The sequence below is a fragment of the Malaclemys terrapin genome, chromosome 3 (assembly GCF_027887155.1).
Source record: "Malaclemys terrapin pileata isolate rMalTer1 chromosome 3, rMalTer1.hap1, whole genome shotgun sequence".
NCBI lineage: Eukaryota > Metazoa > Chordata > Testudines > Emydidae > Malaclemys > Malaclemys terrapin.
The window spans coordinates 162,772,584-163,027,634 of record NC_071507.1 but is presented as its reverse complement, the minus strand read 5'-3'; the positions used below and the strand labels follow the sequence as shown (position 1 = coordinate 163,027,634).

At 42.5% G+C, this 255,051-nt stretch overlaps 1 protein-coding gene across 11 annotated transcripts; it reads left to right on the top strand.

Moving 5' to 3' along the window:
• Nucleotides 1–17,231: 17,231 nt before the first annotated feature.
• MLIP (muscular LMNA interacting protein) lies at nucleotides 17,232–190,676 on the top strand. 11 transcript variants are annotated; one of them, XR_008444439.1, is made up of 16 exons: nucleotides 17,238–17,570; nucleotides 78,361–78,519; nucleotides 81,235–81,621; nucleotides 88,651–90,279; nucleotides 104,375–104,446; nucleotides 109,321–109,386; nucleotides 109,476–109,559; nucleotides 109,657–109,716; nucleotides 111,903–111,947; nucleotides 119,393–119,437; nucleotides 137,823–137,948; nucleotides 152,554–152,742; nucleotides 173,929–173,982; nucleotides 183,762–183,910; nucleotides 189,093–189,127; nucleotides 190,333–190,676. XR_008444439.1 is itself a non-coding variant. In XM_054023333.1 (16 exons), exons 1-14 carry the CDS (start codon nucleotides 17,508–17,510, stop codon nucleotides 183,905–183,907), a joined length of 3,138 nt encoding a protein of 1,045 aa, XP_053879308.1. In that variant the 5' UTR covers nucleotides 17,240–17,507; the 3' UTR covers nucleotides 183,908–183,910; nucleotides 189,093–189,127; nucleotides 190,333–190,676. The 11 variants fall into 11 exon arrangements, 9 of the variants coding, with proteins under 9 accessions (XP_053879312.1, XP_053879309.1, XP_053879311.1 ...); XM_054023333.1 differs by having other exon boundaries at nucleotides 17,240–17,570; nucleotides 183,749–183,910; XM_054023335.1 differs by lacking the exon at nucleotides 17,238–17,570 and adding an exon at nucleotides 22,357–22,370 and having other exon boundaries at nucleotides 183,749–183,910.
• The last annotated feature ends 64,375 nt before the right edge of the window (nucleotides 190,677–255,051 follow it).

Genomic DNA, 255,051 nt, shown 5'->3' with positions numbered 1-255,051 from the left:
AGTTGCCTTGAAATTTTGGCATATGTTTTTCAGAGTAAACAGAAGCACGTATGGTAAACAACAGAGACCAAATGTTCTTGTGCCTGAGCATTCAACCCTCTTTCTCTTCACCAGAATCTAATGCCTTCCATACTGTTCAGGCCCCTAGAACATTTTTAGGTACTCAAAAAAATAAAAATAACCCACTGTTGAAACTGAGTAGAGCACATAGCATTGGCTAGTGTGCATATGTACCATTGTCCTGTACTTTGATGGAATCAAATGGCTCAGGTGTCTGATTGTCACCTTCTAGTGGTTGGCCTACAAAGAGGATGGTAAGTACCAACTAATAAGGAAAGTCTCCCTTAGTTAAAGTGGTAAAGACCTCTCCTACTGGAGAAAGATGCACTGAGTTCTATTCCGTATTAAGCCTGTTTTGCTGGGAACTACCATATCTGTGTATATGTAAATATGGATTCTTTACAATATGTGAATGCAATACAGCCCTATGACCTAGTTGAGCCTCATTTTCTATTCAAATACATGGACAATCAGCTGATAAATCTCTCAGAATAACTTGAATGACATCATAGTAATTAGCAGGACTTACAACAGGATTGATATTATATTGTTAGCAAATCACCCCTAATAAGTGTGAAGGAAATTTTAATTTGAAAATGTAGGATTATAACACTGATAATTTATGATATGGGGGGGTTCTCTTGCATCGCTAGCTGTTTCCACCATTGTTTTCTTGTTGTTTTGCACTTAGTTGAAATGAAGATAATTTACCAGTGATATGAGTATTAAACTAATTTTCATTAATTCTGGGATATGCACATTACTACACAATCTGCTAGTGCTGTGAAAATGCCTATATCCGTTCCATAATCTTCCTAGTTTGACTCAGAATAGACAGACATCAGTGGATGAAATTCAAATTTAAAAAGTAACATTTGTTCTCTTCCCCTCCTGTGCCACATAGCTTGTTTTGCCATAGAAACTATCATTGTTTCTCCATAGTGACACGGTCATTACTGAAATGCACAAAGGAGAAATATTATTAAAGCTGGCTCTCTGCACTAATAAATGGCTTTGCAATCCAGTGTGTGATATGCAATTTTTATTAGTCTTGAATGATGTCTTCCTGGACTGGAGGAATAGGAAAATAAAGATATTACACTGTTATAAACCAATAACTGGTGGCAGTGAATGAACCTCAGCTAATCAAGGGAATTAAGTGCCACGAAGTGGGATGAAATTGAGAACTATATATTTTCACTATCTTGCTCTACTCCAGCCAGTCAGACATTTTAGGTTCTTCCTGAGACACAAAACTTTGTTATTGCTTTCCAAAATATTCAAAAAAGGCAGGATAATTGTATGCTAGTGTATATTGTGCACTTCAGCCTATGTTTTTAAAAGTGGCTTCTAATTTTGAGTGCCACAGTTTTTTAGAGTGTTCCTGTTGTGATCTCTTCAGCTGGTGTTATGGGTCTCTGAGAATAAGACTCTTGGTGTTCAAGTTGTTTCCCACAAAACAGAAGCACCCAAATTAGTAGAATTTTTTGAAAATGTAGGCCTTTTTTGTTTCTTTTTAGTTTAACTTGCAAAATTCAGATTGCAGTGTGGAGACTTTTGCTCCAGATACGAACACAGACATAATTCTCATTCCAATGCATGTACTGATCACAAGTTAACAGGTGGTGTTTTTATGGACTTTGTTGAATAACACCACTATAAAGACACACAACTCTAATGTGTTATGAATTAGACAGCACCATAAATGTGCATGCCCCTTTACAAAGCATGAAAGGCCAAATCTTGAAGCCCTTACTCAGTTTTTGCTCATGCTTTACTCATGCAAAATTTCCAATCACTTCAATGAGAGGTTTGCTTGTATAGGGATTAAATAAAAAAATGAAGAGCCAAGTTCTGCCACTATGACTCATGCTGTGTTGTGCTCACTCACTTGAACCACTATGGAGAAAGGGTGGACAGAAATAGGCCATGAATAAAGCCTTCCGTCAGTACTGATATAACAATTGCCCAGTTCTTATACTTATTAATGCCTGCATAGACCAGTTATTCACAACCTGGCTCTCTGTGGAACACTTGTTGGTTGCCTGTGGACAGCTGATTCCTCCTTTCCAGCTGCAAAATTGCATTAAAAGATAATTAAGAAATACCTCTTTAATGTTATTTTTTCCTTCTAAGCATTTGTTATAGTTGCCACAGGGATGTGACGGTGAGTGAGAGGAGCGGTTGCTCGGCACCATTGATGCATGGAAGTGATTTGGGGTAAGGGGACAATCTCCATTTAAATGTGGTTCACACTGTTCAGTAGCTTGAGAACACCTGTTTATGAGAACAGTTACTTTGTTAAAGCAACGGATGTCAAATGAAAAAGGGCTTGTTTGTTTCTTAGGCCTGGTCTACGCTAGGAGGTTATGTCTAATTTAGCAGCGTTAAATCGAATTAACCCTGCACCTGTCCACACAATGAAGCTATTTAGTTCGACATAGAGGTCTCTTTACATCGATTTCTGTACTCCTCCCCGACGAGGGTAGTAGCGCTAAATTCGACATGGCCATGTCGACTTAGGGTAGGTGTGGATGAAATTCGACGCTAATAGCTCTGGGAGCTATCCCACAGTTCACCACTCTGATGACGCTCTGGACAACAGTCCGAGCTCGGATGCTCTGACCAACCACACAGGAAAAGCCCCAGGAAAATTGGAATTCCTTTTCCTGTCAGGCCAGTTTGAATCTCATTTCCTGTTTGGACATCGTGGCGAGCTCAGCAGCACTGGCGACGATGCAGAGCTCTCCAGCAGAGGTGACCATGCAATCGCAGAATAGAAAGAGGGCCCCAGCATGGTCGGATCGGGAAGTCTTGGATCTGATCGCTGTGTGGGGGGATGAGTCCGTGCTTTCGGAGCTGCAACGAAAAAACGGAATGCGAAGATCCACGAGAAGCTCTCCAAAGCCATGACAGAGAGAGGATACAGCTGGGATGCAACGCAGTGCCGCGTGAAAATCAAAGACCCGAGACAAGGCTACCAGAAGACCAAAGCGGAAAACGGACGCTCCGGATCCCAGCCCCAGACATGCCATTTCTACGAGGCACTGCATTCCATTCTACGTGCAGCCGCCACCACTACCCTGCCACTGACCGTGGTCTCTGACGATGGGGTATTGTCGATGGCTGCTTCCTCGGACATGTTCGCGGATGGGGAAGATGAGGAAGGAGATGAGGAGGACGAGGCAATCGACAGCGCATACAACACTGATTTCCCTGACAGCCAGGATATTTTCATCACCCTCACGGAGATCCCTTACCAACCCTCCCAAGGCGTTAACCCTGACCCTGAATCAGGGGAAGGATCAGTCGGTAAGTGTTTTAAACATGTAAACATTTATTTTGATCAGAACAGGAATGGAATATTAACAATGGGTTTTTCATGATTACTTTGCCCTAGGCGCTTTACTTTTTAGTCCTTGCCAATGCAGCTACTGGAAAATTGTGTCAATGTGTCCGGGGATAGAGCAGAAATCCTCCTGGGACATCTCCACGAAGCTCTCCTGGACGTAATTTGAAAGCCTTTGCATTAGGTTCCTGGGGAGAGTGCCTTATTGCGTCCTCCATGGTAGGAAACTTTTCCGTGCCAGGCTAGCAGCAAGTACTCCGGGATCAGTGCCTCGCACAGCATGGCCGCATACGGCCCTGGTTTTTGCTGGCATTCACGCAGCATGCGGTCTTTCTCTGTGTCCGAGATCCTCATCAGAGTGATATCACTCATGGTGACCTGCTTTGAATTAGGGGAATGTTAGTATTGGGACTGATTGCCTGTTCCTTTACATAACTGTAACCGGCGGTTTACAGCCACGCGGTGGAGGCGGGACAGGGGCAGCATACAGATCTTTCCCGGGGACAGCCGCGAGGGGGGTGGGACAGGGGCAGAGTTCATGCTGGCCGGATTGCCGGCAGCAGGAACTGGCCAACACTAGGGGCACTGCTTTGAATGTGGAAGGAGGGCACTGCTATAAATTAAGCTTTCAACAGCCAAAAGTCTACAGCTTACCATGTCCGCCTGCTAGCCGAATTCCGCTGTCCTGCCCTGTTTGTGTGATCTGTACTCCAAGACCCCAGGCACTGAATGCGAAGGCCAAAAATTTGACCTTGTCCTGAGTGCGCATCTGATAGTTGCGGTGTATGGTCTTGTTCACAGAGAAAGACTATGTTCATTGTTCACAAAAATGTATCTTTGTGAGGAATTCACTCCCTTTTTCCCATCTCACAGCTGCGAATGTCTCCCGACCTACCCTGGCATCCCCCTCCCAGAGGCTGGCACAGATTAGGCGACGAAAGAGAAGGACACGGGATGAGATGTTCTCCGAACTTATGGGCTGCTCCCGAGCTGAGGCGGCACAGCAGACCCAGTGGAGGGAGAACATGTCGCAATACCAGCGATCACACAGAGAACGGGAGGACAGGTGGCGGCAGGAAGACCAGCAGGCGACTCAAACGCTCCTTGGAGCAATGACGGAGCAAACGGACACGCTCCGGTGCCTTGTAGATGTTCTGCAGGACCGGAGGCAGGAGGACAGAGCCCCGCTGCAGTCTATCTCTAACCACCCTCCCCCGCCACAAAGTCCCATCCCCCCCTCACCCAAAGTCCCAAGAAGGAGGGGCGGCAGGGGCCGTGAAAACAGTCACTCCTCCCCTGCAGACTGCTCAAGTATCAGACGGCTCTCATTCCCAAAGTTTTGATAAGTCCTTTCCTTCACTCCAAAAGCACCTCATCCAAGCCCCCTTCCCAGTGTCATCCCCTAACTGTGTAGTTGTTAATAAAAAATACGTTTCTGTTAATTACTGTTTCCTTCAGGTTCTTTTAGAGGAGAGTGTGTTTGAAGGGGGGAAAGGGGATTGGTAATTGGAGAGGACCGTCACCTTTACCAGGGTACAGACACGGGGGGAGGTTCAGCAGCAGGTCACACACACATTGCAGTCACTAGGCACCCTGGTCAGTCTGGGAGGTGGTTTTCATGTTCTGTGTGGGGGGGCTATGTGAGTTTGTGGCGGGGGAGGGTGGTTACAGATCTTATGCAGCGGTCCTTAGCCTGGATGACAGAGCCATGCAGCAGGGGATCTGTAACCGTGCTCCCCCGCCACAAAGTCACATAGCCCCCACACACAGAGTCCGGAAAAGGAGGGGTGGCAGGCTCCGTTGAAACAACCAGTCCACCACTGTCGACCGCTCTAGGAGCAGGAGCCTGTCATTCCTCGAGTTTAGAAGTGTCCTTTCCATCACTACACCCGCTCCCCACCACAGTCTGCGTCCCAGTTTCAACCCTTTACCATGAAACCCTTAATAAAGAAAACGGTGTTAATGAACAGAGTTCCATTTATTTTATTTTTAAAGGTGTGTTGGAAGGGGGGCAACGGGGGGAACTGGTTTGTAACTGGAGAGGATAGTCAACATTAAGTGGGTAAAGAAACGGGGGCAGGTTCAGCTTCTCTTTAAACAAACTTAATAGTCACAGGTTACCCTGCTCACTGTGGAACCTAGCTTTCAAGGCTTCCCGGATGCACAATGCGTCCCGCTGGGCTCTTCTAATTGCCCGGCTGTCTGGCTGAGCGTAATCAGAAGCCAGGCGATGTGCCTCAACCTCCCACCCCACCATAAATGTTTCCCCCTTGCTCTCACAGAGATTGTGGAGCACACAGCAAGCTGCAATAACAATGGGGATATTAGTTTCGCTGAGATCAGATCGAGTCAGTAAGCTTCTCCATCTCCCCTTGAGACGTCCAAAAGCACACTCCACCACCATTCTGCACTTGCTCAGCCGGTAGTTGAAGAGTTCTTTTTCACAGTCCAGGGCGCCTGTATAGGGCTTCATGAGCCAGGGCATTAGTGGGTAGGCTGAGTCCCTGAGGATCACTATAGGCATCTCCACATCCCCAACAGTTATTTTGTGGTCCGGGAAGTAAATACCTTCCTGCAGCCATCTAAACAGACCAGAGTTCCTGAAAACACGAGCGTCATGAACCTTGCCCAGCCATCCGACGTTGATGTTGGTAAAACGTCCCCTATGGTCCACCAGTGCTTGCAGCACCATTGAAAAGTAGTCCTTTCTGTTAATGTACTGACTGGCCTGGTGCTCCGGTCTCAGGATAGGGATGTGAGTTCCATCTATAGCCCCACCGCCGTTTGGGAATCCCATCGCGGCAAAGCCATCTATGATGACCTGCACGTTTCCCAGGGTCACTACCTTTGAGAGCAGTAGCCCAACGATTGTGTTGGCTACTTGCATCACAGCAACCCCCACGGTAGATTTGCCCATGCCAAAGTGGTTCGCAATTGACCGGTAGCTGTCTGGCGTTGCAAGCTTCCAGAGGGCTATGGCCACTCGCTTCTGGACAGTCAGGGCTGCTCGCATCCGGGTGTCCTTGCGCTTCAGGGCAGGGGACAGCAACTCACAAAGTTCCAGGAAAGTTCCCTTACGCATGCGAAAGTTTTGCAGCCACTGTGATTCATCCCAGACCTGCAGCACTATGCGGTCCCACCAGTCCGTGCTTGTTTCCCGGGCCCAGAATCATGTTCCACAACATGCCCCGTTGCCACCACGATGTCCACGGCGCGGGGTCCCGTGCTTTGCGAGAGGTCTGTGCCACTCTCAGACTTAATGTCCTGACCCTGCTGCCATAGGCTCCTCGCCCGATTTCTCTGCATCTGCCTCGGAAAAAGGTGGATGATAAGGTGTGAAGTGTTGACAACGGCCATAACTGCAGTGATGGTCACAGCGGGCTCCATGCTCGCAGTGCTGTGGCATCCGCGCTGTCACTCACCAGAAAAGTGTGCGAACTGATTGCCCGCCGGCGCTTTCAGGGAGGGAGGGCGGGAGTGATGGTTGAATGACAACAGTTACCCAAAACCACCCTCGATACATTTTTTTCCCCAGCAGGCATTGGGGGCTCAAGCCAGAATTAAAATGGGCAGCGGGGACTGAGGGAACTGTGGGATAGCTGCCCACAGTGCACCGCTTCCAATGTCGACGCTTGCCCCATTAGTGTGGACTCACAAAGTCAAATTACTGTTCTTAGTGTGGATACACATGTTCGACTTTGTAATATCGGTTCCACTAATTCGATTTAAGTAAAATCGAACTACTCTTGTAGTGTAGACGTACCCTTAGATGTTCTTTACCTTTCAGTCATAGCATATACTGTACACTATGCTGTCATTGACACCACTGTTTGTAGTAGTCTACTTTCAGTCAATAAGCTAACAGTAATCAGAGTGGAGTGCTCTCAATTTCTAATATCTTCGAAGGAGCAAGAGCAATCTCTAAACGGGCTCTTTAATGTAGTGCAATAAATAACTTTTGCAACATTCTTCCTAGAATCAATGCACTCAAAAAGGTTCTCTTCTGAGGAAACTTATAGAAGAGACTCATATACATTGTATGGTATGTAATGCTTTTATGTGTTGGCTCCCCTGTACATGAGGAGGGGGTTTATACAGCATGTAATAATTTCCCTCTTTCATCATGCCTGTTCTCTCTCCCTCCCTGAGAATTTACAGAATAAGCACGTTGTCCGAAGAGTGACAGCAGCAGTTGTTGGTGCTGCTGCAGATATGTGGACTGTGACCTCTCGCAAGGATTAACTTCCCACCCTCAGATTCCATGTCAATTGAAAGGTAAGCCTTCTCAGTACATAACTGCAGGCAACTTCAGCATGCGCTTCATTTCTGCTGATATAATGTAAAATACATGCAAGAAAAGCATCTGGAATCCTGATGTTTCATACAGGTGCACATGACCTAGCATATGCATACAGATACTTGCTGACTTGTCATACTGCAGGGGAACAATTGCTGGAGTCAAAAAGAAATTGGAAATCTTAACTTGTAATGTCTTCATGAATTGCAGCCAGATGGGGGTGGATGGATCTATCTGAGTATTGTGGGATTTTTAACCTTTTGAATTATTTTTAAAAATAAATGGTCAAAATGTTCCTTCCAAACCTCAAGAAATCTTAAAATTTCAGCCTTAATTTCAGACCTCTTAATCGACATACATGATTTATCATCTGAGTAAGATATGTGTCAGTACTTCATATTGGACCTAATATTCATTAACCTCTAGTGGTGTGTTTGGACACAATCATAAAGACATTGTTCCTGAGGTTAAGACAAAGACAATACACGTCGGACACACATTTCACACAACCAGGGGATCCAGTATTGCAGCAGCATGGCTGGGTGCATGACAAATGTGAATAATAAAAGAAATATGGGTGTTGTGTGAATAAAAATGTGATCCAATGTGACGTGGAAATTATTGTTACTAACCTATTTTCTTTTCCAAGCATCACCGACGAACTGAGCACAGACAATATATCTCATTAAATTGTCAACCTATAAATCGCTGCTATTTGGAGACTGCAACAATTTTTGCGTCCCATCCCCACTCCCAATATGGATCTCTCTCTTCCCTCCTGCTGTGTTGCTCACATTTTGGTCCAATGTTCTGAAAAGAAAAGTGACTGTCAGAAGTGCAATGTTTATAGTTTGTAGAAATTACTGGAAATAGCACAGTAATTTATGGAGAAAAAGCCCATAAAATATATATTACTCAACACCCCAGGAGGAGCATTGTTCTTTGTAAAGAAAAAATAGGAATTATGAAAGTTGTTGACACAGTATATTAGAAAACTCTTAGAATAATGGCTTTACATCATAAGGACAAAGTGCTCCCTCCACCCCCGTATAACCCAGGGAAGAAGGAAAAGTGCTTCTAGACCTACACGGGATTCAACTCATAGGATCACTGCTACAGTCATAAAATTATAGAGCCATAGGGTTAGAAGGGACCACAAAAGTCATCTAGTGAAAGTCTAACCTCTTGTCAAAATGCAGGATTTGTTGTGTCTAAACCATCCAGCCTCCTTTTGAAAACCTTCCACGACTTCCCTTACTCAGATCTAGAATCAAAGAACCATGGGCTTAGAAAGGACTGCAAGGGCATCTAGTCTAACCCTCTGTCAAGAGGCAGGATTTGTTGTGTCTAAACCATCCAAGATGGATGGCTAGCCAAACTTCCCTAGGCAGTCTGTTCCATTGTCCTACTGTTCTTAGAGCTAAGAAGTTTTTACTGAGATTTAATCTAAATCCGCTATGACGTAGTTTGAGCCCATTGCCTCTTGTCCTGCCCTCTATGGCAAGAGAGAACAACTTTTCTCCATCTTTTTTATGGCAGCCTTTCAAGTATTTGAAGACCGCTATCATGTCCCCCCCCCCCCTTAATCTTTTCTTTTCCCAACTAAACATACCGAGTTCCTTCAGCATTTGCTTACTTGATCATCTTTGTCACTTGCTTCTGGATCCTTTTTAGTTTCTCTACATCTTTTCTATACATTGTTGACCAAAATTGGACACACAACTCCAGCTGAGGACTAACCAGTGCCGAGTGGAGCAGTACTATCACCTCCCGTGACTGCACACTATGCCTCTGTCAATGCAACCTAAAATTGCATTTGCTGTTTTTTGCAGCAGCATCACATTGTTGACTCATGTTGAAGTTGTGATCTACAATATCTCCCAGATCCTCTCAGCAGTGCTGCTGCCAAGCCAGTTTCCCCCCTTTCTGTATTTGTGCATTTGGTTTTTCTTCCCTGAGTGTAGCACCTTACATTTGTCTTTGTTAAATTTCATTTTGTTGTCTATAGCCCAATTCTATAATTTATCAAGATCCCTTTGAATTTTAGCTTTATCCTCCAAAGTGTTTGCAACTGCTCCCCCCACGACCCCATCTTTGGGTCTGCAAATTTGATCAGGATGTCTCTATTCCTACATTCAGGTCATTAATAAAGATCTTAGATAACACTGGACCCAGAACAGATCTCTGCGGAAACACTACTTGAGACCTCCTTCCAATCTGACATCATTCCATTAATAGTTACTCTTTGTTTGTGGTTGTTTAACCAATTATGTATCCACTTAATCGTAGTTCTGCTAAGCCCGTGTTGCTCCAGTTTACTTATCAGAATGTCATGTGGGACTGTGTCAAAAGCCTTGCTAAAGTCTCTATATTATGTCCATTGCATTCCCACTATTCCCCAAACCAGTTACCCTGTCAAAGAAGGAAATCAAGCTGGTTTGGACACAGGTCTCCTCATGTGTTTGCCCTCCAAATCACAGGAAGCCTGAGGTTCCCTAGGGCATTTTGCTTCCAAGCCAGTAGATTTCAGGATATGGGAGTCTCTATGCATAATTTCCTGACACAGTTGCCAACTTTCACGTGGTAAATAGGCACCCTGACTTTCCCAATAAACCAAAAATCAAGCTAATCCCATTTCAAAACAAGGCCAAAACAAGCCAATCCCTAAGAACCCCAACACTCTATGTGACTAGATTTCGCCCCCCCTCAGTGTGCAGTCTAAGACTGTGGTGGGCCCACTGTGCATCCCTGACTCTCTGCCCCCCTTGCTCCTGCTTGCCAGGAGCCGATCAAAAAAAAAAAGCAGCAGCAAGTTGCAACGAGCAGTAAGCTACAAGCAACAAACCTCAAGCCAAAAACTAGTCAACAAGCAACTCACAAGCCAATTAAGCCAAAAACAAGCCCACTTTCTGCATTTTTTTCACGGGTTTGGCATGTCTGTTTCTGGGGTTTCTCTCTCCTACAGGCAGCAAAATCACTCAGGAACCATGACGCTGTTGGTCCTGATGCTGCACCTATGCCCTACTTGTCACTTCCAATGTGGTGGTTAGAAGATTGGTGTCAGCTTCTACTGACTTTCCCAGTATTTTATCCAGCAGGGCACCAGGGGAGTCGCTGTTCTCTGGTTCCATCCCTACCTCCAATACAACCTGCTCCCACTCTGTAGCCTATTGAGAGCCAGTTGAATGCAATACATGGGGATGTGATTCTGCATTTTTATAGAGAGTGGGATAATAACTGCAGCTCCCCATTCTGCTATGTTTACCCTTTTCAGGGTTTTTGTCACACTTTTTTTGTATTCCTCTATTCAGGGCATAGTAGATGAACAGTGTGATGAAGACACTTGGCCCAATTTTTTTATTGTAAGTGACTTGATGGATAGAGTTAATAGGCAACACTATAAGGGTGTTGATGGAAAATCATTATTGAAATATGAATTGTGTGTAGCCTTTATGTAAGCAGGGTCTGAATGAATGCTTCCCTGACAGCTAGCTGGGAGGGGGAGAGACTTCGGGTGTGTTTATGTAAATACAGTTTGCTCCTGCTCTGTTTACATATTCAGCAGATACTGCAGTGTCAAAGTGATCAACTTTGGCAGAAGTTGTGTACAAAACACCTTAGAACTGAATGCAGGGGTAATGAAATACAGTTACCAATGTTATAATTATTATAGGAATACAGGAAAGCAGGACTGTACTTAACCTGTCCCAAATGAGGGGGCCACCCTCAGTTGAAAGAACCTCATTAAGCCAGGAGCTCTGTCAGAGCCCCGTGAAAGTAAGAGTGGTGGGTACAGGTATCCACAGCCAGGAGGTTGCACACCCTCACAAAGGATCTTCCCTAGACTGGTTCCCTCCCTCCCCCACAGTTCAAAGAATAGAGCTAAATAGGCTTCATTAGGAACCTCTTCGTTATTTTAATTGCTCAATCATAGCTGAAACCAGTTGTGATAAGACTGTGCTTCTGCCCTGACTGCCCTGAGCTGGAAATCAGTGAGAGCTGAAATCACTTGTGGCAGGACTATGTTTCTGCCCAGCCTGCACAGAGCTAAAATCACTAAGATTGACTGGCAGTGGTCATGCCGAGCTGGTTTTGGTTATATTTTTGAAAAGGAACCCCCTAGATATTGAACCCAGCCCTTCTTGCTGCTCACACCAACTGGCAGAAGGATTACATCTATTTTAAATTGAATTGATAGTTCTGTGTTAAATTATAGTGTACCTCGGGAGTCAGCTCAGCTCCAGTGGTGCTACATATTTCAGAGCAATAGGGTGAATGTTATTCTTTACGATTTTCTTAGATTGGGAGGCTCTAGGAACGCAAGAAGATGAAAACAATGATTACAAACACAGTCACAAGTCTGGAACCTTGTCTGTATTGTACATTGTAAGCAGATGATTAAGGTTACTATAACAAAGATGCATACAAAACTTGAGAGAGCCCATGCAATAGCTGCTGTTGAATTCATATACGTATAACCAAAGGTGTTATAGAGGCTGGTGGTTCTCTGAAGAAGGTGGTCGTCATTAGAGGGGTGATTCCTGCTGGGGTCTTCCTTCCCTATCCATACCATTGAACGCTTGTTATCTTGTTAGTATGATCACATTTAACACCTTATGCATATGCATGAGAGTTCCAACCTCCTTTTCCTTATCTATGGGCTTGGCTACACTTGCAGCTGTACAGCGCTGTGAGGTAAACCTGTCTTTGTACAGCTGAGTAGGGAAAGTGCTGCAGTCTGTCCACACTGATAGCTGCCAGAGCAGTGGCGTGGCCACACTTGCAACATTTGCAGCTGTGTTGGGAGTGGTGCATTATGGGCAGGTATCCCAGCATTCATGTGGCTGCAACGTGCTTTTCAAAACAGGGGTAGGTGCGGGGGGAGAGAGTGTGTTTTGGAGCGTGTCAGCACTCTATTTTGCAAGTTCCGAACTCCCGGCCCCCTGCTCATTCATTCACTCACTCAAAGCAAACAGCAAACTGTTTGCTTTTTCTCTGTGGTACGAGCTTTGAAACCGGCACTTCCGCATTCCTGCAGCCGGTCACAACAATGGAGAGGATTGGCCACTTGACAGTGATCAGTACAGCGCTGCAGGTTGATTCCTGGTACACACACACAGGGGAGAGTTGTAGACACTCCGCTGTATCTCTTATGCTTCTCGGGGAGGTGGAGTACCTGCAGCGGTGTACTCAGGGAGATACAGCGCTGTACGTGCCTTGCCAGTGTAGCCGGTCAGTGAGTTACAGCGCTGTGGGCTTTACAGCGCTGTAACTCGCAAGTGTAGCAAAGGCCTATACTTCCACACACCATACATTTGGGAGTGCCCTATTTCTCATAGGTTGTTCTTGTAGTTCTCCTTATTCTTATTAGCATCTTATTAACATTTACGTAAACATGTTCCCATGGTCACTTGCAGTAAGAGAACTTTTCATGATGTTACAGACATCTAGCCTTGCAGTCTAGATGGGTTCACTGAAGTATATTTTCCCAGAATATCACTATTGGCACATTCTTTACCATAATCTTGTAACTTTACTAGCATAGGGTTGTTCCTGGGTCACCTACTTATGTCAAGTATCAGGGGGTAGCAGTGTTAGTCTGTATCTACAAAAACAACAAGGAGTCTGGTGGCATCTGTTAGTCTTTAAGGTGCCACCAGACTCCTTGTTTCTACTTATGTCAAACATCCTTAAGCCTGAGGCATAGTAAAGCTAAGCTGAAATCTTACAGGCCTTAGCCTGTAGGCCTTGCATTATGGCCTTATTTTACTTATATACCTAATACACATTCCTTTCTTCAAAAACTTGTCAATCTTTTACTCCTATAATCCTATCCTACTTATATCTATATCTATATCTACAGCTTAAATCTATTCATCACACATTGATTAGATATGAAATAACATGAGTCTGCCATGATAGTAGATAACTCAATTAATGAACTAATTGGGTACATGTGTCGTAAGGATCTTCTGTTATTCTCAATCCCTCCCCCTATTGTGGGGGGACCTCTTAATATTAAGGGTGTGGTTGTTACTCAGTAACTTTTCTACGTGATTCAGAAGCAGCATTGAAAGGTGCTGGGGAGATCCATATCCAGCTCCCCTTGGGTGAGACAAAAGTGGCAACAATATAAGACACTGAAAGTGAATAAAAACTGGGTGGGTTCTTAGAGCCCAAATAAAGTTTCAGAGAAGTATCCACCACTGCGTAACGGGTGTAAACCATTTGCTAATCTGCCAGTCCGCCCTCTATTGGGTCCTATTCTCCAATAGTCTGAACTTGTGGTCATCAGCATGACCACAAATTCTCCTTTTTTCTCAATGTGCTGTGCAGCTCAGTGGTAATTTTGCACCTGTTCTAAAGTCGATTGAGGTCAATTGAAAGCCACCCACTGGCCATTCATGATGATTCAGTATTGGGACAGAACACAAGACTCTCAAATACAGGGGACCGAGCTTTCTCAGATGCTGGTTCATGACTATTGCATTTGCTTTCTGCAGAGATTAGAATGATCACAAACCTTGATGCCTGCAGAGCAAGATTCAGACTGACTTTTTACATTTAGCTTTCCTCTAATATTTAATAATATATTAAAATGCACAATCATATCAATGAGGGAGGGATTGAAAAGAACAATCTCTTTTCAGGTAGAGAAAGTGCTCATATATCATGGTGCCGGTAGATTTGATTATCATGGGAGTTATGATCATGTGCTAATGCTCAGAAGGAAGCATATGCTCTTTTTGGCTGTATTTGACAGGTGCAGCAGACGTCCTGACATTCTCTGCAACTGAACTATATCCCCCTCAGTAGTATGTAATATTGGCTACATGTATTATTTGCATGTCCTGTGTGAGCAAGCCCTGACTTTTCTAACATAGGCTGAAGGTCTGTCATGTAACACACAGCTTAGACCCCTAATAAAGTACATCGGCCTCTAGTCCATGAACTTGATCCAGAGCCCATCAAAGTCAACAGGAAACTTTCCATGAACTTCAATAGGCTTTGGATCAAGGGTAGTCCAGTAATTTATTGCATCTCTACTTAAACATCCTGGGCCTTATTCTCCTTTCCCTTTCAGCAAAGGAAATCAGGAGTAATGCCACTAAAATCAATGGACTTATACTGGTGTAAAACTAGTGTAAGAAATAGGAGACAGAGGCCACCTATATTAAAAATGCAGTGAATAAACACTTAAGAGCCTTGCATGTTGTCAAGTATCAGGGGGTAGCCGTGTTAGTCTGTATCTACAAAAACAACAAAGAGTCTGGTGGCACCTTAAAGACTAACAGATTTATTTGGGCATGCCCAAATAAATCTGTTAGTCTTTAAGGTGCCACCAGACTCTTTGTTGTTTTTACTTAAGAGCCAGATCCTCAGTTTGTGTCAATTGGTGTAGCTCCATTGAAATCTGTCTCCCCCCTTTAACCAATGCTATGCAGGTAACTTTCTATTCTGTGCTTCTCCACTACCTCATATTGTTTTTTCTTCCACTTTGGGGACTGAAGCAGATTTTCTGTGAATTTTGAGTATTTGACTCCCATCCATCTATGTATTGTGAAAATAATAACTCAGTGACCAGGATACCGAGGATGCAGTGATATCAAACTATGGCCCCAAGGTAGAGTTCATATTACATTGCTGCACATTTATTTTCTTTACAATACGAGGGCAGAATATTTTGACTTGGGACCGTTTTTACTTTCTGTAAATCTGAAATTACTTCAAAGTGCCACATTAATAGTAATAGAGATTTCAGTTTTTCATATGTGCTCTGGGAATTTTCAGAAAGCAGATGGTACAATTTTCTAATCCACCTGGCTCTGGCATACTCAAATTAGAAAATGCCTGGAAGAGAACAAGGAACATCGTTGTGCTTCTGTGGCACTGCTCCATGGAAGGATTAATGACTTTGGGTGACATTCACCCCTTTGCAACAATGTAATATAAGCTGCTGTTTAAATCCCACTTCAGCACTATTTTGATGGCATAAGTGGTGCATAGGCCTTGTGCTAGTCCCTCTGCCCAGGGAGGAATTTCATCCTCACAGAAGAGAGGTGAGTCGTCTTAGTACTTTTCTAATTCTTGACCAAGAGAGAGGCGATGCTATTTTTTCCCTGTGTTTATGCCACTTATTTGTGTTTTTTCTGCCCCAGCTTTTTCAGAAGAATCAATGAGGGTATTTTTTTTTAGCCTTCCAATTTTAAGTAAATTCATATATATATATTTTTCTACTAGTCCCACCTTGTAAATGTGTGTGGTTCTTTAATTTCCCTTCCTTCACTCTTCCAGCCGTGGTCTTGTACTTCTATAAAGCAAAGATAAAAGAGAGACTAAAAGATAACTATAGAAAGAACTTTTTCTTTGTTATGAACAAAGAAGGAAAAATGTGAATTTTGGCAACTTTTTCTTTGCCAGTTTTATTTAATATCCTCTCATGATTTTTCTCCACTCTTTCCTTCCCATCTGAAGCTCTGAAGATCATGTGGGTACAGTTCACAACAAAAAGTAAGCAATGCAGGAAGAAATACGTGTTTAGCTTTGACTGTCACATCTACAGTGGCACACAAGTTAACAATTCCATGAAGCCAAAACTAGGTTTTTACTAGATAAGAACCAGAAGCAGGCAGAGTGCTTCAGGCAAAAGAGGATGGTCCTCTAGTAGTAATTGAAATTCTCTTAATATAATCTGAGCATGTGACATCTACATTGCCAATTTCATGAAGGAAAGTTTAATTTTTCTGATATGTCTCAGAACCATCAAAGAATCTATTCTGATTCAGTAGCAAAGTATTTTTTTTTACATGACTGTGTTTGCAATTGGACTTTTCCCTATTAGTTACTAGGAATTGCAGAACAAACTGTGCATGCGAATCACTCAGAAGATATCAGCATTGACCTAGTTGATGTAGCAACCAGCAGTTGTGTTGTAAACCTTGGAATCTACAGCACAGCCAAGGAGATAACCTCCTCCCACCACAGTTTCTAATATTGGACTCCTGACTTTATCATCATGAACCCAAGCCAGGTTATTCTTCTATAGTTAACTCACTTTAAAAGCCCATCTCCCTTGATATGTAATGGGCTTTAAATACAGTGATATTTTATATCTACACTGACCAGTTCTTGAGTGTATTAACACTTGTAGCACAGATACAATGTTCTGATTTTGTTTTTGCATTTCAGAAGATCAAGAAGACATTTAATATAGCATGTCCTATTATTAGAAGGACACGAGGAGAATACATCTCTACATTAAATTCTAGTGGGACCGCTCAACAGTAGACTCTGGTAACTGAGAAAGATCAATAGACAAACGTATGTATCCTTTTTCAAATGTTGCTCTGGTTACCCTGTGTCTATGTAACATCATATCATACAAGCTAATCATATTTGTCATTTTAGTTGGCTAATAAACTGTGCATTCAAGAATAAGTTCTAGTGTGATCTAGCTATTACTTTCCAGTTCCTTTTCAGGGAGTCTTTAAACACAAGCTTATTTTGTGTGTGGGGGGGGGTCCAGGTAACAAAAAACCTGCTACAACAGTACTCACGTTAAACAGTTTGCTTTGATGCCAAAATAATATTTATTGTTATCTGAGGCCAGCTGCCTGCCTTCTCTCTAGGATTCTATTTGTGAAGTTTCTACGTCTATAAATGGAAACACTAGCTAACCAGAAATTATCACCAGCACTGCCTGATAGAGTTCTGTCTCACAACTTGAAAAGTATAGTGATATCTAATATGTAGTCAGATTAAATCACTTCTACCCAGGATCTGAACCTCTTTTTCTGGGACATGGAGTTAGAAAAGCACGAAAAAGAAATCTCAGCAAAACACACCTTAAAGGAGAAGCTGACGGTAAGACATGTTGAGGTTTACTCTACAAACATTTTAAACTTAATGGTGAGGAGGAAAGGCAAAGCAACTGTTGAACCTTAGAAAGGTTCCAGTAATATTTCTATGCTTCCTCTAGCCAGTGACCTTGAAGATTAGCAGGCTTAGTGGAGCATGTTGAAATGAATTATGAATGATATCTTTCAGTGGAAATGATGGAATTTCATTAGTGACATTTGTGTAGTTGCAGAGTGAAAAACTAATTCAGTACAATTATATAATCCAAACCCAGGCCGATTACTCAGTTTTCTTCCAGGATTTCTGTATCAGAGTGTTTTCATGCTCTTGCAGTTTATTTTACATCAATAAAGGGCAGGTTGATTAGAAAATCTTATCAGCTCCTTCATTGGAAACTTGAAAATGAATTTAAACCAAAATAGGTGACCACAAGAAAAAAGAATGGTCAAAAATGCAATTTTATATTTGAGTAACATAGTATTTAAATACAGCTCTACATTGCAAAATAGAACTTGTTAATACTAAAGGTCATTTCCCAGACATCACCAAAGTGTCATGTTATTCTTGACTTTATTAACTGATAAGCTGTACTTAGTGCAAGTGATTGCTGATTTGTTTCTTAAAGAAAGATGACAATGTACTCTGATCCTGAGAGCAAGGTAATGCTATTATTGCATTATGGTCTATTATTTCACTTCACAGTGGGCAAGAGTTTACTCATGTTTGGCAGTAACTTATTCCTCAAGTAACCCCATTTAAATGAGACTATATGTGGGGTGATGTGTTACTCAGTGAGAATATGGGTATCCAGAATCTGTCCCTAAACTGGTAATTACACACACAGCCTGATTGAGACAGAGGGTAGGTTGGCTAGTGAGTCTAGGAGATCTTGAAACAAAATGTTAACTAATTTCTCTGTCTCAACTACTATGAATTTTTCAGGTAGAAAATTGTTTCTTTAAACAGTATTATCTGAAGGAGTTTTCAGATTAATATTAGTGTTAGTATTTTGTAAGAAAGCTAGTCAATCATTATTAACACTTCAGACTATGCAAGAAATACTGCATCTTTCTTATTTTTATGGCAAGATCCATAAAATGTAAAGAAAAAATATCAAAGGTTAAATCACTTAGATAATTCATACAAGCTGCAGGAAAAAAATATGCCTTGAAGTTCTTGTTTTGTATAGATCCTGTGGGAAAAAATAATATAAACATGTAATTAAAGATTGTATCATAATGCATACTCACAAGGGGCCCAATTAAGTTTGCCCAGGCAACTTTAATTCTGGCATTTCCTCACTTTTAAGACTTGATTTTGCAACCTTAATGTTCTTCTAATGTAGTTTTAAAAAAAATCTTACTGAGAAAAACAAATTCCCTTCTGTGGAATCATGTTGACATCCACATGGGTCAGCCACAAGGTTGGATCCACAATACAGACCTCTGCCACTTGAGCTAACAAAGTAACTGATTGTATGTCTACACTATGAAATTAGGTTGAAATTATAGAAGCCAGTTTTATAGATATCGGTTTTATACAGTCGACTGTATGTCCCCACATAAAATGCTCTAAGTGCATGAAGCCGGCGGACTGCGTCCACAGTACCGAGGCTAGCGTCGACTTCCGGAGCGTTGCACTATGGGTTCCCGCAGTCTCCACCGCCCATTGGAATTCTGGGTTGAGATCCCAATGCCTGATGATGCAAAACAGTGTCGTGGGGGGTTCTGGGTACATGCCAGCAGGCCCCTCCTCCTCCGTCGGAGCAATGGCAGACAATCGATTCGAGCCTTTTTACCTGGGTTACCTGTGCAGACAACATACCACGCCAAGCATGGAGCCCGCTCAGCTCAGCTCAGCTCACCGTCACCATATGTCATCTGGGTGCTGGCAGACGTGGTACTGCATTACTACACAGCAGCAGCTAATTGCCTTTTGGCAGTAGACAGTGCAGTATGACTGTTAGCCTTCATCGGCTATCTGGGTGCTGGCAGACGTGGGGCTGCATTACTACACAGCAGCAGCCCCTTGCCTTTTGGCAGTAGATGGTGTATTACAACTGGTATCCGTCATCGTTGTACTCCAGTTCAATCACAGGCACCTGGGCAGACATGCTTTGTCTCCTGGAGACTCAGTCCTGCTGGCAGTCCTATTCAACCGTCTTGACGATGATGGCTAGCAGTCGTAGTACAGTATCTTCTGCCAACCATCCAGAAGATGCCGAGGGCTATCAGTCATGCTGCACCGTCTGCTGCCAGCTTAAGATGTAAAAGATAGATGGACCAGATTTGTTCTGTATTTATTTGCTTCCCCCTCCCTCCGTGAAATCAACGGCCTGCTAAACCCAGGGTTTTGAGTTCAATCTTTGGGGGGGCCATTCTGTGTGACAGTTGTTTGTGTTTCTCCCTGATGCACAGCCACCTTCGCTGATTTTAATTTCCTGTACCTGTGCGCCATGTCGTCAGTCACCCCTCCCTCCCTCTGTCAGTTTCGCGCCTTTTTTCAGACCAGACGCCATAGCACTGGGATCATGGAGCCCGCTCAGATCACCACGGCAGTTATGAGCACCATGAACACCACGCGCATTGTCCTGGAGTATATGCAGAGCCAGGACATGCCAAAGCATTACCAGGACCAGCCGATGAGGCAATTGCAGCGTGGCGACGAGAGTGATGAGGAAATTGACATGGACACAGCCCTCACACAAGGTACGGGCCCCAGCAATGTGCAAATCATGGTGTTACTGGGGCAGATTCATGCCATGGAACGCCAATTCTGGGCCCAGGAAACAAGCACAGACTGGTGGGACCGCATCGTGTTGCAGGTGTGGGACGATTCCCAGTGGCTGCGAAACTTTCGCACGCGTAAGGGCACTTTCATGGAACTTTGTGACTTGCTTTCCCTTGCCCTGAAGCGCCAGAATATCAGGATGAGAGCAGCCCTCACAGTTGAGAAGCGAGTGGCGATAGCCCTGTGGAACCTTGCAACGCCAGACAGCTAGCGGTCAGTCGGGAATCAATTTGGAGTGGGCAAATCTACTGTGGGGGCTGCTGTGATCCAAGTTGACAGGGCAATCAAAGACCTGCTGATATCAAGGGTAGTCACTCTGGGAAACATGCAGGCCATAGTGGATGGCTTTGCTGCAATGGGATTCCCAAACTGTGGCGGGGCGATAGATGGATCCCATATCCCTATCTTGTCACCGGAGCACCAAGCCACTGAGTACATAAACTGCAAGGGGTACTTTTCAATGCTGCTGCAAGCCCTGGTGGATCACAAGGGACGTTTCACCAACATCAACATGGGATGGCCGGAAAAGGTACATGATGCTCGCGTCTTCAGGCACTCTGGTCTGTTTCAAAAGCTGGAGGAAGGGACTTTCTTCCCGGATCAGAAAATAACCATTGGGGATGTTGAAATGCCTATCGTGATCCTTGGGGACCCAGCTTACCCCTTAATGCCATGGCTCATGAAGCCATACACAGGCAACCTGGACAGTAGTCAGGACCTGTTCAACTACAGGCTGAGCAAGTGCAGAATGGTGGTGGAATGTGCATTTGGATGTTTAAAAGTGCGCTGGCGCAGCTTACTGACTTGCTCAGACCTCAGCGAAAAGAATATCCCCATTGTTATTGCTGCTTGCTGTGCGCTCCACAATATCTGTGAGAGTAAGGGGGAGACATTTATGGCAGGGTGGGAGGTTGAGGCACATTGCCTGGCCGCTGATTATGCGCAGCCAGACACCAGGGCGATTAGAAGAGTACAGCAGGGCGTGGTGCGCATCAGAGAAGCTTTGAAAACGAGTTTTGTGACTGGCCAGGCTATGGTGTGAAACTTCTGTTTGTTTCTCCTTGATGAACCCTCCACCCCCCCCCTCCGGTTCACTCTACTTCCCTGTAAACCAACCATCCCACCCTCCTCTCCCCCCTTCGAGCACCGCTTGCAGAGGCAATAAAGTCATTGTTACTTCATATTAATGCATTCTTTATTAATTCATCACACAACTAGGGGGATAATTGCCAAGGTAGCCCGAGAAGGGTGGGGGAGGAGGGAAGGAAAAGGATGCACTGTAGTTTAAAACTTTAAAACTTTAACACTTATTGAAGGCCAGCCTTCTGATGCTCGGGCAATCATCTGGGGTGGAGTGACTGGGTGGCTGGAGGCCCCCACACCGTGTTCTTGGTCGTCTGGGTGAGGAGGCTATGGGACTTGGGGAGGAGGGCTGTTGGTTACACAGGGGCTGTAGCGGCGGTCTCTGCTCCTGCTGCCTTTCCTGCAGCTCAACCATATGCTGGAGCATATGAGTTTGATGCTCCAGCAGCCGGAGCATCGACTCTTGCCTTCTGTCTGCAAGCTGATGCCACCTATCATCTTCAGCCCGCCACTTGCTCTGTTCATCCCGCGATTCAGCCCGCCACCTCTCCTCTCGTTCATATTGTGCTTTTCTGTAGTCTGACATTGACTGCCTCCACGCATTCTGCTGTGCTCTTTCAGATGGGAGGACATCTGGAACTCTGTGAACATATCATCCCAAGTCCGCCGTTTTCTCCTTCTAATCTTTGCTAGCCTCTGCGAAGGCGAAACATTTGCAGCTGGTGGAGGACAAGGGAGAGGTGGTTAAAAAGACACATTTTAGAGAACAATGGGTACACTCTTTCACGTTAAATTTTGTTGTTCACCTTACACAGCACATGTGTTTTCATTACAAGGTCGCATTTTTCCTCTTATATTGAGGGCCTGCCGGTTTGATGTGAAAGATCACTCATGCGGTGCCAGGCAACAGAATTCGGCTTGCAGGCAGCCATGGTAAGCCACAGTCTTTTGGCTTTTTTAACCCTCATAACATGTGGGAGTGGTTTCAAACAGTAGCGCCCTCATTTCCCATACCAAGGACCCATTGGGTTGGCCATTTAAAATGGGTTTGCAATGTAAAAGGAGGGGCTGGGGTTTTCGGGTTAACATGCAGCACAAACCCAACTACCCCCCGCCCCACATCCCCCCCCAATACTCTGGGATGATCCCTTCACCCATCCCCCCCCATCGCGTGGCCAACAGTGGCGAACATTTCTGTTCAGCCGAGCAAGAACAGGCATGCCGTTCTGAATGCCCCCTTAATAAAATAACCCCATTTCAACCAGGTGACCGTGAATGATATCACTCTTCTGAGGATAACAAAGAGAGATAAGGAATGGATGTTGTCTGCATGCTAGCAAACACCGGGACCATATGCTGCCATGCTTTGTTATGCAATGATTCCAGACTATGTGCTACTGGCCTGACGTGGTAAAGTGTCCTACCATGGCGGACGGGATAAGGCAGCCCTCCCCAGAAACCTTTTGCAAAGGCTTTGGGAGTATATGAAGGAGAGCTTTCTGGAGATGTCCCTGGAGGATTTCCGCTCCATCACCATACACGTGAACAGACTTTTCCAGTAGCTGTACTGGCCACGATTGCCAGGGCAAATTAATCATTAATCATTAAACACGCTTGCTTTTAAACCATGTGTGATATTTACAAAGGTACACTCACCAGAAGTCCCTTGTGTGCCCTCAGGGTCTGGAAGCACGCCTTGGGTGAGTTCGGGGGTTACTGGCTCCAGGTCCAGGGTGATAAACATATCCTGGCTGTTGGGGAAACCGGTTTCTCCGCTTCCTTGCTATGAGCTATCTTCATTATCTTCTTCATCATCATCATCATCTTCCGTGTACCCTGAACCCGCTTCCCTGTTGCGTGTTTCTCCATTGACGGAGTCAAAGCACACGGTTGGGGTAGTGGTGGCTGCACCCCCTAGAATGGCATGCAGCTCCACGTAGAAGCGGCATGTTTGCGGCTCTGCCCCAGACCTTCCGTTTACCTCTCTCTGGCTTTGTGGTAGGCTTTCCTTAGCTCCTTAATTTTCCTGCGGCACTGCTGTGCGTCCCTGTTATGGTCTCTGTCCTTCATGGCCTTTGAGACCTTTTCTAATATTTTGCCATTTTGTTTACTGCTACGGAGTTCAGCTAGCACTGATTCGTCTCCCCATATGGCGAGCAGATCCCGTACCTCCCGTTCTGTCCATGCTGGAGCTCTTTTGTGATTCTGGGACTCCATCATGGTTACCTGTGCTGATGAGCTCTGCGTGGTCACCTATGCTCTCCACGCTGGGCAAACAGGAAATGAAATTCAAAAGTTCGCCGGGCTTTTCCTGTCTACCTGGTCAGTGCATCTGAGTTGAGAGTGCTGTCCAGAGCGGTCACAATGAAGCACTGTGGGATAGTTCCCGGAGGCCAATAACGTCGAATTCCGTCCACACTACCCCAAATCCGACCCGCAAAGGCCGATTTTAGCGCTAATCCCCTCGTCGGAGGTGGAGTAAAGAAACCGGTTTAAATCGAAAGAAAGGGCTTCGTCGTGTGGACGTGTCCAGGCTTAATTCGATTTAACTCTGCTAAAGTCGACCTAAACTCGTAGTGTAGACCAGGCCTGATAGAGGACAACAACCTACTATTTCTGTGTGGACCAGACACTAGAGAAGGATGTGAGTGTGAGAGAAATTTTCCCAGTGAGTTTCATAGATATTTGGTGACAGCAGAAGAATGGTGAGACTCAGGAATCTTGGACTCTATTTGAGTTCTGGAGGGAATTGTGCTGAAGTTGTCACAGACCCTTCTGCCTGTTCCCTCTAAAACTGACCCTTTCTGCTCCTGTCTTCTCAAGCCTACCCCAGTCCCTACTCTCTCATCCTCCACCTCTTCGTTCATAGGTGCCGACTCTGTGGGTGCTGCGGGGCTGGAGCACCCACAGAGAAAAATTAGTGGGTGCTCCGCACCCACCGGCAGCCAAGCTCCCCCCACCCGCACCCCGTCCTTGCCTTCTCCTCCCCCGAGCATGCCGCATCCCTGCTCTTCTCCCTTCCAGTGCTTCCCGCCCACTGCCTAACAGCTGTTTGGCGGCGTTTGGGACTTTCTGGGACGGAGGGGGAGGAGTGGGGATGTGGTGTGCTCCGGGGAGGAGGCAGTAAAGTGGTGAGTCGGGGTGGGGCCTTGGAGGAAGGGGGTGGGGCGAGGGTGGGGTTTGAGCACTCATGGGGCAGAGGGGAAGTTGGCGCCTATGTCTTCATTCCAGTCCCAATCTCCTTGCCCACCCAGTTCCCATCTCCCAGACAGGACACCACCACCTGAATCCCATTCTTCCCCACACAATGGTTCCCAGTCCAAATCTCCACTTCTTGTAATCCACCCTGGGCTTCTCATCTGATCTGAGTCTCTCCTCTTTGAAACAAGCGGATCAGCTCAATTTTCAAACATAATTTAAGAATCTGTCAGTTTTTAATCCAGATATCCTGTATAAACATTACTGTTGGTGTTTCCACGTATTTGTATTCAGCGTGTAGTGAATGTGTGAACTAAGATAAATGCTGTATGAGATAACAATTCTATATTTTAAACCCTATGAATTAGACTACACTGCAATATTTTAAATTCTGGTTTATACTTTGCTGATTGTTCCAAATATTTCCACCCTTTTGTTCACTAGAACAAAGATCTGATCACAGGTTTCTACAGTTCTTAGAAATGTTCAGTGACTACCCAGAGACCAGTTCATACTCAAGATACTGTATGTCTCCAAAGTGGGACAGCCTCACTGTACATAAAGGAGTCATTGCCTTCTGACTCTTTGATAAACAGAAATTATTGTCCTCCTAAATTTCTGCAATCTGGCTCTGTAGCTCATTCAAACCATATTGTGGACCAGATCCTCAGCTAGTGTACATCAGTTTTTATTGAAAGTGTGGATGATTTACTCTGACCAGTGAGGATCTGGTCCTACATATCCCCACACACCCTGAAAAGTTCTCTTTGTACACATCTCGTAAATATATGGCACTCTCTGCCATCTCACTTAATAATGTCCAGACTTGACTTTAAAGAGCTCCCCTTATCTTGGCTCGTGGGAGCAAGTATTTCTGTTGTCAGGGTCTCTGGGAGAATTTTTTAAAAGTGACTGTGGAAATGGAAGGTTATACTGGATCTATTTTGTGAACAGTAAAGTCAAATGAGATGGATACAGATATTCTAAAAACCCCTCTATCTCTGTTAATCTTCAATAGATCAGCCTAACCTGACTCATGGCGCTATCCTTTTGCACTTGTGACTTTGTTATACACACACAAGGCAGAGGCATTTCTGGAACAGCCCTATTGATATGAAGGTAGATGCTGAGTTCAAAATAATCTTCCTGATTCTATTCCTGATTTCTCACCCACTGATACAGGAAGAATTCTCCACCCAGCTACTTGTAAGGCTTTTATTATATTTCACATTTTATCTATTTCCTATTTGAACAATTGTAGCAAATTGACACTAGCATCCTTAACAGAGAACATTCAATCTTTGCACTACCATTTTCCAGGTTTATAAAACACAATTGACTTTTAGGGTAAATTAAATAATGGTAAAGAAGGAAAAGTCACAGAGGGACAACAAATTAAGCCAAACCAATCTGTAGAGTGGAAAAAAATAGCATGTGTTGCTCGAAGAGGCATTAGGATTATGCTTTGAATGAATACGTGTGCTCTATATAAGAAAGGACTGAAGGATTTAGACTAGAAAATCATTATTTGCTTTTCACAAGTCATATCTGGATCCAACTAGTCCTGAACCAAATGATTTAAATCAAATCCCCCAAAGTCAAAAGTTGTTGTTCTGCGCTGGTGTGAAGTGGAGCTTGTCACAACTCACTTGTACAGATTTCTACAATTGTCTAAAAGACACTTACATTGCCTGTGCATCTGCCTGAAAAACAATGGAGGTCCCTGAACTGATAGCTGTCTATGCACCCCCCTATTAGCAAAATGATTGCTCCCTCTTGGATGTCTCAGGGACAGTGGGGATCAGGAAGGTCTGGCTAAGTGTGCGGGAGTGAAAAAACGGGGATATTTTCTTGATAGTCTAATGTGCTGTGGCCTTACTGATGAACCTTTTTACTTCTTCCCTCCAAACAAATTTCACCCACTCCTACTCTTCAGATTGCTTCACTGACTCCTCAGAGCACTGAGCTACCGATTCTGTAAATTGTAATTGTAAATTGACAGGTGAGTACCTAGTGCATAAATCCTCATGGAAACTTGAGGCAAAATGCAAAAAAATAAAATAAAATAAAAAAATAAAAAGCCACCATTCGTGAATGACCCCGATCCTGTTGCCAGTGAACAGAGGACAATCTCCCTATGGAGTGGACCAAAGAAGAGCCATGGGCCCTCATACATAAAAGCAAGTGCCACACCTACTGGAATAGTGGTTACAATTCTGTAGCATTTGTCCATTGTTTGCCCCACCCTTTTCCTCTCTCAATACCAGACAAACTCTTCCTGCACTCCCCACCGGTCCCTTCTTCTTCCCTTCAAAATCCCTCTTACCCTCCCTATTCCCTTACACATTCACACTCCCTCTGCTGCCATTCCTTTTAACCTTCCTCTACCCCCAGTCAAAACAAACAGCAAAGTAAGTTGAAACTTGTACCAGTGATCATCTATATATTCTATCCCCTCCCTCCTCCACTCCTCATCTGGTACTGGATCCTTGAGACTTCAAAAGCTTCAGACTGTGGTCTCTCTCTTCCTATGTATTTGTACAGTGCTTAGCACATGAGGCCCTGATCCTGATGGGTCTTTCTTTTGCGGCTACCATCACATAACCAGCAAATGATAAATAATCCTAACCTATGCTACAGGCCTTAGGCTGTGTACACCATCAGTGCAAGTCCCATCACCTGAACTTCTCTTCCAACGTATCTAAATGTAAATAGTGTAACAGAGTTGCTGTGCTGGCTGGGACTGTGTGTGTGCCACATCCACAGGCAGCCCCTAAAAGACGTGGTGTCCTCCCAGACGGGAAGGACCCCTTACTCAGAGAATAACCCTGGGAAGAAGTTCAGGGTGGGGCATGGTTTCTGCCCCAGGAAAGAAGTGTTTTGGAGTAAGGAACAGGAGGGGAGCTGCCTCTGTCCCCTCTTCCAGGATTAAATAAATTCTGTTCTTACTGAGCTTGTGTCTGTGTCGTCATTCTGGGGACTGCTTGTTTATGCTAACCCACCAAGAGGGAGATTGAGGTCATGCAGCAGGGCAGCCCTCACCCCAATGGGATATCCTCTCGTCTTTTGGCAGATCGGACACAGTTTCCATCTACTAGAATGCTACTGCATCAGTGAGCTGGTACAGCAGGCAGCTTGGGTGGAGGGAATCATGCTGTGGAATCCTTGTCCTCTGCATTTGTTCTTCTCTCTCCTGCCTGCAGAGGGAGATCACTTTGGTTCAGGAGTGGTGGTGGTGGTGAACTGACAGCTCTGCCAAAAACTCTTATTTGTTCTGTTTTCTGAGCAGGTCTCTCCTTTGACTTTTCTCTCACTCTGTTCTAGTTGGGTGAGACCTAAGCGGGAGCTTGTAGAAATATGTTGTGTGTCCCCCACACTTTCCAGTCTCAGCTTTTCTTTACTAGATTCCCTACTGAGAAGGATACATTGTTTTCAGAGCTGTTAGTGAACCCCCTTCCACAATGAGAACTGCAGCGCTGTACTGTCAAAGCACACAATGCATATAATGTATTTCCCATTCAGTACCAGGGCATCGCTAAATTTTTCACCCTTCTTTTAGGGGGCTGCCAAGTCAGTATTGAACCAGTTCAGTTCTCCAAACACTCCATGAGTTTTTATCCAACAAAAATGCACTTGGATTTTGAACTAGAGACTTTTGTTGAGGATCATGTTTCCACAACTATTGCAATATTATTTATGTTAACACAGGCAAGTCCCACATGCCTTGAAAGGAGTCCCATTAAAGTCTATGGAGCTGCTCTGAGGACTAAAGTGAGCAGTGTTTGACCCTTAGAAAATTAGGTTAAATTTCCTGTATATCAACTCTCCAGGGTCAAAGTGTGGCACTAAGTTACTGTTGCATAACAAAACATGAGTTCATAAAGGGAATTATGATGCAGAAGAATTAACCTAAAATAATTTTGGATATTTTTGGTAACAGTTTCAAGCTAAGCCATGGTCAGATATAAAACTGCAAAGAGAAAAGAAGCCTGAGCACAGTATAAAATGCACAATCAATTTTATCATCAATTTGACAGATACAATATATAACAAAAGTTCACAGTACCAGTAAGCAAATATGCTCTGGAAAACTGGAGAAAATACTGGTGTCAATTAAGTAGAACATTACATTTAAAGGAGATTGAATTAAAGATTTTATTTCTATTATAGTTCAAGTCTCTTTGTTCCCCTGACTTTCATTGTCTAGTGGGTTAACAATGGAGTTATTCTTAGCAGTGTATATCAAACAGTACATCCCATATGCAGTTAGTGCAGCTTTGTGTGTGTGAATAGATCATCCCAGTTTATCAGAGGGGAATGAGTTACAGCCTGTTCTAACCCTGGTCAGACTCCACATCAGTCTGACTTTATCCGGGAGCTTGTCATAGCTGAGTGCCCCTCATTCGGGGATGTGTTATCTGCAGTTCCTATGTACTTTGGGGGTTCTGAAATGCCTTGTCCCAAAGAAGTGCAATTGTCCTGGTGGATCATAAAGGGAGACAGGGTCACTGCAGTACCTCTGAATGGCTTTGAAGATCAGGACCAAAGGCTTGACCTGGCAGTGGGAGTGGATGGAGAGTCCAGGAGGGAGCTGAGCCACCCAGGTGGCATGCTTTAAATGTCCTGCCTGGCCAGCGGGGTGGGCTGCTGCACTGCACAAACTGGAGCTTCTGCATTGCTGCCCCATAGAGCTCCAGATATAGTGAGATACAATAATCCTGCCTGGAGGTGCTGAATGTGTGGGTCCTCTAGGAAAGTTCACTCTCAGCAAGCTGCAGGTACCAGAATGCTGGTCACCACTGATACTGGTTGCCTAGGATCAGTGATGAATCAAACAGGACCAGAGCTGTGCACCATTTTGACAAATGAGGGGGAGATTCCTTTGATGAAAGGGGGAGGAGAGAGAGTCCTGGCAAGTCCTTGAAGTGTTTCCCCTTTCTAATCAGCATCACTTTACTCTTGCCTGAGTTGGGTTAAAGCCAGCTGCTCTTCATCCAGATGCTAGTCACCTGCAGGCATTGTGAAATCCTTGTGGTTCCATTGGTGGGAAAGGAGAGCTACGAATGGTATCATCAGCACAGTCTTGGCAGCAGGTTCCTTGAATTGTCACCAAGTGGTCTCATGGAGATGTTGAAGAGGAGTGGGAAAGGGCCATATCCTAAGGACCCTGCAGGTGAGGCATTTCAGGGATGATCTGCAGTTGTATATTTGTATATTTACTCTCTGGATCTTCTTGATGAGGAATGACTGGAACCTTTGTAATCCTGCACTATCTACTGTAGCAAAGTCATGCAAGTGGATCAGGGACACCTTGTGAGCCACTGTAGTGAAGGCTGCAGAGATCTTGAGTATCATTAGCACTGAAACATAGCCTAGCTCTGGCCCGACACGCACCGGGGGCAGGGCAGGCTCCCTGCCTGTCTGCCCTGCCCTGCCCATGCGCCGCTCCGGGAAGCCCCGGGAACCTGGGGAAGGAGGGGCACGTGGGTGTGTGTGGCTGTTGCTTCAGGCACCGCCCCCAGCAGCTCCCCTTGGCTACGGTTCTAGCCTCTTCCTTGAGCGGCACGGGGGCAGGGCAGGCAGGCAGGGAGCCTGCCCTGCCCCCGGTGCGTGTTGGGCCGGATCCGCTCTAGGTAAATGCTGGGAGAGGGCGGGGGGGCCACGAGGAGTTCACGGGCCGCAGAAAATAACCCCGCGGGCCACAAGCGGCCCCCAGGCCGCGTGTTTGAGACCCCTGGCCTAGGCTGTGTGCTTGTCTGAAGCCTGATTGTGAAGCATGCAGAATGTTGGCAACTGTCATGTGTTTCCAAAAGATTTCCCCTAGGAATGTGAAATTGGAGATAGGATGATGTTTTCTGTATGCATTGCTGGCTTTTTGAGGGTTTGTCCAACAAACAATTGCATTTTTTTTAAATGGTAGTTTTCGTAGATTCATAGATTCCAAGGCTGGAAGAGACCACTGTGAACATCTAGCCTGACCTTCTATATAGCACAGGCCTTAGAACTTCCCCAAAATAATTCCCCAGCATATCTTTTAGAAAAATATCCAATCTTGATTTTTAAAATGGCCAGTGTTGAAGTATCCACCATGACGCTTAGTAAGTTGTTCCAATGGTTAATTACCTTCTTCTGTTCCCAAGCCCTCTTTAGCCATAGATAATAAAACTGCACCTGTCATAAAGACAACCCCTCAGTATAGCTCCTGCATAAACCGATTTTAAAATCACTTTGCGTTACAGCAGCAGTTGCTGCAAGTCTGTCAGTGATACATGTTGCTGAAATGAACTTTTGGAAATAGCCCTTATGACAGTAAATGAGAGAAGAGAAGGGAGATGATTAATGAGAAGGGAAGATGCAATGGAGACTGTCAGAGTACTGTGCTTTCACCATAACATTTATTACATACAGTACATGTGGTAAAAATATTTTCCATATTCTCTTTGCAGCAATTGTCAGATACCTAAATATGTCGAGTCATTTTGCCAATATTATCCCCATTGGGAGAGGTTTTAAATAGAGTGGTATTTAGGATAAAGTTAGTTTTAAATGTTTTAAAGACTAGTTTTAAAGGTTCTAAACTACTTTAGAAACTTTAGAGAGCTGTATAGCTATTTTTCACATTTCACTGCCTGTCTCTTGATGTTTGTCCCAAGGTAATTTTTAGACAGCAGTGCTCCCAAACTTCCTCCCTAGAAATGGATTGAAACTAATTCAGAAAGATAGGACAGAGATGGACAGAAATGAAGACATTTTTATTTTTATTTTTGTCAAACTCAGTTTTTCCCTTCTCCACATCTGTGGTAACCTTCTTTATCCTCTCTGGATTAGAAAGGATAGCACTGACTGCTGAGGTACGTACCCTGCTGCCACTATTGTCTCTCTGGGAGTCCCCGTTCCACCAATCCAAGTGGGGAGCAGATCAAAATTAGGAGTGGCATGATTGGCATGGAGCCAACGAGGGTCCCCAGGGCTTGGTGTAACCAGGGTCTCAGATTGCCTTAATCCAGCTTTGCAAACATCATCACACTGTAACACAATGTCACCCAACCAAATCTGATGACCCTGTGTTTGTTCATCAGACTCAAGCAGGGTTTGTCTGGATCAGAATGAATTTCCACCAGAAGCATTTGTCCAAACTGAATTTTTTATTGTGCTTTATCGTGGTACAGCTCAGAAACTGACATGCTTGTTATCTGATAACAAGCACCGAAGTATTGGATTTATTATAAACATAGCTGGTCATGTCAACTCTAAGGATGCCGAAGACTTTCTATTATAAGATCCAGTTTTCAGTTGCTTATAACTTTGCCAAACTTTAAGTATTTGGACTAAAATGTTGCATGCTGATTGTCTGCCTCAGGCTGTTTTTTTTTTTTTTTTTTAAAGTTTCAGCCAAAATAATTAAGCCATTTCAGAGAATAGAGTTAGGGGAAAATACATTGTTTTGGACATGCTATAAAATCCAAAATACTCTGAAAAATTAGACTCTAGAGCCTGGAATCAAAAGATACTTAGACGCCTCTCTGCCTCTTGTGCCTTAGCCTACCATTTAGGCACCACTGTCATTCTCAAAGCCTCTCCTCAGCTGCTGCGTAACCCCCGATGGTGCCTAAGTCTCCATGGTGACAAAGTTTCTGCTGGTCGGCATTTGCAAAGCCACCTAAGCTCTGATGCCACCCCACAGCTAAAAAGCAGCTCAGAGCCCTAGCTCAAACCAGAGGCCAGGGGCATCATTTCAGAAAAATTCTATGGGCAGGTGGGGGGAATGGACACACAGAACATTGTGTGTGATTGTCTTATATCCTGCAAAGTCTGAGGGAATAGGAGGCAAAAAGTGGAAGACATAATGGAGCATATAGACCTAAGAAAAGTCAGTGGGGGCAACTGCCCTCTTTGTCCCATAGCAAATGATGCCTCTGCCGGAGGCCCTAAAGCAGGATCCTCAAACTAGGTGAGGGAATACTATCTTGGCTGTGGGGCCTGATCCTGTTGGCGTGCTCTTGAGGTACCTTCCGATTCTATGATTCTATCTTCTTTTGAAGTGGATCAAATCTTTTTGAAGTGATCAAAGCAAATTATCCTATGAAGCAGTTACATGCAATGAATATTAATAGATTATTGGGCTGCACACAACATGTCAGCAGCCCGGGGTTGTTTAGAAAGTCTACTAATGAAAGCATAGGTGAAACAATGGATACAGAATGAAGATACACACCCTCACCATTAAAATAAACCACATGCTAATGTAAAAACACTGGAAGGGGAAAAGAGTGGGAGAGAGATACCGGGGAAGTTTCTCTAAAAACAACCTAGAGAAAACCAACTCAGAATTATTTTGGGGAAGTTCTATCACCTATAGGCATGTGAGACTATGATTATAGTGGTCCCTTCTGGCCTGGGAATCTCTGAATCTATTAGGAAAGAAATGAAAAGCACAGCAATACTGAAAACTATAAATGCAATCCGTCAATAAGCCGGAGATTTCAGAAAGATATTGAAGAACAGGGAGGGAAAAGAGAGAACAAAAAGGAAGGGACACGATGGGTTGGACTTTCCATCTTGCACCTTGTGTAGCCATTTACATCTGTGCAAAGTGCTCAGTAAGGGTTTTTGATTAATCTAGTACAGTCACACTTTATTCCATTTATAAATCATTTACAGAGAGTTAATAAATAATTACTAGATTTTTTTTAAAAATGGGAAATCAATTATTAGACTCCAACAGATCAATAGATTGCTTATAAATCTGGCGTATACCCATCTGTAACACCTTCTACTGATGTGTTTACAACTGTCTGACACACAGATCATGTCAATAACATGCATTAACATCTATTAATCATTAAATATTTATAAACCAATCACAAGTCCTTATTGTAAAATGTTACCTCCCACATTGTGTCCTATATTGGATAGATAGGATGTTTAGATATATGGAGTGAAATCCTGGCCTTATTGGAGTCAATGGAAGTTTTGTCATTGACTTCCTTAGGGCCAGGAGTTGCCTCATCATTGGGAGTGATTCTGGACAATTACTCTTTACTTACCATTAGTGAGCTTGCTGTTGAGTTCCACACATCACCACTCTTCTCCAAACTGAGTTTTACACAGGACTTACCTCTCAACCTCTCCGGCATACCAAACATGGAACTTGGCTGCATTATTTACTCATCTTTCAGACTCTTTTCAGGCATTAATAGTTTTTTTCTAAAATGGCACCTCTCCTTGCAGAGATTCTAAGGGTAGCTATGTATCCAGCAATAAAACTTTCCCTCATGCCCTTGAGTAACTGTCTGAGTACAACCTTGCTCTGTGTGAAGGAAAAATGTCAGCATAAGAAAGGAGCAAGAGATGTGCTGCAGTAAAGAATCCATTCCATAAATGCATAGGCACTTTGCTCGATTTACTTTACTATTATTATTTCCATAGTTAGTTTCCCTTTAATTTCAGGTTATGTCCGTCATTGGCTGCTGTTACTTCAGTGTTGAAGTAGCCTTCTTACTCATCAGCACGTTGTCCCAAAACAATACATCACATTTTCGTGTGATCTCTCAACCTTCCGTTTCTTCTGAAGTGTTTACAGAAGTTTGTAGCACCATTGTTCACCGCACACCTCCAGAGATGTGAGACAACCGATACATTCCAGCCTGACTTTAGTCTTGGGCCTAGGAACGAGATTGCCCTTTGCAGCATGCTGATTCAGGGGTATGTTCTATACTAGTAACCAGTCATTTCAGCATAAATGACCATGGAGCAATACTGGATGATATAAATATAATGGTGGGATTGCCTTTGTTTGCAACACGTTGAACTACATCATTGCCAGTTTATTTCCATACTCATTCTGATAAATGTTCGGTTGGTTCTCCAGGAGCTAGGCAACTAGGCCAAGTTAATTTCCCCCTCTGCCTGATGAGGAGCAGGGTCTCAAATTTGGGTCTCTCACCTCCTATGAGAGTGTCCTAACCATTGGACTATGGGGCATTGTGAGGGAGAGCTTTCTTAGGCTCTCTTGTTGAAGCTGTTCCACTGTGTATAAATAATTAAATGTTCTCTGAGTCAGAGAGACTGTTGTAGAATGCCTGCTCTAGTGGTTAGAGCATTCAGCTAGGAGGTAGAATACTGAAGTTCAAATTCCTGTTTCCTGTCAAGCAGATGGTGTAATCGGACCGTGGTCTTTCATGTCCTGTGTGAGTGCTGGTAACCACTGGGCTAAAGGTTATAAGGGGGCACCACCTTTTCATCCTCCCCTTGCCATTTTGTGTTGGTTAAGATGTGCTCAGAGCACATCTACTGGATCGGACTCCAAAAGCAAGATAGATGGGGAATGCCTAGCTTTGTGAAACCCATTGGGGTTTAGCCGTAAATTGGGGCCAAAGTACGGCGTTAGATGCATTGGGGACTTTAAAGGTGGATACTTAGGCACCAATTGAGAAGAGTGAATGCCAATGACTCCTAAATGTTGGACTTAGAAACCTAAAGTGCCATCACTGAATCCCACCCCTAGTTTTCCCTGCTGCTTCTGTTTTTCAGTCATTAATAGAGCCTCTATAAGGCTTGGTAAGGTGGAGAGTGAGTAAAAGGGTCCATTTTCAGTCTGCCACAAGAGTTCACTCTTATTATACATCTCATGTAACAGATGTTGTAATACAACAGTTCAACTTATGGCTGACATTGCAAATAAGGAGGCTGAGCAAGACATGAAATACTTTTTGACACAAACGGCTCTGAGATGTCCATCCAAGCTCGAGTGCTGCTTTGGTTGTGCCTAAAGCTGACCTCTGAGCTTTGGTTTAGAAAAAAACATGCTTATACATTTAAACAAATAACCCATGTTTTAGTGCATGAAAGCAATTAATTCTGATGGAAGCTGCATGGCTAACTGACATCACTGCTTTGAAATGGAGGGGATAGGGCCGGTTTCTAGCACATATTAAAACACTTTAAAGAGCACTTCTTCCCTTACTGTCCCCCTCCTTTCTTAATAGTAGGGCTGCAGCAATTCAGTCACCAGAGTGAGTCACGTAAGATTTTAGTATATCCCAGCAAAATAGTCTGTAGTCAAGTTCTGCCGCTATTCTTAGCAGTGCCCCAAAAGAGGAAAGATGAGCCTATTGATGATGAGTCATACTGGTGACAAACAGACTGGATAGTATCAAGTAGATGTTTGGCTTCTACACCGACTACCCTTATGAGTAAACAGCTCTACTAAAATAACGTACAGGGAGCAGGGAACCAGCCCAATGTAAGGGAAGCTGTCACACTAAGCCAGATCATGGCTCTCACTGTGACTACTTTTGTGTCATTCCATCAGTGCAAAACTGGCTTAGTTTAATTCAGTGGCGCCCAACCTTATTACACAGGAGGGCCACATAAACCTAAGCACAATCTTGTGGGGGTCAAACACATTCTACATATTTTACTAAGATTTAAAGTTACCTGTATTGATCTATATTTTAGGTTCAGCTTGTTTTGGTCATATTTAGATAGGTTGTTTCTATGTACTGTACTGTCCATTTACACACTTGTGTAAACTAAAATGATATAAACATGATGACAAAATGCTAATGAATCGACCATTAGTATATTGTGTTGAAGCAGGTCTCGGGCCTTATGAAATGCTCTAGGGGGCCATAGGTTGGGCTCCCCTGGTTTAACTGATTACCTGAGGATTAATTTAGAGTAGGGGAATCCCTGGGTGGAGTAGGGCAGACATAGCAGGCTTTATGCTGCTCCATCCTGGACTATTCCCATGTAAGCATGTTGTGGGGCTCCTGTGGGACAGCCACGTTTGTTCTCTCTGGGTCCTAGGCCAAGCCTGTTTTGGACAGTTCTGAGTGTTGAGCCCAGTCTCTTTAACTCACCTGTGTTTTGCATGAGTGTTGCAGCAGTTATAGCCCTGTTTTGGGGAGTTTGGGCTCAGACCACTGTGGAATCTTACACACTATGGTCCAAGTTGTGGCATGTAACCACTGGCCTTCTTTGGGAGCTGCATCGCTCCAGGAAGCAATTATGCCTCAGGAAGTCAACCCCTCACCAGGCAGCCTGGAGAGCAGATGGTGCAGCCCACATAAGGAGAAGCCCATTTTACGAAAAAAAAGCTTTGGTGTGGCCTGTTTTTCCTTGTTGGTCTCATTTGCAGGTTTCTTGAGTGTGTGGAATTGGTGCTATATATTCTCTCAAAGGCTTAGTCCTCCCATGCAGCAGAGAGAGAGAACTCACAGTGAAAACTCATCCATCCTAAAGCAGTGGATATGGAACTAGATGGGTTTTACTCCCTGCTTAAAAATATTGTTGCCCCTTTTTGACCTGAGCAACGGACAGGACCTTCTGTCCCAGAGGAAGACCTCAATCTTTAGGGAAGAGTTGGAAAGACTGACACTGACCACAGCCCTTGTTAGGGATGGGAGAGCGTGATCTTCGGTAAGTGTGCATATAGATTCTTTTGTTTTTAATATATTATCTCTGTAATCCTTTCACTTTGAGAATAAATGTGCTTGCTTAGAAAGAGTGGCATGGTAACTTAAAACCATGGGCAATTACAACTGTTCATAGCTTTTGAAGAGAAAGCAAAGCAGAGTTTGGCCTTTTGGTTGGCCTTACTCATAGGAGAATTCACAGTTCAGGCAGGGAACTGTGAAGTCTGGAAATATCATGGCCAGGAGGAAGAGACATGCAGGTCTCCACCCAAGAGAGTGGACAAATAGGGAGCCAGAATCATAAGAGCTGGTGTCCTTGTTGGACCATGAAGGGGGAATATAGGTGCAGTTGTCCTGAATTGTGACACCAAGAACAAAAGGAGCAGTTTCTTAGCTTATAGTCCCAAGTCTTTTTAGCTAACAGACCCAAAAGCATGTGTTCTAGCTTTTTCCAGGGTCAAATTGTGTATACAGGTGCTTGGCTCTCTTCCTGCTTCTTAGCCTCCCCTAGTTTCCAGCTTGTCTTTCTCACCCCTCTTCCCCCCGCCCCCAGCCTGCTCACAATACCCAGCTAATGAACATGCATACACAAGCAACTTCTCCCCCATCCCCTATCTGGTCACAGTACCCAGTCAAAGGTTATGTCTATGCTACGGACCTTACAGCAGCACAGCTCTACTGCTATACCTAGAAGGTCTCCCGTGTAGCTGCTCTTTGCCAGTGGGAGAGATCTCTCCTGCCGGTGTGTGCTGTCCACAGCAGCACTTTTGTTGGTGAAATTTATGTTGGAAATTTAGTGTTTTTTTTTTTTACACCCCTTACCGACAAAAGTGCTAGAGTAGACAAAGACAAACCCTTACCCCGCATGGTGCTAGTTTATGGGCAGATGTTATTAGGCCTGGTTTTAGGTGTGACTCCGTAAATGTTCCTTTCAACTACCTTAAGTGAAGGGTTAACATCCATTTCAACAAAGTTTTAACTCAACCCATAAGAAGGTTTCACCCAACTCATAACAATACTTTTCAAATGACTTTAAGTTTTTTCCCACTAATCACAGACAACCCATTTCTGGGAAGATTTAAATGTTTAATTAGGAATTTAAAGAAGGTTCTAAGTACAGCTGCTCTAAAGGTCACAGAGAACTTTTTTGATTAATGCTTCCTCCTTTGTGTGTATTCTCCCTCCTTCCTTTTTATTTTTCTATTTTTGTCCCTATTGTTGGCAGCTATTCTGCCCCTTACTCTTCAGCGGGATGGCAGGTGAACATTATCCACAGAGGCAGATGCTGCTGATGGATCAGTGAGGAAAGGTTACTGTGAGAATAAAAACAAGGCCAGTCTCTGCCTCTGAGAGTGTGAACATTAGCTTGTAATACCCATGGTGGCATGCTCTTGGCTCTGAGCTTGACAATGCAAATCCATTCCAAAACTTTTCTCTCTCTAACGGCCGAGGAATTAATTGCTGCAGCGATGGGTTGGCAGAAAGTGGTACGTACTGCTTTGCAAATGAATTTACACTTTGATGTCAAGTCTTTACCGAGCCTGAGCTATTTGATTTCTTCTAGATTATTAGGAATGATATTTTCACTTTAATTAGTTCAAAGTGCAGAAACGGTAGAGGAAAAAATGATTTAAGTACATAACAAGTCATCCCATGTTCAGCTGAGTCAGTCAGCAAGCATCCAAGAATCTCCAGCATTAGAAGCATTCTTGTTTTGCGGAGTGTCATTTTGTGCAGCTACTAGGGCAAGGACGGGCAAATTTTTTGGCCTGAGGGCCACATCGGGTTTCGGAAATTGTATGGAGGGCTGATTAGTGGAGGCTGTGCCTCCCCATACAGCCAGGCATGGCCCAGCCCCCCAGCCCCTATCCGACCTCCCTTGATTCTCGCCCCCTGATGCCTCCCCTGGGACCCCGACCCATCCAACTCCCCCTGCTCCCTGTCTCCTGACATCCCCCAGAACCCCTGTCCCTGACTGCCCTCCGCCCCGCCATCCAACCCCCTTTCCTTCCTGACTGCTTCCCTGGGACCCCTGCTCCCATTCAACCCCTGTTCCCCGCCTCTGACCGCCCCGACCCCTATCCACACCCCCCCTGCCTCCTGACCATCACCCCAAACTCCCCTGCCCCCTTACCGTGCTACCTGGAGGCGCTACAACTGCGCCGCCCAGCTGGAGCCAGCCATGCCACCGCGCAGCACAGAGCACCGGGTCAGGCCGTGCTCTGTAGCTGCGCTGCCCCAGGACCTCACAGCCCCACCACCCAGAGCATTGTGCTGGCGGCGGGGTGAGCTGAGGCTGTGGGGAAGGGGGAACAGTGGGGGAGGGGCTGGGGGCTAGCCTCCCGGGCCAGGAGCTCAGGGGTCAGGCAGGAGGGGCCCACAGGTCATGTAGTTTTCCCACCTCTGTACTAGGGTGTTGGCAGCCTCTTGAACAGCTAATGAGGAAGTCAGTTTTACTTCTGGTAGAATATTCTGGTGTCCCAAGGATGTCCCTCCTCCAAAAAGAGGAGAGAGAAATTATTTATTCATACCCATTTCTATACAATGACTGTGTCAGAGCATTCATTGCCACAGTAAAGTAGGGTCTGAGTCATGAAGTTCAGATCTAGAACTGTATCCAAACTACCAGAGTTCCTGTTTGGCTCTATCATATAGAGAAGGGTCTGTACCATGAAGTCCAGATCTAGATCACAAGTTGAAGATAGTTTAGATCTACTGTTCTGGTTTGGGGCCTTGTCTAACTTTCAATAAATCACCATGATACAAGTGTTTTGTACTTGTCATCTCAATCATACCACTAATGAGAAGATAATAGCATAAATATATATAGTGCCTTTCCTCTCCAAGGATTCCAAAGTACTTTTCAACTTGTGCTGTCTAATGGTCTAGAGGAATAAGCAAAGGATTGGGGGTCATGAGTCCGAATCCTGTTCCTACTACTAACTTAGGGCATAGCTTTGTACAAATCACTTCCCCTTTCTGTACAGTGAAATACTTCACAAAGATCTTATTAATGATTAGATAGTAAATGTATGTAGAGTGCTTTGAACACATTAAATAAAGCTGCACTGATTAATGCCAGCAGAGAATTTGGCCCATAAATAGCTATTATCAATGCTCACTTTTATTGTCTGTTTATAAAAGGATTTAATTCACCACTGAAATACAGCTACCTTTGGGTTAGAATGTGGGTGGCAGCTGTTTAATAGTGCATGTGTGCAACCTTTTAGGTGGGAAGTTAAGGCTACTATAGACAAATGAAGCTGCAGGGAAAATTTAGATTGAAATATGGCCAGCGTCCCAGGGGAAATATTCTTACTGTTGTGAAAAGTGCTAACATTTTCAATGGGCACGATTTTTAATGGTGAGCACTGTGGTTTTAAAATGGTTGTGAAAGAGCTGAAACTGTGACATCCCAGTAGGTACATCAATGGCATTTAATAATTTACATACATTTTCCCTGATGCCTTTTATCCTTTTCTATTTGTTTTCATATTTGTTATTTATTTCTCTTTCATAATTTTATTATAATTTATATTTAGATTTGCCTATTTATGCACCTCACATTTTTGAATAATTCATGCTGATAGTTGTTTTTTCTCAAATAACCTGATTTCATATTGTACCATGTCCTGATTCATAGATTATAAGGCCAGAAGGGACCAGCTGGTCTCACTTCCTGCATAACACAAGCCATGGGACTTCCCTGGATTAATTGCCATTTAAACTATTTTAGAGGAAAACATCCAATCTTGATTTAAAAATTGCCAGGGATGGAGAATCCATCACAGCCTTTGGTAAATTGTTTCTTGCAGTTCAAAAATGGGGCGTTATTTCTAGTCTGAATTTCCACTTCTAGCCCTTGGATCTTGTTACACCTTTATCTGCTAGACTGAGAAGCCCTTTACCATCAAACGTCTGTTTCCCATGTAGGTACTTACAGACTGGGATCAAGTCACCCCTTAACCATCTCTTTGTTAAGCTAAATAGATTGAGTTCCTGGAGTTGATCACTGTAAGACATGTTTTCTAAACCTTTAATCACTCTCCTGGCTCTTCAATAAACCTGCCCCAACATCCTTCATCAACATCCTTTATCAACATCCTTCATCAATTGTGGATACCAGAACTGGACACAGCATTCCAGCAGTGATTGCACCAGTAGCATATACAAACGTAATATAACCTCTCTGCTCCTATTCGAGATTCCCCTGTTTACAGATACAAGGATCTCATTAACCCCTTTGGCCACAGAGTTTGCACTGGGAGCTGATTATCCACCATGATCCCCACATTTTTTTCAGAGTCACTGCTTCCCAGGATAGAGTCCCCCATCCTGTGAGTATGGCCTACATTCTTTGTTCTTTAGATATATGACTTTACATTTGGCATATTATTTGCTTGCACCTAGGTTTCCAAGTGATAAAGTCAATAGTGTTGATATAATATACTTAGACTTCTGTAAGGCATTTGTCTTGGGGCCGAATGACATTTTGATTTAAAAAAAATAGATGATACAAGATCAATATGGGACATATTACATGGATTAAAAACTGGCCAGCTCCTGGCTTTCATGGAAACCTGGGCCCCTTTGTCTGACATGGTCTGTGCAGCTGTCCTCTCTTTCGCTCACACTCCCTGCCCTGATCAGACTCTGGTGGGGTGTTGGCCTTCCAACCCCCCCTCTCTCCCCATTCTTTCCCCTCTTTGTAACGACATCCAAATCTCCGCTCCCCCTCCTTGTTGCTGTCATCTACCGTTTCCCATCTCCTCCTCCCTCCTTCCTCTCTGATTTCAAATCCTGATTCTCTCACTTCTTCTCTCCTCGCTATCTCACACACTCATTTTTAGTAACTTTAGCTTCCATGTTGATGACCCATCCGATGCCTTAGCTGCGTGTTTCCTTGCCCTCAAGTTTTCACTAATTTTTAGTTCTGTGCTCATCTCTTCTTTATCTGTCAAGAGGAGGTCTAATACTGAATTCCCCCATGTTGGATGCAACACTTTTTGAGTAAGAAAATTATCATCTATAACACTTATAAATTCTGGCGCATGAGACCTCCAGCATCTGTCCTATAATAACACAGCTTTTTTCCCTACACAATATAAATAGGTACTTAAGGAGCCAGTCATCCTTGAACCTAGTGTGATTTGGTGGTCTGTAGCAGACACCAACTAATACCCTTTCCTGTACTTTATCTTTTTGGACATTGGTCCTTAAGTGTTAAAGATAATTTTCTTCGCATTACCGGTTTCAGAGTTACTGACAAATGTCATTTATGAAATGGAGTGCCACTCCCTATGTCCTTTTGTCCTCTCGATCCTTCCTAAATAGGTTATAACTGTTGATTTTACATTCCTATCACATAAATCTTCCCACCAAGTTTCAGTAATACCAACTGGATCAAATTTGTGCTCAAAACTGATCAATTACAGTTCCTCTTATTACACAGGCTCCTAGCATTGGTGCACATGCAACTGAAGAATTTCTTCTTTTCACGTCCTTTAGTGTTGCGATAAATTTAGTTAACTTTTTGATTTTTTGCTAAATAAATGTTAATTTTACCCTCCCCTTTTATTGTTAGTTTTAATGCCCTCTACCCAGTCTGTCCCCTGGCTTCTCTTTTGCTGAGGTGAAGGCCACCCAAACTATAGAAGGTGGACCAGTGTTTCACAAAATCAAAACCCTCCACCACTTACGTAGCCAGTGGTTCACTTCCAAAATCTTCTGCCCATCTTCCTTGGGACAAGGGGACAAGTAGGATCTCTGAGAAGATCATTTGGACATTTTTCTTCAGAACACTTTTGAGTTCCCTGAAGTAATCTGTTATATGTGACTATCCCGTGACATTGACAGTGCCAAGATGTATCCCATGACAATGTCATCAGTGCCGATATGTACCACTGCCAGTGGATCTTTGCCCATTGACTTCAGAAGCTTGTCCAGTTTTAGAGTGATGTCTCATGCCTTGGCTCCAGGAAGACAGCACATCGTCCTGTTGTCTGCCTGTCCTTTGAAGAAGGTTTTTTTTAAATTCTTCTGAGCAGTGAATCCCCAGCAAGGAATAGTGTTCCTTGGAGAGTTGTAGATCTTTTTGAACACACTTGATTTTCTTGCAGGTTGGGCCAAACAGCCATTCACAGGTGTGTCCCATGCACTTCTCCATTTAATTTGGCCAGCTAGATCTTCAGATGTCTTCCTCATTTTCCATTGTGAAGACCTGGTAAGGATTGGAAATTCATCCTGTGAGGAATTCATCCCAGTGCTCTTCTGTCTGGTAGTCACAGCCTGCCCATTCTCATCTGTTTCCAGCCGTGCAGAATGCAGCCTCATCTTCTTGCTCTGGTGGCTAGGAATTGCCAAACCTCCTTTCTGATTTCCTTTGATTCCTTCGAGACCAGTACCTTTCTCTCTGGAATCTGGTGTAGTAATGCTTCTTGAATCTACTTGTCTAAGAATTCCTCAGCTTCTTTGCAGTGCTGTAGAGTCTGTACTTGTTCTTCCAATTCAAGAATCTTTTCCTTCAGCACAGCCACCAGCTTGCATTTTAGACACAGGAAGTCTCTCCTGGCTCCAGGCAGGAAAGAAAACCTGGCATGTTTGTTGCAGGTCACAACCACTGATCTACCACTGGCTATCACACTATTGAGGGTATCACTGAACCTAGGAGGAGAGCATCTCACATGCTATTCAAAACTCCCAGTTTGCCGCATGAGTTCACCAGGCAAATTATTTATATAGTAAGCTCCGCTCCATTCCCTTGCTAATGGAGAGCAGTTAAGCACGCAGACTTCAAACAGCAGGTATGATCGAAGAGCCATGGGTCATGGTCCTACAGTCCTTACCAAGACACACAACAACCTGACTGAAAGGTCTGTATCAAAGTACTGGTATATCTGACAAATGCACAAGATCCTATTTCTATTCCTCATTAGTGTGGTAAGGGATACAATGGCCGAGAAGAATAACATAGGGGTATATACTGCAGTTTGCAGAGGTAAGAGATAGAGAGCAGGGAGCTTGTTTTTGACACCTGTTGGTGAACAGGGAGAAAAACAGCTCAGAGCTGCATCAGAACTGCATGCAAACAGATGTTCCATAAGGGAAAGAGCTCACCGATGCCATCTGTTGGTAAACAAGGGGAAATGACTGAATGGGCCAGTCCTCATTTGCCTTTCAATTCTGTGACAGTTTTGGGCACGTTGGTAAAAATTCAGTTAAATTTTAAGCTTGGGGATAATAAAACATTATGATTCCTGTTGGAAAATCAAAGTACAAGAGAACTGCACCAAGTATGCCTGGGGTGAGGGTGACTCTACCTGAAAGCACAGTCTGGCATGGTTGGGTACTGCACTCTGGACATAGTTAAAGAGGGGAACTCATGTAGTGCCCCTCTACCCAGAAATCAATAAAAGCTGTAATCATTACAGATGGGATATCTGGTAGAGTGCCAGATCAGAGTAGGCAGCACTTCTCTGAGGAGCTGGAGCTGGTCGTGTCTAAACTCTGGAATTTCCATCCCTGGACAATAAACCGTGAGTGCGGTTGCATGGCAGGCAGGGGAGGAAGCGATTAAAAAAATTAATCACGATTAATTGCACTGTTAAACAATAATAGAATACTATTTATTTAAATATTTTTGAATGTTTTCTACATTTTAAAATATATTGATTTCAATTACAACACAGAATATATATATGCGTCCATGCTGATGATGGGTTCTGCTCGATAACGATCCAAAGCAGACAGACCGACACATGTTCATTTCCATCATCTGAGTCAGATGCCACCAGCAGAAAGTTAATTTTCTGTTTTGGTGGTTCCAGTAATAATGAATCAAGATTTTTATATTTCATATAGTTTAAATCGCTTGAGTTTAAGGCTATTGCAGAGACACCCTGAGCTATTAGTCTCACTTAATAGCTTTATACAGACATTGCTGATTAATTATTACTGATTTTTCTCAAGTTTATGCTGGGCCCCCTCCCTTCACGCCTCCCCCCCCCCCAAAATTTATTTGTCTGTACAACAGACTCAGTACTTGAGCAGGAGCAGTGTTACCTATCAAGGTTTCCAGGGGAGGGTTTATTTTTCCCGGCTTTGTGGGTGGGGACTTGAGCTGCTGCTGTTTAAGTTTGTAGAAGGAACACCTGAATAATTGAACCCAGGTTTTTGCTGCTGACAACATCTGGCAGAAGGGTTACACACATGTAATAATTATTTCCTTCTTCAGAGGCAATTTAGTCATCAGTGTGTCAATCCTGCAAAGGGGTCCATTTGTGCAGTCCCTCCCATCAGGGCTGGCTCCAGGCACCAGCTTAACTAGCAGGTGCTTGGAGCGGCCAAGGGAGAGGGGCGGCACCTGCGGCAATTCGGGAACGGCAGGTCCCTCACTCCCTCTAGGAGCGAAGGAGCTGCCGCTGAACTGCCGCCGCCGATCGCGGCTTTTTTTTTTTTTTGCTTGGGGCGGCAGAAATGCTGGAGCCGGCCCTGCCTTCCATCCATATGTTGTCCCACTGAAGTAAACTAGCTGATCCCTTTGCAAGGTCTAGGTCATGGAATGGTCACTTATGCTAAAATGTTTTGGGTATTCAGGATGTCGAGCACAACTAAATGCCAACCTAACAGCGAAAAGAGGAAAAAATTGTGCAGCGAAGAGCTGTACTTTTGAGATTATGCAATCACATTTTCAACTCTTTTCCCTAAACTTTTCTGTTATGTGGCCGAGGGAGCTATCCGCTTCCTGCTTGGTACTTGGGAATTACATTCTGTTTTTAGAAGATGGAAAGAGAGATGAAAGAGAAGAAATCCTAATGCTAATGACAAGTGTTTCATACAGCTTATATACAATTCTTTCTCAGTAATAATTTTTCAGAGGGAATATGTAAGTAGTTAACTGCTTATCAAAGTAGTTAACTAAAGTACGGTCCTGTCCTGGATTAGATCAGTTGCTCTGTTTTTCTTGGAAGTAGACTGTGCATATCAAATACTCCATCAAATAGTCCATGTGGGCTGCACTGAAGAATCCAGTAGTATCATTCATAAACGTGGGGAGCAGAAAGATGTGGTATTTAGAGGCTTCTGGCTCTTAATACTAAATTAAATAATAACTTTATATCTCAAGCCCAATAGTGAAATGAAAAACCCGGGCACTGGAAGTCAAATCTCAGTTGGAGTCAATGCAATTAACCTAGAAGAAAATCTGGCCTATTATTCTTAGCTTATTTTCCATTTCTTTTATACAAACGGAATGCAGAACAATTCAACAGTTATAGAAAGAAACATGTGAAAACAGAAAACATTCTGGCATACAGGATGCCTTTGATAAAAGATGTTTTTGTTGCACACAGGGTACTTGATTTACAAATAATATACAAGAGGGGGAGGGCACCTGGGGCAAAAGAGTAAATGTGTTGCATGTCTCCTGATGCAGTAATGGATCTCATCAGAGCACCTAGCTAAACAGTGCTGTGCATACACAGCACCTTTCAAGATCTCTCAGTGCCATACAAATATTAATTAATTCTCCAGGCACACATACATTATTAAACACATTTTCCTAAGGGATAAATGTGGGCATTGAAAGGGTGTGATTAGCCTTAGGTTATACCATGAGTCAGTGACACAGGCAGGAATAAAATCCAGGAATCTTGACTCCTCGTCCCTTGCTCCAGGATCTGAACCACACATCTTCATATGTTACCATAGCAGATTAATCCATTTAGCAACAACATAACATACCTATCTCATTCTCTGCATCAGTGCATCTGTCCTAGAACTTGTCTGTTTTGCTCTACAGTTAATTCTGATGTGGGAAAATCAAGAGTCTTTGGTTGTACTCTCTCGTATATTGAGTTGATATATACCCAACCAAACATTGGTTAGTTGCAATTTGCCGCTTTTGGTATTTGTGAAATTTTTATCTGGTGCTGCTATGGCGGCATAAGGCCTCTACATTGATGGTCTTATGTCTCCAGTGGATCCACAAGGTCTTCAGGGATCTTGGTAGACCTGTGGGACTCAGATGCTGGACCCCTGGCTTCTTTTGTGGGGAAAGAAGGAGCCCCATTTACCCAATGCAAGAATTTGAAGGGAGCTTCTCCAGAGGAATGTGAGTTTTCTCTTCTCCTCTACTCCCTCCCCAGAGGAAGGCACAATCTGGCCCATTTTTTATTTGGCGTATGCAATCCATTCAAGCCAAGACACAGCGTTCTTGTCAACAATGTTCAAAGCATGAAGACCTCCAGGAAGTTGTCATTTTGCAGTCTTCAATATTGTGTGTTGTGGTTTGTGGCTGCCCACAGTGATATAGTGGACTGTCTTTGGCCCATTTAGCCCAGTCTTATAGTCCAAATCTCTCATTGGTTTCATTTATGTAATAATGCTCCTGGTTGAAGCTCATCTGCAGGGGCTGAACCCCCAAGTCCAAAGGCATGAGCCCCTACTGCTCAAGCTAATGCTCCCTTGGCTTGCAGATAGTAACAGACTCACAGACTGCTCTATATGTGATCTAAGCACTTGGAGGAGACAAAGAACCACAATGTGTTAGCATGAATTATAATGAGTTTTGTCTGGGTGAGGACAGAGGCCACAGCTGTACAAAAACAAACCAAACCAAATTATAGAAGGAAAGGAACTAAATTGCATATAGATCCTGCCCCTTTAGTCTTTATTCAGTGGGCTACTTATCCACACTCTCATCCCAGGGGTGTCAATAGGGTTGTTTGTGAGAGTAACTTCTCATCAGTGTGAGTAAGGCGCTCACAGCCTGGCTCTATGTGAGTAAGGATGACACGATCAGAGCCTTACTAAGTGAAACTTCTCTCATTAAATTCAACACTCAGATTTCAGAAGTAGAAACAAAATACTCACATGCGAAAGGTGAAGAAAGGGCAGGATATAAAACATGCTGTAGATGACCACCGGGAACAGTGAGCTCTGCCATCTTTTGTGATGGGAGGCTCATAGGATTGTGATCTGGTTATTGCAGGAGGAAAATCTCCTGTTGATGTTTTAATGCATCTCCAATGCCATTCATTAACCTATTTTTTACTACACTATTTCACAGCCTTTGTACAGTTTAGTGAGAATAATTAGGTATCAGACAGGGACCTATTATCATTATCTCAATGTGTTTTCCAAAACAATGGGCCCAAGGTTAGAGCTGCTGAAGGCCTTCAATTCCCATTGAGTTTATTAGCAGATGGGGGTACTTAATGCCTCTCTCCTCATGCCATATGTTCATAGAATGATTTGCTTAAGGGGATCATGTTAGTTTCCATTTTTTCTATTATGAAAGAAGTCCCTGAGAGGATCCCACAAATTCTAGGATAAAGTATGAGCAATATATCAAAACATCACACATAGCATCATGATACACAGATTATTTTAGGATATTTATTCTAAAATAAATCTAGTTTCTTCCTGTTTATTTTCAAGGTTTATATGGTTTATATTACATTACTTTAGTCACAGTGGCAAAATGGCCAGGGACAAAAAAATTAAACAGCTAAAACACACACACAGTAGCAAGCTGGGTCACTGAACAAGGTAAGGCCCACTTTAGTCCTAGTGTTAGTGCTAGCCATACACAATATACACTGGCTACAAAAAATCTTGCATTTACTCTGCCTTTGCACAGTGTGCAAAGTGGGTGTAAAACATTACCAAATTGGAATTCTCTATTCTCACGAGTGGGACCTATTATCACCCTGCTTTAAAATCACCCTGCACAAGGCGATATATGGTGCAAAACAGTGGGAAGTCAAGGTCTAGTCTTAGAATCAAATCCAGGAAGTTGGCATTTCTGCTGTCACGTTCTAGTCAACAGGTTTGCATGTGTGTAACTGTACAGGACTGGCTGTGATGGGTTGCATCCCCTTCGGAGTGCCACCTGATGTACTGGGTACACCACTGAGCCTGCCTGTTCCACCAGCCTGGACTCCCTTAAACTGTCCTGCTGAGCCAGGCCCTCAAGCCTCCTCCAGCACACACACACACACACACACAGGTGCAGAAAGACACAGGCACTGAAATCAGCGCTGTGTGGGAAGACTCAGCTCAGGAATTGCCCAGCAGTCAAGTGCACACCCCCTCTGGAGTGTTTACCCAAAATTTGATTGTCTTGCGCTGCACAGAAATCTGTACAACGTAAGCTCATGACAATCGCCCTCTCCCTCAATGTGGAGGAAGATATGCACAGTTTTTTGCCCCCCAGTTATGAGTTGCACAAATTGGTTTAAAGAAAACAAAACAAAGTTTATTAACTGTAAGGATAGATTTTAAGTGATTATAAGGGATAGCAAACAGAGCAAAGCAGATTACTGAGCAAATAAAGCAAACGCAAACTGAACTTAATGCAATATGCTAAAGAAACTGGCTACAAGTAGTAATTTCTCACCCTAAATATTGTTTTAAGCAGGTCGCAGAGATTCTTGAAGACAAACTGTTCTTGTTTGCAGCTTAGAACTCCAGATAGTCCTTTCAAAGGCCAGACACCTTCTAGTCTGGGTTCAGTCCTTTCTTCCCCAGTTCAGTCTTAGGTGTTTTCAGCAGTCATCTTAGGCGGGGATTCAGTGAAGAACCGACGCTGATTAACTCCATTCTCTACCTTAATAGGATTTACATATGGCAGGAATCCTTTGTTTCCCAGTTTGATCCCACCCCCTTTGTGGAAAAATACTAGCAGTCCAAGATGGAGTCCAGTACCAGGTGACATGACCCTGCAGTGTCAAAGCAGCAGCCCAGGAAGCTTCTCAGGAAGGTGGGAGATTAGCATCTTCAAAGTCCTATTGTTCTCCTGAATGACCCATTGACTAACCAGCCAGACTCATTGCATTTTGTCTGGCTGGTGTTTCCCAGGTGCAAATCCACTTGTAATTGTTACATCAGATACAGAAATGACATATGCATATGCTGGTGAGTCTTGCCCACATGTTCAGGGTTTAACTGATCGTCATATTTGGGGTCAGGAAGGAATTTTCCTCCAGGGCAGATTGGCAGAGGCCCTGGACGTTTTTCATCTTCCTCTGCAGAGTGGGGCACGGGTCACTTGCTGGAGAATTCTCTGCACCTTGAGGTCTTTAAACCACGATTTGAGGACTTCAGTAACTCAGACATAGGTTAGGGGTTTGTTATAGGAGTGGGTGGGTGAGATTCTGTGGCCTGCGTTGTACAGGAGGTCAGACTAGATGATCATAATGGTCCCTTCTGACTTTAAAGTCTGTGAGTCTGAGTCTAAATAGGATAATCACATTCAGTAAATCATAACCTTTCCAGTGATACCTCATATGACCTATCTTGCATAAAATACAACTTAGTTATGCCATATTCATATCACAGCAATATATCTATGAAGAATATGGGGCATAGTGTCACACTGGCCATATAAATTTAAATCAGTGTTGTCAGATGCAAAGTCATTCAGAAATACTGCAAATAAAACAACACTCTGCATTAAACTCCAAACACACAAAGCAAGAAAATATCAGCTGTATCTGCTGAGCTGTTATCTTTACCTCCCTTTGTACTGAAAACCTCACCACTTTTGGGGCAGAAAGAGTAATTCAGCTCTACAAATGTCAGTAGAATCAAGCCATAAATATTATGCATACTACAATAATGAAATGTGATGGCAAAATCTCAGATACCAGCAGTGTTTAGAAAGGGAATATGGGCTAAATCAAAATGTTTGAAGAAAGAAATATAAGCCATAGCTATAGATTTATGGTAATTAGAGATGGAAAATATCTATTAGGTCCTTATCTACTTTCCTCTGCCACTGAAGGATGCTCTTGCCCATGGATTATTGAGTACTCCAATTTTAAATGACTCTAGCATAACGTTTTCATCATGCTCCTTGGCATCTAATAGATGCCACTGTTTGGAAATGTTTCCTGATAGCCAGCCTGTAAACACATACTCTCCTCCCCACATTCATTCAGCCATACTGTACAGTTTTAGTTCTGTTAAGCTTCCCCCATAAATTAAGCCCATCAAAGTTAACAATGTTCATTGTTCTCCTCTGAATTTCCTCTAATTGGAACAATTTCAGGTTTATTTTAAGATTGGTACTATTGATATAACTTGAGACCATAAAAAGGAAGACAGTATTATGGCATAAATAGTAAATGAGCCCAACATTGCACCACAGTATTCTTGTAACAGCTGGTTTAATAGTCATAAAATATGGTGGTTCTAGAAGCAATGATCTTCAACCCAGTATATTACCGTAGCCTGGGGGAGAGCAAACAGCTAAACCCTGATGCTGGTATTCAGCTGCTGGTGTCACTTGTTTAACACGGACTCAATGATTTGTGCTAATGAAAGCAGTGTGGGTTTACCTATCCCAAAGGGTTTAATTATTGGGATCATGTCTCAGCTAGACATTCCAAAGCAGGGTTAATGGCTTATCTTGTTAGTTGCATCAAATGTTTGACATATAATTTAGAAGACAAAGAATACTTACAAATCAGGGTGAATAGGGCAGAGAATCAGGTGTTATCTTCTTTTCCTTTCTTTCCTTTCTTTATATAGCAATTTGTATAGTGGGCGTGCTGAGAGCCATTGAACCAAACTGTGCATCTGTATATGGTGGAAACCACTTCAAGTTAGGGGGTACAGCAGCACGCTCATCACCCCTAGTTCCAGCACCTATGCAGTTACATAGATTAATCTATCAGTTCTGATGCGATTAGGTTTACTTTTTAGACCAGTTTCCACAAAATGGTTATTTTATGGAGCAAATACATTTTCTGGGATATATTTTGAAGTCTGTTACAAAATATAATTCGACTAAGTGTGTTAATTTTTTTTTGCACAATTTTTAGTGTGGAGATTGGTTATGTTTGGAGATAATGAACTAAATGTATCTCTGAGGCTACTTCCCTGATGTCAGTGTAGGTAAAACCAGGAATCAATCTCTACTGCAATGAGGGAAATGTAATTGGCTTTGTAGTACAGCAGAACATTCTGCATGGGGACTTCAAATATGTTTTGCTACTGTTTACAGATAATTGCCTGGGATGACCTTATAATAATGATCACTGTAAACCTGAAGCCTCATTTTAGAGGTAAATAAAGATGGCGAAGGTTACACTTTACATTAAGGTTAATTAGTTTAGTTTATAATGGGTTAATAAATGATTGATGTTTTAGTGGTTAATAAAATGGTTATAGAGTCTTACAGGTCATAGCTTATCCCCATCTATAACACTCTCTCTAGTGCTGTGCTTATAACTATTTATAGCATAGATTATTCCCATCTGTAACATGCTCAAGGCATCTATTAATTATTAATCTTATAAACAATTTATGAAGGTACCTTAATATAAAAAAGGGGAAAAATTCCCTAGAAGTATTTATAACTTATTACCTTTCCCTTAGAGTTCTGCATATGGTTATAAAAACATATCACCTTTCTCTGCTCTACTCCTGTGGCACTCATCTCAGCCGTAGGGAAAGTCCTCACCCCTACCTAGGGTAGGTTGGGGGTGGGGAATGCATAAATAAAGGAACAAAAGATAAGGAAAATAAATAAAATAAGGGGAAACAGGGAACAGAATCCCAACAAGGCAGAAAACTGAAGGAGTAATGCAAAGATGGTTGCAATTGTACCAGGTGCTATGAAGCAAATCATATATAAGGTCCAAAACAACTTGACAAAGTAAGCAAAGTAGATGTCACAGTTGTGAGTGCTTTGGAGGGTAGGATAAAATTCAAAATGATCTGGACAAACTGGAGAAATTGTCGGAAGTAAACAGGCTGCAGTTCAATAAGGACAATGCAAAGTACTCCATTTAAGAAGTAACAATCAATTGCACACATACAAAATGGGAACTGACTGTCTAGGAAGGAGTCCTGCGGAAAGGGATCTGGAAGTCATAGAGGATCACAAGCTAAATATGAGTCAACTGTATAACACTGTTGCAAAAAATGTGAAGCTTATTCTGGGATGTGTTAGCAGGAATATTGTAAACAAGACACAAGAAGTAATTCTTCGCTCTACTCTGCGCTGATTTAGGCCTTAACTAGGGTATTGTGTCCGGTTCTGGGCATCACATTTCAGGAAATATGTGGACAAATTGGAGAAAGTCCAGAGAAGAGCAACAAAAATGATTAAAGGTCTAAAAAATATGACGTATGAGGAAAGATTGGAAAATAAAAAAAGGGTTGTTTAATCTGGAGAAGAGAAGACTGAAAGGGAACAAAACGGTTTTCAAGTACGTAAAAGGTTGTTTCAAGGAGGAGGGAGAAAAATTGTTCTCCTTAAACTCTGAGGATAGGACAAGAAGCAATGGGTTTAAATTGCAGCAACGGCGGTTTAGGTTGGGCATTAGGAAAAACTTCCTAACTGTCAGGGTGGTTAAGCAGTGAAATAAATTGCCTAGGGAGGTTTTAGAATCTCCATCATTAGAGATTATTAAGAGCAGTTTAGACAAACACCTGTTGGGAATGGTCTAGATAATATTTAGTCCTGCCTTGAGTGCAGGGGGCTGGATTAGATGACCTCTTGAGATCTCTTCCAATCCTATGATTCTCCTATTAAGAGGTGTTACTCCTTGTCCAGTCCTGCAAGTGCACCCCTTCTAAATGGCAAGCCCATGGCTTCACTTTTCTTTGGGATGGAATCCCACAACCCAACCGCACTCTGTCTGGATCTCCGCATTATACCTGCTTGCCTGCCAACTGTGTTACCTCACAGGTCCAACGAGGCTTGGACCCTGCCAAAGTTCTCTTCGTGGGCAATCAGTAAGAGCACGCAATGACACAGAAGCAGTTTCTCTAAAACAGAGTATGATTTATTTGCCCAAACTGTACACAGAGCTTACAGAGGGGAATTAAAAAAATCAAAGAGACCTATTTGCCTATTGTTTTACCTATGTTTGGCATTCCCTACAAGCCTCTAGGTTGACATGACTTTAGTCTTGGTGTTCCCTTTCTCTCTGGGCACAGTTACAGCTAACGTGGCTGCAGATCCTGGCTCCAAAGTCAGTCAGTCAGTCTGTGCGTCAGCCCCACTGCATGCTCACTGTGGCCCTGTCAGTGTCCAGCTGAGCTGACTGCTTCTCCCCTCCCTTTCTGCCAGGGATACCTATTCATTCCATATGGTCTTCTGATCTCAGTCTGAGGAAGAGAAAAACATCCTAATCTGGATGGTACGAGCCAGGTAGGTTCTTCCCACAATCCTTGGCTCAGTGATTGCTGTCTTAGCTCCTTTGAAGCAGCTATCTGAGAGGCTTATCTGGGTCATTGTTCTACCCTTCCTGGCTTCCTTAACAACCCCCATGTATAGCCTCTTTTGATTTGACTACATGCATTCAGTCTGGCAGCAATATAAAATTGAACAGGGAAACCAGCCATACATAATATTCCTAAAATGTAATTCAGACATTTTCCCAGTTTGTCGCAAGAGGTGTAAAGTTAGCTGTTAAAACAAAACCAAAATCAAAAACCATCATTCAGAATGTCACTCTTTAGTGTTCTAGCCTTTCAGTGGCAATTTCTCTGAATTCCTTTAATATAATTCTCTGAATATAGTGCAGTATTTTACCTTTAACAAAAAGATATAATTATAATCTCAAAGAGAAGAAAATATTTTTTAATGTGCTAATGGAATTTTGTGTTGCTTTTCTCCAGATAGGAATGGTGCTTTCTGTGTATTTCAATATAAAAGTACAATTGGTACCCAAATAAACCCATGTAGCTATTACAAAGCAGGTCTTGGGTAATTTTGGCAAAGATTTTGCAACTGACTGCATTTGCTTTTTTAAAAGCATCAGATTCTCTAAGTAATCGTGCAATTAGCACCTGTTACCAATGATACTGTACCTCAAATCTTGAGACACCTATCCTCTTACCTTTTGTCATAAAGTTATATAGTCGGACGCACTCATGAAAACAAGAAATACATAACCAAAGCCCACTTGTTACCACCTTGGTGTCTTCAGTAATTTGTAGACCACAATATTTTCCTGTCTTTGTATGATCAGTGTCAAATGTCAAATAGTACAAATGTGTAGCATTACTTGGACTTTACAGTAGCTCCCAGCAATGTGATCTTCTGTTTCATAATCCATACAAACTCTGCTCTGGAAGAGAGCTGTTAAGGTTTTCTGGATGCTTCTAGTGGTGATTTTATACTTCAAAGTGGGAAAACAAAATATGTATGTGGATATAAATTATTCCCAGTACACACAACCCAAATCCAACCTATGGGTTTTTGCTCACTGCAGAAAGCATTATCCCTACCTCATTTAATAGAAATACTTTCATGAAAACACTTAGGGTAAAATTCTAGGGTAAAGTCTTTTTCTCATTGAAATCTCCTACCGACTTCAATGGGCTACAATATCTACCCTTACTCTCCATTACATCCATATAAATTCAGAACACCATTGGTTTCATCTAATTTTTTTAGCATCCATGTATCTGAGATCAGAATACAGGCCTTAGTTGTGTTACACTTCAGAGCTTCTAGGACCTGAGCACCCTCAGCTTCCACTGAAGTCAACTCTCACTGAAGTTTGCTTCAGTGAGGGTTAAGACTGCTCAATACCTTGCAGGATCAGATCCTTAATCTGGAGATTATACCTCTTAACAGCCGAGGGACCTTTCTTTAATTCATGTGATTTTTGTATGCAGAAAAACTGTCATCACTCAAAGTGGTTCTCATTTAGGAGGCTGCATTATTTGAAGCACCATATAAAATACATAATTCAAAAAGCTGATATTACAGACATTTCAGTCTATTCTTACATCATTTTATGGCCGTCTCCTGTAGAAAGCAATAACATTAGCCAGAAAGATAGCACAATGCACAGTGTCTCCTTTATTTATCATACATTCAGGGAAGTGTGCAGAATGTGGTGTAACAAAGTATAAAAATGAAATATGTGCCATCTGCATGTCCCTTTCTGAATGCTTCCGCTTATGAATCCCATATTGGGACCAACCCTCACTTTGAAACTTATGTAATATATTTTCAGGGTTCTTGTATAGATAGTCAAACATTCTAACACTCTGCAGTTTTGAATTTTACAGTACAATTGGATGATACAGATGTTAGTGCAGACCTGAGATATTTTTCCAAACAGCAAAAGTTCCATTCTTTGCTAGTATTTTATGGTCATACATATTTGGAGGAATCTCAGTGTATTTGTAATACTTGAAGATTTAGGCAAGTGAACCTTTCTCATAATTTACTGATGATGTGCAGAGCCTTGATTCCTTCACTTTCTATTAAGAAAGCATACTGACAGCTAGAATGGTCCAGAAGAGATTGACATAAATTATGTTTTTCTAATCACTGGTTTGATACTTGCGGAGAAAAGTGTGTCATGTACACAGTACATTATCACTAGTGAATCTTAACTGTTGATGTTCGCACACAGGCAAATTGCCATTAATGCTTCTTGATAATTGACACTGTTGTTATAAGTACCACTTTTGACATGAACTAGTCAAAACTTTGCCCTAGGACTTAAAAAAAATTAAAAATTAATGGAGATATCCCATCTCCTAGAACGGACCTTGAAAGGTCATCAAGTCCAGCCCCCTGCCTTCACTAGCAGGACCAAGTACTGATTTTGCCCCAGATCCCTAAGTGGCCCCCTCAAGGATTGAACTCACAACGCTGGGTTTAGCAGGCCAATGCTCAAACCACTGAGCTACCCCTCCCACTCTTGATTTTAGTGTGTGTGCATGTACATATCACATTGACATCCTCATGACATATCCCTTAAGGTTACTGTGATTATTATAGACTGCTTTTGCTGCTGCTCATTTGCTGATATTGACCTGTCTGTTTCAGAGGACAAGGCTCTTTCTCATAACAGTGGCAGGTAGTGCATGTTGATTTAAACATAGAATCATAGGACTTGAAGGGACCTTGACTAAGTATTATCTAGACCATCCCTGACAGGTGTTTGTCTAACCTGCTCTTAAAAATCTCCAGTGATGGAGATTCCACAACCTCCCTAGTCAATATGGGCTGTCTCAGGGCTAACTGATCAGTTATTATACTAAGAAAGTTTGTAATACAACTTCACCACCTCATTACAAACAGCTCAAGATATTACATACAGGATTTGGCATTGGTGTGTGGCTATTTTTTTGCCAAGGACCACTGAAACAATTTTGAACATTTTCATCAACATGAGCTCTAAATGTGTGAAAAAGTATATATTTACAATTGAAAGTGAAATCCTGATACGATTAATAAAATAATATATTTTGTAATGCATCTTAAAACATCTTAGTTACCCAGTATCAGTTTGAAGTTACTTTGGAATACTAACTTTGGCAGTCTGATCCATCCATTCAGAATCAAAATGTTAAGTTGATTTGATGTTGATATGTGGGAAAAATACCTTGCAAATTGCTTGAGGCTACAGTGTCAGTAGAGAAATTCCTCTCAGATGGAGTTGGCACATAATCTGAAGGTGGTATTGAGAAGCTGAGTACTTCTGTATGCACAGTTGCATTGGTGTAATTTACACAAGACCAAGATATACTATAATTGTGCCTTCTTGGGCCACAACTGAGAGTGCTAAATTCAGGACAAACTGCTGAGAAATAGGGCAGATACATCCCAAGATTGGTGGTTAATCCCCCATAGGATATACCAAACCAGCAACAAAAGTAAACCCCTGTTTTACCACACTGGCTAACAAGAAGTCATAAAAGCCTAAAGTTTCCTTAGACATACCGGTCCTTGTATTACCACTGAAAACACTAGACTTAGAGATGAGTGGTTCTTTAAAACCAATCTCTTCAAATAAACGGTTCTTCTGATCCCAAAGGACTAGCCAGGTCAATATATAACTTAGATCTTACCCAAAAATCATGCTGATGCCAATTCTTTAGTATCTAAAATCTAAAGGTTTATTCATAGAATGAAAGAAAGAAAGAAAGAAAAGTGAGAGTTAAAATTGGTTAAAGGAATCAAATACATACAGTAATTGCAAAGTTCTTGGTTCAAGCTTGGTTCAAGAAGAATTTGGCATTCTCAGCTGTGTCCCACAAAGGCACGGTTACAGACCTCTTCAGGAAGGGCCGACGAGATGGGGGGGGAAGCCGGTACAAATTACCAGGGCCTGGCGGTCCAGAAGGGGCCCGGGCTTCCCCCCCCGCTCGTTGCCTTACCGGGTCCCGGCGGTCCGGAAGGGGGCCTGGGGTCCGGCTCCCCCCCCCCCCATCGGCCCTGTTTAGCCGGTCCGCCCTTGCTGGGGGGCCCCCCAAATTTTTTTCACTGGGGCCCGAACCCACTTTTGGAGGCACTGCCTACAGGTTTGGCCAGCAGCTAAGCAGGGGTTTACAGGATTTAAAGTTTGGATTTAGGCACATAAAGTGGGAGTGAGGCACTTAAATCTCTTTGTGGATCTAGTCCTTAGTTGCTTTTGATAATTCTACCCTAGATGCTTTGTAACTGCACATTTCTAGTAGGCATTTCCATTATTTTGTCAAGTGAACACACTAGTGCAGTACCATTAATGTGAACTTATTTCAGAATGTATCCCTCCTTGCTTCCTCAGTAAGTGTTCTTAATTTGAGCTCTCTTACTCTAGAGGCTTATTACTCATCAGAATGCTTTACTTTTAATGGTCTTCGGGTTGTTAAGATATCAAATATTTTTAACAGAAATAGGTACTGTACAAACTCCTTTGAAAAAAAATGAATTATAAGTGATGGAAAGAACAAATATTGATTGCTACGTTGACTAGCTCTGTTTCCCTTCCCTATCCATCACTCTGTTCAGATAGATTGCAACATTTACTCTCACATGAAATGCTTGGCCTACTATTGGATGATCCTCAGAGCCATTCTGAATTTTTATACTCTCTTTTTTAGAGTCACATACCATTAGTCACTAGGGGTGAAATTCACTCCTGTGCAGAAGACAAGCAGGAGAAGACAAATAAGTCCTTGAAGCTCTGCTTTTGCAGATTTAAGTTTCATAGATCTCATGCTGACCCTCTGCATAAGGATGAATTTCGGCTTGAAATAATTAAGCAAGGTGAGGAGTCTGATCAGAGAGTTGAAAGCGTCTATCTGTGCCTATATATCAGATACAACACAAGAGAGTATTAGCAAAAATAGACTTTTTAAGTGTGTCCCTATGTGGCAGGTATTCTAACATGGACCTCAAAAGGACAGAGATTTAAAGTTTATGCAGCTACTTGATGCCGAATCAAATCCACTGTAGCATATTGCTGAATGACATAGTTACCTTTGATTTTCTTTGCTTTTGTTATTTTACATTGCAACCTTTGTTCTAGACTTGCAACATGTAGTGTGTGGGTGGACTGCTGTGCCCAGACAGAGCCCCATTGAAGTCATGGGGCAAGGGCAGTACTGGGGCTCTTCTAGTTATTGAAATGCAATTTAATTTGGCTTCCTGGAGAGAAAGCAAGCTTTATAAGGCACCGTTATTGAAGACTCTTAAAAATGATTACCATGTGAATGTTTTACTGTGTACAGAATGAAATTCTGATCCCATTGACATAGATGTCAAAACTCCCATTGATGTTGGCAGAGCCAGGATTTCACCCGTAGTATTTAAGAATGCACAATTTCAGGGCTGAGCAATAGCTTTATTTTTCATCTGTTTATGTAATATGAGCCTGGTTCTGCAAGAGAATCCGAAGTGAGACAGCATGTTCTTGTGGTATTTGCGGTCTGACTGGAAGTAAGAAGAGTAGGAAATCTTGCAAGGAAGCCTTTTGCTTCTTGAACATCGAAAAGATTTAGATAGCTTGGCTAAACTTCAGCTAAAAATTCAAACCTTTAGGGGCTTATTCAGAATTAGACTAAATGTCCAAAACGTTGAGGTTGCTCATTCACAGAAGTGCAAGGGATCAGTCATTTAGTATCTGGTCTATTGACATGAATTGGCATTTTACTTGCAGGATCAAGGTCTTAATTTGTATTTATAGGAAGTAACATCTTTTTCATGTATTCAGTTATAATAAGTTTGCAAACTGGGTAGGATCCATTTAGGGGTCATATGTATTTGACATAATGGAGGGAGGTATTACTAGACGTGGAGAGATTTGTGGACAAAAATAGGACAAAAAAGAGAAGACAGATGTAGATGAGGGACAGAAGAGACACAGAGAGTAGTAAGGGTTTGTATAAAAAGGAGCGGGCAAGGAGAGATAGGTTGGCCAGGTGACAAACTAGCTGACTTGGGAATTTGAGGCCAACCAATCAGGAGAGGACAGAAAGGAGGAAAACCTGACTGCTAAGATAAGTAACATAATTCATAGTTCAGTCTTGCCAGGGACATGGCTTGCCTTAAGGAGCATTCCCTGGCAGAGGGGCACAGATGGAGCTTAATATGGATTGCCCAATGGAAAAGTGGCAACCTTAATTGGATCCTTCTAATTCTCAAAACCTCTCCATTTTGTTCAAATGGGAATTCTGCCTAAGTAAACTATTGTAGTTAAGAGTTAGGAATGCAGAGAGATTTGAGTTCTTCCGATCCTTTTAGATAAATCTGAAGCGATTCACCAACATTTTTATCTGATTTCCTATGGAGAACTAATAGCACTATTGCAGCTGTTATGCTAGCACTTGACTGCACAGTCACTGGGATATATGACATGCTGTCATCTTCAGAGCAAGTGCAGTCACTACAACAGTGTGAATACATGCGTACCATTGCAAACAATTTTGTCGGTGGATACCTTGTGAATTATATGCGTGCTAGAGAGTTATAATTATACCAGCATAGACAATATACTCTAAAGTAGATAAGGGTCCAGTGACTTGCCCAGGGTCACACAGGAAGTCTATGGCGGAGCTGGGAATAGAATCCCACTTGCCTGGTGCCCAGTTTTGTAGCTACACAACCTTCCACTACTAAATATATTGTTTTTCTCAGTACAAAATATACGAACAGCTTCTTGAAACTCTTTCTGTTCTCTCTCCCACACTCTAAAACATTCGGGGAATGGAGAATGACTATGTTTAGTGGACTGATTGAAGCAGTTTGCAAAACAGAAAATATATCTTTTCCAATGAGGCAAAGTGAAGTTTGGAATAAACAACTGAAAATTTCAAACACGATCACTTTCCTATTAAAGGAACATTTAGTAGAATGATGCCATCACAACATGTACAGCTGTTCCTGTAAATAAGTAAATCCATAACCCAAATGAATCCATTCGGGATGTATTACTTCTGTGGTGGCACTGATACACATACAGTATATTTGGCATGTAGGGACATTAACTTTACAATTCAAGTGAAATATCAAATGTTTAAAAATCAACTACTTTTAATGATTAGCCCAATCAAAGAAGAAATGGAAATTATATGCTAACACCCTCCGCTCCGTGTAAATGTATTAAAGAAGCAAACAAGAATTTCATCTTTACCATGTTACATTTTAGTAGTTGGCTGCTTGAACAATGTCTCTTTGTATCCAAAATTCTTTTAGGCCCACACACACCTATTCAGAAAATATCTTGATAGAAGTCCCTCTAGAAATCATTGCTGAACAGTAAAAAATATCATCTCTCCTTCAATCGATCATACATATCCATATTGTTTAAAACCTGTCCTTTTCCCCCACCACAAGCTGCATCCTACACATCATGGACAGCAATTTGGAAAAAGAGACATACAAGTCACCAGTCCACTGAGTTTCCTTAGCACAGAATGGGTAAGAAGATTTTTTTTTTTTTTTAGACCGTGCTACATTGCTAAAATACCTTGTAGAGACAACTGAAGGATTGATATTGGGTTTTGTTATGCGGTAAATATTTTGAGATGATTGTTTTTAATGTAAAAAATCTGGCTTTAAATCTATTGTTAATTACATCTGGCTGCAGTCCTTAATAGAACAAAGTCCCAATTTAATTCATTTGTGCTCAGTTAAGAACCAAAACATTTAATCTCTGGTATTTTACAAAATGTTTCATTAGTCTGAAATACTGTTAATGAGAACACCTTTAGGGCTCAGTTGTACTTTGTAATATATGGATTTCTGTTTTGTAAGACCAAGCATCTGTGGTAGATGGTTGTATCAGACACTCATAGCTGCCTGGTTATGTGGTAGAAGGCTGGGCAGACCCTTAGACTCTGATCACACAATTGATGCTTTGCCTAATCCACTGAATTAAGATAATTTGGAATAAATTACTCTTATTCTGGACGAATCATGGGTTTAATCATGAATAACTCACCCTGTAGGTAGGGATAGCTCAGTGGTTTGAGCATTGGCCTGTTAAACCCAGTTCAATCCTTGAGGGGGCCACTTAGGGATCTGGGGCAAAATCAGTACTTGGTCCTGCTAGTGAAGGCAGGGGGCTGGACTCGATGACCTTTCAGGGTCCCTTCCAGTTCTATGAGATAGGTATACAAGCCTTGAGACTCCTTTGAAAATCCAAGCCGTAGTGCTGTAAATGTATACAGCTCTTTATACACATTGGTTCCCTGCCCCATGAATTTGTAATCTTAAAAAGGTGCCCAAATATAAGGCATGGCACAGGTCTGCAGTTCAGAAGAAAAGAGGAGATATCTGTTGAAAAGCTGATGTTTTAAGGAGGGATTGAAAGAAGCGTAAACGAGTAGTTTGTAGATGAGGACAGGGAGAAAGTCTGAAGCACAGGAGTGGCAGAACGCTGAATATTTTTATCTGCTTTTTGGGGGCAAAAAGTTACTTTTTGAGGAAACAGAAACTTGTCCACATTTTTCAAGTTTTCATCAAAGCCCCCAAATCCTCAAACCATTTTTTTTTGCTTTTGAAAACTTTGTAACCAAAATATGAAAAATTCCACATAAATAAATAAATCTACCTTATTATATCAGCTGTAGTGAAAGTAAATTAAAAAAGCAAATGGGAGCAGTGGTTTGACAGAATTAGGGATGTTCATAGAGAAGAGGAGACAGTAAGACTAAAATGAGAGCAGAGGTGCAGGTGGGGGACAAATGAAAGTAGTGCCTACGGTGTAGACAGTAAAAACCAACTTGTGTGTGGCTGTACCCTTTCTCTTTTATGTACAATTTGCCTTTTAACTTCAGCAAAACAGTATAGGTGAGAATGAATTTGGGGTCTGAGTCAGCAGTTCTTAACGAGGGGCAAAGCTGCCTTGTTTTGAATGGAATTTTGCCTGAGTAAGATATACAGGACAAGGCAATCTGTGATGTCATCCTTCTCACGAACCATGCCTGGTTCATCCTGCTTAATGGTTGGAGCAGGACGCAAGCCAAGGATTGGAGCAAGACTCACCAGAACAGGAAGACTGGGGCAGGACAGGAATACAGCTGAAGCAAGGCTGGAACAAGGCAGGCACAGAAGCAATCACAGCTGCAGGCATAAGTATCGAGCAGCCACTGGGCTTAAGCACAGGCCTGGTGACACCAACCAGCCAATCAGGGAGTCTCACTGATCAGGATGTTCCGCTGCAGGTCAGCTAACTGGTCCCAGGTCCATCTGCAGGCGCAAAGTCCTGACAATCCTACCCTTCCTTTGTTGGCACAATTCAACATGATCATTAACTTCTTGCTGACAAGAGGCTGAGGCCTGGACATTCGGGATGTTTTAAGTCAGTACTGAGATGTCTTGGATAGAGTTATATTTTAGGGAGTTTGCAGTACTTGCCCACCCTGTGTCATACTTTCAACAATACTATTAGTGCTTCACTTTCAGCAACAAGTTCACTCAAATATAAGAAGAGGAAAAAATATTGTATACTCAGGGCAAGTCTACACTACCGGTTAAGTCGATCTAACTTACCTCACTCAGAGGTGTGAAAAACCCTCCTGCCAGAGCAACACAAGATCTGTGCTGTCCACACTGGTGCTACTTAGGTGGGAGACACTATCTAGCTGAGATGGAGTAATTATGCCAATGGAAGAGCTCTCTCTCATTGTCATAGCATGGCTTCACCAGATGCGCTACAGCAATGCAGCTGCATCAGTGCAGCTGTGGAGTAGTCTTGCCCTCAGACTAGTATTTCTACCCCCCTTGGACAATGACAATCATTTGACACAATTCATTGCCTTGGTTTCATTAGCAGACTGTAGATTGTGGGGCCTGAGTGGTGGAAAGTCCAAAAGGAGCAGGATAGAGGGGGGAGGGATTGCTCAGTGGTTTGAGCATTGGCCTGCTAAACCCAGGGTTGTGAGTTCAATCCTGGAAGGGGCCACTTAGGGATCTGGGGCAAAATCAGTACTTGGTCCTGCTAGTGAAGGCAGGGGGCTGGACTCAATGACCTTTCAAGGTCCCTTCCAGTTATAGGAGGTCTCCATTAATTAAAGAGTAGTGCAAAGCACCCATGGCCCCACTCCAAGCTGGTCAACCCACAGAGAGGGTAGAGCTGGACAGGACCAGGAGGGAGTTGGGAACTGGGAGGTGCACTAATTAGGTGCTGTTCTGCCCCAGCCCTAGATGTTATTTAAAGCTGCCCTCCCACAGTAAAATTCCTAATGCAGTGAAATTTCTGTCTGCCCTCCCCCAGGGATGACTCCTCTTCTGCTGCAGATGTCTCCACAGGTGGAGGAAGAATACACTTTGCACTTCGTGGGGCTGAGGGATGATTTTGGCCCAATACTTACAACAAACGTTCAAATCCCAAATAAAGGATAGCGCTAGTTAGCTAGAGTTTCCTGTGCCTCACACATCTAGTGAGATTACTTTTAACTTATAAATGTAACAGTTCACATAGTATTTCCTGTCAAATGGAAAACTGAAAAGATGTTACATGAGACCATTGTTGGGAATGCCTGGCATAGCCAGTGCCTAGCATTGTTGTTACAGCGACCTAACCCCCTCTTTTCCACACATGCACATGTGCACTTACCAAAGCCAGTGTTGGGCTTCACATAGAAAGTGGGGAGTTGGATCCAATTGGAGCTGGCTTCTTAAAAAATGGGGTCCTTTCCCATTTTTTAAAAAATTACTATTGCATTTTTAATAATATCACCAATAATCAATAGAAAAGTAATCCCTGAAAAATAAACTCAAAATTTTCCTCAGCTGGGTATCAAACCGCTCAACCTCCCTCAGAAGAAGTGCTCCTCCCTACTGGGAGCATCATGCTGGTATCTCTAATGCTGATCCTCCAGGGGCCCTAGTATTGAAGCACAGGAAACATCATGATATTAGTTCTGATGGGAGTTGAATATGTGTGGAAGCTGTGGCACATTAGGTAACCATTGTGAAATGACTGGCAGTGAGAATATCACAGCAGGCCATGTTGGGAGATCAGTGCTCAGGTGCATGAAGGTCTGGTACTGACTTGACTGAAAAGAGAAGCAATTATGGTGAACTCCCTCTGGCACCCAACCATCTAGACATGTTTAGAAACTAAAGTGCAAATGACTGATGCATGCTGACGTAAAATTAAATTGATGTTCCTCATTAACATCATCCTGGAGGACTGATCTCTCAACCATGACAGATATAAGCAGAGATTTATTTCTGTTCTCTATGCTTGACTTGATAATTATGTCTCCTTAAGAGATAGTAGGTGTAGCTTTTAGAATAGAAAAATAAGAAAAATTATGTCATGGAAAATCATGAGAAAGCACTCCTAGAACATTGTGTGACTTACCCTGGGAGAGGACAGGTGGAACTACAGCACTACGTTGTAGGAGTGTAATGCAGTTTTCTCGCAGGCAAACTTCCAGTTGAAATTAATTTTGAAACGCTCACTGCTATAGCACTAAGTATCAGAGTATTAGTCTGTAGCCACAAAAACAACGAGGAGTCTGGTGGCACCTTACTCCTCGTTGTTTTTGCTATAGCACTGTTAGCAGAATGAAGGCCAGTTCAAAGCCCTTGGGGCTCCTGCTTGCAGCACTGCAACTGAAACATGAGGCTTTGGATTATCTAGTGCAGAAGTTTTCAAACATTTTTTGCTGGGAACTCTTTGGAAAGTGTTTCAGGCTGTGATGACCTCTGCCTCCCAAATAGTGATGACTCCCCCCATATCATGATACCCTTGTTTCTGTTCTGCTGCTAGTGGTGAAGCTGCCTTCAGAGCTGGGCATCTGGCCAGCAGCCACCACTCTCGTGACTCCCCTACAATAGTCTTTTGACATCCTTTTGGGTCGGGACTCCCCATTTGAGAAATGCTGATCTAATGGGTGCAAAAATAATACTTCACACTTATAGAGCATCTTACAGCGAAGGATCTCACTGTTTAACTGAACACTGAGTTAAACATCACAATCCCACTGTTTATCCCCATTTTACAAGAAGGAAAGTGAATCACAGAACTAAGTGACTTGCCCAAGGTCACACAGCAAGTCTTCGGCAGAGACAGGAGAAGAGCCCTATTGCTTTTTTATATATCCTGCGCTTTAGCCATAAACTGATCTTTACCCTTTGAGTGCATTGCTTGCTTCAACCCATGTCGACAAGTCTGAAACAACAGCTACAGTTGTATGAAATGCACTAGCAAAATCTAATTTAAATATTTTATTGTTGAAAGGAAATATTTCACCTGCACGTCAAATAACAGATTGCAATTCTAGAACACCTTTTATCCAACTATTTTCTAGTTCTTTAGAGACATTAATTTTCACAACACTTTTGTACTGAGGTAAGTTTTATTATATCCGTCTTATTATTAATTACATCCTTCTGGCACCAAAGCTGGTGCACAGAGCCAAAAGGAGTGTTTTTCATCCCTCCTTGTCATTGGCTGCTGCTTCTTTCTGCTCTATGCTGTTGAGATTGACTGACTGTTCTGCCCTCCCTGCTAAGGGTTCTTCCTAAGGTTTTTCTTGAGCACCCTTGTTTCCTCACACAGTTGATTTCCATTTGACAGCTTCATGAGTGAGTCTGTATGTTGGCATCTGGAGTACATGCCCCAAACCTGTCCAACATTTCCTTCTATTCCTGTGGAGATGAGCTGCTGGTTTGTAATTTCTTGAATCTCTTCATTGGCAATAGTGTCTCCATTCAATGCCCAGAATCTTTTGTAGGCACTTGTTTACAAAAGCATCTAGTTTCCATCTAACATTTAAATAGATTTCCAGCTCTCACAGCCGTATGTTAGCACTGAGATTACATTTGAGTTACAAAATCTCAGTTTTGTTTTGGTACTGAGTATATCTTTGATTTCCATATATTGCTGAATTTAGTGAATGTTGTGGATATCTTTCCTATCCTTGATGTCACTGCCTTCTTGAGGTCTCTGTTGGCTAGTATGGTGCTTCCTAGGTAAACCAACTGTTCTACTTTCTTGAAGTTTTTGCCTTCTAATATGACATCACTTCCTGATGTTTGTGTTTGCTTTGGTGTAACTGATTTGAGCCCTGCTGGCCTGCTATTTTCGCCAAGGTGATTTATAGATACCCATTAATGGCTAATAGCCAGGATGGGTAAGGAATGGTGTCCCTAGCCTCTGTTTGTCAGAGGGTGGTGATGGACGGCAGGGGAGAGATCACTCAATCATTACCTGTTAGGTTCACTCCCTCTGGAACACCTGGCATTGGCCACTGTCGGTAGACAGGATACTGGGCTGGATGGACCTTTGGTCTGACCCCGTACGGCCATTCTTATGTTCTTAATATTGCTGTAGATTTCTTCTCTCTCACTTTACCCAGTAAAAGCTAACTATCTGGAAGATCAGACATAAGTATTTGCATCTGTAATAATAGGTGAGCTTAGTATTTTGTCTACAAAAGGTACAAGATTGATTCTGAGGTATGCCTTCGACTAAAATAACTACTGCTTCCCCGCTATACTCTAGGCCAGTAGAACTGTCAGAGAAAGAAATTAGGTTGATTTGGCATGGTTTGTTCTTGACAAATCTACATTGGCTATTACTTATTACCCTATTATCCTCTAGGTACTTACAAACTGATTGTTTACTAATCTGTTCCAGTAGCTTTCAAGGTATTGAAGTTAGGTTGACTGGTCCTCTTTGTTCCCCTTTTTGAAGATAGGCACTATGTTTGCCCTTCTCCAGTCCTCTGAGATCTCAGCCATCCTCTGTGAGTTCTTAAAGATAATTGCTAATGGTTCTGAGATTGCTTCAGCTAGTCCCTTAAGTATCCTAGCGTGAATTTCATCAGGTTGTGCCAACTTGAATACATCTAACTTACTTAAATTTACTGTAACCTGTTCTTTCCCTATTCTGGCTTGTGTTCCTTCCCCCTTTTTCTTAATATTAATTGTGTTACGTATTTGCTCACAGTTAACCTTTCTAGTGAAGACTGAAGCAAAATAAGCATTAAACACCTCCTCCCTTTTTTCCCTGCCTGTTCTTCTGAACAAGCTATACTCCTTTATACCAATATCCTAATCATGAGATTTATACCACCAAATCTCAGTGATATCATTTGTCATAATTTAATTTACATACTATCATAACGAGCCCTATGCCATCTGTGTGTACATTGTCACTTCTTGTTTATTCCCCATACACCTTGCATTTATGTATAGACATAAAAATGATCAGATTCCCCTACTGTTTCCCTCTAGTTGCTTCCCATCCTTCCCCCAACATCTAACCCTCTGTTAAGGTCACATTTTTTTATACCTTCCAGTTAACTTTGTCACATGCCCCCTTGGAACATAGTTTAAAGCCCTCCTCACTAGGTTGGTGAGTCAGTGTCTAAAGATGCTTTTCCCCTTCTTTGTCAAGTGGACCCCATCTCTTCCCAGCAGTCCTCTTTCCTGAAACAGCATGCCATGGTTGAGGAAGCCAAAGCGCTCCCATCAACACCATCTGTGCATTCAACTCCAGGATGCGTCTGTCCCTGCCTGGGCCCTTACCCCCAACTGGGAGGATGGATGAGAATACCACCTATGCCCTGACTCCTTCACCTTTGCTCCCAGGGCCATACCTGACAGTATCATTAGTGCCCACAGTGATGAGCACTATGGGATGGTCATCTGAGGGATAGACAAGCCTCAGCAACCTTTCCATGATGTCGCAGATGCAGGCTTCAGGAAGGCAGCTCACATCTTGTAACAGATGTCAGATCAGCAGATGGATGCCTTTGTCTCCCTTAGAAGAGGGTTCCTGAACACCACCACCATATGTCTCTTCCTCTTGGGTGTAGTTACCTAAGTCTCTCGTCCTTGGAGGGATGTCCCCAGCGCAGCCCCAGCGCAGCCCACACCCCAAACTGCCTCATCCCTGGCCCCACCCCAGAGCCCGCACCCCCCCTGCACCTCAACCCTCTTCCCCAGCCCTGAGACCCCTCCTGCACCATGAATCCCTCATCCCCAGCCCCACCCCAGAGCCCTCACGCCCAGCTGGAGACCTCACTCCCCACACCCCAATGCTCTGTCCCAGTCCTGAGCCCCCTCCAGCACTCCAACCCCCTCATCCCTAGCCCCACACCAAAGGTCACACCCCCAGCCAGAGCCCTCCCCCCACCCCAATGCTATACCCCAGCCTTGAGACCCCTCCCACATTCCGAACCCCTCAGCCCCACCCCCACCACACATCACCTCTATATTGGTGCACATAACAAAATTCATGCTGCACATGGATGTAAAAAATTAGAGGGAACATTGGGGGGATGTGCCTCCTCTTCCTCAGCCTTTGAGGTCTTGTCCTCACTTGAGGACTGGGGTGAGTGGGTTCAGCACTGTCTACTGCCTGAGGGGGCCAGAAGCCAGTCTCCTCCCTGCAAAGCCGCCAATTCTCCTTCATCCTCTGGTCTCACTGCAGTCATCTGTAGCTGGCTAGCGTCCTCTCTCTTGGATGTTTCCATATACATCGGGTTGGTGAATTGCTTATGCTACTGGATGCTATGCAGATGTTCTGAGGGACTCCACTAACAGACACCTTTCACACTGGGTGGTTCCCTGTGCCTGGCTTTCTTCAGCAAGGATATGCAGACTGAATTCCCACCAAGTTAGGACCAGGGTCTGGGTAGAAGCTTCCAGGGTCAGGATGGCTGTCTGGTCAGGTGTAGGCAGAAGAAGAGCTAACTGTGGTGTGGACAGCATACCATTTTCTTCCCATTGCAGGTACTTCATTATACAATAACTCCCTGCTTTCCTTCGCTGGTGAACTCAGCTGGCTAACTCTCTTCATTTTACCAGCCACTGAGAGCCTGTGTGCTTTTTGTAACATGGCCCCCACCACAGCAGGAATAGTGACTCCTCCTGTCTCACTCAGCTGCCTCTAATCGTTGCCCTATTCAAAAAGCCCTGAAATGCTCTCATATTAACCATAAGGAGTTCGGTGGCACCTTAAAGACTAACCGATTTATTTGGGCATAAGCTTTCGTGGGTAAAAAACCCACTTCTTCAGATGTATGGAGTGAAAATTACAGATGCAGGCATTATTATACTGACACATGAAGAGAAGGGAGTTACCTTACAAGTGGAGAACCAGTGCTGACAGGGCCAATTCAATCAGGTTGGATGTGGTCCACTCCCAATAATTGATGAGGAGGTGTCAATAACAAGAGAGGGAAAGTTGCCTTTGTAGTGAGCCAGCCACTCCCAGTCCCTATTCAAGCCCAAATTAATGGTGTTAAATTTGCAAATGAATTTTAGTTCTGCAGTTTCTCTTTGAAGTCTGTTTTTGAAGTTTTTTTGTTGAAGGATGGCTACTTTTAAGTCTGTTATAGAATGTCCAGGGAGATTGAAGTGTTCTCCGACTGGCTTTGTCTCTTACTGTTCCTGGTGTCTGATTTGTGTCCATTTATTCTTTTACGTAGAGACTGTCCAGTTTGGCTAATGTACATGAAGAGGGGCATTGCTGGCACATGATGGTATATATCACATTAGTAGATGTGCAGGTGAATGAGCACCTGATGGTGTGGCTCATGTGGTTGAGTCCTCTGATGGTGTCGCTAGAGTAGATATGGGGACAGAGTTGGCAACAAAGTTTGTTACAGGGATTGGTTCCTGGCTTAGTGTTTCTATGGCGTGGTGTGTAGTTACTGGTGAGTATTTGCTTCAGGTTGGGGGGCTGTCTGTAAGCGAGGACTGGCCTGCCTCCCAAGGTCTGAGAGTGAGGGATTTTCCAGGATAGGTTGTAGATCGTTGATGATATAAAGATCATATTAAAGATCCCTGAAAGGAAGTAGGCATTAACCCACCTAATTGCAGGGCAACTTAGCACTGACAGTTAGCAACAAAGCCTAGGTTTCAAACACAGCAAACCAGCCCAGAGTCCTGTCAAATTCGATGGCAAGTTCTCAGCACAGAAAAGTGCTCTGTTTTTGTCCCCCAACATTAATCAATAGCAATAAGACAGAAGTGCTCCAGAAATACTCACCAGCTGACTAACTCCCATATTTGTTACTTTCCCCATCAGGATAATAAATTAATCTCTGTGTTATCTTTCTCTCTCTCCTTAATTTCTTCAAATTGCATTGTTGTGAATTAAATTTACTCTGTGATTTCCTTCATGACTGAAGATGGTTAATATGAAATTCATTACTGTTGTTAATGTAACCATCTTTTCCAGCTATTTGCTAAAGTAATCAATTTCAATAATAGCAGAATGGCAGTTCACTGCTCAGGGCCGGCTCCAGGCACCAGCTTAACAAGCAGGTGCTTGGGGCGGCCAAGGGCGAGGGGCGGCAGGTCCCTCACTCCCTCTAGGAGCGAAGGACCTGCCACCACCGATCGCGGCTTTTTTATTTTTTTTCCAATTGCCGCCACCGATCGCGGCTTTTTTTTTTCTTTGTTTTTGCTTGGGGCGGCAGAAATGCTGGAGCCGGCCCTGTCACTGCTACTGTGTCAGGAAGTCTAAATATGTTAATAGCTAACATTTCTTCTTATGGGTTTTAATGTAGATATGTAACATATCCATAATATAAATATATCTAATAACATATCTTTTATATTTGTTATGTTATTAGACATGGAGGTATTTCTGTCTCTTTCCTTTAATTAAATAAATTAAAACCAAGAAAGGAAATATTTGCTATTAAAATAGTTAGACTTGCTGACAGTGGCAGTGAACTGCCATTCTGCTAATTTTGAACTTGATTACTTTAACAAATAGCTTGAAAAGATTGTTACTTCAACTACAGTGGTCAATTTCATACTAACAGTCTTTCATACTAACAGTCTCATGAAGGAAATCTAAAGGAACTAGTCACTGAGATTAAATTTAATTCACAACAATGCAATTTGAAGACATTATAAAGGAGAGAGGGACATTTAATACAGATATTCATTTATTATCCTCAGGCTCATGGGAAACAGAACATGTTAATTATGCATTACTGCGGGCAAAGAAAGGAAACCCTGGAAATCATTTACCATGCATTTCTTGTATAACTACTAAGCACTCTGTTATGTTGCAGCCTGGATCCTTCCAGCAGAAATACTACATGGAAAAAATATTCAGATTATGCTAAATGTTGATATTCTTCAAAGGCCTAAATCAGATAAAAAGGCACAATTAAAGCTAGGCAATTATTTCTTTGTGAATAGAGCGGGACAGATAAATACAAAAAGTGATTATTTAATGTTTTCTTGAATAAACATTGTGGCCAAATTCTTTGCTGCCATAACTCCTGGGTTCCAATGGAGTTAGGCCAGTTGGATGAGTGGGCCATTGAATTCATTCTGCTGTTATTTTTGGGCTCTGGAATCTAGACCCCAGTCTGCTGCAGGTTTTTGTATGTACTCTGATGAAATTCAGGCTATTTTCTCTTTCTCAGATTAGTAACCTATAGAATCCAGAGACGCTAGTAACAGAAATATTATGTAAGTGCGAACAATAGCCATTCTATCATTTCCTTCAAACTTTCAGAGATCTGGAATGTCTGCTAGAAAAGTGCAGCAAAGTAAGGAAGTATAAATAAGTTAATTACATTCACTTCCTAAAAGTGATGTGTCTTATTTTATGTATGCCCTGCTCACATTTCTTCACCCTTTTCCCCCTCTCCTTCCATGTCTTACCATTCTGTCCATCCCATTATTTTATTTCTGTATTATTTCTTGATTTTTACTCTTTTTCTTTCTATTACTCTGAAAAGCAACATCTCACTTCCTCTTGTTATTGCTTTCTTTTGTAGTCATCCCCATTATTTTGAATGAAAATAGAAAATAAAAGTTAGACAACATTTGATTTTCCCTTTCCAGGATCAGTTTGAAGTATGAACCTTGATTCAGGAAAACACTCAAGCACCTACTTATCTTGAGGGACCTGTTTAAGTCTCATCAGTTTCAATTAAACTGAAGCACAAGTGCCTAAAGTTAAGCAGGTTATTATGTTCTTTCCTGAATGGAGATGCTTTCCTGATTTATGGTTTTAGATTTATGCTATCTAACATTTGTCCCCTCTCTAGCCTTCCTATCTGGCACTTCACTTTTTGTTTGTTTGTTTTTTAGACAACTTTTGATTGACTAATTCAGCTGGAAAAAATGCAAAACAGAAACATTTATTAAAACATTTATTGAAAAAACAGTAAAAAAAAAGTGTACAAAGTGGGTTACTTTCCATTTCCATGCTTTTTTCCTTTTTTCCTTTTCTGGTTGAGGTCAGGTGAGGTGGGGTGGGGTGGGGGTGGGGGTGGAGGGTCAGTAAAATCCAAGAAGAGCAAGAGTGGGAGGGGAAACCTGCTGAAAATCTAGAAACCAACAATGGAAAGCTGAAATCTGTCAGTTTCCAAAATCTAAACTGAAGCCATATTTTAACTCAAATAGAAATGAAAATATTTATTTTAAAATGTGTTTTGAAAAATAAATGAAGTGATGGTTTTCACTGTGCTTTGAAAATTCCCATGGAAAACCCATTTTTCAGTTGAAAAGGGGATTTTTCCAATGAAAAACATTGGGTTTCTGACCAGCTCTGTTTATCATGTATGTTCTAGTTCTGTTGCTAGTATAACTTAGCCTGATTTGCATGATCATGGTTGTATTCGCTACAAGTTCCTGTGTCTGTTTGCAAGTCTGAGTGAGTCAACAGGAAGTGTGGCACAGCATACTGTCCTATGCAATATGTGACTACTTGAAACTTCCTGTATTAGCCTGAGGCTATACAACATAGGAAGAAATTCTATTTGGAGGTCGACACAATCTAATTTTTAACAAAATTAAAATATGTTGAATTCAAACAAGCATCAATTTAATGCCATCCTCCAAAGAAGAAAACTGTGGTGAATGGACATCATGGAGTAGTTGGTGGATGATGCTGTCTAGTCTATAACGCAAACATCTTGCACAAACCTCTTAAATTTAATTTTTCAAATAAAATTTTATCTTTCTATTAATTGTGATGGTTAATTCCATCATGTATTTAAGTTAAACAGGCCTTCACCACTGTTTTAGTCCAGTTTTGCACCAAAACAATGAAGATATACTGGTGGTATACCAGTGGCAAATCAGGCCCAGGGAATCTGAGCTGGGCTATATTCAATATCAGAAGGATGCCATAGTATAATGCACTAGTCCTTATATTCCTACTTCTTGCTTGCATTCCCACTTTGGAAGTATGCACATAAATGATTGTGAGCTTAGTTGTACAAAATGTTTTTTAATTAAAAAAAAATTCTATAAATGTTGGCTCTTTGTGTACTTGGTATTCTCTCTCTGCTTCGTTGAGCCTTTAACAATTATTAGTTTGAAAACTAACTAATAACCCCTATTAAATATTAATGTTACCTCCATGTCTGATCATACAATATATCTGATATCAAGTGTCAAACAACTGCATTACAAGTGGGAGGTAACAAGGGAAAGCATTAGCAACTATGTCAGGTAGCATGGGTGCTGCAGTACCTTCATTTCTTAACTAGAGGTGGAAGGGTAAAGAACAATCACAGATCCATAAAAAATTCATGTGTGTTTTAAAAGAGGTTTTGAAAGGCTGCCTGCAGCAGTTTGCAGTGAAGAGCCAGGTGCGCTAAAGACTGTGATGGATGGTGTCAGCTTTACAAAGCTCACTCAACAGCTAGCTAATGTGATTGATGTCCCAGCTTGAGTGAAGGTGATCGCAAATACCATCATAAATATTTGCTCAGGAAAGTCCCTGGTGATAACAGTCTTTCTGTAAGTTTCTATAAATCATTTTATACATTTATCCTTTCACTCCTTGAAATGTTATTCACGGAGACTGTGGAACAAAGAAGAGCTAAGGAAATGCAATCTGCATGCATGATAGTGCTCGTTCTGAAAATACCAGTGGTCTTTGGAATGGAGATTACAGACCACACTGCATTCTAGTCACCGGATCCTGAAAACAAATATGCGCATGCTTAACTTTATGCACATGTGTCAGGGTTCCCTCCCCACTCTGAATGCTGGGGTACAGATGTGGGGACCCGCATGAAAGACCCCCTAAGCTTATTTCTACTAGTGTAGGTTAAAAACTTCCCCAAGGCACAAATTCCTTCCATGCCCTTGGTATCGCTGCCATCATCAAGTGATTTAAACAAACATTCAGGGAGGGCCACTTGGAGCCCTACCTCCCCCAAAATATCCCCCTAAACCCCTACACCTGCTTTCCTGGGGAGGCTTGAGAATAATATCCTAACCAATTGGTTACAAAGTGAGCACACAAAGTGACCCCTGGGTCTTTAGGACACTGAAAAACAATCAGGTTCTTAAAAGAAGTTTATTTAAAAAAAAAAGATAAAAGAATCACCTCTGTAAAATCAGGATGGAAGATAACTTTACAGGGTAACAAAAAGATTCAAAACACAGAGGATTCCCTCTAGGCAAAACTTTAAAGTTACAAAAAAAAAAAAAAAAAAGGGGGGGGGCAGGAATAAACCTCCCTCTTAACCTAGGGAAAATTCACAAGCTAAAACAAAAGATAATCTAACACATTTCCTTGCTATTACTTACTATTTCTGTAATATTAGATGTATCATTTCAGAAGGAGCTGGATTACTTGTTTGGTCTCTCTCTTTGTCTCAGAGAGAACAACAACACAGAACACAAAGCAAAAACCTTCCCCCACAGATCTGAAAGTATCTTCTCCCCTTATTGGTCCTTTTGGTCAGGTGCCAACCAGGTTATTTGAGCTTCTTAACCCTTTACAGGTTAAGGAGGGATTTTATGTTACCCTGAGCTGTATATTCATGACAACATGAGTAGTCCCAAAATCAACAGGATAGTTTGCAAGTGTCCCTGTTTGCAGGAGCAAGAACTAAGTATTCTATTGCGTGCAAACTAATTGCCAAGCTGCCTAGCTGATAATTGCATCTCTGATTCATAAAGACCAAGGGCCAGATTGAAACACAGGCCCCCCCCCACTGGGGAAATGCAGAGCTGCCTTGTTGCAGGGCACGCTGAAAGAAGGCTCCTTGAAGCAAAATACCACCCAGCGTTCCCCATGAAAAGGAGTATCTAGCATTCACTCCCCCCTGCAGGAACCTACAGGTCATGTGCCTTGTTCTTCCATGCATTGCCAGTCAGCCCTGCTCGCTGAGGCTGGGGCTCAGGCTCTCTCTTTCCCCCATCCCTTTGTATCCTGCATCTGGAAGCAATGAGTAATTCTAGAATGTATAGCACATTCACCTGAGTCTGTGAACAAAAGGGCCCAGTTCGATTTGTGAGGTCATATTGCTCATAAGCATTGAGGTGACTGCCATGTGTTCAGCGCTTTTACCTTATGAAGATCTTAAAACATTGCTCATTAGATCTGATGAAATATAAAATTGTTCTTGACTGTGTCTTGGAGAATAAGGCTCTTATCGTAAACTGCAAAACAAACTCCAGTGGGCTATGGCTGTGTAAATAATCTGATTGCTTTGTGTAGGTCATATAGGAGGCAGTTGTCAGATAATGAAATCAACATCTAAATTGTTTTAGCTGAAAATCTTTGTTTATCATTTTTAACATCCTGGCAGCTACAAGGCTAGTCTTGCTTTGAGTTATATTAGTGTTTTTCGTCTCTATGTCCTAAAATTGCTACTTGCTTACAGAGGCAAATTACAAAGGAGTATAACAAGTAGCATGTTGCTCAAATTTCTGTTTCGTTGTAAATGAGAAAACCACAGGGGAAAAAACTCATAGATTGCTGCTATTATGCTACAGCATAATTCAATTCAGTTTAGTCTCGTATTACTTTGTCTGAAAATTAGATTAACTGCTACAATCCTGAAGTCAGATTTTAGAGATAACTTCCATGAATTCCTTCTATATTCTTCCACCAGGGGGATGGGCCTGCACCCTTTACCCACCCATGGAAGAATCAATGGAATCTGATCCATAGTTGTCCCCAGATCTGCTATGAGGTCCTGTTGAGGCTCCACACTAGAGGGGCTGTTTGCAGCTCCTCTCACCAATCTCTGCTGGCAAGACAGCTTTATTCCAGCTTCATTACAAGGGCTTCTTCTGCCAGCACTTGCCTCCCAGGACCTCCTATGAAGGGGGATTTCACTGATTGGAGGGGACTGTGGAAAGTCTTATGCTGTCTTTTAGGTGGAATTCCCATTATGTGCTGAAAATTGTACAGCCCCACCCTCTTGACCCCAGCCTGCACTCTTCCTTCCCAGACTTTTTGTGGTACCCCAAATGGGCAGGAAAGGATGAGAAGGAGGTGGGGCCATGGCTTACCCTGACACCTTCCCATATACCTAGACAATTGGCCTCTGGGACTGGATGGCCCTGATGTGGAGGTGAGGGAGGAAGTATACTGTAACCTCTATTTGCCTGGGACGCTCCTGGAGGCAGAATTCATCCCCGAACTCATCCATGGTTGGCATTGGCTCCATGCCAACTTTTACTCTAGAAAGTGTGTCATTTGCACATACTAGTCGTGTGGCAAAAACAATGAAGCAAGTTTGGGTTTTCTTCTATTTCTCAAATTATTTTCACAGGTAAACCACTTGGGTGCGTTGATTTTAGTTAGGATGTAATTGTTTTAAGAGAAAGCCGTGATAAATGATTGTGGTTCCATTAAGCTGCCAGCTCTATTCCTACGTCGTTTGCTACAGTTAAAGGTCTCTTGTTCCTAAAACAACTGTTTCAATTTATGGTCCATTCATAAGTAAAAGGCTTTTTGGCCATAGCCTGTGTTCAGGCTGGTGTAAATCTGCTGAACGCAGTGGAGTTACATAGTGGCACATGCAGACTAGTGGAGTGCTAATGCAGGAGAATTATGGAACATCAAACTGTGGGCCAAACTCACCGCTGAGATACCCACAATGCAACTGTACCGATTCAATATGGTGGCCTAGGTGTGAGCCAGGACAAAATTTTATCATTTATGAAAATAATTTTTCAGATTTGATTAGAAAATACATGTATTGCTAGGACACAAAACCCATCCATCAGTAAAGCTAGTGTAATAAGCATAAGGCATGAGGATGTATATTGGATCATTCATAAGAATTAAACAGACTCTTTCTTCTTTGGTAAAAATAATCTTCATCAAGATTAAAAGCTGCATTCATTATGTATCTTGTAGGTCCCCTCTGAAGAATCCGGAACCAGACCTTTGACCTTCACATTTGTTCCATCTATCGGACGACTTCCAACTCACTTTCAGGTTGTAGATGTCTGTAAACTCCTGATCAGAACTTCAGAGGAGCCAAACAATGAAAGCAGTCAAGAAATTATAAATAGGGTAGGATTTTATATTGACATAGTTTTACATTTACTTGAAAGGTATGGTAAAGTCTTCCTGACCATCACTGAACTAGCTTATGTTCCTCCTTAACCTTTTCCCTGTTGGAGTTTGATTGTAAATTCCAGCACCATCAGAGAAGCAGCCATGCAATATACATAGACACATGGGAGTTGCTATAATGGAGCAGACTGATGGTCTGCCTAATAAGGTATTTTGCCTTTGGCAGAGTTTATACCTGAAGTAAACCACTCCCCATCTCCATAATGTGTTCTGCCAATTATGTAATGATATATCATGATGATGTGATGAGGGTGGAAAGGGGACATGAATAGGTACATTTGAATTATCATAGTGGAATACACCAATAGTAAGTCACAGAATCCTGACTTCAGCAATGGCCACTATTGGATGCTCCATATGAAGATGCCAGTTCCCATAATTATTCTAATTCTGCAAAAATACTGCAGTAAAATTTATGTTTCTTCTGTTTTGAAACTTCCTATGAGTGTGAGATGGGTGCTCTACACTTGAAATGGGGAGTACCACAGGAAGCAGGTATCCTTTGCTAACTGGGACAGTCTTTGAAGTGCAACTGCTGAACAGCATAGAGGACATGTCTTACTGACTTCAGCTGGTGATCATCTTATCTCCTGCAGACCAATATCCTGTGTAACTTTTGAATTTAGCTAGTATAACTATAAATGTTCCTCTTGATCATATATAAATAATTTTAAAAAATGCTGCTAAACCATTTGCCTCAGTTATTTCCCATGCTAGTGAATTCCCTAGGCTCACATTACGCTGCATAGGGAAATATTTCCTGTGCTTTTCATTTATTCTTGTGTTATTTGAAAGCATAAATATGATCCTCTGATTAATTTCCACACGCCTTTTGGTCTTGGCCCTTCAAGTCCTTGTATGCTACGTAGCTGGGAATGCAATTTGGTGGCACTCCAGTTTAAGTAAACATAAGCTACACATGAGGGCAAGTAGTGCGCAGCACTAGGAATAGTTCCTGAACTGAATGGAAGGCTCAAGCACTTTGAACATCCTCTCCCCAGGGCACAGCAATAAAAAAACGGTTGAATGTGGGCAAAGAAGGAGCATGTCTGAGGAGGTTGAGTTTAAATGTAATCCTCATGTTGCAAATACACCTCTACCCCTATATAACGCTGTCCTCGGGAGCCAAAAAATCTTACCGCTTTATAGGTGAAACCGCGTTATATCGAACTTGCTTTGATCCGCCAGAGTGCACAGCCCCGCTCCCCCTGGAGCGCTGCTTTACCATGTTGTATCCGAATTCGTGTTATATTGGGTCACGTTATATCGGGGTAGAGGTGTAGTCACTTAGTTACTTGCTCCTTCCTTTGACTGTGTAGCTGCTACTAGCAGCAGGAGTGCCAGAAACTCCCTAGAAGTGTGTGTGTGGGGCACCGGCACCCGAACCATGCCCACATACATGCTCCGCCCCTTCTCCCAAGGCCCCACCATCATCTCACCTGTTCACCCATAGCCCTGACCTTGCTCCACCCCTTTCTCCCAAGGTCCTTGCTCTGCCTCTTCCCCTGAGGCTCCCACTTTTAAAAGTGATGGGACTATGGCCCCATGAGCTCTCCAGCCCCCACCCCCCCGTTTCAGCACCCCTGACTAGCAATGCTCTCAGTATGCAGAATCAGGTTTCCCTGAGTTCTGTGTCCATCCATCACATTTCAGTATGCTCTAATACAGGCAGCACTCACGTATGCTGAGCAGCATTAGGACCTTCATATTCTCCTTTCCAAACTGAGCATGGCCAAGTCACCCAAGCTCATATTTAGATATCTAAATAAGTGGTCTGATTTTCGAAAGAACTTATTTCCCTGTAACTCCCATTGCAACCAATGGGAATCTAATTCTGTAGCATGCCCCTTGCAGAGCATGCATATGTAAGCCCTATTGGTTATTTATTTCATACATCTATTCCTCTGCCTGATCCCTTCTTCTAGGGAAACAAAATACATCAATAGTTTCAAATATTGGGTGACTCAGCAATGCATAAGACATATGCAAAGAATAACACTACTGCTGCACTTGCCGGGTTAAATACTAGAAACTGAAAAAGCAGAATATTATCTGCTGTAAAAAGAACAATTGTGCTTTGTGCTAAAATGCTTACCCTTAAATGTACAATAAAGTGCCCTGACCTCAGATTCTTTGTTTCCTCTTTCCAAAGAATGCCCTGGATTCATGTCCTTTGTTCCTTTGTTGCTATGTATGGGTTTTGCCCCAGATTTCTCTGTCAGATAGTTGTGAGCAGTATTGTCTGCTCTTGTGGATCCCACAGTCAGAATTCCATCCCCATCGTGTCTGCTTTAGGCTGGCCTCACAGTTCATTCTGCTTGACTTCCCTCCCAATTGCAATGTTATTCCCAACATCAAATCCAATCTATCGTTTTGACTTGAGTCTCCCATTTCAGTGTTATGTAGCTAGAAAGGCGACAAGTGTCTCCCATTATAACAGACTTAATGTATGGGCCAGTGTGTTGGTGGGAGAGAAGGTGCTGGGAGTGGGAAAGCATGCTAGTGGAACAATAGAACAGCCAACTTCTGTCTCTCGGACACATCCAGCCTAGGCTGGAGCCTGAGATCTTGGCTTATCTTCTGGGAGATTGGTAGCATAGTGCCAGCTAGTGTTGCAAGCTAAATTAGAATTTATTTTAATGTGTTTTGCAGTCTACTGTAGTCTCTGATGACCTGGCCTTAAAAAGTGGAATCAGGCAAGACAGTGAATCCACCTATCACGCAGGCACCAGCCAAAAGATTTTCCGGCCAAAAGGGTGTAAGACGAGCAAAGGAGAAATGCAAGAGAGTGACCTTTTCAAGGCTGAGTTTGTCTTTATTACGGACTCTGATGAAGGAGATGAAGAGACCATTTCCAGAAACAATGTTCAACAGCCTTCTGTAGGTCATGGCACTGGGCATGCGAGATGCCAGTTATTGGCTACCTCCCACATTTCTTCTGGTGGTGAGTCAAGCAAACCTCATGGTGACCTGAATGTTCCTGAGACACAATGTGCTGTGCTGTTGCACAGTGCTACCCGTTCCCCAAAACAACACCAGGTATGTTATTATTTTAACTCTCCTGTGTGGGTGGGGATGTGCATGTCAACTTTTACTTGCCATCTCTTTTGGGATGTGGTCATCCAATTCAGCTCGGGATGGATGTTGATTACTGGCTGCTTTTTGTGGATTATTAGTAACTTCTCTCTTTTGCCACGGTCAATAGTTCTACATTTCTAGCTAAAAGTGGGTATGTGTCTCACAACAGAGAGGATGTATAAAGGGAGCTGTTAGGAGGGGTGGAGGTGAGTAGCTGGTGCAGATCTGTTAATCTTTTTCTTCTTGCCTCTCTGATCTACTCATCATAACACAATCTAAAGGTGTAAGGCTAGATTCTCAGCTTGTGAAAACTGGCATAGCTCCATTGAAATCAATGGATCTTGGAGCCAAGCTGATTTACCACTGAGGATCTGGTTTGTGAATTTTCCCTTCTTTAAACCTTATGCAGTCATTTACGTCTGTGAAAAGAGGGTGTAAAATGCTTCTGTTCTATTTTAGTGTCATTTTTCATTGTCTTTTCACGGGTGTAAATGACAACTCATAGTGCAAGGCCCATTCTGTGAGCTTATCTTCGCTGCAACAGTTAGTACACTTGAGTCACTGCACTTAACTAACTCAAGTGAGAGTGAGCCCACTTCAAAATCACACTTGCAGTTACAAATAGTGATTGGATTAGCAGCAGAGAGTGACTGCTTTAGCAGAATGATTAGATTGGATTAGTTGATGATCAGTTGCTGTAACTTGAGCTGCAACACACCCTCCTCCCGCTCCCCTCCCCACCCCAACTGGCCAGGGAGTTTGAGTTCAAAGCACCACTTAACTCAAGCTACAGATTGTTTTGTGTGGATGGGAGTCGAGTTAAGGGTAACCCTTGAGTTATAATTCAAGCTATCTGTGCTGTGAAGACACACCCTCTGTTATCCTATACGTGGCACATGATTTTATATCAGGCAAAATTTAGGACTCTAAAGAAAATATTAACAAATGGTGCTCAGAGTTTATTTTATTTGGAAATGGATGAATTTAAACCAGAGGGTAAATAAATTGTGAATACATTCAGAAACTTGACTTCTGATGTTTCTGGAAGGAGCACAGATAGTCTCCAGGGAATTGTAGATGGGGAAATAATTTTCTTCTTTTTGAACATAATTGACCAGATCCTCAATTGGTGTAAATTGATATAAATCCCTTCACTTCAATAGAACTATGCTAGTTCGAAAATCCAGTCCTTCAGTGTTTTTAAAGAGAAAATAAGACCTGTTGCTTTCTCTGTCTAACAAAATGAATAATTCTTGATGTCCAAGGCTTAACTCCTGATTTCCTTATTCAGTTTTTATTCAAGTTCCCAGTGATCTCAATGTTCTCATGTGACTTTGTGACTGAGTAAAACTGAACAAGAAAGGACCTTAGGATATGACCTCCTAACATGAGGAATTATTCATTTGGATGTGCTCAGTCCCAGTGAAGTCAATGGAAGTATGATGGGATATACAAACCCCACACTGGGCAGCACAGGGCTAAGGAGCTAATGTGGGCTCTCTGTGAGAGATGTCAGTATTGGAGAGAGGAGCTTAAAAGGGAAAAGCCCAGCTCAGCTGGTGGCACATCAGTCAGGAGAGCAGGTCTCCAGTCCTCAGGTCCTGGAGCAAAGACTGACTAAAAGCAAGAAGTCCTCAGCTAAGCACTGCCTGGAGACCCCTCCCTGAAAGAAGGAAGGAAGCACAGATATGTTGTGGATCCACCAGGGACGCGACTATTCTTTTATACTACTGGTGACCTTCTTTTGGCCCACAGCTTTGCAGAAGCATTCTGGATGAGAGCTTTGCCACATCTGTGGGGTGACTTGTTGGTGTGGGTTTGTTGACAACCACCAGGAGGGTGGACTATCTGGGGCTCAGTCTGAGGACAAAACCTCATGAGACTGGACTGGCATACAGGAACACCTGGACACTGCAGAGCAGAGGCCTGGGTGAGTGCTGGGGCCTGGTCCAGGGCCTAGGGGGTGCCCTGGGATAGGAACCCTGGTGACAGGAAGTTTTGCCTGAGTAAGAAACAAAAGATTTGGTCCTTGATGAGGCAGCTTACAAGAAATGAAAGATCTAGAAAATGAAAATTTAATTGTGGTACTTTGAGTCCACACAGATCATGGAAGGGTTAGTTAGGAATTTTCTCCAATAGCTGCTATCAAATATATGGCAAAGTTTTTATAAGGGAAACAGAGAGTAATATACATGCCATAGATTCTTAATGAGTTTTTGATGGTCTGACAAGCAATAGGAGACTTGATTGGCAGTGCATGAAAAAAATGTAACCTCTGGCCTTCTATGCAGAGTTTGGAAGAATTCAAATAAAGTCTGTTCAACTGTATTAATCCTATAACTAAGTTTATATAGAGTAAATGTGTATTATGCCTGATATGTATGTCTCAAGTGTATACCTTCCTAGGCCATTGTTCTAAAGACACATGGCTGACAGATCAACAACTTTATGTACTCGTCCCATCTTCTTTAGTTTCTAAATAATATCTGTTACCCTGTATGTGAAAAATAGAATACATTTTGACTAAGCTGCTTTTTTCTTGTGTTCAAAGTCCATCTCTACTGAGCCCCTCTCAATATTTCTATGGTAACGCTCTTACTCTTAGTAGTTTAGTATTTAGTGTAGTGGTCAACCCTAAAACAAAAGGAAATTATGAAAATTTAAAATGGCTACATTACTTATACCGGGTGTGGTGGTACGCGCCTGTAATCCCAGCTACTTGGGAGGCTAAGGCTGGCCAATCACTTGAGCTCAGGGGTTCTGGGCTGCAGTGTGCTATGCCGATCGGGTGTCCGGTGCCACTGACAGCCTGGCCAGTGGGTGGCTGAAGGACTGGCTAACAACATGAACGATGCGCTGTGATCAGCACTCTCTTTGGGAGGACTGATCAGACAAGGTGATATTACTCATCTGCTAGTAAATTTACCGGTATTATTCACAGAGGCTTCTCTTACATAGGAGTCTACATTGTAAAAGGATCTTGGTTACAAAATCAACATCATGGTCAACTTTGGTGATTGTACATATACTACAACATTTGTTTAAAAGAATCATTAACCTCTTCATTTCCTGTTGGTGGGGGAAGGAGAACAATGACTGACACTGAAGTAAATAGATGTTCCAACCACCCTTGGAGGCTTAACTTGCTTGACCGTTGCTGCAAAAAAATTAATGTCATATTCAAAGTATGAAAAGCCGCTCAGTATTTCAAATGTACTAACTTATTAGTTATCACTTCTTCTGCGCCCCTCACTTCTTGTAAGGCAGCAGTGTTTGTTGAAGTAGCCGGGAATCATGTAGCAGGCAGTGATCATAAAGCAGCCAGTTCTCTCCCTTTTCTCTTCCATAATGCTCATGCTCCACCCACATGGCATAATGGAGCACCAGTTGCCCCAGAAGCGAGAAGCCACTAGATCAACTCATGTGTTAATGAATTACTAACAGATCAAATGTTTAGTGAATAGGGAGGAGCAAACAAATAATGTTCCATGTTAAAACATGGCAGATGTGAGTTTAGATTCAGCTGATAAACGATGGCAGATGCACATAAGGCCGCAGGGTGGCCCATCCTTTGTAGTTGTGTAGGAGGGCATGGAGAGGACATTCCCTCATTTTCCCCCTTGTGCCCCTATGCAAACCCAGACACCTTGTGACTGGAGGGTATAGGTTCTCTCCAACTTCTTCTGCATCTGCCTGTGAAGCTGGTCATCCATAGATGGGAGTGAATGGTGCACCCACTCTTTGTATAGGCTCTCGCTTTAGGCTGTAATCTAGCCCTTATTAGACAAAATAAACTACAATAATCTGTAGTTTATCAGCATTCTGGATTCTGCTCTCATGTATCTTTGAGAGTCTGCTTTTCATATTGGCTCCCACTTCACAGACACAATGAAATTTACAAGAACACTCACTTTTTAAAGGAAATGTAAGAGTTTAATATCAGATCTCTGTGTTTCTTTGGGTTACCTACATGGAAATCCTAGGTTATAAAGCAGGATGTCCCAGATGTTCTTTTATTGACCCTATTATGATCGGAGATTCCATGAAATAGCTAATAGGAAAGCTATCCATTAAAACTTTAAAAACTTATTAACCTTTTGATGAATCCAGCCCAGTGTTTCTTGTCCTTACTGATCATAAGCAGAAGTAGTAGAAGAAATACAGTCTGTTTACATACCTCTTACATGCCCCACACTGTATACGCACCTCACAGAAACAAACACCTAAAATAAAAGACTAATTCTTATTATGGCATTGGATTTCAGGTTTGGTAGTCTCGCCAATAGTTTTGCAAGGTCATAGTTTGTCTGGTGCAATCTTTCTTTAAAGATGTATGTGTATATATATATAAAATATAATATATATGTATATACATGTATATACCATATATATGTGTAGGTGTATTTAAAACTCAGTTATAAACATAATTATGAGAAACCTAAAAAACAAGGTGCCCATCAAAGAGTTCAGTGTTGCTTCAGCTAGACTGTAAGACCCTTGAAGTAGGGGACATACTGTTTTATGTTTGTAAACTGCCAAGTCCATTGCTCAATAGATAAAAATAGTAAGAAGCAAACAGAATGCCAGATGACATTCTTCCCTCTAAACTGCCACTGAACTAATTCCTTATCCTGGTGATAGCACAGTGCTGCAGGAGGTGCTGGTTTTAGCATGAGACATTAAAAATTAGGACCTAACCACTTCTAGCATCTGATTCTTGTTTATACAAAGGCACTTTCTACAGCTCTGGCACTGTAGAGAGGCACTGAAGTGGGAGCAAATTACATCTACCCCCACTTTCAGGCCAGTGGTGTAAAGAGGCTATAAAGAAATGGGAATCATCTTTAAATGTCCTAATCTTTAAATGTCCAAATATACTTTCTGTAAGACAGCAGTTCTCCACCAGGAGTCCAGGGCCGCAAGCAGGTTTCAGGGGGTTTGCAAGCAGGGCTGGTGTTAGACTTGCTGGGGTCCAGGGCAGAAAGCCAAAGCCGGGAGGTGCGGTGCTAAAGCCTGGGGGCCCAAGCCCTGCCACCTGGGGGTGAAGCCAAAGCCTGAGCAACTTAGCTTAATGGGGCCCCCTGTGGCATGGGACCTCAAGTAATTTCCCTGCTTGCGACACTCCCCCAGCCCCCCAATGCTAGCCCTGGCTTTTATATGCATTAAAAGAGTTGTAGCACAGCTGGGCTGTGGAATTTTTATAGCATGGTGGGGGGGGGGGAAGAGGGCTCAGAAGGAAAAAGGTTGAGAACCCCTGCTGTAAGCAATAGGGTCTTAGCCCTAGCGTCCTGAGCAAATTCCATTTCCCTGCAGGTACTTGTATTCTCTCGTACTATGGTTCCTCCACAGACTCTGCTCTTCCTTGCAATCCTTATGTGTTGGTTGGCAGCTGATGCAGTCAACCTGAGATGAAGCTGCATTTCAGCAGAGTGTGACTTGATCTATATACACATGCAGTGGTCACCTTTTAAAAGGTGAACAATCGTGACCACACACTGTCACAGTTTCTCCCTATACTTAACACAGGAAATACAATAATTGTTAGAAATTGCTGATTTGGTTTTAACCATTATGTTTTCATTTAATTCTTTTCTGCAATAACAATAGAAACTAGAAATGGTGCTCACTGTAGATCAAGGGCCTAGTCTCACTCCTATGGAAGCTAGTGGCAGTTGTTCCAGTGACTTCAGTGGAAGCAAGATCAGGCCGGAAGTTTTTTAAATGGTTCAGGATTGTCTGGAATAAAAGATGTTCTATCAACCTCAGATAATATTATTTAGAAGTATTTGTTAAAATTTGAAAGTAGATGAGTAATGTATAGAAATTGTTTGTTATAAAAACTGAACAAGAACCTACAAACCTCCTCCTCCTTATTTGTCTGACACAAATGTAATACAGTAGTAGTTATTCAAGAGTGGTATGATGCAAAGACTAGTTTTTGTTTTAATTGCAAACCCAGCAACATATCAGCTAATTATCTGACAAATTCTAAACCATATGGATTAAATTTTGAAGTACTTACTTAGGAAAATCATTGCCTGACTAAGGACATCCATATGTAGTCATATAAACTGTAGTGGGTTCTACTGTATTTTCAATGGATGGAGATATCTTTCCATGTAATTATGACATTACAAGAGGTAATCCTTTTGATAACAGAAGGTCTGAATTCTATCACCCTTATTCATATTGAGTAGGACCTTATTTCATGAGGAACAGAATTGGACACTAAATATATTATAGATATTTAGGGCCACATTCTGCTCTCACATCAATGTAACTGTTACTGTGATCACTGATCACAATGTGTGTGTGTGTGTGTGTGTGTGTGTGTGTGTGTGTGTGTGTGTGTGTGTGTGTGTGTGTGTGTGTAAAATAAAATGTACACTGTTGGGGTACCATAACTTCTAGTTGCATCATATGCTTACTGACAGCATAATTACTTCAGTTTTTGCTTAAATGGGAAATACAGTAGCCTTGAACCTAGAGAAGTGGTAACTTGTTTACCAAAACAAAATCTCCATCAAAATAATTCATGTGCACAAGTTTTTTGTTCTAAATCATGCCTCATTAGAAAGAAGCCCACCAGGCTGTATCACTGACAGTTAAGATATCCCTGTGCTGTTAGCAGGGCCGGCTCCAGGGTTTTGGCCGCCCCAAGCAGCCAAAAAACAAAAACAAAAACAAAAAAAACCCCGCAATCGCAATTGCGATCTGCGGCGGCAATTCGGCGGAAGGTCCTTCGCTCCCAGGCGGAGTGAGGGACCGTCCGCCGAATTGCCGCTGAATACCTGGACGTGCCGCCCCTCTCCGGAGCGGCTGCCCCAAGCACCTGCTTGAGAAGCAGGTGCCTGGAGCTGGCCCTGGCTGTTAGCCCACAATATAGTACTAATATAATACTTTACGCATGATCATGCAACTGATATGTAAGATTTTAACTGTTTCCCTCATCTCACCCTATTTTAACACTTCTCTTTCTTTTTTCCCCAGTTAACTTCTCCTTCTACTTTTGATCATCTTTCTCATAAACCACCTGCTGCCTGCTTAATTTCTCCAACTAAACTGAAAGTAAAATGTGACATTGTTAATCCGAAACAAGTCTCTTCTCTGGAAGAATCCTATAACAAGTGGCAGTCTGCAGCTAGGTCTTCTAAACAAGATTCATCTACGTGTTTTCAGGCTACTGCTCACAGTTCACCTCTTTACATGCCCCAGAGATCACCATCTGTATTAAACAGCCCTTCTTCCAGTACTCAATTCTCCAATAACCTTCAAATGCCAAATATTGCTATGCCTAACTATGTTTACAAAATGTCTGAATTCACAGCATCATCCGTTCCAAGCAAGAGTCCAACTCCAGTTTCATATTTTCCCAATTCAGCAGGAACGCCAGGTTCTCCAGATCAGCCCGTATCTCCCTGTTCTTCTAAGAGATTGAACACATTCTTTGCCACCCCTGTCCATATCACAGCACATTCATTATCACCTAGTCCTAAACCACTGTCCTCCCCATTTTATGGTTCCTCCTCAACCATATGTAGTGTAAATGAGCCTGGTAGCAGGATGTCCTCTAGTGGAAATCTGATGAAGTCTGGAATTAGATCCTCTCTGCCAACCAGACTCTCTCTCTTAACTGCTATTCTGAAGTCTCAGCAAAGACCACTCTCCTCTGCATCCTGTCCCCCTACCTTTTCTCCTAATTCCCGTTGCTCCTCAACACTCACAATAGATCAAAAGTTTAAAACAAGTCCCCCTACCCCTAAGAAATCTGCCTCAAGCTTTTCTATTAGGTCAAACTCTCCAAGCCAAGAGGTACATTGGCCTTCACTATTTTCTCACTCACCCACTCACGTGCCTTTGTCCTCAAAGCCCATTTCTACTCCTCGGGCTAGATCCCTTTCCCCTAAAAAGCACCTTCATGCCAGAACACTTTCTCCTGACTCATTATATCCTCTATCATCCACCATTTCTTCCTATAGGAAAACAGTTGTATCCCCCCTATTACAACCTAAATCATCTTCAATGCCACCCCCTGTCCCAAGACACTCTTCTTCCCTTAACCCTGCCCTTTCTCCTACAAAACTGTTGCCTTACCCTGTCCACAAACCGCAAAGGCCTGAAAAGTCTAGGAGAGTCCACACCTACTCACCCACTTTCACTTGTAAATCATACCCTTTGTCCTCTCCTGCCAATGAAAAAGGCACATTCTCCCCTATCCTAGAAAAATGTTCTTCCTCTTCTCCAAATCTTTTGCATCCAACCTATAAATCAAAAGCAGGTTCATCCCCGCTGTCTGCTCAGGAACTGAATCCTATCTCCCCTACCCCTTCAAATGTCTCAACCCATTGGTCTTCCTCATCTGCTAATTCTACATCACCCATTTGCCCATCCTATAATATTCATTCCCACTCACCACAACTTAATTCCGCCTCACTGCACCCAAAACATAGTTTATATTCCTCAGCTGCAAGACCTACGCAGTTCCCCACTATATCAGTAACACCATGTAGATCTCCTGTCCCAGGCCAGTCACCTTGTACACCGTTGTCAAGATCCAGGGAGCTGCGTTCACCAAAGTCTTTTTCCCAGCCTCCTGATCATGAAAGCCTGAAACCCAAGGTACTTGTCTTGCATGCTTATTTTCTAATAGACCTTTGTCTTCATACAAAAATTACACCCATTTTGAATGGTGATAGTAAAATTATGCAACTGGGTAAATTTTTTTAAAAGAGAAAAACTTACTATATTAATGGTGTAAATCCAAAATCATAACATCACATGTTGCTAACACCGTGTTTTACATTATGGAAGCAGCCACATCAAGAGTTTGTTGAGTAAAAAGATATTGTCAATGGGTGGGAGGAGGAGCTGGTGGAGATTGACTTGTTGGTCGTTGTTTGGCAATAGAGTTGATTATCTTTAATTTTTATAAAACTCAGGTAAAACAGTGCTGGATATAATATTAATAACTAAACATATTCTGTGCAAGTTAAGAGAGCAGATCCTCAACGGATGTAAGTCAGCATAGTTCCCCATTGAAAACAATGGAAGTGCACTGATTTATACCCGCTTAGGAGAGGCAAAGAAAGAATCTGTCTGTTCTCTCAGTTTTCACTCTTGATCTCTGCTGCTGTTATGCCCAGTCCTGGCAGCCTGCTACAGTTTTTGCTAAAATCCCAGCTTTTCTGCAGCTCTGTCCTTATCCTTTTGCCTCATTCTGCTGTGTCCACATGCTGAATTAAATTAAATTAAATTAATGGAGATATCCCATCTCCTAGAACTGGAAGGGACCTTGAAAGGTCATCAAGTCCAGCCCCCTGCCTTCACTAGCAGGACCAAGTACTGATTTTGCCCCAGATCCCTAAGTGGCCCCCTCAAGGATTGAACTCACAACCCTGGGTTTAGCAGGCCAATGCTCAAACCACTGAGCTATCCCTCCCCCAGAAGAAGAGCACTGTGTAGCTTGAAAGCTTGTCTCTCTCACCAACAGAAGTTGGTCCAATAAAAGATATTCCCTCACTCCACTTGTCTCTCTGCTACACTGTAGCTACGCCATCTCCACTCACTTGGTTGGTAAAGTGCTGACTTGATTCTTGTGCAGCTTCTGTGTCCTTGTTGTAAATTCTGTATTACAAAAAAAAGAAACCTCCCAAGTGCATTTGCTGCTTCAAATACATTTGCCCTGCATTCTGCTGAATTAGCTGTGCCTCCCACCTTTTGTCACTCATAAGAAGAGGGGGAGAGTCCCAGCAGAGGGAGGACAAGCAGTAAAGGCAATTGCTGTAAGAGGATTTTGACATCAGTGACTTTTAAAATGCTTAATGTAGAGTGTGGAGTAAGAAAGAAGGAATGGGGGGGCCAAAGAAAGGGAAAGTGCGTGGGCCAAAAAGGATGCAACAGATGTGTACATGTGAGAACAAAGGGAGCTAGAAAACACAAAAGAAAAGATGATGACAGAAGCAAATAGAGTTCATGGTTTTCTGTCCTCCTTAGCCAGGATTCTACACTCCATTTTTCTTTATTCCTCTTCTTTCTTACCCCTCAGCTTTCCTCTTACAGCTGAAGTACAGTTACGATCTTAGGAACGATGTCCTATTTTATTGAATTATTCACAATCCAGCTACAATATGGTTTCCTGGATCAAGTTGCTTCAGGTAGAAGCTCCTAACAACCTTGTGTCCAAGAAGTTGTGCCAATTATAACTAGCTCAAGCTAGTCAAATTCAGACTAGAAATACAGCACAATTTTATCAGTAATATTTACCAATAATTAGGGGGGGAGGGATAGCTCAGTGGTTTGAGCATTGGCCTGCTAAACTCAGGGTTATGAGTTCAATCCTTGAAGGGGCCACTTCAGGATCTGGGGCAAAGTCAGTACTTGGTCCTGCTAGTGAAGGCAGGGGGCTGGACTCAATAACCTTTCAAGGTCCCTTCCAGTTCTAGGAGATAGAATATCTCCATTAATTTATTTAGCCATTGGACCAACTTCCCCAGAGATGTGGTGGATTCTCCATCACTTGAACTCTTTAAATCAAGATTGAATGTTTTTCCAAAAGAAATGATCTTATGCAGCCATAAGTTACAGGCCTGATGCAGGAATCTCTGAGTGAAATTCTATGGCCTGTCATTATACAACAGGTCATCGCAGATGATCATAAGGTTCCCTTCTGGCTTTAACATCTATGAATTCATTAAAGGTTGATAACAGTATCCATTCAAAACCTCCCTCCCCTGTTTTCATGGGGTTGGTACAAGAGCTCCACAAGCTCACTGGTTTGGTAGGCCTTTGCTCATTTGTTAATGCTGGTTACTACTCTGTCTCAAATATTCCCTTTTTTTGGAAGGCTTGAGGTGAGACAACTCTAGCAATATGTGGAGGCCACAGGTCTCTTTGAATCATAGAATCATAGAATATCAGGGTTGGAAGGGACCTCATGAGGTCATCTAGTCCAACCCCCTGCTCAAAGCAGGACCAATTCCCAAGGTAAAACATCCCAGCCAGGGCTTTGTCAAGCCTGACCTTAAAAACCTTTAAGGAAGGAGATTCCACCACCTCCCTAGGTAACCCATTCCAGTGCTTCACCACCCTCCTAGTGAAAAAGTTTTTCCTAATATCCAACCTAAACCTCCCCCACTGCAACTTGAGACCATTACCCCTTGTTCTGTCATCAGGTACCACTGAGAACAGTCTAGCTCCATCCTCTTTGGAACCCCCTTTCAGGTAGTTGAAAGCAATCCCCCCTCATTCTTCTCTTCTTCCTTCAGCATCTCCTCATAAGTCATGTGCTCCAGCTCCCATTTTTGTTGCTCTCTGCTGGACTCTTTCCAATTTTTCCACATCCTTCTTGTAGTGTGGGGCCCAAAACTGGACACAGTACTCCAGATGAGGCCTCACCAATGTCGAATAGAGGGGAATGATCACGTCCCTCAATCTGCTGGCAATGCCCCTACTTATACAGCTCAAAATGCCGTTAGCTTTCTTGGCAACAAGGGCACACTGTTGACTCATATCCAGCTTCTCGTCCACTGTAACCCCTAGGTCCTTTTCTGCAGAACTGCTTCCTAGCCATTCAGTCCCTAGTCTGTGACAGTGATTGGGATTCTTCCGTCCTAAGTGCAGGACTCTGCACTTGTCCTTGTTGAACCTTATCAGGTTTCTTTTGGCCCAATCCTCAAATTTGTCTAGGTCCCTCTATATCCTATCCCTACCCTCCAATGTATCTACCACTCTTCCCAGTTTAGTGTCATCTGCAAACTGGCTGAGAGTCCAGTCCACGCCATCCTCCAGATCATTAATGGAGATACTGAACAAAAACGGCCCCAGGACCGACCCTTGGGGCACTCCGCTTGAAACGGGCTGCCAACTAGACATGGAGCCGTTGATCAATACCCGTTGAGTCCAACGATCTAGCCAGCTTTCTATCCACCTGATAGTCCATTCATCCAGCCCATACTTCTTTAACTTGGTGGCACGAATACTGTGGGAATCAGTTTGATTTTAGCACGAAGTACTGCATAGAGACTGTAGTGGCTGATTATTACTGCATGGTGTAACAAACTGTATATTTGAGTAAGTACAATGTGGCTAAGCAACACTGAAGGAAAAACCTTAACTTTTGGAATGTGTTGACTTTTGAGTGCTGATTTTGCAGCCTTATTGCTGCATCGTCACTAGTTTTGCATTTATTAAAATGACTCTTTACTAACTGACGTGCTTTCTGCAATCCCGTCCAAACTGATTTTGTAACACAAAATCAAAGTAATAATGCTTTCTCATCAGCAGAGTGTGGTTTACAGGAGAAGTGTCTTAACGTAATATGACAGGTTTGGGTGATGAGCCATTTGTGCTGCTATTAATTCAACAAAGATTTGCTACAAAGAGGACAGGAATTATACAGAACATATTGATCAGATTTAATTTTTACTGAGGGGAAAGGTCAGTTTTAATGCAAAATGTTGATTAAAACATTCAGCTGCCAGCTCTACTTTTCTTTTCTTTCTGATTGTAAGGAATGTACCATGCTAGTTTTATATATATACACCCCCTTTGTACCCACGGAGGAGAGGGCAAGATTTGCCATGCAGAGTGTAACTGAGGGGCCTCTTGCTCAGTCACAGATACCAGTGGAGTACAATTATTATGGGGATCATGTTGAAAACATATATTTCAATGTCAAAATATAAATGAGAATGTACAGAAAAAATATTTTTAGCTTCCACGCAACGACAAATTTCAATAAAAATGCTGTCTATTTTTAAATAAGTTTGAGAAAAGTCAGTAGCGACTTTATGGCCTCTCACACCTATTGATTGACAAAAACTAGGTCAGACCCAGCTTTGCAGTGGGTCTAACATTCTCTGTCTTATTCTCTCCTTGCTTAGAAAATACTTCCAAGATCTCTAAAGCCTGGAAAACTCACAGAATAGTAGCTTTCTCAAATTTAGGGATGTCTCAGCTTGTCTAGTCCAATTTAAATCACACTCAAATATCCCGAGTTTGAAAGTTTGACTTGAACATTCAGCTTACATGAGAATGTGAGTTGAAGAAGAGCTCTATGTAAGCTCAAGAGCTTGTCTTTCACCAACAGAAGTTGGTCCAATGAAAGATATTACCTCACTCACCTAGTCTCTGTGAGAAAAAGGGCAGAGAAAGGGGGAGAGAATATTTCAGATGGAAAAATTAAAACAATATCTAAACCATGTTACACCATGTTATATGTGTTATGAAGTGTGCAGCTCATTTTGGGGGACCATGTAATAATAAATATAACGAATTAGTGTTTGAATCAAAAGGAAAATGACTCCCTCTATAGCAGTTCAGCCCTTCTCTGGATATCTTTAAATCATCCCTGCCAGTGGCACTTCTGTCCTAGTCTCTTAAAAGATATGATTCAGCAAAACACTTACACATGAATATGACTTAAACATGTGAGTGGTTCCATTGACTTGCTGGTCTCATATCCTTTACCTGAGTGCTTGACTTCAACAGAACTGCTCGCGTGCTTAAAATTACATATGTGCTTAAGTGTGTTGCTGGATGTGGCCACAGATTCTCCTGAAGACCATATTTTTTTACCTATCGTACAGACTATCTGTCATAACTATAAAAGGGAAGGGTAACAGCTGTCCTGTGTACAGTACTATAAACTCCCTCCTGGCCAGAGACTCCAAAATCCTTTTCCCTGTAAAGGGTTAAGAAGCTCAGGTAACCTGGCTGGCATCTGACCTAAAGGACCAATAAGGGGACAAGATACTTTCAAATCTTGGGGGGGGGGGAAGGGAAAGGATTTGTTTGTGCTCTTTGTTTTGGGGAGTGTGTTTGCTCTCGGGACTGAGAGGGACCAGACATCAATCCAGGTTCTCCACATCTTTCTAAACAAGTCTCTCCTATTTCAAACTTGTAAGTAAATAGTCAGGCAAGGCGTGTTAGTTTTCCTTTGTTTTCTCAACTTGTAAATGTACCTTTTACTAGAGTGTTTATCTTTGTTTGCTGTACTTTGAACCTAAGACTAGAGGGGAGTCCTCTAAGCTCTTTAAGTTTGATTACCCTGTAAGGTTAATTTCCATACTGATTTTACAGAGATGATTTTTACCTTTTTCTTTAATTAAAAGCCTTCTTATTAAAAGAAGAAGTATTAAAAGAACCTGATTGATTTTTCCTTGTTTTAGATCCAAGGGGGTTGGATCTGTATTCACCCGGAGTTGGTGGGAGGAAGGAGGGGGGATGGTTAATTTCTCCTTGTTTTAAGATCCAAGGGGTTTGGGAATTGGTGAAAGGTTTCTCAAGGCTTCCCAGGGAGGGAATCCAATTGGGAAATGGTGGCAGCGGACCAGAGCTAAGCTGGTAGTTAAGCTTAGAAGTTTTCATGCAGGCCCCAACATTTGTACCCTAAAGTTCAAAGTGGGGATACAGTCTTGACACCATCCTTCATGTATTTCCCACAAAATTTCTTGGGGGATAATAATCCCAATCCTGTATATCCCCATTCTGGAAATAAAACTAGTCTTTCACCTCTAAAGACCTAGGGTGAAACCCTGGACCCGCTGAAGTGAACGGGAGTTTTGCCATTGAATCCAGCTGAGCTAGGACTTCACTCCTGGAGTGAAATTTTTCCATAGGTCACAGATGACAAGTAGGCCTCAGTGCTGCGGGCATCATTCATGTGAGTAGTCCCACTGAAGTCAGTAGACGTATTCATGGAAAGGTTGCAGAATCAGACCCTCAATGTGTTGGGCTCAGTTGAATTGCCAGTGGTCCATATTACAAAGAACAGCACGTAATTTAGTAGTTGGCAGGCTCTACTTTTGCGTAGCTGAGGACTGGGATAGGAGAGGGATGTAAATCAGGATTTACTGCTGGTGCATTGACACAGCAATGTAGGGCTGCACACAGTGCACCTGTCTGCGCTGTGGACCTGATCCAAAGTTAATTGATGTCCTTGGAAAGACTCTGGTTGACACCAGATCAGGCCCTATACCTGCTTGAAGTCAATCCTGTTAGTTTAATGGATACCATATTCATCCATTAAAAGAAAAAAAAAACATATATTTTAATTTTCACAAGCACCTGCTACCAGTACAAAAAAAACCCAACAACAACAGTTCTTTCTATTGTCTGTTTTTTATAGTGGCCCTCACTGTACAATCTAAACACTTTTGTCAGGTTTTAATAATTGTGGAATGGCAAGTAATAATTGAACCTGCAACTCGCAGGCACTAACTGGATTATTTTCTTTCAACCCTCTAATACATGTGTTCCTAATTTTAATCACTTGCAGATTAACACATTTTCTCATCCTATGCAAGTTAAACATTTTCTCGTGTTTATATCTGGGTGGTATATGACCTGTTCTTGAACCGTGCTTTCACAGGTGAATCATCATTCTATTTCAGAAACAGGTCTCAGTAGCACTGTTTGCACCCGGCCCTCTTCTTGTTTTGTGATCACAGCCTGTGAGAATAAGAGCTTGCAAAAACACATGACCCCATCCTGAGCGGTGCTGAGCATTTGCAGCTCCCACTGAAGTCACAGGTGTTCAGCTCCTCTCAGCATCAGCCCTGTAGAAAGAAAAGTCTTGTGCAACTATCACCTTGCCTCAGTGGGTCAGAGATGAGGATACCAAATTCAGGACAAACTGCTGAGAAATAGGGCAAGATGACCCCAAACTGCGCATTACTCATTATCTTATACCAAGCCAGTAACAAAAGTAAACATCTGTCTCACCACAGTGGTTAACAAGAAGTCAAAAATGCAGTCTCCTTAGGCATTCCAGCCCTGGTTCTACCACCCAGACACTGGATTATATGATAAGTGTTTGCTGAAAACTATTTTCATCAACTATAGGGTCCTTCTAATCCAAAGAGATCAGCCACTTAGCCAGGTCAATATATAACTCAGATTTTACCCAAGAAGCACACTGATGCCAATCCTTTAGTAACTAAAGCTAAAGGTTTAATAATAAAAGAAAAGAAGAGAGTTAATAATGGTTAATAGATCATATACATACAAGTGATTGCAAAATCCTTATATCAGGCTTGTAGCAGTGATGGAATAGACTGCTGGCTTGTAAAGTCTCTCTGGTGACTTCCAAAAGGTTGGAAGCTCCTCAGTCCATAGTTCAAAAATGCTCCTTTTAGTTGTAAATCCACAGTCCAGAGAATCAGGGCAGGAAACATGCACAATGGAGATATCTCAGGGGTCTTTTGTATTTTCTGCCATGTGCCTGGAAATTTACTATCTCAAACAAAGCTCATAGCTCAGTGCATGGAAAGTTACTGGCCCAAGATGGAGTCCAGGGTCACATGAGCATATCACATGTCCTTACATGCTTTGATGACTCAGAGGGGCAGCCATTGCCCATATTCTGGCTGAGGCATCCACAGGAAAGGTTTACTGGGCAGGATGAGTTTCTTCTATGACCCATTGGTAGGGTGAAGTGCCCTTAATGGGCCATCAACACATAGCTTTCTGGGTCTAATGTAAATTCTAACCAGGAATACAACACATGTATAAGATACCAATGCATAGCCAATATTCATAACTTTAGCTACAAAGATGCATATAAACAGGATAATCATGCTTAGAAACAGGGCCGGCTCCAGCATTTCTGCCGCCCCAAGCAAAAAAAAAAAAAGCCATGATTGTGACCGGCGGCGGCAATTGGGAAAAGAAAAAAAAGCCGCGATTGGCGGCGGCAGTTCAGCGGCAGGTCCTTCGCTTCTAGAGGGAGCGAGGGACCTGCTGCCCCTGAATTGCCACAGGTGCTGCCCCTCTCCCTTGGCCGCCCCAAACACCTGCTTGTTAAGCTGGTGCCTGGAGCCAGCCCTGCTTAGAAAATCATAACTTTTCCCCTAACACCTTATGTGACATACTCGGTACAAGATTTGTTGTAATTGTATAACAATGGTAATTTCAATGATATAAGTGGTCATATTTAATTATACAGCCTCACAGCAACTACTTGTGCTTAAATTTAAATACATATATAAGTACTTTGCGGGACAGAGGCTTGTATTATTGGAAATTACACCTGTGACATTACTCGGGGTACAATCTGGACTGTTGAACAGCTGTGTCCCCTCAATTCTTCATCCCGGGTGCCTTTTACACTGCTTCACTGTGAAAGCAACCACTTGTAGTCTGCCCACACACAGCCTCCAGTATGTAAATCACTCCCGGCTATACTGTATGAGTGCTATGGCCAGCCACTCTTGAATTACACTGCAGAGCAACACCAGTAAATTCCCAGTCCCAGACTTTCCCCAGAAGTGTGTGTCTTGTACTGCTCAGCCCTCTCCTAAACAACTCAAGCTCATATAAAGGCTGTCATTTTTTAAATAGAAAATGATATGCACAAATCCTGTTATTTCAAATGGAGTTTCCCAAATACTTCAATCCAAGCACACTGGTCTAGATAAAACAATAAAACACGTTTATTAATGACAGAAAAATATGAAGTGATTACGAGTAATGAGGCATAAAAGTTCAAATTTGGTTACAAGAAAATAAAGGTAAAAAACAACTAACTTAACAAACTACGTGAATTCAAAGCAAAAGTCTCTCTCGCCAAGTGCTTCAGAGTCTTTCTGGCTGAATTCATTTCAGACAGGATCCCTCCCTCAGTCCAAATCTGTTTCTTTGTTCCTCAGGTGTTGTGGCTGCCATGGGTAGAGAGAAAGGGAGGACTAACTTGGGTGTCTGTTCCCCATTCTTATACTTTTTCCTCTTCTCTGAGCATCATCTCGAGCTGGGGTACAGGAGACAGAAAGTCTGTGGGGCTGGGAACCACCTGCTATTTCTTTTCCAAGATGTAAATTTCTTGTTCACCTCTTTTTTTCCTGCCAAAGAATGGCTGATTAACCAGGTGATGGTTGATTTCATTTTGTTGAAACCTGGCTGAGGCATCAGTTGGCCTTTTGTCTCTGAGGAACTGGTTTGTGGCTGCTTCCCCAGATTTGGAATATGTCTTAGTAACATCATACATAGAATCTTATAATTTTACATACAATGTTGCCACACATCTTTTACCAGGACAGTAATGATCAAATTACGAGTTTTCAAATGGTACCTCACAAGGCATACTTTATACAGTACAAAATTTATCATATTCTTGTAAAATGACTAAACCTGGGTACAGACTGGCACAACACCTACTTTTAGTTATTACCTGGGCTAGTCCAAATTTTCCATAATTTTTTTTCATGGAAAATTGGGTTTTCAATTACATGATTTTTGTGTGTGTGGCAGTTGTCTGCTTTCTTTTAAGTTTTGATTTTTCATTTGAAAACAAAAACAAAAAACAAACAACCCTATTAGCATTTTTGGCTAAAAATTCAAGTTTAACAAAAAGACAAAACTTTCCATAGCAAACAAATCCATTTTTCAATGAACACTAGTTATCACCCTTGCCAGTGAAAAATTGTTACATATCTAGCAAGTAAGAAAAATATTGTTAACACAATACTAGTTAAAAATTCAACATTAGGAGATTAGGAAACATTGCTTCTTCTGTTGCGCATTTGCATTCAGAAACTGTTGAGCTTTCTTGTCTCCCTTTTTATTTCTCTTTTTTCCTTGCTCTTCCTTGTTTTGCTGTAGTGTTGAAAACACTGTACTCAATGCCTCAGTTACAGGGTAAGAGAAGCATTCAATACCAGTATATTGTCTTAAACATGTCTTTTTTTATTTCTATGCCTCCTACACATTTGGCTCTCAGTGTAATGTCCCCAGCATGTGTTCTGATGAGGACATCACTCCGGCATTGAAGGGCAGTCAGGCATGTAGGCTTGTAAAGAATGTCATGAATTTTTCTGTGCTTCATAATGTTTCCAATTTTCCTGTCTAATAATCTTGATGTCGGTTCCTTGTTCCCCATATCAACTAAGTAGATAAAACCCCTCCCATATTTTCCTTTTCTCCATTCTCCATGTTGCTCCCCATCATTCTTTTCTTTCCCACATGCCCTAGCCTCCTCATTTGTCTTAATCTTCTCCTTATTTGTCTTCTGGCTGTGTAATGTCTTTCCACAGGCTGTGTTCCTGGGAAAATGTCCCAGACAACAGACACTTCTTTCAGCCTTTCTAAAGTTGGACTTCTGGAGTGAAATCCTGGCAAAACTCTCACTGACTTCAATGGGGCCAGAATTTCATCCCTGAAGTATTGAATTTTCTGACTTGGACAACTTGTTCCTGCAGTGAAAATTCTTGAAGACGTTGTGTCTCCCCCTGAAATGTTGGAGGGACTTGCACATTTTTGTTTTTACGTAGAACAATTTGAAGATTGCATGGGCTTTGAAGAAGCCATTATGATCTCAGGGGAATCATAATTTTAATGAAAGAGCAATTGGTTCAAAAGGAATGCTACAATTTCTAGGAACAGTGTCTGCACAATTTTTACCAGAGCTTTTAAGCTTTAGTGATTTTGTGTGTAGATTATATATATATATAAAATATTAAACACAACAAAAATACTGTGCTTTATAATAACATTAAAGGCTGAAGTTTCAAGGAATGAAATTAGCTTGCCCACAAAATCCACATATGTTTACACACAACCTATGCTTATGTGAGAATATCAAATAATTGAACATTCAAATAGGCATGCAATTATTCCATTTGCTCCTGGATTTTTACAGTTCTAATGAGTATGCCCACTCTTGAAATCCCCCCCCCCCCCAAATGTTATAAGATCTAAATCCAGTAATTTAAAATTAAGATCTCTCACTCTGCCTTTCATTTACTTTACTGTGCTCAAGTATTGCAGAAAGCAATGTGTAAATGTCAGGAATAATGAGATAAAGGTGAATGAAGAATATTTAACTCTGAGAATCTTCTCTTTGGCAGTTTGTCACAATACATTACATGATTATTACATATACTTAATTATAGATTTTCCCTTTACAAATCTATTTTCCTTACTTTACATATTTTTTTCAATCTGAATCTGTTACCATTGAGGTCAACAGCAAAATGCTACTTGCTTCAATAGAAGGAGGACTGCAGGCTTTTTTAATGTGTTTGTGCTTCGTTGTATATTATGCCGCTGACTGTTTCCTGGCCTTAATATCAACTTTCAGTATTGTGCATACAATTGTGCACATGCAATTAAATGTGAGCACAATTAGACCTTCAGATGCACCTATTTAGATGCCCCTATCAGACTTGCAAGTGAATTCAGATCATTAGGCACCAAAACACATGCAATTGCTAATGCAAAAAGATGTGCCTATAATGCTGAAGGGTTTTGTTTTGAATATTTAGCTTTTTATATATTTATATACCAATATGTATATATGTAAGCTTGTTCCTCCTCCATCCCTGGAAACCCTGACTGGTGAGCTCTCCTTGTGATTCAACAGCAAACACACTCCACGAGGTACCTTCATCAAGTGTCTTTATTATTATTTCTTGCCCAGTGCTTTAGCTACAGCACAGTGTAGCTCAGCTTTTCATACTGCTTGCTTTCTTTTCTGAGCTATCCAATTGGTGAGCTAATTACTCCAGTAGTGTGTCAGATTCCCTACAGGTGCAAGTGATTCCCATAAACGAGCTAACTCCCTCCTACTCTAACTACCCAGTGCCCTGGATGTCCTAAGTGATGAGGGTGCTGGCTGCCCAAAGGGGCTCTATTTATTGCTGCTAACAGCCCCCCATCACAGTATATGGTTTGTATTTTTAAAAGCACTATAAAGACATTAGAGACTAACAAATTTATTAGAGCATAAGCTTTCGTGGACTACAGCCCACTTCTTCGGATGCATATAGAGAAGAAGTGGGCTGTAGTCCACGAAAGCTTATGCTCTAATAAATTTGTTAGTCTCTAAGGTGCCACAAGTACTCCTGTTCTTTTTGCGGATACAGACTAACACGGCTGCTACTCTGAAACCTATACAGACATTGGAGAAAATCTCCAAAACCACTCAAATGATGCTGGAGCCTAACTCCCATTTTCAAAAGTGACTTAGGTGCCTAGGAATTTCATTGGGAGTTAGGAATGTAGGAGCTTTTGAAAATCCTACTAGGCACCTATCTCGATCCTTAGGTACCTTAATATTTTTACAAATGTGGTCCATAGCTGTCTAAAGTTAATTGAAAATCAATGAGTTAGGCTCATAAGTCTCTTATGAAAATGGGATGTAGGCTCTAAGTCACTTAAATGCTTTTGAAAATTTTACCATTAACTAATATAGGCCCTGATCTTGCAATTTCCCGCTTGTGGATGTAGCAAACTGCAGGATCAAGGCCATATAGAACAGCTGTGACAAACCTAAGCAAAGATCATGACAAAAGAGAGTAATTTTTTCTTCCATTTTTTTCCTTCCATTAGTCTGTTAAAAAAAAGTTCCTGGTTAGGGAGCAAATGTTACAACATTTGTGTACAATAGTATTCTTGTTGGAAGAGGCGGATTAAGAAAAACCTTATTATTAGAAATAAATTATGTAGAAATTAGATACTCATGAAGCCAGGAAAAAGTATTAACTGAAGAACCCAATAGTAAAGCTTATTATACAATCTTTAATCTAATAATTGACTTGCCTCCAGTACAACACAGTGAAAAAAGCAAAGTAGATAATTTTGTTACTTTATTTCTAGAACTGGATGAACATGGCAGAAAAGTATTCATTAACATTTGTTCACATTAAAACTGACCATTCACTTTGGTGCTATTTGTGACAATATTTTATTTACTTTTTTTTTTTTTTTGACGATTCATGTGAGTGCAAATTTGTTCATTGGAGTATTTGTGAGAGGGAAAATGTCACAAATAGTCATACACACAAATAATTATGTGAACAGTGGTGCCACCCCTCACACTATGGTATTTTTGTTAAAAGCCCCAGGTCTTGAAATCATGTAATTATATGAGAATCTGAGCTTTAATTTTTTTTTTAAAGTAAGTTTCAAGCTCTCATAGTTGCAGAGAAAAGCTTGAAAGTATGAACCTAAAGGCTCATAAACCAAAAGATAAATTAAAAAAAAAATCTAAAATGTATGATTTAAAAAAACCTCATGCTTTTAAACCCAATCTCATAATTTTGGTGGGCCTGATTTATGATTTTTTGGAGGCGTGAGGTTGGCAAAACTGTGAATATTGCACGGCTATTTACAATGGAAGGGTCCACAGAGACATCTTGAAAGGTCTTCTTGGGTTTGGAGTTACCAGGACAGGGATCAAAACAATACCACGTTAGTTGACCAATCCACACAGCACAAATAGCAAATATCCAGGCCATAGAAGCCTGAGTCTGCCTCATTAAAATCAATGACAAAACTTCCATTAGCTTCCATGTGAACCACTGAGGAAGCCACAGTTGAAGTGAACAGTTCATGAGAAATAGATAGGCAGGAATAGGTTTGCGCAGTCCTTCCACTAAGTCATTGCAAATAAAAAGAAAACTTGTAAAATAAAAACCTCAACAGCTTTCTTTATGGATACTTTTCCAAGTTAACTGAAGAAATTGTGTGCTGCTAACAGTTCCCCAGCTGTACTTATGTCTTATATATGAAATATTCATATGATTGTTTTTTAATAATTATAAAACCATGAAAATAGCACCATGAAGTGAAGCCCATGTAGTTCTTCTGTAAGAAAAAGCTTTTTCAAACCAAATGTAATCACTTTATCATTGATAACTTGTCAATGAGATTGGTAGAATTAGCTTTAATTCTATCATACCTTTTTTTTTTCATTCCCATTCCTGCTTACCCCTTCTAGCAATACAAGATCAAGACAAGCTACAAGGCCTTTGCAGCAATCCCTACAAACACCTTGCTTATGGAGCAGAAGGTTAGTGTTTGCTCAAGAGCATGAAAATTGCCTCATGTATTCAAGCACATTCTACTTAAGAACTTTTCATAATTAAGATTTTCCTGACATTAATGCTGGGAATATTTCAAAACATAAATACTGTGGGCTGACTATTCAGGATTATATATGCTACTATTCTTCAGGGCCAGTAGTGTTTTATAAGACTTTCCTATTCTGAGTTTCTACAAAAATATTTCTTCCCGTGGGAGTTGCAGTTTACATCACACTGTCTAAAATGTTCTTTGGCAAGCTTCAAAGGGCTAGATTTTCACAGTTCTAAGACAGTGACAAATGTCTGGTGTTAAATTTTGATTATACAGTGAAGTGCAGTCCTTGCGTGTACAAAACAACCATTGAAGACAATGGTGCAATTGACAACTTTAATTTTGAACGAAGGGTTAAATTTTCAAATCACCCGTGACTTAGAAGCCTAAGTACCTTTGACTCTCACCTTTTGAAAATTTTGTCCAGCATCATTCTTGCTTGTATTAAAGTCACTAGAAAGATTCCCATTGATTTCAGTGGGAGTTAGCACCTAACCTGCTTAGACATTTTTGTAAATCTCTCCCTGAGGCACCTAAATACCTTTGAAAAATTGGTTTGTAGGAGCCTAAGTCCCATTAACTTTCAATAAGACTTGGGGTCCTAAGTTGGACCCCAAATGGGCATGATAAGTATTATGACTCAAGCACCACTCCAAGGTACAGTTCCCTCCCTGCTTCTCCCTCATTTTGGGGAGAGGAAGAGAGTAATTTTCTACTGGCCTTTACCAGCAACTAACTACAACATCCTCCTGTACCAGCTCAACTGGGTTGGCTGACACACATTCTCCACCTACCAGCTCCAGGAGGGAGTAAGTAGGCACACAGCACCAACAAAGCCCAGAGCACCCAGTCCTGGTAGCCCACACAAAGGAAAGGGGGGTTATTACTCATGTGAAGGTTTGTAGTTCAAGTCACAGTCTAGCCCAAAGATAGTTATTGCTATTGCCAATAATTTTATTCCAGCTATCATTATTTAAATTTTTGAACCTAATATTTTTATAAGGAGAGGTGCAAGAGAACTAGGTTTTAATTATATAAATCACTTTTTTTAGCATATAATTCTTGACAAGATCAGGCCAGTTTAGGTGAAAAGTCTTGGGGCACGTCTGCCCATTGAGCTGAAAGTATGATTTCCAGCTTGAGGAGACATAGTCGACCTAAGTGTGATTGAGCTGGCACCCTAAAAACAAAGTGTTTCTGTGGTGGTGCTCATGGTGGGACGGGCCTATTCTGATCGTCACAAACAGCATACAAATATGGTATATATTTTGGTTTGAAATACTGAGACTGATTTTATATTATTTGGATTTAGCATTCAGGGATATGCTTTGCGATCCCCATTAAAACAATATCATTTGACTAACATCATATGGGTTTAAAACAACATTTCAAGAGGATTTACACACCTAGGAAAAACAAAACAATCCAGGAAACCCCACCTAATCACACATTTGCCAGATGAAAATCTTGCATCAAAGAGTCATGCTAAAAAAACATTTACTTCTAGTTAGAGACCCATCGCTAGGTGTAAAATGGGAAATAAATGATTTATCAGTTTGTGTGATTATTAAAATGGCAGAGCCCATCTGTCAACATACAATTTTGCAAAGCAGGCTCTGGAGCTCCCTCTTTCTTTTTAAAAGCCATTGCAGACTTTTGAGTTCGAACTGTATCAAAGTTTCATGGTAGTCAATCCTTTCAGAGTCATTTCCCGGGATCTTTAAGAAAAAATATAATTATACGAGGAGCTGATGATAGTTGAAGCTCCCTCATGTGGAAAGGATTTTTTGTACATGCTAAGGCTTTAGAAATGTATTGGTAAGGAAAAATGTGCTAGAGAGATGAAGCAAACTGCCCCCCCCTCCAAACAAACCACCAAAACCAAAACCCCTTCACTTGCTTTGCTCAACACAGGATTCTGAAAATTCATATGATAAGAAGACAATTTTTACGGAGTGTGGCTGGTACCGAACAGAGTATAGGCCTTGAGCCATTTGAAAAATAATTACACTAGTGGGTGAAGTGATTGATTTCTGTACAATCTATACTGTAAAGTGCCTTGATTCTTCTAATAAAATATCCAGGCTCAAAATCAGCTTGTTCATCCATTTCCTTTCTGCTTTACCACTAGTTTAGCAATCACAGGAATTCTGGAGGGCCATACTGTCAACATTGATCTCAATGAGATGCATACATTACACCCACAAAAATCTCACATGTGTAAGGACAAATGAGCAGTTAAATGTGTAATTATCTAATTATTTATTATTACACATTTATTTACGCTCTCTGTTACACTTCACCTTGAAACTATTGCTCCTTCTGTTTAATATTTTAACAAAAGGTGAAGGATTTAAGCAGGAATGCTGTTTTTCATACTGTTAAACCAGCAGACCAGGATGACAAACTTGGCTTGTTCTCTCCTTATTGCTGATAGCAATAATGCTGCAAAGTAAGATTATTATATGACACGACCAGTGGCTGGTTGAGAAATGACAGTTTTAATTTTAAAAAATTGTACTTTTCAAATAATTTATAGCACTTGCATGCTGTTTGTTTCAACCATGTGAAAATTCAAAATATTGCACTGATCAAAAAAAGATTCAGCTATATTTTGATACACTATTGGTATATTAAAATTAACCCATTTGGGTACAGGCACTGAGTACCCATAAATCAATTTCCTCTTATCTCTTCCACTGCTTTGGGGGAATCTAGCTGTCCATTCCAAAGGAAGGAGAGCGAAAATAAAAGGGATTGAAAAGTGGTGAAACTCATTAGTGTGTGTGGTTCTTTTTTCTCAGTAGTGAAGTAGTGCTTGGGAAAGGCTGTAGATAAATGGCCTTGAAAATTTAAATTATCCATCTCTCCAGGTTCAACAAGGGCAACAAGCAGCACAAATTTCCTGATCGTGGCTATCATACCATGACTGCATTCCGAAGGGATTAGCCATATGTTTTTTCAAACTGCCCACTGTAGTATTTTGCATATGTGGTACCTCGTGGAAAGACTAGTCAGATGCTGTTAAGTAATAGTTTCCTCATCTCAGAGTGTGTTCAGCCACTGGGAGCATTCTGATCATGTAAAGCTTTTTTTTTCTCTCAGTGATTTACTGTGCTCAGTACCCTAATGGAGGTGGAATTCTTTGAGAAGCTTAGCAGAGTCTCCATTCTGAGGGTTTATTTGATTTATGTATCTAAATAAAACAGGTTGTTTTTCTAATTTATATCCAGGCACATTACCAGTTACTCTACTTCCGTTTTTGTGAAGAGTTTTGAGATCTCAGAATTTGTTTTTAGTTTGACTTGGAATGAAACCCAGATATTTAAACATTTTCAATGAAAGTTCTGTTTAAAAAAAAAATCACTTCAGATTGATGGAAGCCTTTCATTTTGAGATAAATATTTAAAGGATATGTTATATATAATACAGCAGACAATAATTGAAAGAGCAGCAAAAGTAAAATACCAGTAACTTTACAATTTTGTATTGAATGCCCTCAATAGCTGGGTAAAGAGGGGTATTCCACGCCTCACTACGTAAACACATGCTTATTTTGCAACCACACTGTCTTGTGTGATGAGGAGTCCTGACATGTACAATGCTGAGATGTCACTGTTCCCACAGAACCCCACTGAAGCAGGGAGCATGCAGCGGGCAGGTGACTAACTTTAAATAAATGTATTTTGCTCTTTTCATATTTTTTTTAATTAAATAATAAAAAGGAAACTGAAAAAGCACAATGTATTTAAAAATCCACAGATCCTGACCCCTGCAGTCTAGCATCATTCTCCAGCAGATTCGAGGGTAATTATGGTATCTCAGCATGGCATCTCCTTGGAAGTCACTTCAAAGCAGGAGCCGGGTAACAGCAACTAGACTGTAGGTCAGAACCTAGAAGAAGAAAGGAAAAGAGGAATTATGTTCTGAATTCTCCTCTAAGCCTGGCTTTTGTGGTTATTCAGCACTTACTGGTAGAATTAGAGATGGCCAAATCATTTTCTCTAATTTAAAGCTGATACCAACTTTGTGGGTTTGAAAGTTTGACCTGTATTCAAAGCACATTGGGTTTGTGTTCTGCTTTGGAGAGATTGTGATGAGAGGAAGAGAGAAAACAATTGAATGGATCTAAACAGATACTTATAAATAAGGCACCCTCTTCAGCCATTAAGGCTTTAGGGAGTTTTCCTTTTACTAATGTATAGCTAAAGTTTTCCTTTATCTATACGATTTTTTGTTTAGAATCCCCCCCCTCCCAAAAAAAACCCCTACTGCATCCTTTGTCAAGTTATATGGAATCTCAGTGCTTCTTAAACAGGAGTCCTTTATTAAAGAAAGCAGCCACAGACACAAACCAAGAGGCTTCTGCAGAGATTGGGTCCCAGTCTTATTCTCTTGTTTACCATGGACCACACCTTGTCTGGAATGCTATACAGCACATAGAGACATCTAGTGCCTAAATAACATACTGCAAGTAAATAGTGGTGGGGAGACAATGGGTTTAGATTACACGTGGAAAAATTTTCATCTTAGTTACTGTTCTGAACTCCAAGAATAATCAGGCTCCAAACAATGAAATTCACCAGGAGGTTCACCCCTCTCTAATATCACTGGAATTTGGTGCTCTGTCTGTGCAGAACATCTTTAATGTTTCAAGATATGGTCACTTTCATTTGACGAAGCTTAGTACAGAGCTATCTTCTTTCCCAGCTGATACGGGGAAGTACCAAGTAAGGAAACTTTCACACTGAAAAACTTGTTTTTATTTTCTGCCAGTCTAACATCAGAACATTTTTTATTCATCTCTAGGCATTAGAAGAGCCAATTAAAACAGAAAAAGTGACTGAAGACACTACTTCGGACACACATTCGGAGGTAGGTAATCACAATAAATCTCTCCAGCCAGTGTTTCAGTTGGACTCACCAAGCCAAAGCTGGTTCAACTGTTGCTTTTACTTTTCCAGATGTGCTCCCCTGCCCAGCTCAGGCAACAAACTGAAGAACTCTGTGCTGCCATCGATCAAGTCCTACAGGATCCCTTGCCTATGGTAATATAGCACTAATGTGGAATTTAAATGTTTTCTCTCTTTTCTATCTTCTCTTGTTATTAACAAAGTCTGTGCACTTTCAAATCCCATTTTTCAGCGCCGGTGTGAATCTTCTCCATCTTCCCTGCACACATCAATGGATTCAGACGTAGGCAAAGTAAGTGAGTAAGCTTGGCCACATACCATAGATACAAAACATGTAACAGGAGAAAGCTACATATAATCTTAAAAGATGCAAGATCAATACAGATCCTCCCCTTAGTGTCCAAAAAGACACAGGAGAGAGAGGGAGGATAGAGCAGCTACAGCTTTTGCGCCACTTCCTCTCCACTGCAACATATCTACTTGGAGGCAGGAGTAGTTGCAGTGTATGAAGAAAGGGAATTTGTCCTTTGAAGGTCCAGTAGTCAGGGAAGAATCCAGAGATACCTGGCCTTCCAGAAGGCAGGATGTCTGAGTGAATGGCCAACAGGCTGGTTACTGAATCCAGATGTAGGTGCTGAGTACCCCACTCCTCTCGCCACTTACTGCTAAGCCTCAGCAAGCTTTCTACACTCCCTCAACCCAGACAATATAGAGAGGGCAAGCAGATGGGCAATGAGGAAAAACTAGAGGCATGGAAAGACTTACATTTTAGGAGAAGTCATAAAGACTGTGACTGTTTAGTTCAGAGGGGAGACTCTGAATCTTTAGGTCCACTTGCACAAGATTATTTGTATTTGGGGGGAAGCTGGCAGTACAGGTATTCCTTCTGTAGGGTTGCTGGAGCCTCCTCAGGCAGTCTCTGCTGCTCCATCTTCCTGGCAAAGGGGAGGGAACTTATTGGGTTATTACAACAATCTGTAACCAACTAACCCCTTTTTTTGCCCTATGACTGCAGGGGTGTTAACAGGCCGCTTCAGTCTGAATGGTCCCATAGAATATGCATAACTACTTATGCTAAACAATCTGTTCAATCACGTATTTAGCTGTGGCACTCTCAGTACTTTTCCCAGACCTGAAGGAGAGCTCTGTGGAGCTCGAAAGCTTGTCTCTCACCAATAGAAGTTGGTCCAGTCAAAGATACTACCTCTCCCCACTTGTATCTCTAACATCCTGGGACTGACATGGCTACAACAATGCTGCATACAATTAGTGGCCTTGGTCAAGGCAAGTCTGGTGGAGTGGAGAGAGCAAAAGCAGACTGGAGGATGGAGAAGAGGCCATCTTGGCAGTGGGTCCAAAGCCCATTGATGCCAATGGGTCCACTATGAATGGACAATACTCGCTGTTGCTCTGCACATTGTCTGGTCATTTACACTAGTGCAAAGTGGAGGTAAAACATTACCATACTGGAGTGGGAGTATTCCACACCCACTCTGTACTGACTTTTCACTGGTGTAAGAGATTTCATGAGTAGCAGGGCAATGATGAAGCGAGTCATAGGCCTCATAAGAGAAAGAGAAGAGGGAGGGAAATGGGACAGTAGTTAGAGAAGCAGGTGGGATTAAGGGAAGGTTGTTTTATTTTCATTTTTTTGATACAGTAAAGTGACTGAAAAATGTTACTCAGGTGAGTGAGATTTCTGCTGTGATAGCTATTTATACCACTTTGTACAGGTGTATATAATTACACCAAGTGCAAGACAGTGGAGAATTGGACCCGGAAGGAAAGAAGCCAGAGTAAAGAGTAATGATAAGGGAAATAGAAGGAGCAGGAGGAGAGATTCAACAGATATCTTAGTCTGAGTGCCTTAGAAATGCCATGGATTAGACAGACAGCAGAAGACAATCAGATGAAAGAAGACAGTTCTTGCTGGATAATAGCACAGAACCGAAGATAATTCCAATACATTTCCTATGCAAATAGAAATGAAATCCTGTTTGGGGGTTGGATAGTCCCCTTCTGTCTGTTAACAGATTCATTCTGAGAGTTCCCAGAGATTATATTAGGGAGACCAGATAGCAAGTGTGAAAAACTGGGATTGGGTGTGTGGGGGTGCGTGTAATAGGTGCCTATATAAGAAAAAGCCCCAAATATTGGGACTGTCCCTATAAAATTGGGACATCTGGTCACCCTAGATTACGTGATCACAATACTAAGGGCAACTATAACACTATGAGGTCAGATGCTGGAGTCACATCTTTATGACACATAATAATATAGTAAGTCAAACAATTACTCAACACTGAGAGCTAAACCTTAATGAATCACGTCTCACCTCTCTGATGAACATTTCATAATGGTTGCAGAGTGATGGTTTCTTAGACTTTTAGCAGTTAATATCTTGCTACAAAGTTAAAAGTTCGTGGAATTGTCAGATTACTGTTGGTTGTATGTTATATCAAATTATCTTGTGTACAGATGTCTGCAACACTGCAGAGAGCAGCTGGACGGGAAACCAGATATGTAAGTCCCTTTATAATTACTCCGTGTTTTAGCCACAGAAATGTCTTATTTTGTAGTATTAAGCATCCTTCTTGCAATAATAGCTGTGTCTGCCTGAGGGAAGGGAGTAAATCCATCTAAGACATGAAAAGTTCTTTACAGTGGTAAGGGAAGTGAATAGTTCAAGGCTTTGGAAATGAGACTTGACACCTCTCACCACTATTTCAATTCCACCTCAAGCCTTACTGGCCAGTGGCTCTTCAGTGTGGTGTGAGCTGGTGATCTCAGTCTAATTCCTTTGTAGACAACGGTCCATATCACCCAAATACATCCTTACAATTATGCCTTGGTTGCCATCTACAGTTGCACAGGTTAGGGTGAAAAGATGCCCAAATCTCTCCTTCCTTATGCACCTCTGTACAGAAATGGTCACCAAAGTCTGCTTGAAGTTAATGCCTGCAGAGGGGCAGGTCACCCCAAGGAGGGCCATGGAGGACCGGAGTGAACCCTGGCTGCATACACAGGGTTAACGCATGTGATGTTCTTTAAAAGATGAAGCAAAGACCACTCTGACTCGCACCCCTCCAGAACTCCCAAAGGTGCGGTGCCAACCTGAGGCAAAATGTCTCACCAAGAGCACTTGCTTGGCATGACATTCCTATCCTCTCATATTGAAAAACCTCAATTTAGTCCTGAATGGGCACAAAATATCCTGTCACCTCTGGAACTGGTCCCCATAGAATGGGGCTAAGAAGCATTTTTTTTGAAGAAAATAGGACAGTTGTTAGAGAGGCTGGGGAAACTGAGGGAAGGATTTTTGATTTTTCTGATACACAGCATGCTTGCAGGCAGGCCTAATTCTCTTCTGATGATAATTGCACTTCCACTGCCCCATGCTGTTCTTCTCTTATTTGTACTGTGCCTGGAAAAGTTGACTCTTTGCTATCCTCTCTCTGCTATCCACCTTAAATACACACGTGTGCACTCTCACACACAATTAATTCTCTTGTCATTTGTTTTATTAATTATTAAACATATTAAACTCAATCAACATGTTTATTCTCCTTAGGATAAGCAGTTAAGGAAGGTACCGTATTTTACTTATGACCCATTTTTTCATATGCTGACATATGTCTGCTCATTATTCACCAATCTATCTTTCTACTCAATCACAGATCAGGTGCAGTGCAGGCAAAAGCAATAAAGACTTTCCAGCTTGTTCCCAGCACACTGCTTGATCAATGCAATTTTGTTTCCTGAGCAAGTAGCTACAGAAGTTTTTTTTTTTTAATTGCATGCAGTTATGTATTTTTATTGCATACTACGGAATATGAATTTACATGACAGAGTGTGCTAGTTTGTGCTAAATAGAAAGGAGATTTTCATTTTTAGTGAAATGCAAAAACAAGCTGACGTGTTGTACGATGACGATGATAATGCATTTTGTTCACCATTTCAGTGTAATTCTTATAATCTCTAAACTGTGCCTGAAACATTTCTTTAAGTAGACTTATCCTTACAAGACATACAGTGACTAGAATGTCTGGCTGAGATATTATTTTGGAGCTCACCTGTGTGTGACTCTTTTAATAGGGTACGGTTACAGTCAGGTTCATTTTTCTTTGATCTTTACAAATGCACTGACATTTTAAAGTCTCACGTCAACTTAGATATATATGTCTTCTTGCCTGTGTTTAATTTCTTATATTTTGTTCCCAAATGTGAAATTGTTGGAGTTGTTTATTTGTGGGTTTGGGGAGCAGGTGAATACCCTAGGCTGGTGGAAACATGAATCTACAATAATGCACATGAAAGTCCTCAGATGGCTGCTCCTCGAGACTGCAGAAGGCCAAGACTGTTGCCACCTGTAGGGCTTCCCCAGAAGACAGAAGAACTGCTGCCTCAAGGAAATCTATCAGGGGTTGAGGAGGCTTTAGGCCTGGAGAAATGCCAACAAAATCCTGTGTATGTAGAGCAGGGATCGGCAACCTTTGCTATGCGGCCCGCCAGAGTAAGCACCCTGGTGGGCCGGGCCGGTTTGTTTACCTGCCGTGTCCGCAGGTTCGGCTAATCGCGGCTCTCACTGGCTGCGGTTCACTGCTCCAGGCCAATGGGGGCTGCGGGAAGCGTCACTGGTTGAGGTTACCCTGGCGAGCTGCATGCCAAAGGTTGCCGATCCCTGATCTAGAGGCTTAGTTTCCTGTATGTTCAGCCCCCAAATATTGTGTGTCCAGGGGAGTCCCCAAATTCCTTTTTGTCTGGACCTCCCTATGATCACTTATCCTGCAGGCTGCTCTAACTTACACTCTGAGGCCCTGGCCTCCAAGGAACCACGGGGGCAGCTGGGAATAGCCAGGTCACATTACACTTAGTACAGGGTCTGTGGAAAGAGCCAGTTTCGAACCATTAACACAGCTCTATACCACCCAAGCAATCACCATTTATTGGGGTTATTCTCTGGTAGCTTGCTTTGGCTGTTTTGTGCCACATGAAGGGGCTACAAAATAACATACAATTAGGTCCAAGGTTCCTATTTTGCACTAGTACGAAAGCCGTGTCTCTTCTTAATGAATTCAAAAGCTAGGAACTTCTGCGATGGACCTGCTGAGACTGAATTTGCCACCCATTGTAAGGACATATATTGTATTAATATCAAACTGTGAGTTCATCCAGTATGCTCACTACCTCAAGACTAGTGATCTTGCCTGGAGCAATGATTTTTTAATTTAATTTAATTTTTTTTTTACAGGGAAGTTGCACTATGTTTCTTTTATCTGAAATAGCTATTAATTTGTTCAACTGAAATTCAATTTACTTTGAAAGATTAGCATGATATTTTGACAATATAATTATCATTATTTATATGCATAATTTTTGTTATTGGCTGCTTGTTGAGAAGCTGTCTTAAATGTGCCATTGGTTACAGAAGAAAAATAGATGAGTTTTGCATACTAATTTGTTTGTTAGTTAATCAGACACAGCAAAAGCTGTCATCCTGCTAAGCCACTTTACATATTTTCTGTACATTATATTAGTGTATATATACACAGATTAGTTAGAATTCTTGTAATCTACCTCTTGGCAACAGTCTGTACAAATCGTTTGGGTTATAGCTTGATATTTTCTCAAGGGTGTTTAAAAATTAAAGGGCTGAATTCTCAACTACCAGTATTCCTCCTTGCGTAGCACTTGATACCCATTTTGCACTCACTTTCCACAGATGTAAATGACTTCACAAAGTACATGGCAGTGGAAACTCAGGCCTGAAAGTGCTGTGGCTGGCCCCATGCAGGCATAAGAAGGTGGGAGAGGGAACTAGGAGAGTTCCTTCCTTGTGCCAAGTGCAGGAACTAGCAACAGTGTACCAGGGAGCTCTGTGCTGGTGTATGACCAGTGGTGGCACTATTCACCCCTCTGGGTTAGTGAATGTGGGTCCCTGGTCCCACCCTCAGACAACACCAGCCGGTGGAGTTTGGTAGGAGCAAGGGGTATGCATGTTCTACCCTCTCCCAGAGTGATGGAGCTACTCTGCAACTGGAAATCACTAGGAGGAATTGTGGTTGAGTCAGTCAGTATCCCTCCTTTGGGATGCTGCTGTAATACCATCCAGTGCAGGCTGTAGGCGTATGCCACAATCTGGCCCTTAATATGCTGCAGCTGTAATAACAAAACCCAACTATTATAGATGAAGAGTTTTTAATTAACCAAAGAGTGACCTGAGGCTAGGTGCTTTTCCCAACCAATGGGAGCCACGGAGCTCACGCTTGTGGCGGGTGCAGCATGTGGAGTGTCTGGAGACTCCCCTCGCCACTCTCACCCTAGGAGCCAGAGACCTCCCAACAGGGCTGGTGAGTGCAGCCAGGGAAGGGGGCAGGGTGTGATGGAGTGAGTGTCTGGGAAGTGTGTGTGGGGTGCTGGACTGTGAGGGTGTGGAGGGCGCTGGGCAGTGGGGGAGGTTTGTGTGTTTTGGGGTGCTAGACAGTGGGGGCCTGTTGGGGAGTCCTGGGCAGAGGGGGAGAGCTGTGTGTGTCAGGACACTGGGCAGTGCGGGTCTGTGTGGGGCATTGTGTAGTTGTGGTGGTGGGGCTGTGGGGAAGGGCACTGGGAGGGAGGAAGGAAGGGAGGGAGGGGAAATCTGTGTGTATTGGGAAACTAGCAAGTGGGGGGTTCTGTGTGGGGTGCTGGGCAGCTGTGGTGGGGCTGTGGGCAGGGGGGCACTGAGCGGGGTGTGTGTGCACAGCACTGTGCATTTGTGGTGGAAAGGTTGTAGGGAGGGCTCTGGGCATAGTTGATCCAGGGGGCGCTGGACAGGGGAGCTGTGTGGTGCAGCATGGGCCCACCCTCAACAGGAAGGGGCACGCTGGTAGCACAGAGCCAGGCGGACCAATGTGCCTCTGGCTCAGGGTGGGGCTGTGCACCTGTGTCTGTCTGCCTCCCCTCCCCCCCTTCACGTGGGGGCTATTAATAGAAATACATGTTCATGATTGTTGTTTTAATTGTCCACCCTGCAGAGGCAAACTTTTACATGTCATATAAAGACTTCTTCAGGGGAATATACTCTTGCTCAAATGCCTTTCTTCCATTAGGAACACAAAAATACCTACAAGTGACATGATAAAATGTAAATGTTGTACTCCTTCCATCGTCCAGGAACCACTGATAACACTGGTCTACAATTTTTGAGAAGTCGTCTGCTTCAGAGATAAAATGTGCTATTTATTATGTATTTTGATGTGCTGAATTCAAATATGACAATTAAAACAACTGATTGGCTACTGTTTCTAAGATATTTAAGTTTTTACATTTTATGTCTATGTATATTGTGTAGATAGAGTTTTAATCATAAATTGTAAACCTAGGTCTTTTCATGTGTTTATGATTGCTTTACATGATAATATTTCACCTGTCCTGTTTATGTAACACTTTAAAAATCAGCAAAAGGGTTATATAAATAAAATTTATTATGAAACAAAAGGCAAAAAACTATTATGTACATAGTTTAGTCCTATTCACTGTCTACTCGGCGCTTCTTGGCTTGTCTCTTGTATTCATTAAATGGATCATCTGTTGTCACTGTCCAGCAATAGTCTGCAAGCATTGATGAGCTCCATTTGCCCCGATAGCGTTTCTCCATTGTTGCAATGTCCTGGTGAAATCACTCGCCGTGCTCGTTGTTCACTGCTCCGCAGTTCGGTGGAAAAAAATCTAGATGAGAGTCTAAAAAATGTATCTTTAGTGACATGTTGCAACCAAGGCTTTTGTATGCCTTGAGGAGGTTTTCCACCAACAACCCGTAGTTGTCTGCCTTGTTGTTTCCGAGAAAATTTATTGCCACTTATTGGAAGGCTTTCCATGCCGTCTTTTCCTTGCCACGCAGTGCCTGGTCAAATGCATCGTCTCGAAGAAGTTCACGAATCTGGGGACCAACAAAGACACCTTCCTTTATCTTAGCTTCACTTAACCTTGGAAATTTTCCATGGAGGTACTTGAAAGCTGCTTGTGTTTTGTCAATGGCCTTGACAAAGTTCTTCATCAGATCCAGCTTGATGTGTAAGGGTGGTAACAAAATCTTCCTTGATTCAACAAGTGGTGGATGCTGAACACTTTTCTTCCCAGGCTCCAATGACTGTTGGAGTGGCCAATCTTTCTTGATGTAGTGGGAATCTCTTGCATGACTATCCCATTCTCAGAGAAAACAGCAGTACTTTGTGTATCCAGTCTGCAGACCAAGCAAGAGAGCAACAACCTTCAAATCGCCATAAAGCTGCCACTGTTGTTGGTCATAGTTTATGCACCTCAAAAGTTGTTCCATGTTGTCATAGGTTTCCTTCATATGGACAGCATGACCAACTGGAATTGATGGCAAAACATTGCCATTATGCAGTAAAACCGCTTTAAGACTCGTCTTCGATGAATCAATGAACAGTCTCCGCTCATTTGGATCGTGAACAATGTTGAGGGCTGCCATCACACCATCGATGTTGTTGCAGGCTACAAGATCACCTTCCATGAAGAAGAATGGGACAAGATCCTTTTGATGGTCACGGAACATGGAAACCCTAACATCACCTGCCAGGAGATTCCGCTGCTGTAGTCTGGAGCCCAACAGCTCTGCCTTACTCTTGGGTAGTTCCAAATCCCTGACAAGGTCATTCAGTTCACCTTGTGTTATGAGGTGTGGTTCAGAGGAGGAGGATGGGAGAAAATGTGGGTCCTGTGACATTGATGGTTCAGGACCAGAAGTTTCATCCTCTTCCTCTTCCTCGTCTGACTCAAGTGAGAATGATTCTGGTGCATGAGGAACCGGCAGTCCTTCTCCGTGGGGTACTAGGCGTATAGCTGATGGAATGTTTGGATAATGCACAGTCCACTTTTTCTTCTTTGACACACCTTTCCCAACTGGAAGCACCATGCAGAAGTAACAATTGCTGGTCTGATCTGTTGGCTCTCTCCAAATCATTGGCACTGCAAAAGGCATAGATTTCCTTTTCCTGTTCAACCACTGGCAAAGATTTGTTGCACAAGTGTTGCAGCATATGTGTGGAGCCCACCTCTTGTCCTGATCTCCAATTTTGTAGCCAAAATAAAGGTGATAGGCTTTCTTAACCATAGTGGTTATACTGCGCTTTTGTGATGCAAAAGTCACTTCACCACAAACATAGCAGAAGTTATCTGCACTGTTCACACAAGTATGAGGCATCTCTGCTCACTTTGGTTAAACAGAAATGTGTCCCGTTGCAAAATCAAACACTGACAAATAAGAGAGCACAACACTGTATGATTTCTAGAGGTGATATAGGGCAATTTGTTCAGCAGAGTGATGTAAGTTTCGTTATGATTGCATCATCCATGACTTCTAGGAATAACAGGATGCAATTCATATCATGTATGATGCAATACCAGCTTCAGATTGCATCATTCATTGTTTTGCCTAAAAAGCAAGTACTGTCCAAACCCAGTAATAGATTTATTCATAGATCCAGTCAAAGATGTATTTTAGTCATTTCTGGTTTAAATTGAGATTCCCTTCCCTTTATAACTCACTTATCCTCTGCCATTCCCAAGTCAAGGGTCGTATATACTGACCCAATAGCATATCTTGAAAACTAGAGCCAATCAACAATTTTAAGCATCATTTTCGTTCTCAGTGACCCAGAATTAGTAAAGTTTGACTACATTTATTTCAGAAGCATTTTGGCTGTTAGGGTGACCAGACAGCAAGTGTGAAAAATCGGGACAGGGGGTCGGGGGTAATAGGAGCCTATATAAGAAAAATCCCCAAATATCAGGACTGTCCCTGTAAAATCAGGACATCTGGTCACCCTATTGGCTGTAGAGCAGTTAATCTATGGAAATATTCCTCTTCCTGGTTTCCCCTCTGTAGTGATTAAGCATTCCTTCTCATCCCAGATCATGTGACTGTTATAATGGATTATGTAACACTGTATATATTTACTCTTTTGCAGGCTAATCTTTATTTACCAACGCCTTCAGTGACAGAGAGCCAACTGGTATGTATCATGTGTCTGAACTATGCAAGTTTTCAAATTACAAGCATAAAATCTGAAGAAATTATTGGGTCTCTCTTTAGTCCTTGGAAGGAAGCTGCGGTCCCTGCTTCTAGATGAAAGTAATAAGCAGTATATTACTCCTTCCGTTCTGAACATGAATTTGAATGCAAAAGTGTGCCAATACCTACAAGTGAGGTGGAATCATAGGACAAACTGCAGGTCTTTGACAGAGGCCTCAGAGACTGGGTAACTTGGTGGCCCACTGCCTCTTAGTGGCCATTTAAAAATCTTTCAGTTTTGTTTGAAAACTTTGTTTAAATAGAGGCAAAATTCTGGGGCCCTATTCTCTTTGCTTCTACCTGTTTAAATCAAGAACAGCTAAACTGGTGAAAAGTGAGATGAAAACCAGGCCCTAGGAAGCATTTTAAGACTAAAACACAACTTTCATGTAGAGCAACTTCATTTTGTCCTCACAGCAGCCTAGTGAGGTAGGGAAATCTTATTATTCCCCGTTACAGATAAGGAACTGTGCCATATAGTCAGGGCCAGACTGTCAATAGAGCTCGAATCCCATTCAGGCACCTAGGACCAGATTTTCAAAAGTGCTCAGCACCCAGAACTTCCCATTATAGCACTTATTGCTGCACTCCTCTGAAAATCTGGCATAAGTGACTAGGTCATGATGACACAGGAAGTTAGTGATTATGCCAACTTCCTCCGTATCTCTGGAGCACTAGTCCAGTGCCTTAACCACAAGACCAGCATTGCACATGTGTGTGCAAGGGCAGAATATGACAGATGGATATTCAGATTCTCCGAACAATAGAAGGTTTCAGAGTAGCAGCTGTGTTAGTCTGTATCTGCAAAAAGAACAGGAGTACTTGTGGCACCTTAGAGACTAACAAATTTATTAGAGCATAAGCTTTCGTGGACTACAGCTCACTTCTTTGGATGCATATAGAGTGGAATAAATATTGAGGAGATATATATACGTACATACAGAGAGCATAAACAGGTGGGAGTTGTCTTACCAACTCTGAGAGGCCAATTAAGTAAGAGAAAAAAAAAAAACTTTTGAAGTGATAATCAAGCTAGCCCAGTATAGACAGTTTGATAAGAAGTGTTAGAATACTTACAAGGGGAGATAGATTCAATGTTTGTAATGGCTCAGCCATTCCCAGTCCTTATTCAATCCTGAGTTGATTGTGTCTAGTTTGCATATCAATTCCAGCTCAGCAGTCTCTCCTTGGAGTCTGTTTTTGAAGTTTTTCTGTTGTAAGGTAGCCACCCGCAGGTCTGTCATAGAATGACCAGACAGGTTAAAGTGTTATCCCACTGGTTTTTGAGTATTATGATTCCTGATGTCAGATTTGTGTCCATTAATTCTTTTGCGTAGAGACTGTCCGCTTTGGCCAATGTACATGGCAGAGGGGCATTGCTGGCACATGATGGCATATATCACATTGGTAGATGTGCAGGTGAACGAGCCCCTGATGGTATGGCTGATGTGATTAGGTCCTATGATGATGTCACTTGAATAGATATGTGGACAGAGTTGGCATCGGGCTTTGTTACAAGGATAGGTTCCTGGGTCAGTGGTTTTGTTCAGTGATGTGTGGTTGCTGGTGAGTATTTGCTTTAGGTTGGGGGGTTGTCTGTAAGCGAGGACAGGTCTGTCTCCCAAGATCACTGGGCTATCTTGATTATCACTTCAAAAGTTTTTTTTCTCTTACTTAATTGGCCTCTCAGAGTTGGTAAGACAACTCCCACCTGTTTATGCTCTCTGTATGTGTGTATATATATCTCCTCAATATTTATTCCACTCTATATGCATCTGAAGAAGTGGGCTGTAGTCCACGAAAGCTTATGCTCTAATAAATTTGTTAGTCTCTAAGGTGCCACAAGTACTCCTGTTCTTTTTGCAAACAATAGAAGAGCAGTCAGTGTTTATAACCATAGGCACCGACTCCTTGGGTGATCCGGGGCTGGGGCACCCACAGAGAAAAAAATAGTGGGTGCTCAGCACCCACCAGTGGCCCCACTAATCAGCTCCTCCTCCTCTCCCCCAGTACCTCCTGCCCACCAGTGATCAGCTGTTCTATGGTGTGCAGGAGGTGCTGGGGAGGAGAGGGAGAAGCGGGGGCAGGAAGAGGTGGAGGGAGGGAGGGCAGGACGGACCCATTCAGGGGAGGGTTCGGAACAGGGTGGGAAGAGGAGGGGTGGAGACAGAGCAGGGGCAGGAAGAGGTGTGGCAGGGGTGAGGCCTTGGGGGAAGGGGTGGAGTGGGAGAGGGGCCTGTGGTGGAGTGGGGGTTGAGTACCCTCAGGCAGGGCTGGCTCCAGGCACCAGCCTAGCAAGCAGGTGCCTGGGGTGGCCAATGAAGAGGGAGGAGGCACGTCCGGCTGTTTGGCGGCGGGGCCATCACTCCCTCTTGGAATACTGCCGAATTGCCACCCTAGAATGAAGCGGCGGTAGAGCTGCCACTGCTTGTGATCGTGGCTTTTTTTTTTTTTCTCCTGTTTGGGGCGGCAAAAATGCTAGAGCCAGAGTTGGTGCCTCTTTCTAACCCTCTAAAACAGAGAGCATTGAACTCAGGCCCGCAGGTTAGTGATATTAACAGGAATTCTATATGTGGGCTGAAGAGAAGGCTAAATATATTTCATCCATATTTTAAAAAGTGAGAGAAACCTAGATAATGCACGACATGATACAGCTCACGTGGAAGGGTGTAGCTTAACTCCTAGGTATATGCATAGCAGTTCTGAGGCATACTGCCAGGTGGTTTAACAGCTTGAAGTGATTTTTCTATAATTCATTCATTAGGAGAATTATATATATATATCATGCAGCTCACTGACTTTCCAAAGTTTAAAGCTGCTTAGCACTAAGTCTGTGAAGTAAATTAAACTGTGACTGAGCTGAGTAGCAGTTAAACCTTGAGAATTACGGCATTATAACTCCCTTTGGTATAAAGCAATCTGAACTTAATTCAGCAATCACTAGCCACCAAATCCTGGCCAGGGCAGCATCCAGCATGGAACACTTAGCAGTTCCAGGGTACAGCCAGAGTCTACTGCTCCAGCTTCTTCTTCTGGGCCATTAATTGCCCAGTTTGACTGCATGGCATTTGGGCACTGGGGAATGACATCTGAGGAAGCAGCATTTACCTCTATACAAGATTGCTTTCCGTCACTGAATTGTAGCCATCTCTAGGGTGAAATGTAGCCATTACTTTTAAGAACACTATACAACAGTTCAGGAAAGACAATAAAGAAAGCCCTAGACTGTTGAAACTGTAGCAGGAAATGTAGGTAGGCAGAATATAAATGCCTTAAGTGGAATAACACAAAGGTTTCTATTATATGCTGGAGTCCCTTGCTGTGTACTAAGGAATGTACCCTAGAGTCCTCTTTCTGAATTGTGTATGGAGGCTAAGTGGCTTCAGGTCTTGCATATTCCCTTAAGCACAGAGTTAGCTGAAAGTGTCATTTGCATTTCATACATTTCTTGACATTCAAATATTTGTACGTAAATAGAAATAACAACCTGCATTACAAAGAGATGCCTATCCAGCTCTATGAGCTCTGGGATATGTCCTGCTGCTCTGTCAGCACAGCAGCATACAAAATAATTGTCCTTCTGCCAGATGTCCTTCCTCCTTACAGAGATCGGTGAATAATTAGTCAGAGGGGCATAAATCATTTTTTTGCCCCAGGCATTTGCCTTCAGACTTCAAGTGCACCTGGGAAGAACTCTATTAGACCCTCATTCATATCATGGAATGTTTTATTGCATTTATAAACTTAAGATTTGGATTACAAAAATAAATAAATGAATAGTTTTAATTACATATCTTATCCCCAGTTCATGGCAAAAAGCAATGGCAGGGGAAAATATTTTAAAATAATTTAAAACTCAACTAAGCAAAGCACCTGAGATTGTACTTGTAGTGATCAAAACACATCCTTTTGGTATATGCAGAACTGAAGTATCATTATAGGGAGCTCAGCCCAACCAATGCCTAGGGCGCCAGTACCCAGAAACTTGGTGTGTGTGTGTGTGTGTGTGTGTGTGTGGCTTCATCCTTTTCAGTGGGACATACAAAGTGACCTAAGGTCTCTTCCCTCCCTAGGGCTCAATGCTCAACTATGCCTGACAATAGCTGAGCATAAAACAGCCATTTGTGGTTCCCTTATCTTGGGGCCATTTTCTTTACCAAATCCATCAGCCGTGTTGTTTAGAGCAGCCTCAGGGCTTCTTTAACCTGCTCTGGATTGTAAAGGCCCCCAGTTGATCATTGCAGTAGCTGGGGATTCTCCAAGCATGCTGTGCTCCATGAGAGAGAGAAACTAACTCTCTTCTTTTGTTAAATATCATTGCATCTGATGGCGTGGGAGTGTTGGTTAAGGAGACAAATTGACAAAAAGCAACAATGAACAGAAAGCATTTAAAATGCAATCCTCTGTGAAGCATCAGGAAACAAAATTTTTACTTACAGGAAGACTGCTGTAAAATAAAGGGGTTTAATAACTGTGATGAACAGTGCACACCCTTTGGAACCATAGAAAAGCCCAACATAGCTATTCTAAGCCTGATTCCTAACATCCCAAATAAAGGGAAGAAGCAGTGATCTTGATAGTGGAAGAACAACATTCCAGTGGAAGTTGGGACCTGGGAGAGCTCATCCCTCAGCTCAAGAGAATTGAGAGAGGACAACTAGGGCCCTGTGGAGCCTGCTTCACTAATGGTAGCCCCACTTCATTACTAATGAATTGGCAACGTCTAAGCAAAGAAGGCAACTGGGGGAACTGCTCTGCATTACACCAGGAGCTTGGGGTTTCTGCCTGGGTGGTTTCTGGCAACCAAGCTCCAGACCTCATTTGCTTTTGGTTTATTTGGGTGTTTAGCCATCAGACATTGAGGGATCTCCCAGGCCTCATCTACTCTAATCTTTCAGCTGATTAGCAAGTGTTCCTGTGTACATTCTAAACAGATAAATTGAGCAGTAGGCTTCTTTGGGGAGCATGTGAGAGGTAGAGTGGGGTTGAGAGGGTGGTTTTTGGGAAAAGAATGTTTCAACCAAATTTATCATTGAATACATCATTTTTTGTCAAAAATAATGTGCAGTGACAGCCTAGCACCTCTGCATTTGTTCAGAGCTACCCAGGTTTGGACTCAAGGATAAAACTGATACCTCTTAGTGAGTGTGGCCCTGTCTATGCTCAAAATTCAGGTGGTTGTTCTGATTCTGTTGTCTAAATTAATAAATGGTGTGTCTCTAGGAAGGGTTTTCTATTTGTTGTCCTTTAGAGGAGTGGCTGTGAGCTCCAGTAGGCTGCACGGTTATATCAGGCATTGTGGACATGACGGTGAACTGTACAGGCCAAATCCTGAGCAGTTCTGAGTACCAGTTGAGTGTGTGCAGCCCCGTTGTGATTATGTGAGTGGTGTGTGCTCAGTGGCTATTCAGAACCTCTCTGGAATTGGCCCAGGTTGAGTACATACTGTAACGGCCAGACACCAGGCAAAGCACAAGAATGTGACTCAGTTTAAACTATAGCAATAATCGCACTTGATATTTGTTAGTAATGACAGAAAGTTTTATAGGGAGATGACTGCATAAGACTAATTCATACATAATTCAGTCATATCTTGATTTTTTTTAAAGAGAGGAGAATATAGAGATAGACAAAGACAGAGTGCATACAGACAAGAGAAAAGATTAGGTAGGAATCAGAGTCTCAGGGAGAGAGAGGTTTTAAAAAGGACCTAGACTTAATCAAAGGTTTAGGGAGTTAGTAGGGAAGTAGGAAGTAAAAAAAAATCTGAAAATCTACCCAGCCTTTGGGCAAGTAAGGAGGGTGGCACCCAACCCCCAGATAGGGCTGGCCTTACCATGAGGTGAACTGAGGCAGCCGCCTCAGGTGCCAGACTGTGTGTGTGTGTGGGTGCACCACTAGGACCCAGAGTGTAGAAAATTGTGTCTGCTGCTGGTGCATATGATTCTCTCTGCTCTAGATGCACAGAGATGGTGGAGTGCTGTGATGGAGGAAGGAGGGCACAAGAGACATAACACGCAGGCAGGAGAAACGGTGAGAGTGAATAACAGAAAGCAGCAGGAATTGCAGGGAGAGAGAGGAGGCGGAGACTCTTATGTACCTCTCTAGCACCCCCAGGAGCCTGGGCTGATTAACACCATCTTCTCAGGGAGCTTCCTGTTTCCTGCTGCTTCCCTGAACCCACTTGAGGAGAACAGGCAGTGAACTGAAGTAGTAGGATCCAGTTAGGCCCTTAAGACGCTGATATCTTCCCTCAGGCAGGCCCTGCTACCAGCCTGCTTATTTGTCCCCTTCAATTGAGTGTTGAGAGCCACTATTGCTGGCACAGAACAGCAGTCATGAGTGAAAGAAGAAAACGCCCCTCTGGGGCAGCATTCAGAAAAAGAAAGCAAAGGAAGCTTTTCTATCTAAGCAGGAAGGAGCTCTCCTGAGATACACAGACACAAATGTTCATGGTGAGCCTTCCGGCCCCAGTGAGGATGTGGGTGGTGAGGAGATGCCTGATCTTGCAGTTAGAGTGCAGCATCCATATCTCCATCTCAAATGGATGTAACCATGCACATTCTTGAAGAAAAGTATAGATCAGAGAAGAGTGTGGTAGAGGTGCAAGAAACAGCTGCTGCTGAGTTTAGTTCCTTAATTCTAAATGATCCGGGACTGTGGACCCATTTGAGCAGTAGCCTGAGGGACTTCCTTGTACTGCATGGGCCACAGCAAGTGAAAAACTTCATATTCCCCAAAGACAATGAAAATAGAAGTTTCTATCTAACACATTACTGGTGTGAAATCCCCAATGGTGATAAAGTGGAGAGGCCATGTACTCAAAAACCCAGAATGCTGCATACTGTTTTTATTGCAAACTCTTCCAGTCTAATGTTCCAGTCACATTGGATTCTACAGGAACAAAGGACTGGAAAAATCTGGCTGGAAATCTGGCATGCCATGAGAAGGCAGCAAATCACCAGAGAGCATTCCATAGGTGGAAAGAGCTTGAGATGAGACTAAGGTTAAAGGCCACCATAGATGATCAGCATCAAGAGAAGATTGCATCAGAGTCTCTTTACTGGCAAAATGTTCTGAAAAGGCTCATTGCCACTGTGAGAATGCTTGCTACCAAAACCTAGCACTGGGTGGCACTTCAGATCAGCTGTATGTGCCAAACAATGGAAACTTCCTTAAAATTTTGGAGCTGATGGCTGAGTTTGATGCTGTACTCCAGGAGCATCTAAGAAGAGTCACCACCCAAGAAATGTACACACACCACTACCTTGGAAAAACAATTCAAAATGAGATCATACAGTTACTGGCAACAAAAGTCAAACAGAAGATTGTAGCAGATCTGAAGTCAGCAAGATATTACTCTGTTATTCTGGATTGCACACCTGACATCAGCCATATGGAACAAATGACTTTAATGGTGTGTTTTGTAACAACAGAACCTAGTGAAAATGTCCCTGCAATGGTGACTGTCAGAGAGCATTTTCTAGAATTTATTGACATTGATGATACTACAGGAGCTGGTATGACAAATGTGCTTCTTAAAAAGCTGGAAGATATGGGAATTGCGATAGCTGACATGAGAGGTCAGGGGTACGATAATGGTGCCAACATGAGAGGAAAGAACAGAGGAGTGCAGACATGGATCCAAGAGGTAAACCCTCGAGCTTTTTTTGTCCCATGCAGTTCTCATTCATTGAACTTGGTGGTCAGTGATGCAGCATCAGCTTCTAGTGAGGCTGCTGAATTTTTTAATGTAATTCAAAGCATCTATGTATTTTTCTCTGCATCAACTCATCAGTGGCAAATTTTGAAGCAACATCTGGGAACATGCTCTCTGACACTGAATCCACTGAGTGCCACATGATGGGAAAGTCAAGTGGAGACAGTAAAGCCTATCAAACACCAAATTGGGAAGATAGATGATGCCATAGTTGCCATTATGGAGGATAATGCTATGACGGGAACTGTTCGTGGGAGAACAGTGGCAGAGGGAAATTTAATCACCAGAAACGTACATAACTTCAAATTTCTGTGTGGCTTAGTGTCGTGGCATGACATACTGTTTGAAATAAATGTTGTAAATAAGAGACTCCAAGGTGTTGACCTTGATATATCTGGAGCAATGGAACAACTGGACAAAGCAAAGCTATATCTACAATCTTACTGGTCAGATGAAGGATTTCAAAATGTTCTGAAGAGTGCACAGAAGTTGGCAGAGGAACTTCACACTGAAGCTATTTTCCCACCCATTCAAGAATACAAGAGTCACCAAAGAAGAAGACATTTTGATTACAAGGCACAGGATAATCCCATAAGAGACCCCAAACAATAATTCCAAGTTGAATTCTTTAACCAGATGCTAGATTGTGCAATACAGTCAGTTGAAGAACGTTTCATGCAGCTCAGGGAACACAACAGTATATTTGGGATGTTGTATGATATTCCAAAACTCCTCACTATACCTGAAGAAGACCTACACCAGCAATGCAAGGCACTAGAGACAGTGTTGACACATGATGACATGAGCGATATTGACGCGAGTGATTTAGGTGATGAACTGAAAGCCCTTTCAAGATACATTTCAGCAGGATCAACTCCAAAGGCTGTTCTGGAATATATGTGCACAAATAAGATGACCACCTTCTTTCCAAATGCTTTTGTTGCTCTGCACATACTTCTAACACTTCCTGTAACAGTTGACAGTGGAGAACGCAGCTTCTCCAAGTTTAAGTTAATAAAAACACATCTATGCTCCACAATGACACAGGAGAGGCTGGTCGGCCTTGCAACCATCTCAATAGAGCATGAGCTGGCCCAGACTGTGGACCTTCAGGAAGCAGTTCAAATCTTTGCAATCAAAAAGGCATGGAAAGCACCACTTTGATTATTCAAACAGATAAAAACACCAGTATTTACTATGCAGACAAGAAAAGTTACATTTGCTGTTGAGGCATTTGAAAGTTAAGTGTTACTTAAAATTTTTGAACAAGGCATTTTAAGTTGTTAGTTCTCCTTTCTTGGGATAGGTAGCAGAGTAGTACCATGAGAGGAGTAGAAGAGGAAGAAGGCAGAATTGAGACCTTTCAAAGTTTTGGCCCAAGTGAGAGGTCATGGGGGCATCATTTGAGCTCTCCACCTCAGGTGCCAAAATGTTGTGGGCCAGCCCTGCACCCAGACCTCATTTCCTTGGCTTTTTTATCTTTCTGCAGCCCCTTACCCCCAAACAGCATTTTCAGTAGCCACCAGTGCCTGAACAGATTAATTTCTCATCTTACCTATGCTCAGAAAGACTGCCTGAACCTTTAGGTGTATGTATAACTTTATAGAGCCCCATTTACTGTAGTGTGGGATAATATGATCTAGTGTGGTTATTTAAACAATGCAACATCTGTAAAATGAGGATAATGATGCTGCCCTCCATTGTAAAGTGCTTTGAGATTTATTGGTGAAAAGGACTATATCAGAGCTAGGTATTATTATTTATTATAGAAAAAGCAAGAGGTGAATATGTGCCTGCATCCACTCCTTTTAAAGTACACCAGTCACGTATAATGCCTGTCCATTACTGTAACTTTTAAAATTTTGGTGTGATGGTATTGTGACTCAGCCCTGCATGGCAAAGGAAAATCTCAGCTTGCTTATGGGCACTCTACCTATTGTCAGTTGTGCTGTCTGCTAGCAAAGAAAGAACTCAGGCTTCTGTTTTTGAACCAGTGATTTTGTTAGAACTTGGTAGGTAGCTAATGATGTATTTCAAATTCTGATTGCTGGTTGATGTGTGTCAGACTGTTGGTAATGTATGACTCATCTCACTGTGGGCACTTGACATCAATGTTCTTTAGAAAATACAGCCCTAAAAGCATTTTCTACAATCTGCTTTTGAAGGCAATGCTTCATCTGTAAAGACCGCTTATTCTTGACAGTTTCAGGTAGCTCAATAAACTTTTAATTACATAGTTGTGTAAGACCATTAGGAGGCCAAGGGTACTTCTGTCAGTACAGTAATTTGATAATAACTATGCCATCCCAATCCTGTATTTTAATTTATTTTTTATATATAACTTTTTGTTGGAAAGTAGAGAGAAACACTCCTTGGCAAATCTTCCACAGCCATTTTGAGTGGGGAGAAAACCATGGAGTGCCAAATTCCCTCTTGACCCTCCAGAAAGAATGGACATTTACTCCCAAGCATAAACTAACTAATCAGCTAAATGGGCATTGGATCAGGCATTAACTTGTTAAATTCCATAATCAAAACATCTTATTTGAAATGCAATTTGACTATTCATCACTCTTCCAGTAAAACTAACGTCACCTGAAATTCTTTTTATTTATAGTCCATCTTAACTGAAACAAGAGATGGATCTAAAAGGGGTACGAAGCTAGGAGTGGGGTAGACATTAGTATTAGTTCAAGACCATCCATAACTTAAATTTATAAATTTAAATAAATAATCTCAAAAACCACATTTAATTTCAAAACCCTTCTCTATTTTAAACACTTCAGTCATATTACTTTCTGATGAAAGATGATTTAGATTAAATCAGTGCAGTTTTGTCAAGCTCTGCTCATATGTGAAATCTCTGGATTTTATTTATTAGTTGTGGCCCTACATTCTACTTTCTCTAACTTAGTTGTATCTTTTTTTCAAATAAGTAGCCTACCAATCATTTATAATGTTCTTTATAAAGGGATACTTTAGAAAGTACTACTTCACGCAATGTCCAGTCAACCCGGGGAACTAGTTGTCAGTACTTTCCCCAGGAATTTAAATTAGAGGTGGTGTTTGAATTTACGGGGGGAAGGGGAGAATAAACTGTTGACTAAACTGGTAACACTGCGGTAACTAATTGACTACTGGGGGGAGGTATGGGAGGTATAGAGGAGTTCACGGTTCATCATACCTATGCTCAAAAAGACAGCCTGAACCTTTAGGTGTTTGACTAACTTGATAGTGCCCCATTTACTGTACTGTGGGCAGAAAGGTGATGGTTAGAGGTCAGAGATCTAAGTGGGATCCCCTCAAGGAGGCCACTAAGGGGTCAGAGATGCAGTTACCTTGGGAACTGATAGAACCCAATGAAGCAACTCAGTAGCAGCCTTGCAGTTATTTATGTAGAATGTGTCAAATGTTCCTTACTCTCTACCATGTGGACATGTTCGAGAGGCCTACTGCCTAGTTATTTAAGAGTTTGTCTCCGCACAGAGCCTCACAGAACTCCAGTGCTCATAGTTTCCATCAAAAATACACCCATTTACCTCCATTTTTGTTTTCTGCCTACAGATCAGTTTTGTCTGTCTTAACAAATTATTCCTTAGCCCATGCTTAGAGTTTGTACAACAACCTGTCATGTCAAACTCTATAGGAAGAATTCCAAAAATCTAGATCATATTAAATTTACAATGTGCCACTATCTAGACCAGTAGTTTTTTAAATTAAAAAGTAAATAGATTTATCTGACATGATATATATTTTGCAAATCCATGATAACTCACAACTATTAAATTGTACCTGTCCAAATGTGTCTGTAAGGATATATATCAAAATCTTTTACTAATACAGATGCTAGATTTATAGGTTCAACATTTCCAACTTTATTTCTGGAACCTCTCTTTTTAAATAATGGAACCAATTTCACTATTTTTCAGTTACCAGGTACTTTTCTATACCACATAAAAGAATGGTTCAATTATTTGACCTCAATCTTACATAAACCATTGTTGCTCAGGACTGTGTCTACCTTTATCTTATCCAAATACTTGTTTTTCCCATGGCTTTGGTAATTGACAGATGTATAGACTTGTGGTTAAGGGACTTGCCTGGGACTCAAGCAATGGCTTAAATTGCTATCCTAGCCACATACACCTTGGAAAGCATTCCAACTCTCTGTGGTGCCTCAGTTCCTTATCTGACAAATGGATCTCTGGTCTCCCACCCTTTGTCTGGCTTGTCTATTTAGATTGTAAGGTATTGAGGACTGAATGTCCCTTAAATTTCTGATCAAAAGAGTGGGGGGAGGGGAATGAGATGACATGAAAAACACCAATATTCACATAACATTACATCAAAAATATTTAAAAATGTTTTGTATTACAATATAGACACAAAAAGATATGAATAAAATAAAGCAAACATATCGTAAGCGAACACTAAACATAGACCACTAAAGCACCATCATCACCAAGTTCACTCAAAATATTGTTATCACCCGAAGTCAAAGGAAAAGTGTCCAGATTACAAGTCAATTTATGAAAGATGTAATCAATTATTCTGTTCTGGTGAGATTTCAAAACGGCTAGTTTTGCCTAACCCAGCAAAATGTTCGCCAGTCGGGAAACTGACTGAATGTGAGCCCTGTATCTCACGCCGAGAACAAACAGGGGGTTGGAGAAAACCAATCCCAAACTGCTGAAAAGCGGCTGCAAAAATAACCAAAAAGAGGAATCAAATGGGGGCAATGTAGGAAAAAATGAAACACCATGTTTGAAGCCAAACAGAAGGGGCCTTCTGCAGACACCGTAGGAGTAATATGGTGTACAAAATGATTGGTTGCTACGATGCTATGCTGGACCCTCTGCTGTAAGTTGCTGGAGTGCTTAGGAAGAGGAGGTTTGAACAGTGTCTTCCAAGCCAGGGACATAGACATTCTCCAGGATGTATCAGAGAGATCAGAGAGTGTGGCATAATGCCTCACCTTGACACTCATTCCATAGAGCAGCTGCTTGGTCATGGTTGCAAAAGGAAGATTCACCAAACCCTTCCAGGACAACGCTCCGACTGGTTGCACAAGGATCTCATCCATAGGAGGGGAGACAGCTAGTGAGAAGAACATTCCCCCTGGAAGAATAATTCCTGCAAAAAAACTCTGCAAATACTAAGCAGGCCACTGAGCGAGTGCCACCTGGAATTCAGAAAGGGCCTTATTCAAAAGACATACAGACTGGATTCTTGTCTGAACAGCAAGAGCTGTCCTGACTTCCAGCTTGACTAACTAGGAACAAGCATGTGGAACATCTAGGTCAACCCAGCCTGTTTAATGGCAGAAAACAGCTCCTGGAGGAGAGCGGGCAAAAGTGGGTTAAAATACAGCGACTGTTCCAAAAGCCATAAACTGGAAAACAGCTGGTCTGGCTGTGCACTTTGCAAAAGTCGCCAGGCTTTAAAAAGACCTTTATAAAATAGGGGCAAATCTAGACTCCGTAATCGACCAGGTGCCAACAAAAATAGGTGAGACTCAAAGCCCATCTCCCCAGCATGATAGAGGAGAGAAACAGCAAGGGATTTGTAGGCCTGTGGGCAGTCAGAGTAAAGTAACCATTGAACAGACTGGCGATGAAAGGCCACCACCCTGCTGGTTAAGCAGTGAGTCCCTGGCTCCCTTTATCTAATGGCAGGAACAGCAAAGCAGGGCACAGTCAGTGGTAATTATTAAAAAAAAAAGATTTATATACCACTGAATCTAGTCCAAAAGGCCCAGGGGAGGGTGCAGAGACACAGTCCGGTGCCATAAGATTAAGGCCACAAGATTTTGGCAATCAAAACCCATCCCTGAAAAGAGAATCCAGGAAGGAGCCAGGCCATTTCTGCAGGTGGCCTTGCACCTTCTCCTCAGCCCCCTCCCAGTTCCTTAGCAGGGCCGGCTTTAGGCCTATTCCCCCGATTCCCCCGAATCGGGCCCCACACCTTAGAGGGCCCCGCGCCTTAGAGGGTCCCGTGCCCTAAAGAAGAGCGCCTAACTTAGGCGCCTTTTTAATTTTTTTACCCACCCGGCGGCGGTCCGGGTCTTCAGTGGCATGGTGGCGGCGGGTCCTTCACTCGCTCCGGGTCTTCGGTGGCATTTTGGCGGCGGGTCCTTCAGTGCCACGGAAGACCTGGAGTGAGTGAAGGACCCGCCACCGAAGTGCCACCAAAGACCCGGACCGCTACCGGGTATTCGAATTGGGCCCCGCACTTCCTAAAGTCGGCCCTGTTCCTTAGCATATAGCATTCACATCCAACAAAGACCTACATCACCTTAATCTCAGAGGTGCCCCATTGGAATTGCTGGGGCCACAAAGGGGGACCGCTACACTGTCAAGGACTCGGTAAGATTGAATTGCTCTGAGCCCTGTTAATGCAGGTAGAAGTGCTTGTTCATACGCTTGTAAACAAGTGCAAAATGCCTGCTTGTCACAGTGATAAAAACTCTGATATCATCAGCTTAGGCTGACAGACAAACTGGGAAAGCATCCAGCAGCCCGGCATGGAAAGGCCAGTCAGACAGCTTCTGCAGAGATGCAGGAATGGCTCCAAACTAAGAGCATACAGCATCCCAGACAGAGGACACCCCCGATGAATGCCTCTGCAAACTAGAAAGCAGTGGCTAAGACCCCCCCATTAATCTTTAAGACACTAAAAACTTCATGGTACAATAAAGAAATATATGAAGAGAACACTGGCCCAATCTCAAAAGCTTCTAATGTTTTGAAAAGCTAACTATGGTTAACAAAAGGCCTTCTTTTGGTCCATTGAAATAAGCCCCACATCCAGACTACATTAGTTCACATTAAAAATATAATGAATTAAAAAAAAAATTATCCAAAATACAGTGTTTAGGAATACAATATGTTTGATCAGCATGTATCAGAGTCCAGACTTGGTCGGTTGGCTAAGGCCCTGGATAAAATCTTATAATCAGAACAGAGAAAAGAAATAGGTCTCCAGTTCCATAAGTCACAAAGGTCCCCTTTTTTGTGCAGCAGGTTGATCACTGCCCTGTGGCAACTGAGGGGCAGTGCTATCTCCTGGGCACACTCCAGCACCACTAGAAAAATGTCAGGACCAATAAAATGCCAGAAATGCTTGTAAAATTAAGATGGCAGCCTATTGATGCCTGAGGCCTTGGCCGTAGGGGGCTGCTGGACTGCACCAGAGAGCTCCTGTAGCGATAGCGAGATGTCCAGGCACTGCTTTTCCTCACCAGTCAGATGGGGCAACCCCTGGTGCAGCTCTTCCATTGCCAGGACATCACAGGCTTCAGACGAGTACAGAGTACTGTAAAAAGCAAAAGCTGCTTTCCAGATCTCAGCAGGGTCAGCTGTCAGATGACCATTCGGCAGCCAGAGGCAAAAATCCTGCCCATGATCTGTAGACTTTTTCTCTAACCTGAAACAGAACCTTGGAGGGAGCATCATTTTTCATGGAACTGAGTAAAACGGACCTTAACCAGGGTTCCTTGCTCCTTCCAAGCTCCTCAGGAGCTGGTACTTCTCAGTTAAGGTTTGGGGAATCTGCACTGGGTTTCCCACATCAACATTGCCAAAAAGGTGCAAGACGTCTCATTCCAGGGCACTCATGATACAAGAACCACATGGCAGGCTGGGTATACTGCTGGCAGAACATTTGTATCTGGACCTTCCCGACATTCCACTACTGTCTCAAGGACTCAGACAGAGGCTTGTGCTGCTGCCAATGCTTCCAAAACACAGCAAATAACTGGGTGAAATTCAGGTCCTGTAACAATTTGGTATTAAAGCGCCAGCGGGAAGCACAGGCAGGATGAGGGAGAGAAATACTGAGAGTCATCATGATGACCAGACAAGTGAGTGGGAGACATGGAAGACTGAACATCCATATTCATGCTGGCCTTCATGGTATAAAAGTGATCCAGTCTAGCCCCTAGCAGCACCATGGAGACTAGAAGGAGAGAGCCAAGCAGCAGAGCAACAATGAAAACAAGCCATTGGGAGACCTATATATCTTGAACAATCCCTGCTTCCTCACCTTTCTCAACAACTTCTTAAGATGGGAGTGTGTCTCATCATCAACCAGGATATCTCTCAAGACAAGGGCAGCTGAGTGAACAAAGTGTGGTAAATCAGGGAAATAGGCCTCAACCTCAACTCCCTGCTTCCCTTTAGTGCTATTCAAAATATCACTAATCTCCTCCACATAGTGCCCACCTTTCATATCTATCTGATGGACTGGAACATCAGGAACCAATAAGGAGAGACAGAGATCATCATCATCCTCTTCAGCTTCCTCAGACTCCACCAGCTCAGAAGAACATTGCGCAGTCATTGCAATACTCTCATCATTCATGAAGGAGAGAGATTCAGGGTGGGCAGTTGGTATATCTATTTTCCCAAAAGGGGTAGGCCACCCCGCCCCAGGCTGGACCCAGCATCATCACTGCAGCATGCAGGATTGGGGGCTTGAGGACTCACCATACCACGGGAAGACAGCAGCGCACTGGGAGCTGCAGGCATGGAGCTACCCAAACACAATGTTATCCTCCTTCTCAGGGCACACTGCTCCATCCTCAGCCACTACCAGCTCAGGGGCCTCCAAAGTCTTAGCTCTTTTAAACCCAGTCCCGCATAAATCCATCTCATCAGTCTGTTCTTCACCCCCATCTCTAGAACCCCTCTACTTGCTCTGCAGGGAGGTGCTCCTCAACCTCCAGGACTTGCTTCTGTACAAGCACAGGTTATGGAGTCACAACAGAGGGTTCTTCTGGGGACGCGGGGGCTTGCTGTCTGGCAAGGGAGGGGGAGATGGAATCTGGCAGTGCAGATGCAGGCGGTCCCTTGATGTCCCAGCCCTCACCCCACTATCCTGGGGTCTCACATTCGTACCAGTGACCCCAAGCCAGCAATGTGTGGGCCGGAACCCCTCAAATGACAGGAAACATTCAATGTTTTTAGAGGTAGCAAACACTGTATAATCCACCCTATCCATGTGGTGCTTTAAAACCAGGTTCAGGGGCTGTTCAGGGTTATTTAACATCATAAAATGCCTCACATCTGGGTTATTCGAGGCTAGCAGAATCATCCCACCAGCAGAAACTATATTCCCCCCTTCACATAATGGGGAAATTAGACACTCACGTCTCATTGTGAAGGAAGGGGATGACATCGGAAAAATTACTTTATTAGCAGGAGTAAACAAGGGAAATACTTGAACAAAAGACTCCTTGACCCAGAGTCCCTCTTGTACCAAACAATTCACAAACTGCTCCTCGGCCAGGAAAATCACTATGGATTTGCTCATTCGAGAGGCAGATTTTACAGGAGCACAGCCAATAATCTTACCTACACTCAGCAACACGTCCTCCACAGTGCAGGAGGCAGCAGGGACACACCAAACCCCATGCTTGCAGATCAAATCACTAAACCCATCTGAAGTGGACTCTATGGAGAAAACCTCCTCAGCTCCAAGGAAAAAGGGGAGGGAACCAATAACACCCATAAAAGAAAGAAACTGCAAGTAACAAAAGAAAAAAACAAACATAGACTAACAGAAACCCAGCTAGTACACACAGCACCCAACAAACAGCCTCACTTGAGGCAGGGGAAGGATAAGGAAGAGACAGACAGATTCCACAATAGCCCACAATAGGTAACTCCTCTGGCACGTGGCCAACCCAGGTTTAAAGCCTTGGTCTGAATCAGACAGATCAGGGACTTAAACCTGGATCCCCTACATCCACGGTGAATGCTCTTCATGGAGAGAGTGAATCTTTTTCTCCCAACTGCTGACGTAGAACAAATTTTGAAAATGTTCACAAACTGGAAATATTGTTTTTCAACCAGCTGTACTTTGTAGAGTAAACAATTATTTTTTTCCATTCATTTCTTCCTTTATTGCTCCCCAGTGACTGAAGGATGAGTAAGTTGAGATGTTAGTACTGTAAAGCTTAATTGCATTTGTGCAAATGGTTGTTTGCTGTCACTGTTCATAATGTGTTTCAAGTTCTTGGGTAGTATGCTGGGAAAGCTCATATGATATTTGGCCAGAGTTTAAATCTGGCCTTTCTAAAAAGTGCTTTCTTACCATGCATTGGTGAAAGTTATTAGTTGATATACTTGCATCATCTGTTGCCCTTCTTTATTGTGTGGGGTTTTTTTCATTTTGCGATGTCTTTTTGAAAAGTTCATGCTGGAATTTGCTGTCTGTAAACAGATGTGGTTATACATAATCCATGACTTGATGAAGTTATTAGGATGCAGTTGAGCAGCTAGCAAGAGGTGGCAGAAACAATAGTTTGATAGGCAGGCTAGTTTCTATCCTTTGGGTTGATAACAAATAGATCTTAATTAAGAGCTTCCCGTGACTGCAAAATCACAACTGGTGTCACCTTTCTCCATATTCTGAAACAAAAACAATGAGGAATTGAATTATTTTGGTCCTTGTATATTTTTTAAATGTCATCTTTTGAAATATGGTAACTTCAATAAAACTGGAATTAAAATGTCCAAAAATAAATATCATTTTCTATAATCTGTTACTACTTCAGGTTTTTAAATGTCTATTCTTTTTCCCCCTGTGCTTGCTATGGATCTAGACAAAGCCTGGTGTTATTCGTCCAGGGCCAGTGAAAACAAAAACCTTATTAAAAACGGAGGAGCCCTATCAACCAAACCCTTTTAAAAAATACCTTGAAGAAACCAGAGATCCAGATATTGAGCAGGTGAGTGCTTTATTTAAACATCACCCCCGCCGCCCTGAATTTGTAGTGGTTGTCAGTTTCCTAAGAAGCTGATGAAGTTGAATCTTGGAGTTTTGTTTATTTATGTGCATATATATTAAATAGCAGCAATATATACACCACCCTCCCATTTTATATTTAAATACTTTACTATTAAAATTGTATCAGCCCAGATGATGTTCCATTTCGTATTATGCAGTGGCTTAGCTCCTTCTCTCTGGCTTTTAAAAGAGGGGAAAATAGCCTGTATATGACTATACAGCCTGTATATTAATGAATTATGATCATGGTCATTTTGTAGCATCTGTATGTAATTTTTTAAGACATGACTCATTAGGACTAGAAGGCTTTGTAACCTTATACAGAACCATCTACTGGCAAGTTAATGTGTCCTGATACAAAGCATAACATAAACAAGAACTGCCTGATTAGATAACCAGCCCTTATTTTTGATAATTTGTTACCCATGTCAATTTAAAATCAAACTTTGCTTCCAGTATCAAACATGCCACTTTGTGTAATGTCTTTACGAACATCTTGTAGGGTCATTAAGAGCACCTTGTAGTGATAATACAGTATTTTTCATTTCTGAGCGACTTACTGACTTGGGTCGGCCACTGTCTCAAAGCAACTATATGTGTGTGAATCTATCAATCTATATAGGTAAATATGTGTTTGTGTGTATTACTTTGAATTAAAACCTTTAACACAATATGTAATTAAATTCCTGGAGAAGCTTCCAATTAACGTACACAGTATGCTGTGAATCATCCATCTGGTAGGTTGTAGAGGATCACAATGCTGAGCAGTTCTCTTGCCAGACGAAATGGGAACAAGGCACCTTTATAATTAAATTCTCCCTAGCTCTAGGGCCTTCTAATCACATTTTAATCACTCTAGGAACAAAAAAGTAATAATTAAAAAGCTTTGTTGTTAAAAACATTTAAAAAAGAAAGAATTTTATTTTAACTGTCTCCCTCCCCACAATGGGACAAATTCTACTCTCATTTGTCCTAGATTGGCTCCATTGACTTTCCCAATAGAGTTGCACTGGTGTAAATCAGAGCTAAGTCTGGCCTATTGTCTGTAATATACCAATGGGCTCCAACATCCTCTGCATGTGTTTTCATAAACGCTTCTTTATAAAATATAGGGTTTGTCTCTAGAGCTGGATGACCATGGGAAATAACAACACTTGGAACTTGAATCAACAATGTGATGCTGTTGCAAAAGAAGCAAATGTAGTTTTGTATTGCTTTAACAGAGGCATAGCATGTAAGTCACGGAAATGATAGTACTGCAGTAGTCAGCACTGCTTAGAACTCAGCTGGAGTACTGTGTCCAATTTTGATCACCGCTATATAGAAAGGATGTAGAGAAATTGGAAAGGATCCAGAAGCAAGCAACAAAGATGATCAAATGGATGAAATGCAAGCCATATGAGCAAAGGCTGAAGAAACTGGGTATGTTTAGTATGGAAAAGAGGAGATTAAGGGGGGACATGATAGTGGTCTTCAAATAGTTGAAAGACTGTCATAAAAAAGATGGAGCAAAATTGTTCTCTTTTGCCACAGAGGGCAGGACCAGAGGCAATAGGTTCAAACTACATCATAGCAGATTTAAATTCAATCTCAGGAAAAACATCCTAACTGTAAGAACAGTAGGACAATAGAGCAGACTGCCCAGGAAAATCATGGAATCGCCAAAGAGAGTTTGGCTAGCCATCCATCTTGGATGGTTTAGACACAACAAATCCTGCCTCTTGACAGAGGGTTAGACTAGATGACCCTTGCAGTCCTTTCTAAGCCCATGTTTCTATGATTCTAGATCTGAGTAAGAAACAGTTTTCCTTACCCACAAACATTTTTGAGATTTCAAAAATTTTCCTGTTCCACAACGGGATGAAATTGAGTCCTTTGAAAAAGTTTAATAAAAAATGAGAGAAAGTGGGAGAGGCAGATCCACCCTAGAATAGTCAGGTGGTTAGCCACTCACATAGGACGTGGGAGATCCACTTTCAGATCGCTTCTGTCTAACCACATACAAGGTGAGTGCCCTAACCACAGGGCTATAGAGTCAAGTTTCTCTCACTGGCCCACTGAATATTTAAAAATGTATATGTAGTAGAACAGGTCCAACAAGAGAGATTGAGAGAGATCCATCTGTGACACTCTGTACCTTGGGGGAACACCCTACACCCCCATGTTAGAATCATAGAATCATAGAATATCAGAGTTGGAAGGGACCTCAAGAGGTCATCTAGTCCAACCCCCTGCTCAAAGCAGGACCAATTCCCAGCGAAATCATCCCAGCCAGGGCTTTGTCAAGCCGGGCCTTAAAAACCTCCAAGGAAGGAGACTCCACCACCTCCCTAGGTAACGCATTCCAGTGTTTCACCACCCTCCTAGTGAAATAGTTTTTCCTGATATCCAACCTGGACCTCCCCCACTGCAACTTGAGACCATTGCTCCTTGTTCTGTCATCTGCCACCACTGAGAACAGCCGAGCTCCATCCTCTTTGGAACCCCCCTTCAGGTAGTTGAAGGCTGCTATCAAGTCCCCCCTCATTCTTCTCTTCTGGAGACTAAACAATCCCAGTTCCCTCAGCCTCTCCTCATAAGTCATGTGCTCCAGCCCCCTAATCATTTTTGTTGCCCTCCGCTGGACTCTTTCCAATTTTTCCACATCCTTCTTGTAGTGTGGGGCCCAAACCTGGACACAGTATTCCAGATGAGGCCTCACCAATGTCGAATAAAGGGGAACGATCACGTTCCTCGATCTGCTGGCAATGTCCCTACTTATGCAGCCCAAAATGCCGTTAGCCTTCTTGGCAACAAGAGCACACTGTTGACTCATATCCAGCTTCTCGTCCACTGTGACACCTAGGTCCTTTTCTGCAGAACTGCTACCTAGCCATTCAGTCCCTAGTCTGTAGCAGTGCATGGGATTCTTCCGTCCTAAGTGCAGGACTCTGCACTTGTCCTTGTTGAACCTCATCAGGTTTTTTTTGGCCCAATCCTCTAATTTGTCTAGGTCCCTCTGTATCCAATCCCTACCCTCTAGTGTATCTACCACGCCTCCTAATTTAGTGTCATCTGCAAACTTGCTGAGAGTGCAGTCCACACCCTCCTCCAGATCATTAATAAAGATATCAAACAAAACTGGTCCCAGGACCGACCCTTGGGGCACTCCGCTTGAAACCGGCTGCCAACTAGACATGGAGCCATTGATCACTACCCGTTGAGCCCGACGATCTAGCCAGCTTTCTATCCACCTTACAGTCCATTCATCCAGCCCATACTTCTTTAACTTGGCGGCAAGAATACTGTGGGAGACCGTATCAAAAGCTTTGCTAAAGTCAAGGAATAACACATCCACTGCTTTCCCCTCATCCACAGAGCCAGTTATCTCATCATAGAAGGCAATTAGGTTAGTCAGGCACGACTTCCCCTTCGTGAATCCATGCTGACTGTTCCTGATCACTTTCCTCTCCTCTAAATGTTTCATAATTGATTCCTTGAGGACCTGCTCCATGATTTTTCCAGGGACTGAGGTGAGGCTGACTGGCCTGTAGTTCCCCGGATCCTCCTTCTTCCCTTTTTTAAAGATGGGCACTACATTAGCCTTTTTCCAGTCATCTGGGACCTCCCCTGATCGCCATGAGTTTTCAAAAATAATGGCTAATGGCTCTGCAATCTCACCCGCCAACTCCTTTAGCACCCTCGGATGCAGCGCATCCGGCCCCATGGACTTGTGCACGTCCAGTTTTTCTAAATAGTCCCGAACCACTTCTTTCTCCACAGAGGGTTGGTCACCTTCTCCCCATGCTGTACTGCCCAGTGCAGCAATCTGGGAGCTGACCTTGTGTGTGAAGACAGAGGCAAAAAAATCATTGAGTACATTAGCTTTTTCCACATCCTCGGTCACTAGGTTGCCTCCCTCATTCAGTAAGGGGCCCACACTTTCCTTGATTTTCTTCTTGTTGCTAACATACCTGAAGAAACCCTTCTTGTTACTCTTAACATCTCTTGCTAACTGCAACTCCAAGTGTGATTTGGCCTTCCTGATTTCACTCCTGCACGCCTGAGCAATATTTTTATACTCCTCCCTGGTCATTTGTCCAATCTTCCACTTCTTGTAAGCTTCTTTTTTGCGTTTAAGATCAGCAAGGATTTCACTGTTTAGCCAAGCTGGTCACCTGCCATATTTACTACTCTTTCTACACATCGGGATGGTTTGTTCCTGCAACCTCAATAAGGATTCTTTAAAATACAGCCAGCTCTCCTGGACCCCTTTGCCCTTCATGTTATTCTCCCAGGGGATCCTGCCCATCTGTTCCCTGAGGGAGTCAAAGTCTGCTTTTCTGAAGTCCAGGGTCCGTATTCTGCTGCTCTCCTTTCTTCCTTGTGTCAGGATCCTGAACTCGACCATCTCATGGTCACTGCCTCCCAGGTTCCCATCCACTTTTGCTTCCCCTACTAGTTCTTCCCTGTTTGTGAGTAGCAGGTCAAGAAAAGCTTTGCCCCTAGTTGGTTCCTCCAGCACCTGCACCAGGAAATTGTCCCCTACACTATCCAAAAATTTCCTGGATTGCCTGTGCACCGCTGTATTGCTCTCCCAGCAGATATCAGGGTGATTAAAGTCTCCCATGAGAACCAGGGCCTGCGATCTAGCAACTTCTGTTCATCTTTATAAAATGATTGTGTGGTATCCAATGCAAAGTTTGTCATATTGGGTGTCTTCGGAAGGCTCATAATGCACTGAGCATGGTTGTTATAGTGATGTTATAGTAATTGTTACAGTAATATTATAGTAAGGTTATAGGTTACAATTTCATGTATATAGTTATGAGGCTGAAAATGTGTCCTCATGGCTTAAAGGAAGCCCATACAAAAACTCTCCAAGAACAGAGAGGCAGTTCACACCTCGTCAGGGCATGGATGGGACAAACCCAGCCCAGCCTCACAGGAACAATGGACACTGGCTTAGGCAGCAACAAAATAATGTGTTAGACCCTCGTGGGAGTCACTCCCTTCCTTTGGTCAGTGTGGGTCTGTGATGAGGTAATGCTCACCTGACTCTGAAGGGGGGGGGCAAAGTCAAGAGGAAAGAAAGGACATGATAAAAGGGAGAGACATTTTGCCATACTCTCTCTCTTCCACCTACATCTACAGACACCACCACCACCAAGCAACTGAAACGCTGATCAAAGAGGAGACCCTGACTGAAAAGTAACCAGCCAGCCTGTGGTGAGAAGCATCTAAGCTTTTAAGGACATCAAAAGTGTTAAGATCAGTTTAGAATGCGTTTTGCTTTTATTTCATTTGACCAAATCTGACTTGTTATGCTTTGACTTATAATCACTTAAAATCGATCTTTATAGTTAATACATTTGTTTATTCTACCTGAAGCAGTGTGTTTGGTTTGTAGTGTGTCATAGGCTCCCCTTGGGATAACAAGCCTGGTACATATCAATTTCTTTGTTAAACTGATGAACTCATATAAGCTTGCAGCATCCAGCGGGTATAACTGGACACTGCAAGATGGAGGTTCGTAGGGTTGTGTCTGGGACCAGAGATATTGGCTAGTGTCATTTGCTTGCAAGTAGCTGGGAGCAGCTTACATGCCAAAGGCTGTGCATGAACAGCCCAGGAGTGGGGGTTCTTATAGCAGAGCGGGGTAAGGCTGGCTCCCAGAGTCAAGGATTGGAGAGACTTAGTAGGTCACCAGTCCAGACAACATCAGACGGGAACGTCACAGTGGCGCAGCAAGCAAGGGGTATGTACGGCTTGTTAGTCCAAGTGAAGGTCACACTTTAAGCACTGATATTTGTGATTTTAAGTGAGTCTTAAGTTCAGTGGCTAAGAACAGTCAGAAGGAGGTCACAGTTTTGTTATTTTCTGTTTGCTCATTTCGGGAAAGGGAGGTAGGAACAGAAAAGCAGGAAAATGAGTGAAAGCAGTGAAGTGATTGCGAAGTTGGAGCTTTTTAGGCTGCAGTCTGCAGAAAAGAAGTGGGAGCACCAGAGATTACTGCAACTGAAAGAACTGTAGATAAAAGAAAAAGAAAAAGAGTCAGCCAGAGAAGAAACTGCACACAGAAGGGCTATGGAAGAAAAAGAGTAAGAGAGTGGGAAGAAAGAGAAAGAGAGTGAAAAAAACAACTGGAACTGCTAGAGAAGCAGAACCAGAACCCCCTGACCCCAACGACTCCCATCAAGTAGCTGGGAGCAGCTTACATGCCAGAGGCTGTGCGTGAACAGCTCAGGAGTGGGGCTTCTCACAGCTGAGCAGGGTAAAGCTGGCTCTCAGAGTCAAAGATTGGAGAGGCCTAGTAGATCACTGGTCCAGATAACACCAGAGGGGAACGTCACACCATCTGAGAATAGTCTGATGATAAGGGCACCCACCTGGAATATGAGAGAATCAGGCAGAATAGTGACATGAACTTGGTTCTCCCAGATAAGTGCCCTAACCACCTCGCTACTCTGGGATGAGTCTCTCTCTCTCTCTCTCTCTCCCACCCCTCCCTCTCCCCCTCCGCCACCCGATCTCCATTCCTCCCCTCCACCCATGCTGGTTTTGACCAGAAATTTCATCTTGGACCTGAAAAGATATCAATTAAACTTTCATATTTCTGCAAAAAGCTTATTTTGATGAATTAGTGTTTTCTGACAAAAAACTGTTGTGTTATAAAATTTCCAACAAGCTCTTCTCAGCATGATATCCTTTGCAGTGACTAGCTGAATATTCCTGACTGCTTTATTACTATTTATTTAAAAGGCCGAGTGCCCTTATGTATAGGAGTAAGTTTGTAGGATCCGAATCTGCCTAGTTTCTCTGTGGGCATCAATTGATGTCAATGGCAAAACTCTCAATTTAAATGTATTACTCTGCAGCTTATCCTTTAACCTACTTTCTTTACTCTACATTAAACCTTAGCCAACCATTTTGAACTTAATATTAGAATTATTTTATATATGTACATAAGCTCTATTGTGCCTAGAGGCACAGGCCCATTGGATGCTGAGATGGTTAGTTGCAGAGAGGAACACATGCTTCCCTTTACTGGTTGACTTTAGGGTTGACCACAACCAACTACCACAATTTTAAACACCACAATCTCTGCCATCCCTCGGTGCTAAGTGGTGTTTTAAACATGATAATGAACATATGTTGGCAAACATGTTTGCAAACCACACTTAATTTTCCTAGGCTGGACAGGGCCTTAGTATCACCATGAGATGCGATGGCTTTGTCAGACCATTTCTCCAATTTGTCCAGATCGTTTTGAATTATGACCCTGTCCTCCAAAGCAGTTGCAATCCCTCCCAGTTTGGTATCATCTGCAAACTTAATAAGCGTACTTTCTATGCCAATATCTAAGTCGTTAATGAAGATATTGAACAGAGCCGGTCCCAAAACAGACCCCTGCGGAACCCCACTTGTTATGCCTTTCCAGCAGGATTGGGAACCATTAATAACAACTCTCTGAGTATGGTTATCCAGCCAGTTATGCACCCACCTTATAGTAGCCCCATCTAAATTGTATTTGCCTAGTTTATCGATAAGAATATCATGCGAGACCGTATCAAATGCCTTACTAAAGCCTAGGTATACCACATCCACAGCTTCTCCCTTATCAACAAGACTCATTATCCTATCAAAGAACGCTATCAGATAGGTTTGACACGATTTGTTCTTTACAAATCCATGCTAGCTATTCCCTATCACCTTACCACCTTCCAAGTGTTTGCAGATGATTTCCTTAATTACTTGCTCCATTATCTTCCCTGGCACAAAAGTTAAACTAACTGGTCTGTAGTTTCCTGGGTTGTTTTTATTTCCCTTTTTATAGATGGGCATTATATTTGCCCTTTTCCAGTCTTCTGGAATCTTTTCTGTCTCCCATGATTTTCCAAAGATAATAGCTAGAGGCTCAGATACCTCCTCTATTAGCTCCTTGAGTATTCTAGGATGCATTTCATCAGGCCCTGGTGACTTGCAGGCATCTAACTTTTCTAAGTGATTTTTAACTTGTTCTTTTTTTATTTTATCTGCTAAACCTACCCCCTTCCCATTAGCAGTCACTATGTTAGGCATTCCTCCAGACTTCTTGGTGAAGACCGAAACAAAGAAGTCATTAAGCATCTCTGCCATTTCCAAGTTTCCTGTTACTTTTCTCCCTCTTCAATGAGCAGTGGGCCTACCCTGTCTTTGGTCTTCCTCTTGCTTCTAATGTATTGATAAAAAGTCTTCTTGTTTCCCTTTATTCCTGTAGCTAGTTTGAGCTCATTTTGTGCCTTTGCCTTTCTAATCTTGCCCCTGCATTCCTGTGTTGTTTGCCTACATTCATCCTTTGTAATCTGTCCTAGTTTCTATTTTTTATATGACTCCTTTTTATTTAATAAATTTCAATTGGTATTCTATTTAAAAAATGTGATTTAAAACTGCGGTTTAGTTGTGATTGATTAATTTTTTTTAGTTAATCGCGTGAGTTAACTGCAATTAATCGAAAGCCCTAGTGTGTACATATGCTTGCTGTTGTGTATAGGCATATCTTAAATCAAAATAAGTATGTTTAAAATATAGAATTATTTTTATTGAATTTTTGTTTTATTTACAAAATTATTAAGTTACCCAGATTTAAGCTACATGAGTCAAATGTTCATAAGCTTTCAGCTTTCACCTAACTTTCAATAGGAGTTTTACTGTTGCCTTCAATAGGAGCAAAGTTAGGCTAATGCTTAGCATATTTGAAAATCCTACCCTTTATATAGAATATATTTGTAGGCCTTCTGAGTCATCAATTTATGTGATGGCTGGCTGTATCTGGTTCCAAAAGTTATTTTGCCCGATGTAGAGTCATACAATATCATTAATGCATCTCTGTTATATCACTAAGTTAGGAAATTTTTAGTTGTTTTTAAAAAATAATAAACAGAATTTTAGAGATACATTTAGGATTCTCTGATCCTACATCACAGAAACCAAACTATATCTGTGTGCAGTGTTTTGCAGTTCGCTAAATAATATATGTTTGCAGTAATATTACAAAAGTTTGGGGAAACTAACAAAACTGTATAGAAATATGGTTGTTTGGCAAAAACCAAAATAAAACTAAAGCAAAACCCAATTATCAAAGTTCTCTTCTAACAAATAGCCTTCTGAATTCGCCAGAAGGAAAAGGCTATATTTCATGATGCATGTTAAATTCTGCTTTCTCTATATAAAAGTAAATTTCAGTTTATTTTAATGGGTGATAAAATGAACATGTTAATCATGACATATGGAATACCATAAGTCTACTGTAAAAGACTTGTAATTTTATAGGGATCTTTAATTGTGAAGTGTTTATCACCTGAAATGGGGAGGGGGTTGGTGGTGGTATGTGTAAAGGAAGCATAATTCAGGGATGTCATAGTATAGTGAATGAGTACCCAATCCTCACCTGGTGTCAATTGACACATCTCTACTGGAGTTCCTGAATGAATCAGGACAACACCTCTTATCCAGTATGAATTTTCAGACAAATAGTCACTTGAGCCAAAATTTGTAATTTTGGGGGGATTTACAGATATTTTCTTGAAAATCCAGAGTTGGCTGAATACATATGAATAACTTTCACCCCTGAAACGTAGTGAACTGAACTTAGTACATTTATTCAATAAAGTATTTGAGATTTTATTTTTAATATTCAACCACTGCTACTTGTACAGATTCACTGGATTACTCTTTGATGTAAGCAGCTCATCTAGCTGTAAAACTTGACCATCTCACCTTTTTATTTCCCCATGGCTGCTAAAGTATGATCTCCTCACATTTTTTTCATGCATGGTACTTCTCTTAATTTCCTTACCAGTGGAGCCTTTGATTCATTTCACTTTTTTACTTGCTGTCACAATAGTTAAATAGCTTTTTACACAATGATGTTGATGATCATTTTTGCTTGCTCAGATCTTTGACTCACTATAGAATTTCTTAGATGAGACAGACAGAATCCTGCAACATTATGTCTGATGTAATTGAAAACAAAGATTTTTTTTTATTGTCACCATCTTTCCCCCTTTTCCATGGAAATTGGGGCTTTGGAAATCTTTAATTTCCTTTTTTAAAAGGTTCATCATTCTGTTCTTTCTCTTTTTGTATTCCTTCCCTGTCCTTACAATATCACAGTCTCTCCACATTTCCCTTTCCAAGTCATGTTGCTAACATTCTCCTTCTCATACATGAGACAGAGAGAGGAATTCCTTGACGTGATAGAACTTAAGAGCAGATAGAGTAGGTGATGTTCTAAATAGTCAAGTGTATTTACTCTTCTCTTCTGATTTTTCTTAGAAATCTGCACTACCTCCTTCCCTTTCCTGTCACGCCTCCCCGTTTGACAATGAGCACTGGTGATCATGTGGGTGACATTCAGTTTGAGACCTAGTGATGCAGCCAGCTGTATTTGGTGATCTTCAGCTCCACCACTTCCTGTGTGGATCTCATAATTTGCATGGCAGAGAGTAGTTTTTCACTTATAATGGGACAGGCAAAACTGCTCCATATGGAAAATATCTTTGTCCTTACAACAAAAGTATTAAAATTTGCTTTTAAGTTCAGCATTTTTCATGCAGTTCTTCACATATGTGTTTTTGCATTATTCATCTTCTACCCTTACCCGAATGTCTTCATTTGTAGGATCTTATTATGTAAAGTAGGAAAATAATATTTTGTTGTGCTTTGAATGAACTTGCATTTTGGCAATGTTGAAATGATGTGCTGATCATTTTTTGAGGCTAAATTAAATGGAGTTCCTTAATTTGTTAAAATTCCCCTGGAAAAGATGTAGAATTATACAAATGGGTGGAGCTCTTTTTATTAATGTTTTGGTCCTGCCTGTATGCCCATGTGCCAATAAAATGTATATATTCAGGGAAAACATTGATTTTATTTTGGCTTTTTCTTGTAATGGCTCATACTGATTTGCCGTTTTTCAGAAGAGAAGTGTAGCTTTTAGCAGTGACCATTCACTGAAGTTACTATCATCATTTAACTATTTAATCAATTAATGTACCATGAAGTTACCTTTCCCTTCTGAAAACAGTTATATTTTCAGCAAAAAAGATAGATATTAATATTTTTATGGGGCTGGTTAATTATGGAAACATTGAGGTTCAGTGCCTACATTTTCTGAGCCTTTAAGCATTTAAGAATTCTATATGTCCATTAAATGGATGAGTAAGTTTTTGATGGTTCAATAGAATACCATAATTTTTAGCATTTTCCTTATCATGGGAATAGACTTTGTTCTTTGGCTGGTACATTTTAATGATGATTCTGCAAGGCTGCTTTAAAGGATATATTTGCTAGTGGAGAGTGTGCATTATTTACAAATGCTAATGAATGACTGACAGACTCAATTTTCATGAAAGTATCAAAATGATAGATTTTGTGTCTTGTGGATGCTAAGACCTTTATGGGCATAACGAGTTGGTTAACACCATGTCTTATGCAGCTGTTCAAGGACTCCCTGTATTTTTTTCATCTGTGGATATGTATTATACACTTGCATGATTTAGAATTAGGGCTGTCGATTAATCGTAGTTAACTCGTGATTAACTCAAAATTAATCATGATTAAAAAAATTAATCACAATTAATCGCAGCTTTAATCACACTGTTAAACAATAGAATACCAATTGAAATGTATTAAATATTTGTGGATGTTTTTCTACATTTTCAAATATATTGATTTCAGTTACAGCACAGAATACAAAGTGCACAGTGCTTCCTTTATATTATTTTTTATTACAAATGTTTGCACCGTAAAAATGGTAAAAGAAATAGTATTTTTCAATTCACCTCATATAATGACCATAGTACATTCTCTTTATCATGAAAGTGCAACTTACAAATGTAGATTTTTTTTTTGTTACATAACTGCACTCCAAAACAAAACAATGTAAAACTGTAGAGCCTACAAGTTCACTTAGTCCTACTTCTTGTTCAGCCAATTGCTAAGACAAACAAGTTTGTTTACATTTATGGGAGATAATGCTGCCTCCTTATATACAATGTCACCTGCAAGTGAGAACAGGTGTTTTCACGGCACTTTTGTAGCCAGCATTGCACGGTATTTATGTGCCAGATATGCTAAACATCTGTATGCTCCTTTATGCTTTGGACATCATTCCAGAGGACATGCTTCCAATTAAATTTGTTACGGAACTCCTTGGGGGAGAATTGTATGTCTCCTGCTGTGTTTTACCTGCATTCTGCCATATATTTCATGTTATATCTGTCTTGAATTATGAGCTAGCACATGTTGTTCATTTTAAGAACACTTTCACTGCAGATTTGACAAAACGCAAAGAAGTTACCTATGTAAAATTTCTAAAAATAGCTACAGCACTCGACCCAAGGTTTAAGAATCTGAAGTGCCTTCCAAAATCTGAGAAGGATGAGGTGTGGACCATGCTTTAGAACTCTAAAAAGAACAACACCCTGATGTGGAAACGATAGAACTCGAACCACCAAAAAAGAAAATTAACCGTCTGCTGGTGGCATCTGACTCAGATGATGAAAATGAACATGCGTCGGTCCGTACTGCTTTGGATCGTTATCAAGCAGAACCCATCATCAGCATGGATACGTTCTCTGGAATGGTGGTTGAAGCATGAAGGGCATATGAATCTTTAGCACACCTGGCATGTAAATATCTTGCAACACTGGCTATAGCAGTGCCATGTGAATGCCTGTTCTGACTTTCAGGTGACGTAAATAAGAAGTGGGCAGCATTATCTCCTGCAAATGTGAATACACTTGTTTGTCTGAGCGATTGGCTGTACAAGAAGTAGGACTGAGTGGACTTGTAGGGTCTAAAGTTTTACATTGTTTTGTGTTTGAATACAGTTATTTTTGTACATAATTCTTCGTTTGTAAGTTCAACTTTCATGATAAAGAGATTGTACTACAGTTGTAATGGGGGAATTGAAAAATACTATTTCTTTTATCATTTTTACAGTGCAAACATTTGTAAAAAATATATAAAGTGAGCAGTGTACACTTTGTATTCTGTGTTGTAATTGAAATCAATATATTTGAAAATGTAGAAAACATCCAAAAATTTAAATAAACGGTATTCTATTATTGTTTAACAGCACGATTAATTGCAATTTTTTAATCATGTGATTAATTTTTTTAATCGCTCGACAGCCCTATTTAGAATGAAAACAGGATAGAGCAGTTTTCTTTTCTTCCATACAGAAGCTATGAAACGGAACATGATCTCATAATAACACATTAATCCGTGGACATCCCCAATTGAAAAACATAAAATAAAAACCATAAAATAGAACACCATAAAATAAAAATAAATTATTTTAAATTAGGTTGAAAATTTGAATGAATAATATAATTTTTGTACAACTCCTAACATGCTGGCTTCACCATAGGCTCCACTGGAGGATTGAATTCTGATGGTTTTTCTTTTGAAAATATAATGTACCAACAACAATTAATAATGGGGTCCTAGAGAACTGCGAGCATTTACAGCTCTTTATAAGTAAGAGTATTAAGAATAAGAGCAGTCCTATTCTTTATCTTTAAAAGTAAACCCATTTGTAACCATGCTGAACCAGAGAGGAATGAAACTTAATTTGAAACAAAGCCAAAAGGAACTTTGTCCAAACTTTGTGTCATTGATGGAATAGGGATTATTCTGAAGAACAGCAGCATGCAGTGTTGGTGAACACTGATATTTGTCAGGTGTCTATTTCCTTCTACCTTTCTGACTGGGTTTTTTTTCTATTGGGTTCAACAGCCACTTGTTTTCTATACTCAGTATATCCATGGCCTTACATTATGTATGTGAATAGTTTATTCTCTCACCCTGGAGCTGATTGCTACAGTTACAAAGAATCCTGTTATATGGCATCTCCAGGCACTATAAATGGGAGGGCTTTGATGGCCAAATCCAACTCCCAGCTCATTAACTAGACTGGAAGTGGAGGAGAGAAGCTGAAGAGATTTGGATTTATCAAAGCAGTGGCAAAACATGATTGAGATTTTGCCAGAAAAGCATAGCCCCCTGCATCCATCTCTAACCTTTATTAAAAATGTTTGGAGAATCATTTTAAGTGATCTTAAATGTGTCAGCTGCAAAGAGCTTGTAAAATCCATTTTCTGTCTTATTGATTACTCTAAAAAGCTGAAAGCATTGAGGAGGAAAGTTTCATATGCATGTACCTTCCCTAATGTAATTACTAAACATTCAGAATAAAATGGATGGAAAGTTTTTTGTGTATGCTTTAAATTTATTATATTACCTAATATAAATTTGGTTAACGCTAACTTTTCTCTTGTATAATAAATCAGTCACATTTAGAAATAAAAACATCACAGTATTTGTCAAATATTGTTTGTTTTCTGAGCACTTCTGCTACCAAGGCATCCCACCTTAAAAAGTCTCCAGACTATTTATGCTTTGTATTCTGGCCCAAACTCCCCCCTTGGTTACACTGGTGCAATCATATTAACATCTCTGCACAAGGCTTCTTTTTTTGTCCACTAATCAAACTCTTTATATGCTTTTCTTCTCTCTAGGACAACGCTCCCCTCCGTCCTCTGTATCCGACTAAATTGATCCCCGCAACTAAGTCCCCATTACATCCACAGTCTATCTGCCATGCTGACTGTCTAACCCCCGGGCCCTTCAGTCATTTGTCTTCCATCTTATGCGATGTTCATGACAGTTCTTATAGGCCTTACAGTCACAACGCTTTGTATAATAAGGTGAGCCTTCGGTGCTGCTATTGTCTTGTGTCAAGTCTGATGTAATTCAGCATTCTTCTGCTGGACTGGAAAATAAATTTTACAAGTGGATGGAGTTCAGCTGTGGCTTTAGACCACACCCCTATGTTGGGACAGGGGAGCTGCCCAGGAGATGCTCTGGGAGACGTTGTGCCACAGACAGACATAATATCTCCTGGAGCTTGAGGGAATAATGGCTGTATCATCACCCTTTCACAATGCAGAACTTGTGCTCCACTCCCGCTCCCTTCCCTCCCCCGCAAGAACTTATTTTGCCATCCTTCATGAGTGTGTGGTGGGAGGAAAGGTCAAATCCTGACTTCCCCTCTCCACCCCCAGTTCTGCTGTAGGAGCAAGGCTCACACTATCCTTGCACTCAGGGACTATGACCTTATAAACATTTACTGGTGCTTAACTTTCCTTATTGAGGAGTCCCATTAAAGCCAATTAATTTAAAGTTAACTAGATGTGTAAGTGTTTGCTGCATTGGCACTTACGATTGTGCCCAGCTACTGTTTGAGGGCATTTGTGTGGAAAGAAAGTCCCAGGTCCTCAAAGGTATTTAGATGCTTAACCCTCATTGAAATCAATGGCAGTTAAGTGTCTAAATACCTCTGAATATCTAAACTGAAGCTTCTTACTCCCTCTCACTTTCTTATTTACCTTGAAGGAATTAGACAAAATCTGGCCAAAAGGCTTAACCCAATATGACATGAAAGTTAATCCTATCCTTGCCCTGAGACATACAGTCTGCATTTCTTTAAAAGTGATTTGATTAAAAGAGCATGTGGGGGCTGTTTCTTTATGCTGTATCACAGTTTCTTCTTCAGGGGAAACTAAAATCTTGAGATTCCCATAAAGATTATTGGTTATTGTTTGTTCACTTAGTTAGATTTATACAGGCTTTAAAAAACCACAAATATGAAAATGTGCTAATCTACGTTTTGCTAAACTTTCCAGACATTTTTACTTACTCAGTAATTTACAGTGAGATATTTTCAAGGTTGCTGCTTCATAAGGGGACAATTTTAATGACCAGTTCACCCAGCCAAAAGTATTTTGGTGGATTGGGCCAAAAGAAATTTGATGAGGTTCAACAAGGTCAAGTGCAGAGTCCTGCACTTAGGACAGAAGAATCCCATGCACTACTACCGGCTGGGGACCAACTAGCTAAGCAGCAGTTCTGCAGAAAAGGACCTGGGATTACAGTGGATGAGAAGCTGGATATGAGTCAACAGTGTACCCTTGTTGCCAGAAAGCTAACGACATATTGGGCTGCATTAGTAGGAGCATTGCCAGCAGATCGAGGGAAGTGATTATTCACCTCTATTCGGCACTGGTGAGGCCACATCTGGAGTATTGCATTCAGTTTTGGGCCCCCACTACAGAAAGGATGTGGACAAATTGGAAAGAGTCCAGCGGAGGGCAACGAAAATGATTAGGGGGCTAGGGCACATGACTTATGAGGAGAGGCTGAGGGAACTGGGCTTATTTAGTCTGCAGAAGAGAAGAGTGAAGGGGGATTTGATAGCAGCCTTCAACTACCTGAAAGGGGGTTGCAAAGAGGATAAAGCTAGGCTGTTCTCAGTGTTGGCAGATGGCAGAACAAGGAGCAATGGTCTCAAGTGGCAGAGGGGGAGGTCTAGGTTGGATATTAGGAAAAACTATTTCACTAGGAGGGTGGTGAAGCACTGGAATGGGTTACTTAAGGAGGTGGTGGAATCTCCATCCTTGAAGGTTTTTAAGGCCCAACTTGACAAAGCCCTGGCTGGGATTATTTAGTTGGGGTTGGTCCTGCTTTGAGCAGGGGGTTGGACTAGATGACCTCCTGATGTCCAGGGCCGGCTCCAGGCACCAGCGCAGTAAGCAGGTGCTTGGGGCGGCCAAAGGGAAGGGGCGGCACATCCGGCTCTTAGGCGGCAATTCGGCAGCGGGTCCCTTGGTCCCTGTTGGAGGGAAAGACCCGCCGCCAAAGAAGAAAGCAGCGCAGTGGAGCTGCCGCCGAAGTGCCGCCGATTGCGATTGCGGCTTCTTTTTTTTTCCCCCCCCGCTGCTTGGGGTGGCAAAAACCCTGGAGCCAGCCCTGCTGAGGTCTCTTCCAACCCTAATCGTCTATGATACTATGATTCTATGATACAGACATAGCCGAAGAATGAATCTTTTGTTCTAAAGTGGGAATTTGCCACCACTAATCAACAGCAAAGGCATTTCTAGAGAGTGTAAGACACCCTGTGCTTGAAAAGAAAGAGGGATGTTCCAGAGACTTAGGTAATCAACTCAGAATCCTTATTAATATTGTGATACAGCAGGTTCAGAGGGCAGTAGAAGAGGGGAGATGTATAAGCCCTAGGCTAATAAAGGCATTGTTCCCTATAAACTAGGGAAGGTTACTACAGGTTAATTGGAGCACCTGTAGCCAAATAAGGCCCTGTCAGGAACCTAATAAAAAACCCCTGCTTCAGGCAGACAGGGTGGAGCAAGGAAGGAGAGAGGACTGGAGCGTGGAGGAGTGTTGCTGAGAATTGAAAGGCCAGCAAACTGGAGGAAGGGATAGCTCAGTGGTTTGAGCATTGGCCTCCTAAACCCAGGGTTGTGAGTTCAATCCTTGAGGGGGCTATTTAGGGATTGGGGGCAAAAATCTGTCTGGGGATTGGCCCTGCTTTGAGCAGGGGGTTAGACTAGATGACCTCCTGAGGTTCCTTCCAACCCTGATATTCTATCCCTGTGCAGCTAGTCCTAAATAAAAACAGATTTCCCCCATTAGATAAATTGATTCTGATCTAGCTGGACTCTGTGCCCTCCAGCATTGTTGCTCTTATCACTGCTCCTGGATCTTAAAAGACCACAAGTAAGATAAGATTATTGCTATTCCTACTTTTAATGTCTCCTTCTCTTTTCTTCTTCTTTCCCTCCTAAGTGATATCAGGGCTGGATTAAGGCACCAGCACTTTAGGCATGTGCATAGGTCTCCAAATCCAGGAGTCATGTGATTACATCAGAATTTCAGCTTTCATTTAAAACCCCCACCACGTTTCTGGTCCTTGTGATTGTGGGGGAAAAAGGTCATATGTGTGACCGGAGTGTAACCAATGCAGTGATGCCTGGACAGAGCCTGAAACAGCTCTGAGATGCGACTTGAGCTGTCCTTGCTCCCTGCTCTGGGGGTCCCCGCCACCCAAGAGAGGATTCTGTGCATGGCTGGAGAAGAATAGTGAGTTGGCTCAGCCCACCCATATAAGCAGATGCAATCCAATTACTAGACCAAGTAATGGAGAATCCCCTACAGTCACCCAGGCCTCTGGATGGCAGTGGAACATCTGCTCTATTGCTTCTGGAAGGGAAAAGGTGGCCCATTCTGCTGCTCCTCTAGAGAAGGCTGTGGGAGTAGAGTCATCGGTGGCCGTATGTCCTGGTGAGCCTAGGACATTAGATTGCCTTTATTCAGTCCGGGGTGACACCCCTTTTTTAATACAAGAGAGGTAATCCTCTGCTATGCAAAGTAACTGGTGAATCAAGAAGCCAAGGGGAGATGCTACCAGATCAGCATTTTGCTGCTGATCCTTCTTCTGTAAGTGAAAACCCTCCTCCTGTAGATCCTCCCTTGGGTTCCACTGTGATTTTCCATCCTCTAAAATTGTTTCTACTCCTGATATATTATACATGAGTCAATCCACTACTTTCCAGGTCCCAGGTTAAAAGGGGGATTCCATTAGTAGTTCTGTCAACAGTCTCATTCTGCTCCTATTCATATGGAGACAATATTGGATTAAATATTGGAGGAGAAAATGATGAAATATCAATTGGAGTGTGCATGTGGCAGGGGAGATTTTCGCAGGCACAAACGAGACATAGGTGGCAAACTCTCACTGACTCTCAAACTCTCATTTGAATTTTTGTCCATGTGAGTTTGGCACTTAACTCCCATTTGTACCTGTGAAAATCTCCCTTTCAATTAATATCTTTACTAGTAAAATCCCAACATTTGATTTGGGATAATGTTGCTCTTCAAAGACGTGTAGAGAATTTGAAAAAGGGTTTGCCCCAATCCTGCAAACCCTTTTCAGACAAACGGCCTTTACACAGATATTATTTATGTGAATGAAGGTTGCAGGGTCAACATATAATACAAACCTTCAGACTGTGAATTTTCTCTGCTTTGATTACAGTCACATGGCATGTGTGAGACTTCAATCCTGCAACTTGCTTCACATACCCTGGACCTGACTAGAGCCCCTTCAAAGTCATTGAGTGTCTGCATGGACACAGGGATCTGTCTGGCATAACTAATTGCAGGATTGACACCTTAGTTTGTATGGAGACTATTTAAAGGAATCTTTAAGTGTTTTTCACACTGCACCACTTTGATAATGTAATGAACTCAGCAGTGTTTACCCACTAGAGCTTAAATTCTGATTCACGGCATCATAACAGGAATTGACATCCTATTTGCTAACGTCATCTTTGCTACGAATGGAAACTGCATTTCAAGGTTGCCATGGAAAAGTATTTCTTTTTTTCCTGACATCACACAAGTTACTTGTTGTCCTAGGTGAGAGTTTCTCTCTTTTGAACGTTGATATTTAAATGTTGAATTTTAACTTCTGGACCCTGGTAGGCATGCATTTTTATCAATATTATTTTTTCTATAATCCAGCAACATTACTTTGGAGGTAACAAAGAAACTAAGTCTATGTCTATACTGGCAGAGGTTTTTCACCGAGAGTTTGGTTGCTGATAAAAAGCATTTAAAGAAAATCGTTGTTGTTTGTTCACATTGTCTTCCACTGGCGGCATAGCTTATTCACACTTGTGGCACTTGCATCGGCAATCAGAACAGTGCACTGTGGGTAGCTATCCCACAGAGCAGCTCTCCCGCTTCTGCCACCAAGTCTTGTGTGAAGGTGCAGGGGATTGTGGCGCATCATGGGTCCAGGCTCAATGCCCCATGATGCACTGCTTTCTGTCCCAGCATTCCATGTGCTTTTGTCTTCAGTTTGTGGTATTTTTCAACATCCCTTGTTTTCTTCTTGCCTCGCCACATCTATCTGCAGGAATGGATCCCATGCTGATTTCCACTGCTCTGCTAGCTATCACTAGCATATCGTGAATAGCAGTGGAGTTAATTTTGAAGTTATAAAGGGAACCACAGTCATAGTTGCCTGATGCAGGGTCTGACATGGAAAGCAGCAACATTAAATTGCTTTTGGCATTCACAAAACAGCTGAACACAGTGGAACGTCACTTTTGGGCTTGGGAAACTAGCACAGAGTGGTGGGATCACATAATTATGCAGGTCTGGGATGATGAGCAGTGGCTACAGAACTTTCAGATGCAGAAAGCCACCTTCCTGGAACTGTGTGCTGAACTCATCCCAGCCCTGCAGCGCAAGGACACCCAAATAAGAGCTACCCTCTTAGTGGAGAAACATGTGGCAATAACAGTGTGGAAGCTGGCGACTCCAGACTGCTACCAGTCGGTTGCGAACCAGTTTGGAGTAGGGAAGTCGACTCTTGGGGCTATGTTAATGCAAGTGTGCAAGGCCATTAATCACATCCTGCTGCAAAAGACCATGACTCTTGGCAGCGTGCGTGAAATTGTGGATGGCTTTGCAGAGATGGATTTCCCTAACTGCAGTGGAGTGATAGATGGCAAGCATATTCCAATCTGGCACTGGATTACCTTGCAATGGAGTACATCAATCGGAAGGGGTACTTCTCCATGATTTTGCAGGCACTTATGGATCACCATGGTCATTTCACTGACATCAGTGCACGGTGGTCCAGAAAAGTGCATGATGCCAATATCTTTAGGACACTGGCCTGTACAGAAAGCTGCAAGCAGGGACTTTCTTTCCAGACCAGAGGATCACCATAGGGGAAGTCAAAATGCCCATAGTGATCCTGGGAGACCCAGTGTACCCCTTAATGCCATGGCTCATGAAGCCATACATGGATGAGCAGTAAGGAGCAGTTCAACAATTGTGGATAGCTTTGCAGAAAGGGATAGCAGTAAGGAGCAGTTCAACAACAGGCTGAGTAGGGGCAGAATGACCATTGAATGTATGTTTGGCTGATTAAAGGCACGCTGGCAATGCCTGTATGGCAGGTTAGACTTTAATGAGGAAAATGTTCCCATGGTTATAACCGCGTGTTGTACGCAGCATATTTGTGAAGGGAAGGATGAAAAATTTACTCAGGGGTAGACTGCCGAGGCAGAACACCTGGCTGCTGATTTTGCTCTTGGCAGTGGAGGTGCTCTTGGCAGTGGAGGTGGGGTCACCGCCTAGGATAGTCTCCAACGCCTTATAAAACCAGCAGGTCTGGGAAGTAACACTGAAGCGATGGTTTGCCTCCCTTGCCTTGTGGTACGTATTCCTCAGCTCCTTCACCTTTGTTCTGCACTGCAGCATGTCCCGCTCATATCCCTTGTCATGCAAGGTACACGTGATCTGGCTGTAGGTATAGAAAATCCTACGGCTAGAGGGCAGCTGGGACTGCACAGCCTCCTCTTTCCAAACACTCATCAGATCCATTAGCTTCGCAGTGGTCCAAGCAGGAGATTGTTTGCTGCATGGAGCTGTCATGGTAACCTGGAAGGGAGGATGCAATATGAGCTGTTCACGCCGAGCAAATAGGAAGGAGAATTTCAAAATTCCCAGGGCTTTAAAGGTGGAGGGGTGGAAGGTTGTTTACCTGGCAGCAGGGCAGCAGAGTTGAAACTGCTGACCAGAGTGGTCAGGATGGGCATTGTGGGACACCTTCCGGAGGCCAATAATAGTGCTAAAATCAAGCATGGGTGTCTACACTAGCACTACGGCAATAAAACCTTAGCACAAAAAGGCCTTCTGACTCTCGTTGAGGTGGTTTTTTTACAGCGCTGCAACTGAGGAGTTTGTTGCAAAAGGTGGCTTTGCAGTGTGTACACCTCTGCTGTTTCATTGCCAAAAGCTGCCTTATGGTGAAAAAACTTAGCAGTGTAGACCAGCCCTACGATAGAGATAAAGCTGGGAAAATTGTTAGTGAAGTCTCCTCTACAGATGTGAACATGTAGCTGCCAGAGGATGTTAAAGCTTACTATTACGGTATCTCCTGTGTGTGTTTCTCTCTGGCACTGGTTGGAATTTGTGGGCAAACAAACAGCAGTCAGTTTCCTTGCTTAGAAATCCAACCTTACCTGTCCAGTGAGTTCTGTGCCCAAAAGAAGCTGTCTCTCTGCTTCCTCCCAGGGCCACATTCATGAATGCTTCCCTTGTTTATTGCCTCTCATGCATACATACACACTCAGTGGCAAACAATCCATCTTCTAGCCCTTGTGTTTTCAGTCAGTCCCAGGGAACTCCCTAAAATCACAGGCTTTGTGAAAAGGCTCTGTGATTTCCTATTGTTTCCAGTTAGCACTGCATACTGGGAGTTAAATCTCTCCTCCCATTTGGCATGAGTAGTTAGCACACCTATCAACCTTAATGAGATCAGAGATTATCTCTAGATTAATGTCCCATATGATGGTGGCCATTAACATCTTCTGGCATAACAATGCCATTCCAGGAAGCAAAACCATTCATATTTAACAGCACCAGAGATAAGAGGAAATCTGATTCCAACTGATAATTTGCTTTTAGTGTACGGCCTTGGCTACACTTGCGAGTTAAACGCTGTAAAGGCTCCCCCAGCACTGTAACTCACTCCCCATCCACACTGGCAAGGCATTTGTAGCGCGGTATCTCCGTGGTTGCAGCGCTGCATGTACTCCACCTCTCCGAGAGGAATAGCGAGTATTGCGCCAGTGTGGCCACCCAATGCGCTGTGAATGGCCTCCAGAATTATTCGGCAGTATCCCACAATGCCTGTTCTAGCCACTCTGGTCATCAGTTCAAACTCTACTGCCCTGGCCTCAGGTAACCAACCATGTGACCCACCCTTTACATTCCCCGGGAATTTTAAAAATCCCCTTCCTGTTTGCTCAGCCCGGCATGGTGTGGAGTACTATCAGCGAATCTTTCCAGGTGACCATGCCTCCACGCGCCAAGCGAGCCCCAGCATGGAGCAATGGCGAGTTGCTGGACCTCATCAGTGTTTGGGGGGAGGAAGCTATACAGTCCCAGCTGCGCTCCAGCCGTAGGAATTACGATACCTTCGGGAAGGTATCAAAGGACATGATGGAAAGGGGCCATGACTGGGACGCCCTGCAGTGCAGGATTAAAGTGAAAGAGCTGCGGAGTGCCTACTGCAAAGCCTGTGACGCAAACGGCCGCTCGGGTGCTCCCCCCGCGACCTGCCGATTCTACAAAGAGCTGGATGCGATACTTGGGGTTAACCCCACCTCCACTCCGAGCACCACCATGGACACTTCAGAGCTGGTGTGAGGAGGGGGGAGAGGAGGAGGAAGAGGAGGAGGAAAATGGGAGTGATGGCAGTGGGCCGGATGGAAACACCCCAGAATCCCTGGAGCCATGCAGCCAGGAGCTCTTCTCGAGCCAGGAAGAAGGTAGCCAGTTGCAGCGGCCGGTACTTGGTGGAGGACAAACAGAAGAGCAGGTTCCCGGTAAGCGGGTTTTTTTTTCGGGAAGGAATTTTTTTGGTGCGGGCTCTTTGGGAGAGGAGGGTTAGGCATGCATGCCTAGATGCGGAATAGTGCATTGATGTGGTTTATCACATCGCGGTAATCAGCCTCAGTAATCTCGAATGTCTCATCCAGAATGTGTGCAATGCGCTTGCGCAGGTTTATCGGGAGAGCCACCGTGGTCCTTGTCCCAGCCAGGCTAACGTGTCCACGCCACTGTGCTGCAAGGGGCCAGGGGACCATTGCTGCACACAGGCAAGCTGCATATGGGCCAGGGCGGAAGCCGCATTGCAGTAGAAGACCCTCCCTTGCTTCCCAGGTCACCCTCAGCAGCGAGATATCGTCCAGGACAAACTCCTGTGGAAAATGTTGGGACAGTGTTCAGTGTAGGTGCCCCCTGAAGCTGTTGGCTCTCCCCAAGGCACAGAAACCCAGAGGACAGTGCAGCCCTGAAACAATCAGTCCCCCTTACTCACCATTTTGAGGCTCCCGTGGGATATGTGTGCTCTGTTTCAGACAGGAAAATTATGCTATTGTGTAGACCCTGTGTGTTTTCTACTCCTTAAGTGCGGGGGGAATCATTACTCTGTCTGGTATAAACAATGCTGCTTCTGTTAAATGTTGCATTTTGCCTATACAGCTGCATCAACCTTGAGACCTCAGCTGTCCCTCTTATCGCCTGCTCAGAGACGGCAAAGACTCAGGAAGAGACCGCGAAAAAGCAAAGACGACATGCTGCAAGAAGTGATGGGGCAATCTATTAAAGAGAATGAGAAAGCACAGGACTGGAGGGAGAGAGAAAGCAGGATCCGCCAGGAAAACGCAGTGCACTGGCGGCAAAGCACCGCGTACCGGCAGCAAAGCACTGATAGGCTCATAAGCATCCTGGAGTGCCAAGCAGACGCTATCCAGGAGCTGGTAGCCATGCAGAAAGAGGAGCAATACCGCAAATGCAAACGCCACCCCTCCCCACAGCCCTTGTCCCAAAACTCTTTCCGTTGTGCCCCACTGTCACCTCCAACCCACTTTCCCCAACTTCCATGTTCTTCACGCTACCTGCTGCCTCCAACACCAGTATCTTCACCACCCAGCCCTGAAAACCACGACCCTTACCCTCTGCACTCAACCCCCATCACCATGCAGTATAGCTGTCCTGAAGTGCAGCACTCACTGCACAGCACACCAGACAGGACATACACAAATCTGTGATTGTACTGTTCCCGTGGGGATGCTGTTTTCGGCCAAGTCCAGCTTCCCATACAGAGATCGCCAGCGGCCCTTTAAACGGCCAAAGGTACACTCCACAGTCATTTGGCACCGGCTCAGCCTGTAGTTGAACCGTTCCTTGCTGCTGTCAAGGCTCCCTGTGTAGGGTTTCATGAGCCACGGCATTAACGGGTGAGCGGGATCTCCAAGGATCACAATGGGCATTACAACTTCCCCTACCGTGATCTTCCACTCTGGGAAAAAAGTCCCGGCCTGCATCTTCCTGAACAGCCAAGTGTTCCGAAAGATGCGTGTGTCATGCACCTTTCTGGGCCAGCCTGTTTTAATGTCAATGAAACGCCCATGGTGATCCACAAGCGCCTGGAGAACCATAGAGAAATACCCCTTCCGATTAACGTACTCGGATCCTAGGTGGGGTGGTGCCAGAATAGGAATGTGCGTCCCATCTATCACCCCTCCACAGTTAGGGAACCCCATTTGTGCAAAGCCATCCGCTATTTCCTGCACGTTACCCAGAGTCACGGTTCTTCTGAGTAGGATGCAAGTAATGGCCTTGTAAACTTGCATCAACATGATTCCAACGGTCGACTTTCCTACTCCAAACTGGTTTGCGACTGACCGGTAGCTGTCTGGAGTTGCCAGCTTCCAGATTGCAATAGCCACCTGCTTCTCCACTGGCAGGACAGCTCTCAATCTCGTGTCCTTGCACCGCAGGGTGGGGGCAAGCTCCTCACACAGTCCCATGAAAGTGGCTTTTCTCATCCGAAAGTTCTGCAGCCACTGCTCGTCATCCCAGACTTCCATGACGATGTGATCCCACCACTCGGTGCTTGTTTTCCGAGCCCAAAAGCGGCGTTCCACTTCCATGTCCGTGAATGCCAAAAGCAATTTTGTGTAGTACACGTTACGCGGCTCGATAGCATTGTCAGACTCCTCACCCTCACTCTCACTGTCACTTTGGATCTTAAGGAATAGTTCGACAGCCAAATGTGATGTACTGGCGAGACTTGTCAGCATATGCCTCAGCAGTTCAGACTCCATTTCTCGCAGACAGATTGCGCTGCACAGAAACCGTTGAAAGATGGCACCAAAGGTGGACGGAAACAAAGGGATTTCTGGGATGTGAAGCGATGCATCATGGGGCATTGGGACAGGACCCAGAATCCCCGGCACCCACACCCCCTTCCCACAACCCACGGTGCCAGAATGGGAAAAGGTGCTCTGTGGGATAGCTGCCCATAATGCACTGCTCCCAATAGCGCTGCAATTGCCGCAAATGTGGCCACGACAGTGCGCTGGGCAGCTGTCAGTGTGAACAGACTGCAGCGCTTTCCCTACTCAGCTGCACAAAGTCAGGTTTAACTCACAGCGCTGTACATCTGCAAGTGTAGCCAAGGCCTATGAGCTAACCTTAGAATCATAGAAAATGTATGGCTTGAGAAGTCATCTAGTCCAGCCCCCTGCACAGGAGACAGGACGAAATATATCTATACAAGCCTTGACAAGTGGTTGTCTAACCTGTTCTTAAAAACCTCTAGTGATGGGGATTCTACATCCTCCCTTGAAAGCCTATCCCGGTGCTTAACTAGCCTTATAGTTAGAAAGTTTTTCCTAATATACAACCTAAATCTCCCTTGCTGCAGATTAAGGTCACATTACTTTTTGTCCTATCGTCTGTGGACATGGAAAACAATAGATCACTGTCCTCTTGATAACAACTCTTAACATTATTTATGAGACTGTCATGTGGGACTGTGTCAAAAGCCTTACTAAAATCAAGATATATCATATCTACAGCTCCCCCCTATCCAGTAGGTCAGTAATCCTGTAAAAGAAGGAATTTAGGTTGGTTTAGCATGATTTGGTCTTGAGAGATTCATGTTGGCTCTATTTTATAATCCTATTATTCTCTAGGTGCTTGCAAATTGATTATTTAATGATTTGTTCCAGTATCTTTCCAGGTATTGAAGTTAGGCTGACTGGTCTATAAGTCTCTATTTCCAATTTGTTCCCCTTTTTAAAGATGGGCACTCTGCCCTTCTCCAGTCCTCTGGGACCTCACCCATCCTCTGAGTTCTCAGATCTAATCCTTAACAGTTCTGAGATTGCTTGAGTTAGTTCCTTAAATACCTTAGGGTGAATTTCATCAGGCCCTGCAGACTTGAATACATCTAAATAATCTGAATAGTCTTTAACCTTTTCTTTCCCTATTTGGGGTTGCACTCCTTCCCCCTTAATTTTAATTGTCTAAAGTATTTGTTCGCAATTATTTTTTTTTAGTGAAGACTGAAGTAAAATAGGCATTGAACACCTCAGCCTTCTTGATGTCATCCATTATTAGCAATGCTTTCTCACTAAGTAGAGGATCTACACTTTCCTTGATCTTTATCTTGCTCCTAATGTACTTACAGAACCTCTTCTTATTGCCTTTTATATCCCTTTCTAGGTATAACTCATGTGCTTTTTGCCTTTCTGATTTTCTCCTTACATACTTGTGCTATTCTTTTGTATTCCTCCTTAGCAATTTGTCCATGTTTTAATTGTTTGTAGGATTCCTTTTTAATTTTCAGGTCATTAAAGAGTTCTGGATGGAGCCATATTGGCCTTTTACTATTCTTTTCTATCTTTACTTCACATAGGGATGGTTTGCTGTGGTGCCTTTAATATCACATTTCTTTCTTTCTTTCTTTCTTTCTTTCTTTCTTTCTTTCTTTCTTTCTTTCTATCCTGATTATCATGTGATATCTGAGCACTTGGTTCCAAGAGGAAAGCCAAAAGAAAAACAAACACAAACACTACACCTGTCCTAATACCTGCTTCTGTTCCTCAATTTTAATTCTTCAGACAATGTGATGTGTCTCCAATTCTATTTCCATTAAACCCTGGAAGCTAAAGTATGTATAGAAAATGGGAAACAAACCCAGTCTCTAGTAGAAATAGTTCTGTAGTTTGGAACTCCAGCACAGGACAATATTTTCCTTAGTCAGACAAAAAAAATTGGAAGTGACCACAGGAATTATTTTGCTGATTATAAAGCTGTTGAGCAGGAAAATAGAAATAAATGCCTTGAATGAGAACAATCAAGCAAACTTTGGTGGGCAAGAGAGCTACAAAGGAAACAAATATGAAACTCTGGAAAAACACAGGATGTTTCAGAACATCATAGAGCAGGGGTAGGCAACCTATGACACACGTGGCGAAGGCGGCACGCAAGCTGATTTTCAGTGGCACTCACACTGCCCAGGTCCTAGCCACTTGTCAGGGGGGCTCTGCATTTTAATTTAATTTTAAATGAAGCTTCTTAAACATTTTTAAAACCTTATTTACTTTACATACAACAATAGTTTATTTATGTATTATAGACTTATAGAAAGAGACCTTCTAAAAACATTAAAATGTATTACTGGCACGCGAAACCTTAAATTAGGGTGAATAAATGAAGACTCGGCACATCACTTCTGAAAGGTTGCCGACCCCTGTCATAGATGCTCTCTCTATCGAAATTGAACTGAGCCAAAGCCCCAGAACAAACAACCATGAGCTCTAGTGAAGCTTAACTTTAGGTGCAATATATAAACTTTGCATCTTTGGCCTATTGAATGTAGAAGCTTCCAAAGAATTCCCCACTATTATTTGGAGTATAAATAAATCTTCAGGGGTTTTAAGAAAAAGATAACAGCAGAGAAACCTGAGACACCTTTGGAAACTTCACATTTCAAGGAACAAATGGGTACAATTAAAATTCACTTTCATTTTATTAGTAGTATTGATGTAATTTGGACTCTAAAATGTGGTCTTAATTATCTCTGCTTTCAACTACAATTAAAAAGCTCATAAAATACAACTAGTCCTGGCCAAATTCCAAGTATGTAATTGTAGCCTGATTTTAAGGAGAAGAAGATTAATTCCTTACCTCACAAGGGGGGTTCTGAGGCTTAATTAATTTTTAAAAAATGTTTTGGAAAGCGCTTTGAGCTCCTCTGATGAGAAGACCTATATGCTGTAAATGGAAAGCACTGTGTTATTTTGTAACTACTGACCTTCTCTCTGTGCAGTTAGCTGGAGAGGCTCCATTTCAGTGGGGAGTGAAGTGAGATCTTATTGTAAATAATAGGTGGAGAAGGTGATGGTCAGATATGGATCCTGATTAAACTTAGGCTCAGATGTGGTGTTCAGGAATGAGGCCCAGTCGGGACTGTGGTTATGGTTCAGATTTGATTAAAGTTTTGGGCTGCATTAGAACCTGAACTGGAAAACTAGCCCTATCACTCTAGAACCAAGAATACGAAAGAAAATTCAGCTCTGCTGACTTGAATCTATCCCTCACTCCCTTCCTAAAATTTCAAGGCATTTGAGGTCCCAGGAGCGTTTGTGATCTAGCAGATAGAGCACAGGCCTGGGAGTCAGGAGATTTAGATTATAGTCCAGACTATGCCACTGTCTCTTTGTGTATGTTGGTCAATGTCAATATAGACTCTCTTGTATCTGTCACAGTTACCAGGCTAGCTGCACCCCCAGACCCTCTTGATCTCACTGGTGCACCCCCGCTAGATCTCAGCTCTCGAGCCATCATCTGTCTCTTGGAATGGAATCAGGCAATTCTCCCACTCTCAGACAGGCCTTGGGTAACAGCCCCATGTGTATCAATTGTGATTTACCTCAGTAGGTCTAATTTATGTCCATACCCTGCAATTCTGTTCCCTCTGAGAGCAATGAAAGAAAAGTATCATTTATTTCAAACAAAAGTATTTCAGAGAAAATGTTTCTTAAAAAAATCAAGCAGACTGTACACATATCTAGCTTTTCCCTACATCTTACCATTCCTAGATGTGGCAAGGCCCCATTTCTTTAGACTCTCTCTGCAGCCCATGTCCCTAGACAGCTCCTGACAAGTGATCCCCTTTTACCCAACAGAAAGGTTTTTAACTTTTTAATCTTCTTTTAATCACTTGCCTCCCAACCTAGCAAAACAAGGTTTGCAACCCATTGGAGACAGGACCCTTGAAGTTAACAGCTTGCACTCTTGTCCTGCAAGTGCACGCTTGGGGCTACTTATCTAGAACTGTTCCTGTTTGCTCCCCTCACAGTCCCTTATTAAACTAGATCAACACATTCATAGAGGAAATTCTAATACCTGTCCATAGTTATATAGCAGTCTCAGTTCACTGACCAAATCACTTACAGTATTCATACCATTGTTACCTATTATTCATAGATTAATAGATAGCAGTTCTACAATCCTCAGAGTGTGTATTAAGAAAAGTCTTGCACTAGAACTGGTATGAAGCCTCACGCATTGCTCACAGCAGAATCATTCCTCCTGGAGTTTCTTGGTGCACAGGGGAAACAGACCCTAACTCTTTATGTGGTGTACTATATGTCCCACAGCTTGTGTACTTAGCCCATGTTGCTGTGTGCCAGATGGAGTCAAGGCCCAATGCAAGGGTTTCCTAACTCAAGGAGTGCAACTCCTACAGACCCTTGCATTGGGCATGCAAGGAAGAGACATCCCTTACACACTTCTGTGTGCTCATGTAAAAGTCCCTGTCAGAGTCTCACTCTTAACTCCTCCAGGCCTCAGTTACCCCATCTGTAAAAATAGGGAGACAATTCTTACCTACCTTTGTAGAGGGTTTTGAATTTTATGGATAAAGAACTGCTAATAAGTGCAAAGCAGCAGCAGTCTATACAATAGATTACAAATCATTGATACACTTTGTAGTGTGTGTCGGCTAAAAGGCACAATATAAATATGATGATCATCATTTATGTATTACACTTACTTTTGCAGAGACATGATGGCCAAAGAACTGGTGATTAACTGAATGAATATTTTAAATTAATTTATATAACGTGAAATTTCAGAGAGTCAACATCTGTCATAATTATACAACTTCTGTTTCCACTTGATTTTTTTGTCTCCCTTTAATTAGAAATAGTCTTCACACTGTTGCTGTGAGTATTTTATAATTCATGCCGTTCTTGTATCCTTTACCAGTTTATACTAGGAAAAGGTAGGTATCTATAAAATAGTTTTAGACAAATGCCAGTCAGTACAGAAAAACATTTTATATGCTATTATAAACTTTTCCCTGTCTTTGAACTAACAAAAGATTAGTAAGGCCATTCTTTATCCTTCTCATAAAGAAGAAATAACTGCATTTCAAAAGTACCTAGAAAATCTAATTTAATTTTCAAAATGGATTAAAGATTTAATGAAGTATTTTAAAAGAATAGTGTACATGTGATTTCTGTTGCTATAGTTGCAACATTCTTATTTTTTAAGTACATCATCTCCCATTGGTTGTGGGAAGTCATACACCTCTGTTTCAATTAGCAAAGGTTACAGCACCCTTCTAGACTGTGAATTAGGGTTTGTCTACATGGTGCATTAATCTGCCTCAGGGGAAATAAATTCTAGTGTGCACTAGTGTGTTGTACACTAACTGCCCCATTTGGACCCTGCTGGTGTGCAGTAAAAGTTCCCTAAAGCATGTTTAATGTAGTACTGTTTTAAAGAGAACTACATTAATGTGCACTAGGGGACTTTTAGTGCACACTAGCAGGGTCCACATGGACCAGTTAATGCACACGAGAATTTACACCCATCTGGTATGCACTGTGTAGACACGCCTTTGGTTTATGAAATGGCCACATACTGCTAAGACTTTAGACAGCTTTGTATTAGTTTAGTGGCAGCTGTGAATTACAGTGCAATCATGATAAACGGACCTTTTTAAGCCAAGCCTAGCTTGTTGATTATTCCATGACAGTAAGTGAGCAAAGGTCTAATTAAGCTATTTTATAATCTTCTCTATTCTGAGCCTCAGTCAAGGCTATATGAAGTCTTTTTGGCATTTTTTTCCCTTTGAACTTATGTGACTGCGCATTCTGTAATTGTCAGAATAGTTTGCAGTCATAAATAGTACTTATTTTCCATTTTGCTCTTCTGTCATCCTTAGAAATAGGGAAAAAACCCATCTTGTTTACATGATTGCTGTGCAAACCTAGGAAATTCCAAGGTCATCATTGTAGTAACCTAATTAAATTAACCTAGTTAAAGATAACAGAGAATTTTATAGTCAGCAAAGCAAACAAGGACAGAAATTAGAGGAGTGATTACCTCCGCCCTGCTCCCCCGTCTTCTCCTGCAGACATGAGAATAATCTGTCTAAATCACTGTAAAAGAGAGAGTCTTACTGCCAGCCGTGTGGACATGGGGATGCAGGTATGCCAAGGACAGAACTATATGGTGATTCTAATAAGACTACATCTGTTAACAAGAAATATGGAGCCTATTTACTTGCATTCCAACATCAGAGCTAACAGACATAGGTCACAGTCTTACATGAGTCAGAGGTCAGAATGTCCAGTGATAAATTGTCCAGCAAGGGAAAGCTGGGTTTCTTATCTTTCCAGAGAAATCACTCCCTGAGCCCCCACTGTTCATTTAGAACGATGAGGGGGACCTGGAAAGTGTAGGAAAAACAGGGCAGCATGTTCATTTGATCAGGCTTATTCTTTCTCAAAATGAAATAGATACATCCATTTCCCCTCCCCCCCCCAACACCTTATATTTGTCATTATGGAAGGAGCTGGTCAGGTTTGATTATATTTTGGTTTTCAAATATTTTTACTTATATTGTGGTAGCACCTAAAAGCCTCACCTGAGATTGGAGCCCCATTGTACTAGGTGCTGTCATGACACACAGTAAGCAACCCCTGCCAAAATGACTTGCAGTCTAAATAGGCAAGCAAGACACACAACGGAAGCATTTTACAGATGGGGAACTGAGGTACAGAGACAGATTGAGTATGTCTCCACTTGACACAAAATCCAGGGTCTGGCTCTAGTTTGAGCCCAAGCCACCCTCCCATCCACACACAAATCAGTCTGACTTGGGTCAGCAAGCTCTCAGGTCCTAGGACCTTGCAGGGAGGGGGTGCTGGGAGGGGTCAGAGCCTGGGTCCTGCTATAACTCAGGTCCAAGCCCTATCATTCTGCACTGTGGACTCAGCTCAATCCACAGACCCAAGTTGGAAGGTCTGTGCAGTGCAGTATGGAGACTTGAGCACAGCTGTGAGACCTGAGTCCAGCAACTGTAAGCCCAGGTTTACAATGCCGTGTGAATGCTCAAGCTTGGGCTCAGAAATACCAAGTCCACCAGCCCAGGTCCCACAGACTTGGGTTTACAATGCAGTGTAGACATACCCTAAGTGACTTGCCCAAAATCAGTGAATCTCTGACAATGAGGAATTGAACTTAGATTTCTAAATCCTGGTCCAGCACCTTAAACACAAGTATCTGATCCCTGATAGGGCCCATTGTGTTTGAAAATGATAAGGCAGAATATTATTCTAATAATTAACTATTGATCTGCCGTGGTGCTAGAGTCCCCACTCAGGATCAGGACCCCTTGTCCTAGGTGCTATACAAATGCATAGGAAGACACAGTCACTTCCCCAAAGAGCTTGCAATCTGCCCAAAGCCACAGTGCAACAAGTGTAACAAATACCAGGAAGGATAGCAGTGATAAGTCAGTTACATAGGTTAGCTACGTGCCCACCTTGACGGTTCTGAATCATTTTAAAGTGCTGTAGTATGTTACATTCCCTTTTGCCATACTTGATTGGTTGGTTTCTTAGAGGCATCCCAACAGAAGTGGGTACTGAAGAGGGATTTGAAAGAAGAGAACGTGAGACCAAGAGGCTTGCATGAGCCCACAGTGAGACACAATCCGTTACCCTGCTCTGAAGTTTACAGTCTAAATGCACAAGACAGATAAAGGATAGGAGGGCAAAGAGAGACAAGGGACGTGACTCCCCATAGTCAGACAGCACATTAGTGGCCAAGTCAGGTCTCTGGATTTCAAATCCAATGCCATAGCCACTAGACCACAAGGGGTCTCCAGTGACAGTGCTTAAGGCTTTTTATACTCCAGAAATTGGAAATAGGGCACTATTGTTGGACACACAATCCACTGAAGTCTCAATACCATATTATCATTATTTCCTTTATTCTTTCACTGAAATATTAATTAAGTCTTTGTTCATTCCCACTTTTCCTCGCCTGCTTCCTTTAAATTAAAGCCATGGGTAGAGAATATGCACTGGTAATACGTATAGAAAGCTCAGGGATAAGTGCTGGAGTGTATTCCTTCCCTGTTTGAGTCCCTCATGCACTGTGGCTTTTTACTTTTACAAGAAGGCACAAGAATGGGAGTAAGAGAAGGAGACAAAGATGGGTGTGGGTGACGGGAGATTGGGATTATTGTGGGAGCCAAGGAGAAACATAGGGGATGAGATTTACAGTGTAGAACAGGGCAGATTTGTGCCTGGGCTTGGAGAAGAAACTTAAAGATCAGTGGGCAATAAGTAATGAGAAGAGAAGGTAGGACAAGGAAATAGTAAGAAAAGCTCATTTTTCATAGGTTAGCTATGTGCACATAGTGTTTTTTTTTCTTAATGGAGACAAATGATAGCCACTCTCAGCTCTCCACCTTCCTAGTCAACTACTTTTTTTGCACAAGCTGTAGGGGTTTCATACCTCTTGGAGTACTTAATTGCTGTCTGGTAGGTAAATAGAAAGCAATCCATCTACAGCAACCACCCACATTGATTGCACATTCCTTGCAAAATAACACATGATTTTGTGTTAGGGCAAATAATGAATTTGCAGCATCCCAATAATTCGTAAGCAGCATGTTAGCAGCCAAATTGGTACAACTGTACTAGTGCACTAACTGTGGAGCTAACTGTAGCTCACACCACCTGCTTATTTACTTGGAATGGAACAGGAGAGTGAGCCCGCAGCCAATGGAATTGGATGAGTCTGCAGTGTGTGTATCTTCTTGGTGCCAACATTTTTAGTGCCTGCCAGCAATGAATTCTCAACTGTGAGAGTTAACGTATTCTCTCCCGTCCTTATTTAACTTCTCTCCCTGTTGAAACAATACTTGATCTACCTTCATTATTGGAACAGTTTACCAAACTAGGCTTATGCTTCTATGAGTAATGATTCAAAACTCTTTTTTTTTTCTTTTAAGTGCAGGACCAGGGCATTCTGATGTGATTTCTAAATTCAATTAATGATTTGTGCTAATTACTGACACAGAACAGTGATTTTTACACACTGAAAACTAGGTTTCTGTAAAGCTAAATACATAAAATCAATCCATTCAGAGAACTTTATTAACAACATTAAAAATATGAGATCTGTATTTCATCTGATTATTAAAACATTGCAGTCCTATGAACCTACTATTATCTCTGTATGGTTTGGTTTATGTATTCACTTCGGGCGTGCTCCAAAGCCCAGTGAAGTCACTGGGAGTCTTTACATTGATTTAAATAGACTTCGGATCAGGTCTTCAGTACTCAGATACAAATCACACAATGTTAAAGAATCACTATGACACAAACCCTCCCTCTGAATGTACTAGTAATTGTTCAATGGCATTTTTAGTTAAAGAATTATAAGACTGGTGTCTTTGAAAGCCAACGTTAAGGAGAGCACTCTTGGGAGCTGTTTAGGAAGGTATACATGCTAAGTGTTGGAAATACAATGATTAGCGTTCTAAGTACTTATATGTGCATTTTCCCATACTAAACCTTCCCTTTACATAGGCATTTGTCCTTGCTAGGATTCTGACAGTCATTTCAGAGTGACGAGTGCTTTTTAAAATTGTATGTCAATTTGATTAGATGGAAACTAGCCTATATCTTGGGCCAGGGATTTTCAAAGGAACAAAGGGTACCTCTGCACAGAGAGTGAAGGTGTGATTGTAGCACAGATAGGCATACCCCATGCTAGCTGTAATGTAGCTAGCATGGATAACAATAGTGATACAGACACAGTGACACAAGCTGGCTAGCAACCTGAGCACATATCTAGTGTCCCCGCTCCCCCCATGGCTTATACTCAGGCAGCTAGCCCATGCTGAAACCTGTACCGCCATTTTAGTCTACTACTAGTACCTATGCTTTAATCTAGCTAGTATGGGTATGGAAGGGTAACCAGAGGTCCCGATTTCATAGGGACAGTCCCGATATTTGGGGATTTTTCTTATATAGGCGCCTATTACCCCCCATCCCGTCCTGATTTTTCACACTTACTATCTGGTCACCTTATGGTACTCCCATCCATGCTACAATCACACCTTCACTTGCAGTGTAGACATACCCTAAGAGCAATTAGGTGCCCAGCTCCCATTGAAGGTCAATGGGAACTGCGTGCTTAGCTGCTCTGTGCACATTAGTTGTTGAGGCGCTTTGATCATGTTGTTCTGATGGCTACTAAAATTTAACTCATAACTGCATATTTTTTCACTTTCTCTCTCTCTCTCTCTCTCTCATGACATCCTTGGCATCTCGGCTCTGCAGCCCAGTCATCCCATAGTGCCTATTCCAGAAAACGAAGCACTCAGCTCCAAGGAGGTAACTGAATGACATTTGCATTTTATAACTACAGGCATGCTATCTATGAGCACCAGCTCAGAATGGCTTTTGCAGTTAAACATAACATATGTTGGCCTCAGAGGTACAGAAAGTGTACCTGCAGAAAGGATTTTGGCCCGACACATGGACTGTGTAAATGGTTGTGTTTCACTGCTATTAACAAACACATATAGTGTGGTTTTGGATCCTGTGTTCTTCAAGAAGCTCAGGTAGCATTGTGTTCCATGTTTCTGATTTGTGCTTGTGGAAGGTTAAATGACTTGGAATGGGAACTAGTAAAACATATACAGTGAGCTTCATTTGAAAACCCAGGAATTCACACTCTACAGTGACTGTGGTAAAATAGTAGCTCCTGTTCTAAATGCCAGAAGATATTGCTTTTACAGCAGCTCCTTGGGTGTGTGAACATGTTGAATATGGGAGAACACCTACCGTACCCTCTTTTAAAATACAGGGGACAACAGCTCACTACAGCATGTGTTGCCCAGCACCATTTCCTTAGCTAAGGTAAAATTCCGTAACAGTGTAGTATAAGTATTGGGTGGACTAGGTCTTGAATTTGCTGGGGAATGGGTTTAATGAACTAATATAGGTCTTTTCCCTCTCTAAGATGTGTGAACCTAATGCCTACCATCCCAGATTATACACACTTCAAATGAGAGCTGATGCTATCCTCTGCATGCTGCTCTTGGGACAGAGCATAATAATATTACCTAGCTCTTATATAGTGCATTTCATCAGTAGATCTCAAAGCATGTTTAAAAAGGAGATCAATATCATTATTCACATTTTATAGATAGAGAAACAGAGGCACAGAGAGGGGAAGTAACTGACCCAAAGTCACCCAGGGGCCAGTGGCTGAGCTGGGAATAGAAACCAGGTATCCTGAGACCCAGTCTAGTGCTCTATCCACTAGGCCACACTACCCAAAGAGATCAGCTTGTTTGTAACAGGGTTGTCAACATGAATTTAAAATCACAGTCTTGATGTTGAAATAAATCTGTATAATCTAATTAAATACCAGATGTAAGCTGTAATGAAATGAAACTGAATACCAGATGTAATACAATATATTATGTAATATAAACTTTGAAATCAAACTGAACATTCTTAATTAAGAAGGAAAGTTGGAGGTCTTAGTGTTGTTTTAGAAATTCACATAAAGCATAACTAACTTCGAGGAATAGCTAAATATTCACTGCAGTATGAAGTCAATGACAGTAGATGAATGGATATTGACTACTGAAGCCTCATTATATTATCCACACAATTTTGGTAATTATACCAAACCCTTTCAGATAAGTCTTATAACAGAAATAGGATCATCCCTGGCTGTTATTTGTATATCGATTAACCCAGCTCATTTAATTTATCAGTGAAGAAAGAAAATTCTAGTCTATTAGAAAGTGTTAAAGATGAGCTGGGAATAAAATGAATGAGATGGCACTTGCCTATAATTACCACCAAATACATGGCTTCCTTACTGGTTTGAAACATATTGGGTGGTTGATGGAGATGAAACATTGATGCATTGGAGGTATCACCTGAGGGCTTGCATGATCATTTGTTTTGTTAACAGAACCTAGCTTCGGAGCATATGATAGAGCATCTTAGTTTCCATTTAATCCGTGGACTCTACTTCTGCTCCAGGAGGCTGGGAAATATAAAGACCCCTCCCTCTCACTTGTACTCACACTTTCATGGAAAATGAGTCAGTGACATTTGGGGGTGTGTATGCCAAATATTATCTTGCTAGTTCTCCCCCAGATTATCAAGTCAGCCGTGTGCAGAAAGATGTGATAATGGTGGACAGCAACCTTACGGCTTGGGAGGAGAGAGGGTGCACAAAATATTGTTTCTCAGGCCAGCCCAAAAATGCAAAGCTCTGCTTAGGTTATATCTACACAGCCCACAGTATGGATGGATGAACTGCAGCACACACTAGCCTGCTGTGCTTTAATTCCCCCATGTGGATGCTGCAGGTGGGAACTGAAAGGTAGCTAGTTTGTGTTAATGTGTCCTCTTTAAACAGGATCTAGGTACCATTTAGTTCATGCAGGCCAGTGCACACTGCAGTCCACACCCTGAAATATGAACTGTGGGGTTTTGTAGACAAGCCCTTGCTAAAATTTTCAACCTTCGCTAAGGCTGCTATTGAGCCGTTCTTGCTGCTGCAAGACTGGGTCCTTTACTTTACATTACCTATCTCCCCTAACAATGCCACTAGGAGCACATGACCTGCAAATTCCCTTCTCCCTCTTGCCATACTCTTCAGCAGAGTAAGAGGAGGAGGAGAGCAGGGAGGGCTAAACTGCTGCTGCACTGAGTCCTGCAAGTTGAATTTTTTCCCACCAGTGCTGTCTGTCCAGCCCCAGATTGGAGTTTGAGCAGCCAGTCCTCGGAGGGAACAAGGGGCACCCTGACTCTCAGCTCTCCCAGGGTCAACCCACTCAGCGCCCCAGCCCCAATTTGATTTTCTCTCACTTGTTAATAAATCTTATTTTTAACACAATGATGTAACTTGTGGACTGTGGGCTGGCTAACTTCACAAAGGCCCTCCTGGGAGAGAGCAAAGTTCTTCAATGCCTAGGAAGAAGTAGAAAGAGTACAAGGTGTGCCTAGAGTCCTCCCATTCAGCCTCAGTCAGAAGGATATGGACAGAGGTGTCCTCTTCCATAAGGTGCCTTGCCAGGGACCAAGAAAGTGATAGAAGTTGGTGGTGGTGCAGGAGATAGTCCCTTTATCCCACCTTTAGGACCCCAATCCTGCAGCTGGCCAGGACCTGGCCCTGGTGCAACTTCGAGCAACCTGAGCACTCTTTTAAGTTGCACTGACTGGTAATGGCTCCCTTGGGACATTCTGCTGGATGGCATCTTGCTGGAATGCAGCAGCACTGTGGCCTTGCCTCCTATTACCTGGAGACTCACCCTACCCCGGGAAATCCCCATCTGGAGAGTTATGCAGCTTTCTGCCTCCTTTTCACTGCAGTGAGAAAGAGGAGCCAGGACCTGGACCAGTATGTTTAAAGTTGCAGGAATTAAGCGTCTGTTCTTCTTCGAGTGCTTGCTCATATCCATTCCATTAGGTGTGTGCGCGCCGCGTGCACGATCGTCGGAAGATTTTCTACCCTAGCAACACCGGCGGGTCGGCTGTGGAGCCCCCTAGAGTGGCGCCTTCATGGCGCTGAATATATACCCCAGCCGACCCGGCGCCCCCTCAGTTCCTTCTTACCGCCCCTGACGGTCGTTGGAACTGTGGAGCGCTGCTTAGCTGTTCTCCACTCTCCCTAGCTTAGTTTGTTGTATCACAGTTATAGTTATAGTTCTAGTGTTTATAGTTAAATAGTTAAATAGTTTAAAAGTTGTTCTAGTTGTTCTAAGTAGTTCAGGGGATTAAGGGGGTCGTCTCCCCCTTTCTCCCCCGGCCGCGGGGCCGGGCTCATGCCCAACGCTCCCGGCTTCAAGCAGTGCGCCTCCTGCGCTAAGCCTATGCCCACGAGCGACCCGCACGACTCCTGTCTGAAGTGCCTGGGAGAGTCCCATCAAACAGACAAGTGCAAGATCTGTAAGGCCTTCAGACCAAGGACCAAGAAGGAGCGGGACTTTCGGCTCCGGCAACTCCTGATGGAGGCGGCACTTAGTCCGGACGCTCCATCTACAAGTCAGGCCCCGGCACCTAGCACCTCGGTGCGCAGTGCCCCGGCGGCACCGGCTATGACGACCACGCGAGTGGCGTCAGACAAGCCTCCCCGGCACCGGACCTCGTCGGCACCGCAAGCAGTGCCTCGGCGCCGGTCATTATCCCCGGGGCATAAAAAAGCCCATAAGACGGGGACATCCGTGCCGAAGACGCCGGCTCCCCCAGTGCCGGGGGTAGAGCCGCGTCCGCCGGTGGAGCACCGGAAACAGGTGCCTCCAGCACCGTCGACTCCGGCGCCGAGGCCGTTGAGTCCGGTGCAGATAGCGTCTCCACCGAGACCGGCGGTGATACAGTGCCTCCCGTCGACTCCAGGGACCTTCGCGGCGGCGAGAGACTTAATAGCTCTCACGGAGCCGGCACCGCCTCAACCACCGGCACCGACTGCACCGTTGACTCGCCCGGTCCAGTCGAGGGGGAAACCTGCCTTGATGCGCCCTCCATCGCAAGGGCTGGAACCTCGGCACCGATCCAGGTCCCGAAGCAGGTCCCCACGCCGCTCGCAGTCCCGGCACCGAATATCGCCTCGGCACCGGTCGTACTCGCGGCCAAGATCTTCTTCGCGGCACCGCTCTACGTCTCGGCACCGCTATGATCGTCGGCACCGATCAACGTCGAGACGTAGTTCTCGGCACCGCTACGGTCGACGCTCGACGTCGAGAGGCTGCTCCCGGCACCGGGCATACTCCAGGTCCTCGTCGAGGTCCAGATCCGACTCCCGGCACCGACGAGGTCATCGGCACCGGTCGCGGTCCCGGCACCGATCGCCGGCACCGCGTAGAGATAGATCATCTCCGGACCGGCACCGTGCGGCACCGCAGCCAATCGGAATCGTCTCGACGCTCTCGGCACCGCCGTGGCCATCGAGATCGGAGTCCCACTCCTCGGAGGACCTCTCGAGATCGGCATACCCCCCTCAGGGGCAAGCCGAGGAACAGGACTTGGGCCATTGGCAGGAGATGGCAGAGGACCATTCTCATGGCCCATCTCACTGGTCGTTTTGGACCCCGTGGGCGTACCATCAGGCGCAAGGGGCTCCAATTGCTTCGACCTCTCGCTCCGATCACTCCATCAGAGGGGCCCCGGAGTCCACCATTTCGCGGCCTCCGCCAGGGGGCATGGAGGCTTCTGTGTCCGCACCACCTGACGCCCTGGACCCAGGCGCAGGTGATGCTCCAGCCCAGGAACAGAGAGACCAGGACCAGCCCTTGGATCCTGTTCCACCGGAGGCATCTTCCTCTTCTTCTCCGGATGAGGCAGTGGCGGGCACATCGTGCACAGGCCCACCTCCAATAGATCTTCAGGCTCACCAGGATCTTCTGCGCAGGATGGCCCGTAATATGGACCTGCAGGCGGAGGAGATAGTGGAGGTGCACGACCCGATCGTGAATATCCTTGGAGCGGATGCCCCATCGAGGGTAGCGTTACCCCTGATCCGCACGATACAAATCAATGCGGATACGATATGGCAAACTCCTGCCTCTATCCCACCCACAGCGAGAGGGGTGGAAAGGAAGTACTTTGTCCCATCTAAGGACTATGGGTACTTGTATACCCACCCCCAACCGTGTTCACTGGTGGTGGAATCAGTGAACGCACGAGAGCGCCACGGCCAGCAGGCTGCAGCGCCTAAATCAAAAGAGGCTAAGCGGCTCGATTTGTTCGGCCGTAAGGTATACTCAGCCGGAGGGCTACAACTTAGAGCGGCAAACCAACAGGCGCTACTGAGCCGCTACAATTTCAACTCCTGGAACTCTATGGGAAAGTTTAAGGAGTTGATTCCCCAAGAGTCCAGGGAAGAGTTTGGGGCCATGGTAGAGGAGGGCAAGAAGGTGGCTCGGACCTCCTTGCAGGCCTCCTTGGACATAGCAGACTCAGCTGCGAGGACCCTGGCTTCGGGTATCGCTATGCGCAGGATCTCCTGGCTTCAGGTTTCGGGTTTGCCTCCGGAGCTGCAGCAAACCCTACAGGATCTGCCCTTTGAGGGACATGGATTGTTCTCGGACAAGACGGACTCTCGCCTGCAGAGCCTCAAGGACTCGAGAACAATCATGCGCTCCCTGGGGATGCATGTTGTGGGCCCTCAGCGCAGACCATTTAGGCCGCAGCCTCAGCGCTTCTACCCCCCCCGCCTCGTCAGAGACAAGACTCGGCCCGGAGGCGAGGGCGAGGTGGTAGGAGAAGATGGGCTGGCCCTCAACCCGGTCAGAACCAGGGGCCACCAAGACCACCTTCAGGTCCTAGACAGAACTTTTGAAGGTGCGGTCGAGGACGGCGCCCCAGTCATCCCCCAGGATCCAGCCCCCTCCTTTCAGGATCGTCTCTCCCACTTCCACCGCGCTTGGTCCCTTATAACTTCGGACTGTTGGGTCCTCCGCACGGTGGAGAGGGGATACGCTATCCAGTTTTCTTCTATCCCCCCCTCCCACCTCCCTTCCCCGTCCCTCTTCAGGGACCCTTCTCACGAGCAACTTCTTATACAGGAGGTTTCTACGCTCCTGGCCATGGGGGCCATAGAGGAGGTTCCGATAGAGTTAAGGGGCAGGGGATTTTATTCCCGTTACTTCCTGATCCCCAAGTCCAAAGGAGGTCTGCGGCCCATCTTGGACTTGCGCGGACTCAACAAATTCGTAGTAAAGTTGAAGTTCCGCATGGTCTCTCTGCGGGCCATTATCCCTTCCCTCGATCCTGGAGACTGGTTCGCCGCCCTCGACATGAAAGACGCATACTTTCACATCTCAATTTACCCACCTCACAGACGCTTCCTGCGATTCGTGGTAAACGCGGTGCACTACCAATTTGCAGTCCTTCCCTTCGGCCTATCCTCGGCCCCAAGAGTGTTCACGAAATGTATGGCTGTCGTGGCAGCGTACCTTCGTCGGCAAGGGATACAGGTGTTCCCGTACCTAGACGACTGGCTGGTACGCGGTCGCACCAAGGAGCAAGTTCAAGCTCACGTCCACATAATAGTGCACACATTCAACGAGTTGGGCATCCTACTCAACAAGGACAAATCCACTCTAGAACCTACCGAGAGAATAGAATTCATAGGCGCAGTTCTAGACTCCAGGCGTGCACAAGCCATCCTGCCAGACAACCGATTTGGCACCATCACGAGCCTCATTCAAGGGCTCCAGACGTTCCCAACTACCACGGTGAGGTCGTGCCTTACCCTGCTGGGTCACATGGCTTCCTGCACGTACGTAACCAGGCATGCCAGACTTCGGCTTCGCCCACTCCAGACCTGGGTGTCGTCAATATTTCGACCACATCGGGATAGCCTGAACATGGTGGTCACGGTCCCGATCTCGGTCCTGACCTCCCTCACCTGGTGGCTAGATCACAATGTGGTCTGCGAGGGGATGCCATTTCACGCCCCACAACCCTCTCTGCACCTGGTCACAGACGCTTCATCTCTGGGTTGGGGCGCCCATCTCAACGAACACCATACCCAGGGCCTGTGGACTGCACCCCAGCTAGCCCTGCACATCAATGTTCGGGAACTGATGGCGGTGCGCCTGGCGTGCCAGGCATTTCTCAACCTCCTACGTGGCCGATGTGTGTTAGTTCTCATCGACAACACCACGGCCATGTTTTACATCAACAAGCAAGGAGGAGCACGTTCGTCAATTCTATGCCAAGAGGCCATTCGCCTGTGGGACTTCTGCATCGCCCACTCAATCCATCTCACGGCGTCGTTCCTCCCTGGAGTCCAGAACACTCTAGCGGACCGACTCAGCAGGTCCTTCCAGACGCAGGAGTGGTCTATCCGTCCGGACATCATACATTCCATCTTCCAAAAGTGGGGGTTTCCCCAGATAGACCTGTTTGCATCTCGAGACAACAGGAAGTGCCACGTGTTCTGCTCCCTACAAGGTCGAGCTCCGGGCTCCCTCTCGGATGCGTTTCTCCTTCCCTGGAAAGACCACCTGTTTTATGCCTTCCCTCCGTTTCCTCTGGTCCACAAGGTACTGCTCAAATTGCGCAGAGACCAGGCACAGGTAATTCTGGTCGCTCCAGCGTGGCCGAGACAACATTGGTACACCACACTGTTGGAACTCTCGGTTCAGACACCGATCCCGCTTCCGTTGTGTCCGGATCTCATCTCTCAGGACCACGGCCGGCTGCGTCACCCCGACCTGCAATCACTCCACCTCACGGCGTGGCTGCTCCATGGTTCACCCAGGCAGAGCAGCAATGCTCGCACTCTGTCCAACAGATTCTGCTGAGCAGTAGGAAGCCCTCAACACGCACCACGTACCTGGCCAAGTGGAAGCGGTTCTCCTGTTGGTGCGAACAACGAGCCATGTCCCCGTTGCAGGCACCCATTCCTCTCATTTTGGAATATCTCCTCTCCCTAAAACAGCAGGGGTTGGCGATATCTTCAATTAGAGTTCACCTGGCCGCTATATCGGCCTTTCACCCAGGGGAACTCGCGTCCTCGGTATTCTCTAACCCGATGGTCGTTAGATTCCTCAAGGGCTTAGACCGGATGTACCCACAACAACGTCAGCCCGTTCAGACGTGGGACCTCAACCTGGTTCTCTCCAAGCTCACAGGTCCTCCATTCGAGCCACTGGCCACCTGTTCACTTTTGTACCTATCCTGGAAGACAGCCTTCCTTGTAGCCATCACCTCAGCAAGGCGCGTTTCTGAACTCAGGGCGCTTACATCCGAGCCCCCTTATACAGTTTTCCATAAGGATAAAGTGCAGCTTCGTCCACATCCTGCCTTTCTCCCTAAGGTGGTTTCTCCTTTTCATATCAACCAGGACATCTTTCTCCCGGTCTTTCATCCCAAACCACATGCCACTCGCCAGGATCAACGTTTGCATTCCCTGGACGTACGAAGGGCCCTGGCCTTCTATATTGACCGCACAAAGCACTTTAGAAAGACGACACAACTCTTCGTTGCAGTGGCCGACCGAATGAAAGGCTCACCGGTCTCCTCACAACGCCTATCCTCCTGGATTACGTCTTGCATCCGGACTTGCTATGACCTGGCAGGTGTCTCAGCACCGCACCTCACCGCTCACTCCACGAGGGCCCAGGCTTCCTCGACGGCTTTCCTGGCACAAGTTCCGATCCAGGACATTTGTAGAGCAGCGGTTTGGTCATCAGTCCAAACATTTACAGCTCACTATGCACTAGTGCAGCAGTCCAGAGACGATGCTGCTTTCGGATCAGCGGTTTTGCACACAGCAATGTCTCACTCCGACCCCACCACCTAAGTTGGGCTTGGGAGTCACCTAATGGAATGGATATGAGCAAGCACTCGAAGAAGAAAAGACGGTTACTCACCGTTGTAACTGTTGTTCTTCGAGATGTGTTGCTCATATCCATTCCAAACCCGCCCCCCGTCCCCACTGTCGGAGTAGCCGGCAAGAAGGAACTGAGGGGGCGCCGGGTCGGCTGGGGTATATATTCAGCGCCATGAAGGCGCCACTCTAGGGGGCTCCACAGCCGACCCGCCGGTGTTGCTAGGGTAGAAAATCTTCCGACGATCGTGCACGCGGCGCGCACACACCTAATGGAATGGATATGAGCAACACATCTCGAAGAACAACAGTTACAACGGTGAGTAACCGTCTTTTTTACTACTACTTTTTTAGAAAGTAAGAAACACACCACCACCCTTTCCTAATAGTATAGACTAATTATGGGTGTGTGTCAGTCAACTGACAGGGCCAACATTGCTCTTTCTGCTGTAATGAGCACCCCAGACCCTGCTGTCTCCCGTCTCTGCTCTCAGCAGTATGGTTCTCTATATCTAAAATCATCTATAACTACATACTTAAAAAAAAAAGACACATGATATGATGAGAAGAAATCAATTGTATCAGCATGAGAATAAGGAAGTTTGAATAGTCTGGTGCTGTAGGAAACACCAACATCTTTGTCTTATTTTTTTTTGAAGGGGCAGATTGTGCGTGGTTGCCAGCCCCTCATTTTGTAACGCATTTTATTTTCCCCAAAGAGAAGTATTAATTTAAAAAAAGGTTCCAAGCTCGATTCAGAATAACTGTGTTCTATTTTTCATGCAACTTTAGTTTCATTCTGTAGCAGCACCAAGTAAATCAGCTCTGCCTCCCACCTGTGAAAGCAAAAAGACAAGCAAAGGAAAACTTCCAGACAGCGAAAGCCCTCTTTGCAGTGAGCGCTTTTCACTCAGAGTGGACATGAGGGATACTCCTGCGAAAACCAGCTAAGAGGTACACCAGTAATGCTAATTAGTTATCATATGTTACTGTGCCCCAATTTATAGTCTGCCAGGGTTATGATGCACATATTATATTATAGATTTCCATTCCATACGGCTAAATGCAGTGCCTTGCATGGTGTCAAGTATCAGAGGGGTAGCCATGTTAGTCTGAATCTGTGGTCCTGTGGCACCTTTAAGACTAACAGAAGTCTTCGGATGTGAGGGCGATCCGGCTGCGACATCTGTCACCCCATTGATCGTTAGGGTTGATTCGGCTGATCTGGCTGGCTAGGCGGGTGTCCCCTTCCTCCCTAGCGGGGAGGGATAGCTCAGTGTTTTGAGCATTGGCCTGCTAAACCCAGGGTTGTGAGTTCAATCCTTGAGGGGGCCACTTGGGGATCTGGGGCAAAATCAGTACTTGGTCCTGCTAGTGAAGGCCGGGGGCTGGACTCAATGACCTTTCAAGGTCCCTTTCAGTTCTAGGAGATGGGATATCTCCATTAATTTATATTTATTTTATTTAATTTAAGTATTGGAGCATAAGCTTTCGTGGGTGAATGCCCACTTCATCAGATGCAAGTAATGGAAATTTCCAGCATGAGGTTGATAGATTTCCATTCCATACGGCTAAATGCATGGAATGGAAATCTATCAACCTCATGCTGGAAATTTCCATTACTTGCGTCTGATGAAGTGGGCATTCACCCACAAAAGCTTATGCTCCAATACTTCTGTTAGTCTTAAAGCTGCCACAGGACCACATATTATATTATAGTTAGTCTAATAATACCTTGAATTGAGTCTGGCTATTCAGTCTCTGAAAACCATATCCACATGGAATTATAAAGCTTCTGCAGGCGTTGAGCACGTGTGCTTATTATCATTATATTAAAACATAGAAGGCCTTGGAATTCTGTTATAATTAAGTCCTTTAACCAATTTCCGTCATAAAGACACCTTTGATACTTATGATCTTTCCTGAGTTAATGCGTTTGTTATTCTGTCTGTGATCTCAATGGATATGTCTACACTGTGATTAGACAACCCTGATTGGCCTGCATCAGCTGACTCAGGCTCTCAGGGCTTGGACTGCGGGATTGTATCATTGTTGTGTAGACTTCTGGGCTTGGTCTGGAGCCTGGATTCTAGGACTTTATTGGGGGGGAGGGTCCCAGAGTTCGGGCCTGAGCCCAGATGTCTACACAACAATGAAACAGCCCCACAGACTGAGCCCCATGAGCCCGAGTCAGGTGGCATAAGCCAACTGCAAGTTTTTCTTTGCTGCGTAGACAGACTCCATGAGGTCCTGGGACCGTAAGTCTGAGCTGTCGGTTGGCTGTGAGTGATTTGTGTGTAGATGGAAAGGGGATAAGGTTTGAGCCTGAGTTTGAACCTTGGGCTTACATTGCACTGTAGACATACCCTAAAGCATCTACAGTAATTATTGGACATCTAGCATCCTGTTAGATGAGGTCTCAACACACACACACACACACACACACACACACACACACGGCAAATCCTGGCTACATTGACTTCTCTGGAGCCAGGATCTAACCCAGCATGTCAGTCATTCATGAGACTTTAAAAAAGGAGGCCCAGTCCTGCTCCCATTGGAGCCACTGACAACATTTCATGACTGAATTTAATGTGAAAAGCTGTGTAATGTATAAAACCTATGAAAATGTGAATACAGGCCACAGTGCATTACTCTTAGGACATGCCTACAGGGTACTTTACCGGTATAGGAATACCAGTATACTATACCAGCAAAGCGCTTCTAGTGCAGATGTAACTATACTGGTAAAGCTGCACTATGTATTGGTATAACTTATTTCAGCCCCACATGAGCAAAACACGCTATAAGTGGTAAAAGCGCAGCTTTGATGGTGCAGCTGCATCTTCACTACAGACTTCTGCCAGCACAGCTATTTCGGTCAGGGATGTGAAAGGTATGATTGACATCTAACCAACATAGTGGTACTACCGGAAGTCTGTAATGTAGACATAGCCTCAATCTTTATTTACCTAAGGGATGTTCCAGGTCAAAGACCACCATTAATTATTCATAATAATCAATAGGATCTATATATATGGAATTTTACAAAGGGTAAGATGTGGCCATCATATAATAGACGTAATATGGACCAAGTTTTTAAAATTTTCAAATTTTTAACCCAAACTCCAGTTTTAGAGGCGTAGTGCTTTCTAACAATTAACGGTGGGTACAAATGATAGCAGTTACGCCCCTAATTACCTACGTTGTCTGAAAAATCCAAGAGTTAGGCAAAACCTATCACTCTAGAGTGCCTAATTTCAGTGCCAAAGTGTAGATTTAAGAGACCATTTTTTTTTTGTCTCCAGCTGACCTCTCTTGCACTTGAGGCTAGGCTGGAATAGCTACTACTCCTACATCCTGTACAAGCCTAGGTTTGTGGTGAAATGAGTAGCCAGGGGGCAGACAAGATGAGTGAGCACTGGACCTGCAGTATCAACAAACTGGGTTTCCATGACGCAGGCCAGCTCAGATGCCTTTTTTGTGTTGATAAAGGCTACTGCAGTAGACTCTATACAGCCGTGTGCTGGGGCCTCCCCTCTCCACCAGGTTGTTCCCAACTCTGTCTAGTGAGGCAGGAATTCACCCAGGAATCGCACCAGGAATTAGCATGTAGAAACCCTCGGTGTCATTGCAGAGAGGCAGTGGGAGTATAGCATACATTTCAAATGCCTAAAAGGAACTCTGCTTCCACCAGTCACAATCTTGGCTGCCTCTTCCACCTCAGCTCTTTAGTTCTGGGTTAATTTGCTTTGGACTCTGTCTGATTCTTATGTGCAAAGCAGGCTCATAGAGCTCACAGATTCAGACAGGTTCCCTGGACCTGTCCGCAGCCCCAAGCTCAGCCCTTCAGCCTGCTGTGTCCTGCAGCACAGCACATGCCCTCTTCTGTAGTCTACACTTTCCAAAAAGACAATCTCACCCACCAGACAGAGGAGAGTTGGCAGCAGGAATTAGGGGTGGGATTTTCTGCCTGCTCTATAGCCAGCCAGGATTCCTGGAGTGCATGTGAGGTCAGCATCTCCTACTGAGGATCTGGGGGTAGGGCAGCCTTCATAGCACTGCTGCTGCTGATCTGTGGAGTTTGGGCTCCACAGCGGTATATAAGGGACTAGTAAGCAGTAAGGTGTTCATACATAGTATTGTGGAGACCACAATAATGGATTTAGGTAATATATGGTATCAGATAGCGGGACAAAGAGTAGCTGTAATACACCCCCACAAAACACAACCCAACGCAACAAACAAACCTGCCCTCAACCCCATGAGATACCCCTAAGCACAATGGTCTCCAGAATGTGAACTGTATTTTTTTTACTCCTTATTTTGATAAAATATTGTTATGAACTGGGTGAAACCTTGTTATGGGGTGAGTTAAAACTTCCTTTAGAATAATGGGTGCATGAATGCATCCTTCAATTAACCTAAGTGTAATGATAAATTAATCCCAATCCCACACCTAAAACAAAAGGGTTATGTGCACCTGCCCAGGAGTTTTGGACTGTGTGGGTGGAGGGGCTTTGGCTTTCTGTGGCTGAGTGGCATGGGAGGGAAGGTGGAACACAGAACCAGAGAGAGACAGAGACAGCCTGATGAAATCCAAGCAGAAGCCTTTAAGCATGATGCAACCCTGAAAGAAACCTAGAGAGAGGTTCTAGGTCAGGGATGCTGGCTGAAAAGAAACATGGGCCTGTAAGCTAAGAAACTACTCCTTTTGCCTTTGGTTCCTCCTGCGTTCTCAGAAGCAGGATTTTGTACATTCCTTGTAAATAAACAAGATTGTATCCAAATAAATTCTAGGCTCCATCATCAATTTCTATTCCCAGCTGGAACATTCCAAGGCCCCGAACGTTTGACTAGGCTGCTCGGGTCAAAAATGGGTAACGCTATTTTGGGTCAAACTGTATCATTCCTCCCTGAAGCAAAACTTCCATTGACATCAGTGAGTTCTGACTGAGCAAAGCCTGCAGCACTAGGTCCACTCAACATTTCTGTAACAATTTAGCTAAATGAAAACATAATGAACCTTTAAATGAACACTAAAAGTATGAGCCTCCACCAGTTAAGCTAAAGGACTAAGACTCCTGAGTGTTAACTGTAGCAGGCTCATTATCTTTTTAAATGGACCAGCCTCTAGAGTGGGACAATGACCTACATTCTCCTAGTGTGCATTAAAAAAGCAAGTAGGAACAAATTATGTTCATTTGCATCCATGTAAATCTCAAATAAATCCAGTGAGATCAATGGAATTACTCTGTGTCTACAAGAATGTAATAGAGCAGAATTTGGTCAATACTCTTTGCCAGCTTCAATGACATTTGTACACGCTTTAGGGAAGCAGAAAATTAGTTATCGTTATTAGTACATTGTGATGCAAGGCTATTATTAGGACATCATAATATTAGAGGAAAAAATAAGTATTGCTTTATACTTCTGTATTTTTATATTTTTGTATTCCTAAAATATTTTCTAGATTAAAAATTACAGGGAAGACGTTACTTAGCCACTTTCCACAGTCAGATCAAATGCAAAATCTCTGAAAAGATAGTAATGCATATACCATGTAAATTTGACATAGTTAAAATAACATGCTGTTGTTTCATATTTAATCTACCATACCCCTGAATTCTGTCTGTTTCTCATAGATGGATTTTGTACTGGTTTGATTTAAATAATAATAGGACTATTTTATACTGCTCTCAGAAGAGGGAAACTGCTCTGAAACAGGTATTTTAAATGATAGCATAAAACCTTCACCAAAGAAAGTGAATAGTATACTGATGTATAACTAATTAGACTTCACACTAATTTGTATCTGCCCATGTGTTCTCTGAGTTCATAATCACTGTATCTATTGAAATTGATTTCTACTCTAAAAGGCATGATCCTGCAAACACACAGGGAGTAACTTTACTCACTTGAATAATCCTATTTAAGTCAATAGGTGTAATTAATAGTTTGGTGATCATGAGTGCAGAGAACTTTGTTTTTAAAAAGATGAGATCAAGGGGAGTCCTCCTATGGGTAAAGTTATCCATGAATAAAGTGTTTGTAAGATTAGGCCTATATACCATACTGCAGCTTCTGTTCTTTTCTGCACATCATTTTCTCTCTTCCCCTTTTTTGTCTCCTACAGACTGCCAATGAGAGAGGTTCTGTCTAGCTGCGAGGGCAAGTATTAATTTTTTTTTAAACTGTCCTGGTTACAACCTGACCACTAAAATGTACTCACAACTAAAGCTAGGCAAAATGTTTCAGCTGAATCTTTTTTCCAGAAAAAAAATGAAGATACTTAGATCTACTGAAACATTTTGCAAATTTGTGTCAATTTAATTGAATAATTCTTATTCTTATTGTTATTATTTGATTAGCCACATGCTGAAAAACTTTTGTGTGGTGTTGAACCCAGATTTTTTCCCAGGTTTTTGGAACTGTCAGCATCCTGAAAAAAATGAGTTATACTAGCAGCTCTACTACCCACAACTTCAACTTCACTTTAAGAAAGATTTTCTGTGCTCACATAATATAATAGAATGTTTTAGCTGGATATTTTTGTCTTAATCTTAATTAGTATAATTTGGGTATGTTCCATCTATGACTGATCTTTCCAACAGTAACCGTTAACATATCATTCTACCTATTGGCACTGTACAGTTAAATGTATATTCTAAAGTGACTATTTTTAAAGGTAACTTGGTAAATCAGTTGCATAATTAAAACAGATGCTTTTTGAAATATTACTCATTTTTACAGCTTTTATTTCAAATTTTACAGCTAAAAGCGAGCTAGGCACTAGTATTTATTCAAAGACATGGTCCCTTCCCCAAAGATCTTACAATATACTTTTAGGTGTGACACGAGTAGGAGCAAGCAATAGGGAAGATGAGGTGAAGAATGACAAAGGTTATAGTATTTACTCTGTTATGGTTATGCACACATCAGGATAGTTCCATTAAAGTTAATGATTTATTATGGTAAATTAACATAGTTCTTGCAGACAGTACATTATGCTTGTGTGTACCTATCTCCTAGAACTGGAAGGGACCCTGAAAGGTCATTGAGTCCAGCCCCCTGCCTTCACTAGCAGGACCAAGTACTGATTTTGCCCCAGATCCCTAAGTGGCCCCCTTAAGGATTGAACTCACAACCCTGGGTTTAGCAGGCCAATGCACAAACCACTGAGCCATCCTGCCCCCCGTGTAGATACAGAACATTGTGTATTTATCAGCCAGACTCTCAGGTGGTGTATGTTGGGGTGGCTCTGTTGTTGTCAGAGGAGCTATACTTATTTATACCATCTGAGGATCTGGCCCTATATGGTTTTTGTGTTCTAGTTACTGGTACATGCATGTGAAAATTCTTCTTTTCTTTTGCAGCTGTAAATTAGGATCAGAAGCTAAAACTGTAGAGTATTTTGAAGCCTGTTGCAATACTGAAATGAAATCAATGCCTCAAGTGGATTTAAATGTTGTTGTTTTTTTAAATGTTGCTTCCTTTTGTATTAACTGCAATGCAGCAGTAGCACTCAGAGCTATTTTAAAGAGATAATCTAGAAAGCACCAGCAAAAAGAGCCCCACAGATACAGAAATGAATGTGGCAAATCTACATACAGTGTCCTGAAATGTTTGCTGTAGTTTTAATGTATGCCACAAAGCACACATCACGTTTTCTTTAGAAAACAAGTTATATTTTGAAATTAAATAAACTTGGTGTGTGTGTGTATGTGTGTATATATATATATATATATATATATATATATATATATATATATATATATATATATATATATATATATATATATATATATATATATATATACTGAAAAGTGTTTGTTGTGATTCATTTTCTGCATAAATCCATTTCCAAACATTAACTAATGAAGACTTACCAGCTCTCCAGGAAATTCTGCTCCCCCATCCTGAAACCTTTCCCCCCAACTGATCTGTAATATTTTACACTAAAGTCTAAACATCAGGAAATGTGGAGCAAAAAGGACACCAGTAGTTAGGCGAAAGAGGTGTCACAGTTCAGGGCAACTGCACCTGTATTCCCCTTCTATGGTCTAGCAAAGGCACCCACTTATCAGCTCTCAGCTCCTCAGCCATCACCTCTCTTGAGCAGAGACCAGCAGGGTTCCCTGCCTACACTGTGAGTTCCCCAGCTGCCTTAGCAGGCCTGCCTTGTTTTCTCCCCAGGGGCTATAAACAGCATAATTGCCCAAAGTTAGAAGTTACCATACAGTCTTTCTAAGCAAGTACATTATTTTTAAGGTTAAAACATTACAGAAAAAATATTAAACATAGTAAAAACCTACACACATGCTAGTAAGCTTATCAGAGATCACCCTAATTCCCTCCAGGGGTCTGGCAGGTGATCACACAGGGGTTTTTCTGTGGTTACAAGTTCATAACAGCTTTTGCTCACAACAAGAATCCTCATGAATCTGTGAGTCACTCCTTTTTATACAGTTTGCCCTTTGATCTTGGGACCCTGTGAACAGGTAATCAGCGGACAATGGATTTCTCCTCAGGACATAGCTTCAAAATGTTGGATTTACATTCCCTTCCTTCCGAGTGTTTCCTAGGAAACCCACTTACCTAAAAGTTCATTCTTGTCTGGCACCATTGTTTAAAAGTCCTCTGATGCACCCGGATTTACATTAGTCATGTCTCCTCCCTTGAGACAGTACATACAATCCCAGAAAATACATACATTTTGCATTTATAACACTCTGGACTCCAAAGTTAATTAAATTTGATTCAATAAAGTTTGTCCAGGATATTGCAGGAAATTGCCATTTCTGTAACAGGGATTGGTTATCAGGAACTATTACACTGAATTCTTTTCTCAAGAGACTAATAGTAACAGGTGTTAAGAGCATACCTCTTGAGAAAAGTACAGCCATCAAATAGATGGCAAAAATGACTGAGGAGAGCACTTCAGTGAGTTCAAGAGGCTGTTTCAGAATATAGATTAAGAATAGATATAGGAGTGAATACATTGACAAAAAGAAGCAAGAAATGCAAAAATAAGTCGGTATAATGGGTCAATCTCATTCTAAAGAGTTCTTAAGTTTGTTTTCATTCAGCCACTGAACGAAAACAAATTAGATCATACAGATTTTTATATTTATTTTTAAAATAGTGCTTACTGTGAACGTCAGTGCAAAAGATCAAATAGCCTCTATGCTCCATTTCTGAGAACAATGACTCTTAAGCTTCTGGACTTTTAGTAACTCTTCTTTCCCATTCTCCTAAGGCTTCACTTTTCTTGTGAGATTCTTCAGAGACTGATTTCTTTTTTATGCTTGGATTTTATCTTTGTAAATCCCAAATCCCACGGGGCTGATCTGCATATCTAGCAGAGATTATTATTCTATCAGCATGTTTTAAACTTTAAATAAATGAATCTTTGTGGACTGAAGCTCATAAGTGGAGGGAATGCAAAGAAGATAAAAAGCTCTTGTAGGAACAGTAAGTTACAAGAATCAAATTTTTTCACTATCTCCTTGTTTTGTGAGTTTCTTTATCCATGTATATTTTTTAAAAAACATTTTCTATGGCTGTGGAAATGGCTTCTTTCAACCAATGAAAAGGGAGAGTATATTGGCAATTACAGACTCATGATCCTATCCCTAATAAAAGAATAGAAAAAATATTTATTTTAAGGAAAGCTTATGAATAGCAACTCCCACCAGAAGAAACTGGATTGCTTTTTCAATAGAACTATAAAATTAATGGGTGGAGAGTATAACATATTTGGTCCAGGTTTTGTGGTCTTTACACAGTGTTTATTCAGTCTTTGCTCAGGTAAACACCCATTGATCCTAGTGAGGATACTTTCTTCCACTGTCACAAACACACAGTAAATGCAATTTCTGTATTGTGCTGAAGCAACCGCACCTTAAACACACTTCTGCTGCCCTGTGGCTGCTTTGAGACAGACCACTGGCACAAACCAGCCTTAAAGATGGTCAAAGTGGCCAGCTGGGGACTTTACAAGCACAAGGAAATCCCTTGGTGCTATAGAGGCTTAGGGAAGACTAGGGATGTTTTGAAAGGTGCAGTTAGGGGTCTGGTCAGAGTTCTGTGATCTAGCAATTCCTGGCTGCTGTATCAGACTGAAGTCTCGAACCAACACGTACGAGGTAATGGGTGGCACCCAAATATGTCAGAGGGAGGCACCTAGATACGTCGGGGTAATATGTAATTTGCTTGTATCTGTGTATAAAGATGTATCTCAGAGGAAGTGTCTTTGTCTTGCCTAGGGGATAGTGGAAAGTCCCACCAGTAACTGAGCTAGTCCATTGTAAGAGGCATACATGTGTTTGTGTACCTGTGACATTTGACCCAGGGTATTAGGACTGTGCTTTGTCGACAATAAACTTGATTAAGTTCTTTTGCTACGAACCGAGTCTGTGGATTTATTAGATTGTTCGATTGGAGCCTGCTATCTCCACTATTTGCGCAGAGCTGGGACAGCATGCTGAAAGAACACATACACAGCCAAACATCTGACCACAGTGCTATCATTGGAGAATTTAAGTACACTATGAGCAAATATGGGGGGGGAGAGGGAAGGTCTCCACCTGATACACTGAAAGATCTTACGTGAGTCAGTAGTGTATAATGGCTAAGGCGCTGGACTGGGAGCCATAGACCTGGATTCTATTCTTGGCTTCTGGCATGTGATGTTAGACAGGTCACTTCACCTCCCTGGACTTCTATTTTTCTTTTCACCCTTTGACTGCCTTGCCTAACTGCATTGTCAGTTCTTCAGGGCAGGGACTGTCGCTCATTGTATGTTTGTACAGTGCTCAGCACAATGAAGCCCTGAGATGAGTTGGGGCCTCTAGGTACTACTGTGCAAATAAATTTAACAGTAACAACCACTCAGCCACATCAGAACTTGGGCTAAGATCAGGTAGAAAATGAATAACTTTCTGAAAAATTAACCTTGCTAATGACACTCTTCTCAAGCACTGCTGACAGCTGCCTGGTGGAACCTTGGTGGCAGTTCAACTTGTGTGCCTGTGATAATGGGATGAATTTTCAGAGTGCCTACAATGTCTATTTTCAGCTCTGAAAATTCTCCCAAGTATGAGAACATCAAAAACTGAGCACGCCCCTTCTGGGTTGTTTCCTAATGGCACCATCTGCAGTGTCTCCTGTAACAACTGTAATTCTTTGCTTCCAATGTGCCTCTTTTGGAGTGTGAATTGTAGGCAGGCGCTAACCATGCTGTCACTTTCTAGCTGTAATGCCATGATGTAATGCTGAAGGGGGTCTAGATAGTGAGGCCTTAATGGAGGTGACCAGGTGATTAGAAATGAGATTTTAAAGATGGCCAGGATGATGGTTCAAATATGTCAAATGCCATTTTGAAATAATACGCCGTGGAAAATCCCGTCAATATAATCATGCTTAAGTTGGGTAATTTCAGTGGTCACTCACTTTACGTCTCTAAGGAAAATGCTGAGTAATATGGTAAATACTTAAGTACCCAATAATTCTGCGCTGCATTTTTAATCTCTAGGACCTGGTCCAAAGCCCATTGAAATCTTTCCACTGACTTCAGTGCATTTGAATCTGGCTCAACTGCCAAGATATTTGCGCTTAATTATAAAGGAGGAGAACTGGGTCCTGAATCTTAGCAAGAATTTTCATATTTTCACTAGATCAATCTCCAAGGGAAGATTAATACAGGAACTGTATTAAACACTTACTGTAAACACTTACTGTAAGTGAACTTTTTGCCTATGGGATCTCACAGCATGAGTGTGGGAGTTGGACAGATTTTTACTTACAGAGAAAACAGTTGAACTCTCCAAAAAAGTATGCTGAACCACATTAAATGATGCTCAGGTATTGTTCAGTATTACACATAAACCAACCAAGGGCAGGAAAATCAGCTTATGCTGACTACAGTACCATAGCCTGTGTTGCAAAACAAAGGTGTTTGGAATGTTTTCATTTGTACACTCCTTTAAAATACATTCCTTTTTAATATTTGCAAGCCAGTTCACCTTCGTCCCAAACAGTCTTCACCCTGAGCAGCTCTGTCAAGTTTCATCCTTGAGCATCTGTCAACAGTTGACTATGGATCTTTAAAAACAGAGGTTTGTAATTGGAAATACAAACATGCCTTTTCTGTGCTGGCTGGTATCACTATAACATATAACAACTTTGGAAGCTTGCTTTTCTTCTCATGCTTATTCAGAGAAAAGTAGTAACTCTGCAAGGTTTTTTCCCCAAGGAGGCATAGGAAAAGATCAAAGACCTGATTCTCGCAAACATCAGTGTAAACCAGGAGTAATTTTTACTGATGTGAGGGAATCAGGACCATTATCTCTAGGAAGCAGCTCACTGCAATTCCTGTGAACATATCTTTTCTGAGCTCCAGTGCAAAATGTATACACAATGAATCATTGCATTTTAACAATAGAATCTTAAAAATATGTCCAGATGTTAATATTAGAAGGGAAAAGGTTTCAAGTCTAAAGCCATGTCTACACTACAAAGTTAAGTCAACTTCATGTAAGTTGACATCGAGCCTCCAATTTAAGCAAGTTGATCTTGCATGTAGCTGTCCCACAGTGCATGTAGCTGAGTGTAATTTTGGGTTGGGCTTGCAATGACTTATGGGACCAAAACATTGGTGCGGGTGGTTATGGGAGCATGGCGTTAGCCTCCCATGATGCACTTACCTCTCTCCCTGAAATCAACAGCAAACAAACCAAGCCTTTTTCATGCCTTTTTTTGTAAGCCTGGATTACCCATGTGGATGCCATAGCATGATAAGCATGGTCCGCGGTCAGCTGTACACTGTTGTGCTGAGCATTACAAACACCTCATGCCTTATCCTGCAGTATTTACACAGCCGATACAGGAGCTGCCACACGGAACAATGCGATGCCATGCAAGCAACCCTGCTAGAAGACATAGAGCGGAGCAATTCACAGTTGCTGGCTACTCTCATGCATCACCTTGACATGGTTGAGTGACGTTTCTGGGCCCAGGAAACAAGAACTGACTGGTGGGACCATATCGTTATGCAGCTATGGGATGACGAGCAGTGGCTGAAGATCTTTCGAATGCATAAGGCCACTTTCCAGGACAGTGTGAAGAGCTTTCCCCAGCCTTGAAGCACAGCAATACTAAAATGGGAGCTGCTCTGACAGTGGAGAAGTGAGTGGAGATAGCTCTATGGAAGCTTGCAACGCCAGACTGCTACCAATCAGTGGGGCATCAATTGGAGTGGGTAAATCTACCATGAGATTTGCTGTGATCCAAGTTTGCAGGGCCATCAACAGACTTCTGCTAAGAAGGGTAGTGACTCTGGGCAACGTGCAGGATATAGTGGATGGTTTTGCCATGATGGGGGTTCCCTAACTGCAGTTGGGCGATAGATGGAATGCATATCCCTATCTTGGCACCAGACCATCTTGGCAAAGAGTACATAAAGCAAAAGGTGTACTTCTCAATGGTGTTGCAAGTGCTGGTGGATCACGGGCTGTTTCACCAACATCAACGTGGGATGGTTGGGAAAGGTGCATGATGCACACATCTTTAGGAACACAGGTCTGTTCAGAAAGCTGCAAGCAGGAACTTTCTTTCCAGACCACAAAATAACCATTGGTGATGTTGAAATGCCAATCATGATCTTGGGAGACCCAGCCTACCCCTTGCTTCCATGGCTCACAAAGCTGTACACTGGCAGTTCAGCCATAGGCTGAGCAAGTGCAGAATTTTGGTAAAATGTGTCTTTGGACGTTTAAAAGGTCACTGGTATAGTTTGCTTACTAGGTTAGATCTCAGTGAAAGTAATATCCTCATTGTTATTGTTGCCTGCTGTGTGCTCCATAATATCTGTGAAACAAAGGGAGAAAAGTTTCCTCTGGGGTGGGAGGTTGAGGCTTATTGTCTGGCAGCCAATTTTGAGCAGCCGGACACCAGGGCAATGTGAAGAGCACATTGAGGGCCTCTGCGTCTCTATGAGGCTTTGAAAACCATCTTCAGCAACGAGCCAGAGTAATGTGACATCTATGTGTGTTGTTCCTTACCAAACTGTCCCCTCCATTGTATTTTCTCCCCTGTAATCCACCTCCACCAACCACCATGTGAATGAATGAATAAAGAACCTTTTCTCCACAATCTATTAAGAGACACCGAGACTGCAAAGAAAAGTAAGATAACCTGGGGAAAAAGGGTTGATAACACTGGGGGTGCGGGAAGAAACAAGGAAAGCTTGCTTAAAGATGCACTGCAATCAAAGGTGTGGGAATGGGTGCCTTCTGGTCCTTGTACCCTTCCCTTGAGTGCAAGGGATACCAAACTTTTTCCTTCCCTCCTCCCACCCCCGTTATAGGATATCTGGGGGAGGAGAATGTAGAACTGGGCAATGATGGCAGCAGGTTCAGCATAGGCTGCAGAAGAACTCTAGCATATGGCTGCCTTTCTTGAACCTCAACCAGACACCTCAACATGTCTGATTGCTCCTTCATAATCCACACCATATCTTCCTGTGTGGCGCGCTCTTGTTCCCTGCATGCTCTCCTGTCCTCCCTGTCCATGTCCAGGTTCTTGGACAGTGTAATTTCATCATGCTCTGAGCTCTGTCTTGTCACACTCGGAGGCGCACATTAACTCATTGAACATGTTCTCCCGAGTCTTATTTTTCTGCCTTCTAATCTGGGGAAGTCTCTGTCAAAATGTGGAGGATGTGCTGATGGACAAGGTTTCAGCTGCAAAGAATGCAAAGTACAAGGGTAGCATTGAGAGTGCATACATTGTTTCTGGTGCAAGGTTACTTTTTTTTTATTAAAAAAACACCCCTCAATACACTGCACAATGTAATCACAACCGCTGGCTATTGCAAGAGTCAGTTTGCTGCTCCAGCCATGGTGAGTAAAGCCACGAGGTATGGGCGAGAGGTCTTGTGCTGTAGCTTTTGTGAAGATATCCTTGGGATCACGGGTTGGAACTTGAGAAAAGGCCCCTTTCCCCTACAACCTGGATGGTGCCTGAGGACAGGCACCAGGTAAAGTCCCCCAAATAGTTTGTTTTTTTACAAAAGCAGTACCAGGTTTGGGGGAAGGGAGACAAACAGGAAGCCACCCTTTACAGGCCACTTAGGTTGGCAGAAGGGACTTGGTAGTGTAGACACATTATTAGATTGACTTAATGCGGCTTATGTCGACCTAAGTTTGTCGTGTAGACCAGGCCTAAGATTTATTCTCTGGAATACAGGAACACAATGCTGAGTGCTTGCACACTGCTGATTCTGGCCCATTTACTCCCCGCAGGGATTTAGAATGAAGAAAAGAATGCAACTAATACATTTTCTTTATTAGTTTCCTTCTCAACATGTGCTTTTTTGCACTTACACTAGTAGACATGTAGAGAGGGTCCAGCAAAAGCAATCCTGGCCAGGCAGCCATGGGTATTCATAGATTCTAAGACCAGAAGGGATCAAATGTCTAGTCTAATCTCCTGTATAACACTGACCATAGAACTCCCCCAAAATAATTGCTAGAGAAGATCTTTTAGAAAAAAAACACCCCATCTTGATTTAAACACTGTCAGTGATGGAGAATCCACCATGATCCTTGGTAAATTGTTCTAATAGTTAATTACTCTCAACATTAAACATTTACACCTTGTTTCCAGTCTGAATTAGTCTAGCTTCAATTTCCAGCCATTGGATTATGTTTTAACTCTCTCGCTAAAGTGAAGAGCCCATCATTGCATATTTGTTCCCCAATAGATTGTAATCAAGTCACCCCTTAATCATCTATTTGCTAAACTAAATAGATAGAGCTCCTTGAGTCTATTGCTCTAAGGCGTGTTTTCTAATTCTTAATCATTTCCATGGCTTTTCTCTGAAACATCTCCAATTAATCAACATCCCTCTTGAGTTGTGGACACCAGAACTGACACAGCAGTAGTGGTCACACCAGTGCAAAATACAGAGATAAAATAACCTCTCTACTCCTTCTCGAGATTCGCCTATTTATGCATCCCAGGATCACATTAGATCTTTTAGCCAGTGTCACACTGGGAGTTCATGTTCAGTGATTATCTACCATAATCCCCAAATCTTTTTCAGAATCAATGCTTCCCAGAATCCCCCATCGTGTACATCTGGCTTACATTCTTTGTTACTAGATGTATACATTTACATTTAGCTGTATTAAACTGCATATTGTTTACTTGAGCCAAGCTTACCAAGCCATCATGATTGCTCAGTATCAGTGACTGATTCCTCTTCATTAGTTAACTGTCCCCCAATTATTGTCAGTTGCATATTTTATCATGATGTTTTTATGTTTTCTTCAAGGTTATTAATAAAAATGTTAATTAGCATAGGGCCAAGAACTGATCTCTGTGAGTACCCACTGGAAATACACCCGTTCAATGCCTGTGAGACATATCAGTTAGCTGCTTTTAATCCATTTAATATGTTCTATTTTAATTTTATATACAATGCAAGTACAGTTCATTTGTTCTTTTGAACAAACATCATTCTTTAGCTCTCACATAGTGGTAGTGTTTTGGTTGCTTGGAACAAAACTGAAGAAGGAGCTTAATATTCTAGTGAAAATCAATGGTCCAAAGACCTGGATTACATGAGAGAGACAGAGCAGAGTGCAACCTAAATTTGATGCAATTTCCAATCATAAAGAGAACATATTGGTTAGACATGGAATAGCTGGCAATAAGTGTTGCAGAGATATTAACAGGCAGAACGAATGGTAACTTCACTTGCATCATTTGAGCTCAAGATATTTTAATTTTGGAAGTTAAAGTGTAGAATAAAAAATGGTTGGATCATCTATTTCCCCCTTAAGAGTACTTATCTGTACTACAATCCTTCTCAGTTGCTAAAGAATGCATTAAACAACCAACAATTTAAACAGATGGATATTTATCCTCTCAGGATAAATAGATATGCTCTGTTTCCAACAGACTTTTTTAAAATCTTGGGTAAACAATGTAGTTTATAGCAATTCTGACTAATGGTTAATGCATAAAGATTCTGCACTTCAAAAAAAATGCTAGTTTGTAAATTTCTGTTCAGCCTTCTTTCTTAATAACAACAGGAGATTCTTGCACTTATACTAACCTGTCAGACATTTAAAGGATTTGAACTCACTGACATATAAAACTCAACATATAGACTCAAGAATGTAGCACAAAGGCCAGATCTTGATTGCAACAGAAGTTTGGATGGAGAAACAATTTGTCTTTAGAAGTAATTTGCCATTAGAAGTTTATTCCACTGAAGACCACAATAATTCAGGGTGCAGTAGACCCAACAGGAGTTACAGTAGGATATGAAGCCGTTATCCTGGAAGACATGATGACCGCAAATTACATTACTTTTCCAAAAAGCTGTTTGTTATTTTGATGAGTTCTGTACCTTGGATCCTCCTGGTCCTATAGATTGTTACCCTGATTTCTGGACTGTCTATCATAGGCAGCCTTCTTACTCACCCACATCAGAACGTACAAGGACTACACCCTTGGAACTACCAGGTAGGTACTAAGAATGTGTTCAAATGGCATTATTACAGCATAGTGGAAACATAAGCAGAAGAAAAGCTACTGATTGAATTTTAGTATGTTATCATTTAAAGGTTGTAGAATCTACATAAGCACTGGAAAAGTTGGTGTTTCACAGATGTAATAAAAGCAGAATCTAGCTCACTATTACTTCTTTTCCTTAGACTTAATTAAATAAAAATCCTTTTGTTCTTCCTTTAGCCTAACCTATTCATATCTAATTTTTTTCTAGAGCTAAAGGGAGAGATCCTCATCTGGTGTGAATTGGATACTCCATCAAGTTACACTGATTAAAACTAGCGGAGGATCTAATCCCAGGTCTTGAGGCCATAAAGCTAGGTTAACTCAGTGTGATGGGGACCTCCGGTGTATAGATCCAGTGCAGCAACACGTGACATGCTTCCTTCCAAAATCCAAGACCAACCTAACTATTTCAATGATTGTTTTTAAATTAGATGTTCTCTTGCAACATCGCCAAGATACCCATAGCATAATATGGAAATCTTAGGAGTTTACAAACTCCTCAGGACTCTATGTTCTTTATAGAGCCTGACCTATTGTCAATGCTTAATAAATAGGGACTCAACAACGTGCATCAACAGTGTAACATACATTTGGTTTATAAAAGTATTCTTAGTAATCTAGAGTTTTAGTATTAACATAATTAAAAACATTTGTTTATTATTTATTTATTGTGCAGCATTGCCTATTGGCCTCATGGAGGTCAGGGTCTAATTGTAGTCAGCTCCTCACAAACATATACGACTGAGAGTCTCTGCTCCTTTGCCCTGATCCTGCAACTTGTTTTGCACAGGTAGACTCCTGTGTCCATGAGAAGCTTCATTGACTTCAGGGGGACTCTGCACAGGTGCAAGGGTTTGAAAGAAGTGGAACAAATTATTGGATCGAGGTCTAAATGGCAAAATATAACAGGTGGGTGATGCAAGCAGGGAAGAGGGAGAGGACTTTTCACCTCCCCCCAATCCAATTATTATAAACATTTTCACCCTTCCATAGTTATTGTACTGTATATTCATGTATCATCTGGGGAACAGTTGATCCTGCCTGACTGGCAAACTGGCATTATTACACCACTGTACAGGCAGCATATGAAATTACTGCAGCTATCATGGCATTACCGTTCTGTCCATCCTGGGGCAAGTTTTTGCTTCTGTCCTGTTGGCCTGAGTTGCTGATATCTAAAGGCGCAAGGCAGAAGACCACAAGAAGCTGGCTTTATTCCTGGTCATTCTATAACAGCCCAAATCTTCATAGTGCACCAGCTCCATTGAGAAGGCGCAAGAATTCAACCACCCTGTTTACATAGCATTTGTGGATATCAAGGCTGCGATTGACTCTGATAGGGAATCCTTTTGGCTGAGCTTGAAATGCACAGGCCTCCCTAACACACTCTGTAGCATGCTTTGTCTCCTAGATGCTGACTCCTCAAGCTGTGTTCTTGTAAATAGGAAAACAACCACCTTCTTCTGAATTAGACTGGGTGCTCAACAAGGATGAGTTGCCTCCCCAGAATTATTTAGTGTTATCATAGACTATGTACTTGACCAGACACTAAGTAAATGCTTTTTAGGCATACGCTTTAATAATAAAAACCTCACCAATATCAGTTTTTGCTGATGACATAGTACTAGTTGTGTAATCAATAGATAAGCTAGTTATGGCACTAAAAGCCCTGGAAATCTCAGTGGCAAAAGTTGGCCTGAAAATTAATTGGGGGTTAAACCAAAATGTTTCCAGTCAGCAATTTTGAACATGCTGCAGGCTGTAGCATCTTACTGGGTGACCACCAAGTTGAGATTGTTGGTGATTTCACCTACCTCAGCTCTGTTGTTCTTAGCATGGGTGGCATCAGGAAGGAACTTGAAGCCCACACTGCAAAAGCATAATGAGCAAGGGGTACCTCATGGAGCACATCATTTGCAATCCAAACCACCTGATAAGTAGAGAGATGGTCCTGAAGATCTATGTTTTGGTGATCAGTATTCTGACATATGGGACTGATGCATAGCCCCTCACTGTCAAGATGGAAAAGAAGTTGGAAACCATTTGGATGAAGCATCTCCAAATGATTTAAAACATCAAATGGCATGTAGAATGAGATTAGTTTTCTAACTAAACTGGTCTTGCTTTCTCATATTGTTGCCCAATGCTCTTTGTTCCAAATGCCTACAGAAGTCCCTGAAAGTCTGAAAAAGATCCCCAGAAGACCTAAAACATCAACAGAAACCCGTGCCTCATAGGCAACCTATTCCGTAATGTGCCAGATTTGGTTCAGGACAGAACATCATGCATAATGCATTTGGTGGCCTCTTCACTGTCTGAATAACAGTATGAGAACTAGACAATTATCAACCAACCAACTACTTGTATGTCCCAAGTAGTGATTTTCAACCTATTCTTCCTGTTCTATTCATCCTATTGATGAGCTTGAAGTTTATCTTCTGACCTCACAATAAGTTCCTGATATTTCTGATTGATAAAATGGTGTACCCATGGAAAGTCAGCAACTTTTTATTTGTCTTTTGTGTGTTTTTTTAGTCGTATACAAGTTTAAAGTGTAGTGTAGCGGGATGGCCATGCTGCTCCGGCCCTGAAAGGGTTAAAAGCTAGCCCTTGGCGAGGGCTGGGGTGGAGAGCCAATCAGAAAAGGTCTGGGAGGCAGCCAATCAGGGCCAGGCTGGGCCCTATAAAAGGGCAGTAGGGCCAGAAGGCAGGCAGTCTCTCTCCAGCTCTGGAGAGAGATGGACCTGGCTGCCTGAAGGAGAAAAGGGTACCTTGGACAGCGCAGTGCTGGGGAAGGGCAGGAGGAGCTGGGGGAGTGCCAGCCTGGAAAATCCCCAGGCTGAGGCCTTGTTGTCAGGGCTGGAGGAGGTACTAGGGCTCTGGGGAAGCAGCAAGGGGAGGAAGAGGCAACAGGTCCAACCCCCTTGCCGATGATGAGTGGCCACTTCAGACTGCAGTTTGCTCCTGAGGGAAGGGGCTAGATGAAGACTGGCAGTGGGTCACTGAGGCGAGGTGGGTTTAGGGGATTGGGGTTCCCCAGGGAGGGGAGGACCATGAGAGTGGAGGTACTGCCGTGGGGCAGTACACAGGAGAAGGGGCACCACAGCTGGGAGGGACTCGGGGCCTGAAGTATAGTGGTGGAGATTGATAATGAAAGACAAGTAGCAACAGCAGAAGAGACACTGGCCAGTGGGAGATGCTCCGAGGCTGGGATGAGGTAATTCCTGGACTAACCAGCAGGCAGTGCCGTGGCAGTGAGTGTGCACCATGCTACATGTAGAAAGAGAATAATAAAACAACAAAAACACAATGGGGAAAATGTAAACATATTCAGAAGGAACTTGTGGAATTGAAAGGACTTCACAACAACAACAAAAAAGAATTAAAGTAGGGAATAAAAAATAAATGAATGCCTGGAACAGCTTTTAAAAACAATAATACAGCTAACGTAGCATAAAGTCTGGCAAGTAAAATGTAAAAGCATAATTAGGCAGGCAAAAAATAAATAGAATTTGAAGAGCAATGAGCAAAAGACAACAATTTACAGCATTTTTTTGAAGCACATAAGAAGCAGGAAGACTGCCAAACAATTAGTGGGGCCACTGGATGACACAAGTGCTAAAGGAACACTCAATGAAGACAAGATCATTGCAGAGATGCTAAATGAATTCTTTCCATCAGTCTTCACTGCAGAGGATGTCAGGGAGAGGTCCACATCTGAGACATTCTTTTAGAACTGTCCCAGATTGAGGTGTCAATAGAGAAGGTTTTGGAAAAAAATGATAAATTAAATAGTAATAAGTCACTAGGATCAGATGGTATTCACCCAAGAGTTCTGAAGGAATTCAAATATTAAATTGCTGAACTACTAACTGTGATATGTAACATATTGCTTAAATAAGACTCCATACCGGATAGTTAATGTAATGTTGATTTTTAAAAAAAGGCTCTACTGGTGATCCTGGTGATCCATGCTGGTAAGTCTAACTTCCAGACAAATTGGTTGAAACTATAGTAAAGAACGTAATTATCAGACACCTAGATGAACACAATAAGTTGGGCGGAGAGTCAACACAGCTTTTGTAAAGAGAAATCATGCCTCACCAATCTACTAGAATTATTTGAAGAGGTCAACAAATACGTGGACAAGGGTGATCCAGTGACCTTAGTGTACTTGGACTTTCAGAAAGCTTTTAACAAGGTCCCTCACCAAAGGTTCTTAAGCAATACAAGGAGTCATGGGATAAGTGGGAAGGTCCTCTTGTGGATCAGTAACTGGTTAAAAGACAAGAAACAAAGGGTAGGAATAAACAGTCAGTTTTCACAGTGGAGAGAAGTAAATCACATGGTTCTCCAAGGATCTATACTGGGACCAGGGCTGTTCAATGTATTAATATATGATTTGGAAAAGCAATGAGGTGATGAAGGTTGCACGTGATACAAAATTACTCAAGACAGTTAAGACCAAAGCTGACTGTGAAGAACTACAAAGGGTCACAAAACTGGGGGACTGAACAACAAAATGGCAGATGAAATATAGTGTTGATAAATTCAAACTAATGCACATTAGAAAACATAATCCCAATTATACATACAAAATGATAGGGTCTAAATTAGCTATTACCACTCATGACAGAGATCATGGATAGTCCTCTGAAAACAACTGCTTAATGTGAAATGGCAGTCAAAATAACAGAAAACTAGGAACCATTAAGAAACGGATGGATAATATGACGGAAAATGTCAAATACCACTATATAAATCCATGGTATGCCCACACCTTGAATACTATATGCAGTTCTGGTTGACCCATCTCAAAAAAGATATATTAGAATTGGAAAAAAGTACAGCAAAGGCCAACAAAAAATATTAGGGGTATGGAACAGCTTCCATCTGAGGAGAGATTAAAGATTAGGACTGTTTATCTTAGAAAAGAGATGATTAGGAGGGAGGGTTGTATGATAGAGGCCTATAAAAATCACAAATGATGTGAAGAAAGTGAACAGGAAAGTGTTATTTACCCCTTCACATAACACAAGGCCCAGGGGGCACCCAATGAAATTAATAGGCAGCAGATTTAAAACAAACCAAAAAAAAGTACTTATTCATACAACACACTGTTAACCTGTGGCACTTGTTTCCTGGGGATGTTGTGAAGACCAACAGTAAAACGGGTTAAAAAAAGAATTGGATAAGTTCATGGAGGATAGAGCCAGCAACGGCTATTAGCCAAGATGGTCAGGGAAGCAGCCTCATGCTCTGAGTCCCTAAAGCTCTGATTGCCAGAAGCTGGGATTGGATGACAGGGGATATATCACTTGATAACTGCCCTGTTCTGTTCACTCCATCTGAAGCATCTGGCCCTAGTCACTCTTGGAAGACAGGATACTTGGCAGATGGTCTATTGGTCTGACCCAATATGGCCATTCATATGTTCTTATGCTTCACTAAATGACATCACATCTAAATAGCTTAGCATTAGTATTAGCTGAACTGCTTTTCACAAAGAGTACTTTTGATCTCTTGGTTGGCTGCTATATTCTTTCAAATAACCCTACAAACTGAAGTATTTTAGATGCCATGGACTGTAGAGCACTTAAACAGCCAAATGTTTTATTTAAAACTGACTATTCAATAATGTAGGATGTGGCAATAATAGGTGCTGCTTTATTCTTTTTTCCGTTAGCATTCAGCATTCTCAGGGCCAAATTCACTCCTGTTTAAGTAGGTACAGCTTCATTGACTTCATCAGTACATAATTTATCCCAGAGTCTCTGTGTATAGGACAGTTTTCCCAGTCATAATGGAAGTGATGGGTTTTATACTGCCATAAAGGAGGTAGTTGGCAGTTAAGTTTATACTGTAGGCCAGCTTCAGATCTCAATTAGATGTGTGTAAATCTGGTGTACTTCCACTGATGACAAATCATTGTGGATTTATATTGGAGCAATTGAGATAAGAATTCATTTGCAATTATTGTCCAGTATTGATTTGGTGGCAGACTGTCACATACTGTGAGGCTGTTCTGAAGTATCTCTTACAGATCTGAAAACTAAGCCCTGGAGCGATTAAGTAAATTTCTTGGGTGTATTGCTGATTAGGTGTCACGATATCTGGATTCTTCTAATCCTAGCTCTTACACTAAAGTGATCAATTTAAACCTCAGTTCCTGTCTTTAAAATGAGGGACAACAATCATAATGGTGTTTAAAGGCCCATGAAATAATGTTAGTACAGTGCCTTAAGCAAGTATAAATACAGGATATTGTTAAAGTTAGTTGAAGATAGAGGTGGAAATAGAACTTGAGAGTTCTAGGACTTGAGCACTGTATTGACTCCTGGAGACCTTTAAGAAGATTCCTCCTTACTTTTAAGTGGTTGAGAAAGCCTGCATCTTCAGGCTGCAAGTTGTCCTAAGTCAGTGGGGAAAGCATTAGCAAAAGTTTAAAACAATGCTCTGCGGCATGTTGTGAGCAGAATTAATAGTATTATGTGCCTGATTCAATGCAAGTCTTTCCATAAACTGTAATGGGCTTGTTGTCAGGCTCTCTATTAACCACTTTCCTGCCATTTTGAAGGCAATGTGTTGTTGCAGACTCATTTTATGTAGGACACTTTATACTCTGAGGAAGGACTACGTGTTGCCTCAGAGAATTGGTCAGGACAATTTTCAGTCCTAATGAACTGGAGTAAAGTAGAAAGTATTTTGGGAGAAGCTTGTGTGTTGGAAGCACAATGTTTGGTATCTCTTTTCTACTGAGTCTTGGAAAGCTCATGAAACCTGCATTCACATCACATCATAACTTCAGTATATTTAGTGCTGTGAGAATTAAATAATTGTCTGTGGAAAACGTCCCCTGTAAGTAATAAATTACAACTAATTCTGAATAGCTGTTAGAACTCCTTAAAAAGAAAAATCTGAATGATATTCCATTTTATTAATCATCTATCAGAAAATATGAATTATTTTGTTTGAAGGAGAATGATTCACAATTAGCCCATATGATGGTCTTTTTTCGGCAAGAAGTATGAAATCCATTCCCAATCTTATTCATTGCAAATAATAATGTTTTTAATAGAGAAAATTAAAATTCATCATATGGTCTTTGTTATTTGGCACAAACTGGAAATACATGTTATCTTTGATTGAAATAATTTATGCATATGACATACAAGCAATTAATTGACTAATAGCAAGAAGTTTGAGCCAATTCACTTCAACAAATTATTCCTGTTTCCACACATCCTATTTATTATGCTGGCAGGTTGTTACAAAGATGGTCAACGTTATGGAGAAGCAGCAATAATTAAAGACAACTGCAATTACTGGTAGTGTCTGAGAGAACAGCAAACTGAATTTATTTTATCATATTTTAAGAAACCTAAGTTTGATCTTCTGAGGTAGCAAGTATCCTTACCTCACATTAAATGTGCAACTCCCCTGAAGTCAAAATGACTAGAAGATCTGTCTCCATGTTATCATGCTCAAAGAATCAGATTAACCACTGAAGTGAATTGAAAGACAGACATCAATGGGCTTTTGATCAAAGCCTAAAAGGTGGAATTTTCAAAAGCCCTCCATGCTGCTTTATCTCTGCTTCCACTGAAGTTAATTCCATTGGCTTTGACTTCAATGGAAGAGACTTCAGTGAGAGCAGAATTAAGACAATTGTTACCAGATGTGCCCATTACTTTGGGGTATGCTCATTTATTTGGGTTACTCCTCTGGAGAAGGAGGTTCTGTAATCCTGTCAATGTACTGCTTGTGTCACTTGTGTTTTCATATGGAGCTTTACTTCTCCCTTCTGCAAGTCCCCTCCCAATGGAGCTATCCTGCAGAACCTAGAGTCCCTAGGGCTGGGTTACACCCGCCCCAGAACCGGATGAACCCCCACACCCCCACACGTACATTAACAGAGCCAGTCTGAGTGGACCGGGTCAATCAGCACTGTCAAGCTGACCCCTTATATGTCTCTGGACTCACTGAGCTGGAGGAAGCAGCACTTTCAAGCTGTCTCTCCTTATATGCCCCTGGGCTCCATGGACTGGGTCAAGCAGCACTTTCAAGCTGTTACCCTTATGTGTCCCAAATTCAGCACGTCCCTATCCCCACTCCCCCAACACAATTGTACTGGCAGTAACCTACTCGATGAGCAAACCCCACGGTATTTTGGGCGCTGCAGGGATCTTTAGCTTAGGTAAAAGAAGCGTTGCTGTAGAGTGAATGGGGGAAGCTAAAAACACAAACGAGTAAAGTTCAGCAAGAGAGAGAGAAGCAACCGACTTAACCATAGAAATTATTTATTGAATAATAGTGATAACTACACAAGGAGGACTAAACCAACCTAACATACATGATTAAAGGTTAATACCTAAGGTAAAAAGGAAAACAGAGAGAGAGAAAGAGGGGGGGATCTCACCCACTCCATGAGGCTTGAACTGGTTGGGGTTGGTGGCTGAGGGTCCTGAATGCTGGAGACAGGCAGAGCCCCCAACACGATCAGTCAGAAGATGGAGTTCCAGTGGAACTGGTGCATAGTTTGGATCTAAGCATCAGAACCCTGACTAGAGGGGGAGTAGGGATTTTTGTAGAGAAAATACAATGGTTCAAGGGAGAACACTAGATTTGTTTATAGGTAAACTGATGACTCAAGGGTTTTCTTTAGACCAAACAATAGGATCTGATCACTCTTGGCTATGGGTGGTGTTTTCTTCCACGGAGCTCACAATGCAACTAGGCTGCTTCAGTATTTGGATATCAATTAAGGATTCATTACTAGAATTGGTCTGATAACTGCTGAGCTGGGTGTGTGTGCAGGTGTAGGTTCATTAGCATCTGGAGCAGAGATTCCCAGGATGCAGTGCTTCCCTGCTTTTTCTGGTCCCAGAATTCAGTGTGGTTCTCTGTTCTCCATTCTGTATGTAAATTGAGATGTTTTCCTGTCCCATCTTTCATGCAGATGAGGCTAGGGGAGTTGTCTTTGCTCTCCATTCTGTAAGCTAATGGAGATGTCTTAATCTTGTCGCCCTTGTTAGGAGAGGTCTAGGTGTGTCTCCCAATGCCCTTCACTGCTCTCTGCAAGTTTTCTTCTTCTGATCGGTTTTGGTTTAAGCAGAGGCTGAGGGGCGGGGGTGTCTTTCATGAGTCCGGCTGGATACTGCACCCTGGTTCCCCAGGAACACAGAGGTGTCTGGTATCACAATGCTGAGTGCTTTTGAAACTCTCATTCTAAGAAATTTGGGGCTCAATCCTGCAGGGTGGTTTGCAACACGTGGAAGTATTGCACTGAACTTCCATGAGTATTTACCCCCTTGTATGATTGTACCCCTATAGATTTGAACATAAAAAGACAGAATAAAAATCCCTAAAGATTTAAAAGATATCTTATAATTTCCTCCTTCTGTCCCTGAGGCACTAATGAAGCATCCAGGGTTTTAGATACTTACACAGGCAAAAAATCCACAAATCCTGCAGAAGCCGAACATAACATAGTGTTAGGCAAAAAGATTCTTACAGATATCCGGTGGGTTGTGAAGGGAGGGTTTGTTCTGGTCTAAGAGCAGAGTGACTGGGTGGGCATTGACCATATAAGTCTATCAATTGTTTATAGTTGTCAGTCCTTGGGCTACTGAAGCATTCCTGCTTGATCTGCAGTTTCTGTCTTAGCTGTTAACTCCCCCTTTTAACTCTTGCCTGACAATAGCATATTGAATAAATAAAAGTTTTAAAAGGTCATTCCTCCACTTTAAAAGCCTGAGGCTTTGTTGCGGGGGGAAAAAAATGGAAATTTCTTCTTGGAGAGCAAATAATTTTGGCAAAGATATTGAGCCAGATGCTGGCTGGTCCTGGCCTGGGAACGCAAAGAAGAGGTCTGTAAAAGGAATCTCTCTTCTTTTCCCTTTGCACTCCTTGTGTCAGGGACAGGCACATTTGAGTTCATGGACCACGCCATGATTTCAGTGGGAGTTAAGTGCCTAAATACCTTTGAGGATCTGAGCCTAAGGCCCTGCACCCACTCCACACTGACCAGGGGAGGTGGCAAGTTATAGAAGGCAGGACCATGCTGAATCTTCCTAAAAGGGGTCACAGAAGAGAGCTCCCCAGTGCAATGAAGAGATCCCTAAGGCCCAAGCCCTGATGTTCTTGCTGGGGAGGAGCCCCTTTGCACCACCTGCAGGACAGGCCTGTGCCTTAAAGATACAATCCATCGGTTAGGTTTGTTTTCTCTCTCTGCCCACCCCATGATCCTTGTCTCATAGTTTGCAATGTAAGATTCCACCCGAAAGTAAAACAGTATTGCAAGTGAAATTATTTTCATATTAGAGAGAGTAAAACTTCATTCATTCATGAGGTCTAGGAAGCCAACAGCCATTATAACTCTTATTAAAATCTATTTACACAATGCTGGAAGTGTGTACTCTGCCCTGTAAGTGCATTGGGTCAGATCCTGTACTCCTTGCCCTCCCAAGCTCCCACTAAATTCGGTGGGAGTTCTGTGTATGCAGGGAATACTGGGTCTGCACACAGAAGACAAGGGGTTTACGGTCTTTGGGTCTGACACCGAGCATTGCTGAATGCTCATGTCTCCCGTGGATGTTGCAGTGGTCAACTGTCTGAGCTCGGGAACATGGTATACACCAAATGAAGGACACCCTTTGGTTTGGAAATGTTTGCCAGGGAGGTAGCATTAAATAGAAAATTTTCTCATTAATAATGTACTATTTTTTTTACATATTTCGTTTTAAAATATCTTTTGTTATTTGTCTGAATATTTGTCTTTTGTCAATATATTCTGTGCTTACTAATTGTCTCGTCCTTTCAGCACATGCACCAATAGTGAGTGGGAATGCTTAACAGACACGTGCCTTGTTCGCCCATCAATATTGGCGATTATGGGTGAGAATACTCTTGTTTTAAGGTTTTCATTCTTCAAGGTAATCATCTTTCTCAGGGTACATATGTGCAAGTTACAAATTATGCTTTTTTTCCCTCTTGAAATCCCATAAAGAGAATAGCTTCATAGATTCTAAGGCCAGAAGGGACCATTGTGATCTTCAAGTCTGACCACCTGTATAACACAGACCATAGAGCAGGGGTGGGCAAACTTTTTGACCTGAGGGCCACATTGGGGTTGTGAAACTATATGGAGGGCCAGGTAGGGAAGGCTGTGCCTCCCCAGTCTGCCCCCTGCCCCCATCCGCCCCTCCCACTTCCCACCCCCGACTGCCTCCCTCAGAATCCCTGACCCACCCAACCCCCCCTGCTCCTTGTCCTCTGACTGCCCCCTCCAGGGACTCCTGCCCCTAATTGCCCTCCGGGACCCCACCCCCATCCAACCTCCCCTGCTCCCTGTCCCCTGACTGCCCCGACCCCTATCCACACCCACACCCCTGGACAACCCACCCCCCGGGACTCCCATGCCTATCCAACCCCCCCTGTTCCCCATCCCCTGACTCACCCCCAGACTCACCCTGACTCACCTCCGCCCCATTCAACCTCCCCCTGCTCTCTGTCCCCTGACTGCCCCGACCCCTATCCATACCCCCACCCATAACCGCCCCCCAGACCTCACCCCCATCCAACCCTCCCTGCTCCCTGTCCCAACTGCCCTGACCCCTATCCATACCCCCGACCCATGACAGGCCCCCTGGGACTCCCACGCCTATCCAACCGCTCCCTGTCCCCTAACTGCCCGCCCAGAACCTCTGCCCCATCCAACCGCTCCCTGATTCCTGTCCCCTTACTGCGCCCGGGACCCATTGCCCCTTATCCAACCCCCCCGCCGCTCCCCTCCCCTTTATCACGCTGCTCAGAGCAGCAGGAGCTCGCAGCCCCGCCGCCCGGCCAGAGCCAGCCACACCGCCCACACTGTGCAGCAGGAGCAGCAGGCCAGAGCACTGGCTGCGGGAGAGAGGGGACAGTGGGGGAGGGGCTAGCCTCCCTGGCCGGGAGCTCAGGGGCCGGGCAGGACGGTCCCGCGGGCCGGAGTTTGCCCACCTCTGCCATAGAGCTTCCCCAAAATAATTCCCAGAGCAGATCTTTTAGAAAAACATCCAATCTTGATTTTAAAATTGTCGCTGATGGAGAATCCACCATGACCCTTGGTAAATTTGCATAAGATTTACAATTTACCAAGAGTCATGGTGGCTTCTCCATCACAGACAATCTTTAAATCAGGATTGGATGTTTTATTAAAATATACACTCTAGGAGTTATTTTGGGGAAGTTCTATGGCCTGTTTCATACAGGCAGTCAGACTAGATGATTACATTGGTCCCTTCTGGCCTTCAAATCTATGAATCTATTAAAATTGTTTCAATGGGTAATTACTCTCACCATTAAAAATTTATACCTTATTTCCAGACTGAACTTATCTAGCTTCAGGTTCCAGGCATTGTATCCTATTATACCTTTCTCTGCTAGACTGAAGAACCCATTATTAAATATTTATTCCCCATGTAGATACTTACAGATTGTAATCAAGTCACCCTGTAGCCATTCTTTGTTAAGCTAAATAGATAGCTCCTGGAGCCTATCACTATAAGGCATATTTTTTATTCCTTTAATCATTCCCGTGGCTCTTTTCTGAACAAGACAGTAGAACAAGATAAAATCATGTTTGGTAGAAAATGTAAAGTGGCAGAAAAGTTTCCCCAGGGTATGGCAGCTTGCATTTACAGCCCCAAATAAGGAAGATGCTGAACAATGAAAATTTGTTACCTTTGTGTCTTTTTGTTCCCTTATACTAGACATTCTAGACACCTTCTGAGTGCTTTTCCCCACTGTTTATATTGTTCATAAAACTGCTACATATGTCATCTTCCCACCCACCCCCAATTTTGTTAGCATACATACCTAAACTGTGCCCACAAAATTTGCACCTGCACTATATATGCCAAATGTATACCGCATAAGCAAACTGAGATTTGGGCACGTAAATATTTGATTTGAGGCATGCAAATCCTTCTCTGCAGAACAGATGCATGCACACATTTTGCGAGTGAAAGTTAGGTGTCCATGTGTTAAGCTGTGACACAGTGCCACATCATTCTACACCTTGTAATCATATCTATGATTTCTAACACTTCTGTAGGTGAAGAATTCAATGTAATACAGAGAATTCTAATCAATCCTCTCCCTTGAGAACTGTGGCCCAATATTTTTAAAGGAATAACTCTCTGATTTAAATGTGTTTCAAGTTTGGATTGCTGTACAGATGTCTTTATTTGTGAAGTTTAAATGTTTTTATTTGTGAAGTTTTATGTTTCAGACACTATATACTGATTTTGTGCTAAATTCTGGCTAGTCCTACTTAGGTGCTTTAGGGACAGAGTGGGTAAAGAGCATGCAGGGAACCTTTTCTCTCACCCTTGTTACTTGCACAAAACCCAGGCAGAATGTAGCCACAGTGCTTTCTGAAAGGTGCAGGAGTGTCACACCCAGTGGTGTGCCACAGCCTCAAGGCAATAGGGCCCATGGTATGTGGCCCTTACTTCTCTATTGGCATCTGGTTTGAAGCGTAGTTTAAACATAATTTCAAGATAACAGTAATTGCTACAGCTGGACATCTGTCTCCAGCACCCCTCTGTGGCATGGTGCCTGCAATCTGCCCAGTGCAAACAGAATGTTGCCCTCAGGACTCTTCCATTCATCCACTGCCATGCTGCTCCACCCTAGTGCTGCTCACGGTGCAAAAGCCAGAATTTGGCCCGTACTGTATATATCATTTCAATACAGTATTTAATAAAATGTGTTAAAAACAGTTTTCAAACAAAACATTTGAACCAAAATCTTTGCAGCTGAATTTGTTGTTAGTGGTGGAATAATAAGAAAAGCAATATGTTATTTATAGGAGCAGCACCTTAATCATGCACTCAAGTTTTTTTGTTTGTGAGGCAGATGGGAAGCTAACAAGTAAAGGCAGTTCTGGGGAATGACGCTGGAAGAAGGTTTCAATTATCGCCTTGGCACATTACCTCCATCACCTACCCTGCTGGGCATGAATGAAACTGCAGTATGTCCAGTACAATTGTTTCATTTTGTTTATTGGTCACAGGACAAAAATATGAATTTTCACAATTATAGGGATATGCCTTAGGGATTTAACAGTCTCTTCCCCAAACTGTATATGACATTGAAACAATGGGTCACTTAGAAATGGACAATTTGCTGGTATTGGTGGATACAATCAAGTGAAACTTAACAGGTGCAAAAGGAAGAGCTCTTCCATGAGATGGATACTACATACCAGTGATGGCTAGGAATTATTGATATTTAGGAATCATTGATCATTTAGGACTTTTAAATCACCTCTTTCTGTTCTGTACACACATTCTTAGCTGTAGCTTGTATAGAGATTAATTGACTTAAAATACTACACAGGGCATTATGAGTATAAATGCAATAAAGACTATAAAATGCTTTGAGATCTACTGATGAAAAGTGCTATATAAGAGTTAGGCATTTAATAATAAATAATTATAATATTAATAAATACTACCTAAGGCCCCATTTCAGCATGTGCTTGAATGCCTTTCTGAATAGGGATATTTTCCTGAATCAGGGATTTAAATTGTTTTGTTAAATGTATTTTGCACCAATATGAATTCTAAAAATTCTTGCCATATTTCATTATGCTTCCCCTTAAAAAGCTCTTTCAAAGCAGTCTGACATTCCTGAAGAATAAACTGAGGGTGCCTGGCTTTGAAAAGATACAAAGACTGGAAACAGGGAGGAATCTTGGGGCCCAACAAAAGGAAAAGATCTGGGGAGTAAGACGAAATGAGAGCATGATTCCATAGCTTCTTGAAGGGACAGGGACAGTTCTGAAACATTGGCAGGCAAGTTAAGTTGTCTATTGCACATGGGAGTGCTTAACTCAACTCTGATACAAAGTAAAGTACATTTTAAATTATGGGGACAGACCAAACATTTTAGTAGAGAAATGCAGTTATTGGAACTAAATTAATGACAGGGACAGTAGCCTGAAAAGAAGAAACTGGAAAGGAGTTAGCAAAATGGCTTTCAAAAGGGACTGGATAGTTCTGTGGATTGGCAACAGGACACCGGGCATATCACGTCTAGATCTTTGGCTTCAGTACAGTTCAGACTGGCAATAACTCAGAGTTTCATGCCACTTGCAGGCTGTTCAGTAGCCTATTTGAATTGATTTGTTGATGCTGGTGATATATATCATGGTGGATGGGTTTCCTCGTTGTGGAAGCCCATAAAGGGGTAATGATGCAGTCACACCACCATCTGAGCAGGGTTGTGCGTTAACAGCAGTTTTAATAGCCATAAACCTTTTGGATGGTGTAGATGGGTTCCTTCCAATGTGCCTGTTCAACTCCATGGCCCAGTGTGGAGAGACGGGGATAGCAGGCCCTTAGCCCATAGAGATGAAATGATAATGCTCAAAATCACACAATAAATAAATGTCAGAGTGAGAACTGGAACTCTGCAGTGCCATTCTCATACTTACTATGCTAGACAGCATTGCCACAGACACAGAGGAGTCTCTTCAAGTTCACGAGGAGACTAGTAAACAAGAAAATCAGGGAAAACATTTTTATGCCGTGACTAGTTGATATCTGATACAAATAGCCAGAGTTAGTGATGAACTAAATGGAGGACAGTTCAGGAGGGAGAGTGGTAGATTTTTGTAGAATACAGTATTATGTCTACTAGGCAGACTTTTAAGATTAACTTAATGTTATTTACCTAGATTTGTAGTAAGAGGACTTGGGAATGAACAGACACAGACAGAAAGACACAAACAAAATACTTCAGTAGGTACGAAATTAGCACCTTTTTGTTATTTAACTTATACTGCTGTGGGTAGTTACTTAGAGCCAGGAAAACTCAGAAACCTATTTTTATACTCCAGTCAAAATTAAGGTTGAGACATTTTACAATTTTTGATGAATTTGTTCCAGGAACTGTCTGAGGCCGGGTAAGTTATTAAAGATTCATTGGCTCCAATAAATCTGAAGCAGTCTTTTTTTTTTAACTGAAGCCAAAAATAACTTTATGTAACATTCCAGGCTTTATGTTGTTAGATTGACACTGTTTACAAATAATGTATGAGACATTGAATTCTCATCAATAGCATAATTTATTTATTTATTTACTATGTGTATTACAGTAGCATGTAGGAGCCCCAGTCATGAATCAGGACCCCATTGTGCTAGGTGCTGTACAAATGCAGAACAAAAAAGCTGGTCTCTGCCCCCAAAAATAACACTAGTTGTAAAAACAAGAGACAAAAGATGGGTACACACAGATGGGGACTGATAAGGAAACAATGAGACCATACTAGTTAGCATGAAAAGCACTCACCTAACTGTTGTCAGGTTTTTGTAGGCATCACAGCAAAAGAGAGTTTGAAAGAAGGATTTGAAGGAGGCAGCTTTGCAGATATTTACGGGAGCACCTTCAAAGTGCGAGAGGCAGCATAGGAGAAAGCACAAAGGTGCTTATTTGAAAATTTAACAAGTAGGCGATAGAGGCTAGCACCATGGGCGGATCAGAGGTAGGAGCTGACATCTCAGATGATAGCTAGGGTCAGGACAGGCTGTGAAGAGCCTTGCAAGTGACAACAAGAAACTTATGTTTGATGAGATGGAGAAAAAAAGGAACTAGTAGAGGGATGCGAAGAGAGGGGTGACATGGTTAAAGTGACAAGCTAGGAAAACAGCCTTTGAAGTATCATTCTGAATGGATATGAGTAGGGCAAAATTGTGTTTGTGAAGAGGATGTTGCAGTAGACTGGAGATGATGAATGCCTAGAAGAGAGTTTTAGCTGAGTGTGGATGGATAAGAAAGACCATATCTTAGAGATGTTATGGAAGAAGAATTGGCGAGATTTTTAGACAACCTTGATGTGAGGATCTAAAGAAAGGTCTGAGTTGAAGATGACACCTAGGTTAGGGGACTGAGTGTCAGGCAGAATGGTGGCATAGTTTAAAGTGATTGTGGAAGGAGGGAAAGGTTTGTGGGGAAATATTTGGAGTTTGGTGGTGGTCATATTGAGCTTAAGCAACCCACTCTACTATACTACACTATAAAATTACTTACATTGCTGTATAATAGTTAATAATACTGTCATTTATCAGTGTATAACTATAAATGCCTGACTGCAAAATTACACAATAAATATTCTACTACAAAGTAGAGACCAGAATCTGTGCCTCTCTTTCCTTCTCTTCCCACATCTCCCCCCTCCCCCGATTTCTCCTCCCATTATTTTGAAGTGCCTATGCCATAGTTTTCTCGGTCTGTGTGTATTGTACTGTGCTACTCTGAGCATTAGTGCTACTCTGACAAAGTGCTCTTTTTAAAAGTTTGATCTCTCTAAAGTTTTCTAATACAACCTAAGGGCCCAAAATAAAGAATAAAATTGTCAGACTCATAGAAGAACATAAATTCTTGGAAAAAAGTCAACATGGTTTCTGTAAAGGGAAATCATGTCTTACTAATCTATTAGAGTTCTTTGAAGGGGTCAACAAACATGTGGACAAGGGGGATCCAGTGGACATAGTGTACTTAGATTTCCAGAAAGCCTTTGACAAGGTCCCTCACCAAAGGCGCTTATGTAAATTAAGTTGTCATGGGATAAGAGGGACGATCCTTTCATGGACTGAGAACTGGTTAAAAGACAGGGAACAAAGGGTAGGAATTAAATGGTAAATTTTCAGAATAGAGAGGGGTAACTAGTGGTGTTTCCCAAGGTCAGACCTAGGACCATCCTATTCAACTTATTCATAAATGATCTGGAGAAACAGGTAAACAGTGAGGTAGCAAAGTTTACAGACTATACTAAACTGCTCAAGATAGTTAAGACCAAAGCAGACTGTGAAGAACTTCAAAAAGATCTCACTAAGTGATTGGGCAACAAAATGGCAAATGAAATTTCATGTGGATAAATGTAAAGTAATGCACATTGGAAAAAATAACCCCAACTATACATACAATATGATGGGGGCTAATTTAGCTACAACTAACTAGGAAAGAGATCCTGGAGTCATTGTGGATAGTTCTCTGAAGACGTCCATGCAGTGTGCCGTGGCAGTCCAAAAGGAAACAGGATGTTAGGAATCATTAAAAAAGGGATAGAGAATAAGACAGAGAATATCTTATTGCCCATATATAAATCCATGGTACATCTTGAATATTGTGTATAGATGTGGTCTCCTCATCTCAAAAAGGTATACTGGCATTAGAAAAGGTTCAGAGAAAGGCAACTAAAATGATTAGGGGTTTGGAATGGGTCCCATATGAAGAGAGATTAAAGAGGATAGGACTTTTCAGCTTGGAAAAGAGGAAACTAACAGGAGATATGATAGAGGTCTATAAAATCATGACTGGTGTGGAGAAAGTGAATAAGGAAAAGTTATTTACTTGTTCCCATAATATAAAAAGTAGGGGCCACCAAATGAAATTAATGGGCAGCAGGTTTAAAACAAATACAAGGAAGTTCTTCTTCACACAGCACACAGTCAATCTGTGGAACTCCTTGCCTGGGATGATTTAGTTGGGGATTGGTCCTGCTTTGAGCAGGGGGTTGGACTAGATGACCTCCTGAGGTCCCTTCCAACCCGGATAATCTATGATTCTATGTGGAGGTTGTGAAGGCTAGGAGTATAACAGGGTTTAAAAGAGAACTAGATAAATTCATGGAGGTTAAGTCCATTAATGGCTATTAGCCAGGATGGGTAAGGAATGGTGTCCCTAGCCTCTGTTTGTCAGAGGGTGGAGATGGATGGCAGGAGAGAGATGACTTGATCATTACCTGTTAGGTTCACTCCCTCTGGGGCACCTGGCATTGGCCACTGTCGGCAGACAGGATACTGAGCTGGATGGATTCATAGATTCATAGATTCTAGGACTGGAAGGGACCTCGCAAGGTCATCGAGTCCAGTCCCCTGCCCTCATGGCAGGACCAAATACTATCTAGACCATCTCTGATCTGATAGACATTTATCTAACCCACTCTTAAATATCTCCAGAGATGGAGATTCCACAACCTCCCTAGACAATTTATTCCAGTGTTTAACCACCCTGACAGTTAGGAACTTTTTCCTAATGTCCAACCTAGACCTCCCTTGCTGCAGTTTAAGCCCATTGCTTCTTGTTCTATCCTTAGAGGCTAAGGTGAACAAGTTTTCTCCCTCCCTCTTATGACACCCTTTTAGATACCTGAAAACTGCTATCATGTCCCCTCTCAGTCTTCTCTTTTCCAAACTAAACAAACCCAATTCTTTCAGCCTTCCTTCATAGGTCATGTTCTCAAGACCTTTAATCATTCTTGTTGCTCTTCTCTGGACCCTTTCCAATTTCTCCACATCATTCTTGAAATGCGGTGCCCAGAACTGGACACAATACTCCAGCTGAGGCCTAACCAGAGCAGAGTAGAGCGGAAGAATGACTTCTCGTGTCTTGCTCACAACACACCTGTTAATACATCCCAGAATCATGTTTGCTTTTTTTGCAACAGCATCACACTGTTGACTCATATTTAGCTTGTGGTCCACTATAACCCCTAGATCCCTTTCTGCCATACTCCTTCCTAGACAGTCTCTTCCCATTCTGTATGTGTGAAACTGATTTTTTTTTTCCTAAGTGGAGCACTTTGCATTTGTCTTTGTTAAACTTCATCCTGTTTAACTCTTTGGTCTGACCCAGTATGGCCATTCTTATGTTTTTAATATGTTCTAAATGGGAGTTTTGCCACTGAGCTCCATGGGAGCCGGAGTAGGCTCAGAGTGACAAGAAAGCTGAGGACACGAGATTTTCTCTATAAAAATTTCTATCTGTGACTAACTTCCAGCAGCTTTTTCAAACAAGTAGCTTTTCAACTTTCCACAGAAAACTGCCTTTCTGCCTGCCTCCCTGAGAATAATTTTCAGCTTCCCTGATATTTTGTGTCATGCAAAATCATTTCCCAAAGAACTGGTAAAAGAAAATCGTATGAATTTTCATGTAATTATTTTCACCAGTTTCACCCATCTCTAGCATACATCCCAGAAGGAAAATATACACTACAGGGGAACTTGAAATACAACAGAGGGAAGGAGTTCTGTACAAGAGACTAAGAACTATAGACTGAAAGAGACAAATGATATTTAGCACTTTCAAGGCATTCTACTTTTTTCAAAGCACTGTACAAACATTATTAATGACTTGATTCTCCCACCATTTTGTTGACAAGTACCTGAATAGCAGGCCAAGGCATAACTCCTCATCTCCTCATTCCTTGCTCTTTTCTATATACAAAAAACATTGCACCTTTCTCTCTTTGCCACTGTAGAATAAAAATATATAGATACCTGTTAGAGCTGATTGGGAATTTTTGGATGAAATGTTTTCCTGCTGGAAAATACCACTTCATCAAAACTGAAATTTTGGGGGGGAAACCTATCCATTTTGCCAAAGAAATTCTCAGGTCCAGAATGAATTTCTGGTCAAACCAAGATAGAGTAAGATCCCTTACCTGGGAATAGCCAATGGCCCACTTGTTAGGCGGCTCACCGCGGATGTAGAACACCCAAGTTCAAATTGCTGCTCTGCCTGAGTCAGTCTCTCTTTTGAATATGAGCACCCTAATCTAGGCGAGGCTATTAGCTCTTCAGGGGTGGGGCTCTCTAGCTCATAGATTTATTCATAAGAAAGGTCTTGAGTTCATTCTGAAAATCTGATATTCTTGTTTTCCGCTCAGCTCTAATATCCATGCATTGGTTAAATAAGAAATCATTTGTCTAACAGGCAGCTGGTCTGCTCTTCTGTGTATAAATGTAGAATTTTGCTTCCAGAGCGTGCAACATTTTTGATTGTGGTTCAAGAATGCTTGAGAAAGGTTTGTGTGTCAGTGTGCGTGTGTGCATGCGTGTGTGTGTGTGTGTGTGTGTGAGACAGAGAGAGCGAGAGAGAGGTTCCCAACTCAGTAATTATGTAAAAAAGCAACCCCAAAACAAAAAACCCAAGAAGAAAATTCAGTCTCACATTAGTTAATTTTCAAATACAGCAGAGCCTTTGTTCAAAGTAATGTTGAAATATTTTATCTGAAGTAAAGCCTTTTTACCTGTTTCTTTGACTGATATATCCAATGACAAATCAGGCTCTACCACATTAATGATGTCAAATTAAATTATATGATAAAGCTATGTCTGAGCCTGGGGAACTCATTGAAAAATACAGACTTCTGGAAGTTGTTTTTATAATTTTCAAAAAGTTTTGCTACCAATGCAAGATTCATGCTGACTATTTGTGAGAATGATGTGGTCCTCTAGGGATATTCAGTGAACAGAACAGCTGCAAAAATATCAGGTATCGCCTCATGAGTAAACATTAGAGAGACAGGAGACAGCAACAAAATTGGGATGTAAGTCCAAACCCCCAAACTGGGGGTACCTCTAGTTTTATTTGGATCTATCACCTTTAAAAGGTTAGTTGATGTTTAAATCTGACCACAGTAATAGAACATTATGATATATTAGCATTTTCCAGAAGAGCTAACAGGAGGTTGTAATACAGTCACAGCAGGAACTAAGGGCTAAATCTTGGCTCTAGAGTAGTGATTCTCAACCCAGGGCCCACAGGCTGCTTGCAGCCCAATCAGAACACAACTGTGGCCCATGTGACATCCTCAGGACCATACATCCAGTATATATATTGTGGGGATGCGGCCCACATAACACACAGAGAGCTCCATATGTGGCCCACAATAGTAAATAGGTTGAGAACCACTGCTCTAAAGCCTCTGCTGAAAAGCCTGGCTGGACATGACTGTAAATTGACAACTAAATATGTAGATAAAACCTTTCTATCTCCTAACAAAGTTGAAAATATCCAAGCATGATCACTGCACTTTATTGAAGAAGGTGTTTCTAAACTCTGTATTCACTGTAAGTGTAGGTATACTGGTTCTTGATTTACTGCATATCAGCACAAAAATACCTGCTATTAGAAAGTGAAGTGTTAAAATGAGTTCTGTATTACAATGCAGTGTGATACATACATCTCAGTGTTATGTCAGTTCAGCTTATGTCAAGAGATATATGATTTAATTGTGAGGTTTATGCATTATTGCAAACAATGTACTTGCCTATTTACAAACAATGGAGCAGATATGTAGGTTAATATGGCTCTATTTTGAAAAGTGCTAAATATCAAGAAAATCTTAAAGATTATGTTAGCAATCTACAGGTTAAATTTCATGTGGTAGAATGCACAGAGTTGGCTTATTAAAAATATGATTATTTTGTTTTTGTGTGTGTTCAAGAATTTTCATATTTCCTCTCAATGTGGAAATTATTCCCACATATAATTTGCTATAGTCCAGGCATGGCCAAACTGGGGCTCGTGAACCTTGTGTGGCTCTTTTACAGTTAAAGTGCGGCTCGCGGAGCTCTCCATGCACGTACCCAACCACCCCCCATTCTCCACCTACCAGACTGGGTGTGGGGAGCTTGGGACTTTTGCCTTCCAGCAGGGAGGTGGTGCTAGGGGGTTTTGCCATGCAGCAGGGTGGTGGGACTTGGGGCATTGGGGCAGAAGCCCTGCGTCCCTGTAGGTGCTGCCCTGCGGGGTAGGTTGTGCATGTCTTGCATCTCTCCAACTTCTGCAGATTATTGTATGTGGTTCAGCGGGTCAGTAAGTTTGGCCACTCCTGCTATGGTCCAATAAGTCTGGCTTCTATTCCATCTCTTGCTTGATTCCATATGGTAAAATGGAGGATAGTTGTGCTAGTTTTGACTTTAAAAAGCAAGGTGTATAGGAGAGCAAGTTGTATATTATCCTTTAAATCTGTAAATTACAAATTTGGCTACTGCTTTCCCTTGGAAAATTTTTTGTCTACTCTTGTCTAGATCTCTTCTTTGCCATATGGTGGCAGTATTTATGAATATCAGAGCAACTTTTTAATGGGCAACAGTTTAGGTTTCTTCTGGCTCTTAGTCAGTGCTATATTTTTCAACAGATAAGAGCTGAGTGTTAGTGAAGGATCTTTGCTTTGACTTGAGGCTATTAGAAACATTGGCAGCAGTTTAGGAACATGGAAATTGCCCTACTGAATCAGAACACTGGTCCATTAAGTTCTTTATCCTGTCTTCAGCTGGATAATTTGCAGTGTCGTGTTGTGCATGATCGTTGTCTATGTAGGCATGTTAAATAAGCCTTGCCAAATTCTACTTAACCATTTGTCCACCGTGCACAATTTTTATCAAGCAAATACAATACTATTTTTTATTTTTCAGTATCATCAGTCTTCATGATGAAACTGCCTGCTTGGGCTGGTTAATTTTAATGATAATTTTGCAAGGCAGTGTTCAAATCCAACAGTTGATTTGCTTGTGCCATTGGGAGTTGTCAACCAGGCATTTCTGACAGATCTTTTTGGAAATTAGCCTTTGCGACTAATAGATATTATTGGGATTAATGGCTTATCAGGAGTCAAAAGAGATTTGGACTATTATGGATAGGGATATATCTTTCATTATCAAAAGTGACATAGGCATTTAGACCTTAAATCCCAGGTCCCGAAGGCCTAGATTCACTGATTTCAATAGGAGTTAGGAAACAAAATACTTTTGAGAATCTGGATCTGAGTCACTTTTGAAAATGGGGCTTAGGTGCTTTTAAAAATTTACCCACCAAGAATATCCAGAATGGTAAGAGTAAGGATTAAAAATACCCTAAGTTTTGGAATGGAGAGAAACCCTTATGCTTCAGGGCATAAGTCAACTTGTAGGATATGTCTACACTGCACTCTCCTTATGCCAGCATCTAGCATATATGCACTGCATGTCCCCAAGCACAGGTATAAATAGCAGTGTAGACAGTAAGATACTGCTTAGACAAGCAAAGATGCCAGAACCCTGTAGGCATGTGCACCGTCAACAGACTGCGGTCATCATCAGCTGGGATCAAACCTGGGACCTCTGGAGCTTGGTGCATGAGCTAAAAGATGCCTGTCTCTTAGCCAAGGCTGTAGCAGGCTCATCAAGCTCTAGTTGGTCTAGCTGCCACTAGAGGAGAACAAAGTGCCACACCAAGCAGGCATGGATCATATATGTACCTTACATGGCTACACACCTAAGCAGTGCCTCCCTAGTCTACCCTGCCTCCCCACTGCCAGAGCCTTTCACTGACGCATCTAGCTGCACACTGCAGTGTGGACACAGCCTGCTTTTCACTGCAGTGCATAACTACACATGCTGCCAGTGATGTGCAGCGTAGACGTGCCCTAAAGGGAGCTAGAAAAAGACTTTTCTTGGAGGGAGTGGGTAGAGTAGGTTATCCCATAAGTGCCTACTGCAGGCTTTCTTGTACTTTCCTCTTAAGCAGCTGCTCCTGACTACAGTTTAAGACAGAATACAAGACTGATCTGATTCTATATGGCAATTCCTATGTTCCTACACAAAATTGTTACATAAATGTCAACATAAAAGTGAAATGGATCAATAGCTTAGATATTTCAAACATAGTTATCCAGAGTGGATTACAAGCAGCTGTACCAGATAAACAAACCTCGGAGGAAGCAAATTAAGACAGTACTCAAGATGCATCCCAGGTGTGCCAAACAGGGGCATCATGCAGGCATTGAATTCTCATCAGCTTAGCATCACATCATGAAGCAGGAGAAAAATACCAGATTCCATTCATAAACAAGGGCCACAGGTTGAAAAATCTTAGTGAAGGATGAGTGAATAATCATAGAATCATAGGACTGGAAGGGACATTGAAAGGCCTCCTAGTCCAGTTCCCCGCACACAAGGCAGGACTAAGTACTATCTAGACCGTGTCTGACAGGTGTTTGTCTAACCTGCTCTTAAAAATCGCCAATGATGGAGATTCCACAACCTCCCTAGGCAATTTATTCTAGTGCTTAACCATCCTGACAGTTAGGAAGTTTTTCCTAATGTCCAACCTAAACCACCCTTGTTGCAATTTAAGCCCATTACTTCTTGTCCTATCCTCAGAGGTTAAAGAGAACAATTTTTCTCCCTTCTCCTTGTAACAACCTTTTATGTACTTGAAAACTGTTATCATGTCCTCTCTCACTCTTCCCTTTTCCAGACTAAACAAACCCAGTTTTTTCAATCTTCCCTCATGTTTTCTAGACCTTTAATAATTTTTGTTGTTCTTCTCTGGACTTTCTCCAATTTGTCCACATCTTTCCTGAAATGTGGTGCCTAGAATTGGACACAGTACTCCATTTGAGACCTAATCAGTGCAGAGTAGAGCAGAAGAATTACTTCTTGCATCTTGCTTACAACACTTATGCTAATACAGCCCAGAATGAGGTCTGTTTTTTTTTTTTTTGCAACAGTGTTACATAGTTGACTCACATTTAGGTTGTGGTCCACTCTGACCCTCAAATCCCCTTCTGCAGTACTCCTTCCCAGGTAATCGTTTCCTATTCTGTATGTGTGCAACTGATTGTTCCTTCTGAGTGGAGTACTTTGCATTCGTCCTTATTGAATTTCATTCTATTTACTTCAGACCATTTTTCCAGTTTGTTCTGATCATTTTGAATTGTAATCCTATCCTCCAAAGCACTTGCAACCCCTCCCAGCTTGGTATCATCTGTAAACTTTACAAGTGTACTTTCTATGCCATTATCTAAATCATTGATGAAAGTATTGAACAGAATTGAACCCGGGACCGATACCTGAGGGACCCCACTCAATATGTCCATCCATCTTGACTGCGAACCATTGATAACTACTCTCTGGGAATGGTTTTCCAACCAGTTACGCATCCACCTTACAGTAGCTTCATCAAGGTTCTATTTCCCTAGTTTGTTTATGAGAAGGTCATGTGAGACAGAATCAAAAACCTTACTAAAGTCAAGATATACCACCATCTACTACTTCTCCCTATCCAGAAGGCTTATTGCCAAAGCTATAACATTGGTTTGACACAATTTGTTCTTGACAAATCCATGACTGTTACTTAGCACCTTATTATCTTCTAGGTGTCTGCAAATTGATTGCTTAATTATTTGCTGAATTATCTTTCTGGGTACTAAAGTTAGGATGACTGGTCTTTAATTCCATGGATTGTCCTTATCCCCCTTTTTATAGATTGGTACATATATAGTGCCATTTTCCAGTCTTTCGGAATCTCTCCGGGCTTTCATGACTTTTTGAAGATAGTTGCTGATGGCTCAGATATCTCCACAGTCAGCTCCTTGAGTATACTAGGATGTATTTCATCAGACCCCAGTGATTTGAAAATATTTTACTTAAGTAATTTTTAACTTGTTCTTTCCCTATTTTAGCCTCTGATCCTACCTCATTTTCACTGGCATTCATTAAGTTAGATGTCCAATTGCTACCAAACTTTTTGGTGAAAACTGAAACAAAAAAGTCATTTAGCACTTCTGCCAGTTCCACATTTTCGGTTATAGTTTCCTTCCTTCATTGAATAACGGGTCTACCCTGTCCTTGGTCTTCCTCTTGTTTCTAATGTAGTTGTAGAAAGTTTTCTTGTTACCCTTTATATTGTACTAATATTGTGTTAACTTTTGCATATAGTAATTAGTAAGTATACACATCTGTGCCCATATGGAAAGACATGTATTACATACAGAAAATGTCATACACAACACCATAACATATGCCCAACAGTAGAGCTGGTTGGAAATTTTCTTACAGAATGTTTTTCCTTTGGAAAATACCAATTCAAAAAATCAAAACATTCCAAGGGAGCCTGTTGGATTTGATTAAAGTTTGATGGCCTAGATGGTAGGAAATATATCTGACGGGAGGGATAGCTCAGTGGTTTGAGCATTTGCCTGCTAAACCCAGGGGTTGTGAGCTCAATCGTTGAAGGGGCCACTTGGGGATCTGGGGCAAAATCAGTACTCCGTCCTGCTAGTGAAGGCAGGGGGCTGGACTCAATGACCTTTCAAGGTCCCTTCCAGCTCTATGAGATAGGATATCTCTATTCATTAATTAAAATTATTATTTTTGATATTACTGAAATTACATGAACAAAGGGGAGTCAGAGGTTTAAATTAAAATTGGTCTCATCTTCTACACAGGTCCAGTGACAAACTCGCTCTGAAGAAAATAAAAAGGCTCTGGAATTACCATTTAAATATATGCTCATTTGTTTATGCTGCTATAAATCACAGCAGGTGTTAGGATACATAGAGACTAAAGGAAAACAAGGCATGATCCTTCGCTGTTGATTCCTCCTCATGGGTGCGGGTTTCTGCCATTGTATCTTTAAATCACAGAGTGAAGAGAGGGAAAAGAATGCTTGGATCAGCCAGTCCATCTCTCTGCCAGTGCAGGATTGCTCCCTCTATGGTTTCATCAGTGTTTTGCCCAGTCTTGTTTTAAATGGCACAGATGATGGAGCTTTTACTACTTCTCTTGGGACCATCTTCTGGATGCTAATAGAGCTTGCTGTGAGGAAGATGTCAGATATTCAGCCTAACTTTTCCTTTTCTTAGTTTGGTCCCTTTACTTCTACGTCTACCTTTATTCATTACGCTAAGTAATAGTTCTCCCTTCTAGGTATTTATATGCTTTAAATGTCTTCCGTCTGAATTCTTAAATCCTTCTATCTACATAACTAATAATACAATAAAATTCTCATTCCAGTACTACACCACAATATGCTACACTCTGTCTTCCTCTTATGTGTCATTAATATTAAACAATCCCAAGCCCTCTGATATAAACATCCATGGCCATGAAAAGTGTTTTGGTATTATGTAACACCACATAGCTACATAATACACATATATTGTTGTTGCCAGCTTCTTACATGTATATGGACTTGAACTCAGCCTTACTCTCCAAAAGCCTTGTCCAAAATCCATTGAAGTCAACATTGACATCAGCAGGCCTTATGATCAGGCCTCAGAAAATGAGGGTTATACTAAGGCTAAAGGAGAACGTCATTTACGTTAGTCATTTGGCTAATTATGATAATAGATAGTATGACACATAACGTCATTTCAGTCTTGCAACTAGAGGGAGAGACCAGACCAAAGTGATAAATAGGTGAGCAAATCTAACCTATTCCTCCCTGCAGAGAGCAGATACATAAAAGCCAATGCATACTTTCAACCTTGAGCTTCAGCTCTTTATGTTAATTTTTTTTTGCCAAAGAAGGCAAGTGGGGAGGGTGGTGATGCTGTCTATCTGAGTACCAGCTCAGGTCAGAGCCATAAGCCAATTCACTTGTGCATGAATATCAAAGAAGTGTTAATATGTGTTCAGACTAATTCACTCATATACTAATTAACATCTCTTTTGATCTCTGTGTCATTGTATTAACTTATCTGTAACTGGTTGTCTGTTATTACGTTACATTTGCATTGCATATATCCCATAATTACGTTTACATTATGTATAGCCCAGTAATTAAATAACCCTAGATCAAAAGTGTGTTTATATAAGAATGTACTTGATGTGGAAACGTCATGAAAACTAATTAAATGATATGTGTATTGTTCTCACTTATCTATTCACATGTAATGGCAGGCATTTGCATTATGTATATCTTTATAGCTAAATTACTCATCAAAGAAGAGTGTTAACTTCAAAGCAAGGGCGATTGAATTCACAATGGGAATTTACAGACTCAATTTGCATTCCTTACACATATCCAACAAAGGAAGGCCCAGGTGGGTACAGAAGTTGTCAGCTAGCTATGTGAAGAAGATGGATTTAGGAAAAGATCCTTCATCTCTGAACTTTTTGGACATGCACAAGGAAGCAGTCCAGATGCAAGACAGAGATCCCCAACGTCATTTTGGGTAACCCTGAGAGACTTATGGAAAACTAGCAGATTACTATATCTTTACTATCATTTTTGACTTACAAACTTTGACTCACCTGTTAATATATTTTAACTGATTTAACCTCTCAATAACTCTTGTTTCCTTTTCTTAGCTAATAAACCTTTAGGTAGTTTACTAGAGAAATTGATTGCCAGAGTTGTCTTTGGTGTAAGATCAAGAGTATCCATTGACCTGGGGTAAGTGATTGACCCTTTGGGGTTGGGAGTAACCTAATGTGATGTAATATTTGGTATAGCAACCAGTATCATAAAGTCCAGTTTGTCTGGGTGGCAATGTAGACTGGAGAGCCTAAAGAAACTGTCTGTGATTCCATGGTAAAACTAATATAGTAATCCAGGAATGCACATTTGTTACTGGCTTAGTGAAATCTAATTATAGAATATACCACCAATTTAGGTTGTCTGCCCTATTTTCTGACAGTCTGGCATTCACAATTGTGAGCCACTCCAGGCAGCATAACAGGGGGAAGAGAAAGGGATGTTGAGGGTAAAAGGAACATATAGACCCAAATCTAAAGAGGTGGTGAGCATGTGTCTCTTCTGTTAAAGTCATACAGAGAGGAAGGTGCTGAGCCCCTTTCCTGACCTGACCCAAACATGGGAGCTCAGACTACATGACCAAAACAGTCTCTTTTGACCTGAAGCTCTATGATAAACAAGAGTTATAGCAGACCCATCCAAGTTTTCTGTGCTTGTACAATACTGAAAATTTCCTCCAAAACCCAATAAATTTCTTCAAGATGTTTTAAAGAAGCCTATGCAGTCAGAAAAATTCTGTGATGGTGTTTTGGTGCATCTGTAACAATAATCAGAGATGAGTTATAAGACTAAACATAGATTTATTTTTATAAACAAATTATTTCTTTCCAAACAGGTGTTGCAGCTGATAGAATAGCAATTCATTCCAATGATCAGTTCACTGACAACCTTTCACCACAGAATTTGATCTCTTGCAATATCAGCCATCATTATGGATGCAAAGGGGTTAGCATTGAGGGTGCTTGGTGGTACCTGAAAAAACATGGCTAAATATTTTAAGCTATATGTTTAGATTTTAAAAAATGCACCTAACAATTTACTTGAAGTACATGTAGAGGAAATCCAATTTTAAACCCTTCAAAATAGATCAATGAAAAAATTCAACTCTGCCTTACCCAAATTAATTCATCAAGGCTATCAACAACACCCCAACTCCCTCAGATGTCTAAGAAATACTTGCAGCGTGGCATCAAGGTTAACATACTACGACTGACTCTCCTCTGAGAGGAAATTCCAGAACTAAGAGCTCTTGCTGAGAATGCCATGCCAACACTTCTTTCCTATTTAAACCTGGAAACTACTGGCTTGGGAGCCTTAGGTGACCAGAGCTGCCATGACACTATATGAGGAGAGAGGTGGTGTCTCGGATAGCTGGGACCTAAACCATTACGAATTTTGTAGGTCAAGGACAGCACCTTAAGTGTCACCCAGAGATGGACTGCAAACCTTTTTAGAACTTGGAACACAGATGTAATTTGCTCTTTGTGTTAAGCACCATTGTATAAGCAGCTAGCTGAATCGTGTTGTATCCAAATATTCTGTCTTCAGGTGTAACCGTTAGGTAAAGCACATTATTGCAATCCAATCTGAAGGTGACAGAGGTATGGAATATTGTAACAAGGAACATGTCCAAGGCTAGACTGACATGAATAGTAGGGTCCCCAACTGTTAACACCTTGCAGTCCTGAGAAAGAAAATGTTCAGATAAAGCCAGTAGAAGTGATCTAGCAGATGCCCAATAAAGGGTTTCTTACTTCCTAGCTTTTCCCTGCCTACTACAATAAGGAAAAGAACAAAGAAATTGCCATATTGGATCAGATCCAAGGTCCATCTAGTTTAGTGTCTTTTCTCTGACCAGTGGCCTGTATCATATATTTCAGACAAAGGAGAACCCAAGATCAGGCAGATATGGGATAATCTGCTCCCCACATTAAGCCTTATCCTAATCTCTAATAGTAAGGCCCTGTCTACACTAAAAAGTTGTACTATTTTATCTATACTGGCATAGTGAAAGTGATACAATTGCCTAGTGTGGATACAGTTATGTTATTATGAAGATGCTTATACTGGTAAGAAAATAAGCTATAACAGTATAAGGCACCTTTGCACCAGTATAACCATATCCACACTAGGGCATATAGCAGTATAATTATTTCAGTAAAAAAAAATCATGCCCCCTAAGTGAAAGTCATACCAGCACAAAAATCTGTGTGTCTAGACCAGGTCTTAAAAGCAGATTAAACCCTAAAGCACGAAGGATTGAAGGGCCCAAATCAGTACAGCTGATCCACAACCTTTTCTAGTCTTCGATTTAAGCAGTATTGCTCAGTCATCCAGGATGGCCATCAAAGGGGTGCAGCTGAATGCATGGCAGGCCCTAAAGCCCATCGTAAAGATAACACTTTCCAGACTGCCAATACCATCCACAATCCAAGAACTCATTCATTCATCCAATCATCCCGCTGTCACCGGTCTCTCACCCACATAGGTCCATATATTTAAATTCCTTACCACGACCTACTCCCTTTATCTCCCACAGGTGCAACACTATCCCTACATTCACATACTTCTTACCTTCATTGATTGTAGTAATTACCATCCTTCTCTATCCCACCAAATGACCAGGCACCCACCTATTGACCAAACCTCAGATCACCACTACATGTCTACATTAAAATATCTTTCCAGGCCTGTAACCAATTCAGCCCCCTCTTCTATAACTAAATCTCCTAAATCCTGTCCTCTCCTCCCCCACAAAGTGATCGTTCTTTCACCCGTACCATTTCCTTCCCAACCATAAATAAAGCAACACCACTCCAACAAGGACACGAAAAAGAGCTGTCCTACCTACATTTTCAGGCTTATTATGAGACGTATTGAATATCAGGATGTTTGGACGCCACATTAACCTTAAAAAACCAAAACATATTTACTTGTATCATTCACTCAGACGGTTAGCAGAGCTATCGTGGTACTATAATTCCTATGAAGAATGAATAGCCAGGGGTGAGGGTGGGGTGTGGGGAGGGGGAATATCTGAAGTATCTTTTAAACAAGGCTTGCAAAAATTTACTTTCCTGCTCATCCAGTGGGAGTAACTTCTACTATTAGTTTTTGCAGTATCCATGGTAAAGGGGGCAAGCAAGCAGATTTCCTGCTTGGGCTTGTGCTTTTTCATGACAGTTTTGCAAGGCTATTTTAAAGATTGTGCTATTGATTTTCAAAAGTAGCCTCTAATTTGGGGTTGCTCAGCGTTTGATGGTGGAGTTTTCAGGCGCATTCAGAGCTGCCCTAACTCTGCTCCTGTTGAAGTGAATGGTAGAACTCCCATTGACCTTAATGAGAACAGAGACAGGCCAATGCTGCATGCTCTGGAAACTCCCACCCCAACTTGAGACTCTGTGGCTCTGATTTTTCAGAAGTGCTGATCACCCATTGCTCCTATTGACTTTGCTTGAAGGGACTCGGTTGTAGGCAGAGATCATAGAATCATAGAATATCAGAGTTGGAAGGGACCTCAAGAGGTCATCTAGTCCAACCCCCTGCTCAAAGCAGGACCAATTCCCAGCTAAATCATCCCAGCCAGGGCTTTGTCAAGCCGGGCCTTAAAAACCTCCAAGGAAGGAGACTCCACCACCTCCCTAGGTAACGCATTCCAGTGTTTCACCACCCTCCTAGTGAAATAGTTTTTCCTGATATCCAACCTGGACCTCCCCCACTGCAACTTGAGACCATTGCTCCTTGTTCTGTCATCTGCCACCACTGAGAACAGCCGAGCTCCATCCTCTTTGGAACCCCCCTTCAGGTAGTTGAAGGCTGCTATCAAATCCCCCCTCATTCTTCTCTTCTGGAGACTAAACAATCCCAGTTCTCTCAGCCTCTCCTCATAAGTCATGTGCTCCAGACCCCTAATCATTTTTGTTGCCCTCCGCTGGACTCTTTCCAATTTTTCCACATCCTTCTTGTAGTGTGGGGACCAAAACTGGACACAGTATTCCAGATGAGGCCTCACCAATGTCGAATAAAGGGGAACGATCACGTTCCTCGATCTGCTGGCAATGCCCCTACTTATACAGCCCAAAATGCCGTTAGCCTTCTTGGCAACAAGAGCACACTGTTGACTCATATCCAGCTTCTCGTCCACTGTGACCCCTAGGTCCTTTTCAGCAGAACTGCTACCTAGCCATTCGGTCCCTAGTCTGTAGCAGTGCATGGGATTCTTCCGTCCTAAGTGCAGGACTCTGCACTTGTCCTTGTTGAACCTCATCAGGTTTTTTTCTGCCCAATCCTCTAATTTGTCTAGGTCCCTCTGTATCCGATCCCTACCCTCTAGTGTATCTACCACGCCTCCTAGTTTAGTGTCATCTGCAAACTTGCTGAGAGTGCAGTCCACACCATCCTCCAGATCATTAATAAAGATATTAAACAAAACCGGCCCCAGGACCGACCCTTGGGGCACTCCACTTGAAACCGGCTGCCAACTAGACATGGAGCCATTGATCACTACCCGTTGAGCCCGACGATCTAGCCAGCTTTCTATCCACCTTACAGTCCATTCATCCAGCCCATACTTCTTTAACTTGGTGGCAAGAATACTGTGGGAGACAGTATCAAAAGCTTTGCTAAAGTCAAGAAATAACACATCCACTGCTTTCCCCTCATCCACAGAGCCAGTTATCTCATCATAGAAGGCAATTAGGTTAGTCAGGCACGACTTCCCCTTCGTGAATCCATGCTGACTGTTCCTGATCACTTTCCTCTCCTCTAAATGTTTCATAATTGATTCCTTGAGGACCTGCTCCATGATTTTTCCAGGGACTGAGGTGAGGCTGACTGGCCTGTAGTTCCCCGGATCCTCCTTCTTCCCTTTTTTAAAGATGGGCACTACATTAGCCTTTTTCCAGTCATCTGGGACCTCCCCCGATCGCCATGAGTTTTCAAAAATAATGGCTAATGGCTCTGCAATCTCACCCGCCAACTCCTTTAGCACCCTCGGATGCAGCGCATCCGGCCCCATGGACTTGTGCATGTCCAGTTTTTCTAAATAGTCCCGAACCACTTCTTTCTCCACAGAGGGTTGGCCACCTTCTCCCCATGCTGTACTGCCCAGTGCAGCAATCTGGGAGCTGACCTTGTGCGTGAAGACAGAGGCAAAAAAATCATTGAGTACATTAGCTTTTTCCACATCCTCGGTCACTAGGTTGCCTCCCTCATTCAGTAAGGGGCCCACACTTTCCTTGATTTTCTTCTTGTTGCTAACATACCTGAAGAAACCCTTCTTGTTACTCTTAACATCTCTTGCTAACTGCAACTCCAAGTGTGATTTGGCCTTCCTGATTTCACTCCTGCACGCCTGAGCAATATTTTTATACTCCTCCCTGGTCATTTGTCCAATCTTGATGATAGATTCAATTATGTACATTAGTTTAAAAACCTCAATTTACACCATGTGTCTATTGAGGTAGAGATTAATACTTCACTGAATATTCAGCCAGAAAAAGCTTACATGTAGTTTTGTACATTTATTTTTTTTATAGCTGTTTTCTGGACCATGAGAAGTTTTGCCAATCAGCACCAAGTTAATAACAAAAATATAATATTAACCATTACAAAATTGAACTTACCTCTTTTTTAATGAGAAATATTATGCAACAATACAGTTTCTATTTGACCAGGTAAAGCACATTTCAGGATCATCCCCTCTAACACAGGAGATGCAAACCATTTCAGGCATAGCTTTTAGTATGAGCGACAAAAGTGTGTATTCTTAAATGTAAATTCTATATGCCACTTCTTACCTCTACTTTAAGCCACTTCCTGTTTCCTTAACCCTCTTTCTTGTATGTGGTAATGGAGCCTCAGTGTCACGGCCTTTGATATAAAAACATTTGAGGTTTGCAAATTCAGAAACCAAGATGGTTTAAACCTCTAGTGAATTGCTGCAGCTCCTCCACAGCTTGGTGAAACTGTCAGTTTTAAATGTCTTCAGTCTTTTCAGTATGATAGGAAGGGGTTTCTGATGAATTGCGCACTGTTCGTTAATCTAAGAATCCGCAGCATTTGTTGAGCACTTTTAAAAGATTTGCTGTGATTCAGAGGTTTCCAAGTGATTTCCCCAGTATCTTGTCTTAGGTACAGTTTTGTGGTTTTGGAATCTTTATTAGAATAGCAACTGCCTCATAGTAATGGCTTAATAAATCCATTATTTTGCTGGTGAAATGTAGTCATTAAAAATAGGCTAAGAAACAGTCATAGTTCTTATTCCCAAACAGTAAAAATCTTGGGAATACTGTTTAAAAAACCTGTTAAATGATACAGCTAACATGTACATTACTACAAGTAAGAGCAATTGAACTTAAAATATGGGCGTTACAATATGTGGCAGCATATATAGAGTTTTGAAGTAGACGCTCTTAAATAGAACTAGATGTAAAATATTACAGTCAAACAGTTTTTCATTGCAATTTTCTGATTGGTTGAAATTGAAATGTTCTATGGAGGTGGTTTGATTTTTGACAAAGATTGTCTGAAAACCAGGCTGGGAACATCCCGGGCTTCCAGGGTTCATGGCTCTGGGATTGCCCACTGGTGGCCTGGGTCTGGAGGGCTTCTGGAGCCCATGGCAGTCTACCATGAGGATTGCCTTGGAGCCAGAGACCCAGTCTTTGCCCTGGGGCAGCTTGCCTAGTGTGCTGGAGAGGAGCCAGGAACCTGGATTACCAGTTCTGAAGTGCCGAGACTCCCAAACTCCATTTTTATTTTTTAAAACCAATTTCTGTTTCACAGAGAATTTTGATTTTTTTTGTCCCAAATTGGAATGTAAATAAATATCAAACTGCCATGAAACTGAATTATTGTTCTCTGCCCACTTTACTTTTAAAAGACTTCCCAGAATGTTTACTAGAGATGAAAATGGAGGCCAGAAACATTTTCCTTTGATTTCATTACATGCTCTGTAATTTTATTTTCCTGGTGTGGCTCTATACTGTGCGACTGGAATGGAACGTACCTACATTCCCAGGGTTACAACCTGACCCAGTCCCCCCCTGGACAGTGAAGTCTGTTGAGATTGGACCCAAATGCTTCTAAGTCACCTGGGTTTGGGTAGAGTCTAGTCATTGTTTCTATCTCTGGGTTTTTAGGGTGTACTCCTACTTTCATACCTCTTATCTGAGCCCTTCCTTGGGACCTGGGACTCTGCAGTTCAGCTGCCCCAGAATCTGGAACTAGTAACTCAGACCTCTTGAGCCTGCCCAGTTGCTTACAGATGCTCCCTCAGAGTTCCACATAGATGCACCCCACTCTTCCTCAGCCCGATCTCACCCCTTCTGTGAGTATGAGGTCTTGCCTGCATGTCAGACTAGGAGGAATCCCTCCCACCTTCTCTCTCACTAACCAGTTTCTCTTTCATGAGGTTATCACTCCCTCCACAAGAGTGCCCCCTCCACATTTCTGTCCCTTCCCTCCAGCCCTCTCCCCTTGTCAGACTTCTACCTAGAAAGTCCATTGGGGTTGGACCAGCAGTTAAGAGAAAATCCAAGTTGATGGACCTAGATTACTCTGTGATGGCTTCTCAGTTATAGCCTTTGAACAAGGTGTCAAACACCTTACCAGGGTAGGTAGCTGTCTGGATACATCATAATGGTTAGATGTAAGTTCAGCCCCTAATACAAAATGGTGGTTACAATACAAAATGTAATTCTCAAGTTGAGCCAGACATATCCCACTCTGTCACATCCTGCTCCCTTGTTTGTATGCCTATGATTCTAGTTAGGTTAAAACAAATACCTTCTATTTTCCCCTTGTTAAAACAACTCTTGGCAAAAGGAGAAGGACCATGAGAGGGCCATGGCCAAGGGAGACAAGGGACATGCTTCCAGTGCCATGAGAAAGGCCGTATAAAAAGGCATTGCCCCCAGAGGAGAAGGAGGGGGAAGCCTGAGCACCAGGCTTGGCCAGAGACTGCTCAGAGTGAGGGGGCAGTGAGGATTGTGGCCCTGATAGACAGCCATCTCCTACACCCAGCAGGGGGAGGTAAGGTGATGATAGGTAAGTTGAGTGGGGCAGAGAGGACCTAGAGAAACAGGAGAAACTATGCAGGTGTAGGACAAACTACGTTGGGAGCCCAGACAGACAGGGGAACCCACACAGGAGCGGGACAGTCTATGCTGGGGATCCAGACCATGGAAGAGGGAGACAGGCTGCTCCTCTTGGTGGAGAGCCTGAAGCAGAAGACAGACACCCTGTGAGCTCAGTTGCAAGGGAATCTGGGAAGATAGAAACCCCTCATTTGCCTTAGGTGTGTGGTCTTAAGGGGGAGAGTGTGTGATGGGGTGGCTGCCCTTCACTGGTATGTAAGGGGTTAAAGCAACACTGGGGAGGCTGTATGGGAGGCAGTCAATAAAGAAAAGGCTTGTAGTGCCAGCCAATTAGGGGAAGGTTTATTGGAGGAGCCAATCAAGGCCAGGTTGGGCTGCTGAGCAAAACAGAGGCAGTAAGCCCCTGAAGTTTGAGGGAGGAGGACCATGGACTGCAGTCTGCTACTGAGATGAGTGGCTAAAACCTGGACTGCATATTGCCACTGAGGCAAGTGGTTGGACTGAGGACCGTCAGTCCCCCAGAAGGGAGGAAAGAACTGAGTGGGGCACAGCTGGAGGGCTGAAGAGGACAATGTGGTCTGGGGAGCGATGCGGGTCCTGGATGCAGAGACAGGAGTGACAACAGGTGAGACACCACCTGAGGAGGGTGCACTGGCAACCCCAAGCTAATTCCCTGGATGGCTAGTTGGAGGCACCATGGTGGTGAGTCAAACCCCATCACAGGGGAGATAAGGAATTGTTTATCTTATAATGCTCTGGTGTCTTTTTCTATGAATATTTCATTCTGTATTATTGTTAAATCCATACTCCTGCTGTGTTTGCATTGTCATTGAAGTGAATTGAACTATCATTATCAATGAATATGTCTGTATTGTGACAGATCCAGACCAGTGGGGTACAGGAGTCTGGTAGAGGGCAAATATACTGGTCACTGGATGAGTAGTTTTCTGTTCCCTGAGTGACCAGAGAAGGGGCTGCACTAGAGTAATCAGGAAGCTGCTAGAACCAGTTAAGGCAGGCTTATTAGGACACCTGGAGCCAATTAAGAAGAAGCTGCTAGAATCAATTAAGGCAGGCTAATCAGGGCACATGGGTTTTAAAAGGAGCTCACTTCAGTTTGTGGTGTGAGTGTGAGGAGCTGGGAGCAAGAGGCGCAAGGAGCTGAGAGTGAGTGCTGCTGGAGGACTGAGGAGCCCAAGCGTTATCAGACACCAGGAGGAAGGTCCTGTGGTGAGAATAAGGAAGGTGTTTGGAGGAGGCCATGGGGAAGTAGCCCAGGGAGTTATAGCTGTTATGCAGCTGTTACAGGAGGCACTATAGACAGCTGCAGTCCACAGGGCCCTGGGCTGGAACCCAGAGTAGAGGGTGGGCCCAGGTTCCCCCCAAACCTCCCAATTGACCTGGACTGTGGGTTCTCCCAAAGGGGAAGGTCTTTGGGCTGTTCCCCAACCCACATGGTGAATTTCTGAGGCAAGAAAATCCGCCAATAAGCACAGGACCTACCAAGATAGAGGAGGAACTTTGTCACAGTTTGGATATGTTACCATTTCTAGAAGGGGAAAAAGGAAAAAGCATATGCTCTGGGCACCAGAGGTTTGGATTCCTGAATGGAACAGTGTGGTGGGGCGGTGGTGGTATGAATGTGAAGGGCCATTGGTTGGAGAGAGAACAGAATCACAGAGGGGATTGGAATACTAGACTGTTATCAGCAAGGGAAGCACTACCGGGTTTTTTTAAAATTAGGCTTTCCCTAGTGGAGTAAGAAGTAGAAAGGTTATTGAACTCTATTGTTTGTTTGTTATGTTTAGCTCTGGTTAAACAACATTTAGAGGTTTTACAAAAATCAGAGTTGTGGTAAATCAATGGGGTTTGAGATCTTTAGGGCCTTTGAAATAGTGTTAGGAAAAGCAGCTAGGATTGCCTGATTTCTATAGGTAAGCATAGGTGCTAGAACTAAGGGTGTGTGGGGTGCTGCAGCACCCCCTGTCTTGAAATGGTTTCCATTATATACAGGGTTTACAGTTTGGTTCAAAAACTCTCAGCACCCCCACTATAAAAATTATTCCAACACCCTTTTAGACAAATTTCCTGAGAGTTACCTTGGAGGAGTAAAAGGGCTGTGCTAGTGACCCAGAGACACCAATGTTGAACAAGGTATATGCCCAGGAAGGAGCAGGTCATGACAAACAGCAAACCCATACATTTGCTGCTTTACATAATAAAATATTATGCTGAATATTTAAAAATACACCCTGTACAAAGTATCTAATAAATACACCAATCTATGTTCCAGTCTAGCATGTAAACAAATTGAAACAATTACATCCAAACATGCAAACATACAGAATGCAAAATGAAATTTTAAAATTGCTGCTATCCCTATGAATTACCAAATAATAGCCTCTTCTTTGCACACCACAGGCTTAACCCTATAGGCCTTGCACATCTGATTTCAAAGGGAATTTGGGGTGTGCAGGGAATGCAGGCCCAAGGTCTACCTCTTAAATCTTGATTTGAAGGCTTAAGCAGAATTGATGTGGCACGTAGCCTTGTATGACCCATGGGTGAACTCTCCCTGAAATGTGTAATAGTAGCATTATGTCAGTGTACAATTACAAATATCTGATAACACTGGTCTACAATTTTTGAGAAGTTGTCTGCTTCAGAGATAAAATATGCTATTTATTATGTATTTTGATGTGCTGAATTCAAATATGACAATTAAAACAACTGGCTACTGTTTCTAAGATATTTAAGTTTTTACATTTTATGTCTATGTATATTGTGTAGATAGTAGAGTTTTAATCATAAATTGTAAACCTAGGTCTTTTCATGTGTTTATGGTTGCTTTACTTGATAATATTTCACCTGTCCTGTTCCTGTTTATGTAACACTTTAAAAATCAGCAAAAGGGTTATATAAATAAAATTTATTATGAAACAAAAGGCAAAAAACTATTATGTACATAGTTTAGCCCTATTCAGTGTCTACTCGGCGCTTCTTGGCTTGTCTCTTGTATTCATTAAATGGAGCATCTCTTGTCACTGTCCAGCAATAGTCTGCAAGCATTGATGAGCTCCATTTGCCCTGATAGAGTTTCTCCATTGTTGCAATGTCCTGGTGAAATCGCTCGCCGTGCTTGTCGCTCACTGCTCCGCAGTTCGGTGGAAAAAAATCTAGATGAGAGTACAAAAAATGTATCTTTAGTGACGTGTTGTAACCAAGGCTTTTGTATGCCTTGAGGAGGTTTTCCACAAACAACCTGTAGTTATCTGCCTTGTTGGTTCCGAGAAAATTTATTGCCACTAACTGGAAGGCTTTCCATGCCGTCTTTTCCTTGCCACGCAGTGCATGGTCAAATGCATCATCTTGAAGAAGTTCACGAATCTGAGGACCAACAAAGACTCCTTCCTTTATCTTAGTTTCACTTAACCTTGGAAATTTTCCACGGAGGTACTTGAAAGCTGCTTGTGTTTTGTCAATGGCCTTGACAAAGTTCTTCATCAGACTCAGCTTGATACGTAAGGGTGGTAACGAAATCTTCCTTGATTCAACAAGTGGTGAGTGCTGAACACTTTTCCTTCCAGGCTCCAATGACTGTCAGAGTGGCCAATCTTTCTTGATGTAGTGGGGATAGTCATGCAAGAGATTCCATTCTCAGAGAAAACAGCAGTACGTTGTGTATCCAGTCTGCAGACCAAGCAAGAGAGCAACAACCTTCAAATCGCCACAAAGCTGCCACTGATGTTGGTCATAGTTTATGCACCTCAAAAGTTGTTTCATGTTGTCACAGGTTTCCTTCATATGGACTGCATGACCAACTGGAATTGATGGCAAAACACTGCCATTATGCAGTAAAACAGCTTTAAGACTCGTCTTCAATGAATCAACGAACAGTCTCCACTCATCTGGATCGTGAACGATGTTGAGGGCTGCCATCACACCATCTATGTTGTTGCAGGCTACAAGATCACCTTCCATGAAGAAGAATGGGACAAGATCCTTTTGACGGTCACGGAACATGGAAACCCTAACATCACCTGCCAGGAGATTCCACTGCTGTAGTCTGGAGCCCAACAGCTCTGCCTTACTCTTGGGTAGTTCCAAATCCCTGACAAGGTCATTCAGTTCACCTTGTGTTATGAGGTGAGGTTCAGAGGAGGAGGATGGGAGAAAATGTGGGTCCCGTGACATTGATGGTTCAGGATCAGAAGTTTCATCCTCTTCCTCTTCCGACTCAAGTGAGAATGATTCTGGTGCATGAGTAACCGGCAGTCCTTCTCCGTGGGGTACTGGGCGTATAGCTGATGGAATGTTTGGATAATGCACAGTCCACTTTTTCTTCTTTGACCCACCTTTCCCAACTGGAGGCACCATGCAGAAGTAACAATTGCTGGTATGATCTGTTGGCTCTCTCCAAATCATTGGCACTGCAAAAGGCATAGATTTCCTTTTCCTGTTCAACCACTGGTGAAGATTTGTTGCACAAGTGTTGCAGCATACGTGTGGGGCCCACCTCTTGTCCTGATCTCCAATTTTGCAGCCAAAATAAAGGTGATAGGCTTTCTTAACCATAGTGGTTATACTGCACTTTTGTGATGCAAAAGTCACTTCACCACAAACATAGCAGAAATTATCTGCACTGTTCACACAAGTACGAGGCATCTCTGCTCACTTTGGCTAAACAGAAATGTGTCCCTTTGCAAAATCAAACACTGACAAATAAGAGAGCATGACACTGTATGATTATATATCTGCTCTAGAAATCAAACAGTAAATAGAATTGCCCATCCTATCAATATTTAATGTTTAACTGTTTAGAACCGTTAACATAGATCATGCCACATAAAAAGCATCTTCCTATTATGAGAACCAGAAAGAGGCTATAACTCCAAACTTTAAATCCAGTGTTTGAACACATCCAGGTCTGGGGATATTTGGAGTCCAGGTTTGGTTGGTTCTATTTCTAATCAAGGTGTATCATAGACAGTATAAAGATCTGATCCTGCACCACACAATCTACAGACAGATTTACCATAGACTTCAATGAGAGTGGGATCAAGCAGTCAGTTTTTCAGATCATTAATTCTGCATGTAATTTGTATGTAAAATATGTGGCCCAAATTTAATCCACCTATATCTGAAGATTATCTTTTTGATTAAAGGGTAAAATGAACTTGCTTCACCTTAAATTCAAATCCATTTGAACCTCATGGGTTTGTAAGCTGGACTCAGTCTAACACAACTGAGATTGTTTGCATTCTGCTTAGCAGAGACTGGTAGGAGTGGAGTGGTGGGGAGCAAAGAGAAAAATCCAATGATGCACAGGGTGAAAAAAGCAGTTTCTGCCGATTTGTGTTTATTGTATTTTGGTTTTTATTTATAACTCTCACTGTAAAATGGATTTAATATTTGTAAAAGAGTCACCCTCACAAGTGACCACATTTGTAATCTGTGACAAATGTAGACAATGTTTCAAATAGCCCATGCATTGTATTAAGTATAAGGTGATGGAGTGGTACAAAATGTAAATAACTTTAGCGCAGCTTTACAAAGCTATTTGTACAAAAGAACAAAATGCACATATACAATGTTTAGTGGATTGCTGAATCATAACCAGACTTTTATTAGGATTGTAAAGCACAAGATTTAATTCAGTTGTTTTGTTAAGGAAGCTGTTAGCTATTTTCAATAATTGGAGGGCTTTTTATTTCCACAGCTAGTCCTGCTAATACTATAAATCTATTTCTGTATTTGCCTACAGAAAGTACCAAGGATTAGTGTTCACTTTAGGCTTAAGGTAGGTCTGAGAGCAGAGAAGCTGCTGCATTTCATGGAAGAATTGAAGGGAAATATAGGGCAGCAATTGTGTGGCTGCAGATCATTTAGATGTCATTAGGGTCACCATGTCTAGAAAAATAAGGCCATGTCTATACTACAAACTTTGGTCGCTGCAAGTTATGTTGATATTAAGCTGCTGCAGTTAGTATGTCACTTATGCATGTGCATACTTGTCTCTTTGCATTGACACTGTGAGTTCTCACCAAGAGTGCTTGTATTGATGCACAGTGCAGTGCACCATGGTAGGTATCCCAGTGTGCAACCCGCCACCATCCAGTGCACTGTCTTTTGGGAAGTTTTGGCAATGCATGGTGGACAGAAACAAGTTGCATAGGAGTGACTGGAAGCAAGGGGTCAATTTCCCAGCGTACAACTATCTCCATCCCATAATGTCATCAATTTTCACACCTTTTTTCAAAATTCACTGATCCTGTGCAGCCCTTCTTGCTATCCACTATCTCTCACAGAAGCATGGATCCCTGCACAGCTCTGCACTATTGTCATAAGTATTGCAAGCACAGGATTCACAGCCACAAGAACAGAGGTTCTCAAACTGGGGGTCGGGACACCTCAGGGGGTAATGAGGTTATTACATGGGGGGTCACGAGCTGTCAACCTCCAACCCAAACCTCTCTTTGCCTTCAGCATTTATAATGGTGTTAAATATATAAAAAAGTGTTTTTAATTTATAAGGGAGGTCGCACTCAGAGGCTTGCTATGTGAAAGGGGTCACCAGATCAAAAGTTTGAGAGCCACTGCACAAGAATAACCAAATCAGCATGGAACATGATGATTTCTTGAAGGCCAGATTGTTGTGGGACATGGCAAGAACCAATTCAAGGTGGTTGGTGGTGTTCATGGTGCAGCTAGAGATAGTGGAGTGCCAGTTCTGAGCCCGAGAAATGAGCACTGACTGGTGGGATTGCATCATAATGCAGGTATGGGATGATGAACATGAGTTGTTGCCCTGCTTTAGATTGTTGTTGAGCAGAACATGTCATCAGCATGGACACATCCTCTGGAATGGTGGTTGAAGCATGAAGGGACATATGAATTTTTAGTGCATCTGGCACATAAAGATCTTGCAACGCTGGCTACAGCAGGTGATATTGTAAACAAGAAGCGGGCAGCATTATCTCCTGCAAATGTAAACAAACTTGTTTGTCTAAGCGATTGGCTGAACAAGAAGTAGGATGAGTGGACTTGTATACTCTAAAGTTTTACACTGTTTTGTTTTTGAGTGCAGTTTTTTCCCCATAATTCTACATTTGTAAGTTCAACTTTCATGATAAAGAGATTTCACTGCAGTACTTGTATTTGGTGAATTGAAAAATACTATTTTGTTTTTTACAGTGCAAATACTTGTAATAAAAAATATAAAGTAAACACTGTAACTTTGTATTCTGTGTTTGTCATTGAAATCAATATATTTGAAAATGTAGAAAACATACATAAATAATTAAAATAAATTTTGGGTATTCTCTTCTCTGAAAGCTTTAAAATGGGAGACTTCAGCAGATTAGATGTATTTTGAGGAAAGCATGGGATATAGGTTGAATTAGCTGCTGTTTAATACAAATAGACATACAATCTGAAGTGATGCACTGGTTTTTTTTACTGAGGGTGCAGCCAGACAGAGTGACACACTAGCACTAAAGGAAATATAAATTTAATGCAAAAATAGATGACTCTCTACAACCCCCAGGTCCAATGATTTAAAAAGTAATTTATTTACCAGTAATTATTGTTCATGAAGTTCCTTTCTTTACCTCTGAAGACACTGCTATCTCCCTCATTGTGCTCACTTGTGCTCTTCAAACTCAAAATAGCAATCAGTAAACAGTATCTTGAACCACAGAAAATCATGACCTGAATTATTTTCTTCCTTTACACAGAAACCTTGAAATGCTCTTTTTCAACTATTACATGGTATAAAAGACAGCACTCATATGACACAACTAAGTCAAACAGTTCATGGTGGATTGCAGCATGGGAAAGTCACTACAGGACCTATGCTCTTTAATATTTATTATTTTCTAAACAAACTTCAGTCATCACACGCATGCACACACAACCCGTCACTACACAAAAATACCCTTCAGAAAAGAAAAATACAACAAGGGACTGCAGAGAAAAAAATACAAACAACCGAAAAAACCCAACAGTATTTGGTGTCTCACTGTACAATCTACAAGCATGTCTCCCCTACAATTTTGTATTGTGGTCCTGTGCGTATCTCTTAGGTGTTGACTCTCACTGATAATTTCATACATCTCGCTTAGGCTGCAAAGCCCAGACAAAACTGTTCTGTCAGATTCCAGGCACCATTCTCAAAGCAGATTTATCTGGAAAAAAGGATACCGAGCAGTCTCTTTGACTCTTCTTTTTTTAAATAAAAGATGAAGATTAAGTACTTCTCTCCTTTCTAATCTACTAGATACAATGAATCTTCCTCAGGAAAAGGACTTTTATTTGGTTATCCTGGTGGGAATGGCATTCTTCATACACTAGCTAAGTGCTTTTGTTGTGCAGAACTACTATGAGAATAGTGAGAAGGGCAAATCTATAAATGGAGTCCAGGGTGGAAATATAATTCTGATGGGGCAGGGATTACAGTTTTAGGCTCTGTATAATCCCCAACAAAAAGAAACAAACAAAAAAAACTGAGAAAAAGTACTTACCCCCGTTCCTCCACAAACCCCATGGTTGTGGCAGTCGTGTGGATGTGGAAGACCCAGGTTCAAGTCCCCAACCTGCCTGATTCAGCACATTTTAGGTGAGTGCACTGATCAATAGATAATAAGGGCATTCTACAGAAAATCTTTCTGTTTATTGCCTGTTCAAGCTGTCTACTCTGTATAACTAATTAAATATTTATTGGGTCAGAGCGAGAGGGTAAGAATAACTCTATAGTGTGGTGGTTAGGGATTCATCTGTGATCCAGTACCTGCTCCACTAAATATTGAATTATTTATATGAACAATAATATTGAATTATTTATGGAACCGCTTCAAAAGGAGCATTTGAGCAATACATCACCCAGTGGTTAGGGCACTTACCTGCAATGGGGGCACCTACATTCAAACCCTTGCTCTGAATCAGGGAGACTTGGAAGGGACCTGAAATCAGGTCAGTGCACTAACCATGGGGCTATGGAGATATGAGGTGGGGAAGGGCTGCTCCTCCTCCAGTTTTGTGAAAGGGTGTTTAAGTCTCCCTGGGAAACTAGCTTGATTATTTTTTCTAAAAATATTCTATGAATTTGTGTTGAATTCATGAATCATTTCAGCCAGCCTGAAACTGCCATTTTTGGTGAATAAATTATTTGTCCAAAAAATTTCACCCTGCTCTAATAATCTTTTTTGAAATACCTTCAAACAAATCAGGCTTAGCTATTTTAACTACTTGGAGCAGGGAAGAACACACTTCCTATAGAGCACCTGGCCCCAACATTTGGGTGCTTACGTATCTTTGTAAATCTCGCCCAGAATGCAAATATAAATACAGGGTGGTAGAGAACTATGAAATAGTGACTTTTTAAAATACTTTGCTGGATATGTGTGTTTTGAAGAGTGATTTCCAGGATGAGAGCTTGTTAGTGTTTGAGGAAAAGACTGTTCCGAAGATGAGGCTTGAAATGGAAAAAAGCTGGAAGATGAAAGTGGAAGGAGGATGCATTCAACGTGGTTTGCTCAACACCATGGGGCAGATCCTCAGCTGGTGCAAATCTATGTAGTTCCATCAGGGTAGGATGAGCTACAAGAATTTAAACCAGCTATAGAGCTCGTCCCATATGCCTTTTATCTCAGTCCCATTTACTTCCAACCTTGTTTTTTTAAGTCGGTATCTTCTGTATTATTCTGGCTGTACATGAGTCAGATATTCTAATGTGTCTCATCATGTTAGGATTGTTCATTAGTCCTCTTTCACTTTACTATATAAAATACTTGTTGATACCAGTGAGGGTAATGTATAGAGATTTAGATTCTTTCTGGAGTAAATCTTCATGTAGGAAAGTGAACCCATCCCATATTTACATCTCACCTTCTTACTTCCTACTTATGTCTTTTTATTAGATTATTTTGTTTCTACCATTTGCTCTTTTTTTATTTTGTGATGTCTGATTAGAATTTAAACCATAATCATATGCTATTTCCTCCTCTGAGACTTTGTTCTCTACTCCCTCAGGGTCTGTTGAATCCCTCTAGCTTGCAGTGATATCTCTCTAACAGCATTAAGGAATGTCAAAGCAATACCAGTTTCCAAACTTTTGAAATAGTGTTGAAATACTCTTCACATTCTAGACCCTTACCCAATAAGCAGTGTACTATAATTACATCTCCATCCTGAGACTGATTGATGTCCATGGGAAATAAGTGTATCCAGCAACGCACAGATGCGGGCATTAAATTATGAAAATCTTTGTGATGAAACACACATGCACTCATCCTTTTATCATCAGGAGATTTGAGAATTCTCCTTCTAGAGTAGCTTGAAACTCACTTAACTTGAATAAATGGCAATATCTTCCTGACTCTTCCTTCTTAGGAGAACTGAACATAGGTTCAGGAAATTACTTCTGTTCACTCAAGGTTATTTCTTGATTGAGGATCCATAGAGGTGTTGTGGGTTTTTTGGTTTTCTAATTAGGCAGGAAACTACTTATGACATATTTTTTTCTGACACACTTTAAAATAACTTTACTTGTAAAGCATTTCTCTGTAAGGATTTCTCCTTAGTGATCCCTTAAAATATCTCCCTTTGCCCTGTTAATAAAACAGAAAATTGTGGAGAGGTAAGCTTGGAAGCCTTTCCTCAGCACAGCTAAGGTTGCCTGCAAGGATCTGCAAAGCTACTTCCATATCCACCAAGTTCAAATCCCTCCTGAAAATTCTCCTTTTGCCATGATGTCTACAAAAACTTGACAACAGTTAAACCTCTGATGTGCTGAGACCACAGTCTATCATGAGGACCAATATATTCTCACTGTTTCCTCGTACTCCTTTATCTGTCTGTATCAATCCGTCATCTCTTGTCATAGAATATCAGGGTTGGAAGGGACCTCAAGAGGTCATCTAGACCAACCCCCTGCTCAAAGCAGGACCAATTCCCAACTAAATCATCCCAGCCAGGGCTTTGTCAAGCCGGGCCTTAAAAACCTCCAAGGAAGGAGACTCCACCACCTCCCTAGGTAACGCATTCCAGTGTTTCACCACGCTCCTAGTGAAATAGTTTTTCCTAATATCCAACCTGGACCTCCCCCACTGCAACTTGAGACCATTGCTCCTTGTTCTGTCATCTGCCACCACTGAGAACAGCCGAGCTCCATCCTCTTTGGAACCCCCCTTCAAGTAGTTGAAGGCTGCTATCAAATCCCCCCTCATTCTTCTCTTCTGGAGACTAAACAATCCCAGTTCCCTCAGCCTCTCCTCATAAGTCATGTGCTCCAGACCCCTAATCATTTTTGTTGCCCTCCGTTGGACTCTTTCCAATTTTTCCACATCCTTCTTGTAGTGTGGGGCCCAAAACTGGACACAGTATTCCAGATGAGGCCTCACCAATGTCGAATAAAGGGGAACAATCATGTTCCTCGATCTGCTGGCAATGCCCCTACTTATACAGCCCAAAATGCCATTAGCCTTCGTGGCAACAAGAGCACACTGTTGACTCATATCCAGCTTCTCGTCCACTGTGACCCCTAGGTCCTTTTCTGCAGAACTGCTACCTAGCCATTCAGTCCCTAGTCTGTAGCAGTGCATGGGATTCTTCCGTCCTAAGTGCAGGACTCTGCACTTGTCCTTGTTGAACCTCATCAGGTTTTTTTTTTGGCCCAATCCTCTAATTTGTCTGATACTATACTTAGTTTGTAAGTTCTTTTGAGTAGGAACAGTCTTTTTGTTTTGAGTTTGTATGGCGCCTAATGCAATGAGATCCTGGCCACATGACTAGAGCTTCAAGGCACTATGGTAATACAAATTATAGGTCATTCTGGCCATCTCATTGAAAATGCAGGATTGTTCTCTAGGGGATATTATCCAGAAGTCTCTCAATTCCACTTTTAAAAGTCTTCTATCATTTCAATGGGCCAGACAATTCTACTGTCTAGTTATCTCACTGTCAGGATACTTCTATTGCTATTTCCTTTCCTTATTTTCATTCCATTATTCCGAGTTGTAGCCTCAGGTATCATCACGCTTAGGAATTCCTCTCCCTCCTTTGTATTTTTAGATCCTAAAGCAGGGATCGGCAACCTTTGGCATGTGGCTTGCCAGGGTAAGCCCCCGGCGGGCGGGGCCGGTTTGTTTACCTGCTGCATCTGCAGGTTCGGCCGATTGCGGCTCCCAATGACCACAGTTTGCCATCCCAGGCCAATGGGGGCTTCGGGAAGCGGCGCGGGCCAAGGGATCTGCTGGTCGCTGCTTCCTGCCGCCCCCATTGGCCTGGTGCGGCGAACTGCGGCCAGTGGAAGCCCCTGCAGACGTGGCAGGAAAACAAACTGGCCTGGCCTGCCAGGGGGCTTACCCTGGCGAGCCGCGTGCCAAAGGTTGCCGATCCTGGTCCTAAAGATTGTTTTATACACACTACCCACTTTCAACAGTTCAATTTTTAAATGTTAATTACCTCTTTTAATCTTTCCTAACCAAAGAAATCATTTTTGTTGCCCTTTTCTATATTTCTGGAAATGTGTTGTGTTGTGCAGACTTAGTACAATATTCCAGTTTCATGCTGGAAACCCATACAGAGAAGGATTCCCTGCTCCAGCTCATGACTTTGCCTATTTAGCCCTAAATTGCACTGTTTTTGTTGACATATCAAACAATTTTGCATGTCTGATTTGTTGTCCATTACCACGCCTGTGTCTCTTTCAGCATTTCCCCTCCTATTAGATAAAAACTGGCTTCAATGATATCACTGGGGATAAAAGACCCGCAGCATGGCTGCGGCTGGCCATGGTCAGCTGACTTGGGCTCACAGGGCTCAGGCTACAGGACTATACAATTGCAGTGGGCTGGAACAGGGACTCTGAGACCCTGCAATGCAACCTGAATCTGGATATCCACATTGCAATTTTATAGCCTCGCAGCCTGAGTCCTGCAACCCAAAACAGCTGACCCGGGCTCTGATACTCAGTGCCAGAGACTTTTTATTGCAGTGTAGACATACCCTGGGAGTTTTGCCACTGATATCAATAGGGCCAGGATTTGATCCATTGAGTATATTTGCTTTGGATGTATTTTCCTTAGGAAAAACCCAATTATATTATATTGATTGTGATGAGCAGAACCAGAGAAGCACATTTTCTGGTTGGTAGCAGACAGTAACTCTGGAAGCATCATACTTTTTCAAAGTCATAAGGTTTTTGATTTCAAAAGGGCTAACTTAAAAAAATTAAGGAAATTAGTTAGGTAAGTGGATTGGACTGAAGAACTTGTGGATCTAAAGGCGGAGGAGGCCTGGAATGATTCAAGTCAAAGTTGCAGAAACTATCAGAACCTGCATCCCAAGAAAGGGGAAAAAATTCATAGGCAGGAATTGTAGACCAAGCTGGATGAGCAAGCATCTCAGAGAAGTGATTAAGAAAAAGCAGAAAGCCTACAGGGAGTGGAAGATTGGAGTGATCAGCAAGGAAAGCTTCCTTATTGATGTCAGAACATGTAGGGATAAAGTGAGAGAGGCCAAAAGCCACGTAGAGTTGGACCTTGCAAAGGGAATTAAAACCAATAGTAAAAAGTTCTATACAGTGGCAGATTAATGATTTTGCCACCCCAGGCCCTGAAATAATTGCCGCCCGCCCCTGGACCCGCCCCGACTCCACCCTTTCCCCGCTCCCGTTCCAATCCCTTCCCCAAAGTCCCGCCCCAACCGCACCCCCTCCCTGCCCCTATTGGATCCCTTCCCCAAATCCCCGCCTCTTCCCTCAGTGCGCTGCGTTACCCCTCCTTCCCCCTCCCTTCCTGTCCTGCAAAACAGCTGTTTCACGGCGCAAGCGCTGGGAGGGAGGGGAGAGAAACAGGACGCGGTGGCGCACTTGCGGAGGAGGCAGAGGTGAGCTGGAGCGGGGGGGTGGGGCGGGGAAGGGGGCTTCTCTATGGGTGCTCAAATTTGCCACCCTAGGCCTAGGCCTTGTTGGCCTAGACGATAATATGCCTCTGGTTCTATAGCCATATAAATAAGAAAACAAAGAAAGAAGTAGGACCGCTAAACACTGAGGATGGAGTGGAGGTTAAGGATAATCTAAGCATGGTCCAATATCTAAACAAATAGTTTGCCTCAATGTTTAATGAGGCTAATGAGGAGCTTAGGCTTAGTGGTAGGATAACAAATGGGAATGAAGAGATGGAGGTAGATAATACCACATCCGAGGTAGAAGCCAAACTTGAACAGCTTAATGGGATTAAATCGGGGGGCCCAGATAATCTTCATCCAAGAATATTAAAGGAACTGGCGCATGAAATTTCAAGCCCATTAGCAAGAATTTTTAATGAATCTGTAAACTCAGGGGTTGTACTGTGTGACTGGAGAATTGCTAACATAGTTCCTATTTTTAAGAAAAGAGGGGTGGGGGATGTGATCCGGGTAACTACAGGTCTGTTAGTTTGACATCTGTAGTATGCAAGGTCTTGGAAAAATTTTTGAAGGAGAAAGTAGTTAAGGACATTGAGGTTAATGGTAACTGGGACAAAATTCAACATGGTTTTACAAAATGTAGATCGTGCCAAACCAATACTCTCAAAGAAGGTGAACAGATTTTTTAGACAAAGGAAAGCAGTGGATCTAATTTACCTCTATTTCAGTAAGGCATTTGATACGGTTCCACATGGGGAATTATTAGCTAAATTGGAAAAGATGGGGATCAATATGAAAATTGAAAGGTGGTTAAAGGGCAGACTACAACGACTCGTACTGAAAGGTGAACTGTCAGGCTGGAGGGAGGTTACTAGTGGAGTTCTTTAGGGATCGGTTTTGGGACCAATCTTATTTAATCTTTTTATTACTGACCTTGGCACAAAAAGTGGGAATGTGCTAATAAAGTTTGTGGATGACACAAAGCTCGGAGATATTGCCAATACAGAGAAGGACTGGGATATTATACAGGAAGATCTGGATGACCTTGTAAACTGGACTAATAGTAATAGGATGAAATTTAATAGTGGAAAGTGCAAGATCATGCATTTAGGGATTAATAACAAGAATTTTTTTTATAAGCTGGGGATGCATGAGTTGGAAGTAACAGAGGAGGAGAAGGACCTCCGAGTATTGGTTGATCACAGGATGATTATGAGCCGCCAATGTGATATGGCCATGAAAAAAGCTAATTCAGTCTTGGGATGCATCAGGCGAGGTATTTCCAGTAGAGATAAGGAGGTGTTAGTACTGTTATACAAGGCACTGGTGAGACCTCATCTGGAATACTGTGTGCAGTTCTGGTCTCCCATATTTAAGAAGGATGAATTCAAACTGGAACAGGTACAGAGAAGGGCTACTAGGATGATCCAAGGAATGGAAAACCTGTCTTATGAAAGGAGACTCAAAGAGCTTGGCTTGTTTAGCCTAACCAAAAGAAGGCTGAGGGGAGATATGTTTGTTCTCTATAAATATATCAGAGGAATAAATAGCAGGGAGGGAGAGGAATTATTTAAGCTCAGTACCAATGTGGACACAAGAACAAATGGATATAAACTGGCTATCAGGAAGTTTAGACTTGAAATTAAACAAAGTTTTCTAACTATTAGAGGAGTGAAGCTCTGGAACAGCCTTCCAAGGGAAGCAGTGGGGGCAAAAGACATATCTGGCTTCAAGACTAAGCTTGATAAGTTTATGGAGGGAATGGTATGATGGGATAGTCTAATTTTGGCAATTAATTGATCTTTGACTATTAGCGGTAAATATGTCCAATGGCCTGTGATGGGTTGTTAGATGGGATGGGTTCTGAGATACTACAGAGAATTCTTTCCTGGGTGTCTGGCGGGTGAGTCTTGCCCACATGCTCAGGGTTTAGCTGATCGCCATATTTGGGGTTGGGAAAGAATTTTTCTCTAGAGCAGATTGGCAGAGGCCCTGGGGGTTTTTCACCTTCCGCTGCAGCATGGGGCATGGGTCACTTGCTGGAGGATTCTCTGCACTTTGAAGTCTTTAAACCATGATTTGAGGACTTCAATAGCTCAGACATAGGTTAGGGGTTTCTACTAGTTTCCCAGTCTTCTTTATGTTACCTCATGAAAACCTTATAGATCAAGAATTCTGTAAAGGAGTCCAGGAGAACTGGATGTATTTTAAAGAAGCCTTATTGAGGGTGCAGGAACAAACCATCCTGATTTGCAGATGGATGAATATTAAAGGCAGGCAACCAGCTTGACTTAACAGAGAAATCTTTGAGCTTAAACACAAAAATGAAGCTAAGAAGTGAAAACTTGGACAGATGACTAGGGAGGAGTATAAAAATGTTGCTCGAGCATGCAGTGGTGTAATCAGGGCTGACGAGAGGGGGGGGGAATCCGGTACAAATTACTGGGGCCTGGCAGTCCAGAAGGGGGCCCGGCTTCCCCGGCTCTCCGCCCCCCCCTCGTCGGCCCCATTTAGCCAGTTTGCCCTTGCTCAGGGGCCCGAAAAAATCTTTTTACCGGGCCCGAACCCGCTCTCGGTGGCCCTGGGTGTAATCAGGAAGGCCAAAGAACAACTGGAGTTGCAGCTAGCAAGGGATGTGAAGGGTAACAAGGGTTTCTACAAGTATGTTAGCAACAAGAAGAAGATCAGAGAAAGTGTGGGATCCTTACTGAATGGGGGAGGCAACTTACTGACAGATGATGTGGAAAAAGCTGAAGTACTCAATGCTTTTTTGGCCTCAATCTTCACAGACAAGGTCAGCTCCCAGACTGCTGTATTGGGCAGCCCAGTATGGGGAGGAGGTAAGCATCTCTCAGTGGTGAAAGAACAGGTTAAGGACTATTTAGAAAAGCTGGACATGCATAAGTCCGTGGGGCTGGATCTAATGCATCCGAGGGGGGGAGGTTCCAGATGATTGGGAAAAAGGCAAATATAGTGCCCATCTTTAAAAAAGGGAAGAAGGAGAATCTGGGGATCTACAGACCGGTCAGCCTCACCTCAGTCTCTGGAAAAATTATGGAGCAGGTCCTCAAGGAATCCATTTTGAAGCACTTGGTGAATCCATGTTGACTGTTGCTGATCACCTTCCTCTCCTCCAAAGGCAAGTCATGCCTGACCATCCTGGTTGCCTTCTATGATGAGATAACTGGCTCTGTGGATATGGGGAAAGTGGTGGACATGATATATCTTGACTTTAGCAAGCTTTTGATACGGTGTCTGATAGTATTCTTGCAGCAAGTTTAAAAAAAAGTATGGATTAGATGAATGGACTATAAGGTGGATAGAAAGCTGGCTAGATCATCGGGATCAATGGGTAATGATCAACGGTTTTATGTCTAGCTGGCAGCTGGTGTCAATCGGAATGCCCCAGGGGTTTTCTGGGGCTGGTTTTGTTCAATATCTTCATTAATGATCTGGAGGATGGCATGGACTGCACCCTCAGCAAGTTTGCAGATGACACTAAGCTTGAGGGAGAGGGAGATTAGCTGGAGGGTAGGGATAGGGTCCAGAGTGACCAAGAGAAATTGGAGGATTGGTCCAAAAGATATCTGATGAGGTTCAACAAAGACAAGTGCAGAGTCCTGCACTTAGGATGGAAGA

Coding starts and splice junctions, on each gene's coding strand:
- MLIP (XM_054023333.1), top strand. CDS start 17,508: ATGGAGTTAGAAAAGCACGAAAAAGAAATCTCAGCAAAACACACCTTA. Junction 109,560..109,656: donor TACAGGATCCCTTGCCTATG/GTAATATAGCAC, acceptor CCCATTTTTCAG/CGCCGGTGTGAATCTTCTCC. Junction 173,983..183,748: donor AAGCACTCAGCTCCAAGGAG/GTAACTGAATGA, acceptor ATGCAACTTTAG/TTTCATTCTGTAGCAGCACC.